Here is a 288,358-nt window from a genome sequence, read left to right as displayed (position 1 = left end):
TTAGATAAAAAGAAGGTACTGTACATCTTATGTTTTTAGTCTTACTGATCAGTAAGACTGAGATTCTTAATCAATAATTACAACCATTTCATAATGTCCATCTCTCTCAGGGAGTCACTGTTGCCCTGTGATATATTTTGCAATTATATTACAGGCACAAAGTTACTTCCTGAATGTTTGCCAGTCTCTGTGCAACCCTCATTTCTCTTTGTTCTATTCAGTTTTATTTGACCTTCAGTGAGAAAATAAGTCCCTCTTGCATTTTTCCACAACCTGTGTCTTTGAAAAACCCATCCCTTTCAGCTCCAATGTCTTCTAATAATATTCAGCTTCATGTCATGTATTTCTTTAAATTTGCTTGAAAATTAATTCTAAAATCCCTTTTGGCAGTAATAGTTTTGGAACATTTTAGTGAAACTGAATTTTCTCATCATTTAAACTAAGAATATAAGAAATTCTGCCAGTATTGAATTAAATATTGACGAACTAGCTGATTTCAGACAAACAAGTGCTATTTCAAGTCTCTTAATTTTGGAAACAATTGCCCCAGATGTCTAAATATGAGTTGTCATTTGTGAGACCAATGAAAGCAAATTATCTCTCCTTTCCTCTCATCATTGTTGTTTCTGGTGAGAAGCTGAAGAGTTTCATAATTCATTGTGGGTCTAAAGGGCATAATCTTCTTTTTTCTCACAGTGTGGCCAGACAAATGTATCTGACAGGATGTGGTCCTGAGGAGAGCAGCTGCTTCATAAATCAGACAGGTTTGCAGTCTGCATTACAAATGGATCCTTAAGACATAACCTGTTGCAGCAGACCTGTTCCAGCTATTTTTTGGTACCGGTGACAACAATGCTAACACATCAGCTCACTCCCTGTCTGGTTATGGAGGTAAAGATGCTTCCATGTACCAAGAGCTTATGACTAACTGGATGCTACTGTTAGACAGTCTTTGTCCTGTTTGTTGAATCTGCACAAGCTTAAATACAGAAGTCATAAAGAAGAAAAAGGACAACTGGGGAAATGAAACACCAGGCTGCATGAATGTGACATTTGCTGAGCTCCTGTTTTTAGGGAAGCCAGACAGTAATACAGGTTTAATATGTGAGCCCCAGAAATTTGTGCTTCATGGGATTTGCTTCTTTTTGTTTTGTCCCTAAATGTTTGCATAGGTACAGGAGACTGTTAATTATGCCATCAAGTCTGCTCCCATACAGTTGAGAAACCTTAGTTCAAAATGTGAAAGAATTTCCTTATCACAGAGAATGAGACTCAGATGAGATTCAGCAGTGAAATAACTACATCTTCACATGCCCTGGGCTTCTTGCAATGTATTTTCATTTTTTGAGCTGTTTTTCCTAAGGGAGGCAAAAGGTAGTTTCTAAGTTGCCTGCTTTTTGAAAACATCTTAAACTAGGCAAGACTCAAGACATATAAAATCACTGTTCATTTTAAGAATATAAGCTGAATTGGAAGCTGTGCTGAAAAAGAATTGAAGATTAATAAACTCAGGAATGAATCTTATCCATTACATTCTTATCATCATACTAATGATGATGTGGAAATGTGGAAATGTGAAATTCCCCAGTGATGGGGAATTTTCAAATAAAGCTTGATGAAATCTTTCCATTGTTCACGTACTTCAGGGCTTTTTTCAAATATCCTTTTGCTAGTGCTGCACCAGACATGTCTTCTCTGATTTATAACAAGGAATGTCTAAAAATAGATTATTATAATCAATGCATTGTGGCAACATTTTTAGCAAGAATCTGTTCTTAATGCTGATGGATTCAAAAACTAACCACATCAGGTAGTAAGACCTTACAAAGTCTGAAGTTCTTACACTAGAAGACATTTCTAAACTCTTGAGTTTCATATTCAGTTTGTATAAGTTCTCAGTTTTGTAAAATTGAAATGCAGTAAAGAGGCCTAAAGCCTAGAGCCAGGAAGGAAGACTGTGACTGTGGAAGAGAAGAGAAAGGCAGAACAGGCTAATCCTCAGAGCTGAGCTTTACACAGTGTGTGCATGAGAGAGGTCCCAGAACGCTGCAAGCATTTTTCCAAAGAGAAAGGCTTCACCTGTAGGGAGGCATCCCAGGGTAATTATAGTGCAAGGGGAGATCAGTGGGGGCTTGGCACACAGAATGCTTTTGCAAGAGTACAGAGATTTATGTCTTTGGGGATTCTTCAAGTGAAACAGAGTGTGTCTGTCTGTGTGTTACATGGAACCATGCAGAATGTGGAGATTTTGGGATTACCTTTTCAGATCACTTCCTCTCAGATGTGATTTTATTAAACAGAAATGCTGTGGCACTATGAAGGAGATGGCAATAATCTACATAACTAGGTATCATTACAATATTAATGATGGCAATGAAATGGCTGCTAATTTTAATCAGCAATGAACTTTATCTTTTGACAACCTCCAGAGCAACAACAATATTCTTATTTGAGTTTGGGTTTTGAGGCACAGAATAAATTACTTCCCTGAGGGAGTAACTGTGCAGCAGCCCTTCACAAAATCAGCTCTCTCAGCTGTTTCACGCACTTCAGATTTCTCTAAGCCTCTTGAATTTGCTGTGGGCTAAGGCATCAGACTATGAAAATGTGCATTAACTTGCCATCCAGTGGTAACCTGTTTGTTGGTGTGAGCTATTTCACAGCTGATAATAGACAACTGAGGTAGTAAACAAAGTCCAATTTTTTGTCACTTTAATACTACAGCATCCCCCTTCCCTTCTGTGTAGTACTGACTTTCAAATGCCCATGTCTGCCTTTTTTGAAATATTCAGCCCTTGGGGATACAGATGTATGCTGGATTGCCTCAAACATGTCCTATTCCTGCCCATATTGAGCAGTCTTTATTTTATTATTTTTATTCAGAGAAGCGATTTCAGTATCAAAAGTTTAAAGTGTTTCTATAAACAGTATGGGAAGCTACTCCAATTTTGTCAGAAGATTCATTATGAGGAAGGTTATGTACTTGCATCTAGTTCTTGTGCTGTCTCCAAAGCTGAATATTGGCTGTTGTCTTTGGGGATCTATCCCACACAAATACAGTTTCTATTGGCAAAAATTATCTGGTCTGCAACAACTTCTGCATATTTTAAAATTTCAACATTATCCAGCAGAACCTTTTGCAAGCATCCCCCAGCAGAAGAATCCATTTCATTTCTGCCATTCCCCAGACTCCACTCTCAGTCCCTCCAGCCTCACAGCAGATCACCTCTCTAAAAGTGCAGTACTGTGTACAAGATGGTCCTGGGGTTAATCACCAGGGCACAGCTCAATACTTTCACTAACATAAAAAATTTGGTGGATCCCTGTGCTATTGCTGTTAAGTACTGACTTTCTGCAAAAAAGTTTTACTCCCACTGTTCTCATCTAGAATTCCCTCTCTTCCTCCATTTAATTATGTAAGATGATGCTTGTTTCTTCTGGAGATGTTATATGTCATTGAAAATCTTGACAGAGAATGCAGCTTTTACAGCTAATTATTTTTAAAGAGGAAGAAGAAGGGATAGGAAAAACATCTTTTAACTATAAGCAGCTTCAGCTCTCACAGTACATGAGCACACTCTGTTGGATTGTTCTGATAATGACTGTGCAGAGAAAATAATTGTTTTGTTTGAAATATTTGAAACCTCTGTTCACAAAAAAAAAAAAAAATAAAGCAATCTTCTTCATACCAGTCTAATTCTCAAATTAAATATATTCCAAGCTATAAGTTTCTGAATCCAAACCCCCTAAAATATTAAATGCAGAGATTATATGCTGATTACTTGCAGCAAATACATAAAAAATGAACAGTTTCAATTTTATCTTGATGCCATAATGTCATAAATTTTAAAAAAATATAAAAAAAGGAGCATGGATGAGTTGTTTCATTTAATATTCCATATTAGTTTCTGCATAATGACAAAGGTTTTCACAATAGATGCTCTAAACTGATCTAAATCATCCTAGTGCCTTCTGTATCTCCCCCAGTAGAGGGAAGAGGAAACAGGGAATATTCAGGTGTAAAAAGGCAGATTATGAAATCGTCCTGCTAAATTTTTAAGTGGTCACAGTGAAATCATGCCCAGCTATCAGGTTTTACACAATTCATAGAATCACAAAAAGGCTTGGGTTGAAAGGGGCTTTCATGATCATCCAGTTCCAAACCTCACGCCACGGGCAGGGATGTCACTCACTAGACCTGGCAAGTCCGTTCCTTTGAACGAATTTCAAAACTACTGGGGAACCTTTCAGGCATCAGAGAATTGCCCCTCCCACTTAGAGAACACTGCACATGCAAATTTTTGCTGAATAATGATAAGGTTAATGCCCATCATGAGCTTTCATGCTTATGGGGCCTTGTGACAGTGGAATGACAGAATTGTACTCATTCAGACATTGTTATTGCAATGTAGTGTGAATGGGCTTTGCACTCTAAGTGCAGTGTCTTTGATGATCACTATGATTATTTGAATCAAGGGTAATCCAGTTAAAGATTATTAACGTGCTTTTTCCTTAAGCACTTTAGCCTCAGTAGTGAAATTAGAAAAATGTTGTGTGTAGATTTATTTTTAAAAAATTATTATAGAATGATGTAGAGCCATAATTTCTTCTCATGAAATATTTAAATTAGGACTACTTAATGAATTTAAAGTCAAATCTAATTTATCTCCTCAAATTTGAATGCTGTGTTGCATATGATACAGTATTGTCACAGCCAGGACTGTAACCAGCATAACCCAGCAAAGTCTTGCTGCAATACATCTGTGCTCATTTGGATCTCTGCTGTGATAATTCATAAATATTTTCTATATTAGTGCTTGGCTTGTATATTTTTGTGGACCTGGAGTGAGAGAATCACATCCAGTCTGTGTGGGCCAGCCAGGACCTGAGTATCACTTGGCTACTTCCTGATCTTATTACACCTGGTAAGAATAAATGTTCATTTCAAATTTTATTCATTCTCTCCTGTTCTATTTGAACTGTTAAACAATATTTTATTTCACACACTTGGCTGGTCATACTGCCTGTCATAAAGTAAGGGTTTCACCAGCTTCCAGCAGCCTGACCTTGCCCAGCCTGCAGAGGACAAAGAGTTAACGGAGAGCGCAGGGACAAAGGCGCTGTGAGATCTGACCCGTGATGAGGATGGCGTGAGAGCCGGCATCCCGCCCGGCATCCCGCCCGGCATCCCGCCCGGCATCCCGCCCGGCATCCCGCCCGGCATCCCGCCCGGCATCCCGGCGAGTGCTCGCTTGCGCTCAGGTCAGGGCGCTAGCGAGCAGCCAGGCCCCCTTCAGGCATCCAAACCTCTTTGTTTTCCAGGGAAGGCAAAAACCTCGACTCAGACTCCTGAGGGGAAGTACAGAAACCAAACTCAAAAGGACGTCTTTATCTTTTAATGCAGTAGATATCGGGGTCAGCATGCTGCTCAGCAGAGATAGCACATAGCGGGGGAGCTCTCCTTTTCTCCCCGAGGTTCAGGCACAACTGCCTTTGCAGAAGACAGCTTGTAGCTTCAAAACAGTTCAAAACAAGAAACATTAGAAGGCGAGGCATCACAGTGAAAGATGTGATGGCTGATTAGTGTTCTGAACTTCTAGGCTGGAAAAAAAATTGAAGATAAACCAGGGGAACCAGTGCTCAATAACATTTATTTTAGTTTAGTCTTGAGGTTCTTATTACTTTTCTGTAAGATGTTTAATGGGATCATTACTATGGTCACCACTGCACATTTAAAAGCATAAGGCTTTTTATATGTTTGACATGAGTACTAAATGTAATTTAAAACTAGCTTATCCTTTGTCACATATGAAGCTCCAACTCTTTACAATCCTCTCCCCCAGACAGAAGGACTAAAGCTGTCTCTGTGAAATATAACTGTGCCTTGACAGAGACTAACTATCCTAGTTCTTCAAACAGGGACCTTTACAAGTGGGAAATTAGTCTTGCACTTATTTTTCCCTGATTTTTCTGATGTTGAGACTCTTGTTACACAGAGGGGCTGGTCAGGATTTGTTATAGGCTCCCTCCATTTTAAAATGTTTACAGTCTGACTCCCTCTGATGCTGAGGCAAAATCAAAAAAGATGGCATATGCTGTTCTCTGTGTCCTGCTATGGAAAATTCTGTGTTCCTTAATCTGCAAATCCAATAGTTTTTTCTGAAAATAAACAGTTCTGGGGAGAAAACACAGCCTGGTCTGCACACCTCTGGTGACTGATGTTCTCTTATCTCCCCAGGAAGTTTGCACAGTTCTTCATTATGGAGTTCTTTTTGATGACATAACCTTAGCCTTTCTTCAGCACCTGAAGGTCATGGCTCTGTTTCATCCACCACGGGTGAAGCAAACCTTATTTTCATGTATTTCAAAGTGTGTCTGATCATTAAAGCCAAAACCAAGCAATGTTTCTCTGCCTCACCTCATTAGTCATGGAAGACGATGAAACTGTCTCAAAAACCTACAACCTGATCCAAATCAGTCTTGTATCAGAGAGCAAATAATAATATAGGTCTTGAGTAGAACAATGAACAGGATAATTGTGAGAGAAATTTAAAAGTCAGAGTAAAACTGGGTTGCAGAGAAGGCTGAGTATGCCTGAGTATTAATGAAACTGATAGGAATAGAAAGCATACCTGGGATCCACAAAAGATAATGTGAGAAAATATGTGCAGCAGTCAAGCTGAAAATCTTGAATTCTGTGAGATGGAGCAGTGTTTAAAGGTATATTGTTAATCTGCAAGGTACACAGATTTGTTGATAGTCTCTTTTCATGTTGTTACCTTTCAGGATTTCTCAATGTTTAAACAAAAGTGAATTTTTTATTAATATTTGTAGAAAGCTATTTTTAAAACATGTGCATACAGCAGTATACATACAGTATAGTAAACATATTCTTATGTTAATATTTAGAGTAATTTTCATGTGATTCTGTTTTAAAGTCACTCTGCCAGGAGAAGCAGTTGTAAGGAGGAACAAAGGTATTTATTTAGCACAGATAGATTTTTCTATGAAGTTTTAACATCTTGCCTTTTACTTCTCATGTTTACAAGTCTGTCTTCAAAGACATCTTTGGAAAGGACTTAGTCAGTCCTCCTTATTCCCCTTTGAAAATCAAGGCCCTTTGTATAAACCTTCTATAAAGCATCTAAAAAGAAGACCATAAAACTATGTTTCATGCACAGAAATATTGGCCCTTATAATTATTTCCTTAATGAAACTGTTCCCATACCCTACTAAGGCAGAATGTCATCACTCAGCCTATATCCACAGATTAATATTCTGCATCAGCAAATAACACAAAGTTGAACCTCAAACACAAATTTTAATATGAGAATAGATTATATTGGAATGAAAACACATCTGCTATTATGGCCCAAAGCACTCTTGCACATTTATAGGTCATGGGAGCACAGGCACTCAATCCGTAAAGCTGTAAAATTGCCACTGCATGGGCAACACCTATCCCAGATAAGACCAGCAGGATCTGCAAACAGAATGAAGCCTCAGAAAATCAAACATTTTAATTCTGAAAGATACTGCTTATAGATAACAAAGGTTTAGGGATTCATGTTTGCCCTTATTAATATTTGAAAATTTACACTGGTACACCACATTTATTTCCTGAAATAAAATGGTATTAAATCAGTGGAAGATAGAGATTGCCCTCCAAATACTATTACCATTTAATACTAATTTTTTATGAACTGATACACTGCAACATTGCAACACCTACTTCTGTTAGAACAATTACAGATGAATGCAGAAGCCTCTCCCCCAGCCTATGATGCTGAGCACCTTCTGCATGCACTGATGCCAAGCCACATGCAATTCAGCCATCACAGTCCAATTTACTGCCTTTATATTCTATGGTTTTTTTAAGAGCTGATCACAGGAGAAATAAAATTGTTTAAAACTGTCATCCTTCACCCACAGACATTATTCGGTAGTATTTTAGAAGTGTTAAATTCCAAGTTAATATCAATATAGATGTGTTTTAATAATTTGAATATTCAATACCAATTCAATTACTGTCAACAGCTTAAGCCAGAAGAAATACAAATAAGATTTGGTTCTCATCTGGGCTAGTTTAAAGGTACTTTGACTTCTATGATATTATCATAGCTCAAATGTTTCTGTTAAAAAAGAAAATCCATGTGGAAATTTGCAAATGCTAGTCAGTTCTAACACGAAGAAGTGATAATTAAATTTGATCTCCACTTTCTTTTTATACTCTTCCCAAGACATAAAAAGAACACAGGCAGAGAGTGGTCTTGATATGCTTTAGTGAAGTGTCATAGAATGTGCTAATTACCTAGCAAATTCAGTTTCCAGAGTTGTTCTTGTCACGTACAATCTTTCCTTGAATACTGCCTTGACTTGTTCTGTGATGCCTTTTTGTTTTCATTAACCAGGAAAGATCCTGAAACTGAAATTTTAGTATATTTTTTATTTAAATGTGAATCTAAAAATGTCCATATTGTGTATTGTAAAGAAATACAAGTAAAGTTACATCCTAACAAATTTAAGACTTGGACCTTTATCCAAAAGATTACACTAACATATAAAGCAGGACCCTCAACCTCAACACTAAAATTTTATTCTGTGTGTTAGAAATTGACATAACTTTTACTAACAGGTAGTTAATTACTTCTGTATGCATTCTTCTGGCAAACACTTTACTGACATAGAAGCAGTATTCTCAGGTTATCAAGTGTTATTTTTAAAAATTAAACAAGTTATTATTCAGTGTGTAAAACAAAAGAAGTCAATAGATATCTGTCTAACAGAATATTATATTTGTTTTCAGGCAAACAAAATTATATTTTTCTTTTTTCATATCAGAGTTGGAGATTTCTTCAGCTTAACAAAATATCTCTGAATGATTGACTCAGTAGTAATAGAAATAATTGAAATCATTTAGCCACAAGCTTGCTGAATCTGCCAACTACATTGGTAAATGTCAAAATCTCCGCACTTAATACTGACAGAGTTGCAGCAATTTCAGTTGTGACACACCACAGGACTTTCATCAGTCAATAAGATGACTCCACCTTACAGCTTCATAAATCTCAACCTTTAGAAAGAGCTCTAAAGTATTTTGAGACTTAAAAGTACCTCCAAAGTGCACCACAAAGCAGACAGCTCAGTATTAATGATGACACCTGATCATCCATCTTCAGTACCCCTTGCATGAGGAGGAGGAGGAGCATGTGCCTGTGTGGATGCATTTGTGATTTGCAGGAGATCTGAAGTCTCTCCCAAATCCTGCGCTGCTGTCAGCAGTAAGAGGAGGCTGAACAGGAAGGTGTGGAATGTTCTCCAGGTGTCATGTTTGCAAAATGGTTTAATCATGTCAAGGTGTGCTAGGTAGGGTTTGGCGGTGTACAGTGGGTTAGGTGAGCTCTTTGGTGCTATCCTGAGCCTGTGTAGACTGGGTCAACAACCTTCAAGTTCAGAGCTAGGGCTTTGTGTTAGGAAACAAAATTTTATTAGGCATTAAGGTGTTTAAACCAAAAATCTTTCTTATTTTTCCCATCTAGGACTTCATTACCTGGAAATCTCTCATTCGTATCTTTACTTATATTAAAAATAAGTTTCCCTTTCTTGAATAGTGCCATTATTCATTAGACAATAAACATTAGTCTGGCTGAGATGAGCTAATGTTGCTTAACAAGCAACAAATCTGAACAAGCCTTCCTATCATCCAATTTAAATGTATACATGCCTCACTTTAAACACATTATTTCACGTACTGTTTCAGGGACATTCTGGCTATTTAATTCAGATGGAATTTGTGATGTAATTTTTTAAAACTGTGTTTTCCTGCTTAACATGCTTACCACTGTGAAACTGATTTTTACCTTTGGAGAAGACCAGCATGTGTGTTGTATTTTGACATGAGACATACAAAACAACCCTGTGAATGAATAGAAATCTGCTTAATGCAGCTCTCCAGTTACAAGGCATCTAAATTCTAATCTAATCTTGTGTAATTACATTACTCAAGGAATGCAACCAAAACTTTGCCTTCTTAGGAAAGAACTCAGAAGGAGTTAATCGGTGAAATAAAACACAGGAATTTTATCATGCTACAAATAAATTAATTTGAAAAGCTTCTCAGATATGAACCTTCTACAAGCCTTGGAATTTTTATAGAGTTCTAAAGCATTGATTTAATTCATTATTTGTGTAAAATGTCTTCAACTTATCTTCTATCTATTAATGTCTTGATATGTCTTCTACAGAACAACATAGAATATACCTCAACTCTCAGGACTAATTCAGGCCATTCTTTTCACTGTTTTGTATTTATTCCTGCATACTTAAGCTGTACTTTACCTAAATAAATATCTTTCTGACTAGTTTAGAAATTGAAGGTAATCTAATTTGCTAAACTTGTCAAAGCAGAGAGAGATTATTGCTATTTGTCAAGAGAGAGAATCTGCCTCTTTTGCAGTGTATGATGGTAGGCAATTTCTGATCTGTATTTGCTGCAGTTCAGAACTATTGCTGAAATAAAAAATACAATACTTTGGGGTACCTTTCATTAATTCTTCATGCTTTGTCTTTTTATCTTTTACAGGCTGCTCAGCCTCAATACACCACAGTGAGAGAGGATATCTTTAAAATGTGTATGATGAGATTCTATTAAGTTCAAGGATATTGGGAAGAAGATAAGGGTTTAAAAGAGGATGCTTTCCTGTGCTTATTTCCAGCATGCTGAGAAGAGTCTATTCAGAATTAAATGTCCCCACTGTGACTCACTTGAAAACAGTGAAAACTGAAAAGTGGAAGACCGCAATCGAGTGAAAGTACCTTAAAAACACAAAGCAAACACAAATTAATGCAAAATCCAATGTATATTGATAATGAAAGTCAAAGGATGTGTTAGAGTATTGCAAGTATCAAGTCAAGCATTAGCAGATGGATTTTATTTCATTTCAGTGTTCAGTTGCATAGAGTTGCATAGGCTGTAGTCTTACAGCCAGGTAGCCTGTTACAGAGATGACAGGAATAAAAGGCTTAGCTGGAGGAGTGGGGATTCCTAAGAGATTGGTTGATTACAAAGTGAGAGAGAATTAATAACAACTTGTACTAACAATTCCTTATCTGAAGCAATTTTTCTTCTAAAGCTGAAATTACCTCACAAGCTGCTTTCCCTTGTTGTGAAAATATTTTGTGAGAACCAATCTGCTGCTCTACATAATCATGTGCTCAGAAGATATCCTTTTCTCCAAGAGTTAAGGTTCCATATATCCTAACTCTTCTGATATTCACAGATCATATGTCAAGACCATATAAGAGCTACTTGGCTGGCCAACCTGATTGTGTACATAGTTACTCTGCTTATGTGGCATTTCTAGACATCTTGTTGTTATCTGGTATTACCACACAACAAGTACATGAGTAAATAAAAATTACTAATTGTCTATAAATTGAGATGAATTTATAAATCTGTCTAAATTTGACTATGATTATAGAAAATCAAAGATGAGAAAACTCTACAATTGTCAATAAACAGACAAAAAAGGATCAGATCCATGTATTAGTGTCTAAGATAAACAGGGAATCTGATTTTTAATGTGGCTATATTAAATAATTGTGGCTTGAGGACTGAAGTAATCTCTGGAGAAGGAAACCAACAGCAATCCAACAGAACTGCAGTTCAATATTTTTAGGGAAGTGAGAACTTGTGGGTGATAATGCAATGACAAATAGCTTCCTAAAAACAGTGAGGGTAATGTTTTTCTGGATATAGCATAATGAAATAGAGCCTCAACTGTAGGTGTAACTCAATAAAACAGAACATTTTCCTTGACAGATGATATTGCAATAAAGGCAAAATGAATAGACATGATAAAAATCTAGGCTATTTTAGGGTAGTGCTTTAATTTGTGAAGCAATGATCATAAAGTAGTCAATCTGGATTGCAGAATGCTGTTGGGACATAGGACTAGCTGAATAATCAACATAAAATGGAGAGTGTGATTGCTTTCTATTGCCTGCATATTTCTTCCATCTGTGGATTATAATATAAATTGCTGAAGCATACTCAACTTCTCTAAAAAATGTTCAGCAATAAAAGTTCTTATGCACCCATAAAAAATTTTAAGTCCTTATACTATCAAAATAATCCTTATAATATCAAAATCCCTGTCAGTCTGGAAAATACGACCTTTATGAAATAAACTGACAACATGAAAAAAAATTCATTGAGTATGGAGAAATACAGTGAACCCCAGCTGCTAAACTGCTACGTCATCCAAACTCTTCTTACATGAACAGCAATGTAAATTATTCTACTGAAAAAATATGCCAAAATTATACAGTGGTCTGAAAACCCTTTCAGTCTTTAACCTTGCAAACACTTTTTGACATTCTTAACTGTTTTTGTTCAGCACAAGAATAAGTGCCATTCAAGAAAATATCCATACCTAACAACTGACTAAATGCTGGACTACCCCATCCTAATTACATATGAATCAATTGCTTACCAAATAAACAGGAGGTCCAGAGAGAAGAGTTTGCTATTATTTTCTAACAGTGATTTCCAAATAGTCCAAAATCCAACCTTGTAATGCTTTTTCCTCATAACCTGTGACATGTCATACAATTCATGGCCCAGTTTCCCAGTATTCCTCTCAATACAGTAATCTAGAGCACAGGGCTTTATACTTCTGTGACAAATTCAATATCCACCCTATGTCTGCAAATAATCATGTGAACCAGTAAAGTTTTTTGTTGATATTTATATGGGCTTGGAATTTCTGATGATGCTGACCTCCAACTAAAGTATTTGGGAGCAACAAGATGATAGTGCTTGCTACCTACATGAGGCATCCAACTACAACAGATAATGTTAGAGAGCTTGATTCCTTACCCAGCCAATGGAGAAAGGCAGGTGCCTCCAGAGGCATGTAGGAACATCTACATTTAGATGCACAAAGATAAATGCTGGGATTATTTACCTGGACCTTGCAGGGTCAAACGCAAAAGGAGACTACTTGTCTATTTTCAAACATTTATGTTGGACCAGTGTATAAACATGCCCAGCAGAGGGAAGTGTCCCTCTGTGTTTTGAACTCCCAGCCTCTGGCTGAGTAGAGGCAGCCTGAGCTGACACTCCTGAGCTGATGAGCAAGGGTAGCCCTTGAGCTGATGAAAATAAGTATTGCACCACTGAAGTGGAATTATTTTAAGGAAGCTGAAAGAGTTTCTGCAGTGTTTTCTGCAGTGGGGCACTGTGGAGACAGGACACTGGTTACATTATTTGGGGTTCACATGTGCTATATTCAAAATGCCACCAAATAGTACAATGAAAATACTTTCTAGAGGGGAAAAAAGAAAGTATATAAGTCAAATAATAAATCTGATAGCTACATCATTTTTAAAGCAGCTAACCTAAAAAGCTGCATGAGAGGAAGAGAAAAAATTAAAGTGTCTTGTTGTCCAAGACAGGTTTCTGTCTTGGCTATGAGAGGGAGGCAGCTCCTTGATAGGCAGATGGGGGTCTACAAATCAGTGCTGATGACAGGAGGGGAGGGAGGAAATCCCTCAGCTTGCTCTCCACATTTCGAGGAGGATCAGAACAATGACAAATTTCAGCACCTGAGATAAAGGAGGGCACAGCAGTAATAATGCAGATACAAGGAGCACATCACACTCCAAGTTTGTCATGCCAGCATTTTTGGGGCATTAAGAAAAATATATGTTGATTTCAATCAAAGATTTTGTCTGCCTCTTCTAGCTTCTCCACTCCCCTCCCAAAAATCCCACTCAAAATTTAAAAAATGCCAACAACCCCAACACACCAAAAAAACTTTAAGAGGAGCTCAGAAGGGAAAGTACTGCTCATTGGACAGCAAAGTTTTGTTCCTGCTGCAGCTTAGTAGGAAACCTGCTGTGAAAGTTGAGCTACACTTTCTCTGGCTTAGTTCTAGTGCTGCATGTGATTTTAGGCTAGAAAAATCTGAATGGCTGGAGTTTACAGAGGAATATTCCTTGCTTTCATATATACAGAAATATCCTATCACTGGAAGTCAGTTGCAAAAAGCAAATCCTAATCACTGTGAGAGAATGGCAGAGAATTACAGATTCTTCCTGCAATTTTGACTTATCATAAATTCATCCTTTTTCTGATCTTGGTGACAAAACAAAGATGGTATTATAGAGCCACAGTTGCTATCCTTAGTCAATATTTTCTTCAAGATTAAAATGTTTATTTCTCATGAAAATTCATAAATGTTATATGGATTCTGCACTGGTGACCTTTTCTTATCACTATGTAACAGCAACACTATCTTTCTGCTAATCATAGACTTCCTTGCTTCAAAGGAATGGAGACTTTTTTGCACTTAACTTGAAGGGGGTGGTAATTTTAGATCCCATGCTTGTATGAAAAATTAATTAACATCTCTTAGGATATGGTCAAGTTATGAACTATATTTTTGGAGCCTCAGTTCTTCAAAAGAGACCAGCAGCAAACCAAGGCTTAAATTGTCACTCACCAAATAGATAATGACACTTTTTCAAGACTCTGTCATTTGATCACTGGTCCCCGTATTAGTTCTGTTAAGTACTTCTTTGGCCAAGTGTCAGGTTTAGCAAACACTGTGTAATTTGAATCTTCCAAGTAGATTGTACAGGAATGCACACCAACTTATCAGTGCTGGGAGGAAGAAAACCTTGACAGCGTTGGATTTCAGGCACATATTACTATCACTACCACCGTCTTTGTTCTGTGGATGAAGGGTATTTACACAGACTGTATCTGAAAACCAGGTTTTGATGGTTTATCACAGCTAGATCTCACTGTTCCATTTCTTTTGACTGAATGTGTGCTTTTCCATCTGAAGAGCTGGATTCCAGAAATTTCAAATGTTTTGCTGCACCTCTATTTAGGGAGACTTTTACTAGATCTCATGTCTCAGGGAAAAGGACCATCACAGGAGATGAGATCCAAAGATAGGAGATGAATAGAGAAGAGTTTCTGAAGTGTTACTACTTGTGTTTCAGACAGAAATCAGAGTATCTACCTTGGAGTAACTCAGCTCTTCTGTTTGTGATTTAAACAAAGCCTTTTCACAAAGCTACACCTAAGGTGGCATAAACAGACCAGACCTACAGGATCTGACAAAAATAATTTGTATACTGCATAAGAGGAATGCATTAAACAGCCATAATTCAGGATACTACAGGAAAACATAGACCATTTAATAGTTAGGAATAATTTGCAGCAAGGGCCACTGATATTTGCTTCTGTACAGTCACGATCCAAAATTTTACTGCCAGTGCAAACCAGAGCATTACATAAAATGATCTCCACCTGCTGTGCTCCTGCACAGTATAACCTTTGTCACAGACAATGATTTTAATCATCTTACCAGAGATTTGGAACAACCTGCAGGTGTTCTTGCTCTTAAAAAATCTCACTCCTAGGAAGAGACAGCCATCATTTCTGGGTAATTCAATGATTTTTCCCTACCACATTTATGCAGCAATATAGAAGATTTCTCCAATGTCTGTAACAAAAATATATTTTGCAATTGAAATTTTTTTTTTTTTAAATTTGCCTAAAGCCCTAATGGCAGATGCAAATCTTCCACTCATATTTAAGACTCTACTTAACATATTCTCTGTTTCCTGGAATATTTTCAGTAAAGCAAAATACAGAGTGTGGATAACAGTGTTTGGTTTTTTCAGTCCATGCCAAACATGAAACCATAAGTCTGTGGCTGGCTGCTACAGAGGTAAAATGCCAGAAATTTTCTTCATGAGAAGTCCTGTGACAGGGTGCAGCTGGTGTGTGTGATCGACTGGAAGCTTAACTTCACACAAGTGGCCTTATCAGAACATAAGAGAAATAACTTTCACCTGAAGCAAATATTTTGCTTGGAAAAAGATTATTGATTCTGAAGACACAGTATCAAACACAGTATTATTTTCTCTTGAATTCTTTTTTAAAAATTCCCTTGCTTACAGACTCTATGATTTGCGATATCCCCAAAAGATTATTCCTCTCTATTTTAAGTTCTATTACTGTTCCTGAGATTCATAGCTTGTCTTTCAGTGAGCTAGCTTGGAGAAGCATTTTGTCCCAAAGTTGCCTTTCAGTTTGAACTGGAACTCCTTTGTGAGCAGGAAGAAGGAGGAGGCTTAGTTGGTCTGCAGCCCCAGGCACTGTGTTGCGCAGGACACAGATTTCCACAGCAAAGGAAGAGAGCAGCCTAATCAGGTCCTGGAAGCTGAATCTGACACTGGTATCAGCAAGGGAAATCACTCTGTCACATTCCCTACTACAGTAAGTGGGATAACTTGGTGTCTTCTGTGTCTTACACGTTCTGGGCAGAAAAATATTTAACAGGAGAGTTCAGGAAGCCATATTTCAGAGGTCTTCCAGGGCCTGGGAATCAGTCCAGGTACATAAGCCTTGAAATCTGCCCCTTCACATTATATAAGAAAGGTGAGATTTTTTTCTGCATTTTACTTTCATTCAGTAATCCAGAAATTTTCAACTATGTGTATCTGTGCTATAAATAACTGCTCATCTACAAAACAAAACATACATAAACACAATGCTTTGCTTTTGTTGTAAGGTGTCTCCATGTAACTTCCTTTCATCTACCCTTATCTCAGAAGGGGACAAAGGGTTTTGGAGACCTGTATTTTGTTCTACATTTGCAAACCGTTTACTGGAGATGAGATCATATGGTTTGGCTAGGCCATTGGAAGCAGATACAGGATTTTTCTGTCTTGGTTACCTTGGAATACTTGTGTCAGTGACAGGCATTGACAGCCAGCAGTGTGGAGGAGGTTCATCCTAAACTAGAGTTTATACAATTTCTCTGGTATGTAACACTCCTCTCTTTTGTACATGCATATTCATTGCTATCCAATTCTCCAGTTCTTTTTTAATCTTAGACCTTAAGAATAAAGCCCTGCTAAGTTTGGAAATGTCAGACTGCACTAGTTCCTTTTAAAGTTGGAAGATGGAAACAATGTTGCTGTTGCAAGAAGCTGTCCACACATCCCTGTTGACTTTTTCCTGTTAAAATTAATGATGATGCTGCCATGTAGTGAACTGGACCAGATCACTGATCTGGTTAAAAAAGACCCAGAGGGGAAAGAAAACACTAAAATATCCAGTAACTAAGTACAAATGTGACATGGGGTTAGAAGTAAGGTCACAGTTTTATCACCAAGAGTATCAAGTTATTGCTAAATATCTTGGTGTAATGATGCTCCTTAATCACTTGTGGGTTCCCTGTACTCATTTGCCTTCAGGACTTGTAGCAAACTATGGCCTTTTTCAAAAGCACCTTGTTTAATTAAGGATGGCACTACCAGCTTCTCTGAAAATGTTGAGGTGAGACCCTTTGTACTACTGCAAGGTGCAGTTGGCCTTCAATCAGTTCACCATAATAGCATGTATTGAATTGCTACTACAATCTACTTACAGAATTTAATGCTTTTCCTTTCATCTAAACTCACCTTTTTTTTGTTTGTTTTTTTTTTTTTTTTTTTTTTTTTTTTAAGGTAGAATTTTATAAATATGGGCATGGCAAATATTTCATTGTAAAATGATCTAAACAGTAAAATAAATGCTTTACAGAACTTTATGTATAATTTATATTAATGTCTTACCAAGGTGCCAAGTTTTTATTTTGGTTTCAGCCTACATTTAATTCAAGATACACACTGCATTGAACTAGATATGTGACTTTGTTGTAATTGTTCATATATTACATACATAGTAGTGTCCAAGCAATTTATTGCTTTAGATCTATAGTCAAAATGAGTTATTCTTTGATTATTGATATTTCTAGTGGAATTATTCAGTCACCACATTAAATTGACAAGAATGTTTATTATTTGACAGAAAATAGGTAAGATTCTACATCACTTCTGTATCTGTCAAGCACTGCCATATTCTTTAATGTAATCTGTTCTATTTTGGGGCAACCCACCATGCAATCCATTCTATTTTTGGGCAAAAACTGCAAGGAGAGAAGGACTCTAGTTACAAGCTTTCCAAATCTTTTTATAATCAATTTTTCATATGTTTAAATTCATTTTTCTGTCAAAATTTTTAAAGTTACTGCTTTCTTCAAAAGAAGACTATAGTTTCTGAGACATCATCCCACATTCCTCAGATTTATTAGATGCAGAGGAATAGGGAAAGGCTTATTTCCTTGAAGACCATGGGATTTGCAGACTGAGACAGGCCTTGACATGACTCATTGTTACTCTCCTAATACCATATTCAAGTGCAATGTAAAGCCTGTTTGATCCCTGGTTAAATCCAGATCTGAAAGGTTTGTTCCTCTGTAGTCAAGAGTTGTTTCATTTGTTGTTCCTTTCCATCTGATGTTTTATGTTTTGGAAATGTGAAAGCACTTTAGATTGGGATCTGAGGCTGGGTTTATGCTTTTGTGATAGGAGTGACTTGTTCCACCTGATTTGTATAACTAACAATTGCTCTTGAGGTGCTGCCCTGCCCTACACTACCTATATCCACCCTTAGGATGTTATTTACTCACTAGTCCCTAAATTTAATCAATATTTTTTCATAGGCATGTTCTCATCTTTTCAAGGCATGTTTTCATCCATTTGGCAAAGCCATAATATCTAGAGGTGTGTTAAATCAGATTGCAAATTTGGGATTATAGCAAAGTAGCACATAAAGCACATAAAATCAGAGGCAGAGAGATTTGGGTACCTAAATTTACATTGACCTAATTGGAATTTAGGTGTATAAAGCCTAAATATATTAGATATTTAGGTTAAAAATATTTAAATTGACCACGGTACACTGAAATATGATCCTTTTCCTAGGGTATATGAGCAGCAACATTCGCTCAATTCTCTTTCCACAAGACATTTTTCTCACAGACTTATTGTATGTCCTCTTTCTTCTATTCCCTTGTTCCTTCTTTAGCAGTGCCTGCTTCAGCTGCATCTCAAATTTCAAGTGTCTATTATAGTTGAGATTTGATTTTGTATTTAAATCTCTGAAAAAAATATCTCGACTCCTATATCTTACTTTTTCTATCTCTTCCAAAATAATTTCTCATCTGTCCTCATTGCACTCCTTCACCTTTCTTTCTTCCCTCCTGTGTCCACTTTACCCTTCAGATGAGTATCTCTTTCCATCAGTGAGGTAGAATTTGGGGCTGTCTACAAATCTGAGAGGAGACAGAAGCCTGTTCTGCCCCCACTCTCAGCTGACTGAGTAAAATCCAGTTCCTGAAAGCTATACACCATGTTCATTCATCCCTGAGCCTGCACTAGTAACCTCTTCAACTCTGCAAAATTCACAGCTGAGCACAGCTGTGGCCATCTCAAAGCTTCAAGTAGGGGAGGGAAAATCAAATTTTACTTCCTCAAGTATAAAAGGCTGGGGCCATGAATGGAAAGGAAGAATTATGGGAAAAAGGAAAGAGTATTTACAAAAAGATGCAAGATAGACTGGAGAAAGTTGAGTTTTCTGCTACCTGGAAGGGTAAAGAACATGCTAACAGCAGTAGCTGAGAGACCCCATTCCTCACTGAACAATATCTCACACATGTACCAAGTCACCTGTGTGACATGTTATAGCCACACTTTAAGCAGAATCCAGCCCCACTCCCCAGGTCTCTGACAATTCGGAATAGTCTGTAAAGGAATGGAAAATACATTACCCAAACGAATCCATTGTCACAAATGTCTTACTTACCATGCTTTGCCTTGATCTTTCTGCTTTTCATTGTGGATATCAATATCAAAACTCATCCAGCCGGCACTGGGGACAGGTGGTAGAGTTCATGTCTGCCCACACCACAGCACTCAAACTCCACAGTTAAACCTGAGAGCAGTCAGATCTGAGAGTTGTAACATAGGAGCTGAAGTAGGAAAGTGCTGGAGTTTCATCTTGCAAAGATACTTCAAAAATGCAAGGCGAAGTGCAGTTTCTGTGCTACAGTGACAGGAGAGCAATTAGCACATGCTATGTGTTTTTGGATTTATGTGTTTTTGCCATAGTCTGGTACAAGCCCTGTGCTGAGACTTGATTCTGCAGCAGAGCAGCAGTAGCTGTAGCAGACAATTAAATCAGTGCTGGCAGTATCATATTCCCTCTTTTGGCATTGCTGCTTATTTAACAAACCTAACATGCTGCCCTACCTGACTAGAGGAAAGGTACCCAATTATTAAGCTGGGCCAACTCTTAGTTCCAGGGTTCTTTCTGACCCTTCAACAACACAGAAATGAAGCAATGAAGTCAAGTTCAAATTTTGGCTCATAGATTTTTCTCACAATATCATCACTCTCACTAAATCCTAATGGAAGTTGGCATATGTAGTGCAGGCTTTTATAAAGTAGAGATATGAAATAAATAAAGTTAAGACAGACACCTTTTGCGGAAGTTTCACTGAGGAAGGTATGCACTTTTCATTATATTCCTAATTCTAAAAATCAGAAAAAAAATTAAACAATAAATTTCAGCTAATGGCATTGCTGTGAGATAAAATATAATAACTTTTTTTACATGAGTTAATGTTTTTTAGAAGTAATATATTAACTCTTTCTGTTAACTGTTAGATTTTTGATCTCCATTTCATTTGGCTGAATATAAGTGTAGTATCTTTTATCTCTAGACTTTAAAGCCCTAAAACTTTGTTGGTGAAAAGAAATGAAAAACTCATACTAACAAATTACATTTCTGTTTTCCCAGTCTGATCTCTCTTCAGCCACATTCAGCCAAGAATTCAGCCTCCTCAAAGTACTCCCACAGTATGCCGGGGGGAAATCAAAGGGACTTAGAGCCACTAAGTGAAACATTTAGGAATTTGATGTGTAAGTGGTGACTCCCATAACACTACAGTTTCTTTTGTATGTTGTTATTGAGCAGGTGTCTCTGAAGAAGGATTTCAGACCAGCAGTTTGTTTTTGCTTAAAAGTTCATCCTTCTCCTCTGCTCAGGAATGCCAGAAAATATATTCTTAGGCATGCAGCTTTGCGGAATGTCACAGGATTCAAAAGCAGAAAGCACCTCATAGGAAAAAAACATTTCATATTAGTCTTCACACTTCTGTATGATTTATAGCACTAATTGCTTTGCACATTTAATTTTGCAGATGTCAGCAGTACACCTCTGCATGTCTGCTTTTTAAGAAAACTTTTCCAGAAGCCACTTCTCTGGTCACCTGGTTCTTATATTTGTCTTCTAAAAGACTATTTGCATTTATACTCACCTTGCTGGGATGGCTACACAAGATGAAAAACTCACTAGAATTATACCCTTTAAGATATATATTTTTCAAAAAATATGTGGTACTGCTTTGTTCCTTTTAAACAAGTTAGAAACTGACACATTTAGGGATATTATGGAGGGATGGATAAACAATTAGTTTAAATGGGGGTAATTACTTAATTATAAAGCAGGAACCAAAATTATGCTTAAAAGTTTTCTTTTCAAATAAAAGAAATGTTTTCACAGCTTTCACTTCAACTTTATAATCCTCAAATAATGGCTATATCATTATGCCTTGCAAAAAAAAAATTAATATTGGCAAATAATTTCAAATCATTTAGGCCACATTCCACTCCTGGTGTGGCAAGGTTGCAAAAGCTCAGTGCACCCTTCCTTTCCTTCAACAAAAAGCATGTTCACTTACTTCCCTGCATCCTGAAGACTGACTTGGAGGCTTATCAGGCCCTACTATTCTGCAACCAAACCAGATTTTCAGCCTCTGTCTGTATTAATGAAACTGCTCCATCTGTGGAAATTCTCCAGCTGGAACCTGATTTTGGTGGGTTTCACTTCTGTCCCAATAACTTGATTGAATGGTGGATATGGCTAGTGAAATAATGAGCTATCTATCCCTACCTACCAAGCCTATTTCTGACCTGCTTTTCTTTCCTCATTCGTGTCTTGACCCCAGAACTAGTAAGTTTTTTTATGCACTCTCCCTGTAGGTAGGGAGGCTTATATGGGCATTCATGGCCACTCACAACGAATTCCTTCCAGCTCAGTGTGTTCAGACATTAAGTTCCCAGACAAGAATTTCCTGAGACGCTGCTGTCTGGATTTTCATCTCTTGTTTCTCATGAGGATATCGGCATCATCGTTCCTAACCTCAGTCATCTAACAATAGCACATATATAATGTATTATGCTGCAAGATGGCTCTGAGGGGCTGTTTTTTGACCCATGTTTTTAGGCAAAAAAGTAGGCTGTAATAGAGAAAGGTCAGCATAAGCCCTAGACAGCTCTCAAAGCCCTCTCCTCTCAAGGGTTAGGCTGTGGTGTACAAAAAAAAGGGAAACTCAGTTTGACAGTTCTGGAAGAAGTATGCAGAAACAAACACAAGGAGGCCTATGTTACTCAAAGCTTCTTTGTAACATAAGAGGTACTTTTAACGTGACATGACTCAACATAAGGACAGGCAATTTAAGCACATTTGCTTTACATATTTCCGTGATAGTTTTGGAAAGTTACAAAGTGCTATTTTTTTCTGAAACAGAAATATCATCGTAGCTGTAGAGAGTGAATCAAATTAACTACAGCCTACTAACATTTGAGTTTTGGAGACTCATAGGATAAATGGACCTTTCCATCATATGCAGAGGTAGTATTTTACAACATTTCATTGTTCTATCTAGTCCTGCATTCTAATGAATACTACAAACCATGTGGTATTTTTAGGAGTCAGCAGATGGCTTTTCCAATAACACATTTCCCCCCCGCCCCTCCCCCCATTTAGATGGTATTTCAGTACATTTTCTTATCCTTACTGTCATTTCAGGTCAGACTGCTCAATCAGTCAGCTTGAGGCTCTGGACACATCTGCCATTCACACATTAGCTCCATTGGGCTTGTGCAGTGGGAGCAAAACTTTCTGGAAGCTACTCAGGGATGCTCTGCCCACAGTGGGAACCAGTTGAGATAATGCCCAAGGGTGTTATGGAAACCCTTCAATCAATAGTCTGGTCAATGTAACGTAACACATCCCAACGGCATCAACATTGCAGGTGCTGCTTGTACAGGCCACAGGAGAGCACAGTGACATTTGGGAGATGGGGGATGTTGGATAGAAATATGTGATTATCAGTAATGAAGGAAGGGAAAGAAACACCTCCTATAGGCCTGGAGTAAAAAAGCAGATCTCCCTGCACTACCTTATAGTAATACTTGGCAGTGAAGCTGTGGATATTTTTTTACCTTTTCTGTGACTGTGTCTCTCCACACTTGTGATTGATAAAATGTATCTCAGCTCAGCTTCTAAAATTAGAGGGGAAATAAATGTAATTAATTTCCATTTCTCAATTATGAATGCAAAGTTGTATATGGGAACAAAGCAGTATAAAACACCTGATCTAATTCTCATGGTATTAGGAAGGAAGATGTCTACATTTGCATGGAAGTCTCTATAAAAAGAGACTAAGGCACAGATTTGGGAAAGTACCAAGGTCAAAGGAGAGGAAGACAAATATCAGATGGGTCTTAGGACTATGGCTTTATTCTGAATCTACACACATATATTTTCCTACCACATATAAGGAAAGTGCAAAAAAGTACACTAACCTGTAGCAAAAATATTACATACAACCCTGACATAAAATCTGACATGTACACCTCATTTAAAAAAAAAAATCAGCTTTGTATAGTTTAAGGGCCCAAGGTGAAACAAACTTTATTTATAAAATAATATCAGTCCCTAAATGAAAAATACAGTTATTTTCAGTATAAGTCTCATAGCCTCTTCCTCTATCCATATGAAATCTAGGTGTCAATGAAAGGTTTGCTGTATGGATTTTTAGACTGTATTGTTGACATAAACATGTGGGATACCTTGTACTCTGAACATGTATTTTAGGATGAAGTAAACTGCTCTCTGGAGTTCTTCAGTTCAGTCCTTAAGACCTAAAGAAGAGGTATTCAACTTTGACCAGATACCTAACTTTAAGATGTTTGGGTAAATTAGATAAACTCCACTCCAAGTGTACACAAATTCTAACAAAGTACAAGAATTTTAAAACTCTTATCTACCTTTGTTTATAGTTCTGTACTTTGTACTATGTTCCTTGAATCCCAGACTCTTATCTCTAAGAAATCATTATTTTCATTCTTACTTACTGAGACATGGAGAATTGTTTGCTGTGCATAAGAGGTGATCCTCTAAAACCAGAAAAGAAATGAGACCATTTTTAACATCCCATAGAGTTATAGTACAGAAGACTCCACATAAATTCTAAGAATGGAAAGTATTATCTGCATTGTTTGGAGAAGGCCCAGGTGGACAACAGGATTGTCTTGCTTTGCTGCCTGTCCAGTGAGTTTATGGTAACTCTTGTCTGGACTCTGTAAGCACTCTAGTGAGTAGCTGGCAGAACAGTAATAATCGACAGCGATGCCCCATTCAGTGAATCAAGCTTGGGCTGTCTGGGGAGCTGAATCATGACTGTCCTAAGTTTTCTCTTCAGCAGAAAAAAACAGGTTAGCAGTTGATAGCTTTGACATAACCCCACATCCACATAGAGCAGGGCAGGAGGTGGCACTCTGCTTCCAGTCCTGCAGATGCACAACAAAGGTGCATCTGGATCAGGAGTCCAGGCTTTGTGTATGTACTGCTGCTCAGATTAGAGCCTTCATAAAGCAGGTAGAAGCGATTGCCTCTGGCAGTTACATTTGATTAAATACAACATTTTTAGCTTATCTGCTTAAACATTACCTTCAAAATAAACTCTGTGTTAAGAAAATCTCGTTTACATACAGACATGCAAAAATAGCATAATTGCTATTATAAATGCCTCTAATACAGGTAAATGCTTGTTTGTAAGAACAACCACAGATTTTTGTCACACAGATGGATTTCAGAGCTTAGTTAGTAAAGTTTAAACTCTTCATATAGTCTGAGCTGACTGCTAAGATTTTAGGTAATGGATTTTTTCTCTCTGGTTGCTTGTGTTTCCTGTGAAAAGGACACTTCATGTCCTGGGGACAAGGGATGACTAAGCAAAACCTACTGCTGCATTATATGCACAATGAACGTGGAGATTTGGTAAGACTTGGTCCACTTGACTGCTATAGTATGTTGCTCAGCTGTTGTGGAGCTACCCATATTTGCTAAAACCAGAAGGTGGCAACAAAGACTGTTTTACATTTGCAATAGAAAAGCCTGAAAATAGACAGTTGAAAACCTTTATTTTTGTTCACAGATATTAAAATAATGTAAACATGGGAAGTCACTTCCTTTGTATTCGTCATAGGAACTTGGGGTAGGCAGATGTCTGGTAATCTCCAGAGATAGCATCTAAAGTATCATGACCCTCACAACCCAGATAAAATATTTTTTAAGAATCATTATGAATTAATGAATTTCTCTGGGATTAGTAAATATAATGATGTCCTAATATCAATAAATGTATTTGTTATCCATAAGAGTTTACTTAGTCATCTTGACAGACATAACATATATATGGTTTAACTGTCACTGCACATGGTTTAGCTGTCACTGTCCATCTTGTTTCTCAATCACCTAATCTAGGTTTTATCTCTCCTCACCTGGGTTTTCTTCTCTTCAGACTCCTGGACAGAACAGAAGGGCAAAAAGACTTCTCTGTAGTAGTATCTAGTCAAACTAATCTTGATTATGACAGTACTAGAAGTAAACTGAATGTGTTGCTAACCTAATTCATCTACAATCATCCTGAAGAACCATTCATCACATTATGGCCTTCTCTGAAAATCAAATCTTTGGTTCTACCCTGAGTTCTATCTCATATCCCCATGCTATGTTCATCTGCTGCTTCATTTGCTATCTCTTAATTTTTCAGATTTTACCTACATCACTTTATAAACTTAAATTAAATTTCTGTGGGGTGTAAGGTGTATGATACATACTTTTTTTTACAATTTCCAGATTTATTTTATTTTTATTTTTAGGAAATTTTACCAGCTAGATAATTTATAAACGAAATACAATTTCTACACTGTGTTTTTCCCTCTATTCTTGTAGCTTTTGAAGACTGCAGAAAACCTGAGCAAAATTTACTGACAAGAATTCTGAAGCTGGCTTCCCACATGCTTCTTTATCTAAATTCATCCTTTTACTTCAGTTATTCTCTATACCACTATGCTAACCTTCTACGTATAATATTAGCAGCATTTAGATATCTTGAGTCACTTATCACATCTTATTCTTAGTCATTCCTTAGCCAAATTATTCAAATTTCTCCTGGTGTTCCATCATAAACTGATTCTCTCTTTTCATCATTTTTGTATTACTCTTGTGATCAATCTTCAGCTGCTCAATATCTTTCTAGCAATGTGGTGTTCAGAAACTGAGCCTCTCAGTTCTAGGATTTTGTGGTATTAGCTGCATAGTTACTTAGGGCAGTGTACTATGCCTGCTCTGTCTTGTGTACATCCATGTTAAGAGCTGAAATGTAAGGATTAGAGAGCTGCAGTGTGTCAAGGAGGAAGCAAAGAGCCACCTACATTCCATTCTTCAGCAAGCACATGGAGAAATCTCGTTCGGGCAAGTACCTGCTTACTCTGCATTAGGCACCACACTTGCATGTCAGTTATTAAGCATATCATCAGATAAAATAGATGGTAAACTGTGCTTTTTGCAATTATTTCAGAACAAGCATGAAATGATGAGGTAGTGAAACATAATATTGGCTATGAAGTAATTATTTGGAAACTTTCCAAGAAAAAAAAATGAAGGAGGGGTATTGTTAATTTTACCACTAAATGTCTACATTTGGTGACACGATCTAAAAAACCATTCAGTTCAGCCAGTTCAGCTCTTTTATAACAGGTCTTCTTTGGAATAACAGCTTTCTCCAACTCTGTTGTAGTTTCCTGAAATCATATGTCAACGAAAAGGCAACCCACTGACCATACTGGATACTTTTTGAATTCTCCTTAGATTTCACTACGAAATAACCGATGGCTCACTAAAAGCATAGAAGTAGCATCAGCAAATGAAAAATATTTTCCTCATCTGCAGAACTAAATTAGAATATCTGAAAGGATATTTATTCTCTGCACACATCTGTGAGAGCAGATACCAGTGTGTGAGCACCAAAGATTAATGCTGACTTAAATGCTCGTTCACTTATGATGGCCACTATCAGAGAAAAAGCATCAGCGTAGTTAATGTGGAGTGCTGACCTTGGCTGGCTGCCAGGCACCCAACAAGCTGCTCTATCAGTTCCTTTCCATCAATAGAATGGGGTAGAAAATAAGATTAAAAACTTGTGGGTGGAGATAAGGACAGGAAGATTAGAGAGAAATTACTGTCACAGGCAAAACAGACTCAATTAAGGGAAAATAATTCAATTTAGTGACAATTAATGACAAGTTGATAGTGAGAAATACAAACAAACAAAAAACTAGTTCCCCCATCCTTCCCCTCTTCCAGGCTCAGCTTCACTACCAACTTGACTACTCTTCCATCCCAGCAGCACAGAGGGACAGGGAATGGGGGCTGCAGTCACACCTTGTCTCTGATGTTCCTTTCTTTTCACACTCTTCCCTGCTCCAGCAGGTGGTCCCACACACTGGAAATAGTCCTTCATGAACTCCAGTGTCAGTCCATCCCATGGGCTCTTCCCAAGCTCTTTCAGAATGTGTCCCTTCCACAGAGTGGAAGAATCTTCAGGAACAGGCTGCTCCAGCATGGGTTCTCTGTGGGGTTACAAGTCCTGCCAGAAAACCAGCTCCAGCATAGGCTCCTCTCAAAAGGACACACGCCACATTCCCAGGGGCTCACTGCCTCCTTTGGGGCATCCACCTGCTCTGGTGTGGAGTTGTCCATGGTCTGCAGGTGGATCTCTGCTCCACCACGGACACCCATGGGCTGCAGGGGCACAGATGCCTCACTATGGTCTGCACTATGGGGGCACTGGGAGCACCTCCTTCTCCTCTTTCTGCACTGACCTCGTTGTCTGCAGGGCTGTTCCTCTCCCATTTTCTCACTTCTCTCTACAGCTGCTGTTTTGCAGCAGTTCTCTGCCCTTAAATATATTCTCACAGAGGCACTACCCCTGTCACTGATGGGCTGGGCCTCGGCCAGTGGTCAGTCTGTCCTGGAGCTGGTAGGAGCTGGCCCTGTCTGACATGGGGGAGCTGCTGGTGTCTTCTCACTGCAGCCATGCCAGCAGCCTCCCTTCCCACTGCCAAAACTTTGCCCTGTCACCCAGTACAGTTTCTAGAACTTGTTTTCCTGAAGATGTTATGATGGACCTTAGTAACACGGTCAAATGTGTGAGAGGCAGGAGACAAAGAGACCCACAGGGAGATATTCTGTTATTTCTCTGAACTTCATCACCTGAAACAGGCATCTAGTCTAAACTACTTTGTACATTAACCTCTGCAGTTAGCAGAGACTTATGTATCTATAGAGCCATTTATCCTCTCTCAGGGTAAACACCTTAGATCACTAGGACAACTCTTTGCAGCTGGTCTATCTCTCTGTTGACTTTTGGACAATTGGTTTGGACTAAGAACTTGACCTCTAGACAAAGAAACTTAAGTCGTTTGAATACCATCTTTACCTATTTGAGTATTTGGAGTGTTTTTAATGGAATACAGGTAGAAATTTCTAGCATAAAAAACAGAAACAGAAAAGACAGAGGCCTTAAATTGTTGACAAGGAGTAATATCACCACTTATATAATTTTTCAGGAAGACAGAATTGCCTTTATGGGGTTGATTAACCCATTTAGTTATATCAACTTTATTAATATTATTGAAACATGTAGGAGCTACAATTGTGTGCTAGAAATTCGTACTGCTGGGACCTGTGCAATAAAAATCTGAGATCAGTGTGAACAAACAGAAATTTATAGGAAATAAGGAAAAGGAGGAGCAAATTAGCAAGACAAGGAAGAAAAAAAGACAATAAAATGACTAAGGAATTAATGTTGCCTTCTGAGCCTGACATGTATACATGTAAACTACTATCAGAAACAGAAACATGCCCATCTTTTGTTTTCAGTGTTTATGCTTTGAAACAACCACTTTACACAATATGACAATGTTTTGTTACATGTTTCATTTCTGTCTGTTGCTTGTTGATGTGATCAGTACCTCTATAAAATAAAGTGATAGCATCCTATTACAAGAAGTACTGAGACAAGAGCCATGGACAGCTGAGAAAGTTTTTTTACAGTATGTTAATTACTAGGGGCTAAAGAACCTGATAGAGCCTGATGTGCAAATACTTGATTATAACAAAGCTGTTTACACATATCCACTCACTTTTTTCCCTCATGCCTTGGGAAATTCCTCTCCCGCAAATCTGAACACTCAGAGTGAAAAGAACATTCTTATGTTTTCATTGATGTCAGGGATGCTGAGATGAACCTTATTTTCATCTGCAAAGCATCTTGACATTTTCCTGGGTTGTATGTTGGGGTCTAATTCTGTCTGACTGAGCAATGATGAATGGCTGATGCCATCTGGCAGTTTTAGAGCTGTTATGTCAGCTACTTTCTGCTGAGATCTACGAAATAATCCCTTATTTTTGGAAAGTCCTTTAAATAAAGTCCCAAAATCTATAGTAACATCCAATTAACCTTTGCACTGGGTTGACAAATTCACTGGAATTTGGTGTGATTATGCCCATTATCCTGAACACTTTAATCCTGAAACAAATATTACAATTCTGCTTTCATCTGCCCTTCATGAAAGCAGGTTAAGCAGACTCATCCACATGCCAGTCACCTGGCAAACCTGCAGGACTTCACCACTGAAGTACAGAGCACATTCAAATAATTATAGCAAAGGAATTTTTCCAACACTGACATACCAGGAAAGATGCTTTTAAACAGAACTTTACAGTTTCTAAAAAGATTTAAGTTGGTATCATTTTTCCCCTCTGGCAATCTACCACAACAAGCATTCTTTTGGTCAAATAATGTCATTCATGCATCACCTTAGTGACTGAACACTTTGGTTAGCAAACGTTCTGTAATTCCTTTAATTTCACATAACAGGAAACTGCACATACTTGCACACTCTGAGATTGCTTATCTGGAGTTCAGGTAAGGTCGAAATGTGTGCAGGTTCCATGGGATATTTTCTCTTGACCAAAAGAAGGGAGGTATTTCGTTTAAATTGGCTCCAGCAATTAATTTTATGATTGAATCACCATTATGTTTTTGAGTTAAGTAAGCCAAAAACCAACAAACATTTTAAGTGTTTCTAAAAGATTTTACAGCCATATCAGATGCTGCATAAATTGCTATTTTTTCACGTACAAGGTTGAACAAAATGCTTCTTTGGAAGCTAGGGCATCCTTTTGCCATGGGTATATTGGGATTTGAAAGAAAAATTGTAAACCTTGGTGGTTTCTTCATTTGTGTGTGAGCCTGAAGAGATTCCAGCCATACATTATCACAGTCCTGGTCCAGATCAGAGACTTGCACAAAACATGTTGTCATTTGCCCAGTTTTGTTAGGATTTCTCCTGTGTTTTATGTTTATGCATAGGTTTACTTATATCTGGATGCTATTCAGATGCAATTGAGTTACATGGTCAAATAAATAAATAAACAAAAAAGCCTTAAAAATATATGTAACCAACTCTAGTATTTAAAAATAATTTTTTCTGCAGTGTTTACAAAATGTAGAAAAATTGTAAACAATCTGGGAAAATGCTAAACTACCAAGATTTAAATCCAGTTTCCCCTAAAAATCTGCCAAGGGATAAAAACTACAAAATCGTGATACCATTACCTTCCAGAAATTATTATTAATGTGTTTATTTACTATTTTTGTCTGTAAAATAGAATAAATTATGTGAAATTTTGAACATCGGTGTAAAAAATGCACCTTACTTTGCACACAAATCCCAGCAAGATTTAGCTGATTCTGTATTTTACATGTATTATTTCTACTGCTATAGCAGAAAAATCTCTGGCTACGAAGCTCATCTGTCACCCACCTTTTTAGTAGCCACAGGATTTGCCACAAAGCAATGCAATTCTCTGTTGCTTGAATGTTTGAGACACTGGAATTGAGGACATTCTGCTCTTTCCTGTCTGTATGCATGGCACAAGAGAAGTGCAGTATGAACACACCTGGGCCTAAGCTTTCTTAGAAAACTGAACCTGATGAAAGAGACTGCGGGAATTTTATTATGTTACTTCACTCTGTTTCTCTACCAGAATTAAAAACTGCAGATTGAGGGTAGCCAAAATGGGGTAGGTCAGGAAGGAAATTCTATATAATTCTGGTTTTCTCTTTCCCACTGTGTATTAACTGTAATTAGCTCACAACATGGTTTTAAGTTTGAAAGAACAATCCTGTTGTACATTCATGTTCTACTCATTTTTGTATTAGCTTCCACTGTTACAAGGTGGTAGTTGTCACTGAGTGGCACCAGGAGGCTTGGATGAGCCTTTAAGCCAAAGGTGGCAGAGCCCTTCATGTCACATGAAATGTCCTCTTCTGGCATGTGTGCCTGATCTGATATGTGTGCCTGATCTGACATGTGTGCCCCCAGTTTGCCTTCCCTTTGCTCTCTGTGCTCTAATATTGTGACAAGTTTAAATGAACTAGAAGACCAGAATAAGGAACGCTGAATTAGCTGATGAACGGAGGCAAGGCTTGTGTATCAATTAGGAATATTATACATACATTCATACATTCCTGCTTCTCTGAATTTCTCCAACTGTATAACAGAAGCCAATGATTTTGTTGTTTCAGAAGCTTTCATTTTACAATTCAACAGCCAAGTTGAAACAAAAAAAAAGGTGATAAATTTAACAGTGTGAGAGACAATACCCTAAAGGCCTCATAAACAATGAAAAGATAATATAAATTTTAAATGTTTTAATAAAAAGCTGTTGAGTGTTAACTGTATTTTTCATCTGAGGGCCTCCTTGAAGCCTTTTTTACTGCTTAGAGTTGCCAGTACAGGGTATGGTTATTCTCAGCCTGCTAATTAATTGCACAGCCTCCGCAAAATGGTTGAGGTCAGAATCTAATTTGGTGCTGCAAAAGTGTCTGGATTGGCACAAGTTCCACTATCATCACCTTGTGAATCTGTCTCTTTGTGTCTGATTCACGGGTAATTTAGGCAGTCTAAGGCATCATTTTGCTTTGGTTTCCAGAAGTTTCACATATGTAGGAGACTGGGCCCTGATTTTTATGCTGTGCTGAAAACCAAGTCATTAAGGAATAGACCTCGGGAAGTATCAGCACATGGAAGCTGATAATATTTTTAACCTTAAAACATGGGCAGTCTTCTTGGTCAAACCTAGAATGAAAAGGTGAAAAAAAAGGAATGAGAAGTGAGAACAAAGGTTGAATAGCTAAAGAATACAGCCATGCCGAGCTAATTGTCACATTCGAGAGAAAGCAGCACTTTTGTCCTACCCTCAAACCCTGCCTAGGAAAATCTGGCATATAAGTGAAATGTTCTCTCTCTCTTCACACCACACCATCAATGAGGCTTTAAGCCAAGGTCCATAGACCCACAATTGCCTTAAGGCAACAGGTTTTCCATAAATTCTCAGGAATCTGTATTTTTCTCTCTGTCTCAGTTTCTGCTTTCTACTATGTCTGCTTGAGGGAGCTGGAAGAGGACGTGAGCAGGACTTGTGCGAAAACACAGTGGTTTTCTGGGAGTTTCTACTTTTTATGTAAGAGCATTAAATTCATTTTGCTCAAGTTCCACTAGTAATAACCAGCCAGTATGTAAGACATATAGTTAGCACCTTATAAATACAGCTCCTTACTGCTGTCCCTACTAGCATGGTCCCATATGTCATCTCACATCCCCAAAATTCAGTTAACAGCCTATGTGGTTGGAAGCTTCCTTTCTTTTTTTTTTTTTTTTTTTTTTTTTTTTTCTAAAGGTAAGTATTTATACATTCAAGAGTGCTCTATTCAAAACATAATCTAATAAATAGCAGTTTGGGGAGAGAAAACGCATTTCTTTAAAATTTAATCTTTACATTAGTTGTCTGAAATAGACCTAATCAAGAGTGCTTGCCACCTTCCTCACCTTTGTTTCTGTGTGAAGTCATAAACAAATATAAAATTTTACTGAATGTAGCACTTGGATGGATAAAAGAAAAATTGTGCAAATGGATTTCTGGAACCAGGGATATTTTTCTTGCTTTTTCTGTAGGTAGTGGAAAAGAAATATTTCTTAACTGTCCTTTTTTCCCTGAAACACTTCCTTTTACAAAACACTTTCTGAAATATTTTGAGAAAAAAACATGCAAAAAAAGTGTCAATAAAGATATTAATGAGAGAGCCTGCTTCAACACATGTCTTCTCATTTATTCTCTCTGCTCTAAACATGCTCTTTTCTTGCAGAAGATTTTTTTTTCAGGAGATTTATCTGTAAAGCCCATATGTGATTAAAACTACTGATAGGTTTTATTTGTGACTTGTCTGTGATTCTGTGGAATGTAGGTATTTTACTGAATAAGGCTAATTATTACATTTAGGTGCCAAGTCTCCGTAATGAATGCAATGCAAAGTTTTTCAACGGCAAAATGTAACTGAGCTGTCAGATGATAATAAAAACATTAAAGTATATTGAAAAATAGGGAAGAAAAGTCTCCTCTTTCTCACTTGACAAGTTCTGAAGTGCAGTTGTGGAAGTCATTCAGGTCTGAGCATTCATGCATGCAGACTGAGCTCAAGATTCACAATTAATTCCCATTTCCACCTCCCCCACAGCCTGGCCATCCCTTCTGTTTGTGCATTAGCTGGAAGCCCCCACCCTGCCTCGTACCCCAGGCTGCAGTGGCGGCTCTGTGGCAGTCACCTGGCTCACCCACAGCCCTGGCTGACAGGCTGAGTACACAGAAGGGGAATGGCTGTTCCATGCTGTCCTGGAGCCAGCAGCTCTCAGGCATTGCTAAGCCCCGTGTCCAAAGGATCCCATGGGTTAAGGGCCTCCTGCTCTTTAAACAGCGCCCAGCCACAGTCCCCAAGGGTGACCACATCTGCAGAATGGATCTGACTGCAAGGCCTTTGTGAGAGATCTGTGCCTTCCTCTGGTCACATCTTGTTTCACAGCAACTCTAACTGACCTATTTTATCTTCACTTGCTGCCATGCCTAGTCAAACGAAGAAATGTGCCTGAAGTGCCCTGTGTTTTCTGACCCACAGCTGGTCTTGCCTGCTCCTCAGAGAGAAGGAGCTCAGTGTATCATTCACAAGATCTGAGTGCTCAGATCTTGGGAACCCATAAACGTATGGAAACACATTAGTACAACCCATACAATGCTAAAGACAATGCAATTTTGGTAAACATCCTAAACCGGTTTAGAGACATAAAATACACATTTATTTTAGCTCTTAGCAATTTTAGGGAGTTTACATTGACCTCATATGATAACTTTTCTTTCCAGTAAGAACACATCTTCTCCCATGATAGTAGAGCTTTTCTTGGAAAACAAACCTTAGTGCAGAGAAGTCTGTGGTTTGCAAAGAAGATGTAATGCAATTCTATTTCCATTCTGAGCTGAGGAAGGTGTTGGTAATTATATGCTACACAGGCTGAGAGCCAAATCCCCAAAGACAGACCTGAAAATAATATATTTACATCCATGCTCTACATTGCTGAGTTCTTCCTTCTAGCTATTCGCAGAAATATCAGTAAAAGTGCCCCCACAGAAAAACCCTGGGCTTTGTGAAAGATTGGAAACTGGATAATCATGTTAATTACAGCCCACACAGCTTGTCGTAGCTCCCATTCAAAGGAGAGATTTATTAATGAAGCCACCACTTTCAATAAAGACAGAAAGAAATCCATTTAGTATTTAATGTCCTTGTTGTTTTATGTCCAAAGGTCCTTTGGGGCAGGAATTTTTCATCCGGAAAAGTAAAGCTGATGCAAGATAATTTGTCCTTCAGACAGACATCCTCCTTTGGTTCACTCTTAGAAACTTATCTGAGTTGCTGAGGCAACAAACAGTTTGGTTTGCCATAGGTCACATACACAAACTGGGAATCTCATCCACAGTTGTTTGAAGTTAACAGGATTTCTTTTCTGCTGGGTGTTTACTTAGGCCATGCTATAGAAGACACTGAGTCTCCATGAGGGAAATTTATTAGAGACTGGGGGAACTTGACTGGCCTTGCCATCTCTCATTCTGAGAAGTAAGGACACCATCCGGTGACCAGACAAGCATCTCTCACTCCCAAACAGAACAACATGATAATTCATGGGTTCCACTCAAATGAATCAGAGTAACCTCACTCTTGAGTAAACTCACCCTTGAGGAGGTAGAACCTTGGTATTTTTCTCCATATGTTTTTATTGGTGCAATACGAGTGTCTGAGGTGGGATTCATGTAACATGAAAGGGCCATCTGAAAGTGACAGCCTCTGTGGGGATAATGAGCTCATGGAATATGTTCAGTGTCTGCAGAGGTTAATGTTTCTACACTCCTTCAGAGGCAGAGGAGACAGAATAATTGTTATCAGCAGTGCAGCCTGGACTGTGATTCAGCTGAGCAGTCACTACTCCAGGGTGAATTTAGGTGTTCTCATTGGCTTTTCATCTAGTAAATAGAGAGTTCCTCTTGAGATTAATTTTTTTTTTTTTCTAAAAAGCAGGTAATTTTAAAACCAAACTAAACCAAACCAAACTGGGTTTACTCTATACATTGTACTTTATAATCAGTATAACTAGTCATTTAAAAGGAAACATAACCATGGTTTAGCCTAGACAACTGATTTCTTAAAAGCTACAGTTGGTTAAACTGACTCCTAACCCAAACATTTGTGGAACTTCTGAAAACTAGATGCTGGGAAGCATGTAGAACTAAGACAACAATGTCCTAATGACAACATCCCAGTAACTCAATGGTGCTGTTCTGTCACCAGAGTAATGTCAGCTGTCAACTTGTCAGCCATGTGAAGCCAAGTTTCCTATGGCTCTGTCCCCTGCAGTCAGTGAAGGCACAGGGCCATACCAAATGCTCTGGCATGAGTCCAGCTGTTGTGCAGGACAGCTGCTGAACTGTCCCACCCAAAGCCCAGCATGGCACTTCTATTTTCTCACTTTGTAAAGAGCCTGGTCTCCATTGCCTCCCTCTTGTACCTTGCCAGGCTTCTTCCACACAGCTTTCAGCAGCAGCTGAGGTTAATGCTGTCATCCAAGTACAGTACAGGGATCACCCAGGAAAAGCTGGCAGTCCTTGGGCATCCAAAAGCCCAGTTACTGGCACACATGTTTTTTTGTCACTGATTTATCTTTGGTATTTATCTGGACTCTTTATCATGTAAAACAGAAAACAAAAATCCACATACTATAACAGTGAAGCTTTCTTCTCTTCTGCAAACTGTAAAATAATACAACTGATCCATGACATTGTTATGCAGTGATATTTCTGCCACTTTAAACCAATTTTGGAGATGTTGTCTAGCAGAAATAAAGGCAAAAAAAATCTTTTGGGTTATATCTGTCTTTGTCAATAATAAGGTACTAAAGAGTTTATTGAATATATAAACAACATGGTAATATTTCTGATAGCACTGAATTGCCTGGATTTTACTCACTGACAGCAGTACAGAAATACCCAGCAGGTGAATGTTAGGAATGAGTGTTATGCTTGCTCTCAAGGTCATTTTGAGGATTTTTAAAAAGAGAAAGTGACTTTTAAAGCAAGTTCAAAGGCCAGCCCTCATATTCATCTGCTCAATATCCCTCTCATGCATGCCAATACTGTTTAAAAACATGGTGCTCAAACTCACTCTGTTAGAGTGGTGAAGCTACCTACTGTTACAAAAGCAAACAGGACTTTGGCTTGCTAAATTTTACATGTATTGGAGAGGTTCTCAGACTCTCTTATGCTAATAAAAAAAGCTATTGATTTCCTTTTAATTAATATCAAAGGATGTCTGAAAAGATACCTCAAAAAAAGATATTTTTTGTAACATAATGGGACCTCAGTAAACTCACTTTCATAGCTGCCTGTGAAAAGGCAGACATTGCACAAGTGACAATGAAAAATAAGAGCAAAGGAATTAAGACATTCAAATGTCTTAAAATTACTTGAGAAAGGGTTCATCTGTTTCAGTCAGTCTTTTTCCTGAAATGTACAAATATTTCTTTTTGTCTTCTGAGTCGTCCATAAGTTAAGTTATCCATAGCTCATTTGCATGGATCTTATTAGAGAGAGCTTTGCTAAATATTAATAATAGGACAACTTAAACCCAAAATCAAAAATCATCACATCCCTACTCTATACAGCCAGGTGTCACTTGGGTACCTCTGTCTGTTTTGCACTTTTGCTTTATGCTTTTCCCTCCATAGCTGATAATAATACCAAGAGAGTTACCATAGGCTGGGCTCCCTCAGAGCAGTGCTATGAGACAGAGCTTGCCATAAGGGGCTCCTGATGCTTTCTATGTCTAAATTATTTTACAGCTGCTGCAATATATAAAGCATGAAATGTTCTTTTGTGGCATCAGTTCTTATATCAAAACACAGAGGTAGCTGAACATGGAAGGCTTTTTGGCTGGAAGAACTGAGGATGCTGACCACACACTGCAATGAATGTTGCCCTCCAACACACCAGTACATATCAAGGCACACAGAAGTACAAATTACACACTGAACTGCTCCTGAAATGGTGATTTGCAGGAGTCCAGCTGTCTAGCAAACCAAGTTTGTCCCTTTCAACAGAACAGGCTTAGGGTTACACTTCTGCACTCTCTGCCTCCCTGGGCAGAGGATAAGTGTGCAGATTTACCAGTATTTCTTCTGCCCTTCCTATGATTTGCCATTTTTGCTTCTGTCTCAGTAATAGAAAAGTCCCATTAAAGTGCTTTACCTGATATATGGCCAGGTCCTGCTCTGTGGGTGAGCCCAAGGGCCCCCATCCTCCCCAGCCTGAATATACCCTCTCTCTCCTGCTACTTCCAAGAACACAAGTATGATCCAGCCCATTCTACGCTGAGCACAGAAAAGCCTGTGAAATACTGCTTGGTGTTGTATTCCGGTAGGATACACTTCAGATGTGAATGAATACCATCTCTCTGTGGTATGAAAATTATTCTTCATGGATTTGCCAAGAATTGGCCTTTTACTGCCAAGTTTTAATTTACACTTTTCAGGGGCAATGTGCACAAATGCTACCACCTTTCACTAGGCAACTTGCAGCTGTTAGGAGAAAGAAAACTCCAGCAAAACCTGTATTTTATTTAAGCTCTTTTAAGGGGCATGAAAGCCTGGAGCATAGGGAAAAGCAGTTTTCTATTGCTGATGGTAACGATAAGCCATTATTGCTGATGAGCTCAGTGTGGAGCTGGAGAAAAAGGGTCTGGCTGCTCATCAGACTGAAGGTTCAAGGCATTAAAGGGGATTAAACCAACACAGCCTCTGCCAGCCTAATCCACTTGGCACCAATGAACTGTAGGGAGGCCTGGCTGCTTTGTGCTTATGGCATGTACAAGGGGGCTTAGAAAGAAAAGAAGTAGTAAGTTTAGTTGCTATGGAAGCTTTTGCTGGTAATTGACTTCTGTGATCCTTCCTTTTCTCCCTTCTCTTTTTTTGTAATTGTTGATTAGAAAATATGCACCACTCTACTTTAATGCCCATAAAATAAAGGGAGTTGTTATTTTACAGTAAAAAATCAGAACTTTAGGCAGTACAAGGACTTGTGAATATGCCGTGTATGGTCAGAACATGGCTGCAGTGCTACTTTTGCTCTGACTCTGTTAAGACAAGTCCTATTTCATTCGAGGCAATGGAAACACTCCATGAAGTTATCTGAGAATGAGCTTGGATCCCTATGTGCTTTTTAGGTGTCCAGAACACAGTACACCATAAACCCAGGAAGGCAGCTTTCAGTGGTGGTACATTGTCCTATAAGGAAGCAGGAGCATCAAGTGAAAATCAGATCTTCTACAGTGAATTTGATCCTAATGGAGGCAATTTCTGTTCTGAATGTGACTGATCCACTTCTGATGGCTTCTGATCCCAGACACATGCTGGAGACAATAATGAAAGGTTGTATATGCCTGCAAAGAAAAAAAAAAACATTATCCTTTATATTCTAGGGACAGAGCTAATCTCTTCTCAAAACAGGTCAGATGAGGAGCATAATGCTAGGTATTTACACTTACCCAGGGAAGAGCTACTCCTGTTCTTTGACTCTGACATGAATGTGGGGTGTTTATGGTCCAGCCACCAGTAAAGATTAACCTAACAGCATCTCCAGAGAAAAATCTCAAAGCAATTTTTTTCAACTGCAATCATCAGGGAGCAATACATAATGTTGTAGCTATCTGCAGAGAAAAGGATTTTTTTTCTTTTTTGAGCACTGGATGTCTGATTGTCATTTTGTTTTCCCTTTATTAATTCAATACATAAATTCAAAGGGTAACGTGGTTCAGACTGACTCCAGCAGGTACAACGTGTGTGTTATTCTCTTAGTTATGCTGTTGGAAAGAACTGAAATTGCAGTGTCAGAAGGGACAGGCCTAAAGTAGTGCAGTATTTGCTAAAAGGTAATTTTTAGGGATTAATGTAACAATGGTTCTGAAGACCTTTCCTCTTTTCAGTTTTACTTCTGACCTTTTCTGTCTAACAGAGTGTTCTGATTAAGGTTTTGAAGTGTAATATAAAACCACTGAATTACTCCTTTGGAACAAGAAACCTGTTAAAATAAAGCACTGGGTATATTTATTTGTAAGCTGAAGAGAAAGACAACATCAAAAAATCCACTAAACACACAAAATCTCAGAGGCAGAGTTTTTTTAGAGGAAAAGCTATTTGAAAGGCTTTCATTTTCTTTGCTTTTGGAGTAACCACTATGGATGTGAAGATAAGAGATCATTAGACCTACATCAGTATGTGGCATAAGGGCTGCTCTTCTGTAGCCCATCAAGCATGCAATAACCCAACTGAAATTCCCACAGAGGTTAAACAATAGCCTCCTGTTTGTAGCTGCCTCCGGTTCATTTAGTAGAAAATGTATAACCCAAGTTTTATCAGATTCAGCTATAAAGACGAGGTGCTCAATATTTCCTGTGCTAAGTGGAGTTCTTTGATCCATTGTCCTGCTAATTACCAACTGGGTTGACCTCTTCCTGGATTTAACTGCTCTTGTCCATTTTTTTCTGGCTCCCTGTATTTGCTTAATTAGACACAGCCATGAATGCTCTCACAGTTCAAGCCATCTTGAAGTACTTTGACTTGTCTGTGTGGATCCAGCACCTTATGAGTTAAGAGTCAGTTCTGCTCAAGGACTTGATGTAAAGGCCAGGAAAGTCAAGGAGAGACTCTAAGTCAAATGGCCAGACCCTGGTATGGTAAATAAAATTCAGCATGAGTCCTTGAGTGTAACTGGAGCCAGTCCAATTTGTACAAGCAGAGAATTTGGTCCAAAAGTTTACTTTCTAATTTTAAATTCAGAGTAACATTATTTACACAATGGACATAAGAAAGACTAAATTAGGTGTTATGGGGAACACTCTAAGTACAACTAGCTGAAGAAGACAATGTTTCACTGTCTTTAAAAATGTTTCATTTTCTTTGTGTGATTCAGGTGTGAAATATGATAAGAGAGCTTATTTTCAATCTTTTTATTGCTGATTTTTATTTATTTGTAGACCTGTAGGCAGCTGATCTGGAACACATGCTGAAAGGCATTGCAGTCCCAGCCCCAAGGAACATGCTTGTGTCAATTCTTGCATTTATTTATCTTTTAAACCCATAATAGGAACTCCCTTCTCCTTTAGTAATCTATTTTTGTGCTTCTCTGTGCTAGCAATTAGATTTTTTTTTTTGCCCCTTTATATCTATTTCTCCACAGCAGCTGCAATATAAGCCCATTCGCTGTTATCTTCCCATTGGATAGAGAAAATTATTTACTCCTTTTTTTTTTTTTTTTTTTTTTTTTTTGTGATATCCTGTTATATATTTGAAAACAGTTCCTATATTCTTTTCCTCCCAGACTAAAGAATCTTCTCTAAGTCATCTTTGTTTCTATCTATCCTGGCAGTGTGTAGGACAAATTTGTAGGATCTTAGTGTAGCAGAGCTTGGGTAAGACTTTAATTTAATGTGAAGGCCCTGTGGGAAGTATGCTCTTCTTCCTAAGTGTTGACTCTCATAACAGAATGCTTGGACAGATGATGAGTTCTCAGAGGAGCCAAATGTTTTTCTTCTCCTCACTTTCATTAGGGGCCTGGGCATCCCGAGGGGTGTAGGAATACAGAATCCCTTGTTATATATATTATTATATTTATTTATAGTATCTATCATTATTATAAATTATATAAGTTTGCACAATCTATGTCAAGATGCATTAATGGGAAAAAAAACATACAGACAGTGGCCATTTTAATACTAACCCATGCTGATGGATCATACAGAGATAGAATCAGGATCTTCCTTCCACGAAAGATGAACCCATGCAGGTCATTCCCATCAAGAGGAATTGGATGGATTGTGTCATGTTTCAAGATACATCATGAGAAATTCTTCTCAATTTACATTCTGGAAACAAAGATCTGAGATCTGGCTAAATCTAAATTTTACAGATAGAGAAAATGGAAGCAGAAGAAAATGGAAAGGGAGGACAGAAAAACAAGAAGTCCTCTTAGAAAGTTTTATTTACTGTGAGCTTGCATGCTGGATATGTTTAAATCAGTTTGAAGATTTTCCTTGGAGAACGAGGCACAGATTACATAGCATAGAACATGTGGTCTTCCTTTCATTAAAGATAGGGGTTTTTTTCATTATCAGGCTTTTGGTGCCTGCAAAATTAGGTGTGAACATTCAGTTAATCTATAGTTTTTTGTGTGAATTTATGCTAGAGAAGAGCTTTTCTCAAAACTTAGGATATATCAAAGGCATTGCTTGAGATAGCCACATTGATGAAGGTTAAAAATGAAGTGTTTTAGCAGCTTCAAAGTACTCCACTGGTTAATTCTGCCTCAGCAATATCTCCAACAGGAAGCACAGAAAGTTAATAGTTGGTCTCAGTTAGGATTTGGGGTTTTTTGACTACAGTGCACAAATGATTTCAAAAGTGTTATTCAATTTGTTTACATATTAGGGAATCCATGTGTTTTGTCATATAATGTGTAGTTTTCTGTAGAAAACTGCATCTCCTTTTGCAAGCTTTCAAAAATCTGTAAAGAATTCCTGGAAAACAAAAAGGATGAGTGTGATTTCTTGGTGTCACAATCAAATGCCCCAAAAGTCTTGCTAAAATATGGAATGTTGAGGATGACTCACTTCTACAAGCAATTCCTACACACACATGTCTTTCCATCCCTAGATCCCAGTGCTTATAAATACAAAATATTTCTTATAGTTCTTCCTTCTAATGTTTTTTTTTTAATTCCCACTTCAGAAATGGAGTGTATGTCGTCATCCATTCATTACCAACAGAAAGTCAAATACTAAGAAAATTCCAAAGCTACACAGTGCAAATGTAGGTATGACCTCTGTATTCTCCTGTCTCCAGAAATATTCTGATTCTAGGGAATTTTGAATCTCAGACACTGACAATCTTCAGAAGATTTTAGAGAGTGTAGCATAGTCTCTGAGTCACAGGCACTCCATGAAAACACTGGGCCACATAACATTTTTCTCTGCTTCTCATGAGTTGGTAAAAGCTAGTTACCTTTATTTACTTTTTTGTGTTTGTTTGTTTGTTTGCTTGCTTTGTTTTTGTTCATTAAAAAAAAAACTATTTTGCACTTTCAAAGCACAGTTCAATTGAGCATGTCATTAATGCTACAGCCAGCTTGGGGAAGAGGCGAATTTCTTATATTTTCATGGTTAAGGAAACCAATATGGAGAATTGAAAGGGATGATAACTGGATTGTTACTGTTATTGAGCACAATCTACATATAAAACTTGCTTCAATTAAATTCTGCTCCTCCTAGGAGCATTATGAAGGTATTAAAGCACACCAAACTCTAGAGCAACAGTTTCCAGTGAGGGAGAAAGACATTTTTTTACTGTAAAAATGATTTTGCTGGTCTTCTGTCCAGCACACTTGTTTAAATGATGTCTAAATGTTTATGTGTTTACCTCCTGAGCCTTTCTTTGGCAGAGCATGATAACAGTTTGCACATTAAGTGCTCACACTCTCCACATCAGAATGGCAGGAGGAACATGAAGCATATCCCTTCCCTTCCCTTCCCTTCCCTTCCCTTCCCTTCCCTTCCCTTCCCTTCCCTTCCCTTCCCTTCCCTTCCCTTCCCTTCCCTTCCCTTCCCTTCCCTTCCCTTCCCTTCCCTTCCCTTCCCTTCCCGAGATCCTGTGTGCTCTGCAGACAGCCATATGATTCCTATTCAGAAAAATCAAAACTTGCAACTGACCACTCTTGAAGTGTTCATCCTCACAGATTGAACTTTTCATAAGTTTTGGCTAAAAGATCTTAACATCTCTATCACTAAAGCATAAATAACGTTAGCAACTGGCATACATCTGAATGGGTTTTTTGCCAGTTGATAGAAATTTCTTTTGAAAATGATAAGTTAGAGTTTTACTGCTCCTGAGCTTCATGGAGATTGATAACAGTACTGACAGACCTTAGGGACACATCTTGTCAGGACTGGCATTCCTGGCAGCACTGCCACACTCCTTGTATTTATCTTTTCTTTTACTCTAAATCGTAATTCTCAAAATAGCATCTGACAAAAAACACTCATCAGCTTCTCTATTTAGCTGAGACCATTTGAACAGCTGGCTCACTATTCCTTTCCCAGACAGCATCTTTACTCTTCTGCAGAGTTCAATGGGGGTGTAAGACGAAAACATATCCATAGTAAGAGCTGGCATTCAGAGGGAGAATTTAAATTTAGGCCTAGCTATTCTTGCCCCAAGCAAGCAAATGCCTAGAAACTAGGCATTTCAGATGCTACAAAGGGCTATACTTACACAGAGAATCCCATTGGTTCACTAAAGGTATACAAGCAAAAAGGTGGTTAAGTGTGCTGACAGGTCTCACTAGGGAAGGGATGACACAAGCTGATGTTATTGTGCTGTTGTGACAGCAAAGACCACAGAACTTGCCAAGATTCAGAAGGCAACCATAGTTTTTTCTCAGAATATATAATGAGAGTTTCTACTATTGCTAGAATTTTTAAGATAAAACAAATAAAAATAAAAATAGTAATAATTAAAAAAAAAAAACAGATTCCTTTTTCCTGCTTGCTGGGACATATTACTGATGAAAAAGCAGGGCCAAAGCAGGGAAGTTTTGAAAAAAATTAATCTTTTCACTAACTAGAACATGTTGAGGATTTCTGTTTAATAGAAGCTTACATTCAGTGTCTAAATCTGTTTAGGAAAAGATCCTATGACTAAAATGTGGGAAGAGAGGTAGCACATTGTGAAAAAAATAGAATTACCTTTCTTGAGGCAAAGGTAACGAAGAGAAAAGATAGACATCTTTACCGGGCACAGTTCCAACAAATGCACAAATGCCTGTAGTCCCATTACGTCCACGCCAGTCAGGCAGATCAAGCCAACAAATTTGGTTTTGGGTTTTCTTCTTGTGTGTTGAGGTTTTTAGTTTGCTTATTTTGTTGGGAGTTTTTAGCATCTATCTATCATGGCATTGTGAGGGTTTTCAAACTGAAAGGAAATGTTTGAAGGTTCTTATGCTATTAATATTAAATCAGCCTTGGAATTTTCTAACTGTAGACTACAGTCTCCTGATTCCAAAGTCCTATACCTGAGAAGGGCAAACATTGAATGAAAGCTCTTCACAGATGGTAAGAGGTCACTGAGTTAACAGTCAGACAGTGAGAGTGAGCATTGCTGAGTTATTTTCAGTTCTGAAAACAAGAAAGTTGCAATGATTAAGAGTACTCACAAAGCTAAGAATGACTGTGACGTGAATGAATGAGGGGTGCAGGCATCGGGAAAATACTACTTGGGAAAAAAGGCTTCCTTTTTACAATTTATTTGATATCTTAAGATAAGATCTGGTAAAATGAGAAGAAACAGAATCCTAGTGTTAAAAATGAAATTAAAAAGCCTTCATATGACAAAACTGCCATTCTAAGGGAGAAAATTAAACACAGTTAAGAAAACAAAATGTAAATATAAAATGAGGCATGAACAGGCATGAACATAAATTAGAATCTAGTCATTGTGGGACTGTACCAACAGAAGCATAAACAGGTGAATATAGAGAGCTAGTCAGTGTACTTATGAACAGCAAGAAGTCTTTAGAATTATTTCTATTATTTTGTCTCAAATAAAAGGAATCCCTGTAGTAGGCAGGGGAGGTTTCTGCATTGAAAAGGGTGAATTTATCAGTAAGAGAGAAACAGCAGTTTTGCTCAGAATGCACATGTTTATGTCATCTAAACAGATGCATTCCTGGACAGGATTTCTTAGAGTTTCCCTTGGCCCTGAGAAGAAAGAGTATTAACACTGATAGACTCTAATTCACCTAGCTAGTATGAATTGCATTACTATATGAATTTTTAAATCTGAAAAGTGGTGTTTCAAACAGATAAGTTATTCTACAGGATAAACCAGCTTACCTACATTTTCACTGTCACACTATTTAAGGATGTCAATATTATTCCCAAATAAACTAGAGGTCTATACTTAACACAAAAATAATTTAAACAAAACAAAGATTGCAAATGAGCTAATGTTTCTTTTATTTATTTATCAAAATTATAATTTTCCATTTCATCCTAAGACTTGCAAAAAGTAGTGTAATTTTTCTTGATCGTACAGTCAATTGAAAATACTTTTCTGGCTTTAAAGACTAATAACTGAGCATTTAAGAGGAAATAAAAGCAGTAATGTTATGCTACAAGTCCACATCACAAAAATGGAAGGAAAATTTTTGTTCTCCACATTCTGCAGGATTGCAGGACTACTTTTTAAATTCTATTATGCAAATAAGAAGAGAAAGCCCTGGGATCCCACTGCTTTTGCAGGGGAAGGGTTAAAGGTAGCATGAATGGGACTAATTTAACTGATTATTTGTATCTGTATCTGATACATTTAAGTTGCTAACACAATCAGTGAAGGTCTAACCATTGAAATGAGGTTCATTTACCAAATGTAGGCTTCTGCTTTAACATGAGATGAATCTCACACTCAGCTTCACAAACTGGCTTAATGTCTGGCCATTGAGGAAACTTGCATAACTGGTTTGGATATGGCTCTTTGAGTTGCAGAAATCCACATTTGAACAGGACAAATCAAACCCTTCATGTGTTCATGCATACCCTCTTGCTACTCATAAGAATGTCCACAACTGAGAACAGCATTTGCTATGTCATAAAAACACTTAATTCCTAAGTACTGATTATCTTTTTTCAGATTTCCAGGTAATTTAATAAATTGGTAATGAGGACAGGGAAAAAAATGTCTGAGAGCAGATGGTTTCATTGTGCAATTAAAGTAAGGCAATACACAAAAGTAGTCAGTAAAAATATTTTACAACTTTAATGAGTAACAAAGATACAATCTCTCAAAGTGTACACTCCCACTTCTGAGGGGCTCATCACTTCCCAGTCTCTTCAGTGAGGATTGCATGTGCTGAATCTTTCTCAGAAGGCATTTAACTTAAATGCTTGTAGTCTAGATTAAAAGCATCAAGCTGCTCACAGAACAGTTATACCAAAATGCTAAAACAAATTTGGTTCAATGATTTGGAAACTTTAGATAGGACCAATGCCCTTCTGCCCAGGAAATAGGGCCCCACAAATTATGTCTTTGTTAAATATTTAGTCATGAATTAACAACATGTAGTACCACACTAAAACATTCCATTTGAGATCAGAGACTAGAAAGTTTATTTGAGCCTGCAGTCCTGCTTGACAAGATTTGTAGCATAAACTTATCAAGCTGGCTGGTATATTCACAAAGGTACAAAAGGGTTCCCCCTCACACATAGCTATGGATGCCATCCATCTTATGATGCATTTTAAACCTGCTCTTTTCAGAAATACATAAACTGATGCCAAAGCATGCTTAACATAATCTACTAGAAATCAGACATGAAGAAATTAAAAGAGAAGGGCTTTTGTTGGCCACCACTTTCAGAAAGTGACTTGAGAGAATTTGACCAGTATATTTTAAGTATTTAAATACATCTATCAAGGAGGATAGCAGTAGCCTTTGGAGTTTCTGGATTCATTCAAGGATAATTCTGAGGTAAATTGAAGAAGAAAAAGACCTGAATCTGAGAGATCACCTGAGCTGTAAATATTTTATTTATTTGCCCTTGTTTTCTTGAATGAATTCTTGATTGACCTGTACACAAAGATGTTCTCTGAGAGCAAGGGCAGCAGTTCCATAAGCATCACACAGGGCTGGCCACAACTCTCTTGCAAAGATTAGGGAGAAAAATAAGCTATTTGCCTTTAAGTACATGGGCAGGTGGCAACACCAGCAGAAGTTTCTTCTCCTGCAAAAGTAACATTCATCTTAGCATTTATAAATTTGTGAATGTTTGACTTTGCAGATTTATTCATATATTAATCTAGCAGGAGGAGTAAAGGGAGGAGACAGGAAATGTTAATGGAAAATCCTATTTCTTTTAAAGAAAAAGATACTGACCTCCTCAGAAAATCCATTTTGTAGCATTACAGTGACCCACAAAGTTCATCATCAGAATTTTGCTGTTTGGATCCTTTTTAATTAATAGTGGCACATTGGTCAACTTCTGCGTAAATCAAGGAGAAGAGACACGTTTTGCCAGCAGTGTTTAAAGCTGACAGTAGAGGAGGCTCAGGAATCCTGAATCACTTCCAGGCTCCATTTACTAGAGACCCTTCTGATCACATCCAAATTTTGCTCCATTTCCTTCCTTGTTCAAACAGGAGGAAATCTCTGCTCTTTCCACATTGCCATTTTGTTTTATCACCTTCAGGCAATGCTTGTTCACCTCTCAGTCCCTGCTGATTTGTACTTAAATCACTTTAATGCTTCTTTTTTAGCTAAGAACAAAATAAAAACAATTTCTTCATGTGTCTGGCGCCACAGGGGCCATTAGAGGCCAGAGGATGATTTTCAGAGTAAGCCTGGTTCAGCTGGTGGTCTTCCAGACAAATCCCTCCACCTCTTACCATCATGACTCATACTGGACAGTGCAAGTTCAATGCTTCTCCAGGAAAACTTCAGCAAAATCCTCTCTCAGCTTCCCTCAGGGCCTTGAGGACACCACAAGGTCTGACTGGCTCTGTCCAGCTCCATGTGGCACCTGCATCCCTGAACCTGCTGCTGCAGGAACTCCACAGCTGCATTGTTGGTGTGTCTGTCCTATGCCTTCTCTCATGGGTGTACCTTGTGCCTGGCTGCTGAATGGACCCATCATAAGGATGTCTCGTGTTAAATGAAATGCATGTGAATCACATTGCTCCAGTGCTAATACTTCTGAGTCTTATAATTTAACTAAAATGCAAAGAAGTTACAAGTACATTATCAGCATCAAAATACATGAAAGCTACAAAAGATTAATATATTAATCTAAAATAACAAGCTTCTCAAGCACTGAAGCTATATTTCCTGAGATCACTAGCTGAAGTATTTTAGAGTTTATAAAAAGGCTTGTAATGTCTACCAGGAGCACGATTAGATGGCTTTCTGAAGGTCATCCCCTCTCCAAATGGAAAAACTCTGAAAGTCTATCTTGGTTCACTGCTGTTACTGTCACTGGATACTTATGTACATGCACATGAAAACATCAATATATTTAGGGCTGTCTGCTGGGCGTGTGCATATGAGAAAGAACAGAGCTCCACTCCACTGTAAAGGCACTGCTAAGGTTATCAGGCCTTCCACTTGTTCTCGTACCTATAAATAGACCATAAATTTTAGTTACTGTACATTCCTGACAATTTAAGAATTTCTGAGGAGAAAAGTCAGGAATAGCTGTGGGCAGAAACAGCCAAACCCTTTTGCTGAATTGGTAGAAAGCACTAAAGCATGCTACTAATGGTCACTCTGTCAAATTACCTGTCAGAGTTAAGCTCTGTTATCTTTGCTTGGCCTGCACATGATAAAAGCAAGCACAAGCTTCCAGCTTTAACGACAAACTATAATAGCTGTAGTCATCCTTGCATTTCAAAACACAAACAAAAAATCCCACACAAAACAGGCAAAATGTATTTCTTCATTGCAACTGTTACTTTTGAGACCTATGCTAGCAAAATAAACATTTTTAACTTAGCACAAGAAATTGTGGCAGAAACAACAAGAGAATGCAAACAGTCACTAAAGATTCAAATTGTTATCTCACACTGCCTTATCTTCCCTAAATTTCCCTGTCCATTCTTAGCCACTTCTGGGTTTTTTGCCCCACCTCTCTCTCCTTTCCCACCCAATTTAGAGAGCTTTCAATACTGCACAAACAAGAAAAAGAGACCATGAGATGTTAACATATGTGGTGCCCAACCCTGGCTTTCCTTCATCCACCTGTCCTGCTGTTTATTCCTCTGCTTCCTCCCATCATCTCTGCTCATGCAGGCCTAAGGCCCTTGTTCCTTGAAAGCAACAGCAAGAGGAAGGACATGCTCATCCCTACTGTGTGGCCTCTCCTCACTCTTGTTGCAGCTTTGAAGAGATTACTTTGTTCAGGCAATGCTCAGATCTGTTTTACAGTCCTTGCTTGGCAGCCTACATAAGCCCCATACACCCCCACGGATCATGAAACTGTGATTTATCAAGAGACCGCGATCCAGTCAAATCTGAATGATTTCAACACTCTCCAGCTGTTTCTAATAAAGTTTCAGGCATATTTAGTAATTCCTGGCATTACTAAGTCATGGATTCTACTGAAATTACCTACAGTAGTTCTCTACTATTTCTCTGATTTTCATCAGGCCCAAGCAGTCTTGTCCTGAAAATGCAGAATGCATCCCATGTGCTACCATTAGGATTGCATTCCATATGAGAAGGTCTCCTTTGTGCCCTGGCATGAGCTCTGGCATCTGATCTCAAGGAACATGCTTGAGCTGGACCAAGGGTGGGAATGATTGTGCTGCGCCCTTCGGAAGGTCTGCAGCTCTTATTTGGCTGTGCTAGAGGCACAGCAGAGTAGCTGCAGCCCTTCATGGTGTTAGAGTGAAGGACAGACAGCAGGTTAAGACTGTGAGAGCAGCAAGGACTTGATGTGAGACACCCGGGAAAAGAGAAGGAGCTGCAGGGTGAGGTGGCAACTGAGCTGCATTTTTGCTTTAACAGCGAAGAGGGGAATGTTTCCTAAGAGGCTGAGGCAGGAGGGACCAGGTCAGCAGATGATGTCATTGATTCCTGAATCTTCTGACAGTAGTGAAGAAGTGGAGTTGAGTCCCTGGTCCCAGCTTTGCTAATGACTGTTCTCCACCTGAGAATTATGGCCTGTGTATGTTTAGGAGGGAGCTGCTAATAAATAATTTATACTGGACACAGGAAATGAGGATCTGAGACATATGAAGGCTGCTATCAAGCATGCCCAATAGCATTTTTTAGATGCTTTTGTGGTTTTCTTCTTGCCTCTGTGCTTCATAAGACTGTAGCTGCTCTTCCATAGGTTCTGTAGAATATTTACTAGCTCAGTTTGATGTCTCAGGTTCTGTGTGGCACCTGAGCATTTGAATACCTCTCAAGGTATCTAACAAAAAAAACTTGGGGGAGAAAGGACATAGAGTGAAGATATGAACACCTAAGTAGATTAATTTCTCAGCATTATTACCTTATTATTATTACTTTAATTTTTTAAAAGTAAACTAGATTTTATATCAACCTATACTGAGAGTTCATATACTGCCAGCATATTATACCACAAAAGTACTATAAATATCTAATAGACATCTAACAGAGATCACTCTCTGAGAGATTTCTGTGTGTGGTCTGATCACCCTTGGGTACTACCAATTCTCTCTGTCTGACTGCTTGTTAGGGCAGAATTAATTTCCTTAAATAAAAATAGATCAAATTGGTGGAGTGGGGGATGTTTCTATATGTATTCTTTTGGGTGGAAGGGAATTTGATCAGTTCTCTCCTGAGCCCTTAGTCTACTGGTCATGCTGGCTGTGACTTATGAGGATCTTCTAGGAATATCTATGGCCTTTTGGACACATATTGGGCACATTTCAGATGCTTTAAAGGAAATTCTGGCAGTACAGCCCTGGGAGGACTACAGGACAAGCCTATGACCCCTCCAGCCAGAAAAAAGGATGTCACTGTTCAGGTGGCCTGTAATGCAAGAGTTTAGCATGAGTGCTGAGATATGCATCTAAGAGCCTTAGCACTTCTGGAATACAGCTTGAACCACGTATTTGGACTGAATCTTAGCAAGGTTAGGAAACCTTTGTTTACTCTTCTGTCTTTAAGATTGTGTTTTCAGTGGGAGACAATACAGATAAATGTATTTAGAATTTGAAGGAAAGAATAAGAAAACTCTGCTTGTCAGTGAGTATAACTCCATGTGTGTAGTGGGTCCTGTACTTCTACTGCTTATAAAAGTTATGTTTCATATAAAACACCATATAAACATATTAACATATTAAACATATTAAACATATAAACATATATTTTAACATATTTTATATGTTAATATATGTTTTAACATATAAAACATATATTGTGCCTTCTATTGCATTTTCATTTTAGATCCTGTATTTTGCCACTTGTTTGGATTCTTTTCCTGTACAAAAGCCCTTTTTTAATACAAGAGGCCTGCCTAGAACCATCCAAGGAGTATACTTCTGAACAGAAACACAGATACATGTTAGTCCTGTTTGGAAAACCATAGAAGTAGGTATGAAATGTAGCAACTGGGAAAATGTACCAATAACTAGAAACAACAATTAAATAAAGACAGCAAAAGTTCAGCTAATGGTAACACAGATGTATTCTCCTTATTCCAATCAGACCTCTTTGAGCACCGATGCCAAAACATTTAATAGAGCAGCCTTCAAGCACAGTGTTGTCATTTCTGCAAAACAGAGTAATAAAACTGCATTCTCTTTAAACAAATTTTAACAGAGCTACTAACACAAAGTGTTAGAGAGCAACACTGATCCTTCATGGATACATACAAAGCCAGAATATTACAGAAGAAGCAACTCCCAAAGCAGCACATGTTCCATTAACACCCTTATTTTCAGATGTATTGACTATTTTAAAAGGGAGTGGTGGAAAAGAACATTGTCTTGGTTTAGTTTCTTTTATGTAAATAAATATTCTTTAAGACCATGTGGTAGAAATACATGCTTTGGCACAGGAAAATTCTGAATTGCTGCAGTCTCTCCTATGTCACGTCAGGTAGATCTGTTCCCATCAAAGAGTTTAACTGATATCTCAGCCTGTAGACTGTACCATTAAAGATCTCCTGGGATTTAGCTTGTCCTTCCTTGTGTGCATGCTTGCTCCAAGGCAGAATGAGAGGTTTTGATCTGCACTGTCTCTATTTTTGATTGACTAGCAGAGATTGCACAGCCTCCCCAGGCAATCTCCTTTGTTGGATTAGACAAATAGGTATTTGGTCTAGGTTGAGTTAATCCCACCCCAAGGCAGGAAGGTGGACTACTTGACCACCTGACATCCTTTTTAGTCCTACTTTTTCCTACAGTTTTCTTATTATTTCTTGATAAGTAGGCTGCTGGGCTCTTCACAGGGTTAGGCACTGGAAAAATATGAGGATGAAAGGCTGAATCCATGAATGTATATACAAGCTTAAACTTCATTTATTTCAATGGAAACTGAGATCCTAAAGCCTGCACTAGATCAGAGACCAAGCCCCAAATTACTACAGCATCCTGAATAAAAAAAAAAAAAAAATTAAAAAAAGAGATGTCATAACTTGCAAATGGATGCAGAAAATTCAATTATCTTAGGTAAGGCTGGACCACAGTCTTTCCTGAACAGCACTTGCACGCTTTGACCAGCTTCATTTTCAGGTGTACATGATAATCTACTCAGCAGAGTTATGCCTGGCAGCAAGCTACCCATATGACGATATGTCTACAGAATATATCAAAGGAATGACAATGCACTGGCTTTCCTTAGCTGTTGTTTCAGAAATAGGGGAAGTTTCCTGATGGACCAATGTCAGATTGAACACCATTTTGTCAATGAATTTAACCATACTTTGGACTGCTGCCAGACCTTGAACTAGGTGCTCCCAAGGTCAGCTCACACCTGGCATGGGAAGAGACCTATGACATAGGTTCTAAGCTTCAATGCTTTGTAAGATCTTTACCAAAGAAGCTCTAACATTAAAAAAAAGAATTTTTTTTAACAAAGATCTAATCCTTTAGAGAGATTCATGTAAATATTCTACTTAATATTTAAACTATTGAAGTTCTCTAAGTCAGAAACTGTATTTCAAGTGTTCAGAAAAGGTACAGTGCAATTTTACTGCATATTAACAAAAAAAAAAAAAAAAAAAAAAAAATGAACACTTTAAGTGCCCATGGCTGTATACCTTTGAGCATTTTATCCTATGAAATAATCCTGGAAAATATAACAAGTTATAAAATATAACTTAATTCAAAGTCTGTATACACATAATATTCATATGTATACACGTCTTAGGAAAAGTATTTCTTACAAGATCTTTGTTGGCATATTGGACTATCCCATTCAATATCAAATATAGTTTATAGAAGATTGTGCTCTTGTGCTGAATAATGAGCAAAAATACAGATATGGTGTAGCACCTGAGTGCTGCAAAACCCACAAAATTAGGAAAAACAACATGAAAGGCACTGTCTTTCAATGTGTTTCATCAGTTACTGTCAAAAAAACTTTTTGCTTCTCTTTAGAAATATGCACTTTGACTACTGTAATTTCAGGGCATTTCATAATTTCTAACATATTGTCCCCTTCAAAGATTAAGTGCTATTATTGCTACTTTGTAGCACATAGGAGAGAATATTGAAAGCCACAGACACCTAAACATTAGGCCTCCAATACAAGCAATGATTTCAGGTTCCCTGTTGTATATTGCTTAGCACTGATAAAGGGCAATTCAGTCTCACGTCTGCAATGTTCCCATTTTCAGGATAGAAAGGATGCTCTTTTAGAAGTGTCTGTCTATTTTCATCCCCATACTGCACCTGACCTACTCACCCAGGCTTTTCTTGTAGTAAATGGAGACAGGGATGCTTTCAGAGCATTATTCATCTTATTCTAAAGTAGATACCCAAGGTAGGTCAGATGAATTGCAAATTAAAGCAGCTTTTCTTTCTACTGATAACAAAAGGAGCCTGGAGTGATGAGCACAGAAGAACCTTCACTGGAGGCATCTGCAGTCAGGTATAATGAGACATTTCCATTAATCTGAATTCCCAGATATCCTGGGGGGGTGCACTCACTTGAAGGGGATTGATGGTTTTTGTGAAGTACACAGCAAGAAAAGCTCCAAAGAATATTTCTTCTTTCTTTCCTGTGTCTTGTCTAATTTGCAGGGCTGAGGTAAGGGAGTGGAGTCATTAGATGGGAGAGTAACCTGCCCTTCCTTTCTTTTCCCTGCTAGTCTAGCTTCACTGGGAAGGACAGATCTCAAAACTGTTTCATAGCTGGAAGTTCAAGTAATTGAGAGGAACATTTTAAGTCCTCTTTGACAGTCAAAAAGCCTAAGATCAACCTCCAGTATTTCTGGAGAAAGTGCTCTAATCACCACTTTATTTGTACATACCAGCTGATTTACTTCTTACTTAAAACCAACAGACCATGAAGACTCAAAATCGTCATGGCAAACAATTCACTGTCTTATTCAGACATTTTATATAAACCCAGTAACAACAATGAAATCACAGTGGATGGTCTATAATCACTGACACTTTATTTTGGAGAGAGATCTGCAGGGATTCAGTTGTTTGTGTATATATTTTGGTTTTTTTTTTTTCCAGCAGATATCATACTCATATCCTTTTATTTATTTTCTTTCAGATAATTTGTTTCATTTATTGCTTCTGTTGCTTTACAATATTCTGACTACTTGGTTTGAGAAAGATCTGAGAAAGAAACCTTTGGTTCTCAGCTGAAAACTTCATCACTGAGAAGTCCTAGTGTAGTTATGGAAAAACAGAGATATAAGAAAATTCTCAGTTACAGACTTGAGAAATTTAAATAATAGTGACAGAAGAAATGTAATTTCCACAAGTTAAAAATATTTTATTAGACAAAACAATGTAAACTTTCTGGGAAAGTTCCATTCTGAATATGGAATGACTGCTCAGGGCAACATTGTGTTGTAATCACTACTGACCTCTTACCAGTCTACACTAAGGGACAGAAAACTAAATCTAAACCTAGACATATTATGAAAGGTATAACATTACAGTGATTAAGTTTTTTACATAAATGAATGCCCTGGAATACTGCACAGAGAAATGGCAACTTGCTTTGTGAGAATTTTGGTTAATTCAAATGCTTTCATAGATGAGAAACCCTGGGGAGGGAGAATTATCCTATGGATATATTTTATGTGTTTAGTGCTGATTTGGACCTTGAAGATTGGATTTAATCCATAATTGGCACAGAACAGATGGGAAAAAAAAAAAGAAAAAGAAAAAGTAGTTTCTTAAAGTCTAAATGCACAATATTAAAGACCAAAGGCTTAAAAAGTAATGGGGAAAACTGCCATGTCTGGCAATGGTGCATCAATGGTGCAGATACAAAGGTGCTTGCTTGGGTGTAGGGCAATCACAAGGTTGTAGGTTAAGCACAAATCTCCCATTAAGTCCTGGCACCGTTTATAGAGATACAGTGAGCATAAAAGGCCTGATGGTGGTGCAGCTCAAAAATATTCTGTGGACAGCGGATCTAACATATGCACCAACCACATACACCTCACTTCTGGCTGAGAGTTTTTCCAAATAAAACTGTTAATTTTACTTCCCTAAATATGCTTGGAAATAGCCTAAACACTGCAAATACTAAGGTTATCTGACTGCAAATACTTATTTAGCTATCTGAGGCAATTGGCAGTGCTATGCAACAGCATAGCCCCTGCTGCAGTTCTTGGTTTACCAGCTTAGCTGCAGGTTTACATGTTGCAGCAAGAGTAAAATTTATGGTGGGTCAGATGCTGGTGTCCTCTGACCCTCATTATTGGTGAGTGCATGTTTGCAAATTGACCTTTTATAAAAATAAAATAAGTTTTATAGCTAACTGCTTTTAAAACTGGCAAAGGTAGCTGTTGAGTGTTCGGTCATTTGGAGTGTCCAGTAACTCTTACTGCAAAATTCTACTTGTTCTCTCTATTTTGAGCCATTTGGCTAAATATGTTCCCATTGGACTTGTTAGAGATTAAACTTGGTAAACTTGGTTTACCAAGTTGTGTTATACAGAGACATCAGAATGGTGGGCAATGTTTTGAAACTGACAGTTAACTATTTTTGCTTTCTTGTAAACAAACCAGTAAGAAATCTCAAAGGTCACAGCACCTTTGATCACACTAAAACACCTAGGCTCTGGATTCCATTCCATATCACAGCATTAAAAAAAGCTGCATCAGAAGCTAGCCTGAGGATACTTCAGATTTGGCTTCTCCAGGAATTGAGTACAGATGAACTTCTAGAAGTGCATCCAAAAATATATTTTTAAAATAATTTAAAAATAGGAGTCCTGGAGGCAACAGGCTTAGAGCTTCTAAATCTCTCATAATGTGGAGTGCCCTTTTTCACATTTAATTTCACAAGTTTAGGATTTAAGCATCTCGTCTAAGCCAGGAACATAAACTTTCCACAGAAGGTATAGAAAGACATGAGTACTTTTTAAGCACTTTTCACAAGATAAGATACCTCTAACCCCCATCTCAACTTATTATAGGAGGAATGGTATTTGACAGCTGTCAAAATGTCTTAATTTCTAATATAAAGGCAGCAATAAGTGATTTTTATCTCTTCCTATCAGGGGGTTGATAGACCCTCGTTCAACATACTATCAATAGAGGAAGTGAGGTCTAAGTCAGACATCCAAAATGGCCTGAATGCAGTCTTCCTATGTCCAAAGGGGTGAGGAATGACACATCTCATATATGCTTATTCAATGTACATTTGCAAGACTGTCCCCTTACTAAAATGCTATAAACTCATTTAACTACAAAATTTTAGTTTGAAAAAGGCACATACAAAAGGATCTTTCAGCTTAGGCAGCCATATTCTGCCTCTCACCACCAGCACATACATAATTCAGATAAATCTGAAACTGCTGTGCCCAAGTTTTTGGGTTGTTAGGGTTCTGGTTAAGGGCAGCCAGTTGCATGTTCCCAGCTCTGTGGTGAGCACTTTCTCTGTGAGACCTGTACCTCAGTGGTACTGCAAATATCCTTCTCCAAACAAAATCCCAGCTGTCCTTTGGCTTCCAGTTAATGTCTATATAGCCTGAAGTTAGACACTAATTACTTATCCACACCTTCAAAAATCTTCCCTCGAAAATGCAATGTAACCTGCAATTGGGATTCTTAGTGGCTAACCACTATTTCTTTTGTGATGAACACCTGCAGTCCTAGCAAGGCAAAATCAGTTTAATCTACCAGTTCAATAGCTGTTGCTCCAAAATATTTCATGGCAAATGTTGACACATATTGATGGTTCATTTGAAAGTCCCGGAGAATGGGTTTGATACAATTTTATAGAAAAGTCTGGAAATCAACTTGCAACATTACAAAAATGCTAACTTTTAATAGGTATCCAGCTGAACATACATGTACATCTATATGACTTGTATATTAATATAATCCTCATCTATCATATTGTAAACTGACTGTGATTCCTACCTTGGCAAAACTCAGTGAAGACACTATAAGGTTTATTTGAGTGGAAGCCACAGTATCAGACCCAAAAGTTTAAGATGTATTTATTGCAGTTGTATGTAAATTGGGAGTAAAGTTAACATTGGCTAACATAGGGAGATCTCTATGGAGAAAGGAAACATAGTAAGTGGTTGATATCACTACCTGGATATGAAGCGGGAGGGCGGATGCTGCTTCTTGCCCTCATCACAATCTTAAGGCTTAGTTCTCATTTACTTTCCAGCCTTTGGCTGTCTAACATAAACAGCAGTAGTTTATAGTCACAAGAAAATGTATATATGGCAGTGATACTGTTTGAATTATAATATGGTGAAACTGCCTGTGTGGGGTGGTTTTGTTATGACAACCAAAGCTACAAAGATTAAGTAAAATTTATTTTATAAAGTGGGACAGAAAAAATTACATTGAAGGGAATCTTAGGTGATTAAGCAGCAATTTCTTCAGCTTTTGATATGCAATTTTAATAGATATCCAAAGTCAACTCAGAGATGGCAGGATCATTCTTCAAAAGAGTTTAGTTACATTTTATAATGAATACCATAGCATCCTAAATTATTAAAAGCATTGAATTTGGGGATACCTGACAGCTTGTTTGACTGAAGTTCTGGACCTAGTTCAACAGTCTTTGTCATGGAACATGACTGCATATTATATAAAATGTGCAGTATGTCACGTTTATAGTATAGGTGTGTATAAAAAATATTTAGTTGATAGAAAAGATTTCTATTAATAGGCAGAAATCAACATCTTTGCTCAGACAAATTAAAATAATTCTAAATATTTTTACTAAATATAATCCTCTGTCAGCTGCAGAATCACTGCACTACTTCCATCAATTAACTCACCCACAAATACAACTCCTTCCATAAAAACAGCAGACATCCAAAATATATGTGATGTTAACATTCATATAGATATTACCGCAATTGTTTCGATAACATATCATGCTTATGTTATAGAAGCCTCACAACCACTGAGACCACTACTCTAAAGAAAACCTTAACATGATGTGAGCACTTGGTACAATACAATTTCCCCTCACCACTGATCTTTCAGCTAAACATGAAACACACAAAATGATTAACCATAGGAGCCCATGATGGAGGAAGATCATTTTCTGAACTAAATTTCAGCATGCACAGCTTCATTCTACAGGAACTGCTGTATTTCTTTCTCAAACTACTTCACAAATTTACCATAAGAAAATTAATTTGGGGAAAATATTTCTAATTCTCTGTTTCTAGGGCAGGCCAGAAAAAAAGACAGGCTTATGTAGTCAAAGCCTTTTCTATTTTTTTGCATAGCAACTTCTCTTAAATAGATTAAGAGTATTACTTTTATGTAAAAGTATTCCCTTGTTTATTATAAGATGGTGAACTTAAAATTGTAACTTAACACTAAACTGAATATGTCCATTAACAAAGATATTAAACTGTAGTCAGTTTGTACTCCAAAAAGTTTCATCTCAACTTCATTTAACATCTGCGCTAGAATGAACTGTTTTGTCAATAATTCCTTGTTGAAAACATGATTTCAGTTATAATTATAATTTATACGAATATAACTAACACTATACATAACCACAAAAACCTACCTATTCTGGACTGTACACTGAGATTAAATTTTAATTGTCACTAGTGACAGTACTTGATCACTTCCTGTCAACAACATTTCCAACCCCTCACCAATCTTATCCAAGAGCAATCTGAGAGAGACTGAGGTCTTTAAATATTTTTTTGGAAACAGCTATGTTGCTTATAGTGTCTTTTTTCTTGCCTTTATTACACATCAAAGAACATGCATGTGTGTGTCAGTGTACATTTAAAAATAATGTTATACATTCCATAATCACAGTAAAAAGACTTCAGAGTCCAAACAGAAGATTTAAACTATAGGTAATGGAACAACTTATTTAGTCTAGTAAATTACTAAGTCTTTCCCCTTTGTTCACAGATCAAGAAGTTGTATTTTGGCTTTGAAACAAAAAGAGTAAGAGTGATCAAAAGACAGGAAAAAAGCATAAATGAAACACATTGCTTCTGATGAGATCTAAAGTGGGAAGGAGCTTGAAAAAGTTTGACTTGAAAAGTAGGTTTTAAAGAGCCAAAGTGGAAGCAAAAAAAGAAACATGGAGAGTGCCCAGCACAGGTGGGCAGAGCACTAGTGCCAGAAAGGTGAAAACAATTATTGAGACAACAGCAGAAGAAACATCATAAGCCAACATGACAAAAATCTGAGAAGAACTTTAGAAAGATGGAGGGTGATTTTGGATTGGGTTTTGGAATCAGTGTTGGTTAGGCCATGTGGTCACATTAACTGTAAGTACATGAAATTTACAAACCAGAATCAGACCCAAACAGTTTTGAAAACAGACTGTGGAAGTTTCACTAGTCAAGGAATGCAACCGTATTCTGACAGAAACCAGTTGCATTTCTTCATACCACAAGGCAATGGGAAATAAAGTGTGGATGCCACATTTAGTGATACTGGACTTAATATCTCTGCCTGCATGGCAATAGATATTTGGACTTTTATAAACAGACTTTTAGACATTTTCATGACTGTTAAAGAAATGGAGAATAGGTTTAAGACAATGCCTCATTTACAGAATGTAAAGGTAAAGAAAACATTTCAGGAAGGACTCTTGAGGCAGCTCTCTGCCTCTAGACATACCTTGCAGGAAAAGAAGTACTGAAAGTTACAGCTCAGCAACACTCTTGCATAACCCAGGCAAAGCCCCATGCATTAAAATTCATAAATAGCCACTTGCGTAATAATTCATTAATGAAATAAAAGAACAAAAAGAGTATGGAAGCAACAGAAAGGTTATTAGTTAAGTACAGCAACACAGGCAACTGAAACACTCTCACAGATGGCTGTTTAAAATTTTCAAATTCTTACCGTGTTTCAGCAGACTAATTTGATCTTTGGTCTTTGAACACCATATTATTTGACATACTGTGAATTATGAGTATTTGTTCTGAGACACAGTAGATACTGCACACCTTGCTTCCACATGGCCTTCAGAGTTGAATTGTAATAGAAAATTACACAATCAATTAAGTATCCAAATATTCCCATGAATCCCATTTGCTGTTTCCATTCCCTTCCCCTGCTCTCCTAATTTCCTTAGCAAGCTAGTAAAGACACTTTGGCAAATCTTTTTGCCCTTGAAAGTTATGAAATGCTCATGTTGTTGGAAAATATTAAAAAATGCTGACATTTGTCTGCCATATTTTTCCTCCTTTACCAGTATTTAGGAACCAAAATTATTTCATTTTTACTAACTTATTGGAAAAGCATATCTGGAATTGTTTACATTGTTTAGTACACAACAGCTACAAAAAGTTATATAATAACAAAAATCAGGCATCACTACTATTTAGAAATTAAGATTATGCCTTATCAACAGAGGGCAGTCTTTGATAACTATACATTTGAATGAAGACTTGGAGAACAGTAAACTTCTGTTTGTTTAACACAGGATTGTGAGTTGTGTAGGTTTCCAGTAAGGAATATACACCTGTGATCCATCATCAAAAGCAGAAGCCAGATGCCCCCAGGAAGGGTTGCATTTAAAATAAGAAATATTTGCATTATTTTTAAAATAAACAAATGTCTTAAAATATTTATTTATTAATGCTGTGTTAAATTAGGAAGTCTTCTGTGCCCTAAATATTTCTGTTTCTATTTAGACTTGAAAATAAAGTTTAGTAATGTAGCAAACCTGCAAGTTTTAATGCAAAGATATGTATATTTTTTCCCCTGGTCAAATACCAGTTCCTTTATTCACTAAAAATTTATTTTAAAAGATCAACGGACTTGTTATTGGGCCTAATTCTGATCTGCCACGCTAACTTCAGGGACAATTGGTAGGAAAACAGTTTGGATTTACATCTATGTTATTAGATCAAAACTTGGCCAAGATGAATTTTCTTCAGGTACAATTTGAACACAAGTGTTGGCATAATCCAAGGAAAATACTTTCAAAATTCTCATCAACTCTATAATCTGGAATTTTTGTTTATGTTGTGCTGTGACAAGAAGAAGAAATAAACCAAGTCTTGCACTTTGTACTTGGACTGTGGCACAAGAGCTCACTGATTTGTTTGACAAGACAGCAACTCTTAAAAATAAAGAGGACTTCTGCTGTTTGTACATGGAGATTTACTATTTGGTGATGAGGATATCAAAGGTCAAAGAACCAGAGCCTATATCCATGGAAAATAAGAAATTTCTGTGTGAGACATGGGGCAACTTCATCCCTTTACTATTTTTTTATTTCTTTTTTTCCAGAGACAGCAAAATATCTTAAAAAAATTATTTGGTATGTCTTGGTCATTGGTGCCTGGGACTCAACTGAAATATTTTCCTTTTAATCTTACAAATAAGACATTCATTGCTGAAATCCAGGGTGATTGTCTCATAGGAGTACAAAAATGGTATTAGCATTGCTTAACTTGGTAGATATCTAACTACTAGAACTACTACTCCCTGCAGCAGCATCCGAATCCATAAGTCTACTGCATAGGTTTAGTTCATAAAACAGCTTTCAGCAGTATTCCATAGGTATGTCAGTAATAGAATATAAAAATATATCACAAATTACAATAATGCAGTGCTGTAGAACTGAATAGGAATCTCTACTGATTTCCTCCCCACTCCAAACCAAACTGAATTATTAAAAAGAATACTTAAATGTGAATGTAGCTGTACCCACACTGCAAAATTCAAATTCTAAACTGGTGTTTTGCCATACAGAAAGCAAGATCACGTGCCATAATGTTGCTCCACCACTTAAGGATACTGTAAGACATAACTTTAAAAGAAGGAATATAAAAATTACACAAATGTTGAGACAGCCTTGTGCTGTCTTTGAATCTGTCTCCTTGTTGTATTTGTTAGAAACCTTTCTTAAAACGGCATGCGGATCATATTTCATAAACAACAAAGAATGTTAGCAACCCTGAGACAGGCTGCATCGAAATTCAGAGCCTGCTATCGGGAATTTTAATGGGAAAGAACTCCAAGTTCGGAGTTAATGTGCTTTTTTAACTGCAGGCACAAGGTGGCAGAGATACCGTGAGCCTTTCATTACCCGCTGCTGTGCCTCGCCGCCTCCGAGGAGCGACACTGGGCACTACCTGGTGCCAGCTGCTGCGCCCGAGGTATTTATCCGATGTTCCTCGTGGCGCAGAGCCGCGGTGCCGGCAGGCAGCTCCGCCGCCGCCCGGGCCGCTTGTCCTCCTGTGACCCGTCCCGTTCTCCCTGGGGCACTCCTGCCGCCCCCCGCTCCCCGCCACCGGACCCGGCTCTCGGGCAGCCCGCTCCGGCCGCCGCTGGATCCCGGGCGGCACCGCCGCTGGAACCCGGGCGGCACCGCCGCTGGATCCCGGGCGGCACCGCCACCCCGAGGGGCAGGGAAAGCCCGAGCACTGCCCGGCGGCGAGCCGGGAACAGCCCAGCTTTAGTTCTGCCCCCGGGGGCCAGGCGGGAGCGGGGAAGCGCAGCGCAGGAGGCGGCGGCGCGCTCCCGCCGCGCCCGGGGCTGGCAGAAGTGCGGTCCTACGCTGCGGGAAAGCAGCGCCGCCCTCGCCCCGAGCGGAGCGCTCCCTTCTCGGGGCCGCTGGCGCCAGCAGAGCAATCCGTGCCCGCCACCTTCCCGCTCCCGCACCGCCGGAGCTCATCCCGCCGCCTTCGCTCCGCAACCTGTTGGGCGGCGGCAGGCAGGAGGGAAGGAGAGCCCTGCCCCTCTCGTAACTTACATGATTGGCACGCAGCTCTGTCCAATCGCGCAAGGCGGCTTCTCCCACTGCGGGTGCCCATTGGCTGCTCGGAGGCGCGGGGCGGGGCTTGCCGGGCGCGGGGCTCCCCTCCGGAGCGGAGCGCGGCGCGCTCAGAGCGCAGCGTGTGCGCGGGGTGAGCGGCGCCGCGCCGGCGGCAGAACTGGGGCCGCGATTCGGCCGCTGCTGGAGATTCCCGACGCTTCCCTCCGCCGGCAAGGACGATGCAGCCTCTCCTCGCCGGGCCGCGGCGGCTGCTGGCCGGCTTGCTGCTGCTGCTGGCCGGCTGCGCCTGGGCTGGGGCGGCGGAGCCCCCTCCAGGCAGCAGCGCTGCGGTCTCCTCGCCGTGGTCGCCGGAGGCGGACCCCGTGGTGGTGGCCAACCGCGGGCTGCGGGTGCCCCTGGGCCGCTCCGCCTGGCTGGACCCCGCGCGGGACCTGGTGCTGCAGGTGCAGCCGGGTGACCGCTGCCACCTCACCGTGCTGGACGAGGACCCGCTGTGGCAGCGCCCGGGCCGCCTGAGCCCGCGGCGCTTCCCCTGCGACTTCGGAGCCCGCGAGGTGCAGTACTCGCACCTGGGCGGCCGCAGCCCGGCCCGGGACCGCGTCCGCCTGCAGCTGCGCTACGACTCGCCGAGCCGCGCCCTGGTGCTGCCCCTGGTGCTGGAGGTGGAGGTGCTCTTCACCCAGCTGGAGATCGTCACCCGCAACCTGCCCCTCACCGTGGAGCGCCTGCGGGGCACCAGCAACCCGCTGGACGCCCGCAGCCTGGAGTTCGCCTTCGAGCCGGGCCGGCAGCGCTGCCGAGTGGGGCTGCTGCCGCTGCTGGCCGGGCTGCCCCGCTACGGAGAGATCCTCAACTACCCGCCGGCGGCGACGGGCGGGGAAGCGGCGGAGGGCGGCCCGATGCCGTCCTTGATGTGGGACTGCGAGGAGTTCCTGCGCCTGGGGCTGCGCTACCGGCACACGGCCGCCGGCGGCTCCCCGAACCGCGACCTGGTGCCGCTGGTGGCCGAGCTGCGGGAGGCGGCGGGCGGCGGGGCGCTGCTGAAGCGCGAGTACTTCCAGGTGCTGGTGCGGATCCGCGCCGGGAGTGAGAACGTGGCCCCCAAACCCAGCTTCTTGGCCATGCTAATGATGGAGGTGGATCAGTTTGTGCTCACCGCCCTCACGCCCGACATGCTGTCAGCTGAGGATGCAGAGTCACCTCCCGATTTACTGCTTTTCAACATCACCTCTCCCTTTGGTCCTGGCCAAGGCCACATGGTCAGCACAGACGACCGGAGCTTGCCTGTCACCTCTTTCAGCCAGCGGGATGTGCGGGAGCTGCGCATTGCCTATCAGCCACCCATGGAGGACTCTGATCGGGAGAGGCTCTTTGAGCTTGAACTCGAAGTGTTGGACCCAGAGGGTGCTGCCTCAGAACCCTTTACCTTTGTGATTGTGGTGAAGCCCATGAACACCCTGGCACCCGTGGTGACCCGCAACACCGGTCTCGTGCTCTATGAGGGGCAGTCAAGGCCCCTTTCGGGCCCAGGTCCCAGCCCCAACCTGGTGGTCAGTGATGAGGATGACCTTGAGCAGGTGCGGGTGAGTGTGGTAGCAGGGCTGAGGCATGGCCACCTCACTCTCCTGGAGGACACCCCAGGACCTGCTGCCCCACGTAAACACTTTACAGTGGCTGAGCTGGCAGCAGGCCGAGTCATTTACCAGCACGATGGCAGCGAGTCTCCGCTCAGTGACAACCTTGTCCTGCGGCTGGAAGATGGTGGCTCTCGCCACCGTGTTGAGTTCCTTTTCCCCATTACCCTGGTGCCCACAGATGACCAGCCACCCCTACTTAATGCTAACACAGGGCTTGCCATGGCTGAGGGTGAAACAGTGCCCATCACCGCTCGTGCTCTTAGTGCCACTGACATTGACTCGCAGGATGCCATCCTGCTCTTCACAGTAGAGTCTGGCCCCACAGCTGGGCAGCTCCTGCTCCGTCAGGCACAGCCACCTCCTGGCTGGGAAGAAGAGGAAGAAGAGGAGGGCTTTTCTTGGAGGAAGGTGCCAGGTGTAGCAGGGAGCTCCCTCATCTATGAAAAGCCAGTGAGAGAGTGGCTGCAACAGGACATTGTAGAAGGGCGTCTCTTTTACCACCACTTTGGAGCTCACAGCCCTGGCCCTGGGGTTGTGTTGGACCAGTTCATCTTTAGAGTCCAGGATGACAATGACCCACCCAACCGCTCTGGACCACAGACTTTTGTGATCAGGGTTCATCCTGTAGACAGATTAGCTCCAGAGCTCCACAGTAGCAGCAGCCTGCATTTAATAGTTGCAGAGCAGCAGGTGACCCCCCTGCGGAGGAAGCACTTGTGTTACACAGACCAGGACTCCGGGGACCGTGAACTTCGCTACACGGTAATCCAGCCTCCCACTGACACTGACTCCAATCACCCTCCTGATGCATATGGAGCACGCCTTGGATCCCTGGTGCTGACTGAGGATCACTCTGTGGAAGTTACGCATTTCACCCAAGCCCAGATCAACCATCACAAGATCTCGTACCGTCCTCCACAGGAAGAGCTGGGGGTGGCTCCTCATTTGATTCAGTTCCAGTATCAAGTGCAAGATGCGGCTGGCAATGTGGCCAAAGGGACTTTCACCATCTACCTACAGCCTGTGGATAACCAGCCTCCCGAAATCACTAATACTGGCTTCACTTTGCCCGAAGGAGGCAGCCATGTCCTTAGTCCAACTGAGCTGGATGCCAGTGACACGGACACTGAACTTGCCCGTCTCAGATTTATCCTGACCCAGGCTCCTCGGTATGGGCAGCTGCAACTCTCTGGGTACAGTCTGGTTCCAGGTGGTATCTTTGGCCTGGAGGATATCAGACAAGGGAGGGTGGTGTATGTGCACAGTGGAGCTGAGGCCAACAGTGATACCTGCAGGCTTGATGTGAGTGATGGGGTTCATTTTGTGCCCATCACGCTGAAAATGAGTGTGCACCCAGTTGATGATGAGGTTCCTACACTACGATTGCCCCCGGGAACTCTTGGTTCCTACCTAGATGTGCTGGAGAATGGTGCTTCTGAAATCACTGCTAATGTCATTCAGGGCACAGATGAGGATACAGATGACTTTATGTTGACCTTCATTGTAGAGGATCCTCCTCAGCATGGGAGCATCCTGGTTCAAGGGGTGCCTGCAGAGAGATTTTCCCAGAGAGATCTGCTGGATGGTGCTGTGGTATATGCTCACACCGGTGGCGAAATAGGCCTTCTGCCCAAAGAGGATACTTTCAACCTTACCTTGTCTGACCTGTCTGAGAAGTGGCGTGTCAGGGGCAATATTGTTCAAGGAGTTTCAGTCTTGGTGACCATTCTTCCTGTTGACAGTCAAGCTCCAGAAATCTTTGTGGGGGAGCAGTTCATGGTGACGGAAGGTGACAAACGGGTCATTACTCTTGCTCACCTCAGAGCTGAAGATGTGGATACTCCTAGTGATGATATACTATGCACAATTGTTGCTCAGCCCACATCTGGGTATGTAGAGAACATCTCTCCTGCCCCAGGATCTGAAAAATCCAGGGCAGGTGTAGCTATAAGTGCTTTTACTTTGAAGGACCTCCGTCAAGGGCACATTTTTTATGTCCAGAGTATACATAAGGGTGTAGAGCCTGTTGAAGACAGATTTGCTTTGCGCTGTTCTGATGGCATTAACTTTTCCCAGAGGCACTTCTTCCCTATTGTTATTGTGCCGATCAATGACGAAGAGCCTGAAATCTTCCTCCGAGAGTTTGTTGTGATGGAAGGCATGAGCCTGGTGATTGATACCCCTATCCTCAATGCAGTTGATGCGGATGTCCCTGCTGATGAGTTAACTTTCACAATCACCAGGCTTCCCAGGCACGGCCACATTGTGAACCAGCTGGTCAATGGAACTGTCCTAGTGGAGAGCTTCACCTTGGATCAGATAACAGAGAGCTCCAGCATTCTCTACGAACATGATGACTCTGAGACCAGGGTGGATGGTTTTGAGGTGCAACTCTCAGATGGTAAACACACCGTTAGGAAAATGGTGCCCATCATGGTTATTCCTGTAGATGATGAGACGCCCAGAATGGCCATCAATGACGGTCTGGAGATTGAAATAGGGGAAACTAGAACTATTAATAACAGAATATTGAAGGCTACTGATCTTGATTCTGAAGACAAAACCTTGACATACATTATAACTTATGGGCCAGGACAAGGTCTCTTACAGAGAATAAAGCCTTCAGGTGGAGTTGAAAATATCACCCGGGGAATGAACTTCACCCAGGATGAAGTGGATAGAAATTTGATTAGATATGTGCATTTTGGCCAGCAAGGAGTTCGTGATCTCATCAAGTTTGATGTGACAGATGGAATAAATCCTCTCATTGACCGCTACTTTTATGTGACAATAGGCAGCATTGATATTGTCTTCCCAGATGTTATCAGCAAAGGAGTTTCTCTGAAAGAAGGAGGGAAGGTAACCCTTACTACTGATTTGCTTAGTACCAGTGACCTGAATAGTCCAGATGAGAACTTAGTTTTCACCATTACCAGACCACCTGTTCGTGGTCATCTTGAATGCACAGATCAGCCTGGGGTACCCATCTCCACTTTTACTCAACTCATGTTAGCAGGCAATAAAATCTATTACATTCATACTTCAGAAGATGAGGTGAAAATGGACAGCTTTGAATTTGAGGTGACTGATGGCTATAACCCTGTGTTTCGTACTTTCAGAATTTCTATCAGTGATGTGGACAATAAGAAACCTGTTGTTACAATCCATAACCTGGTTGTGAGTGAAAATGAATACAAATTGATAACCCCATTTGAACTGACTGCAGAAGACAGAGATACACCTGATGCACTGCTAAAATTTATCATCACTCAAATACCAATTCATGGCCAGATCATGTTCAATAACTCCAAACCAGTCACCACCTTCACTAAACAAGATCTGAATGAAAATCTAATCAGCTACAAACATGATGGCTCAGAATCAGTTGAGGACAGTTTCTCTTTCACTGTTACAGATGGCACTCATACTGATTTCTATGTTTTCCCCAACACTGTGTTTGAAACAAGGAAGCCTCAGACTATGAAGATTCGAATAATGGCTGTGGACAACAGTATACCTCAAGTTGTAATAAATAAGGGTGCTCAGACTCTCCGTGTTCTGGCCACTGGTCACATTGGGTTTCTGATTACCAACAAAGTGCTGAAAGTGGAAGACAGGGACAGTTTACATGTTACTCTTAAGATCAGAATCACGGAGGGTCCACGCCATGGCTTCCTGATTCACCTGGGGAAAGGCAACCATAGCATCAGCCAGTTCACCCAAGGTACTACAATACTTCATGTGCTTTCTTTAGATCACTGGGAACATTATTTTCCTGCTAAACTCTATAGTAATTGATGGGAGAAACTTTCCAACAATGAGCTTATTTATTATGTCTTCACAGTTTTTTACATCTGTTTATTTTTTATTACATCCATGACAGCTTTAAACAAGAAATGTAGTCTGCTGGGTAAACACTGATTGAAGTAGCTTCATTTCTTTGGAGAGCTTAGTCCAAATAACTGTAATTTGCACTTTTTGTAAGTCATAGTGATAAAGGTTTGGATAACAGAATTGGGCTGTACATCTTGAGACAGTGCTTTCTTTAACCAGTTTTATTTAGAAAATACTATGGGAGTGGCCAAGCTATTATTAACTAATGACTAGGGTATCGGTTGCTGTACAGTCTGAGCACACCTAACTGTAAAAGCAAAATCCTTTCCCCACTAGTGGGAAATAATATATTACAACTGCATTTGTTGTTTTAATTACACAAATCTTTACCACAAAGTGTTTGTGGTAAATTAAAAGGTAATGTAAACATTTTAAAATTATGTTAGAGGTACTTACACTTTTTACATGGAACTAAAACATTCGGTGTTATAAATAGGGCAAAACCCACACGTGTCATATATTCTGAAATAAACCTTCAACCCAAGTCTTTGAAGTAACTGTAATTAGTATGGGAGCATTAGCTATTCTCTGGAGAATTTTCCATGTTACTTTACAATGACTTAATGGCTAATTAACTAGCAATGAAGTTAGGTTTTTTTGCAGGCTTGTGCAGCTGTGGAATGAGCAAACAGCACCAAAAGCATGGACACTCAGAGTTAAATGGCTAGGTTGGACTGTGTAGGTGGAAAGACTTGAGTTGAACACTTGCAGTTGGCTGTGTTTCATTTCACAGAGCCCATACCAGTACATATCCATGTTAAAGTCTTGGCTGTAGCAATGTTCTTGTCAGATATACCAAGTCTTTCTAATAGGCCTGATGAACTTTGCAATGACTGAAGTGTCTTAAGTTTTGCAGTACTAGTACAAAAAAGATGATGAGAAGAGACCAAACTGTCCAAGCTTTGGGGACCATCACAGTTCCTTAAATGTAAGGCTTCAGTAGTGAACTGCAAGTAATATTGAGAGTGTTGTCAGAATAAGTGAGAAACAAAAGAAAAAGGGAGTGAGCAAATAAACATATTATCACTTATTTTAGTGGGTTTTCTCCTACATTGAAGAATTTATAATTATTGAACAGATGTTTCTCGAAAGCAGAGGAACAGTGATATCCCTTTTTTTTTTTTTTTAATTTTTTTTGAGGATGTAGAGCACTTGGGAGAGGTACCATTCCCTCCTGTGCCATGTGGCCAGGCGTACGTTTTTCTGATGACCAAAATGAAGTTGCTACTTGAATTGGTTGTCCAACCACATACCATGAAGGCTGTCTTAATATCCTGGGTCTGCCCAAGCTGAGTAAGAAGCATGCAATCCTTAGGAAAAGTTGGTTTTAAAGCTAGTGACGATCCCCAGGAAGTGATGTAACTTCACACACAGTACTAGCACAAGCACTCTTGTTTTGTGTTGGATTGAAGAGTGTTTTTAAAAAATAAACATTTCTTCAATAATATTGGTCTTTGAGATGGTCATGCTTATGCTACACTGAGACAAATAATTGTCTAATGTTCAGGGCAAAAATAAAAAGGCCCTCTTTTTTTCATATTCATGAAGATCCCAGTGTAAGCACAGATCTTGCAAAGGACTTTGGGAAGCCTCTGCATTGACTATTGGACCTGTTGTTACATGCTTTCTTTTTATGTTTTGATCTTCCCCTCTCTTTAAGCCTCTTATCCTGTCATGTGCCACCTCTTTCAAAATGCTGAATAGTTCCAGTTTCATCAACACGTGTCCATTATGTCTTATGGGGCTTGTAAAACTTCATTAGAGTCTTCCAGTTTATGTTGGGACTTCTCAAGGTCACTTGATCCTATCTTTACTCAAAACTGGGGCAACTTTGTAGTCAAATGAAGCTCTTCAGGACATAATGCAAAAATTTTGAAAGCTTCTTGCTAGTTTGTGAAGGCAGCCTGACCACCTTTTAGTAAGGTAACAAGAATCATTGTGTGCAAGCAATGGGAACAGTCTGGTTTCTCAGATCCTGTAACTGAAATAGGGCAGAGCAATATTAGCTTTCTGCTAGTGGGTATAATTATATTTTTTGAAATAGAAAATTATGCTTGATGTATTTCAAAATTATGTTGGAGAATTCCATTATAAAATTAATTTTATCAGGCACTGTAGTTACATGATTATGAATTGTGCTTAAAACTAGGCAAGTTTTTATATAGCTAGCACAACCTAATCATCTATGGAAAGAAAGCATAGACTTGCTCAAGTGACTCCAAACATGTTGTTAAGGAACAGAAAACAGGTAATTCTTTGCAATTATTTTGACAACATTAAGGTCTTTGGATGGCAAGTGCCCTTTTTTTCTTATGAGATGGTCCTGGTCCTGCAAACACCAGTTCAAGTGTTTATATTTATGTGTGCTGGAACCATAGATTTTGATAAAGCTACCCACATGAGCATAGCTGAGTACTTGTGGGTTTGCCAGATGAAAGATTTATGTGCTCCTTGGCATGAAGACGTATTTGCTTGCATCCTCTTTATGGCTCCATGAATTTTTGATCTTTAATTTTCAAACATTTATGGAAGAGATTCTTCAGTTGCATATATTTGCTGATAATGCTCTTAACTTGTTTGCACTAAAAGATGTCTGGCTACTTTTGGAACTGAAGATTTTGTGAAGCTCTAACAAAAGTGCTTTGGAGTTTTTTTTACTTGTGCATCCACCCTAATATCAGAGGAGAACTTGGGTGCTACTTGAGCTTCACTTTAATGTGATTAATTTCTAGCACTTTTACTAACAGAAGTCCTTTAAAGAAAGTGACAAAAATTAGGTTTTATGTGCATACATGGTTCTCATCACTACTCAAGGAAACCAGAAAAAAACAATATTAACAAATACTTGTTTATCTTTTACATACTTTATGGTAACTGCTGGTTCAAAATTCTACATCAGTTTTTGTCCCTTACTGAAGTAATTTCTGTTTACTTTAATTGCAGTTAATCACTGTAACTGCCCTCTGCAGTACTTTGCAGGTTGAAGAATGACAGCATCAATATCAATATCCTCATGGAGCTGCACCTCTGTTTAAGAAAATGAACCACAAAAAATCTGAAGTAGTTCTGACTGTCAAGCCCACATTTTTAAATTCTATTTCACTTTGTAAATACAGCTTAAAAGAAAAAGAGGCCTGGGAAGGAGGAAGTAAAGAGAGAGAGAATGAAGGATATCTGTAAAACTTCAACACTATTAATACTGAAATTCCTGAGTTATGCTGTGGGACATTGACCTCTCTCTTGTTGAAGCTAAACTATTTAATACATGTCAAGTTTTTCTAAAAGAGGTTTTCTATCTTCATAATATAAAATAAAGTCTATTTTTCCTCTTTCCAGCTGATATCGATGATATGAAGATATGCTATGTTTTACGAGGGCGTGACAATGCCACCAGTGACATTTTTCATTTTTTGGTTGAAGACAGTGGTGAGTAGTCCTAAAATCTCAGTTTTTCTTGTTATTTAAAGACAAAGAATTTAAGTATGCTTTGGGAGTTGAAGAATGTCGAATTTAATTGAGAGAATTCTGTGCAATCTCCTGGAATGTGATTGATTTTATGGCTTTCCTATATTTTGAACTATTTCTGATTATTATGAAGAGAGGTGTCAATAAAATGGTGATTGCACCTAGTGAAAAAACCTTGACCTACTCTAGCAAGAAAGTGAAAGTCTACTCAGTTACCTTCTATACTCAGATACTACTTTCTGTAATTTTACCTTTGTATTCCTTATCCAGGCTCTTCATACATAAATTCTCCTAAGTCTATCTTGAGAAACTTTTCATTTATGGTTATTGTTATTTATCTTTTTAAAAGTTCCAATTTTAAGATTCATATCAAAACATTACTCATATCAAAACTTGTACCTGTTGTGTAGAGTTCAAATTTTTATTCTAGGTACTTACCATAACAGAATTCTCAGTGGCTTGTCAAAGATCTTTGTCAGGCGACTGGTGTGAATTCTCCTGGCTAATACTATTTTCTGGGATTGTGGGGGATGCAAAAGAAAATTATTTTAAAAAATTGAGAATACTGGCGTGTACTCATTTGAGGAAGAATTATGTTGGGATTTTTTATTTAGTTCAAAAGCACAAAGAACAGTTTAAAGTGTAAGCAAAAGACATCAACAGGCTCTTTTGTCCCCATACAAAGTCTGACATAATGTGGATATTCCTAAATGTAGATATTCCTCTGTGTGGTAACAGGTGGCTATATTATGTTACTTTAATGCCTTTTTAAATATGTGATACATAACTCTATGAGTAATTGACAATGAATATTATTAGTTGTTTTAATAATAAATTTCTTAGAAAGAATGCTTCAAGTTAGCTGATTGTCAGCTCATGTACACAGCTTGTATTACTGCTTCACAAGAAGCATAGACAATTAAGGGTATTAAGATCAGTGAGCAGGGATTTGTCTTGTCTGTCACAGACTGGACAGTTTTGTCACTGTCTACCATTGCTGGAGTGGGATATTAAAACATGTTTTACTCTTTATTGTGCTGGACAAGCACAGAGGAAACACTACCTTTCGAGACTTTTGGAAATTTTTTTGCAAATCTTTGTGACATTAGAGACCAGGTAGTGACATAAGAGTATGCAACACTCGACTTATTTTCCATAAATGTTTTTTTTCACTGAGATATAGATTAGAGAAGCTTAAAGGTACATCAAATGGAATATGAGATGCTGTCTTTTCATATGTCTTTTTTATAACAGGTGTCAGCACAAGGTGACATTATTCATTATTTTTTTGAGTTATTCTTTTAATAGATGAACAAATATTCAGTCTTGATATTGTTTCAAGATTCTGTGTGTTGGGAGTAATTAAAGCTGATGAAAGTTTGCTCTCAGTGAGCTGTTTAACATAAATTCTTCAAACTGAGTTGCCCCTCAAGAGACTAACATTTGTGGGACTTGTCTCTGTGCCATTTAACACTTCATAGTGGCAAATAAGTAGTCAAAGTAAATTGCACCTAATATATGATGTTTTTTTCCATTGAAAAGCTTACCTGTCACATCTGCTTCTATTTGGCAGAGTTGTAACAGCCTGTCAACTGTAGCAGCATGCTATTTTTCAGAATACAAAAAATCATGATAACAAGGTGCTTGCTGATTTTTTAGAGCCTTTGGAAGTTATGACATTACTGTCATAGACACTACTTAGCTAGATGGTAAGATGTTTTTTGCTGTGCTGAGGCTATTTGTTGACAGAAAAATGAGCTTTGTTGCATTTCAGAGTATTTCTGATTTTGAAGATGGTAAAGACACATTTAAAATTGATGAAGTTGTGATCAAAACATTAATAATTGTCTGTCTGAAATATCTCAAGTTAATTAGCAATGTCTTTAGAATCTCTAATGGATGAAAAATCTAGCTATTTAATCTACTTCTATTTCCACTCTCCTCAGAAAGACTTCAAAGCCAGTGTTTTGCAACTCAGATGTATTTTGGCAGACTTTCAATTAGTTGTACCAAGGCTATTGTTTAGGTTTTTTTTTTTATTTTAAGCCAAATCATATTAAGAGATTCCACACAAGAGCTGAATGAAAGGTGGAGCACAGGTGATCAACATCCATTGTAGAAAGCCACACTTCAGACTTCCGTCTCATGTATCAAGATTTTTGCAGTAGTAACAGGTTTGCGCTACCCTGAAGTGCCTAATGCGATAAATTAAATAAATGGGACTTTGCTTAAACTGAATTGTGTGAGAGTCCCTGAGCTATCTGGTTCAAATCAAGAAGCATTTCAAAACATGATTCAATGAATGAATGTGCATTCATATAATTCAGCTAATGTAATTTCAAATAACTTATAAACCCTAAAATAATTCAAATCTTGCAACCCAAGTATTTTATATATTCTAGGCTTTCATGCCTCAGCAGGGGGAACATACAACAGCATTTCCTGCTTTTCATATGATATGAATTAGTGTAGTGTTACCCAGACCTGTAGTGTTGCCTGTAAAATACTTTTTGCATGTCCTGTGATATTTGTTCATAGTCTCTGAACTGCAAATAGTAGAAGAGCATGGCTTCCTCTAGGTCTGTCTTTTGGTGGCTGACCTGCCACGCTCATTATACCATAACCTATGAAAACAAATGCAGAAGCTCTTAAATGACGATAGTCTGACTGGGGCCTGAGGCTGTTATTTCGTGCAATTGCCTGGAGACCAAGTACAAGGAGTCATCAAACTGCTCTGCTGTGAGCTTTGTTGTGTATTTGGAATTTTGTTTATCTTCTCGCACGCAGTAGTATTTATGGTAAGCAAGTTAGGGCAACAGCAGACTGGGTGGGTAGGTGAGGGGGAAAGAGCCAAGTCAGCCCTCTGCCAGCTCTTGGCCCCTTGCCTCCTCCACTTCTCATAGTGGGAGTAAGGTGAGTGCCATGCTGCATACCAGAGCATGACCTGGGTCCTGAGAGCATGAAATATGGTACTGGAACAAGGTTTTTTGCTTAGTGGCCAGTGAGAAAACTGAAGTACAGAGAAATGAATAGTAGCTTGGCGGTTATTGCTAGGTCATAATAACTTTGCCATGATAATTAAAGTGAACAGAAATGGGCTCAATATGAAGAGAAAGGAAATCCATTTAAAAGGAAAGAAAGCCCTTAGGATTATAAGAGCATAGGCCTTCTGTATTCAAACCAAAATTAGAGGTTTCACCAGGAGGAACTGGTTCAAGTTTAAAGCTCTGAAGGAGTCTTATTGTCAGCATCAATTACCTACAAATATATGGCTGTAGAGATTTTCTGGCTGTAAATGGCATTTTAAATAAGAATAATTAAAAAGTAAAATAAACTGGACACAATTTTACCTATTTATCCACACTAATATTTTTTAAAGGTAGAAAGCAGTTTTATGCATCCTATGTAGAGATTTAGCCTCAGGATGATCTGCTATGAAGTGGGTAAGCCCATGCATTTCTGTTGTACTTAGAATAAGAAGATTCTGTAGTGTATCAGTTGCTGCTGAGTTATCTATGTGACATTTTGAAAGAAACTACTGCGGTTTGTATTAAGAATCTACTTTCAATTTTATTTTGAATTCTAATCCTAAAATAATCATGTGGAGACCTTTTGATACTGAAAAAGTGTTATGAGTCCATTTCTGCAAAACTTTGAAAGAAGTGTGGAATTTCCTTTTTCACAAAGGTTGCAAAATAGTCTCAATTGAATCACATTCCTCAAGAGTGGCCTCTACATTCCATTAAGGTGGAGAAAAGCCCTTCTTATCAAGAGAAATTAAGTGGCAGGGGTGAATCCTGATGTGTACGTTATAAAATTCTCAATTCAATGATTAATAAAGGAATGACTGCTACCAGAACACAGGGAAAGTAGGATTTTTATTTCTCATGGGGAAGTAAAATGCAAATCTAGACTGATAGTTGAACTTCTGCATGTATTTCTGCTATGCAAGTTTCAGCACTATTGAAAGACTCACTAGACTGAAAAGAAAATCCAGTTGAAAATGTTTCTGCCTTTTACTAAGTGAAAAAACACTCATAGACTAACATATCTGATGATTTTAAGGAGAAGCTGCAGTTTCCACAGCAAGTTCATATTCCTGAAAGCTTGAGAAAATTATGTGTGTATGGCATTGCACAGAGTTGGTGCTTCAGCTGAGAAAAATGGCACTAATCTGTATGGAATAAGAGTTGACACAGAAATCAGCTCCAGTGTGTTGAGCTCTGGTGCCTGTTTCACAAAACTGCACGCTACAATTTTACACTACATCCCTTAGGAGTTATTGGAGGCATTTTTACTCCTTATGTGAACTGGGCACAGAAAATGCAGTTAAAACTGAACTCTGTTGTTTACCTTCTCTTTAGTCTTTGCTCATCTGAAATTCATTATTGTCACTGCAGTAAGTCGTAATAGTTGACTAAAAATATGGATTTAATACCCAGCTATCCATTGTGTAGAAGATATTTTCTCATGAAAGGTGCTGTTTCAAATAATCGAAACTGGTTGAACTGGTTTAAGGCAATTTTTTTGCCAGATTCTGCTGATAATGTAGTGTAAAACAAACATGCCCCAAAACTGGCAGTAAACTCAAACCCCAGCACAACCTCCATCCCTCAGAGGTAGTATCAAGATGAAACACATTCCCCTGCTCAGCAGTGGGTGTCCAGGGTAGCAGCACTTCTGTGGCAGGGTAGCAGCACTTCTGTGGCAGCATGTGGACTGCTGTTAGAGAGCAGCTATTGTATTCTTTTTTTGATTCATGTAAAAAAAAAAAAAATCTTTATTCTATTCAGGTTTTGCAGATAACTCTGAAATGTTCAAGATCAGGTCATGTAAAGTCAGTGAAGGAATGTTCATTTTTTTTAAATAGTGGTCTGATCCCAGATATTTTTAAAAGAAGACCTTGTTCTTGGCCTGCTTGTTTCTTGACTAGTGCTCTCATCACAGTAGTTTGCAGTGTTTGTTCTCCCTCCTCCCTTGTCTGTCTTCTGAAGCTTGGGAAACTGTCAACCAGGATTGCAGCACCCATGGAAGAAATTTCTGTGTTGAGCCTTAATATTTTTTGTTGCAAGATTCTAGTGCTACACTAGTTAAAATGCAAAATATTACTAGTGTGTCACTAATCCTGTTACATTTTCCTGCTTTGAATAACAAAATGAGATAACCCTGATGTGGGCCTTTTGGGTCTGGAGTATTCTAAAAAATCCCCAGATCATGTGAGAGGAAGACTCATTTCCTATTCAGCTTTAATTTGAACCATAATCTGCCTGTCCCTTACCTAATTTTATTCTCTTGTCAGTGCTTGAGTCGTTGAAACTGCTTTTTTAGGACTGCTATGATATCTTGCAACACCTTGCCTCAAGGGTAGAATGGTTTCAAAGGGGAAGTAATGACAGATTCTCATAGCTGGTTTAGGAATGTAAGGATCGCTAGGGAAACAAGAATTGTTTTATTTCAGGCTCCTTGGGCAGCTTTTCTGACTTAAAGCCAAAGCATCGCAAAGCCAAGGCTCACTAAAACTGGTGATTTGCATCATTAGCTAAATCTTACTTAAACTTTGTGTTACAGATCCCTAAATTCCTTAACACAGCACTGCATTTTGCTGTACTAACATTTGGCTAAATCCCTGCTGAAGCAAGAATCTTTCAAAAACAATTCCCTGAAATTAGCCTTTAAGCCAAATTTATGAAAAGATTTCATAAACCTTTCCCAAATATGTTTATTCAAGAAATAAAGAATCATGTTCCACTGCCTAGAGAAAACTCTTTATTAAGTTTGTGAAATGCATTATTGCATATGTCATCCTTTCTTTTAGTAAACAAATATTTTTTTAGGAACTTCACCATTCTGGTATGCTTTATTAATTTGTGAGGGAATAATATTTCACCCTTTAATTGTTAAACTATAATATTTGTCAGTGCTGTTTTTCAAAGTCAAAATGCTGATGTCTTTTCCTAGGTGAGTTATAATAATAATGTCATGTCAGACCTTTTGGAATTAATATCTGATAGTTCTTAAAGTAGCAAACTGGTAAAATATGATTGGGAATTATTTGCATCATCCTTGCTTGATCTCATTTATGGCATTTGGGGCACACCAGTCTTGCCAAGGCACATCAACTACATTTATCTTTGGCTTAAAAATGAGGTCATCATATGTTGGTGGTTTGTTTGCCATCATTTGCCAAGTACTGTATTGGTTTCTGGTCCATTGCCAGGCTTGTTGCTGCTGTTTTCCACATGTCACACTTCTTACTGTAAGTATTACCAGGGGATTTAAATAGTTAGACACTACAGCTTATATAAATAAACCAAATCAAAATAAACTTTACTGTAAATAAAAAATTACTTCATGGGGACATTATTGTGAATGGGATTGCAAGGTCTCAGTGAAATTAGATACCAGTGAAAATATACAGGAGTAAGAGATGCTTATATGGGGCATATAGGAAGTCTGGTACAATTCTTACTAATCTCAGAGGAAAGATTATCATTGTCTTCTGTACTAGTTATTATATTGGTATCCTTTTCCTGGCATTTTAGACTGAATAATGGAAATTACTGAATTTTCCATTTCTAACTTGAATATCACTTTATTCTCCAAGTATGAGCATAAAAAAGACCTGCTTTGTCTAGTCAAAAAAAAATATGGTTTTTTGAGACAAATTTAGGTGATTTGGCAAGAGAATTTTTGTTTTGTTTTGATTATTTGAGTTCAAATGGTGATTTTATCCAAAAACAAAGCTTCCCCTCTGCTCCCCATCTTGGATTTTTAATATTTTTCTTAAAAAATGCAAAGCAGTTTAATTGAAGGAGTGGGTTTAGATATTGCCTTGGATTAGTAAAGGAGAGTCAGTTGTGGTTTTAGTTGTCTTTTATACAGAACTCAGGGAACTTTGTCCAAACATGGAAGTCTCAGGTGCAGTTCCTTCCCTCATTTGAGAGGCTTTTTAACCCTTACTTCCATTAATGTGCCTTTGCTTACATTCTGGTCTGCTTTGTATTGATTTTCTGTTTGTTGCCCAAGTATCTGAGTTCTTAATTACTCTTTGGAATATTGCCTGCGCTCCTTTTCCCCCTATATTTCTCCTTCGCTGGTGATACCTGCTGTGTTCCACAGAATAAAATGGCTTAAACAGGCCAGTTAGGATCAGTACCTCCCAGAATAGCCCTTAAGCTGGTGGTATAGATCAGGGTTTTGAGCAGGCAGATAGTGGTTCCATTCAGTTCTCCTTGAGTCAGGGCCAATGGTCTTTTCTTCCATATAGAATGAGAATCTGGACTGTTGGGCTGGTTGAATAGGAAGGAAATGTCTCAAACACAGTACCTGTTGATAGTATTTTTCTAGTTTCCAACTGAGATCACTTGCTGAGTGAAAATCACACTTTGAAAGAATAGATACAGTTGCAACAAAGTTTACCAGTTTAGCACTTCTAGCTCAATCACACTTGTTTTCCTGAGCTGAATAGTGCCATTGATTTCATTTGACCTGGTCAGATGAGAGACAAGGAAAGTATAAGGTAGCCCTATAAGTACTTAACAGGCTTTTTACTTAAAAATAATCCACAATTTAGCTTTTATATTCTTGTGATAAAGAGTAAGGCCCAAATAGCAGCAAAAGAAGCATGACAATGAGCAGTAAAATTAGGTCAAAATGCAAGAATTAAAGGGATTAAGGAGACACACTAGGCTTTAGAAGAATTGAGAACTCTCAGCGGTAACACTGATTGCCAGTGACATGAGAACCTGCAGAAAGACGCTAATTCCTAAAGTGAACTATAATAAGCTTGTGAAATTATCTTGGTAGTCAGTTGGAAATATTTTTTGATTTGGATATTCTGAAGAGCTCTAGAGAAGGGACACTGGCTGCTGTCAAGAAATCCTGCTAACAGGTTGTTTAATTTCCCAACTTGTTTTAATCAAGAGATTCTAAACAGCCCTCAAGATAAGCTTAGCTTTTATCACCTCACTGGCTAGTTAATTGTGTAGAGTCCTCTAGAGTTCCCATACAGGTCTGTTTGAGTACTAAAAAAATGTATACAGGAAGTTTCTGGACTTCTTTAAAAATTAGGTTGATATTAATTCAAAGAGTGATAAGCATCTCTGAAATAAACAACAGACACATGAAAAAAAGTGTTCCAACAACAAAAGTTAGTGAGTATTAATCTATGGGAAAATGCTAAGAATCAAATTAAATTAAAAATGGAGAAAATATAATGATGACATGTTTTGTCATCAAAGTTTTCCAATTTGTGCATCTTAATTTGCAACATTCTCACTGGTGCAAGTTTCTGTTTTCCTTGCTAGATATTATAAGGGCAATTCTTGCCTCATCAACCTCTGTGTTTTTTCTCGAAAAATGGAGACAAATATTTTGTTTCATAAGCCCAAATTTTGCAGAACTGCCACTCTGGACTCCTGAAGGGCAGACTTTGACCTGTTTAAGAGCCTGGTTGATGGAGTCTCTTGAGAGATATTTCAGAAAGGTAGAGGGGGCCAGGAAAGCCACATGTTCTTCAAGAACAAAATCTTAAAAGTGCAGAATTAGGATGTCCTCATGTGCCAGAAGTAGGAAAGGAGACCAACTTGCCTGAAAAGAGAGCTTTGGCTGGAACTTGGGGAACATAAGAGCTTATCACCTTTGGAAGAAGGGGCAGGCAACTCAGGAGGAGTACCAGGATAACATGATATTATGCAGGCAGAAAATTAGAAGAGTCAAATCCCAAGCAGAGCTTATTCTAGCTACTGAAGTGAAAAGCCATAAAAAAATTTTCTATTAATACATTAGTGAGAAAAAAAAGAGTAAGGAAAATCTCTATCCTGAATTGGATGTGGGGAGAAATATAATGACAAAGCATGAAGGGAGCAAGTTCACCCTCAGTAAGTTTGCTGATGACACCAAGTTGGGTGGGAGTACTGATCTTGAGTGCGGGAGGGATCTGGACAGGCTGGGTCGATGGGCCAAGGCCAACTGGAAGAAGTTCAACAAGGCAAAGTACTGGCTCCCATTCTTGTGTCAGAATAATCCCATTCAGTGCTACAGGCTGGGGGAAAATGACTTGGGGTGTGCTGGTTGACAACAGCTGGACATGAGCCAATGTGTGCCCAGGTGGCCAAGAAGACCAATGGCATCCTGGCCTGTATTGGTAACAACATGGCTAGCAGGATCAGAGCAGTGATTGTCCCCTTGTAGTCAGCACTGCTGAGGCCACACCGCGAATCTTGGGTTCAGTTTTGGGCCCCTCCCTACAAGAAGGACACTGAGGTGCTGGAATGTCCACAGAAGGGCAATGGAGCTGGTGGAGCGTCTGGAGCACAAGTCCTGTGAGGAACATCTGAGGCAGCTGGGGGTTTTTACACTAGAGAAAAGGAGGCTCAGGGGAGACCCCACTGCTCTCCACCTACTGCCTGAAAGGAAGGTATAGTAAGGTGGGGGTTGGCCTCTTCTCCCAGGTGACAAGTGACAGGACAAGGGGAAATGGACTCAAGTTGCACTATGGGGGCTTAGATTGGGTACTGAAAAAAAATTTCATGGAAAAATCTCATCAGGCATTGGAACAGGCTGCCTAGAAAAGTGGTAGAATCCCCATCCCTGGAGGTATTTAAAAGATAGTTGTGGGGTGGACTCAATGATCTTAAAAGGTCTTTTCCAACCTAGATGGTTATATGATTTTATGAAATTAAAAGCCAGGAATGATACAAGCAGAGTGAAAATCCTATTAGAGTAAATTAATTAATTTGACTTGTGTTGATTATTTTATGGGTTTGGTATAGATCAGAATATCTTAGACTGGTATAGTGTGGCTTTTTTTCTCTAAGGTTTCCTTCAGTTAATTTTTCTTTAACAGATTTAACTAATTAGTTTTTGTTTTAATTACTAGAAAATATTTCATTTAGCAGTAGGCCGTTTTGAAGTTCTTTGAAAAGACAAAAAAATGTTCACCTTCCTGAAGAAGGATTTTGACTTGTTTAAGTTCAAGTCATGAGTAAAACATTAATTCAGTCAGCTTGATACACCACTGCCCTGAATATTTGCCAGGATTCCAATCTCAGTAACTCTTAACTTAAGTACCATTATTGCACTTCTGTCACTGCTGTATAATGCACATTTTCTTCAAGACTGTAGGAATGCTGTTACCACACACTTTGCTGCCTCACTAAAGCTTTGTAGTTAGGGAATAGCAATAATTAGAGAAGGAATTGTAAAGGATACCTTTAAATAAAAATTTGAAGCCTAATTCATAATCCCAGTGCCTCCACTGAGGCTCTTTGTGCCTCAAGGTTTTTGGTTTGAGCCTCCATCACTGAAATCGGTGTCAATTTTTTTTTCACTCACTACTGTGGTGTTCCATAGCACGTTGTGCAAGATAAGGTTCTTAGCTAAAAGGATATTCAGCTGTCCCTACAACTATTTTGCCCTAGAAGTTTTTATTTTACTGCCTTCAAAATATTTGATTTCTTATTCTGATGTCTGCTTTTTAGGCAGAACTTGTGAACTCAAGAGCCTGAGACACTGTAACCAGTTAAAATAAACCCACTGAGGTACTCTGTATATTATTTCAAGACTTTCCTGGGCTTTGTGCTGAATTCAGTCAATGCCTATGCCATTAAACTGGCTCATCATGACCTTAGAGGATTTATAGTACTGTGTGCTCGGATACATCCCTCCTGAGAGAACTGCACTGAGTGTTTTGGATAGAGATATAAGATTTTAGTGGAAAGGAAACTAGTCTATACCTTTTTCCTTTCCTGTCAAATGCAGTGCATCACACTCAGCTTCTTCTTTAGGGATAGATGATGCAGTGTAGTACATTTTAAGATCCAAATGACAGAGTTTCTGTAGTGGGCATTTTGGGTGGGATTTTGTGCTGGATTAATCCTAATTAAGTAGAAGTCCTTAAAGTGCTGAATTAATAGCCATAATAAATTTAGGTTTTATTCATAACATTGAGGATGAGTAGATTTAGATGTGGCAAGTAACATTTGCTCTGAATTCTAATCCAATTTTGTCCATAGTTTCCTTTCAATGTGTATTTAGAATTGCATAAATCATGTAAGTATTAAACAGAGCAGTGTTCTGCACTGGCAAGGTGTACATTTTTTGTTGGTGCAATGGACATTTTCAACCTTCTTGGCTGATTTGGGTATTACACTAAACATAGGAAAGGACATGAGAATGCTGCAGATATCTGAGACCTGAGCTCAATTTTCTGTGCTGCCTGAGAAATCTTAACTAGATATTTCCCACAAAACTGCTGTTACCTTTAGGCTGTAGGAAATGTGACTTAGCCTGTGCTCAGACAGAATCCTGTTCTTCATACACCAGTGGCAAGTGGGAATGAGACAAAGCAAAGTATTGCTTTTGTTACTGTTTTGTTTTGTTTTGCTACCACTGAAAAAACACAGGCAAGAAGAGGAAACCAAATTTTTATGACTGCAGTGATTGAAGGGGCCTGAAAATGAAGGATTTCATTTGGATTCATCAGACAGCCCATGAGCTCAAATACTTTCATATAGCTCTCCTTTCCCCTCCCCTTCCCCCCACTTAAAGATAGGCAGAAGGCAGTAGTAGTATATCCTGCAGGTATTGTGGCAATAGCTTAGCAGAGTCCTGTGGGTCTTTTTGAGCTGCATGGTTACTATATGCTTGGTTCTTATTTTAAAATGTACTGCTTCTGACTTGTTGAAGGATCACAACTGGGATAGATCCAAATAAGCAGGATAATTTTTACCAGTGTTGGTCTGCCTTGAATCATATAATTCATAATTCTTGACTTTCAGATTATGAAGTATGGAGGAACGCATCACAATAGAAAAATGTTTTATTCAGTCACTTGCTTATTTAAGGGAAAATAACTCTTTGAAAGAAGTAGTACTAATGTACTTCTAACATGTACAGTATCTTAGTTTTTGTGTTCCTATTCCCTGTTCAACACACACAGCCCAGCAGCCCACATCTCTACATCAAGGTAGTGAGACTGCAGTGATTCCTGTATCATGTCTCCACCAAGCCATATAATGCTGGGATTTAAACTCCTTTACTGAATTGTTAGGTTCATAACACAACTAAATTCAAGATTATATGATTTATTTTGATCAGCTTATGAAAATATATTGGCACTGTATTCCAGTTAATGCCCTGCAAATGTTTACTAAGTCTTTAGGAAGGAGGATGAGACAGGGAAGATAAATATTTTTTATGAGGTTGGTCTTTTTTTCTCTTTATTGAGTTTCCTCACTGTCTCCCCCAAAATAGCTTTTAACTAATTCCCTTTTTCTGCCATTTAAGAGAGCTGTTTCTGAGAAAATGCATTTTGCCACTCTTAGTGTGCTTGAAAATTGAAAGAAACTTCAAAAGAATGTAGACCTGAGAAATTAAAACCCATTGAATAAAATGTTAAAGTTGTAAAAATTTCAACATGTTGAGTAATAAACAAATATAGTTTTAGACTCTTAGTCTCTTTGTAGTTACTGCTATTATTTAGAGTAGTTTGATAATCATCAGTCATAGGAACTCTGCTTGAAATCGTATGATAAAATTGTCCTTCCCTTGACTGCTAGTGTAAACACCTATTAAAACAAATAACTTAAGTATGCAACTTCTGATTTTTCATGGTTCTTTAAACTTCCCTTAAATGCACATGTGAACCAGTCCTTATTCATTGTTTTGAGGTGCCAGATTCATCTAAACCTCTGAGGAGGAGACATTCCTGGTTCAATATCTGGTTACTGAGTTACTTTCTGATGCTGTCTGCTTCTAGGGAAACTTCCTTTAACTTCAGAGATTCCTCTTATGTGCGATGAATCTGTTTGTTGTTGAACAGACTTCCTCTGGCTTCCACAGCTAAAAGAGAATAAATCTAAATCCTCTGTGAACTTGACTTCTATTTTTAGTAAGACTATCTGCAAGGTCTTTGGGATGATCTGCTTTTCCTAGGTGGGACATACTTTTGCAAATGCAGATGGAACCTGATTTGATATGCATGGCTTTGCTTGATTAGTCCCTCATCAACAGGAAATGTGTTATTTAGGGAAAAAAAATAGCTTCTATACTGTTTTTTCCTGCACTTCTTCAATTTTGTGCTTTGAATGGAATATAGGACATGGGAGTAAAAAAATGTTGTAAAACATCTACATATGCTTTGTTTAAATCTTGTGGTTTTTATACCTTTTGAGTACTTCTGAAACATACTAATTTTTGTATAGGTTTTTTCTTTCAAGTATTAATTTTGACTTGTGAAGGGTTTTCTTGGGTTTTCTGTTTGTTTACAGGTAGTTTTTTGTGTTTTTCTTTGTTTGCTTGGGGTTTTTTGGGTTTGTTTTGTTTTTTGTGGTTATGTTTGGTGACTCCAAAAACATTGAGTGGTAAAATTGACTATTAGGTATGCAGATAACTATAACAACTTAAGATGGGCTTTTTTTTCTACAGCATTTGACATAGCAATGCGTTACAAAATAATCTTAAACATTTAACAAACACTGAGTTTCATGAAGTTGACAGTTTGGACAGTTTATAATGTTTTGTTTGAAGGCTTGTGGAACTTGTCAATTTTCACGAAAGCTGGGAAGTATAATTTCCTGAGAAGCCTTGTTTGATGAAAAGTAACAGTAATGGTGATTTTACTAAACAGAGGTTAAGCTGCTTCTGGTCTGCTGGTAATTTTTGGATGCTTGATTTCTATGTTCCACCCATGTAAGTAAGGGGCATCACAAGGATCAGTGGTTGGTTTCCGCTTAGAGATAGGAATGTAGTTTTCAAGAGAGGGTGTCTTAACTGGTAACAGATTTCCAAGACAAGTGGTGAATTCTGATGTCTTCAAGAACAGATCTATTACAGAAAAAAAACCTACCTTTGAAACTACATCAAACACGAAGTTACTGAATGGACTACTAGGTATTATCAATACAGAAGGTCAAGCTAAATCATTATAAAAGCCTCTTTTGGCCTTGAAATCAATAGAGCAGGAATTTTTAGAAACTCTGAACTATTACTGATTTTGCCTGCATCTAGACACAGCACCAAATATCTCCTGTAAACTTAGTGAGAAAAAACTGAAAAGAGAATATATAATTTGCAAAAATTCTTACCAGTTCTGTTCCAAATTGTATATTTATTTAAGAAACAGTCCTTACTCCTCCCTGACCCTCTTCCAAAATCCTTAAGGAAATTAAGAAGTGCTATTGTGAAAGTCATAGAAGGACCTTTAAATCAAATAGCTTAGAAGCCAAGAATTCAAAGAAGATAAAATAAAATCTGAATGGTACAGAACTCAAAATGTGTAGATTGTTATAGCTTATCATATAGTCAGTAGTTATTATTTGTTTAGTATTTCAACATACAATCTTATCCCTCTCCCACCTACACACATTCTTGTAAAGTATATCTTTCTAATCTTAATGTTATCTTAACATTTTTCTCTTGAGGGAAGTTTTTACAAAGAATTCTATAAGTAAGCAGCACTTAGAAAAAAACAACTAAAAAAGAACACAGAAATCTAACAAATTTTACCAAATTGATTTTTAAAACCTTTTGTATTTAATAGTTTAAAACCCCTTACATTTGCCAAATTTTATTTATTTTTTTTATGTTCAAAACTCCATAATGTGCCAGATACTCTTAAAATAATATTTTATATAAATGTAGGTGACAATCTTTTTATAGAATTCCATTGTTTATCCTGTTGTTATTAGCTAGATCAGGATTATTCTGACATACTCAAGTGAAATAACTCCATCCTTATGTAAATGAATGTGGAACCAGACTAGGCAGATTTCTACCCCTTCTCAACAAAATTATTCCCACAGAGGTTATCCAACATGTGTCCTGCCTGATTAATGTCTTGCTTGGAGGAGTTCAGCAGATCAGAAAGAGATGTCATGTTCATCACACTGCTGGCTTCTCTGTGGTTGTGCCGTCACAGGATCCCAAATGTGGGGATAAGGGTGACTTTCTGCTCTGATTATGGGATGTCTGTCTTTCCTGCTTCACTCCTGGTTTTTTTCCCTCATATAATGCTGAGGTAGCATGGCTCACAGTTAAGTCTTAACTTTTGGATTCTTGACATGCCTGAACTGGCTTTCCACCTGAGGAAAAGCAGGTATTCCTCCTTCAGTGCTTAGCTTTGCATAAATAGTTCCTTACCCTGACCAGTGCTACACTGAGGGGAGACTGAGGGCATACTATTTCAAGCAGCAGTCAGTTTTAAAATATATAAAAAGATGCTCTTCTTCTGCATCAGAAAGACTTGCATTTTTGGTGAAAAATAGTTGTTTGGAGGAAAAAGACGGTCAAGAGAAATTTTCACACTCCTTCAGAATGCTTTTTAGCTCAATTTTTAGTTCACTAATCACAGTACCTGAAACTACAGCATTTAGGCTCAACCCACCTTTCCAGTGTAGCACTGATAAAAGATTGTCAAGAAGCTGATAAACACAAGCTTAAGGATTAAGGGTAAAATAAAGCGTACAGGGGTGAGCTTTCAGTGCAAAGTGGAGTCCATGAGTAAATGCAGATTTTCTTCCTTTTTCATTATAAGATATCTTTTCTCTGGGCTTATTTTAAAATCCTTCTCTTACTTGCACAGTTTAGTAATCCTTTATTTCTTGCTAGGTTATTTCCTGCTGAGTTAAAAAAAAAAAAATATTATTTTCCCCTCCACAAACACATTACCTTTGAGAATTCCCCTTTGGGCAGTGTTGTTCAGCTTCATTCCAAAATACAAGGTCGTGTGCTAAGTGACATAGAATAGGATACACAGGAGGAACAAAGGCATGATTAATTGCCTGTGCTAGCATATTTGTTTTACTTCAAGCTAGCTGCATAGCTTAGAGTAGCAGAAGCCACAGCATGAATTCTAACATATGTTTGTCCACACACAAACGTTCTGTGCATTGAAGTTATACATGCTACATAAATAACAAGCATTGCTAAAACCCACATTTCAATCCCTTAATTGCTAATATTTGGGTGCTAGCTAGATCAAGCTAGCACAGGTACACTCTCCTGTACTGTTATTAGTTTCTTAGTTTTTCCTCAAGATTTAACTAGCTTTGGAGGGAGCTTTTAGGATACTTCCCTGGGAACTTTTAGTTTTTGAAGTTTTAAATGCAAGATCTGAAGAGCCATATGTTCTTGTAGTCTGCTCATTTATTACATTATAACAAAAATATTCTTAATGTACAGACAAATCTTGCTCTTTCAAGTTCAGAAGGAAAATAAAAAGGATGGGAGTCATACGTTTTAACAAAGATGTCCAAATATATGGTCACAAACCTAATGGTAATGTTAGGATACTTTTATAGTTAAAGGAATTGTTAAGCTGGTTAAATAAGGGTGATTCATCTCAGTCTAAGAAACAAACTAATAGATTAGTTGATTTGCTCTCCTGAGGTGCTCTTTTCTCCATTTATGTCATGGTACATCTAGGCTATTAGTGAAAATTGAAAAAAAAAATGTTGCATCTACATACTTAGTTCTGTAACTCTCACATATTATTTTATTTGCTGAAATTAATATTGTGGAAAAATGTAGTTATGAATCATATTAAAAATATTTATGCACTAATTTCAGTGCATTTGTTTAATGTTTACCTATGTATTGCTCAGAAAATGTAAATTCAAGTTCTGTAGTTTGCCTTTCCTGGAGCTTGGAAGTTTGAAACCTGGTTCATGGTTTTACTTTATTTCTTTATAAGCTTAATTACTGCAAAATATGTAGTAGATGCTGAGAACAGCTTTAATCAGTTAAGGAAATTAATAAAAGTAAGATTGTGTTATCTTTTTCTTCAGTGTAAATTTGGCAAGCCTCTTTCATTTGCAGTGGCCATTCCTTTTATCTGAATAGCTGGGAAAGAATACAGAGATAATTTTTGATGAAATGAAATACCAAGAAGTTGTGATTCAGATTAAAAAAATGCTTAGAAGTGCAAGGAAAAATTTTATCTTATATATATATAATCCTTTAATACATTAAGTGATTAGAGCAAAAAGGGAGTTGAGCACTGGACTACAAAATTGAAAGCAAAATACTGCAAACATTTCTTTGTGAACCTCTATCTACATTTTTCTAAATATCTGTGTGGGTATAGAGCGTCCTGATCGTGTATGTTTATATGCATGCCCATACACAAAATGCAATGAAAATATTAGCTGTGAATTTAAAGAAAGACATATTGAATATCCTGAATATTCTCAGGTTTTAGGAGTATAATAAATATTATGACTAGAAAAGAATCTGTTACTTTCTGTTCTGTTTGTGTCTCTAAGTGGAAGAAAGGGTGGCTTTGAAATGAAGTTGCTAAAATAGATTTTATTCCTAATTTTTCACACTTGGTATATGACTTCATGTAAGCCACAGAGTCATGGAATAACAAAGTGCTGGGCTCATCTCTGGAGATCCTTTAGTCTGATACCCCTGTGCAGAGCAGCATCAATTGCAGCAGATTGTCCAGGAATGTGTCCAGTCAGGTTGGAAGCATCTCCAGGGTGGAGACTTCCACACCCTCTCTGAACAATCTGATGAAAAGCTTGGACACCCTTACAATAAAGAAGTGTTATTATCATGTTTGAATCCATCTTGTAATTCAGTTTGTCCCCAAGTGTTTCTTGTCCTGTCTCTGGACACCTCTGAGAAGAGCCTGACTGTCTCTTATTACACCTACCCATCAGGTACTTATAAGAACTGTTAAATTTCCTACCTGAGCCTTCTCTTCCCCAGCCTGAACAAGAACAAATCTATCAATTTCTCCTCAAAATTTAGGTGTTTCTGTTCCTTAATCATCTTTGTGTCCTTTCTTGCTTCAGTATGTTCTTGTCCCTTGTGTGCTGGACTCCGTACTGGGCCCAACACTGCATGTGTGTCTCTTCATAAGTAGAAAGGAAGGATCACGTCTTTCAACCTGCTGGCATGTCACCCTAATTCAGCCTAGAATGCTGATTATGTTCATAGTATCATGGATCAAACTAGGTAAGTCCAGGGCTCATGTTATGGCAATGAGAAAAAAGTCTATTCCCTTCATTCTTGTGGAGAAGTAAAGCTCTAGTATTCAAGTGTACAAACTACCACAAATGTAAGCGGTTTGCAAATTTTATATGCAAGGACCATTTCCAAATTAGTGTGAATCACTGATAGCTGAGACAGGGCTAGAGACCATTTTCCATGTTCCACATGGAAATGAAGCATGGTTGGGAACCACCAACTGGAAGTAGAACTGAAAGTCTGTGTCATAGTAGGATTCTGAGGAAATCGCATAAAAGGCTGTGTAAGCTGCTCACAAGAACTGTTACCATTTATTACCTTGGCTCATGGCAAAACAGCTGCAAGCTGTCATTTTCTCTCTTCCTACTCTGTATGAATATTATAAGCTGGAACAGAAAGATTCATATCCATAATGGCTGGTAAAATTAGAAGAATCAGAGTTGTGAGGCAAACTCAAAATTTTTAAATTTTTATTTGTATTTAAGTATCTAAAATTAGGGGACTTTAAAAGAATAATGTAAGAAAGAGGTATGAAAGGATATTCTTAAAGTGCCTGAAATATGATAAAAGTGTACCCCATTATAGCTGGAACTAATTCCATCCCTAATATTTAATTTAGGTTAATGAATGAGGTGCTGTTTGGGTGAGAGGAGTAGGAGGGTGAGAGGGAATCCAAGACTGGTGGCACCTGGTTCTTAACAATAAACATGATGCTTCCAGAGTTTTACTGAGGAAATGTAGGTGATTCTACAGGACATTTTAGGTCTTATGCAGGCCAAGTAGCCATCTGGAATTTGTTAGTTCTCTCCATCATCTGTTTACAGAGTTTACAGTGGTTGGGTTCCTCCCTTAAAATGTGGTTCAATGATACAGTCAGATTTGACTTGATGATTAACTGCTGCCAAGCAAGCAAGATCCCCCTCCCTCATCCTTTCCTATCTCGTCCCACACCAGTTTATAGCGTGCCAGGTTGATTCAGCTAACTGTTCTGGCAGAAAGCCAGTGGGGTTTTAGGCTAAGTGAGTGGTAGGGTGCTGAACTGGTTTACCAGGCAGGCAGGGATGAGCAGCAGGGAGAGCATGCATTTAAGAATGCAGGGACTGGATGAGGTGGGAGAGAAATGGAATCTCCCCAGTTGAGGGCTTGAGGTGCTGTATTGGTTCAGCTTAGTTGTCCAGCTGTGCTGCTTCCCACTCAGTTCAGATGGGACTTTTCTGGCTGCTTGAGGCAAGAGGAAGCTGTGCTGCCCCACCCACTCCTCATTTCAACTGGCTGTACCCATTCTCTCTGTGCAAGCACAAGTGAGAGTGCAGCCACACGCAAAAGCATGGATTCCCACTGTCTACAGCATCACCTAATTAATCACTCTTAAATCATCTTAGAACTGTGTTCTTGGGCTCCTCAGGCTGAGAAGATTTGGTCAGTGAATGAACAAACAGTAAAATAATAATAACAACACATATTTTGCTGACTAGTGGCCTAGCAGAGAAAAGGCAGTTTATAAAGCAAGTCCTTTTAATTTGTACAATGGCATTCCAGTGTGACATCTCCATTAGCACTTAAGCAAATATTTCTTGGAGGTTTGAATATGCTGAAAGAGACTGTACATTTTGTGGTAATCATCTAAACATTAAAAAGAAGAAAATAGTAAAAAAATAAGGTGAAATATTATATACATATCTGTGCTATTTAGGAGAAAAATATCTAAATCTATACATGAGAAAAGAGCCATAGGTATAGCATTACACACATTATAAGAGAAAGTTTTATGTTTCCTAATTGACAATATTCTAATATTTTTTTCTTAAATGTTTAAATAATTTTAATTGTTTAATAAGGGGTATTCTCCCATTTAATTTAGAATGTTGCACTAGTGTTAGTGATTGATTTAGCTTGGAATTGATGTAACAAGTGATGAATACATAGCTTAATTGCTCTTGTGGAAGAAACATTGTGCTGCAAGTATCACTAGATCAAAAATGGGTTAAACATTTTAAGTACTTTACACAAGATGGTGGTTTGCATGTAGTAGGAGATGTGCAGGTAGATCATTGAAATCATGGTTTGTGCACCTATATGTATTTGGATTACAATCCTATAAAACTTGTGCAGTAGAGAGATGCAGCTGGCTACATCTCATGTTCTACCATAATAAATGGCATCCCTTACATCAAATATTTTATTAACAACTTAAATGTGGCATTCATGCAATGATTGCACCATCAAAACAATCTTCTTTTGAGATGGCAAAGCATGCAAGAAGTGGTGAACCAAGTCATTAGGCAAATGCTGCTTTAGTGTTTCATACTCATGGAATCATCAAGGTTGGAACAGAATTTTAATATCATTAAGTCCATCTATCAACCCAGCAGTACCGCTGAAACCCTTAAGCCACTAAACCCTATCACCCGGAATTGAGTAAAAGCTAGTGGAGAGCCACAGGATTTTTCAGAAGTAAGTTGTTTTTCTTTCTTTTAAAAAACAAAATCAAACAAAGTCTCACAAAGGGCATGCTCTTAATTTTAAATGAAAAGGTCATGCAATTTCCAGGATTCATACATGTTCTCTATTGCTTTGTGTGAGTTGTTATTGGTGATGTGCATGTCAAGACAAGGTGATCACCCACAGAGTCAGTGGCTTTGCAGTGCTGGGGATGAAGGCAGGATGCTCGCAGGCCTATACCCAGGAGAAAAAGACTTCTTCAGAAATCAGCTGAGAGTACTCAGCTTTTGCTTTGAGTTTGCACTGAAGAGGCCTTTCTCTCCTTGCAAGGATTTCAGAGGGAGCTGGGGAGGCAGGTCCAGACAATAGCCAGAGATACTGCTATAAAGAAATTGCAGCATGTTTGTTCAGACATGCAGTGTCTGTAGAGATGCCAGCTATCCCCTTTGTGTAACAAAGGCAAGGCTGCCTCTGGAGATTTCTCTCTGAAAGCATCTCTGTTTAGAGACAGTGCATGCACATGCATGTCGTATTTCCTTTTTGTGTTTGTGCCTGGTTGCATTTTTTTAAATCTAACATAATGTCATATGGCACATCAAATCATTTTTATACACAGCCATGATGAAGTGTTTCAAATTTTACATACATAATAAGAAGCTATTTTAGAGCTTAATAGACATGATTTGGTTCAACATTAATATAATATTCAAAATATTCAAAAATATTATATTCATGCTGGTTAGTTTTTCATGGAAATAAAATGTAATCTTTTTGTACTTCTAGAGAAGGTAGTCTGGTTAGCTGACTTCTGAAACTATTTTGAATATTCATAATGATTCTGATCTGTGTCAAAGAACACCAAAATCCTATATTCTTGATGGATGCTCTGTGTCAATCACAGCAGACTAATTCTAAGACGGCATAATTACTGTAGAGGGGTACTTATTATCTCTTATTACTTATTGTAGAGGGGTATTTATTATCTCAACAAGGTACCAATAAGACTGTAGCTGCAACAGCTTGGGATTCAGATTGATCTGCTGAAACACTCTGCAGGTGTTTGTACTAAGTTCTGTGTTGCCACTGCCAGATAAATTTTTAAACAAACAAGTTTAAAGCTAGGTGCCTTGTGTCTATATGTGCTGCAATTGATTCTTTGGATGCACAGTGGCAATGTGTGGTAACAAAAACTGGGAGCTGCTGATGGTTAGACTTCCCTTTTTCTGTGCTGAAGGTACAGTATGATGTAGAAATTGCTGTTCCTCCAAAACATGGGAGCGTTCTGCTCCAGTGTACTCACTGGGACATTGGAAAAGCAAAGGAGCCCATGTGAAGACAAGGATCTGAACATACCCTCTTTTCTGGTGAAAAAGCATGGAATTTTTTTCCTTTAAACAACCATAGCTAAGCTTTCTGACTCTGCTTGTCACAAGTTTTGTCCCTAAGCTCTCTTGAAGATAGTAAGTAGTAATATAGTAATGACCACATTTGAAAAAAACAAGTTCTGACTCTCATTTACCAAGGAAACAGGTGTGTTGGTTTAATATGTTACTAAATCCCCTTTTGCCAGAGGTAGCTGCCTCTCTACAGAGTCAGCAGAGGGGTATGCATATGTTAGTAAGCCCAGGGTTAGTCCAGCTCTGTAGCAGCACAAGATTAAGATTATGAACTCTGTGTGTTTCAGGGCAGGGATGCACACTGTGCTTCACTAATGCTGCTAGAGAGGTCTGCCAGTGATACAGGAGGGGGTGAATAATTGTAATGTCTTAGAGATGCTTTGGCAAAATTTGGCTTTCCTGTCTGGTATGGTCATGAAATCAAGATTTGCATCAGAATGTACAGTATCATGTACAGTATCATTAAGAGCTTTTATTCACCACTCATTTGAAGTATATCTTGGTTTGTCTGGCCTGTCCAAGATAGTATAAGTTGCCTAGAAACCTATCCTGACTGCACACAGATTTAAAACACCACAGTGTAGTTATCATTGAATCCAACACCCTCTTAATTATACCGTTTCTGTATTTTTCATTGCAGTTATGGACATTTGCATGTTGATATGATGCAGGACATAAAAATCAAGTTATGAAAAGCAGTCCGGTTTTTTTAGTGAGCATATACAAGCATATTCAATCTTAAAATTTTATTTTAAAAATATGTAGCTTTAGCAAAGTAAAATAAGTCCAGGTTCACCTATGAAGGGGTTGTTTTCAAGTCAGCAGTCTTTGGTCTCTGGGTGTGACATAGATGCAGTCAGACTTTTGCAGTTTAAAGAAATAGTTCTTAAAAATAGTGCTTCATAATTAAAGAAATAGGATAATATCATGAGCATTACAGTGCCAGCAGTTCTTTTTACTACAGAAATATTTGTACTGCCTGTATCTGTCATATCAAATAAAGGATATATTAGAATGTATTTATATCTCGTATGCTAACACGTACTTAATGGTGGTATGCTTTGTATAGCAATTGCCAAGTAGAATTGTGAATATGAATATCAAGTACAATGGGGAGTAACATGCAGCATAAAATAATAAAAATACAAAAAATGAGAGTAGAAGTTAGAAAATTATGCTTTGGAGGAAATGGGCAGATGTGTTGGTGTTGATGCAACTACAGGAGAAAAAAGATTGACTTTCAGATTTGAACAGTTATAGAGAAAGAAGAAAGAGAAGGTTATTAGCAGAGAAATAAAGAGAGACTGAACACAAGTGCTATACATCCAGCAACAACTTCGGAAAAAAATGGGGGTTTAATTTGTTACAAAATTAATTTAAGTAACAGAAGGAATTTTCCCTTGAGTAATATGAAATTAAGGTGCTTTCTGAGGTACAGCAGGAGAAAATGGTAATGATTTATGGAGCCTACAGAATTACAGTAACCAAAATATGATTTCTATGTAATTTTTCTTTCTATGCTGCCCTTTCTTTGCCAGCTGGAGCTTTAAGCTAGACATACACGTAACTCTTCCATAATTTACAATGTAAGCTAAACTGGGAATATTTTTTTTTTTTAAATAGGGGCTTAGTTTGTAATACCAAGGTTAAATGTCACTCTTTACAATTTGGTTACTTTTTATATGTCTTTTGTTTCTCCTTATGTATTTTAATGAGAGATCTATCATCCCAGGCAGAAATGTGTTCTTGACAGTTTTACTTTAAAAGGGAAAAGGTCTTTCTTTGGGAAATTTGAAGCAGATTTTTTAAATGTGTGACTGCAAATATTCTTTGCCTTCTACCTTAATCTTCAGAAATATGTCACACTTTGTAAGACATATTACAGGAATCTGGAATTAGGTATTATGTGTGTGCTTAACCATCAAGTCCTTTATTAGATGAAACTGTCGGGGTTTTCCTGAAGTCGATTGGAAGATTTACCTGAGTGCAGACTGGCCATTAGAATTACCTGAAGTTGTGTTTCTCTGCACTATCACCTGGGTCCTAGAGGAGATTTCAGCCTGCAAGTGATCCAGGACTGCTTATGAGAGTTCATGTTGCAGGGTTGGAGTCAATTCACAGCAAGTAGCCATCCTTGCCAAGACTTCCAGTGCGGAGCTTGTTGAAGCACAGGAATGGGTTCTTATGGCCTCGCTGAACTGAGCTGCTCTGGGATGTTTGTTTGTTTCCCTAAGTTATGAGTGTCTCTGGACACACTGGTTGTGCAGTGGTGTTCTTGGCTTACATGGAAGTGTCCTACTCTGGCTGTCCATTCCATCTGTTCCAGTATCCAGAGCAGTCCAGGGGCTGCTTTAGCCAGAAAGATCTAGAAATTCAGTGGTTCAGGAGCCTCAGAAGGTGGGATAAGTTTTAGCAAGATGATCACATAGTTTGGGTGCAGATGTGGCAAGGTGGAGACAGACACTGGATGAAGCAGTGGCTGCAGGTTCTGTACATGAGGAGCTGAGCTTCTAGTGCAAATTGCAATATTAGTTTTCTGACCAGTCTCGCACTGCATCTATTCATGACTATTCTTGTATGCTCACATGCCTCTTCTTGAAGAGATTTTAACTTTATAAGTAATCAGATGGATGACTACTTAACCAGAGTAGTTCCCCAGACTTTTTGTTTGTGTGCTACCAAATGTTTACAGTTTTAGGTATCCCTGGAACAAATGAAGCATGATAATTAGAAATTGTACATAGGGATGTAGAGCTCACTGAAGCTTTTTGATAATCTGCCGTGAATGCTGGTTTGCATTAAGCTGCCAAGAGCTGTGGCTGATCAGATTGTTATCATTAAGTAAAACAGAGATGTTCTGTGCGGAGTTGGAGGCTTAGGAGGTGTTTTCTCTTTTAGCTGCCATATTCTTTGGCATATGCTACAGGCACTGAGCATGAGGCCCAGAGCTTTTGTTAGGTCATTGCAAGGCAATTTCACACTGCTTTCTATGGCCATTACAGAGGGTTAGGAAAGTACTGTTATCATCATGTTGACTGCTTCCAAGGAAGCAACCGACATAAGGAGTGTTTTTTGTCTTCCACATCCCTGCATGGCAGGAGGAAAGGAAGCCATCTCAATGGAAGTTTGTGATGCTATTAAACATTTGTCCACTTAGGTGCTTTTGGTTTTATGAGAAAAATAATGATCATTCATGAACATTTAGAAGGAAATCTTGTTTTCTTTCCCATGGTCTTATGGGGAGCAATTCAAGGGAAGAAATCACTCAGGAAGTTTTGCCAGCAATAAAGTGTTAAAATTAGAAATTAGAGCAAAAATCTGGGAATAGTGCAACCCCTTGCAAGACAGGAAGAGTTCTTCATTATCCTAGAAAGAGAAATTATTTTATTGTGTTCATGATGATTAAATTCTGCCACTGAAGCAGTCAAATCTGCTGGGCTTGTCACCTCTGAGCCTCAAGAAGTGGAATTGACACCCTGCTGTGTAACTGGTGATCTTTAAGCTGCTATACTAATCCCTTTGTACTGGAGATGAGTATGAAGTTTCACCAAAAGTTAGTGGCTTCTGAGTCACTCTGATGTTTCTGAAAATTTTGTTTTATTCAGAGAGAAATTGAGGATTAATTATATAACCAAACTCACAGCTTTTTGTGAGCTCAGCTAATTGCTTCCACTCTGAGCTAACTTGACCTGATGCCCTACAGAGTTGCTTGTCTATCTGCACATCATCCTCCCCAGCATGTCTCATAATTCCCTTGTTATTATTTTTTCAATTTTCTGGGTTTTCCCAGGCCCCTTAACCTTAACCTTGAATACTACAAATTTAAGTGTAATTCTGTATTACTGGAACAGGACTTCAAAATTTGCAAGAAAGAATAGAATGTTGGTTATACCCAGTTCTAAGTCTTAAAATTTTATGCCATCTGATTTTTCTTGTGGTGAGAGAAATACCAGCAGACTGGTCTTTTGTCACAAGAGTGTATACAGTTACATGTGTCCTTTGTGTGGTAGGATTTTTTCAGTGACCTGATTAGGGAGGCTTTTAAAAATGCATTTTTCATTTTAATAGAAATCTGATCCTACTTTAAATAATTGAAACAAAAATAACTCATATTGAGTCCCTTCACTGTGGATAACTGAGAGACACATTTGCAAATATTTTTTTTCCCTAACCTATCTTCCCATCTCCCACTGTGTTCACTTCAGAAGATCTTTATTTATAGTGCTTAAAGAGAAAATAGGGGGTTGGAGAAAGGCATCAGGCCAGGCTGAGATTGAAATCTCTGTTCAGTTTTTCAGTCATGTTTGCCTGGCTGGTAATCTTGGGTAGTACCCTAAGTCCCTCTTTTGCAGTCCACATTGGTAGAAAATCGCCTTTTAATTGTCCTCGTTTAGCCTACAACATCTTTAAACTGTCTTTAAAGGAAAGGATTTATTTCATCTAACTTATATTTAGTTTAGATATATGTTTTGGGATGAGATGAATCCCACCTTTTCCCTCACACCTTGAAGGAGCTGAAGTGTGATATTTATACTCACTGGACTGCTGTACTGTGTTTTCAGTGTCATGGAATTTTATTAAAAAAATTGTATACATAACAAATATGGAGTTGTGAATGTGGATATGGGCTATATAAATGAAAACAGAAGAGATCTGTTATGATGGGCTGCAGAGTGCAAAGCCTCAATTTGTTAGCCAGCAGGTGAAACAGCAGTGGCCACTACAAAGAGATGGGCTTCAGAGAGGGGTTCAGAGAGGATGGCCAAGATGGGGTGACCAGTGTGCAGGAAATGTGCAGAACAGCGGTTTTATTGGAGCACACGTGGTAGAGAGCCAGGGAAACCTCACCTTTGTACTCCTGCACAGGACTGCCCCAAGGAAATGTGTCGGAAATACACGTTTGATGTCTTCAGTGAAACTCTTAAGGGCTGTGGGGAACACGTTTGTGCTGTTTATTATTGGCAGGCCTTGCAAAGGAATTTTCATTTTATTTGGAATCCAGGAGTGGTTTGGGGAACTGGCAGAGGGTTAATATCTGCAAAGCTCCGAGGTATGTGAAGCGCTCAAGGTGCCTGCTTACCGCCTAATACACTGTTTACAAATGGCTGTTTCATGTCACTTGGTGGGATATGCCAAGTCCTGTGATATAAGCTGGGCTGTGACACTAAGCTGTTGATGGGGAATATATATTTTAGCAGGACTCTATTGATCATGGATCACATGTACATCATTGTTACATTATTGTATCCTTGTGGCTATGTAAGATAACAACCTCTCGCTTTGACAAAATAAGCAAAATTCTGGGACATGGGTGTTGTGAATCATAAAAAGAGCTGGTGTAAGGTTCTGCAGATGTTCAAGGTACAGGCTCAGCCATGGGCATGGTGGAATGAGGTGTATCTGTATTGTATTTCCTGCTCACTTGATGAGTTCTCTGCTCACAATTAACCAACCCCTCTGTAAATCCTGAGGTGAGGCTACATTATAAGACATTGTGTTGTTTTTGCCACAGATCTGTTTTTGCCAGATCTGGCACATTAACAATACAATTTTTTTATTGTCTCTCCCTCTCTCCATATTTTATTTTGTTTGGTGTGTTTATCTGTGGCCACTGGAAAAGGGAGCTTCAGCTTATGGCACTGTGCTTTCTTCAGAATCAAGTACGGGGTGCTTGCTATATTTGGGGCAGATTTTTAGGCAACTTTGTAAAATGAAAAGGCAACCATCTGATTTAAAAAAAAACATGACCATTGTCACCATTTTTGTCTCTCAGAGTGGGAAATGTGGAATAAGTCTTGTAAAGTATTGAAACAGAATATAGATGAAAGCTTTTGTCTTTTTAGAAAAAGTTATACTTAAATCCTCTCAGGAGCTAAATTAACATTAATACTCTTTTTTTCCTAGGTGGTGGCAGTAGCATGCACATAAAAAATATTTGTTAGCAAACTGACACATATTTTGTGATTACTACCATTTAATTTCACACATATAGGTTAAACATACAAGCAAGGGGTTCAATTCACCTCGTGTTTTTTTTCCCTGCCCTTTCTAGCATAAAGTACATAAACCTTGGAAGATAATTTTTAACCTAGGAGTTACCCATTCATTAGCAGATTTGAAAGCAGGATACATTAAGTAGTTGTTTCCTGACCTCAGAGAGAGCTGCCTGTGTGCTCTCAGATCTGTGTCCAATAATTGGTCCTACCTAGGGGGAAGAAAAGAAAAAAGAAACTACACAAACTGACTGAATGACCACTGAAGGGTGCTTCCAGAGTAATAGCTGGCTTCTGGCAATGCTCCTATTCATGTGACATAGTTTGAAATACCTTTCTTGTTACCCAGGGGTATCTTCTACCTTAAGCTTTTAAAAGGTCATTGTTACAAAGCATGAATATTGATTAGTTAGTGGGCTGAATTTTCAATCTTAGTGTTTATGTTGTGATCAAAAAATGTTAAAAGGCCTTTCAATAAGTGAAAATGTGTGTGTGTGTGAGAAATAATTTTCTGAACTTCATTATCTACAGGTATACCAGACTACTAATAGCAAACTTTGCTCTTTGGTTAAATTACTTAATTTTTTTCCCTGAAAGTCAGAATTTTAGGTGTCATGCCAATGTACAAAATCTGCTAAATGTGTCAGGATAACACTTCTGCTCTGAGCTGGCTGCCATGGCCAGGCAGTCTATTCTAACTCTCTTTAGTGCAGCTCCTCAGCTGCTTGCACAATGCCTTTGTCCTGGAGAATCATTCTGGAGTGACTTCAGTTTTGTCCATTTTCACTTAGCCTAAAGTGAATGGAGTGAATGCAATTATAATGTAAATGGTATGTCAAAAGAGAAAATAATCTTTCAACTGTAAGAAATGATGCTTGTTGGAAGGTTTACTTCCAAAAGTATGTGTACTTCCAAAAGGAAGTTTGATTCTTTGACATTTTTCTTCTACTTTTCTGAAGTTAAAAAACACCAGAATAAGTAGAAATGAGAGCATTTGAAAAATCTGGCTTTTTTCTTTTATGTAATTTGTTTGCATTTTACTCTTCACATACCTTGGTTGGTGGGCTGTTTTTGGCTGGGGTAGAGTTAATTTTCTTCACAGTGGCTGGTATGGGACCATGTTTTATATTGGTGCTGAACACAGGGTTGATAATATAGATTTGTTTTTATTTCTGCTGAGCAGGGCTTACACAGAGCCAAGGCCTTTTCTATCAAGGCTTTTTCTACCTTTCTACTTCCACGCTGGCAAGGAAATTGAGGGTTGGAAAGAGACACAGCCAGGACAGGTGACCCAAACTCACCAAAGGGATATTCCAGACCATGTGGCATCATACCCAGTATCTGAAGAGAGGGAAGAAGGCAGGGGAAGGGGGGCACATTTGGAGTTATAGTGTTTGTCTTCTCAAGTCACTGTTACATGTGATGGGGCCCTGCTCTCCTGGAGGTGGCTGAACACCTCCCTGCCCTTGGGAAGCAGTCAGTTAATTCCTTGTTTTGCTTGTGTGCATGGCTTTTGCTTTCCCTAGTAAAGTGTCTTTATCTCAACCCATGAGTTCTCTAGATTTTACCTTTCTGATTTTCTCCCTGATCCCACTGGTGGGGGGATGAGGGAGCAGCTGTGTGGGGTTTGGCTGCTAGCTGGGGTTAAACTGCAGCAGTCCTTTTTGCACCTAAAAAAGGGGCAAGCCACAGACATGTCAGAAAGTTCATGTTAACAGAAGGGAAAAAGGTAGGACTGAAATAAAGCAAAGCTGGAAAACTGCTACAGTAAGGGAAAATTTGTACCTACAAAACATTTCAAATACATATCATCACATGTCTATTTTGCATTTCTCTTCTATTGGAGAAGGTAAGATACACAGTCAGAATAGGCATCAACAGCAGAGACAGAGTTTCTCAATGGGTCCTTATTTTCCTTTCAGTTTTAACCTGCCCTTTCTGAGGTTAGATCATGTATCTAAAATTTTCAAGGACAGAAAATGCTGGAATGAGCTTTCCTACAGGTGGGTTAGTGCCTTTGAGGTTAGCCAGTAGATGTCATCACAAGCCTGAGCGTCTTTGTCCAGGAGCTGTGCAGCACCCTTCCCAAATCCTGCACACACTTGCCAGCTCATGACTGGCAGAAACCTCATTGCAGCATTTGTATTTTCTGGCTGGCAGCAGATATGGGCTAACAAAGTGGTTCAAAGTATAAGTCATCTAGAGAGGAAGTGCCACTTGCTGAGACACCTTTCCAACAAACTGATTCTCCTTGGGCTCTGCTAATACTGTGTGAGGAGTTTAAAAGACTTTTTTTTCAGTAGAGGAAGATAACAGTGATGCATGTGGAAATTAGGAAATAGCACTGACAGTAAACTTACTAACATGAGTGTAAGACACTCACTAGTGTCTTATAGATAAGATCATAGATATATTTAAAGCTATAGCTGCAGAATCTCACCTCTGTATACTGTGTTCCAGATTGGAAGGGTATGATCTGAAAAAGTGTCCAGTGTTAATCTTATTCTGTCCTTGCTGAGTAATAATAGAAGATTTACCATTGATTGTATGAGAGAAAAAGAAGGGTTTAAAAAGAAACTCTCCTGAATTTTAATTTTAAAAATGCATTCCCAGTCCTCATGATCAAGGTAACTGCTATAAGAATGAATTGCCTAAATATACATGTCTTGCAATAATACAAGTACAGTAGAACCAAGAGGTAGCCTTCTGATCTCTAGCTGTCCCTTCACAACAATCCAGGTTTTCTATAAGCCCCAAAGCCAGCCTGCATTGATGTCTGGTTTCCATGACCTTAAATTGTGCTAGTTGTCAGCGCTTTGGCATTTAAAGCACATCAATACAGTATTCTTTTTCTTCTGAAATCTGTAAGCATGCTGTTTTGTGGTAGCACATGTGTGACCTGCCCTGTGTATGAATCTCAGTAAGTTAACACTGAGGCCCGCTTAGACAATCATCACAGAGGCAGCTGGGCTGGTTTAAGATGTTCTTGTCCTTCAGCTGTTCAGTACTAAACTGTTGCTAGAGTCTGCATCCCATACGGGATGAGGGGAGATGACAGAACTCTGTCTGGTTCAGCATAATGCTTACCTCAGTTACCTTAACTTGTTGATGAAAAGGCTTAAAGTTAAGCTGGTTAATTTGTGCTGGAGTAGATGAGAGAGGCTCAGAAGAGGTAGAGGAAACCTTCAGCAAAGGAGAAGAAACAAATAGCCAAGGTACATCAGCTTCTAATACCATCTCATTCATTCTTTTAATGAATGTCTGGCTGCAGCCTAAAACTAAATATAACAATTTAAACAGCTGCAGTGGTATAGCTAATCTTCTTCATGTGCTCACTCACTGTAGTGTTTTACAGTATTGCCCCTATCCAAGACTAACTGGACACCAAAATCTCTGGCTTGCCATTTGCTTATCTCTCAGGATTCCCAGCTGCCCCTGTCCAATAAATACATGTGTACTGGAGTGGGACTTCAGTGCTCTGAAACCAGAAATGAATATGCAACATTAAATGCTCTGCATTTTGCGTCATAGCCTTATAAAACAGGAATTGTATTGATTCTCACGGGAGTTTACTTGAACTCAAGAATTCTTTTAGACTTTGGGCACATAGTAGGCATCTGCTATGGAATTTCCACCTGCCTGTAGTAATGCATAATCTGCCTATAGCATCTAAGTTTTCCTTGGAGTGTGCAGCATTTTGTTTACTGCAATTTTTCCATGACAAGTCCATAGAAAGCAGCAGGGCCCATGGAGAGCTGCCAGGGAGATTCTGACTCAGAGAGAAGCCCCTCTGAGAGTTTTCTGGCATGAATTCTTGTCTGGCCAACTTTGCCAGGAGGGACAGGTGGGAAGCACCATCTCCCCATCTTCATTTTGTATTCCTCTATTCCGTAGTGCCAGTCCTTCCCATCATGAGAGGACAGGATCTTTAGGGGTATCCAGTCCACAACAGTGAGAGGACTGCTTGTGTGCTACGTTTGTTGTCTGAGGCAATCTGAGAACAGCCTCAGGCTGGTGTTGCGCTAAGGACAATTTAGCAAAAGGAAACTAAGTATGGTAGGAGAAAAGTATCAGCTCCAAAGGGGAACTTATTATAGTAGTAGAGAATACCGCTTCTGCAAATGCTGTAATAAAACAGACTTACTGTTACTTGCCACAAATTGCTTTCTTGGTGCTCTTTCTTCCAAATTTTTTAGGTTGCCTGATAATAACCTACTCATGATAATTCTTGTGTAAAATGAAATATCTTATGTCATAGTTTCTCTGTTATTTTTTGCAGGAACCTCATTTTTGATATTAGAGAACAACTTTCATATTTTGAAGCTTTGCAAATTTCACATTTATTTCAGTGCCTGAATTATCTGTTTGGTAAAGACTTTTGTCCTAAATGCGCAAATAACACCAAGAAATCTCTTTAAAATGCAGGTTATTGCTATTGAAACTGTCAGTTCAAGAAATACGATAAGTTTACAAGGTCAATCATGATAGAAGCATTGTTAAATGAAAGCATATGTGACACAATAAAACATCCAGCATAAAGTTTTATTGTTAGTTTGTTCAATTTGTAAAACTGCTTCATGACCATTTTGCAAGATACACAGTATTTTCATGCTCTCTTTAGTTTCACTTCTTAATAAAATAAAGTAAACTGTTCTCTTCCCTTCCCCTCTGTTATGCTTGCAATTGGAAAAGGAATATACAGATGTTGCTTGTGGTAAAATCATGCAGCTGTCAGCACACGGCAAGTTGGAGTGGAGAATGGAGACTGTATTTTAGCAGCAGTATTCTGGCAGAGGATTAATAATCTGCTATTAAATAGAAATGTATATCTGAAAGTTTTACAAATTACATAGTTTTGAAAACCCATTAAAAGGTCATTAAAAGGATTTACATATGAACAGATGTCCAATGTGGTATTCACCTGTCTTGAAATAAGAATGAATAAACTAAAAAATTTCAGAAATGTTTTGGGAACTGGGAAATAGAGCTTGAAAACCATATTTGCTTAATAGCATATGTAGAAATTTGTGGAACTTCATATAATTGCCTGAGTTTATTGATAGTTCCCTATACTGTCAGTATTACTTTACATTCCAATTTTTCGTTTGATGATAATCATAGTTAACATTTTCAGGATTTATTGTTACGTTTTGTAATGTTTTTATGTTTAGGAATCTGGCTTGATGGATAAGCTGTCAGGTTTACTTGAGATGTGAGCCTGTGGTGATGGCAAAGAGAATGTGCTCCTGATAAAGTGCAGAGCATTGCACTGGGAGAGGGAAGCAGCCTTACAGAACATGTTGGGACATGACTGATGGTGTGGCTGTTCTCTTCTGTGTTGGTTCTTGCTTCTCCCCCCGCCCATTCCTATAGTATCCAAACACCTTTCAGTAGTACATGAACAAACATGATTAGCATCTGTCACAAAATGTTCTTTCTTTCATCCTTTCCTTGGGGCAGAGTTGTGTGTGCAGTGTAGCACTTTTTTTTTTTTTAGTGTATTTGTTACATTATATTTATATTTGTTAAAAAGAAATCAAACGTGTATACTCTGACTCAAAGTAGAAGATTTGTGCTATATTCCTTGGAGAGTTCATTTCACAAACTCAGACCAGCCCCCAAGCAAGCTGTGTTTCCTGCACAGACAGGCTTTACCTTCAGGACAAAAACAAAATCTATTATGCCTGAGGAGTATTGACTAGCTAGTTGAAGTGGAGCTTTAAGCGGTGTTTTAAATATCCTCAGCCCAGAATAATGAACCCCTTGAAAGTTTTTTTTTTTTTTTTTGTTTAAACTTAAGTCAAAGTTCACTGTGAAGTCATCAAAAACTGTTTGACAAAAAGACTGGACACACCCTTCAAAGTCTCTGTTGGTCAGATGAATGGGAGTGTTTAGTTATCATTTAGCATTCTCTGTTGACTGAAGGACACATGTTAAAGATTTATCACATCATTGTGACCATGAGAAGAGTAATAAAAAAGCATTTTTTTTCTGTAATTAATGATGAAAGCAAAGCCTTGCCCCGTGACATAATACTTCTTTTTGCTATCAAACATAAAACAATCTGAGTTTTTTCTGAAGAAACATATTCTAACATTATTGCAACCAAAATTAAGCCTACGTTACCATCATCAAAATCAGAAATAAGCCAAATACACATTAATTTTTCAAAGTTAGTATCTTGGACATGATGGAATTTAGATTCAGCCCTGGCCTACCACAAAACCTGATTTAAAGCTTACAGGCACAATGCAGCTCCATGGTAAAAACACTTGCTGTCAAATGTTCAATTCAATATGTGCTTCCTTACACTTTCTTTAAAGATGCCACCTCATTGATATCTATGAACAGTGCTTCCTGCCATCTGTTTGTTCAGCATGACCAACTATAGCCCAATTAAGAGGAAGGTTTAAGACTGATATGTTGTATCACATATTAGATATATGTGTCTCCAAAGGGAAGTGGGTTAGTGTAGTTTCCATCTGAATCGGGTGAGGCGATTCCTATTTATGGTTTCACAGTTACAAGATCAACTTTCATTTATTATTGCAAAGGGTCAAACTTTTGGGCTTGAGTGATGTTGAAAAAGAAGACATGAGATTTCCTTCTACCCATTGAACATGACAGGATAGCTATTTTGTGCAAGTAATCCGTTCTTAGAAAGCAGACATATAGGAACATAAACCAGATTTCACAGATTTGCAGAATATTCTGAGATAGAAGGTGTCACCTTGATTTTTAAGATTTTCTAAAGCCTTCTGAGTTTACATTTTTGTAGAAAACTTTCTCACACAACTTTCTGTAAACAACCTATTGTTTTGCATTCCTTCGTGGAGGCGGAGAGGTTTGATGTACTGGTGGTTTGTCCAGTGTCGTTGGAGAGGTGGCACATTCACCCTCCAACTCACTGTCACCTTTGGAAAAGTATAAATGTTGGAGTCAGAAAATAAAACTTCCTCTTTTTCACCTTTGCAATAGCAGTGGCTCGCGTTGTGCTTTTGTGTGTTTCAATTTGTAAAACTGAACATTATATTCCTGTCATATAGTGACAGGAAGGCACCATAAGGATCATCAAGTCCAGCTCTTAAGCAAATGGCCCTAACAGGGATTGAACTGACAATTCTGCTGTTATTATCACCATGCTCTGAGCTCATCTCAGTTTTACTTGAAAGAATACTTCAGGTCATTTCAGCTACTTCACTTCTAATAGTTGATTACAGTTTTGAGAGAAATCTATTATGTTCTACAGAGACAGTGTCTGCCTTAGTGGTGGCAATCTCTGCAGGAAAAAAAAATATTTTGTTCTCTGTTGGTATCTGGTGGCTATGGAGATGTTACTGGAGAGAAAAAGTTGTATCTCCAAAGTGTGAAAACACAAAAGTGTGGACTAGCTGCCCATTTATCCCAGAATTAGTATGTCACCAACAATGCTTTTACATCTTTAGTCAGTTAATGCCTAAAAAAATAAATATTAGAGCTGTTTTGTACTTCCTTACTTGAGTGAATGATTAGAGCCAGACTTAACCTTTTTCTCCCTCATTTTTCAAAAGATCATATGCTACCAATATTTGGGAGTATAAAATTTTTTGTTAATTCTTTGCTCCCCATAGGTTTAGAAAATGTTTTCCATCCTCTAAGTATTTAAAACAGTTGCTGGAAAGACTAAAATAAAGATAGGACATGCATTTTCCTAATAAAAACCAAAACTCTTTGTATGTTTTTCCAATTTCCATTATACGACTAACCTGCAATCAATTTCTCTGATGAATTTATTCTTAGCACAAATATATAGATAAAAAACATTCTAACTGATTTGCCTTATAGTTAAAATTTTCCTTTTCCTTCCAGAAACAGGAAACTGTTTTGTTTTGTTTTGTTTTTAAATGGTATTTTGCTTCCATGGGGAAAAGAAAAAAAAAAAAAAAAAAAAAAAGTTGGTGAGAAATTGTGAAGTTTGCATGTCTGGATTTGTATTCTGGTGAGTGGCATCCCTGGCCATGGCAGCAGGTTTTATGGTCTCTTCCAACCCAGCCCAAACCATTCTGTGAAAAAGCTCTCAGAACATCTTTGTGCCTTTAACACTTGTGTTACTGATGTGTAAATTGAATGCTTATTTTGTATACAGTTTTATTATGAGATCCTACCCACTTAATAGGTATGATGTTAATTACATGGGACTACAGAACTTTGGCTTCTGGAAGTAAGGTTTTTTGCTTTTCCTCTCCACCTATGTTCAGGGGACATCCGAGATTCCTACTCAGAGTAGGAATTGCAGTTATACTCCTACCACAGTGCTGTTATGTAAGACAAGGTCTTATGTCTTCCAGTGTTTGCCAAGCAAAGGCAACAAGAAGAAGCCCTTTTTTGTGTGTGTGTTTGGCCTTGTTAGCTAGTTGCATTTTGTATTTAATATTTGGATTTTTCAGTATAAGCCAGAAAATATTTCACAGGGTTTCTTGTATATAAAAATACAAAATAGATACGTATGAAAGAAAGAAAAAGCAAAAAAATTATACTCTCCAGGAAGCTACTCTATAGATTTGCAACATTTATCTATAATTAGCAAATAGAGAAGCTGATTACCTGATAAAGTTTTTGCATTTAAGCAGCCAGTGAGATAATAACTTAATAAGGCCTGTTGGTCTTGGTGTTGATCATTATATTTCTTACAATGAGGTACAGAAATGTCCTGGTGCCTATTATCCTTCAGATTTTATTGCTGGTTTTTTTTTTTTTTTTTCATTCATGGACCTATTTTCTATGGGTCTGGAATGATTGCCACCACCTTTTGTGTGTAGATTGTACATGTTTTAAAAGTAGTTTTTTACTTTCTCCTAATGTTACTAAATGGGAAGCAAGCCTTGCTTTGTTGTAGGCTCAGATTAATCTAAAAACAGTGCCATCTAATGATATATGAGGTTTTTTTCATACTCTCCATGATTTTTGTGCTAGAAAATATGGTGATTGTCTTGCATGCACTGTCAGATACTGTTAAAACATCTCTGCATTTAAAGCTAATTTGAACAAACATGAAATTATGAGAGAGTTTAATTGTTAAGGAGGTTAATGTGAAGTTTATTTTGCATGTGTCTTAGTTACATTTACTGTAACATGATCAAGAGGAACAAGAAAACTAAAGAACACATTGTTCAGATTCATCCTGCTCTCTGCATTTTCTTCTCTGTGTTTGCCCTGGTGTCTGTCAGAGTCAGTCAGATCTGTTTATTCTCTAATATAAAAGTAAATGAAAAAAAGTAATGAAAGAAAGGATTTTCCAGCAAATATCTGTTTCTGGGTCCATCATTCACATAACTTATCTATATGAATACTTTAATATGCATGTGAGTACTATACTGGAGAAGGTCACTTGTGTTTTTGCACGGCTAGTGTCATAGAATCACAGAATTGTAGAATGATTTGGCTTAGAAGGGACCCTAAAGGTCACCCAGTTCCAACCTCTCCTGCATTGGCCTTGATCACTTCCAGGGATGGGGCATCCACAGCTTCTCTGAGCAACCTGTGCCAGTCTCACCCCTCTTCATGGTAAAGAATTGCCTCCTGATGTCAAATTCTAAGCCCACTGTTTTACAGATTAAAGCCATTCTCCCTTATCTATCACTACATGCCCTGATAAAAACTCCCTCTCCAGTTTTCATGTATATATAGTACGTATGGAAGGAGCACTCCACTGGAGCGTTGCTGGAAGGAGAAGTTATAAACAGATCTTTATTTTCAGATGAGACCTGTATTCCCCATCCTTTGTTCTGTTGTGAGCTCAAGATGTTGAATGGTTTAGTAAATATGATACAATTAAGGATACATTCAGAAGTGCATGTGTTTCTCAAGATAATGAAGTCCATGAAACAAAGTATATTTTTAATTTCCTAATACTTATCTAGATTTTCATATTTAACATGTTAGTACAAGTGAGTCAAACAAACCAGGCTTCTATCCATTTAGTTTCTTTTTTAAAACATATTCACTTCATAATTTGTTCTGGTGGGTGCCTCATAAGCTGCATGTTTGTGTGTTTAGGTACATGTTTTAGGTAAGTATCTGTCAGTGTGTATATAAAGCACAAGTTTAGGAGAATTAATTTTTGTAGAGGGTTAGATTTTTTTTATGTGTGTTTTTTCATGTTCAGACATCAAATCTTCATTTTGTGGAGTGACTTCTGACTTTTAAAGGGTGTGGCTGGTGGGCAGTTAGAAGCAAGGTAGTGCCTCAAAAATGATCAAAGGGAGCAAGCTGCAGTATTTCAGAAAACTGTTCTTCAGTCCCATTCATGTCCTGGCCTGTGGGTCAGATAGAAATGGACCTTAATAGAGAGCCTGGTTATCTGTAGGAATAACCTTGGGAAGCACTGTAAGGCAGGAACCTTTGTGACCTTTTAATATGGTTGCCACAACAACTCCTGCCTTCTATCAGGAATCATTTTCTTGTTGTTAAAAGTGATGTGATTTGTGTCACCAACAAAGCATGTGTTGCTTGGTTTCACTCTCTATTAGGAATCAGACATAGGGATGAAGTTGTTTTGTAGTGGAAATAACATGGAAAACTGGCTTTTCAGGTTAAGGGCCAGATTTACATTCAAACACACTGATTTATACCAGCAAGGAATGTCAGCACGAGGGCTTGCTTCCAGCATCAAGAGACAGCACTGCTTCCAAGCATAGCAGTCCCACTTTCTCTCCACCCCTGGTATTTATCACTGTGCTGATGCCTCCCTTATGCTGGCACAAGCACTGTTACTGTTGTGCCATGAACTCTGGGTCAGGGAAACACCCAGATTAAAATTAAACTCTGTCTTTCCACATTTAGTTCTACTGGAGGTCATTTCCCTAGAGCGGTTCCTTAAATGGCCATGCAAACATTTGTGCCAGCTTCAGGAAGGGGTCAGAGCAGGAGATGGGACTGGAAGAGAGCCTGTGGGGGAACAGGGAGTCCTGGATTTCTTAGGCAGTGCTTAGTCTGCATTTGCTGAATGCATACAGGAAGCTTTGGCTCAGGGATGCATTTTCAGTCAGTTTAACCCAGTCTGAGACCAACACTTGAATGGATATTGCCTCCCTCAGAACTTGTCCTGCTCTGAGACATGTTCCTGACCCACCCTGTTTGCCTGTTGTTTCAGGCTGCCTGTTTGATGCAGGCAAGCATCCACACATTCATCTAAAGATGTGGTGCCAAGAGGCAGGGTGTTTCTTATTTATAACTGGATTAATGTTCAGTACAAATCAGCTTGTACTGAAGTAGGGGTTTAGCCAGTAGAACTTACAAATTTCCCTTTTAGTAGTAGAGTCTGATGCTGTGTAGCATGGTTGTTTTTCAATCTGCATACTCCCCTCTCTGAGGAAAATTTTTAAGTGTAGTTTGTGCTAGACTGAAGACAGATGAAGTTAAATGACTAAATGCAGGTTTCTGAAAGTATCTAGTTGTCAAAGGTCCCACTGTGGTCCATGAAAAACTAGGTGGTAAAGTATGAAATTATAAAACTACTCAGCCAATGCAAGTATCTTCTCTATGATGAGTTGAATATTTCTCCAGACACTGTTGGGCATGTTTCAGTTCCCTCAGCATAGCACCAAGTGTACTGTGAGGGCTCCAGCCAACCTGCCTGACCTCTGTCCAACCCTGTTGAAGGGCATGGGTTTCCTGTTAATCATGTGTTATATTTGCCAGCTGTCTGCAGATGTCTCAGATACCTTAAAGGGTCTCAAATGACCCTGAATACCTATCTTTAAACAGTAGGATGCAAATCCACTGACTAGTCTTCCCTGGATATAAAGGATGCTTTGGATAGCTATCTTAGGATGCAGACATCTACCTCATCTAAAGTTAGGTGAAACAAATCTCAAAAAATGCTTTTCAAAAAAACTTGTCTAACATAGCATGTGTGTAATTCAATGCCCGAATGTCTCTCTACATAGAGAGTTCTGGAGGGAAAGTGGGTGAAGTCTTCTAGCTGCTGCTGGAAGGAACAGTGAGGGAACTGAAGTTACTAGAACCAACCAACAGGTCTACTGCTCAGGATAGTTTTGGTTTGTTTGTGGTTTTTTTTTTGTTTGTTTTGTTTTGTTTTGTTTTGTTTTTGTTTTGTTTTTTTCCAGAACATTGCTCTTTACAGTGTCTTTACTCACTGGGATATTTCTAGTGAGTCAGGCTCAGTGGAACCAGCAGTGTCCACAGCCACTGTAATGTTCAGGCCAAAGGCTCGATGGACTACAGGTCCAAAATTTGACTAATGCGAGAAAAAAGGTCAGTGAGTTATACCAACTTAAACTGCAGTATTAAAGCTAGGAGGGAATGCCTAACATTACTGTGCTGTTTTCCAGAAGGAATTTTTCCCTTCAGAACACACTGCTAAATTTTGGTTTACACTCAGAATGTGAAGTTTTAGTTATGTGTCATGGGAAAATGTATGAACTGATTTCTCTTACATGTGCTGTGGGAGACTGCTGTAGTCATGGACTAGGTTCATAAAGAATTGTTCTTGGAATTGTTTTTTACAAGGATTGGAGTATAAGTCAGGTAGAATGGAACTATTAATGCATAGAAAATTACTCTGGAGATCTGCAGGATGTTTTATTTCACTTCATCCAGCAAAATACTATTAGTATCCATAATAGTAATATTATTATCCATGTTACTGATTTATTTTAAACAGCCAAAAAGAATGAATCCTCACCCTGTTACACGGGTTCTTCCAGCCCTTAATGAAGACTTGAATTCTCTGTAAGATGAAAGAGAAATCCCTGTGCATAAATTCAAGTTTAAAAAAATGGTGGATATGGTGCTGTGATCACATTTATTCCCATTTATGTTGGTGATATGAAGTGTATATCACTAGTAAGCAACTATTAGGGATTCTGTGATGACATAGAAGCACAAAAACTGTGTCCCAGGTAAATAGTTTAATGAGCTGCTAATGAGTTGCTTCATTTGCTTCAACAGAGCTGCAGAATGAGACTGATTTTGAACACAAAGTGAAGGCACTGTACTCAAGGAAGTTTAACTGAGTTCACTCTTACATAGGTCTGTGTGTGTGTATCTACAGGAAATTATGTATCTACAAGAAATTATGTATACATATATAATTATATTGATTAATATATATACAGAGAGAAAGAGAAAGAAAGAGACTTGCAATGTAGGAACATATTAAAGAATATTTCATAGAAGTAGTGCATATCAATTTTCTTTATTAATCTAACTATGTTAAATCTGGCTTAAGTTCATCAGTTGAAATGCACATGATCTCTTAAAATATAGGATACATAGCTGCTGGGAAGAAATTCAGATTCATCCCAAAACTTATATGAAAAATGTAAATCTTCATGGTCGAAAAATGTGATGTCAATCATTTGAGCATATCAGGTATAAAATTCCTTAGCATTAATTATGTTCTCTATATTCCACACAAATTACCACACAAATACTTTGATGTTAACTCATGCTGTTAACTGATGTTAACTTATAAATTAGTATTCATATTGCATTGTTTGGTGATGATTGCACTTCACACTGGCTATTGGGCAGCTTGAAACCATAGAAATGAATGCTGACCTTGAGTTCACTGCTGGCATTTGCAGTATAGTGCTGAAATGTTAGGAATGGAGGGAATTTTAAAAGTTATATTCTCTAAATATGCATGTTTATAATTTTTCTTTTCCCATATTAATAATAATATTCTGGCATAGGTTAGGACATATAAATACTTACTACATTCAAGAGATTTATACCTTGTTGAAATGTATAAAGAAAGGTATAAAGCACTCTAAGCTATTTTCTTGACACACTATTTAGTTTTCATAGGAAAGTAATGAAAGCTTTAGCTGTTCCATTACTGACCAGATAATGCTGATTTCTTGACTACTAAGTGTCAGAACATTTTGTGTATTGACTCAAATATAGAACTGTAAAATCACAGAATCATTAAGGTTGGAAAAGACTTCCAAGATTATAGAATCCAACTTTTGATTAAACATCATAATGTCAACTAAGTTCCACGTTCAGTCATTTCTTGAACACTTCTAGGGATGGTGACTCCATCAGCACCTCAGGCAACCTATACCTGATCACTCTTCCATTGAAAAAAAATTTTACTGTTGTCATACCTGAACCTCCCTTGGTACAGTCATTTCCTCTTGTCCTCTCACTACTGCTTGAAAGAAGAGACCAACCCCCGCCTTGCTGCAACCTCCTTTCAAGCAGTTTTAGAGTGATGAAGTCACCCCTGAGCCTCCTCTTTTTCAGCCTAAACATCCCCAGCTCCCTCAACCACTCCTCATATGATTTATTCTCTAGCTCCTTCCCCAGCTCTATTGCCCTTCTCTGGACATGCCCCAGCACCTCAATGTCTCTCCTGTAGTGAGTGGCCCAGAACTTGACATGGGATTTGAGGTGTGGCCTCAGCAGTGCCAATTGCAGGGGCACAATCCTTGCCCTGCTCCTGCTGGCCACACCATTCCTGCTACAGGCCAGGATGCCATTGGCCTTCTTGGCTACCTGGGCACATGCTGGCTCATGTTCACCTGCTGTTGACCAGCACCCCCAGGTCCTTTTTTGCTGTGTCACTTTCTAGCTACTCTTCCCCCAGCCTGCAGTGCTACATGGGGCTGTTGTGACCCAAGTGCAAGACCTGGAACTTGGCCTTGTTGAATCTCACACAGTTGGCCTCAGCGCATTGATTCAGCCTGGCTAAATCCCCCTGCAGAGCCTTCCTGCCTCAAGCAGATCTGCAGCAATCATATCAGACTGAGTTTTCTTTCCATCATTATTCTTTGAAACATTTTACATAATTCCACACAATACTTACTGCTGACTTTATATATATTTATAGGAGTTCACTTGTGTGTCAACCATAGACAAAAAATTGTACAAAATATTAAGTACTATATTGCAGAGAGCATTCAGGAAATTACAGGAAAAATTCACAGTAACTTTTGCTCTATTTGTAATAATATGGATTTGGTGGGGTGTTTGGTTTTTTTTTTAATTTTTTTTTTTAATTTTGCAATCAGTGGGTGTGCAGAAACACTAAGTGACAGTGCATATTTAATCATAAAATTTGATTTGGTGTGAGCGGAAATTTAGATATTACAAAGCCAGCTTCACTCAATACTGCATGATATAAGAAGAGAATGCATATTTACTCTATAGTTGAAATAGAGTATAGCCATAATAGGATATGCTCAAATTTCAACTGTTAATCTGGAATATTTTCATCACTATATATATATGTGAATAAGTATACTTATATGTAGTACAAATCATAAGTATGCTTTTATTTCAAGCTTCTATGCACTTCTGCATAACATTTTTTTTATTCAGATCTTGTTGCATGCTTTCTAAGGGAGCAAAGAGTTAACCTAAAAGGTTATAGCTTTCCCATAGAATGTACTGTCCAAATCTCATTCTCAAGATCTCTTAGGAAGAAAATGTTTAACCATAGTCTGAATGAAATTCCAGGCCCACTTTCATGCAATTAATTTTGCCAGCCTGTTCTCCAGTAGATTTAAATAAGTGTTCTGCTTATCAAAATGTGACTCAGAGAAAGCAGTGCCCTTTGAGGACGCTGGTGTGAAAACGGGCTGTGAAATTTGTCTAACATATATGGCTGGCACATCTGTAGTTGAGTAATGTTAAAGGAAAGTGTAAGAAAAAAGGTTGGAAGATTTGGCCTGTATTATATGTCTATGTAAGCAGCTAATGTAATTACCCCAAGAAGGGCATGTGATGAGAGACTAGGGAGCAAATGGTTTCTGTGGCCACACGTGAGTAGGAAAGAGAGAGACAAATGTGCCCAACAACCTGTAGAATGCACTGTCAAAAAGCACTGAGAGAACCCAAGATTGAAAATACCCTAATTTATTTTCTTCTAGCCAAATCTAAACCTTTTCTGTCTGTGGAGCAACATAGTCCTTTAGTGAGCTACTCAAGACAGAGTTTAATGAACTATCTAATGAATCAGCAGGGTTGAGGAGGCTCAGCAGAGCATCCATCTGGTAAAGCTTTGCCTCTGGCAGGGCTGAGTCATGTGGCACTCTCCTTTGTGCCATGAAGAGGTACCTACTAAACTAAAGCTTGCTTGTGTCGCTCTAACAGGATGCACATACTGTGTCTTGCCCCCCCATGTTCATGAGCAAAAGCATTTTAAGGTATCTTGGTGACTGTAGTTTGAAATACCTGTTCAATAAAAGAACTACAACCTAGGGCTCTTAATGTAAGCACCTACTAGAGCAAATGTGTCCGCATTGAACAAGTAGTTTTTGAGACAGTACACACACATTTCTTCTCACTTTTCACTCCAATGTTCTTTAACATAAGGACCTTTATCAAACTTATCCTGGAAGTTGCTCATTAACTAGACAGTGAAAAGAAAGTGCTTTCCCATGGTTATATTAGACGGTATTACCCTCATTATCCTCTCAAGAACTTACTCAGGGAGTATGTGAAGAACAGAGGTATTGCTTGTGTCTCAGCAGCTAAGAACTCTAAAAGATATATTGATTTATTAACATGAGATAGGAATCATGTCCAAACGATTAGAAATATGTTTGGACAAAGATGGCTCAAGGTCTCAATATGTTATCTTGAGATATTTGAGTTAAAATGTACAAAAACAACTTATTGTGAGACGTCTTTTGAACTAAAGCACCCACTTTTAGACTCATGGAATGATTTTGGGTTTGAAAGGACCTTAAAATTCATCTGATTTTAAACATTCTGTTCAATTTAGTAAAAAAATGTCTAGTTTCATCTGTTCAAAAATTTTTGGAGTGTTTTACTGTAGGAGGTGGAGATAAAGGCAAGTGAGAATATCCCTTTGGTCAGTTTGGATTAGCTGTCCTATTTGTGAACCCTGCCAAGATCTTGCCATCCCCAACCTAGTGAAGGGTGGTGAAAAGTTGGAGAGACAGCTCTGATGCTGTGCCAGCACTGCTCAGCAGTAACCAAAAACACTGGTTATCAAGACCAATGCAAAGCACACCACTGTGAGGGCTGCTGTGGGGAAATGAACTCCATCTCAGCCACATCCAATGCAACCTTATAAATAAATTAGTAATATTTGCCCTCTTTGAAAAAGAATGAGAAAGTGACCCAGGTAAACAAGTGATTTTTTAAAATAGGCAATGTAGCAGGTACTTCTTTGGAAAGCTTAAGGCTAAAGCTCACCCTTCTAAGTGACAAGACAGGACTGACCTATAGAGTTAAAGCAGGAAAATTTCTCTGACACAGAGAAACCAGTCAAGGATCTGATCTAGCAAGGGTGTGGGCATGAGTAAAGTTACATATGCATATGTTAGAATGATTGAAACTTTATTATGGATCACGTTACTTTTCAGATCTACCTCATATTTTTCTTTAGAATGTGTGGCATAGATTGTTTTGCACAGGAGGATCAGCAGTGTATTTCTTTCAAGCTGACCAAGTGGTCACTCAGTTTTCACAGATGAGCTGAAATGTGCATCTTTCCAGAGGTGTCAAGCACAGGACAAGCAATCAGTGACATTTCATATATTGCACAGTTGTCTGTATGACGATTAATACCTTTGCCATCTCATTTTCTGCTGTTAACTTAATTCATATCCACACCTGTTTGATCCTATAGAACACAGAAAAAATCCTGTAAGCTATGCACCTCTTATATGCTTCTCATGTTCCTCTCATTAATCAAGACTGCTAATTAAGACATCCATTTTCTTCTAAAATTAAGGTAAGAAGAGAAAGAAATATTCTCAAAAGATATCCAGGGGAGAGGCTTTCACAGGTATCTCTGTGGCAATCAGTGACTAGAAGGGTTTCTGTAGCCATCTATACTTATGCAGCTGGAGGACTGCCCAGGCTGATTCCATCTGAGATGTCCTATTAATCTCACCAGTGAGCTTTGTCATTTTCTCACCTCTGTCCTGTTCTCCAGCCTCTGCTGTATCCTCTATTCTTCATGGCCCTATGGTCCATGCGATTTCTTTGGCATTCCTGGAATGGGCTTCCTTGGTCACTAGCATGTTGTTGCATCCTACAAGAACCAGAAATACAAACGAGTAGTGAGGGCACTGTCACATTTAACGGGGGAAAGAAAATGAATATTTTGAACAGCCATGAAATCAGTTTAAAATAACAAGTTTAACACCCCCAGCCAAAAGGAGGAGGTAGGTGATGACAGCTCAGCACTGTGTCATCAGCTTTGTTCAGATTGCTGCAGGCAAGAGTTTTCCCAGTGACTTCCCAAGCGCCTCCCATGGTGCTGCAGCCCGGGGAACTGCCCTGGTTTGTGTCTCAGCAACCTCAGCAGCTACAGCAGGTGATATGTGGGAGGCTGAGGTCACGTCCCAACAGGTGAGTGCTATGCACTCACTTTCAAGAAAGGGTGGGAGACAGCTTTCTTTAAAAGTGATAAACATTTCTGCTGGCTGGCAAGTTCAAACTGCTGCAATCGCACCTCTGCACATTTCTGTATGAACTCTAAGGCAAAAAATGTAAACTTGAAACCAGAGATACCCAGGCCTTCACCTGCCTCTATGCAATAGCCAACAGATTTGGTGGGAGCCAGACTTGACGTGAGAAAAGCTCCCTGACCCTTGGGAAAAGGCTGAAGGATTTTAATTTCCCAATGCATGTGGGAGAGCAGTGGTGGAAATCTGCATCAAAATTTTTTCAGAAGCTTGAGGAATGCCAACTCAACATAAATAGCTAAAACCATAATCTGTTTTCAAGCCCAATAAAATGTGAACCATACGTAAATAAGTTGTTAAAATCTGTTGTATGATAAAACCAAATTTGATTGTAAATATGCAGGTTTTTTTCTACTGCTGATTTAATTTAGGTGCTACTTATCGCAAAGTATAACTGAAGAGAAGAAGGAGAAAGAAATGTTGTGTTGGAAGCAACATACTATCAAGATTGAGTTTTCATAATTTCACAGTCACTTCTGATTTATGTCTGTTGAGCTTCTCTCTTGGAAAACCCACACTGCTCATATTATTCTGTGCTTTGAACTCTATTTTTCACTTCTGAAGTACTTTTGTGCACTAATTTTTAATATTTAAAGAGATTTCTGACATCTTGGCTTGAATCTTTTAAGGAGTCTTTCACTTCTTCCAGTTTGTTTTTTTTTTCATTCTTCCAATATATGTTGTGACTACAACATAGGAATTTCAGATAAAATAATACAGGAATATATTATAATTGCTGCCATAGGAATATACAGTTCTGCCCCTTAGGATAGACTTCAAATAACACAAAAAAATTTGTCATGATATAAAAAAATAACACCTTATTGCAAAAATATTTATTTCCTCTGCAGAACTAATATCTTTGGCTACTCTGCAAGGTTTGTCTCAAGTCAAAGTTAGCGACTTCAAAAGGAAACCTTTTCTATTCTTGTTTATATCAACAATTTTTATTTTTTCTGTTTTTTTTAATCTGCCCTTGCTGAGCAGGACTAAATCACTTGCAAAAGGTTATAGGTTTGACATAGCTTAAAAAGGATGAAAGGAACCACAAAGGAGTTTCTCTTCTCAAATAATATTAAAAGTTAAATATTTGAGATTACCTGGTACAATTACTCTGAAATGAATTAAAAATAAATGTTAAATGAACCTGTCTGACATTTTTTCTCCTCCAGTCAGTCAGGCATTTTATTTGTTGTATTGCCAGAACAGAAAAGGAACCACAATTCAAGTCTCTGGAAGTAAATTCTTAATAACAAAAAGCAGTTCAATCACTTTGACACAGAGTTAAAAGAATGCTTTTTGTGTAATGCTCAGTGTTATAGGAAGTCCAGTTGATAAAATGGAAACATTATTCCAACTTGTTTAGAGTAAGTTTTGCAAATAATAACAACATCTTTAATTCCTCTTGCATACATTTTCCTCTTAAGTCTGTAAAATTTGAGATTTATGAGTTTGGATTGCAATCTGGAGGGAAATTTTTCTACCAAGACAGTGTTCAACAGCTAGGAAAAAAAAAAAAAAAGTTGAAAAGTTCAATTACTTCTTCAAGGGTAATCTGTCAATTTGACAAAAAAAAACCAATTTAAAATTCATTGGGAAAAATTAGAGATCTCAGTTTCAGATGATACCACTCATGCACCCTGGTTTTAAGCATAATAATGATTTTGCAAGCATTGGAATATTAGGCACCTATGTAAGAGTTTGCAGTATTGGGTTCTAAATGAAAATGTAGTCTAATGAAAGGGAAATTGGTCTATTCTTTTTCCAGAATTTCTTAAAATAGTACAATAACAAGTGAGATAATATTTTGATTGTAATTATATTTCTCCTGATTCCTGTTCTATTGTAATGTCTTGCATTTGTGAGGTTGCAGTACATTTTCTGTTATTACTCATAAACTGACTGGGGCTTAGGATGTGCCATGACCCTCAAATTTAACACTTTGTCTGAGTAGGTTTTAAATGAGAGTAGTTTTCCTATGGTACAATATATGTGTACTTTAAAGGTATAAACCAGAAAACAGGTCCCCTATGTGATAGTAACTCAGATGGTTGAGCTAAACCCGTTATTCTGTGAGCCAAAGAAATGAACCTTGCTTCAATTCAGTTGGAGCCTCTTGGGAGAAGTTGTCTGGCGCCACAAAACAAATTAGTAAGCAGAGACTGAAAACTATTAAGTTTATTTTAAGAATGTGTTGTCAGAGATCTAATAAATTTACTTGTTGCTGCAGGCCATGCATGTATGAAGACTTAACTAATCCAGGTGGTGGTTTTTTTCCTTAAGAGGGAGGTGCAGGGTGTGCATCTTTAGAAAAAAGGTATTGTGCTTTAGGTAATGTGGGCATTGTTTAATGATAGACATGACAGATTGAGTGGTATGTTTGGGTTTTCTCTGTTTAATACTCACAAAGCAATTTAAATTAATTTCTCATGCAAAGTTAGTGACTACACAAAATACTAATTAGTTTAATGACAGCATGGAAATAACTTTATAGTAGCAGAACTGTTCTTCTAAACCAAATAACTTTTTTGTTGTTGTCATGTTTAAATATTCCAAAGATTACTTTTAGAGTATTTAAATTTACAAGTTTACCATATAACAGTTCATAACCAGTTGTGTCTTTGAGTTTTCTCAGGATTCTCCTTTGTCAAGACGACTTAACTGGGTTTAGTTAGCTATATAGACTGGTGAGTTGAACACATTCCCATTACATTCAGTGGAGTGGGTCAAATCTTTCCAGAAGGTGATCCAGTTGTTCATATAAGATGTGCCTAGTTCTTTCATTTCCTTGTGGCTAGATAGCTAGGTTTAATTAAAAATACATCCTTTATAGGATAACATTAGATGATACGAATCCTATGTCTAGGAAAGATCTCTTGTAGATCTCTAAGGCAGATCTCTTGTCTTCACCTTTTGTGGAACCGGAGCCAATTGATTATGTTCCTGTGCTCCGGAACCTGAGCAAAAACATACTGTGTTTTGCCAGGAATGGTTACTCACTGGAGATACTGAATTTTTTTGCTCTGAGTTCTTTTCTGCTCAGAAGCAGTGGTCATCCTGCAGAGCTAGTCCCTCGCTTACAGCACAGAATCCAAAACCAGCAAGAGTACCTTTTGGGTTCCCTAGAAATCAATTACAGACTAAGAACTTAATATGCATAAAGGCTTTCAAAGACATACAGTGCTCCAGCATATTTTTTGGTGATTTAGATTGGGTTGCTCTTTATCCACTCTGTTCTTTCCTTTCAAAATTGTCTCTTGGTGCAGCCAATAGAGTGACAGTATCCTGGCTCTCAGTGAATTTCTACAGAGCTGATTTTTAATTAAATTAATTTAAAGCTATGAGACTAATTGGCTGAGAGACAGTGCATATTTGCTTGCACAGTTTTTGTCAATGAAAAATCAAGTTAATCTCTTAATCAGAACCCAGTTAATCTCCTGCAGACAGGACATAGACTTGAATTGGGAATTCCTTGAATTAACCCAGTGTGAATCTCCAGACTGCCCTTGGAGACATTCTTAGTGACACTTAGTTGACTTTTATGAGGATCCAAATTTAATACGCACTAGATGACCTTGACATTCATGCCTTGTCTCTCACTTCCTCATTCCTTTTGTAAGAAACTACATGGTATTCTTCAGATAATTCTTCTGTTACATGGCTTTAGGCATTTGCTTGTTCTGAACCCCGTCAAATGTGGCCCTTCCAACTTGTTTCTTGGGGGTAGACATAAAATGAAAAAGAGTTACAGAAAGTACTGAAAGATGGAAACTGTCTGCAGTTCATTGGATACCAGCAATTATACTCCAGGCAAGCTAAGTCCATAATGCTGGGAAGTGTGTGTTTTCTCATGAGACTTTCAGAGAAAGCATTGTTTTAGACCCTAATCACTTGGGAGAGGTTTAGGGGGTTCGTTTTGGCTGTTCTGCAAATATATTGAGTTACAGTGGCAGATGCAGTACAGGAGAGGGCACAGTCCAGCACGTTGTTTTAGTAATTGGGATTTATTTCAATATACTTGAAAGACACTTAAAACCATGAAGCATTTTAAAGCTTTTCTAATCGGGTAATATCATTAGGTTATCTTATGCATTGTTAAAGTCGGTTCAAAACTTTCTAGTGGCACATGTGGTGTGCTGGGTTAACTTAGGCATTTAACTTCTGCAATTTCCATATGAAATTAAGGCAGTTTTACAGTATATACCCTTTCTGATAGCAGAGGAAATAGCATTTGATCATAGAATCAGATTAGTTTGGGTTGGAAGGAACATTTTCAGGTCTAGTCCAATGATGTGCTGCCTCAATGCATTGAGAGCAGAACATTTATTGTCCGCTTTATTGCTAGGGGCAGTGGTAGGGATGAGAGCGAGGGAATAGTTAGGCAGAAAAAAAATAGCTGCTTAAGGCCTTTGACTTTTTAACCTGAAGCTAAAATGTACTGGGACCATTACACAGTATGGCAAATCAGAGTTGTTGAAACTATGTGCATTGAACTGGGTCTATGTATTTATTCTGACTAGCAGAATCACCTAGGATTTATATGTTTCTCCTGTATTCTGGTAAAAATAGGTTTATACTTCACATGAATGACTAGGGAAATAGCGTGGGGAAGTGGAGAGTGCTGAGGTTCACAGAAGCTTCATGGCTAAATGGGGAATCACAATGCTGAGAACTAAAATTTCTGCATTTTGTACCAGATTTTGCTTCTAATAAACCTGTTGATGGGACTTTATCCCAACAGTGTATGTTAACTGACTTGCCTTGATACAAAAGAGGCAATCAAAGATTAAAAAATGGAATAGATGTCTCAAAATGGACGATTTCCTGTTCTTCCCTCTGTGTGCAACAGACAGGTGGACATGTAAACAAGTCAACAAGTATTGCACTGCTGTACAGTGATTCCTGAACTGTAGGAAAACTGTTAATACATCACAGCTGTTTTGATTCTCCTTAGTAACATCCTTTTGCAGACTATTTAGAAAGCAAAATAAGAAGAGGAAGGAGAAAAGACCAGTAGAAAAAGCTTTGAAGAAATTATTTTTTCTTAGTGCTTTATTTACTGGTTGCTTTTTTCCACTCTCTTCTTTTTGATATATGTTCTTTGTCCTGGAGGAATTTATAGGTTGGGTTTTTTTCCCCCATTAAGCAACCTTAGCTAATGACTAAAGAGAGCAGATACATTGTACCTTGGAGCTCTACAGGTCCGAGATAGCTGTGTTTGTACAGACATATCTTGTGCACACAATGTGTGTGTGTGGCTGTGGTTATGCAGGGTAGGCACTCTTGCTGATTAATCTCTGATTTATGCCACTCAGCAGGGAAGTCAATATCTGCATCAAGCTGCATCAATTTCTGTTATGTCAATAAGTGAATACTGAGCTGCATTTATATGCTTTTATTTATGAATTAGGGTCTGGAGACTCTCCTAGGGACAGAAAAATTACAATGAGGCTTTCCTTACAGAATGGCCATTTTTTTGGCCCGCCAGGTCAACAGTGCTCAAGGTACACAATTTAATGTTAGAATTATTTTTTACACTGTCTTTACATAGCTCTGTGATCTATGGAGAAAACTGGGAGAGATTCTTTCCTTCTCTGAGCTCTTTGCACCATGATAAAAAATTCTGACAATCTAATCTGTTTTTTTTCATGGAGGATTATATTTTTAAGATACCTGAACAGTATGGCTGGAAAGATGAATGCTTGAATGGGAATATTAATTTAAATATTTTTCTTTGAAACAGTTGACTGACCAAGTCCTCCTCCCCCTCCTCTTTTATTCATGTTGTGTAACTGAATCTGGTTTTTCCAGATTACTTGATCTTTTTAGGCATTTCTTGTTTGATGATCTGTGCAAAAATAATACGCCACTGTTTTCTGACAGGCAAACAATTTACTGACAGGATTTCTATAAAGACCAATTCCAAATTATATCTATCTTTGACTTGTCATGTACAGGCAAACCTTTTCAGAGGGTTTTGTTCTTAAGGCCTCAGTCATAAAGTCACTTTGTGACTCATTTTAGATCCTAACCTTCAGCTCCTTACAAAGTTTCTAAATGTCTCACAACTCTTGGCATGTCATTTCTCATTAATATCTCACTGCTCCACCTCCCATCTAGCATCTTCTGATTTGCCACTGCTGCCCTCTGTTCTCTGGCAAAATTTTGGAGATGAGTTTTCATGCCTCACTTTAGCAGCATCTTACCAACCACATTTCATTGATGCAAAGTTCCTTTGGATTTACCTTGTTCTAACACTGCGCTCCTTCCTTTTCTGTAGTCTTAAAAGTAATGGCTTCCCTCTCTGGACATCCGATGTATTTGTACTGCCAGCACTTGTCTGGAAGAGGAATAAAAGCAAAACTGTCACTGGGGCACAGTAGCTTGATGATTTGCCCAGCACCTAAATGTCTGACTGTGCCCAAGGGCAGTGCTTGTGAGCAGTGCACAATCCACCTGCTGATAGGAATATTATTGTAGGGCACGTACTTATTTTAATAGTGAACCAAATAAAAGTGGCATGTGCTGTTTTCTGAAAGCTGTACTCTTGATATTCTTCACAGGTGTTGTGTTTGTGTGGTGCTTGGCTCTATTACGTTGTAGCTGTTTCATCCAGATTAGGCAGGGGGGAATTCACCTTACCCAGCATTAAATGGCTGTAATGAAAGTGTCTACAATGCAAAGGGTCACAAGAGGAGTTTTTGCTGAAGAAAAATGCAAATATTTTTGCATATTTCAAGGCAAAGTTAATATTATTAAAAAATAAATGCCTAAATTAAGTCATAGCTTTACAAAATGCCTCTTTCCTGGGTTTGGGTATAAAGACAGTTTAGGATTCCTAGCCCCAAAATAAATACCTGAAATTAAGTAAATTATATCATATGCTTCCTGCTCTGTTTTGTTAGAGGTCTGTAGTAATAATAATAATAATAACAATAATAATAATAATAATAATAATAGTAGTAGTAGTAGTAGAAGTAGTACTAGCTAATAATAAGAAGGACAGCAGTTTTATTCTGTGGGACAGTGGTCTGTGAAATGGCTTGTATAAATCAGAAAACATGTCTTCTGGACATAAAAAAGCACAAAGTGAAAACACAAAGTTTTTCCTATATTATTTTGTTAATATACCTATATTATTTTTTAAAGCTGATGGGTTTGGTATTGCACATTCTAAAAGGTGAACATTATATATTTCAGGGACAGAAGTAGTTCTGTAAAAATGGAGGCTTGCTGTAACCCCCTTAAGAAATATACTTTTTTGTTTGGTTGTTGGGGTTTTTTCATTCTATTAAAAATTAGAAAAAAACAACTGAAAGCAAGAAATAAGTGGAATGAAGACAATAATAAGTATTTTTATTGCCTGTCTTATGCTTTTTTTCTTCCTAAATTTCATTCATAAGGGACCTGTATAAGATGTAGATTGTGTGCATTTGTCCACAGCACATTTAACCTTGAGTTTTTTGGATAAGAGAACAATTTATGCCAGGTTTTCTTTTGTTTTCTATCCTCTGGTTAGAGTATCTTTTGTTTAAAAGGATGCAAACTCTGCTAGAAAATTTTCCTTTACCTTGGCAGTTTCAAATACCTGACATTCTCATTTGTAGTAAGCTCATGCAGCAGTATTTCTCCTCAATAGTGGTACAAATAGGTTCTCTCTCCTCTAAAAGACAGTAAATTTCCATCCTTTTTATTTGTCAGAAACTTTTATCCTTCTCTTAAATTATGGTCAAATTGGGCAGTGTGTTCAAGGGTGGCGCAGAAATTACTTTTCTCACTGGATTAGAGAAAAAGAAGTATTCTGTTACATTTGTCCCCATAAACTAATGGGAAAACATAACATACAGCTAACCTAATGTAAGTGGTGTTGTAGTTACTGCTGTAACTCTATAGCTGCTGGTTCTCTCTGGTGCTCATTAGTTTCTGGTATGTGTGTTTGTAGCCTTCCCCTTTGTCAGAAACAATAGTAATCAAAAGAGCAGAAAGGAGCAACAGGGTGAGGAGTGCAGGGAGATACTCCAGTAATCATTTCCCTCCTTTCATTTACACAGTACCTTTGCCTCCATGTGAGATTGCACAACTTTAGTTCCTGGTTTTTCTAGTAGGCAAGTCAATAAAGAAACATAGAGGCTTATCTTTGAAGCATAGTGAAAGCATGTTGAGTGGCTGCCTCATGGAAGAAACTGGAAGGGGTAAACCAACCTTCATTTGTCTCTTCCTCCAGTAATTAAGCCATGAATTAATTTAAATGCTTAGATATGTCTCTCTGCTGTTCACTTTTTTCACCAGCTTGGGTACAGAAGTGCTAATTTCTAAAAGAAATTTCTTTCATATTCAAGACAGTTGGTACCTGAGCAAACCTTGTTCTGTAGCAGCACCTTGTGGGAAGGAAATCAGACTACAGTCTCCCAAACAGGCCAGCATTCCCAGAAGACAGTTGCTGAGTGAGCATCTGCCATCAGTGAGCTGAGCAGCTTATTTTATTCTGTAGAACTTACAGAAGTCTAGAGTAATAAAAAGCACATCCATTAGGATGATATACAGGCACCCCCAAATACATTTTAATTAATGCCTGATGCTTTTTTCCTGAGAAATAAGAAAATTAATGTACTATATTTGTATACATTTAAGAAAAAATTTACACCTATGTGTATCAAATGTGTTATGGTTAAGTTCCTTACTTGTAATTTCTAAGTTTTAAATCCTTAAAACCCTTGGATTGTCATGTCCGGATAGATACCTGTCTTACCCAGGATACAAGCTTGCATGAACCTCCAAAGACAAAGTAATCTTTAACAAAAATGAAATGCTATAAATATATATTTTTAATTTTGTTTTGCAGGAGGCAATAAACTGAAGAATCAACATTTTCGCCTAAACTGGGCATGGATCTCCTTAGAAAAGGAGTATTACTTAGTAAATGAAGACACCAAGTATCTTGATGTTGTTCTTAAACGGAGAGGTTACCTGGGAGAAACGTCTTTTATAAGTAAGTTCAATTCTAACCTTATCAGTCGCTTCTATAAATCACTGCCCAGGCAGTTGATGTACTGTATCAGTGCAACTATATCCTATGGCTGCTGTTTCACGATGAGAAAACTATATTCCAAGGAATAAGTTTATTTATTAACAAGTGTATCTTTTATATGCTATGTATATCATTTCTTTAGTTAAAAAATGAAACTTTTCCTTTTGTGTTTGTCTTCTGTCAATTAATTTCTGAATAAACAACTGAAGACATAGTCTTTCTTTCTTTGATTTGATTGATACCACTGTTTATTTGTTTCACAGAATGCAGTTCCTGTCCAGAAATATGATGAAAAAATAGATAATGATAAAAAAATAGAGTTGTAGCAATTGAAAAAACAACAATAAACATGTATCATTTTCCAGGAAGACTGTTGTAAGCAGGTCTGACCAGCAGCTACAAGCATTAGGCTCATTTTCTTCACTCAATGTTGGCAGCCAACTGAGGCTGATACAGGAGGTGTTGAAAACTGTTTGCAGTGTCTGGGGAGTGAAAAGGTGAAAAAAAGGTTGTGTTATCACATCCTGCAACCTCACACCTGTTTCTAGCTTCTGGATCTGTTTCCTCCTCTGATGCATTTGCACCAGGGAACATTATCCTTGTACAATTTCACACTGAAACTTATAATAAGCTTATACTGCTTAGAGAAAACACTCAATTTAAAGCTGTTTTTGCAGACATATGTAAGCATTTACCTGGCAAGTTTCTGTTTAGGGCTTTTTCTTATTAAAAATCTGAGTTTCCGGTAATGAGATGCAGTAGGGACACCTATTTTAACATGAGATTTAGGGTATATAGACCTTAACCAACAGGCTCTTACTTAAAAGATTCAGGTTTGAACAGTGAACCAACTTTATTAATATATTTATTTTAAAGAGATAAATACATAGTTAAGAATGTTTGGTTTAAGTTAATTACTGGTTCTGAATAACAAATGCTGATATGACTTTTGATCCTTCAGATAGATTGTTTACAAAATTTTCTACCTATGGATTTAAGGTCAGTTTTAGTATTGAGCTGACAGAAAAATCAGCAAAACCAATTTGAGTAACGTGCCTCCAACTCCCTTAATCCAGCAAATAGAATTACAGAATTGGAAAGAGTATAAAACATATTGGTCAAGATGCTTACTGGCCTTTCTGGTCAGTATGCAGTGCCAAAGTGGCTGAAGGCTTATAGGTTATATAAATTTGGCTATGACTTAGGACAAGTCACAAGCCTGCAGAAAGAAAGGCAAGGTTTGTAGGGAAAGGTCATATGTCTCAATGCATTAAATAATGCAGCTAGAAAAAACAGAGAAGGAATAAGTTTTAAGGTTTTTTTTTTTCTGAAAACCTGAGAAAAGCCTTTAAGATTTCAGCTGAACTGTGGGATTTAAACAAGGCCAAACGCATGAGTTGGCGACAGTTCTAAAATACTGTCTAATTTCCATGAAGGTCTTTCAGACAGCCTTAAAGTGGGAGTGAAATGCCTGTGAAAACCTGTTTCAGAGCATTCTGAATCTGAGGCTGGAAGGCCTGTGCCATCTCTCTGGATTTACTTGTTTGGATTTTTTCCCATGGATTTGCACTTCAACTTCACTTTAACCTAATGATTGTCATTATGCAAACACGGAAATAAGAGGATCATAATTTTTAAAAATTCTTATTGCAATGACAATGAGGGCAATGGTTCAGGTTTTGCACCTTCCTTCATTTTTATACAGTATATTTTCCTTTGTGTCTGTGTTTTCCTTAGCTTTCCCTTAAAAGTCTGAACTTTCCAGGGATGTTTTTATTTTTTCTAAGAAAAATAAATATTTTCTAGGCTTTCTGGCAGGATGCTTTTTAGATTTTCTGGAAAAGAAGAGAACCTAGATGGCTAAAAATGGAGAGAAAAGGCTGTCCTTTTTGGAAATCCATAATTGAATTATGGGGAAATGGAAATTTGATATAACTTCAGAAAATGTAAAGTTTTTCAACCTCTATACGTGACACCCAATATAAAATTGGTCAAGAGTAATGGATTTAGTTTGAAAGTTCTCAGGTAGTGGAAAGTATATTTTTCTACATGTCTTTTAAATGTGACACAATGGGAGAAAAATTACCAGTGATGTTTATAATGACCTGAATTTCTGATTTTAACAGGTATTAGCACCAAAGATGGTACTGCCAAGAAAGATAAAGACTTCAGAGGAAAAGCCCAGAAGCAAGTACAGTTTAATCCTGGTCAAACCTTAGCTACATGGCGAGTTCGGATTTTGAGCGATGGTGAACATGAACATTCTGAGTCCTTTCAAATTGTTCTTTCCGAGCCCGTCATGGCAATTCTGGAATTTCCTGCTGCATCCACAGTGGAAATTATTGACCCAGGAGATGGTGAGAACATTTCTAGAACAGTACTGCTAATATGTGCATATACCAAAAGATAAACTGGAGGGCAAATGCTGTGAGTAACAGTGGCTACTAAAGGTTTACTGTCCTCAAAATATTTCTGAAGATTGGCTTGGGCATCAGGTGGCCATTTATCCTCTATCACTTTAAGTTCTTGTTGAAGGGTTTACTCAGATAGCATGTTTTTTTATGAAATACCCGCGATTTTTTATTATATGTTATTTCTAGGGGCTTAAATGTGTTTGCAGACTGAATGTGTCTGAAGAGTTGGCTGGAGGCTGACTTGATTTACTGTGCCATGGTAATTCATGTTGGAGAGGATGGTACAAGAAAGTCTAGGCTGGTTGATAACAACAAATTTAGTCTTGGAGCAAACTACTTGTATCAGTTAGGCCTTGATATGAACCTGAAAAGCTCAGTAATTGTAAAGCTCATTAGACCAAGTGTAGCACACGCTGTGTCAAGAACAAATAAAATTATGGTTAAATATAAATTAAGAAATAAGCGGATTTTAAAAGATATTTAAAAAGAAGTAGAGCATGCTCTGATTGCTTTGCATCTTTTCAGCTGCATCCAGAAACTTGAACCCATGGGCTGTAAGCAATCTGTCCTTAAGAAATCTTTTAAGTACTGGACAACTGTAACAACTTGAATTATATGATCTTCCCTAATTAACATTTGAAGAGTGTTGGGTGTGGAAATTATCAGAAGTATCTTAGTTCCTAGTTACAAATGCAAGTTAAACCAGAGCTTATCTCACATCCATTTTTAATCACTGAGAAAAATAGTGTTTAACTTGAAAAGCAGCATATATGAGACACAGAAATAACTTGAAAATGTATTAAATCTCTTTATCTTTTCTATGATCAGTTAGATAGCACAGTTAAAGTAATTGACTGAGTCTTCTTTATGCCAACAACAGTATTTTGTATTTCTTACATAAAAATAAAATTTTTTCAGTCCCAGAGAAATTGTATCATTATATATAAAGAGAAGTTGCAGAGGGCAAATCAAATGCATAACTACAAATCAAGGACTACCTAGAAGAAAACTAGAGAGAGAACTTTGAGGAAAGAGCTGTGTTTCCTAACAGCATTTTGAAGCTCAGGGTTTACCAAGCTCACTGAATAAGAACCAACAAGAGTTTTATTCTTCTTCCAGTGAAAAAATCATTGATTTGAATTGTGTAGCTTTATGATCAAGACTGTGAGTTTGTTCAGGAAGCTGTATCAGCCTCTTGGGGTATGGGACCTTAGTTAATTTTTCTTTGGAAATATAGATTGCATAGGGATATATTTTTCTTAAACTAGCTGTGATGCTGTAGCTCATTCTCCTCCAAGCGTTTATGTTGTTTATAAGGTCTGTTAAACTTTTATAGTGCCATTTTACTCCTAGTTGAATAATTATGATAGAGAGAGGCAACCAAATAAATCAGATTCCTGCATGTTTTGGAAGCTTAGAGTTTTTTATTTTGCCAATTAAATTCTAAAGGGAGAAATAGAAGTAATGAAATCACTTGGGTTTTTTTTAGTGGTGCCTTTTGCTTTACTGTAAAACAAAAAAGTAGGGATTTGATATTTTTCATGTTGAATTTTTGTCTTTCTAGAATAGTGAGTAGTCTTGGTCTTATCAAACCTGAATTACAGCATTTTTAAGGCAGGCTTTTAACCTCAAGTCATGCTAAAAGTATTGGAGAACTAAAACCTGGAACATGTTTTCAAAGAAGTTACCTGACAATTTTCAGAACATTGTTTGCCAAAGTACTCTGAAATGATGAAAAATTTACTTTGTGTAGTCAGCTGATATCACTTAATTTGATATTATGCAGAATTATATTCTGTTTGGGTTGTAGTCACACTAATGAAACTGTAAAGGTGCCTTGTAATTGTGTGTGTAGCCACCTTTTGTTCTTGAGTTTTTGAGAGAACAAGAACGAAATTGATCCTGAATCTCAGTAACAGCATAAAACCCAGCAATCTGATTATATGAGCATAAAATAATGAAGGAGTTCAGAATTCAACTTAGTGGGTTTTTCCCCTGAAAAAAGATCTGATATCCCTTTGTATGATACATTTTAGAGTGAGATTGCTCCTCAGACTTCACTGACTGTATTGGCTGGGTCTTCTTCTAGTAAAAAAGTAGTGTAGGCATGTAACCAACTCAAATCAAATGTCCAAGTCAGAGTAAGATGTCAAAGCTCAACCTTGCTCCTCAATGCCAAATTATTTTTCTGGTTATCTTGATGCAGCAGGTTAAAGAATGATCTTGGCAAACCACATCCTGTGTGTGAGCTATGCTATTGATACTTCTGTAGTTAACAGTTAATAACTAAATACCATGGAATTAATAAAAACATAGACTTTGTGGACAAATTCTCCAAACAGTGTTTTGCACCATTAACCCTAGATAAACAAATTTGTCACATTAGAGACCACTTAATAAGGACTTGCAAATTCAGACCTAATGATCTTATTTTCTTTTCCATTTCTGAAGTACTAAGGAACTCTACTTCTCTTACCCTTCAAATTTTACCGACAGTTTAGCGACATTGCCAATAAATGCAAGTTATTTGTTGCACTTTAGAATATTCAAAAATGCTCTCAGCTAATGTACAGATGACTTTATGAGGTTCTTTTCTTTGCAGAATCAACAGTCTTTATTCCTCAGTCCACCTATTCTATTGAAGAAGATGTTGGTGAATTATTTATTCCAGTCAGAAGAAGTGGAGATGTGAGTCAGGAACTGATGGTCATCTGCTACACACAACAAGGTAGTAGAACCAACTATAGAATAAAAAAAAAAAATGGCAAGAGTGGAAAAGAGAAAGAAATTTAAAAATATTTATTCCGTCTATTTTATAATAAAATTGTTTATAACTCTGCTAATTACTTTTTCATCTAAATATCTTCAGTCTCAACTGGAAATGTATTCATCTCTGCAATCTGTCTAAGAGGATTATTGAACACAGTTTAAAAATCATCATGGAGAATTGAAGAGGATCTGTGTCCTTTATATTTCTGCGAGATTTTTATATGCAACCCCTTATATCTGAAAGTGATGAGAACTGAAAGCACTGCAGTGATTGTATCTTGAAAAAGATTATGCAAAATAATATTGTTTAATTGTCACACTTGTCCTTCCTCTGATTTTCATTCTCTTACTAATAGTACATGTGCAGGGCATGGGGTTTCTACACCCGTGGTTTCATTTTTATTTTTTATCTGGAGAGCTGAAGCAATATTTTGTGTAAAGTGATCTGGAATCCAAATAAATTGTTTTCATGACATTCTGTCTGTTCAAGTCCACTGGTGTCTTCAATATGGGTAAAATATAATAAGGTAATTAACTGGTAATCCTCACAGGGGCTATTTTGTCAGTCTGCCTCTTGTGATAGGCAATATTCTTTCTGACTGGAAAGGTGCAAATGATTTGAAGAACCACACTCATCCATTGTTTCATATACAGAAATAGTAGAGACCTCAGAAATGAGTCCGTGGACCTCTGACCTTGTTTACAGCTTATCACCAAAAAGTAAACAGAAATTCAAAGATAATGAAAATAAAATTCCACCTCTGTGAGGAGATCATTGTAACCATAGTATGTATAGTGACTGTTTTCCTTTTATGCCACAGGAACAGCATCTGGCACGGCCCCAACCTCTGTACTTTCCTACTCTGACTACATATCCAGGCCAGAGGATCACAACAGCATTCTACGTTTTGACAAAGACGAGCGAGAAAAAACGTGTCGGATCGTCATCATAGATGATTCCTTGTATGAAGAGGCTGAGACCTTTGATGTTTTGCTGAGCATGCCCATGGGTGGAAGAATTGGTGCAGAATTCCCAAGCACTCGCATTACCATTGTACCTGACAAGGATGATGGTAAGATATCATATAATTGAAGTGATACTCCCAATGCAGAACAGACACTACAAAGAACATCACATCCAATCAGCATGTGGGTTTTGTTTTTCTTCCTGCTGGTAAAAACACATGCTGCTTCCATCTTGAGATTAGAAAATATTATTGGAAAGCTATGCAGATTTTTGAAAGTATTTAGTATTGCTATTTTATTGTTTGACAAAATCACATGAGCAGGGACTCAGAGCAAGGAGCTGCACCTTTCTATTCTGTCACATTAACAGATGTAATCCAAGATGTCACCTTGCATGGGCAGCCTAGTTTCTGTGATTCTGAGGCTGTGTCTGCAAAGGCTTTGGGCTCATTCAATTATGCTGCAAGGGCCCTATTGGAGGCCCTGATGGGGCAGAAGCCATCTAGCAGCTCCCAAGAGGAAAGCTATATTTCTGATTTGATGCTGCATTTGAATTTCTGTGTAAGTGTCCATTTTTGCTCTCTTTGTCTTTTTAATAAAGCAAATATTCAGATAAGAGTAAGGTTGCTTTAGAAATTGCCTCTGTAGGGAAACACTGCCAAGATTATGTCATTTGTTCAACTGGTTAATAGCTTTAAGATATTGCTTTGAAAGATACACTTCTGGTGGTGATTAGAACAAAGGGTGTGACTAAGACAGAGTAGAATCATCGACTGTATCACCAACTGCTTTCAAAAATACATGTATTATTGCTGCCTCAAGCCTCTCCTTTAATGCTTCAGCATTGGAGTGACAGCTCTTTTTCTAGGAGAAATAGCATGAAAGCTTCCTGGTACAATTGCCCCATTTATGTGTGGAGTTTGGAGACTGACATCTCAACTGTAAATTCTGAGATAAGACTATTGATAAGCTTTTGAGTCCTCTCTGTAAGGCCATAAACCATCTATTGTGACACCATCATATTTCCTAAAGACTAAAGGGAGCAATTACATAGTACAGTACTCTTTGAATGTCTGATACCAAAACAGACCATTATTATCAGCACAGTGATTTCTCTCTAGGTAAGGATACAAAAGGCAGCTCTTCAAGGCAGGAAGTCTGCACTCATCTAATTGCCTCATAAATACTCAACCTGCCTGAAATTTCTCACCTGTAATCCTGTGACACAGGTGACTTTGTTTTCTCTGTGGAGCATTTGGATATAGCATTAATGACTACAACAGGTTGAAAAAACAAGTCTTGTAAAGTAGGAGAGCATATATTGAATGCAAGCCAAAATAGAATTCTTCATCTGACTCTGCTATTATAGGAAACACAAATTTATTAATTTAGGAGCTTCTACAACAGTTTGATTTGTATGAATATTTTTGATGATTTCATGAACTTTAAAGTTTGTACATTACAGAGTAGAGAGTAGCTATTAAAAATATGTATTCATGGAGAAGCTGATTACTCAAAAAATTGAAAGTGTTCTGACTGCTTAAATATACATAGGGAGAGTTTGGGATGGAGAGAATGATTCTCCAAGACATTAGTTAATATCAGAGACAAGCTGAAATTAGACCATCTAACTTCAGTGGGAATCTCAGTGACTCCCAATCACAAGAGTACAAAACTTAATATTTTATGAAGTGCACACAAAATATTAAGGAAGTTAATGATAAATCTCCTTTAACACTGCCATTAGAAAGCAGGAGAAGTAATTTAGTTTGTGTACACTGTTCGGTTTAAGTTTCTGCATTTATGAGCACAAGCTGCCTCAGAGCTACAGACTTTTCTATACAAATTAATTTAGCAAAGAATAATCTTATGGGATTTATTGAAAAAGCTGGGGAAGTATTTGGGAAATTAGAATAGAATATTTTCATTATCTAGCAACTGAAATATCTATGTTTGTAGGTAAGAGTAAAGAATATTTGGGGTATTGAAAGATAAGGGGTCTTTGAAGGACAGATTTGGAACACTTTTTTGCAAACATTCACTTTTCTTTTTGCACCCAAAATGTTGCATATGTGGTATTTGAAATTATGTGGCAGAACTCCTTCTCACAGTGAAAGAATTCTAACAAAGAAATCCAGCACATGCAAAAACAATTCACTTACCAGTAAAATTTCCAACCACATTCTTTTTAGTTTGCATAAAGATATAAAGCATTAATAGTCTGTAATTGTTTCATCTGACATCTGTTGCATTGCCTTACCTATAAAAAGCAGAGTGCAGACTACAGAGTAGACAATTATAGCTTACACCTTGTGTATTTTTTTATTTATTCACACACACATACAGATATATCTATATATATACAAGCACATATTAATGTAAGGTGTGTGCAATTTAGCACCCTGACAGTCATGATTGAATTCTACATAAATAAGCAGAGGATTTTAAAATTAATTTTACTAAGTTATACCAGCATAGTATGTTAATTTTTTTTTTCTTTAGCTTTTATCAGTAAGATTTAATTCAGAAGATGTCTAAGATAGAGGTTGGTAGAAGCTTACTTTGTAATAGCCTGTCAGCTGTAGTAATGCTGTAATTCTGTTGTCCACTTTAGTCTCAAATTCACATCTGCTGATACATATTTCTCATTGTTTGTTTAAATTCATCTTCTACTTAACAGAATTTCTTTGGACAAATGTCACAGTGTGTCATTAGGTGACATCTACAAGAACTGTGACTGGATTAACATTATGCATTGAGTTCTTCAGGCCAAACAACAGAAATAGCAAAGGTCAAAGTTTAATAATACTATATGAGATCTTTCCTATGCAACTCAAGTCAGCACTAGCAACACTGCCTTATCTCCTCTGCTATTCAGTGTGGGTTAATTAGGAAACACATTCAGCACCTACCATCCAAGTCCTTTATTTCATCCAAGTCTTCTTTATTTCTAGAAAGGCTAACCATCAGCACCTAACATGCAAGTCTTTTATTTTTAGAGAATGCCCTTAGGGTCTAAGTAAAATACCATAGTTGGTATATAATCCTGACTATAAAAAAAGTAAGAGGCATGCTCTAGTGAACTGCAGTGTATTCACTAAATTCTGGGCAACTGAAACGTTTAATTGGGGATTATGCTGTTGTGCTGTGCTGCCAAAGCAAAATCTGGAAAATAAAAATTGTAGTATGTAGAACATGCAGTGGTATATTTATATATTGTGAATGGTGATTTTCAGATTGGTGCTGCTATTGGGACATCTCCTAATTTGGAAGGGACTTTTCCACATAGATACTAAAATTAGAATAAAAGAAAAAAAAATTAAGTTAGTGAAGTTAGTAGCAGAAAAAACTTCATATAGAAACCGTGGATTAGAAGTTACACATGCCACTACAGTAAAGGCACTAAAAAGTAAAAACATAGTTTGTTGGAGTCAGATGTGATGTGATAGTTGTTAACTGTAAACCATGGAAGAAAAGCATGCATAGGGAAAAGACTTATGTAAATCATCCACTTCTAGGGTGGCACTAATCTCACTTGGTATCAGCCTCTATAACTTTAGACTTCTGATTCAAATAGGCTATTACAGGATTCTTATATAGTTATTGAAAAGAGAGATCTACTCCCAGGAAATATCCCATCCTAGGTCAAGTATCTAAATTGTTGAGTTCAATCATCAAGGATACCTGGTGCATCTTGATTTATTACAGTAGATATAAACCCTACCATAGAAATTTAATTTGTAAATACAATGTTGTAAGCACTACTGGGCGTGAAGGACATACCTATACTGCACAGAGAGCACAGAGTTCAGCATAAAAGTCATTTGAAAGCCGCACTTTACGTAATAAATAAATATTATGCATCTAGGGAAAGGAAGATGAGGCTAATGTGCACTTTTCATTTCCCTTGGATAGGGGAATCCTGGAATTTAGTCTAAGGCTCATGAAAACACTCAGACCCTACTCTTCTATGGAAATGCCTTAATCTTCAGGCACTTAGCAACTAAGCTAGATCAGCCTGGAAGTGCTCTGTGTTTTTCCAGCTGAAGCGGTGACTCTGAAATAATTTCATAGAGAGAGAGAAAAAATGAGATCTAAGTATTTTGTTAGTATTCATCTGGGAATGAAGAGCTTGTAATTTGGTTCTTGCAGTAGCTGTTACTGTCTTGTATGCTACAAGTCTGATACAAAATGCTTTAACAAGGTTTGAATAAAAGCTCTGCTTCTTCATAGTCCCGATATTTTGACTGCTCTGCTAATTTAAACTCTTTTACTTACTTGGTTTTTTACTGTGGACAAATTTAAAACTCAGTTTGTAGTCACGTTTGGAAACCTGAAGAGAAGAGGTGTGGTGAATGCAGAGCTGGAAGTTTGCACCTAAGGGGAAAATACTTACAGTTATTTTGTGTGCTGCACATTTTTTGTTAGTGGCTGTCTCCCCATGTGATTTTAATTCCATGCTACTGTATTTAGTGTTGCCGTGAGAGCACGCAGCCTTACAGCCAAGCTGACAAACAGTCTTCCTGCCCTAGTGGAATTGTTGAAGACTCATGCTGTTCACAGCAGGAAGTACATTAAATACATTTCTTCCGCTTCATTCACATTAGATGGGCAAGAAGATGCTCAAACTTCTTGACATTTCTACACCAAGGCTGGGAAAGCAAAGGACTCAGGTTTATGTTGGAGATTTGCTGACCATTATCTTTACACCTGATCAACAGAGCCAATCACTCATGCCATCCACATGATAGAGGATAGCACTGGCTGGGAATATTTTACAGATGAGTAAACTGGATTATGGGATCCTAATGTAGAAAGGGAGTGTTAGAGGTCAAACAAAACACATTAATTATTTAGTCTTCTGGAGATTTCTTTAAAACACTTGCTGTCACTTTCCTTACACTTAATTAAATTTTGAATATCTTTAGCCCACATTCTGGCAATTGGTACCCACTAACACTTTTCCAGCTTCCTTGGAGTAGTAAAGTACATATTAATATTTACTATCAATAGCCTAGAAAGTCAGCTCTGCAATGTTACACTATAAATATATGTTTTGCATTGGCTTCTAGCAAGCAGGCACTATGAACTAACTCTCCATGTGTAAACTGAGCCAAATTTAAAGCTCATGATAATCTGTCTTATTAAAATTGTTATCAGTTAACATTGTTTATCAGAAGAACATCCTTATTTCACAAGGCAAGTTGGAATCTCCTTATTTCCATTGGTCTCCAAGGCAGGCAAGTCAAATGTGTTTTTTTCTCTTTGCCAGTAGATCTGTCAGATCTTAAACTGAACATGTGGTTGATTAATCTTGTTAGTTAACATCAGCTAGTGCATTTGTCCAATTTTAATTACAGTCTGAACGCTACAGGCAGAGCAGGCCCACTGTTATGTTACAGACTAGAATCATGATTTGGCCAACTATCCATCACCACTCTCTGGAGATGCCTAAAATAGTGATCTAGTTCTTTTTTCCTGTGCACATCCATCTCTGATTACTTTCTCCCTTTTATGTTTTTACAATGCTTGTGAGTCTGATGCCTCTGGCACTTCTGTGTAGCTTTTAACTTCTTTTGTCCTCCCATTAAGTAAAATCTCTATATGACCCCTCCCCTTTCCCCAGCCTGTGGCAGGTGGCCAGGTTGGCAACTAATCAAGGGAAAAAGTGGATGGCAGCCAGCTTATGACAAGTTATACTCCCAGTTTTCTTTACTAATAGCTTCTTATTATCACCAGTTTAACAGAGTGAAAAATGTTCAATCCATGATGATAGCCTTAAAGATTTCAGAAATTGCCTGTTTGCTGCCTATCACAAAAATAAATTAATGTCATACCTTGCAGTAGGACATTCTATAGAGTAACCAGGCACATTTATGATTTGCTTTCTTAGCATTATTTGTTGCTTACAGTTTATAATATAGGTGTGTCACATTTTATGAGTGTGTGTGTCTATATGTGTGTGTGTGAACTACTGTTGGATTAATCTAATTTTTATTCATCTGCTTAGTAACTAGAAATACAGTCCAACCTTGTGATCTGGGTTTCTTTGATAGGTGAGGAGGACAGCACATGATCTCCAGGCAGTACTTTGTCACATCTATTTCAGATGGCTATTTTACCGCAGGGAATGCAGCTGGTGGAGCACAAAGCTCTTCAGTTTTCACTGCTGTATGTTTTTAAATGTGTTGCTTACACATGCAGTATTACACTTGTAAGTAAATTGCAGTAATATTTTGAGGAGAGTGTTGAAATGCAGAAAACTTTTAGTTTTATACTCAAAGAACATAAAATAGCCAATAAGCAGAAGGCACAAGTTTTCATGAACTGTAGAAAAAATTATGCCTTCTGTTAAACTTAGAATGAGTTTAATGAAGTGGTATTCTTGTGTGAACTGGTATTGCATCCCAGAGCCTAATGCATTATTGGTTTGACAGTTCACTCAAGAGTACATTGAACTGTTTTCTTCCTTGTGTCTTGCCGTAGCGTATTGTATTTTTGATGGCATTGGTCTTTGTACTGTAGATCTTGCATTTATTATACACTGTTCAGAAATGAATGAATGCCTAGCAAATGCCATTCAAATTGATCATCTGTTCATGGTTGGATATGGTTGTAGGGAGTGAATTTAGTGACTGAGTGCGTGCTCTGCATATTTAAGATTTGGATCATGAATTTGAGTAGGATGCCTTGTTGCATTCAGTTTTCCTAAGCCTTCTTCAATCATCTTCCTTACTCTGAATCTCCTTATATTGAGACTTTGCTCATAGTCTTTGAAGACCCAAAAGATACTGAACACTGTAATTATGGTAGCCCATTGGGCTTTAATGCCATCGAGTCTCCTTTTGAACGTGCAAGTCTTCAAAAGATTAACAGTTACTATCTCTCTTCACTATCAGGACACTCATCTCTCTCACACAGATGGGATCAAAAGTCCAAGAGACAGAACACAAGAAGTTTTAACATACAGCAGAGCATATGTTCTTTTGTTAGAGTTCTGCTTTTGTGGCCTGATAAGTCTGGCTGTTGCTCTATTTTCACTTCTGCTCTGTCTTCTCTGCCAAGTCCCATCCTCACCAGTAGCTCTGGCAAAGGGATACCTTACATACTTTCCTTCTACAGCCTTGGTGAGCTAAATATGTCCTGATTGTATGTGAGCAGAAAAGCCTATAAGAAATTGTTTCCACTGGCTAAGCAAACTCAACGCAACCATCGTTGTGACTGAATAGTAAAAGTGCAAAATTTAAGGTTGAATCAGCCAGAAATGGCTGCATACTATACTTTTATCTAGCCTGATTTCTAAACTGCTGAACTTCTCATGCCATTTTGGTTTGTAGCCCTCATTTTTTACCCAATGTATCACTGACTGTAAGTACCTTCAAGCTTGACCTCTTTGTGAAAAACCTTGTGTGTGAAAAACCTTTTGTGTGGTATATTTAAATGCTACTGCCAAGCCTTCCCATTTATCTGTCTGCCTCTGTTTCATCAGAGGATTTGAGGATTTGTTACCAATCCAATTTTCCAGGCTTTTTATATAAAAGTAATCTAATTCAATTTAAAAATAGAGCATGTAGAAGATTCTAAGTTGGTTTCATGCTCTGTGGGAGGTATAGCCAGTAGAAAAAAGGTATGTGAAATTCAGATGCTTGCTGCAGGCAATGTAATCATGGTTGGGTGTTCCCCCAGATTCCAGTATCTGTTTCTTCATCTCTTAGTCTTTATATTTTTATTTCCATTGGTAAATGAAGCAATTATTTGCATTATGGAATGGTTAAGGTAAGTGATTGGAGCTTGATGTACTTACAGCAAGAAAAATCTTTGGGCCCTGTCCTCAGACTGAACATAGGAAAAACTCCTTCAACATGTGTAGTAGTTCCAGTGATATGAAGGTCTGTGTTATATCCTGAAGGGTGTGGAAGAATCATAGAAATACTACTCTACTAATAAATATTTTCATGTATATGTTAGTTCAGTGATATGAATTTGGTGTTTCAGAAAGGTAGCAATGTTTCTTAGCAAGCTAACAAAAATAAATTAATCGCTTCAAGGGAAGATCACTTAGTGTGAGCAGCACACATTAGCCTTTCTACTAATATGCTGTTTGTAGCTGAGAAATAACTTAAGACTGTTCATTACTATCTTGTACATAATAATTAGCTAATTGAAAAATTCATTTTTACTTTAGAGACACACATCCTCAATGACTTGAGCTACAGCTTGTCCTCATGCACTCTAATGTCTTTATTCTCCATTGTTCAGGTATACTCTGTAGCTCATCAAGTTGTTACTATACCGTTTATGATCAGTAGCCTGACATTAAGCAAAATCAGAATTAGCTCTTTTCTCCAGGCTACAAAGAATCCTGCAGGCTGTCAAGAAGGAAGGTGCAGGTGACCAGAGATGGGGAGTCACTGTAGCCATCTCACTGCCATCTTCATTCTTGCAGCTGGAGCTATAATCTGCTTCCTTTAACATGCTACTTCACTCATATTTGAGTTTTGTTTATTGATGTAGCAGACAGTTTAGATATAGACTCCAAGCCTGCCAGGCAAGTGCTGCTTGTGATGGTAGTGTGTCTAGAGAAATTGAAGCATGGATGCACTTTAACATAAAGGGTGAGTTAAAATGTAAAGTGTTATGTTAAATTAGTGTCTATCATAAATTAATTAAATGTGAATCATATATAATGTTGTTCATAGCAGTTATTACCTCGCACCATGTTACTCTACTGAAATTACTAGGTTAAGCTGCATAAAAAAATTAGAGTAATTAAGGGATGAGCCAGTGTAATCAATGTATGGTATTGCCATTGTGGATTAAAAAAGAAACAGCAATTCTCTTAGAAAAACAAAGTGTATTTAGTAAAGATTGCATTAGTTTAAATCTGTCCTATTACCTGTTACAGGGTTTGCAGGATTGTTTTAAAAACCTTTTATAAGTCAATAGGCAGAAATGGTCTGTTGAGACAAATGGAAAAGCAGACATTTGCTTAAGATGATGTCTGTGGCAATTTGGCTGAAACTAGCAATTTTGATTCTGAGGGGAATTTACTTTTTGGTTGCAAAAGTTATGACAACACTACTAAGAAGAGGAAAGCTGTTAAGATTGCAGCATATGAATTTGAAAAGTAATCTGTTTTGACCACATCAAATAAAAAGTTATTGGCATTTGCACAACAGGTACCTGCTACAGAACTGAGCTTTGACTGTAATCTTGACCCCTGCTTCTACAGCATTCAGTGAAAATAAATGACTTGGCAAATTAAATTCATTGTGCTGAATACAAGCTCATTTGCTTGCATAGTTTCAAGTGTGTGTAAATAGCTGCAGAATGGTGCAGATTTTAAAGTCCTCTTTGATATTGTCTTAATATAAAGTTTTTGTAATGTGATGGTTTCTCTGGGCTTTTCTTTTGTTGTTATTAAGACGGATATATGAGAGAGATTTCAGAAGGTGACCTTTACTGCTATTAAACAGTAAATGCTCATGCCTTCTTACATTTAATGAACTCTCACTCTTAAGTGGTCTACCTACAGCTCACACACTTCATGTTTGGAACACTGGAATCTGTTATGTTACAGACTCATCACATCAGTCCTTTAATGCCAGCTTTGATCCTGAAATGCAAGTAGCCATTGTGTAGGGATGTTATGTGTTGCCTGAGTATGAGCCAGGTCAGGTCCAGCCAAATCTAGCCATGTTTGTCTGGTTTTGTGTCCAAGTTAATTAGCTGTGCCAGCCATCAGGGTTCCTTACTTCAGATTCAGCACGGCCCTAGCATGTCCAGACTGTACCAGAACAGGCTTGTAGGCTTCAAAAGAAAGTTTGCACCTTCTGCATTACCACAACAGACTTCTGCTAGCTCAGCAACTCATAATGTTCACATCATAGCCTTGTTTGTACTGTTCATGGAAAGAAGGAAGGCAAAAGCTTTTAAGAATAAATAGTCTTAACCCTAGAGAAGATGAGCCATAAGTTCATTTGTAAAGACTGCTTCTCCTGGTTCCAATATCTGAATAGGTTGGAATGCCATGTCTGTTTTCTTCTATTGCTCCTTTCCTCCTAAGAATATATATATATATATATGTGCATGTGTGTGTACATCACTGGCAGCATGTATCAATGAAATCCACTTTAGTTTTAAGCCTTATCAAGGTGTCAGCAGAAAAGAGTCTGTTCTTTTGTGTTTGTCCTAAATATACTGCCAACAGTGTTTTTTATAAACAACCTACTCTTTTGCAATATCTCCCTAAAGCAGTTTATAAGGATATAATTTTAAAAGGTAAAGCCTCTTTGGAAATAAACATTTTTGTGCTATCAGTGCTATTTTTGTGCACTGATTTGATGATGTACCTTCAAAGTTAGACGTGTTCCTAACATGAGAAGTGTTTGTTTTCCTGCTTGATGAATGACTAGAGCTGTAGTTGAGATATGCCTCTGGCTCTCTAAGTACAAGGACAAAGTTTGTGTTTCTGTGCCAAGAAACCTGGGACTAAAGCTCCTAACCTTTCTCCTCTGATTATTGTAACTTCATGCCAGCAAAATCTGTGGGTCTGAACAAAAAAAAACCTTTGGAAAACTTCCTCTTATTTCTCTAAGAGGAGCCATTAAATTTGCAGTAGTCTCTCTTCAGAGTGATTACTAGATTAAAGGTCTGCTGTAAGTGAGCCTGAAGTCATTGAGCAGAGTGTTTTCCAGACATGACCTGAGATAGACAATGCTTTCCCTGTTAGGAGCTTGGCTTTGCTCCTTCCCCTGGGGAGCTACTAACACAGCTTACAGGAAATGAATTTAGAAAACATTTGTAAGGATTTGTTTCCTAGGATGGGTAACCATGCAGAATGTGTCTTTCATTGAACATACAAACCTCAAAAAGTGTGAAAAACTCGCTCTGAAAGTTTCGTTATTTTTTTGTTTGACTGTGACTACAGGAATGAATAGTATGCAAGGATTTTTCTTCAGCAGCAGTAAAGCAAGTGTTAGGATAATTCTGTAAGAAACAAACAATATTTTATTTTATGCCTTCCATCTAGTTTAAGGCAGATCATCTAAGTTCCCTGAGCAGCCAGTAAGTAGAAGGGAATGTTTCCACACCTCCTCAGATTTTTCAGATTGCAGTGCGTCCTGTCCTCCTGTATGCTCATTGTGCTGGGAAACCTGCAATGGCCTATCTTTGTCCTTGCAAACTGAGAGCAAGCAGGCTCCATGTGAGTACCTCTTGCTAAAGTGCTAAAAATGAAGTGTAGCCAAGTCCAGATCAAGTTCCGGAACCACTGGGACATAAGAACAAGATTAGGCTTGGGAAAGTGTGCTGAACACTAAGCTTACCTGTTTAAGAAATTACTTGTATTATAATTGATAATTTTTTTAACTGCCTTTATCTAATTATTGGCACGTTAATAACCATTTGATCTTAGTAGACATTCTGTATTTTTATTGTCTTAAAGAATTTAGAACATTCTATGTCTGAAATGACAGCTCTAATATCCAGTGCTTCAGTATCCTGTAATAAGAACTCTCATCAAAGTTAATAGTAGTTACACAAAAGGTACAAAGAATGTATCCTGTTCAGCCATTAAAAATGTTTCAGATGTTCCAAGTGTAAAAACACCTACTGACAAGCCAGCCTTTATGGGCAAATAAATTAAAATCAGTGTGTGTCTGTCTGTTCACACAAATACACACACCGTTAAATACACATGCTCTTGAATTAAAAAAAAAAAATGGAACCAACATTTTCATCTTCTAAAGTTAGACTTCTTCCAGGTTTGTCTTTCATCCTGCAAAGGCTGATGACTTTGATAATGCTCAAACAGGTCTATGAATCTGCACTATTTTTCAGTAAATACATTCAGTTCCATTAATTTGTTGCATGATTTCACTTTTTGCAGATAAGTAGGGAGGCAGCTGCAGTTTTTCATTGATGAGGAATATTAAAGGAGTTCTTTTTTTGCTGCTCATAGAGCACTGAGCAATTGCTGTGATCTTTGCTGACTGGATTTACATTGGCTGTATGGTGCATGGTATTTCAAATGCATTTGTGATACTGTAGCCCCATGAGGCTAATAAATTCTCACAAGACAGGATAAGAAACTTGTGATGAAGTGCAAGGAGAACTTGGGTAGGTCTTTCTGTGCTTGGGGGAGGTAGCTGGGATTTCTGCTGTGCAGTGGGAAAGCTGAGGCACTGGCTGTGCATGATTAATCTTGCATGTTTGAAACACAAATGGAAAGGATAGAAAAATGGGGGATGATATACATGCAGGATGAAGCTGGGATATGTTTTTAAGGCTCTTTACTTTGTGAAATTACTGTGGGTAGGAAAACTGGAAGAGGGAGTTAAAAATGAAGCTAAACAACGTGTCTGTTAAGTGAAATAGCTCTTAATCTCCTTTGCTTTTTGCTCTTCTTTCTTATGAACTGTGGAACTTTAGTAGTATTAAGATAAAGACTGTTCACATTTCAGTTTACATGAAATAAGATTGATTTTGTTTTAAATGCTAGATGTGGGAGAACTAAAATTAAGTATTTGAGCCTTTAGTTAGCTGGAAAATGTTACCAAGAGTAGCTTCATATGTTTTCACCAAAGTGAAAAATGCAAGGAATTTTCTGGCTTGTGCACAGGACTCAACTAAAACAAGTTTAGTGAGATACCACATTTGGTTTTGTACACAGATTCATGTATGCTAACACAAAAAGTTGAAAATGTAGGAGGCAAGAAAAAGAGCACAGTGCTGATATAACAATTGCTATCTAAAACCGTACAAACCAATACTTGAAAAGAAGCCAAAAAATGGCTAGAAGAATTCTAAGCCTTGAAAAAAGAAGCTTTATTTCACTTACTGAGATGAGCAAAGTGCTCTCCACTGTTCAGTGTGGATTTTATGGTCTCTTGTTAACTTCAGTGTAAGGTAAAGAAGCATTTATGGACATTATCCCTCTTTCACCAGAACCAGCATTCTACTTTGGAAATGATGAGTACTATGTTGATGAGAGTGCTGGCTACATTGAGGTCCGTGTCTGGAGGACTGGAACCGATCTGTCCAAAGCCGCCTCTGTTACGGTGAGGTCCCGCAAGTCAGAGCCAGCAAGTGCAGAGGGTGAGTTATCGCTTCGCTCTGGTTCACACTGCTGCTCCTGCTGCTGCACGCTGCTGGCACCTGCTGCTCCGTTTCACACCTGCTGGTTCACTGGGTCTTGGTACAGTTTCAACCACATAAAATGAAAATTGGACGAGTCTTGCTCTTAGCAGATCTCTTCTTCTTAGAACAAATTAAGTGGTTACAGAATTTCAGAGAAACAGGAGTAAGAGCTGCTATGAAGTATAGCACAAAGAGAAATGCCTTTAAATCCTCGGATAAAGACTGCTACAAGGCAGCTGATTGCTGCCTCAAGAGCATACTCTGGGCATGGTTATGATCGCTGGCAGTGTGCTGAGTTTGCTTCTCTCATTTTTGCTGTAGGCAATGAGAAATTATTACCTAGTAACCTATTCAGGAACACAATTGCTTCAGCTGTGTGGTTCTTGGATACATTGACAGAGCCTTTGTCTGCAGAATCAAGTGTTAGCACACTCTATTATTTTCATAAAACGTGTCATAATGTTTAAACTAGGATATTCACATAGAGGCAGCATAAAAATTATCTGCCTTAGATGCTTATCCTGAGTGTAACTACTGTTATTTCAGGAATATCTAAACATACTATATATGTATGGTATATGCACAACACAATATACATAACACAGATGCATCTTTCTTATGAAAAATAAAATTATTAAGTCTGAAAAAATATGTGATTGCTTCAGTTCTGAACTTGCTTTTATGATCTGATATCTTTACCAAATCTTGAATATTTAAGTTATTTTATTTCTGGTTTAAAAAAATCCTTCCTTAGATTAAGGATCTTCATTCAATGTGCCAAGACCTCTAGGATTAAAAGCTGGGAATGGCTCAGCTCTTGAGCTCTCTAGTCTGTTGGTCACAGCATGAAAGTTCTGACATGGCTGGCTGCCTGTAAAACCATGAACCTGGCTCCTTGCCTTACACAGTGCAGTAGTGGGTCTGCTTCTCTGAGCTGTCAGTCCTGGAGTCCTGCCTTAGAGGCTTAGCTCTAGGGAAGTATAGCAGTCGAGCTTTTAGGCAAGTGCCCATGTGATGATGGCTTTTAATCCGGCCAAATTTTGTCAAATTCACAGAATTCCAAACTTGATTTCCATTTCAGTTTAAGTGTTTTTCCCAAAGCTTTGTTTCAAGAGCTCTGCTTTTTATTGTCCCAAAAACTAATGTTAAAATTGAGTCCTTCCCTAAAGTCCTGGATACATTTAATGCCTTGGTTCCAAGACAGTGTAATTTTTAGTCAGTATATTGTTTTGTTTGCTGCCTTCTTATTGACAGGATTTGTTTGATTTGCTTAAAAGAAAACAAACCTAGATCAATGTTCCTTTGAGAGTAAGGTGGCAGACCTCACCCAATATGTCCTGAGCAGAATTTGATTTATTTGTTTTCTATTCATTCTGTTTTACACAACTCCTCTCAACAGCAGTTCTTCCCCTGGTCAGCTCACTGGCCTTGTCTCCTTTCCTTTTTATATTAATCTTAAAACTTCCATCTTTGTTACAAAAAAATAAAAAATTTCTTTCCAAAACACTTTGTTTCATCTCCAGAGTCTCTCTCAAAGCTTTTTGCTTGCTTTCATTTCTCACTTCAAGCAAATTTCATATGTTTTTCTGGAATAACTGTTGGTTTAGAACAGAAGAGAATCAGTCTCATTTTGTGACTCAAATCATCATTAAACAAAAAATTAATGAATATTGAATTATTTTATTGTGTAGTCCAACTTAAATACTAAAAGATATTTTTGCTTTACATGAATGCCAGCATTTGGCAAATACTGAAGTTATAAATGAAAAATATTTACCTACAACTAACTGCCTTATGATGGATATTTTTATTTCTAATTATATGCAATGATATTTTTATCTCTTTTCTATTGGTAGCTGGAATAGATTATGTAGGCATTAGTCGTAATTTGGATTTTTCACCTGGAGTCAATATGCAGACTTTTCGTGTGATAATTCTGGATGATCTTGGACAGCCAGTGTTAGAAGGAACAGAGAAGTTTGAGCTTGTGCTAAGGATGCCCACGAATGCTGCTCTTGGAGAACCCAGCAAGACCACCATCTTCATTAATGACTCAGTGTCTGATTGTGAGTAATTTTTTTTTATTATTATTTTTCATCATTTGGAGATTAGTCATTTCCTGTCTGGCTGCTTGTGTTCTATATCTAGTGCAGTGTGGTGTAAGTAAATGTGAAATGGTGGAGGGAAGATATGATAACTTCTGCAGTTATACTTTACATGTGCTTTCTATGTTTTTCTGCCCAGTGTCAAAGATGCAGTTTAAAGAATCTGTGTATGTAGCCAATGAAAATGATGGGCAGGTTTCTGCCATGATATATAGGAGTGGGGATATCCGACACACATCCACTGTGAGATGCTATACAAGGCAAGGTTCAGCTCAGGTTATGATGGACTTCGAAGAACGTCCTAACACTGACAGTTCCATCATCACATTCCTTCCTGGTAAGTTCTTGATGTTATTTTAGAAGCCTTTATGTTTTCTTTTGCTTTGTTTTTCTCTTCTACTATGTTTTCTTTTCTTTTGCTTTGCTTTCCTTTGCTTTGTTTGTTTTGTTTTGTTGTGCTTCAATTTTGTCTTCTCATAGGGTAGTGCCAAAAGGATCACTCTGGAAAACAAAGGTTTGGTTTTTCTTTCATACACAATGGGATGATGTTGCCTCTATTTCCTTCACTTCTAACTTAGAAGGATAATCAATAAGAACCAAAAGAGTATATGCTAAAAAGTTTGGCATAACACAGGAGAAGCACAGATCTGCTGTCAGAAAGGAAACTTCAGAAATTCTGCTCTTTGTTAAGCAGATTTCTGGTAAATACATTTGACATGCACTGAAATGAGTAACAGATCTTTCAACAGGTATATAGCTTCCTAATTCCTGTTTGAATTTTTTTTCTCCCACCAAGGCTTTCCTAAGACCGCCCACGAATATCAGGTACTTAATATCCCACATCAGAGATGAAATGCAAATAAATCAAATGTTACTATGTTGAAAGAATATTGCCTAATTCTTTCTACATGTGCAGAAGGCAGTTTGGTGTTGTAGCCTTTGAAGTTTACACACATATGAAACTTTTTAAAAGTCTTAAGTTCTGTCATCAGCATGATATCCTTGATATATCCTTATCGCAGAAATTACAACCTTTGTATTTCTGTAGACATGTATTTCTGTAGACATGTATCATAGTTCTCTTGAAAAAGTGAGTTTATCAGTCTTTCTTTATTTAGGACTAGCCTCAGCTTTTAGTGCTGTCCTGTACTCTACACCTTTGCTATTCCTTCTGTGCAACCAGGAAAGAGTCCAGCTAGTAAGAATTAATGGATCTGGGCCACTTTAGGAAGTGACTTTTCTCTGTTTTTGAGTGTTGCCCTACCATTTCTCTGCAAAGACAAATAACAAAGAGGTCCACTAGAATTATATTTTGACTCCATAAGCTTCTTAGGCATGTTTAATATGCAGCAGTTTCATTCCAGTTTTCACATTTTCCATGTAACAATATGCAGGATGAGTATTTTGCATATTTTCTCCTTCTAAGGGACAATTAATTTTCTCATTTTCTATAGTTAGGGGAAAAGGCAAACTCAGAAAACTAACACAGTCAGCATCCTGCTCTGGTTCTTCATCTTGAAGAGCCTTGATCTTACCTGCATGTGTAATGATGAAAAAATACAGTAAATTGACCTAATCTCTCTCCTGTTGTGCTGTTCCTTTTGTCTGGGGCATAGGAGTCAGTCCCATGAGGAAGAGCCCACCTAGTCATGCTGGCTGCCAGACACTGAACACCCTTCATAGGTCTTGCTGCTTGTGTAAAAGACATAAGAAAAGATGTTCAAGTTTCTGAACATCTAGTAAGTCAGGGCACAATAATTTGTGAGTGCAAAATTGAGAGGTTTGATACTTCAAAGCTTTTTTATGGCAATATTCAATGTCACTTGGAATCAGTGGGAGTTCAAAGACTAAAGTCAAACAGAATAATTTAAGTGAAGGTCCACACAGTTGGAGGCTGTCCAATCAAAAGAGAATTAAAATACAGAAATTCAGGACAAAATTGCAATTAGTATTAGTAATGGTAATTAGTAATTAGTATTAACATTAGAAAGGTTTTATTATTCTGTTTCCTTGTGCAAGTATTTACTTTTTTAAGCGCACTCTTTACAAGAGGTCACTGGGAAGCATTTTCTTCTTAGGTAAAACAAAAGGACTAATACATGTAAAGTGGATATACCAAATAGAAACTTATCTTACAGAAGTCCCACAAGGGGGGATTCCACTTTAATGAGTTTCCATAGAAAGGTAATGATTGCTAATTCTGCTTTCGCTGCTGTCATTGCTCATTAACTTGTATGGTGTCATGTGGATGCCTTGGCCAGCGCGAGTCAGGTGCCTTGGGCTTGGAAAGAAGTACTGTATTAGAGCAAAGAACACCTCAGTTCTGCCTGATAACTACCTTCAGAATGATTGCAGGGGAAACTGAGAAGCCTTGCACGCTGGTGCTTACGGATGATACTTTCCACGAGGAGGAAGAAGAGCTACGCCTGGTTCTTGGCACTCCAAGAAGTGATTCTTCCTTTGGTGCCTCTGTTGGAGAACAAAATGAGACGCTGATAAAGATTCGGGATGATGCAGACAGTAAGGGAATAGCTTGTTGTTACTGGCTTTTGGAAGACCATTTGCATGCTCTAAAACCATTTTTTTTTTCTTCTAATGACAGAGGCTATCATTAAGTTTGGTGAGACCAAATTTAGTGTGAGTGAACCAAAGGACACAAGGCAAGTAGCAATTGTGAAAATACCAGTGCTTCGTCTGGGAGACACTTCCAAAGTTTCTGTTGTTAGAGTTCATACAAGGGATGGATCTGCTACTTCTGGAGAAGACTATCACCCCATATCAGAAGGTAGGATCATACTTATCACATCCAACTATTTGTTTTCATTCATGACTGTAACATAATTTTTGAAAAATGAAATAACTTTCTGATTAGAGTACTTTGAAACCACATCCCAAAATGCATTTTCCTATTCAAATTCAGTGTGGACAAATCCCCTGTGGTATACAACAGCCAGTTCCTGTTTTTATACTAATTATCAGTGAAGATATTTACAAAAGGATTGGGACTCCTTTGAAAACGTCTGTAGCCCAAGAAATTATGGAGGTTGTGTGACTTAAACCTTAGTTATATTTGCAGAGTGTAATAATATTACTCTGAAGAAACATCTGCTTATAGGATATGATTGTGTGGTTGTTTCTTGAGCAATTCATTAAGATAATGGGATTTGCTGTATGTAGGAATTAATGTATATTTCTTTTTAGTTTTCTATGTTCTGTAATAATAAAGCTTTCCTTCTGTATTTCTGAATTCACTGCCTGCTGCTCCACACTACCAATAAATGACGAGAGAAGTTGTGCAACAGAATGAGAAATTTCTTAGCTGATAAACTTCTTTCCATTAATAGCCCACCTACGTGCTTTAGGCAATGACTAATGGAGTTTGTAGCATTATGATTTTTTTTTTCTTTTAAAGTTTATGATACTACATGATAGTACTCTGTGTTTTAAGATTAATCATTCATTGCTGGAGTGTTTTCATAGTTTTGGATAAACTATTTTGGCATCCAGTCCAGCTGGAATATATGACTTACCTTTGAACATCCAGCAACAGCATTACACTGTATCTTCAAATTCCATAGGAGTGGCATTTGCCACTAGTGATATCTGAAGAGGCAATTTGTTAGCCACAAGAAAATCATCAACCCAGAGCTTGCTAATTCCAGTCACTTTGCTCCTGCATTTTAGAGTTTTGCCCTTTCCCCCTGAAAACCACAGGAACTTTTAGTGTCAGCTGATACTTATCCTGTGCACATTACCTGTAGGCATTTTCTTGCTTACATTCTCCCTGCTGTGCACAAACAGCACATGGCAGCAAAGTTTTCAGGAGAAATGTGCTACTGCAGAACAAGAGGCTCTCAGCCTCTGCCCCCAAGCCTTTGAGAAAGGTCTGTAATGTGCAGAATTTCTCCACAGGTTTCAGAATACTTGTGGGTTTAGGGAACCTGCATATTCAGTCATAGGTACAAAACCCACATCCTTAATTGAGTTTTTTGAAGGAAGTGTGGCAAACTGAAAATCAGTAAAATTCTTAACTCTCAGATGAGAGTTCATATGTTTAGTACCACAAAGTGTATTTTCCTGGCATAATTACACTTGGGATTGGAAGGATCATTAGTCACATAGTCAGACTCACTGTGGATTCCAATATTCTCCCAGTTTTCCCAAATAATTCCTGTATTTATTATTCTGTAATTATTCTGTATTGATCCAAATAACTTTGGCTGGAGAAAGCATGTCCTTTAGAAAGGGCATCTGGTCCTGGTTTGAAGACTTTGGAGAGGAAGAGCGTTTCATAGCATTTTACTTCACTGATCAGTCTGTATCACCTAACTGTCCCTTATTTCCCATATACAATTCAGCTTTAATGCACTACTGTTTTTTGTGCCTGACCCTTTAAAGTGCAGAGGTCTTTATCACCTGGTATATTTTGATTATGGTGATGTTTCCATATACCAATGAGACCATCACTCTCTCTGCAAGTTCTTCTGGTCCTAAGCTTCTGTTGGTTATTTCTGTACATCTTCAAAGTGAATTTGACATTCTTTAAAAAAAAAAAAAAGTATTAGAAATGCGCTTACTATTTTGGTTATTGTCACCCATACCCTTTCCAGGCACAAATGTTAAATAGTTTCTGTACTTTTTATTTATTTAGTAGTTAACACAGTCAAGAATCATAGTACTCCCTAACTCTGTCAGTGTGGTGGGTGGATCTTGGCTGGACAGTAAGTGCCCACCAAAGCTGCTCTATGACTCCCCCTCCTCAGCTAAAGAGGAGAAAATATGACAGAAGGCTCGTGGATCTAGATAAGAAGAGGGAGGCATCACTCACCAATTATCAGCACAGGGAAAACAGACTCAGCTTGGGAAAAATAGTTTTATTTTTTTTACCAATAAAACTAGAGCACAATGAGGAGAAATAAGACATTCCTCCCACTCCTCCATTCTTCTTGGGGTAGCTTCACTCCCACATTCCTTAGCTCTGACTGGCTCGAGGGAATGGGAGTTGCAATCTCTTTATCACACATTATTTCTGATGCTTCTTCCTCCTCACACTCTTCCCTACTCCAGCATGAGGTCCCACCCACAGAAAACAGTTCTAAAACTGCACTATGGGTCCTTCCCATGGTCTGCATTTCTTCATTAACTGCTCCAATGTGGGTCCTCATGGAGTCACAAGTCCTGTCAGCAGACCTGCTCCACTGTGGGCTCTTCTTTCCATGGGGCCACAGATCCTGCCAGGAGCCTGCTCCACTGCAGGCTTTCCCTGAGGTCACAGCCTCCTTTGGGCATCCACCTGCTTGATCATGGGTTCTCCATGGGCTGCAGGTGGATCTTTGCTCCACCATGGACCTCCCTGGGCTGCAGGGGCACATCCTGCATCACCAGGGTCTGCGCCAGAGCCTGCAGGGGAATCTCTGCTCTGGCTTCTGGAACACCTCCTGACCCTCCTTCCCCACTGAGCTTGGTGCCTGCACAGTGATTTCTCACATATTCTCACTCCTCTTTCCCATCTATGTGGTTCAGCAGTCTTTTCCCTTCTTTAATCTGTTATCCCAGAGGCACTACCACTGCCACTGCTGGGCTCAGCCTTGAACAGCAGTGGGTCCCTCTTGGAGCCAGCTGGAATTGTCAGATATGGAGGATATCCACCCCTATGGCTCTCCACTACCAAAGCCTTGCCGTGCAAACCAAATACAATTAGCTAAGATTGAACTTTTTATCACCATAATTTACAAAGTTTTTTCAGAGACAATGACTTTCAAAATACAATACTTTGGTGTAGCTGCCGCTTTGTTCCTTATTTTTGGTATTTATCATTGTATTTATTGCATTTTGTTGGATACTATTTATTTAGACTTTTTCAGTCTTTTGGTCATTCACATAATGTTACCAACATTTGTGTAATTAGTCACAGATAATTTTCAAAACATTAGGTTCCATTAGACTAAATCTTGATCTTCACACATCTCTTCATTTATGTCTTATTTTCAGTGATTTCTACATGTGTCCACTGCTATTCATTATTTGTAGCATCAAATAAGTTTAACTAAATTTGCAAACATCTGTAATTTGAAAAGTGAGTATTAACTGCCATCTCTAATTACTGGGCCTAGAGTCACAGGTTGTTATGATCAACAGATTTATTTTTAATTGTCTTATGTTTTCAGAAATTGAGTTCAAGGAGGGTGAAACACAGCACTTTGTGGAGATTGAAGTTCTCTTTGATGGAGTAAGGGAGATGAGAGAAGCCTTCACTGTCCACCTGAAGCCTGATGAGAACATGGTTGCAGAAATACAGGTAACAAGTTCATGCAAAGTCCTGAACAACAAAATCTGCTAAACTGACGTCTTACTTTCTGGCTTATCATTTTACTCTTCTTTTAAGATTTATTCACACCTTGGCTTGTATAGTAAAAGACAAAATGGCCACCCCAGCTGTCACAGTAACACCTAAACAAAACAGTTTATTATCAAGGCAATGATGTTGATGGGGCCACAGAGTCAATGAAAGACTGAGTGTTCAGGGTATCGCTCCAGACATATTCTTCTCATATAATCAGTCTTATAAACTGCTGTCCTCTTGGAAACACTCTCTGGAAATACAACCTCTATGTTGTAAAAACCTCTATGTTGAATAACTTCAGGTGAAATATGACTGCTGCTGTCAAAACCATGTTAGCATTATTCTTATTGTGTAAGATTAAATAGCCACACATGCTTGTTATTTAGCATTGTATCTTGCATGCTTTTAATTCAAACAGTATAATCCTCTGATTTAGCATAAAATGGCATAAAATCCCCATCTGTTTTATGAGTGTCACACAATATGTAGACTGACTCCAGAAGCCAGACAGAAGAGACATAGCCTTTGCTGATGACAAACACCCCATTTCCATCAGGCATTAAAGCATACACTGCACACAGGGGGTTCTACCAGAATACTGAAGTGATAACAAAAAATCTGGGAGACAAATTTAAAGGTCTGGGATCTTCACTGTTTTGAAAAGAAAAAAATCATTTTACCTCTTTCTTTTTGCACTCTGCAGTGTACTTTCAGTGCCTCAACCCTTTCTCAATAGCTCATCCAATTGAGGTTTTAGAACTTCTTTTGGAACAATGTTTCGAAGGCTTGACACACTCTGGTTGAGGTCCACCTTGTTTATTTAAATTTTGACAGAGAACTGTTTCTATCTTTTTCACTGTCAGACAGTCAAGGCTATTGTTTACATCGAAGAAATGAACAGCATGGCAGATGTCACCTTTCCCTCTGTCCCTCAAGTTGCATCTCTATTGATATATGATGATACTTCTAAAGCCAAAGACAGAGCCAGTCCCATTGCTGGCTATCCTGTCATCTGTATCACAGTGAGTATCTCTGTGCAAAAACGGAACAAAATCAGTATATTGATTTTGTTTAGTGGATTTTACACACCCAGCATCAATCCATATGGTGATGAGTCACACATATTAGTCACACATATTAGTTCAAGCTAGAATTATCCTTAGAGCTAATCTAATTTGTCTGGATAATAAATTCATTTTCAGGAGGAGAAAAAGCATAGAAAGAAAAATGTTTCACTTGTTCCTGACTAAGAAGAGTTTGATATTGATACTCACACTGTATCTGTGATTGCATGACTTTAGTATTTCCTCCATTATCCTGCCTTTATTTGTAGAGTTAATATCACTGGAGATAACAGATGAGCCATTGTTTTCAATGAGTGCCATGGACTGTAAAATGAGTGCTGAAGGAGTACAGGCTTCTTTCATTTTTTCACTAGTAGTTTTGCAACTGAAAAGTTTACATAAATATTCATATACCTTGAAGAATGTTTTGTCCATCTTCAGTTTGTTTTTCACACATTCCTTTTGCATAGGAATGTCACAAGTTGAATGGTTCTTCTAAATTAAAAAAAGAATCAAAGAAGATAAATCTTTAAATGCAAAGTGTATTTGCAGAATTAGATCAAAGGGAGAAATTAAAATTAAAAGTAGTATATAGGAGTGTAGTTTGTGTCTTCATAACTATGCCACATTTTCACCTATAAATCAATTTAAAATAATATATTTTATTTCAGTAAGCATACTTAGATACACCTTTTAATCTACCCTAGCAATGCTAAATATATCACTGTCAAAATAAGGTGATTTCTTATGAGATTTAGTGGGATTATAAGTTCCATGTTGTTGAGTTTTGTGACTCTTGATGACTTAAAATTCCTTTGCTGTGAAGCAAATAAATTCCTAACACATCTGCCTTTTTCTGCAGGCTTGTAATCCTAAGTACGAAGACTTTGACAAGACTGGTTCTATATGTGCCAGTGAGAACATCAATAATACTCTGACACAGTACCGGTGGCTTGTGAGTGCCCCCACTGGCCCCGATGGTGTGACCAGCCCCATGAAGGAGGTTGACTTTGACACCTTCTTCACTTCCTCTAAGATGATTACACTCGACTCCATTTACTTTCAAGCTGGTTCTCGTGTCCAGTGTGCAGCTCGGGCTGTGAATTCAGATGGGAATGAGGGTCTTGAGCTTATGAGCCCTATTGTCACTATAAGCACATCAGAAGGTAAGACATCATCACCTACTGCAAGATTCACAGGTCTCTTTCAGATCCCAAATTCAGTCCTAACAAAAGCTGGTTTCATGATCAGGTGTTTTAACATTACCATGTCAGTTTTTCTTCTGCTGTTGGCAGAGGTGGTGCAAAAACTGTGTTGACACAGCAAACCATTGTATAAAGAAAAAGTTTTTCTTCTTTCCTAATTCTCCACATCTTTAAATAATAATCTACATAGCAAATTTGTATATTCATGAGAACAGTATATAACAGGCAATAGAATTAGTGAAACCTGGTTTCTGTTGACTTTCGAATTAAACACAATAATGATGCAGTACAGTCTCAGCTCCTATTAGACACTGGAGAATCCACATGGGAGTGGCATATCAAAGCCTAGCCAGAAGCAAAACTTCATTTGGCATTCAGGCCTCAATGCACACCTGAAAATTGATTTCTTCCTTGACTAAAGACTAAAGCAACTAGGCCCAATAACAGGGCGTGGACAGAATTTTTCCCTGGTCAAGGCATTCATAGTTATTCATCCTTCTTGTTATATGAAACAGACTGCCTTTGTTGTTGTAATAATGCATTATTTGGATTACACTTGACAAATTAGCAAAGCTAATTAGGTGAGGCTCAGGACTGAGTTGTCATGCATAAATTACTTCCAGTACCTGAGCTAACTTGTGATGTAGAAGGAAAGAAATGCAATGATCAAAGCAAACTACAAAAATCCTGACTATTTTCCACTTTGAAGATGCCTGACCTCCAATGCATAGACTGAACTCTCAAAAGGAATTCAGATTGTGCAAAAAAAAAAAAAAAAAAAAAATTTAGTCTCTTTAACATTATTTGCATTTGAGGAAAAAAAATAAAACCGCCAACCAAACCAACCTACCAAAAAGCTGTCATGTACAGAAAAGAAATTTTGTTCAATCCTGACAGAAGTTTCCTACTTGGAAATGTTGAGCAAGATTGGCTCCTCCAGACCCAATAAACTCTCCAAGAAGAAGTCCCTGCCTCCTCTTTTCTTGAAATCCCACAGAAATGGGCGAAGAGAACTGTTTCGACTTTCTACATCTGCTTGTTTCTTACTTAGAGTACGTTGTGATCCTTTGGCCATCACATGACAAAGTGACCAGAATGCAGACACTACTGCATTGAACTATGCAACAAGGAGTTGCATATCTCTCAAATCATATGATTACAAACCTAATTCTCTGGTCCTCCAAACTTGGACTAATACTGGAACACATGGAACTTACACTGGGAAAGGATTACCAAAATAAGTTACACATTTTCCTTTCTTGGAGAAATTCAATTAACAAGGCCTTAAGCAACTAGATCCAGCTTTGGAGCTGGCTCTATTCTAAGCAGAATACTTCTGCATATCCTGTGGCACAATCTTTCTAACTACATTTTTGTTACTGGTGGATCAGGAGACTCACGAGTATCTGTGAGGACATATCACTGCATACTCCAATCCATTGCCAAAATTAGCTGAGCACTGGTCAGGTATCTTCCATAAAACTTAGAATGGTGGGAGGAATTAAAAAATATGCCTCTGAAGACCTCTGTAATAAAGTATGGCACTTGGCACCGGCTTTGCAAGTAAGGTTAACACATGCAACTGAAAAGACACTGATGCAATATCATCACCTTGTTCTGAAAATGTGATCCAGTTGATCAAAAAAATCATTTATGTTTGAATCCTCTTTTACATAAATTCCTGTTGAAACCTCTGGAAAATACTTTTCAAAGTATTTACCTGCCATTGAAAAAAATTCTCATTGTTTTGGATACCTGTACCATGGAAGAAAAGTACATCTTAAATAGTGGAAAGAAAAGTATAGATTGTTTCCTATGGACATAAAGTAAGGTTGCTTTCTCTTTTTTCCATTAGGTCTTTGTCAGCCCCGTATATCAGGAGTAGTTGGAGCAGAGCCATTCTCTGCCAAACTGCGCTACACTGGCCCAGAAGATCCTGACTATGCCAACCTCATCAAACTGACAGTCACAATGCCACATATTGATGGTATGAGAAAATCAGCCAAGTTAGGAGAACTTATACAATATGCTGTTATTTGAGCTACTTTGTTGGTCAGGTTATTTTAAATAGACAAGTTAATAACATAATCTTTTAACAGTAGGAACAAAGAAAAATGATGAATTATGAATTAATAAGTGCAGTTTGCAACAAGATCTATAAGATACTGTATTGATATATAGTCTCCAATATGAAAAATAGCATTTTCAGATTAACTGCAAAATTTACATGGATTGGACTAGACCTAAGCTTTGTAAAACTCCCTTGAAGTGCATAGAAATATACAGTGTAATTACTAGTCACAGTATTTTTTTATTTAATAATATGTTTGTATACTAATATTTTTAAATATTAATATGTTTAGAAATATTTGTCTTTCCATAGTATGCAGACAGGTATCGTGGGTAAAATTCTCATACATACTTACCATATCAACTTCCTTTGAATTCTAAAGTACAGTAATTAGTGTTAAGTACAAAATACTGCACTGCATAACATGCTTAGTGTTTGATAAAATCTGGCTAAATTAAGGAGGTCTGACAACTGACATGTAGTGATAGTGCTATAAATTAATGCTTTTAGGCATGCTGCCTGTTATTTCTACAAGAGAGCTCTCTAACTTTGAGCTGACACTTAGCCACGATGGAACTAGAGTTGGAAACCATAAGTGCTCCAACCTGTTGGATTACACTGAAGTAAAGACCCACCATGGTTTTTTAACTGACGCTACCAAGAATCCAGATGTGATTGGAGAAACCATTCCCTATCAGTACAGCCCAACAATTAGAGGCTTCAACACCTTGCGCTTCTACCGCAACCTGAACCTGGAAGCCTGCTTGTGGGAGTTCATTAGCTACTATGACATGTCCGAGCTCCTCACAGATTGTGGAGGCACCATTGGCACAGATGGACAGGTATGGAACTTGATTTTGTACTGTATTCTTGTAATAAAAGATTTCCCCTATAATACATCTGTGCTAGTAGAAATTAGAGAATCATTTGTTCTGAATGAAATTTGTTTTGATTTTCACCCAGTACAGTTCTGGGGTATTTTTGGGCAAATCAATCCCTCTTTTACTGTATAGTGAGTCAATTTAGTCTTTTCTTAAAATAAAAGCTTTTTGAAGAATTGCTTTTAGCACATAGATAGCACTGGTATATTTAATATTCATTGTGCTATATCTTGAAAACCAGTTTTAAAACATTGTGGAGAGACTTCTTGCTGACAGCAAAGGACTGCAGTGTCCTACCAGCAGCTTTGCTTTGCTGATCTCTTGTTCATTGGGTAAGACTACCCATCAATGCAGACAGCAGGGTGCTCTGACATTACCCAGCAGAAAATTACTAGCTCAGGAGTAAAAAAAGCTGCCAATATGGAGTGGTTGAAGAATAGAGCTGTGAAACTGGTCGGGGGGCTAAAAGCAAGAGATTGGAAAGAACTTCAGGTGTACTTTGGAAAATTATTTCTAGAAATCCATGATAATGTGGAAAGAAAAGGGTGCAGGATTTCTTCTGGAGTAGTGACAGTGAAATTAATCCCTGGGTCTTCCCTGTATGATTACTATATAAACCTGTCTGATCCCACTCAGTCTCTGGAGTACAGTGGCTGTAACTATGAAGTTTAAGTGCAGAAAAATATATTTGCGGAATAATCCTATAGGCTGGAAGAAGGACTCATATCACAGACGTCTATCCACAGCTAACTCACTGTCCTGATACACTAGCATCCTTGTTGAATCACTATGAAAAGAATGAGCCTGCTTTGTAAAATTGAGATAATTTCTCTGCTCTTTTTACATTTTGCCAGGGATCCATCTTCTATTAGACCTCAGTAGACTTACTTATTTGCACAAATTCTTATTCTTTTAGTCCCAAGTGGCATAAAGCAGATGTGGAAAATGTGTCATTGCCCACAGAAATATATAAGCATGAGCTTATATATTAACAGAGCTAATTTACTATTCATATCTTAACAGAGTTAATTTACTACTAAAGCACATACCTAATCAGATAAACTGATTTTTTTGTTGTTGTTTTGATTTTGTTATAATTACATGTCTAAAGTTCACCTTATTCCATGGGTGTTCACAGTAATCATACAGTCAGTTTGCTGGACAAGAAATTGCACCAGGATCTCTTTAGCAGTTGATTAACTTCCTAACATTGTGCCCCTCTTAACTAGAGATTATATACTCTAAATCAGAAGACGAGAATAAAATGGAGCTTCTGCCTGTCTCATATACAAAGGCCTTGATGGATATGTCATCTCACTGTTTTGTCATCAGTTCTAGTTCCTTGTCTGTTACAGAGACCATTTCAAGGTCTCCTTCCATGCTGGAAGCTCATTGTCCATGCTCTGCTTAGGCTTGGCCTCTGCTGAAAGCAGATCCTCCTACAGGTGCATTCCACGGGATCTATGAAGCTGCCAGGGCGAAAGGCATCCAAGTGTGGGATGTAAACCTTACACATTCCCACAAGATAAAAATTACACTAGTCTTCACTGTTCTTAGAATTATTTCATTTCTTCATTTCTTTGACTCATCATTCCTTTGACTATCTCCTTATGCCCAGGCAATATGCAACTGCAAATTCTTATTTCCCATACAAAGCAACCATAAGCACACACAACTTGAAGCATCTGTAACTATGAAAGCCACTTCTCCCTCAGTGAAAAGGAAGACATAGTATGAATCCATTTTAAATACTTCTGTGTCCTTTAGACAAAAGGTTGAATATCTGCTTTAGACAAATATGTATCTAAATAAAACCGATTTATGTGTATGTTCACATAAACAGAGGAGGAAATAAGTACCATTCCAATATTTTAGTAAATTGGAAGAACCCGTGTATTCAGTTTTGGAGGACATGCATAAGTGGCAGTGTGGCCAGAGAAGTGAGTTGTACTTTCCTGAGACTTCAGAACTATTATGTACTTTATGTAAGTTCTCTCATTTAAAAGCAGAAAGAGCCATGAAACTGCAGATGAAGTCATCCTTTAGTGACTTCTAGGTTATGGAAAAAAGGCTACAGTATGTTAAGTGAAATATCAAGCTGAATTATTTCTAGCAGTGAAGCATTTCCCCGCAGCCAGTATGCACTCAACTGCCCTCCCTGTTTTCCCCACCTCCATTTAATTCTTCTCCAGGTTTGGTCTTTATCTTCACATGACCCCTCCAGCTGAGAGGGGAGGCAGTCAGTGCCCTATCTCTGTGGTTGTCACCATTGTTGTTTTTTTCTCCTTCAGTGAACAATTAATAATCCTCTTCTGTGAGCAGAAAGCTGGCAGCTATGGTTTTCACCAATTTTTTAGCAGACAAAGGAAGCCTAAATTCTATTATACAGACAGAACAGATAAATAACAATAACACTCTTACCGTATCCCGCTACTGCTGCAAATTTAATAACTTGAATTTACCAGATACTTTGGCTAGAACTTCAGGCTCAAAATTTTGTTTCTTGATTCTAGTTCTCCAGTACTTGTATGGTCAAACAAAGACAGCCATGTTGATTGAGACAGAGAGATTTCACACTAAGAACTGGCAATATCTTAAATGATGTGGACCTTCACTTCATGGGAGCTCCTGGTATGTTAGGGTAAGAAGATGAACTTTAGTAATCAAGAAGTGAGGTAGGAGACCTGCAGCTGGTGCAGTTCTTCTGGCACAGCTCCTAGTATTTGCTGAAGGCTGCAGCTGTCTTGGCCAGTTCCCATGAACTCATGAACTGTCATAATACATACAGAGAAGGTCTTAGTTTTCTTTTTTTTTTTTTTTTTCCCTTTGAGGCCTTCTGATTGTGACCCGCTCTTTTTCTCAATTATTCTGTGCATGAGCAAACCCTGTGTGAGCTAGATGCAGCAGCACTCCTTTCAGTGTACAGCATGACAGTTTGTTCCTGGGGTCTGCCCAAAACTGAAAACCTGGGCATTTATGTATCTAAACATGGACTTAGATATGCAGTTTAAAGAACTTCTACTTTAAATTAATGATGGTCTCCTTTTTAAATTGATCTAATTGATTTGCATTAGAGTTCTGTCTTGTCAAAGTTAAGGTCAGCTTTGATGATTAGCAGTTTTCTTTAGGACAACCTGCAGTCACAGTCTAAAACTCAATGTCTACCTTTGGATATATATAGGCCTTAAAAAAGGAGAACTCACCTATATGAGAGCTGTGTTCCAGTATTTTCAAGTAGCTAACAAGGGTTGGGCTTTACTTCATGGGGACATTGTGAGTCAATTACTACAGACATCTCACATTCTCCCAACACAGGTTCTAAAACAATGACAGATATTCAGGAAAGGAAGTGAAAAAATGAGACAGTGAAAATCAAGCAAGTGACCGTACTTTAATGAGGTGTACATTGAAGTACGGCCTACACTTATATTTCATGGAGTGTGAAGTATCATTTGATCCATTTTCCTACTGTTATAACTGTTTGCTGTAGCCAGGCAGTTTGGCATCTGGAGCCTTCTGTGTGGTTCTGACCAAGTATTTATATATGGATGTAGCTTCTCACAGTTTCAGTCCATTGCCAGACTTGAAATAGGGAAGCAAGGAAATTACCATTCAAACTAATTTTATTAATGACAGCTCATTAATCAAGTCTTTTTTAGGAACAAGAAGGTGAAGAACATGTAGTAAAATACTTGAATGTATAGCTTTATATCTTGAAACTATGGTAATTGAATATAGCTGAACAGTTCACTTTTTTCTCTTCAAAAATCAGTTATTTTTGGCCCAAACTGAAAATATCTTTCTTCCAATATGTTCAGGTCACATTTATGCTACACATGTTATGGCACTGAGCATTTCCAAATCCTGTCTGCAAACAGGTTTTAAAATCACTAATGTACTGCTGCACCTTATATGAGGCAGCCTGCAGAGGGATTTTATTACACAGAAACAGTATATTTCCAGCTTTATTGGAACTAGTTTTACCAAAACCATACTTTAAGATGAAAACTCACCTATTCTGAAAATCTCACTAGATGTTGTAAAATTCAAACAAACAGAAATGTCTGTTTTCAGATTTTTATATTCACTTTAGTGATCCCAGTCAAATTCAAGAAAACTCTGCAACTCATGTTCCCTTGACATGGAACCTCACTAAAAGACATTTTTTCTCTAGCTGCAAATGCAAACGGGTATTTAGTAAGCTGTAAAGAAAAAAAAACTATAAAGTGAATGCAACAGCTGTGTAACAAAGTCAGAGGTTACATTTTTCAAGGGACTGGTATTTTAAGGCTGTATTGCATTCTCTTCTCCATTCAGACTTATTTAAACAAGCCTGCTTTGCATTTCACCTGTGACCTACCTGTCTGAGTGTCTTCTTAGGGCCAAATCTTAGTTTTGCCATACTGACATTGTGTAAACAGTTAATTGATAACATTGTTAAACTTGCATGACTCAAATTCACAGACATCACAAGTAAATGCAATAGAAAATGAGACCTAGAGTAATTTGAAGAATAAAAATACTATTTTCATGTAATGCCTGTTTCATTGAGATCCACAGAATAAAACACAAACTTATGTTATTTCTAATGTCTAAGTTAATCAGTACTATCAATGTACACATATACACATACACTGACAAGTTCTGCCCTCTGGAAATGTAAGCCAGCAAAATAAAACATGCTATAAATGTAGAACAGAGTCCATACACAAACCCTTTATTGAAAATATTTTTTCATTGTAAATATTCTGAATTGTTATGTGACAGATTCTCAAAATAATTGTGTATTTTTCCTAATGAAGTTTGACATATTGCATCTGAAAAGGGAAGAAAAGAAAAACACATATAGAAGCTCCCATTAATACTTTCTAAGTCTTAAATGGGAATTTTCAGTATTCTAAACCAGACCTTATGACCTATGATAATTTACCTCACAAAAAAAAAAAAAAAGTATGAAGCTCTATTTCTTAGATCAATGGATAAATCATGTTCTTCTCTCTCACACATACATTTTGAGGTGCACTGTTTGGTGATTTTTTTATCTAAATTTTTTCCAGTTATTATCTATAAGAGTCTGTTTCCTCCTTGGAACAATTTTTGTCTTCTGTCTTCTCAGCTTCTCCAGACATGGCATTGTCATGGAGTATGAGACACAATTTCCCCAGTCCATCTGGGATGTAGCTGTAGTCTGTATTTCTCTCCTGGTATCAGAAGACTAAAATTCATACGCACTTATTATTGTTTAAATCAATATTACTGAATGTAATTTTGTCATTGTAACTGGTAAAATCTCCCATGCATGGGATGCATGGATACATAATGCACCTGTCCTGTCTCTCCACAGCAGTTAAGCTGATCCTACACTTACGCAGCTCTAAGTCACCCTTTTGGTTTCATCAGTGTCACCATGAGATATAAAATGAACAGCTGGCTACTCCCAATAGTCTTTGCACAAAGTGCTGGGAAAGAAAGATAACTCAATGGAAAGAATGTTTTCTTATGTTTGTCTAACAGCATTATTAGGAGGGCTGGAGAAGTCAAACTCCTCCATCTGTGTAACACATTCCATCGATTCATTTGGGGGGTGGGGCAGTGCCTGCTCATTTTGACACTGCTTTCCTCTGCAGCTGACTTCCTCTTTATTTTATTTTTACTGTATCAAAAAGATCCTTTCACATACCATGTCCTGAGATTTTTCTCTTCTGCCTACAGAAAAGTAGATTCCCCCTTGTAGGAATGAGAGGCTCTTAAAAGTTTTCATTTACTGTTAGAGAGAATTATTTATTCTCTGACTATCAGTGTTGTAGGTTTGCCTGCAGACCTGCAGATCCATGAGTGCCTGTGGAAGGGTTTGTGTGCATAAAAATTCAATGAGCTTTTGGCAAGAAGTTCTTCCTCCCCCACCCATGCCATGAATCAGAGGTAAGGGCAGCAGTACTGATGGAAGCACATGAGTACACAAATAAATTCCCAGGCTGATGCAAGCAGCTCTGTTGCCCAAACACCTCTTGCAGGCTTTATTAAAAGGTAAGAACCTTTTAAATTCTACAGTCCTAGAAGTGGAGAGATTTCTCCCCAGAGCAGCGGTAATATGTCAAAGGAGCAGTGCTCCTGGCAGACTTGCCTCAGAAGGGATCCTGCTACTAGATTTTGACCAGTGCAAATAAGCTGATCTCTCTAACACTATGTTCTCATCAAATGAAGGCAAGAAAACGCTAAAATGTGGGTTACAAACCTCATTAGGAGATTGCTTTATGTTAAGTACACGCAAAGAGCCAAGAAAAGCTTTGTAATGAGAGGTTTTTTTTTTTGTCTTGATGTGTCATAAGATACTGAGCTAGAAGGAGTTCTGTGGATCACTCTATCCAGGCATCTGCCTTAAGTCTATATAATGTTGTTCCAACACTAGTAAACTTAATCCAAAACCTTACAGGATTTCATGGCCTCACTATTCTTATGGAGTGCCACCACACTGAGGGCTGGAAACTCTTCTGGTTTCTAGGCTGTGTTTGTCATGGCCATCTTATGCCCATTTGTTCCCGTGTCAGCACTATCTTTCATCATCAGTGGCCCTTCTCTGCACTTAGTGTCCTGAAGTATATAGACAGCATTCTTACTCCCTCTCAGCCTTTGTTGTACCGGGCTCAAAAGCACTGCTGTTTTAGGCTCTTCTCATCAGATAGTTTTGCCATTCCTCTGATTATGTTGATTTCTTTTTCTGAAGTCTACAATGCAAATTAGACTTTTTCAAGCATGGATGATCAAAGCTGTTCCAGATAAGCTCTCACTAGTGCTCTGTATAATGGCATGCATGCTTCTAATTTCCACCCCATTCCTCAGTTTATCTTGGGATCATAGCACATGGAGAGGGTAGGAAGGTCATAGTTATGATGTGATCAACTCACATAACAAAATTTCTTTCCCCTCTATTGTGTCTAATGAATGTCTTTCATTTCTACAGAAATCCCTGTGACTGGTTTCTATTACCTTATACTTTAAGCTATAAGATTTCATTTCACTGCTATTATTCTAATCCTCGAGGTCATTAATTCCTCACTTTGATATTCCAGTCCTCTACTTTATCATTAAGCATTATGTATGCTTCTATTTAAGAAAATGATGGGCATATATTAAATCCTGTTCCACATACTTTTATATCTTCACTATAAGCAAACTAAATTTCAGATCTCTGACTTCAGTGTCTAATTCTTACTGTACATCATGCAGATGGAGAGCAAAAAGACAGAGAGAAAAGCCAACACAGTTTGTCTGGGTTGACCTTACAATAGTAATACATTTTTTATCCAATCAAATGTATTAATTCAGTTCTTGATACTAGTCCAGGAAATGATAGATATTTGTGATTACCTCTGAAACAAAAGCAAACCATAAGACATTTGAGAGCTGCATCATTGCTATATTTTTTTAATGGAGGTGAGAATATAATGTTGGAACAATTTAGTGAATCTGTGTCCAAAATAATTGCTCAGATACTCATGCAGGTATCCCAAAGATAAATTTGCAACTTAAATGGTACTAAATAATAATATTTTTGTCTAACTTTAATTGGTCATACAGTATACAGAGAGAACTTTTTTTGCTTTTCCAAATAGAAGTTCTTGATTTTGTATATGTAAAACAAACAAAGCTTTAATATAATCAACAACTGTAGCATCTCGTCTACCAGCCTGTGTTAGTGTTTTATTTTTCATTGGTGCCAGACTCTTTTCAGTGGTGCCCAGTGACGGGACAAGGAGCAATGGCCATAAACTAAATGAAAAAACGTTCCACCACAGCCTGGGAAAGAGAAGAGGGTGGCAGAGCACTGGATCAGGCTGCCCAGTGAGATCATGGAGTCTCCCTTTCTGGAGACATTCAAAAGCCACCTGGACATGTTCCTGTGTAACCTGCTCTAGGTGACCCTAAGTGGCAGATGGGCTGGACTGCATAATCTCCTGAGATTCCTTCCACCCCTAAAATTCTTTGATTCTGTGATACTATGTGTTTCCAAATGACTGATGTGTAAATGTTAGCACATATTATGGAATGATTCAAACAATATTAGTCAAAAACATTTTATTAGCACTGAATGCAGATCAAGGAAATTCACATGTGGAAGTGAGTTGTGGAAACTATGAATATTTGCCTTAATGGAGTCCTTAATTAGGTCATAATATTTGATGAGTGCAAGCAGTAAATTTGTGGGTACATTATATTAGTAAAGGTTCTGTCAGGCATTTCAAAGTGTAAAGCAGCTGTAAGGTAATGGTCATACAGCCCCTTGACTTGCTGCTGGTTGAACCCAGCTTCCTTGTAAACTTCATTGAATGCTGGGGATTTTTGACAGTGCAAAACTCTCTTTGGAAGGATATGAGGTAATCAGGGAAGTATTCAGATGTGCAAATTTATATATGGAATTTCTGTTGGAAATAAATCAGAATTCAACAGCTTTTATGACTCTGAAAAGTTTCCCACTGGGAGACGATCTCAATGTTTTTCCTCCGGTGTATTTCTAAGAAAATCCAGAATGGTCTAAAAGGATCTGGATTCCACATTTCATTCAGAGATATGCAAGCGACAAAGTATTTGTAACCAAACATAAACACAAAGTCTCTTCAGACAGGCTTAGATTGTGTATTGTGTAAGAGCTATCTTAAGAGGTGACAGTTTACTGACACTATTCTTCTTGTCTTTTTTCACAAAATATATATATAAATAATTATTTCATAATTACAGTGTAGTTGTTTGGTACAATGTATAAAGGCTCTATTTTTAAATCCATGTCAGCTTGCATATTATTTTTAGCTCTACCAGACAGTGAAGAACAGTATGATTTCTGTGTTTGCATGCAGCATGTTAGCTATTATCCATGCACAAATGAAGAAAGAGTTCTAGAAATTACTAAGTAAAGTCCAAGGACTCAGTTGTGCTATGACATCTGAGCAATTTCAGCATCTTCCATAAGAGTTTCTTAGTTGATAGTAAAAAAGAATGTAAGCAAGAGTCGGTTAAGGCATAACCATAGAGCAAATGCAAAAGCATATTTGAAAAATTTCAAAAGCCTAAATTTGTAGTTGTGTTGTTTATGTAATAAAAAAACCCTAATAAAAATGATAAGCCAAAATTCAGTGGGTTATGATTTATCAGCTTGAAGTACAAAGATGAAACTTGAAGGGATTTCAACTCGGTTGGAAATCACTGAAACATGGCTTTGCACTCCATACGTAACTTACAAAAAGAGAGAATTTTAGTCACAGTATTTACTTCAAGTTCTGTCTTCCCTTTCTCCTGCATTTGGCTTGCCTGTGCAATGCTGCCCTTCATGATCATTAACCCTACTGTACAATTCTGCTTCTTGTAGGTTCTCAACCTAGTGCAGTCCTACGTCACGCTGAGGGTCCCTTTGTACGTCTCTTATGTTTTCCACTCTCCAGTGGGTGTCGGGGGCTGGCAGCATTTCGACCTGCAGTCAGAGCTGCGGCTGACTTTTGTGTATGACACTGCCATCCTGTGGAAGGATGGGATCGGCAGCCCACCTGAAGCAGAGCTCCAAGGTGGGTGTTGTGTTTCTTGCCATAGAACTCATGCTCTGTTACTAGGAGTGTAGTTTGCACACAGTAGGATGTTTTTTTTCAATAATTTCAATACTAAAAACAAATTTAATATTTTCATTTATTATCAATTGCGATCTGTCATTTCCTAGCACTCTCAGGTGTCTGATGGAGTGTTTATGAAAATCATGTAAAGTTGACATCAGCTCTTTTACTGAAAAGAAAGACAATTGTATTGTTGTAATTGAAAAACACGTACAAAATATAAAACATTTATATCTACTCAGAACTTCAGAGTACATAATGTAAACAAATTCTGTTAGCACACTAGATGTTTGCACTTTAATAAAAATAATAGAAGCTTTTCTGTGCTACCATTTTTTTCTCACTATGAATGTCCAGTTTCAGAAACTTTTGATATTTTGAAAATGTTATGAAGCATTCAAAAGAAACAGAACTATATAATGGGGGCCTTTCCTCTGTGTGAGAGTAGTAAATTCTGAAACATTCTACAATATGTTAAATACTGCCAGTAAATGTTTGTGAGTATAGCTGGTCAACAAGTAAAAATCTATCACTGCAGAATTTATCTTTAAAAAAGTTAGTATACTTTTTACAAACAGTAACATACAGATGTATGTGCAAGATTAAAATATATAGTTAGACCTGTGTGCTGCATTGTCCTTTTTATGCAAATTTACTTAATATTTCCCAGCATTACATTTCAGGTGTTTCCCATCTCTCTCAACCTAAGTAAAATACAGGTACCAGCTGTAATTATGTACGTACACAATTTCAGGACTCCTGGGAACCTAAAATCACTTTTTGCTTCTGCTAACTCTGTATATGAACTACAGAAATCATTGCTATTCCATTTCTGTCCTTATGTTAAGCGCAGGAAATGAGGAGCAGCAAGGGGAATCTGCAGTGCATGACGAATGAAGCACATGTAAGGCCATGCCTAAAGAATAAGCCACATGTCACAGGTCATGTGATGTGCCAGTCACCAAATAACTACCAAATCTAATCCTCTGTCTCAGCAGTTATGTTGTTCATCTATGCCACCATTTCCCATCTTTAATTTTTTCATTTCTCTGTTTAAGAAGCCAGTGGCCACATCTTTGGAGGTGCTGAACATCTTCAGTTTCCTTTGAAAACAACCAGTACAAAACAGCCCTCAACATATCCCAGTGTTACTTGGGCAGTATTTTTTCACCAGTTATTTTTCTGAGCAAGGAGAGGTTAACTAGTTTCTAGTTTCTTCCCATACTTCTCAATTCATATAATTGTGCTACAAAAATTCTAAGTGACACTACAAAGCAGTCAAGGTCTTCTAAAGCCCAAATTCATACATGAATATATAGTTATTTCTATTGTACCAAGAAATATGATTGGTACAGATGATTGTGTACAGGTGGTATACATTCACACTAGTGTGTTAGATTTCCAGCACATTCATGAGAGAACATTCCTGTTTCCTTCTTTTCCCTGGCAAGCAGAATGGTGAAACATCACTGGCTGTTTGTAAGGGAGCGCTGGAGGAAATGCCTGAACTCTAAAGTTTTGCCAAACTGCAGAGATAAAGGATCTTGGCTGCAAGCTACAGAAGTAAACCACTTCTGCATTGTGATCTGAAATTAGAATATGTAAGGCCTGTGTTTTGTGCCAAATTCATGCCAAAAATTGCCAGCAATGCAAAACCTTTCAGAAGGAGTTTCACAGATTGCAGCACCCTAGAGCAGATTTATGTGGAAGTCACAACCAGCTGCTCCAACTGATGCTGATGGCTGCTGCCTGGGCACAGTAGGCACAGAGGCACTGATAAAGGGCATCTCTGAAGCAGCTTTCATTGGTAGGAGTCAGCTTCAATATTTGGTAAAAATAAAAGTCTTCATACTGCAGATCCCCCTGGCAGCTGACCATGCTGCCTGAACCCAAGCACAGACTGCTGTGTGGATTTTCCTCAGCCTGCTAGAGCAGCTGTGTGAGTCTGTAGTTACATGTAATATCATGGCTTTGCAGGGAAATTCCCTATATGCTTTGGAAGCTGCATCACATCCTAAAATCTCAAGGTCTCACTGCATAACTTCTTGTTTGAGAAGAATCTGGAGTCAACCCAAAAAGTACCCACAGGCCTGCCCAAACACATGGCAAGGGTAGATAAAAGAGTAGGTCTGGCGTTTCACAGGAGTGTGATTTCTTTGTCACCTGCAAGTGGAACCCACTTGTTAATTGGTTTTTGCTGGCAGGTTCCCTGTTCCCGACCAGCATGCGCATCAGTGAAGAGGGACGCTTGGTTGTCAACTTCAAGACTGAAGCCCGGTTTCATGGTCTGTTTGTTATGTCCCATCCTGGTAAGTGTAACCTACCCTTTAGCAGCACTTCAGAAATAAAGACACCTTTCCCAAATTTGATACTAATCTTTTTTTTTTCTATTTCTGCTTCTGATAGCAATTTTTTTCGCTTTTTAGATACTATGCTCTTCAGATACAGATTTTTCCTCTGCTTGATATTTCTTACTTTTCATTGATGACTGTATTCAATTGTCAAACTTGTTGAAATATACTTTGAAATATATATTAATCTGATGGAAGGCAAATACTTCCACTGGATCAAGAGCTTGATTCATGAAAGATGAAGATCTAGTCCATTGTGTCCATTAGGAAACTATAGATATATGTTTTTAACATGATAGTTACAATTACTATTTACTTACATTTCCCTAGGAACTTAAAATTAAAAAATTTCTTTTCTAGCTTGAAGCTTTTCGAGGATATTTAGACCTTTTTCAGGGAGCAAGAAAAAGTCTTGTGTGAGCGTTGTATCATTCTGTTAATAGAGCACTCTTACTGACATTCAATTAATCATTGCTGAGGACCTGTTCCTGCAATTTAATCTGTTTAAACCCCACTGCCTTTATTCAGAGTAATTACAGGTGTAACACGCAGTCTATAGACATAAATCTGAGCATGAATGCCAGCCATGGAAAAGAATATCTAACTAAATTAAATCTGCTGAACAACAGTGAGAAGAGAAAAAAAAAATAGGAAATCTCTTCTTGTTTAACTCAGGTGTTTTTAACCCATAAAACTGCTTCATGGTGCTTCTACTTTTTCTCAGCTGTCCTCTGGTGTGTTTAGCTTTGCCTATAGGCAGAGACAAGTTTAAAACAGAAGGGATTATAGATCTCTGCCATTCCACTCTCACTGTTTTGACTGTCTCTTAAATTTATTCTTCATACAATTCTCGTTGTGTACAAAATCAGCTGCTGAACAGACACTTAAACAAGAATCAAGGAGGCTCAGCTGAGCTGACTGTAATTTATTTTATTTTCAGTTAATAAAACCCAGTGCCCTGTGAAGGTATTAACATCAGCTATGGCATTATGGTTTATGAGTCACTGAGAATGTTTTTCAGGCTCTGAGAGTTTGCAATGAAACACTAAAGGTGACAAATCTGTCTCTTTGGCATGCTTTTAGCTTCATCTCTAACTTCCATGGTTATGTCAGCTGACCACCCAGGCCTCACTTTTAGCCTCAGCCTCATCCGAAGTGAGCCAACCTACAACCTGCCAGTCCAGCAGTGGAGCTTCCTTTCAGACTTCGCGGTAAAACCTCACCCTCGCTAAGTCCTCCACTGCCCTGTTAGCTGGGGTGTTGGTGGTACAGCTCCCTCTCTCTCTGTGCCCAGGTTCGAGACTATTCAGGAATGTACACAGTGAAGCTGATAGCCTGCACCACTGCCCCACATCAGGAGTACAGCCTGCCAGTGATCTGCAATCCTAGAGAGCCCATCACTTTTGATCTGGACATCCGATTCCAGCAGGTAGCGTTCCAATCACATCTTCGTCATGTTTCCCTTCTAATTTGATTCCCATTTGTTGGTCTTGTAATGATAGTACTAGAAATTGAATTTCTTGCTAATAAACAAGGCATTCCTAAATTGGTGGGAGAGCACATACTCCTCTCCTGCTAAATAACCACTGGTTTAGGGGAAAGTTACTGTGATGCAATAGTAACATTTGGGAATTCTTTTTTTGTCTGTTACCTTTGGTAGCAAATAGTTTTATCAGGTAATTAGGAAAATATAAAACTATTGTCAGAAGGTTTTCATCTGATACAAAATCAGGGTTAGGTCTCTGGTATTGAAAGTGGAATCTCCAGAGGAAGATCAATTCAGTCCTAAGATATAACTTCTCTCACTGACTGTAGAGAGAAGTGTAGATAGGCAACACTGGTAAAATTATTATCTTTAAAACTCACAAAAGTGACCAAAACAAATCTGTTCCAATATGGTCCATATGGATCATATGGAAACATATGGTAACAGCCAAACAGCATACCTTTCACAAAGCCCAGCTGTAAAGCTCTGTAGCTGGGAAAAAAAATATGGAGAAATGGATTCTGCTGTAGAAAACATTGGTTAAAAAAAAAAAAAACAACTGGGGGTCATGTTGTATAGTTAAGAGAACATAAACTGCCAGCTTTCCAGGTTATCAAAAGGGCTACTGTGACCTTGGAATGTGTAAGGAGGAAATTATATAATTTCTGTTATTTGGAGCCAATACAGCTAATACTGGAACAGTGTGGCTGTGGTTTCATGCTCATTAATAGTATAGATTATGCTATTAAATCATCTTACAGAATAAATCCATATCAGTCAGGGGTACACAATCACTTTTCTGTTGACTTAGCCAGAGTACACAAGGGAATGTATGCAGTCTTTATGCTTTCATTTGGCTTTGTGCCACCTGTGGGAGAACAGATGATTCCTGAAAGGGCATTAAGTCCTGGCAAAGAAGAGAGATGATACATGATCTGATGTGAAACCTGCCTTCTCAGAGTTAACCACATTTCAACATTTTGGGGAAGTTTGAATGGAATGGGTGAGGGGAACTTATACTAGTTCAGCACTTCAGCCTTTGTTTGGCACTTCTAATCTACTTCTAGGGACTCTAAAGCAATCCATAGCAGTGCTAAACCACAACTTGTTCCTGATCATAGTATAAACAAGATATTGATATTTCAAAGGAAGGTCAAAAGATGTGCAAAAATCATTACAAAATAGGCAAAGTACCCTAGGAAGAGACCTAACTCTTACCTGGAAGTAGCCTACAAGTAAAAGCTATGGCTAAGAATTAGAACTGCCTTGGCATAAATAAATGGACAGTGTCAGGGTTATTATATAAGATAAAACAGTATATGGAAGTTTTATGTACATCAATTCAAAATATGCATAAGGTGTAAAGTTGCAACAACATCACAGATGATGGCCAGCTAAACTCCCATCACCAACAATTTTCAAACCAAGACCAGCTCTTTTTCTTGAGATACTCATAGTAAAAGGGGCTTGGGTTTTCTGTGGCCTGTGATAATTTTTCCATCTGATCACAGACTGAAACACATGTCCCAAAGTAAGTCCCAAAAAAGCAGCAGTACAATAGCACAAATTCAGTAGGCAGTATTGATCACTTAACCTCTAAGATTTTTTAGTCATCCTGTAAAACTGAATGAGCATTGGTATCCACTCTTTTACAAATAAGAAAAAAATACTGAAGGATCAGACTGAAGGATGCTAGCCCATATACTAGGGAACACCTGATACCTTGCACAGGCCCACTGCATCCAGTCCTCTGGTGCCCAGTGCTAGAAAGACATGGACTTGTTAGAGGGGTCAGAGGAGGACCAGAAAAATGGTCGAAGGGCTGATACACCTCCCCTGTGAAGAAAGGCTGATTTGGGGTTGTTCAGCCTGAAGAAGAGAAAGAGCTAAGGAAACCTTATTGTGGCCTTCCAACATATAAACAGGGCTTATAAGAAAGACTTTTTACCAAGGGATGCAGTAACAGGATAAGGGGAAACTGAAAGAGGGTATGTTTAGATTGGATGAAAATAAGACACTTTTTACAAAGATGGCAGTGAGGCACTGTCAAAGGTTACCCAGAGAAGCTGTGGATGTCCCATCCCTGACTGTATTCAAGACCAGGCTGGATGGGGCTCTGAGCAACCTGGTCTAGTGGAAAGTGTCCATGCCCATGGCAGAGCGGTTGAGTGATGATCTTTAAATGTGCTCTGTGACTCCATGAAATCACTGAGTGTATGTGTCACAACTGGACTAAAATTACTTTTGACTGCAAAATCTAATAATAAAATGATGAGGCGGGACAAGAGTGGTGTTCCCCAATTCTTAATGCTCTATCTCCATACTGAATTACCTTCTTCGGCTTTTTAATATGAAGCTTTTCATTTCCTTGGAAACTTTTTCTTCTAATTTCCTTCACAATTGTTTTCAGTGGTCACAAATGAGGAATCATATTAAGAATCAAGAAGAAAATATATTTTATGTTTCTCCACTAGTTGAACATTTTTTTCTTTTCTAACATGTATCACCTGCATATCTCCTTTTTCCTCTCTTCATGACCCCTGAGGAGTGAAGCAGGTGGCCTGGAATTCTAGTGAGGATTGTATTAACACCAGCTTACTCTAGGATTCCCTGAAAAAGAACAATATTCAACCTCCAAGATTTGGTTTATCCCAATCCTCTCAGCATCTCCTTTCTTTCAATGTGTATGACTGTTTCCTGACAGAAGCCCTTCCATATTCAGGATACTTGTTGCCGTGAGATGGACCAATCTCAAGAGTGCTCTGTTCCTTGAGGTACCAAGTATAACATGGGCTTTAATCCCATAGATGATCTGCAGTGTCCCCACATCATCCATATGCAGAGTTGATGAACATGTCAAATAGGCTGAATAAAGTGACAGCTATTCTTTTCACCCAGGAGATCCTCACAGACTGGTTTTTAAGAATTCTTATATAAAATGCCCGTGACAGTAATTACACTTAAACTACTGTATAAACAACACAACTGGAAAAGAGTTGTGCTCATCAAGTATTTGTGGAACTATAACCCAATGGCCTGTTTTCCTGGCATTTAGAAAGAAGCTTTCAAAGGGAATGGAATTTTTTACTTTTTGTTTTTTTTTTTCTTTGCAAAGGCTATGATGGTAGGGCTCCTTTTTCTGAAGAGTAGCACTCCATTTATAAAAAGGTTTGAGCTGTACATTCTTCTTGCCAGACCCTGTTGTTTTGATAGTTTTGGGATTCTATTGTGAAATGGACCCTTGTCCATGAGCCAGAAAGAATGTTTTCTTTGTTGTTTTCTTTCCTTCTTGTCCACACACTTATACATATATATACATAAATATACATATATATTTATCTTTTTTTATTATTTTAGTGTCCTCTTGTTATTTTTCCTATTTTCTTTTTTTTTTTTTTTCCGGATATATGTATCTTCTACTTTATTTCCTCAGGTACTTGCATCTTTTTGAACTTTAGGCCCCCCCAGTTCTTCTATTCATGGTATAATTTCCCTTTTATTATCCCATGTCACTTTATAGTTTGCCTTCTTTCTTGTTTTATGGTCCCATGAAAAACTTATTCTGGTAGTATTGATTAATTTTGTACTTTTCATGTAATCAAGGAAGGACCATAGGTAAGTGTGCCAAATATATAAAGAGAAATATTACCATAAAAAGATAAATAGTAGCATAAAAGATGTTCAAATGGTTTGGTGCATTTTCACATGCATGATCTGATATATCCTGCAGCACATTAGAAAAACTGATACTTGAAAATAAATCTCCAGCAATGTGTGCTTTCAAATATTGACAGAGGATCAGAAGCAGAAGTGGGACTTGTGTGTAAAAATGAAAATGGGATAGAGAAAACAGGCTGTGATAAGTCAGAGACTAGTTTTTGAGGGAAAAATTTTACTCATATTACCCCCACACATAAGTTGCCCTTGACACCTCCTTAGCTGGGATTGGGAAAAATGTGGCTGGAAGAAACAAACTTAGAATACTATCAAATATCACAGAGGCAGATAATCCAAAGGTTGTTTGCATATAAAACACATAGCAATATATGTCTAGTACCAAGAAATCTTTTGATTAAACTGTACTATTGCATATAGGTGGGCAGAGCTGGTAAGTAATGTACCGTGGGAGAAGATCATGCTTTGTTTTAACAGTTAAGGAGTTTAAAATCATGCTATGCTTTTTTCATTAAAAAGTCTTGTTGAAGAGCCTTATGCTTTTGTGATTTTAGGTCAGTGACCCAGTGGCTGCTGAGTTCAGCTTGAACACCCAGATGTTCCTGCTCTCCAAAAAGGCTCTGTGGCTCTCTGATGGCTCGATGGGCTTTGGGCAAGAAAGTGATGTTACTTTCTCAGAAGGTATAATTGTGCATAGATCATGCACGTTTAATTTGTGTTTCACACTATCAGGATCCTGTTTCTGTCAAAACAAGACAGGAGTAAGGGTTTTGTGCTTGTTGCACTAAGCTTCTTGACAAGGCTTTGTTAGCTCAGCCTCAGAGCTGTGCTAAATGTTCTGTCTAAACAGATGTGAACTATGTGCCCTGTTTACAGGGGATGTCATATACGGTCGAGTGATGGTGGATCCAGTGCAGAATTTGGGTGACTCCTTCTACTGTAGCATCGAGAAGGTCTTCCTGTGCACAGGAGCTGATGGATATGTACCCAAATATAATCCATCCAACACTGAATATGGGTGCCTTGCTGATTCTCCATCCCTTCTGTACAGGTTTAAGATTGTGGTAAGTGCTCTAATTCTGGGAGGATGCATAGATATGTATTTTAATTTTTTTTTTCTAACTTGTCTTCTATCCGAAACCCAGCTGTTCTTTAAAATGTTCTCAACAGCACCAAATATTTACTCAAGCTCCAGATTAACATGAAATGATGGAGGCATTATCTTGCCTTTTCCCTCCTGCTTCTATTCTTTGTCTTTCTGGGAACTACCTTCAGTAAGAGTTTGACCTAAGTTAGAATCTCAAGATAGGCTTTTTCTCTGCATTGTCCGTATCCACAGACCACAGAGAGAATTTCAGAAGACATGCAAGAGAAAGATTGCAATTTGTTTCATGTTTAGCCACCCAAAATCTAGTGTATACTGCAAAGTTAGTCATCCAGGTTGCCTCTGTAGTCCATAGGGAAAGAGAAATACCTCTAAAGTTGGCTTGGATGATCTAATTTCCTTCCTGAAACTAGCTATAGACTAACCCCAGGTAACTACAGACCTGATGCCAAACTTTTAGAGTTAACTTTAAGTAAGATGATTATATAATAAGGTAAACAAATTTATGTTACTGTCTGTTAATGAAATGAGATGTAACTTATTTAAACTGGGAAATAGACTTCTTACTTTAATTTGAGACCACATTTATGTATCTCTTTTATTTAAGAAGTGTAACTATGGTTGTTCACTAGTGTTTTCCCCTTTTATTCCAGAAAGGCAAGAGATTAAACAGAAGTTAGTGCAAGTCAGATGGGACCACAACTGCTTTTCATGTCTTTTCTCTTTAGTATTTCCCTAGACTGCATAAAACAGCATGTTTAAACTACACAATTTTTACATTGCAAGTAAATACTAAAACTGTTTTTCCTCAAAGAAATAAATCTGTTTTGCAATTTTTTTTTTTCTCTCCATGCAGGACAAAGCTCAGCCAGAGACACAAGCCACAAGCTTTGGAAATGTACTTTTTAATGCAAAACTTGCAATAGATGATCCCGAAGCAATTCCATTAGTTAAACAGCCAGGCTCTGATGGATTCAAAGTAGACTCAACTCCTTTGTTTCAGGTATGATTTCTGTAGCTTAGTAGCAAGAGTACTGAACCAAGGAAGAAACACTTGCACAAGTATTGTTGTTAACTATAATTCAAATTGAAACCAACAGAAAGATTTATTCTTTCATTGTCACTGGAATCAGAAAGATTTAATCTTTCAGATTCCAGTGACAATAAAACACAATTATAGATGCTTAGAAACTTATAGATATAAAATCTGGACCACTTATTAAAATGTTTCTGTTGGGATACTCTTGCTTTTCTCTTCTATAATTCCACAGGCTAAGCAGAAGTTATGCAAATTTTTCTTGTACATTTCTTTTAAAAAGTTAATAAGATTCTTGTTGCACAGCATTGTTTATTGTTTCCCATCTCACTTCTCAAAGACAAAAAATTTAAAATCATAAGCATTTATAGTATGCTTCATCAAAATCAAGTTGATACTCGGCATTTTCTGTACAATTCTTTCTTTGCATACTTGCACAGTGTGAAGCACTGAAAATCTTCACTGAGAATTGACAGCTAAAGGATACAACTACTTCTTAATTATATATAATCCATCAGCTGTGTGCATTCAGCCCTTTGATCTGTATAACCCAGACAAAAAGTTCTATCTTCACTATTTGTCTCTAGTATTTGCAAAACTGCATGCACAACTCAAGTGTATAAATTAGTAGGAAAAATATGAAGGAGACTTTGATTCTACTCCTGGACACTTCAGTATTAAAGATCCCATTGTAAGCAGTAGAGTATTTAACAAAATGGCCTATTTTAAAGTATAAAAAGAGTTTCAAATCAGCTCCCAGCAAAATGGAGTCTCATTTTTCATGTGAAAAATCCATTTCCATAGATAATAATGCCATGATTTTTGGTCCTCTTCCTGTCCAAAAACTGAGAATAAAAAAGTATATCCTGAAAAATACTTGGAAAGGTAAGAGTAAAATAGAAAATGTGTTATTTTTCAAAATAAGAAAACTGGGCTGCAGCCATTCAAATTAATCGGCGGTAGTTTTAAGACAATACTCAGACAAGCCTACTGGACCTTGTGGAAGCCAAACCTGGTATGTATCCAGGAAAGATGAGATAAATTGAAGGAAGGTAGTATCATCTCACACAGATTACAGGGACCCACACAACCCAGGGTGGATGAAATTTTCAGGGACCTGTGGAAATTGACTGTTCCAACACCCTGCTCAAAGCAGGGTCACCTAGAATGGGTTGCACCAGACCATGACCAATTATCTTTTGAACATCTTTGTGGAAGGACACTCCACAGGCTCCCTGTTCCAATGTTCAACCATCCTTGCAGTAAAAAATTTCTTTCTTATGTTTAGATGGAATTACAGCCAGGGCCTAATCACTTGGTAAGTTGGGCTTGGAAGGTCCTTTTCTGTGGCCCATCCACAGCTAAAGATACTTTGTATGGCTTCTGGTACTAATAGCACCAAAACCATGTCAAGGCCATAGCCTTCTTCATCTGCACTTAGTAGCCACAGAGTCTGATGAATGGAGACTAAACCCTCTGAAAATTTTAGCAGAAAATACAACTCTTCTGGTGCACATTGGCACAAAGTCAGGAGGCATCTGTGCATGATTTTGAAATTGCTTGTCCAGGCATTCAGTTCAGAACAGGGACTGATTTTTCTCTGCATTTAGCGTTGCCCATATTTAGTGTCTGTGTGTTTAAATGCAAAAAATGTTTCTTTCCAGGTGTCTTTGGGTAGGGAGTGGTATGTCCATACAATCTACACCGTGCGTTCCAAGGAGAACGTTAACCGTGGCATCGGTAAAAGAAGCGTGGAGCACCAGTACCACTCGCTCCTCAGTGCTGGGAACCCAGGAGCATCCCCATGGAGAAGGCAGAAAAGGGGAACTGAGCAGGCCCCAGAACTTGCAAGAGACATTGGAGTGGAGAGCAACCGAGGAACGAATATACAGCACATAGCCCTGGATCGCACCAGCAGGAAACAGGTGCCTCAAAGGGAGGTTGCACTCAATGGTGTTCTCCCCAGGGAACTGAATAACCAAAATGCAGGAATCAGCATAGTCACAATCATTGGTGGAGCTGCTGCCGTTTTCTTTGCCATCTGCTTAATTGCAATTATCATTTTGCTGCTAAAATGGAAACGAAATTCTGACAAGAAGGAAAGTACAAATGAGTCAGGCAGCAATGAACCCATGATGCTACCACATAATTACAGCAATGACAGTTCAGAGGTTTGATTCCAAGACCACAGTATTCAAGCCACAGTGTCCAGAGTGCCTCATAAAAGCTCTTGAACTGCACATTTTTAGCAGCAGATAATGGTGACTCATGAGGAGTTCATGTGTTTCTAGGTGTACTTGAAATTTGTTACCCTGAGCTCCTACTACCATTATGAGCAACAGAAGAAGCTGAACAAAACCTCCCACTTTGCATGAAAGGAAATGCTGATGTCCCTATACCATGCACTAATTTTAAGCAGCAATTCAAGGGACTGCATTGTAAGGGAGGGATTATTGTTGTGGGTTTGTATTTTTTGACATTTCAAAAGAATAAAAGAAGCTGAACAAAGGTGCTATATATCCTGTCTGCAATAAGAGAGGAGATCTCTTCAGAAACACATAATACTTGAGAGGAGGGATCTTCACACTCTTCTGTAAAATTTTGTACTATTTCTCACAAAGAACTCAATGTCTTCAAATAGTTTGAAAGGTGATGGAATGCCTTAGGCATGGATCTTCCATCCTGTAAGATTTTGACTTCTCTTGATCTGTACCAGTATTTTTTTTTTTGCTTATATGTAACTGAACTTTTTCCAAAGACAGCTAGATTATACAGCATATCATTATAAACAGTTGCATGTCACAGGATCCAATACATACTCTTTCCTGCAAATTCCTATTAATCTATTTAATCTGAGAATTTTTTTTTATTTATATAAATAAAGCCGAAGAATGCAACAAATCCAGAAAAAAATTTTGGTTTTCACTGAAACTAGATGCTTATGTCCTCTTAAGTTTATAATGGATCATGGAAATGTTGTAAGGTAAATTTTATTTCTTAGTGCATGTCAACTGCTGAGAAATGCAAGCATTAGTACAATAGTTAGATTCAAAATACAGAGGACAAGGTTCTGCTGAACTGAGCCTAGGAATCATGATATTGAATCCAGCATAGTTAGTTGTCATACTAAATAACAAAAAGAGAATAAAAAATTAACCTTTGATTGAATCATGTAGTATTTATTGCTGTATAATCATAGCACATTTTGACAAACATGCTGGGTCATTGTTGGGCGTTTTTAACAAGTGACTACTTCTGCAAGAGTAATTCTAATTTTCTCTCGACATTCTTGCTTTAGGTAACATGACAAGTTTGGATCAGCAGTGTCCTGTGTCAGTTTTTATCCAGACATGACCTGTTCTGTCCCTGTCAAATCCTTGGCTGTGAAAGCTATGTAACCTTCAGGAAACTGCCCTTTTTCTCACACTAGCATTTTATGTAACAAATCCTTTAAGTCATACAATTGTAGAATGGCCTGGGTCAGAAGGGACCTCCAAGATCATCTAGGTCCAACCCCACAGTCATGGGCAGGGACACCTTCCACCACACCAGATAACTCAAAGCCCCACCCAATCTTACCTTGAATACTTCCAGGCATGAGGCATCCAGAACTTCCCTGGGCAACCTGTGCCAGTGTCTCAACACCTTCATAGTAAATTTCCTCCTAATTGGTAAACCAACCCTCTTTTCAGGGTAAGTCATTACTTCTTGTCCCATTGCTACATCCCTTGGGAAAAGTCCCTTCACAGCTCTCTTGTAAGCCCCTTTCAGTTTCCCCAGAGCCTTCTATTGGCCAGACTAAACAACTCCAACTCTCTCAACTTGTCTTCATAAGGGAGGTGCCACAAACTTCTGATCATCTTTGTGGCACTCCTTTGACTCGCTCCATCATGTCCATGTCCTTCCGATGCTGGAGGCCCCAGAGCTGGATGCAGCACTCCAGGTGGGTCTCACAAGAGCAGAGTAGAGGGGTAGAATCTCCTCCCTCACCCTCACCCTGTTGGCTCTGCTGCTTTAGATGCAGCTCAGGATATGTTTGGCTTTTGGGTCTGGGAGTGCACATTGCTGTGTCATGTCCAGCCTCTCATCCACCAGACTCCCAAGTCTTTCTCAGCAGGGCTGCTCCTAATCCATTCTCTGCTCAGCCTTTATTTTTGCTTGGGATTACCCTGACCCAGGTGCAGGACCTTGCCCTTAGCCTTGTTGAACTTCTTCAGGTTTGCTCAGGCCCACTTTTCAAGCCTGCCGAGGTTCCCAGATGGAATCCCTTCCCTCCAGCATGTCAGCCACAGCACACCACAGCCGGGTGTCATCTTGCTGCCTTTGCACTTGATCCCACCATCCATGAGATTGTCAAACAGCACTAGAGGCAGTGGAGTTCTTAATAGAGTTGAACGACATAAAATCTGAATTAGGATGTTGAGATTATGCTAAGATGTCTTGTCCCTTCCACCACCACCATCTTGTGGTGGGTAGAGGCAGTCCCCAATACACTTGGCATTTGGTGTTCCAGGGGTCACATTGCAGAGATCAGTAAGCAGAGCAGGATGCAATTTGAAAGCAGCTCGTAAACACAGAATGCTGCCTCTGAACTTAAAAAAAATTCATCCAGAAGGCTTCCCAGCCTAGTTGTGGGGGTCAGTCAGCACAGATAGACCTGACCTAGTAATTCTGCACAGTTTTCCTGTGAGCCATAAAGACTCGGGAACATGGAGCTATACTGGCCTAGGAATATCTGTGCTGTGATTCATGGTGCTGTGTGAATATGCCCACAGAGAGACTCGTGCTGGTATCTCTTGCTCTGGATTTGTGTTCTTATGACTTCACTCATTTAATAGGATTTCATAAGCTTTTCAAAAAATTAGTCAGGTCAGAATCTGTCCCACTTTTTCTACGTTTTCTGAAAATGGTGATTAGACAGCTTAATTGAAGGATGTTTGCAGCACCCGAAGGGTCGAACTCCATTACTAAACTCTTGCAGTCATCTTTTATTTTAATTAATCCAAGTTCTAGCCTGAAACAATTATCCATAAGCCATGCCCAATGCTTTAGACCTTTCCCCCAGTCACCTCACATCAATTTGCTCTTGTAATGAAGTTTCTGGTTTTGTGATCCATGTATTATGTGTGCAAGATTGATCAAAGGCTTAACCCACAGATACCTTTTATATTTTGTAAGTTCACCACTAAGTTGCAAATGTACACTAAGATCAAACTTGCCTTTGTGCCTATGTGTGGCATCACTAAAAGCAGAATTTCTCTCCTAGAACCTGCATGTTTGGATAATAGCAGTTGATTCGACAGTAGAATGGGACACATGTAAATAATAGAACAGTTTAATATTTATGAAATGCCTGTTTTGTATAAGCAGAGATGACCTTTTTAAAAATATATATATAAAATACAGAAATTAGGTGTTTATCAATAAAGCTATTTTTCTGCTTTTATATTTTACCAGACCAAAATATCATTAAAGGTGCTTGCAGGCAAAATATTTTTTTAATTATTACTTGATTTTATAAAATCATGTCAAAACCCATGTATTCTACAAGCCAAATATTTAGCCCAGTAAACAACTTGATCACTGCTTTGAACAGTGTCTGATTAAAACTTTGTGAAATTTTTAGGTTTATGGGGATAATCAGACTACGTTTTTGTAACAATATATAAAATTATAGTGCAAAATTGTGATAACAAAGAAAAGGACAAAGCAAACACTAAAAAGTTGGACAAGCATGAGTAAGATTCATGAGTCAGATACCAAAGTCCTCTCCTCGGAAAAAAAAAAATCCCAGTGTTTTCTGTAAGGCATGCTGGATTTGTCCCATTCTTAAGAAATTGGATTTTTTACAATTCAGTGAACAATAAATACATTTGTAACAGCATGCTTCTTTCCTTTTTTTTTTTTTTTTTTTTTTTTTTTTACTATGGCTTCAAGGTTTCAGATTTCAGCAAGATGTTTTGGAAGCTTATTAGCATTTTTCCTTTTACTTAACAAGTGGTCTTGTTTATACTAACCTGAATAAGTGCCTCATTCCCAGTGATGTGCACAAATATTTTAATATTTATCTATCCAGGCAATAAACTGAGTATATTTTATATATATATATATTTAATCTATTTCCAGATTATGTATTCAATCCTCTTTTCCCTGGAGATACTTATTCTGCTAGTAATAATATCATTTGTTTAATCATTTATACAATAATTACTGTGTTTAAATTTGTTATCAAGCTGTCATATTTATTTGGAACAACTTTTTGCTGATGTCTATGGCTGTAATATTTGGAATTTGTATCAGGAAAAAATAAAACTACTTTTGTTTGTTTACTGATCTAAAGTTTGTATATAATTATCATGCTCTGGAGAGAGATCAGTAATGCAGTGTTACAAAAACCTTAAATTGTCAGATCAGTGGAACACAAATTTCCTGTGTTTGCAGTAAATCTTACTGCTTTGTTCCTCAACTGATTGTTTTCTGGTCCTGAAGGGTTCAGCATGGGTATTGTTATTTAATCTTTGTGGTTGCACTCATGGCTCAGAGAGGGATTTCTCTTTCAATTCCAGACCATCAGAAATCTCTAGATACCTGCAAGTCCTTTGTAGGCTGGATTGCCATGTTCCTGCGTGCAGGCTTAATTTTACTCATCTCACTGACAAGAGAAAGCAACTCTGCAGGGAGCAGATCCCTTGTTCCTGTAAGGCCAGTGTTGCCTCTTGTGCCAGGTCATCAGATTTTTTTGTAAGCGCTGACCTCTGACTTCTGCGTGAATTTAAGCAATCAGTTACCTCCTTTACTGTCAGAAAGGCCATATTTCATGGCTAGTTACATGAGTGACACAATATATTTACCAATTTACCTTGCAATAAGGAAGGACAAGCCTGCAGGCAGTGATTCCTGGTTTGCTACATGAATTCCCTTCTGCTGCCTGAACTTGCTTATGTGGATCATGCTCAGCAGTTACTTAGTCTGAGCTGAGAAGCCCTGTGTGATACCTGTGAGCTCTGGGTTGTGGCTTCTGCCAGGGATAATCAGACTAAAAGAGTTTCTGTCCTGCTCCAATATAAATAGTTACATATGTGTAAATGAATAAAGAGTCTGGTCCCAGAAGTATGGCATTATCCATAAATCAAAGGACATTAATTTCCCACTCCCAAGATCATCCACAGCAACCAAGTCATGTCCACACACATCCATGATCACACTCATATGGGCACTTAGTGGAAGAATTTTGGTACTCCTGAGGTGTTCAAGCATCTCTCAGCAGGTCCTGGATGACTTTTGTTTCAAAGCCCAAGCATAGTCCCATTTCAGCATCTTTACGAGTCAGGGTTTTTTTTAGTGTATCCTCGCTGTCTTTTGAAAGAATGAAAGAATGACTTAGCTCTTGCCCTGAAGGAATTCAACTCATCCCATGGAGTGCTTTAGCTTTGAAAGCTGCTCAGTAAATTACTCTTAAGGTTGCCTGTTTGAGTTAGCGGGGGAGGGGGGGGGGGGGGGGTGGAATTTATTATCTCAAGAGGTAATTAGTTCAGAATTTACCTTGCATCACTTTGCTTTGGTAAGTTACCACTGACTTCCACTGAAACTGAAGCAGGCCACTGGAAGATTCTTAAATAATACATCTTGTTTTGTTTCCTGGCCAATACCCCAGCATGTGCTGGATTCCTCTTACCCCATTACCTGCAGTTTCATGATGAAAGTTTTCCTGAGTGTAAGTTTACGTGTAGAGCATAAATCTGTAGCTGTCCAAGCAGAACTGCTCAGGTTAAACCAGTGCAACCAGAAGATCACATGGAATAATTGTCATCTTGAGTGTGTTTTTGACCACTTTTCTAGCAAAACTTCTTACTCAGCATGGAAGGCAAGATGAGGCAGTCTGGGTAAGTGTGTGTTGTACCTGCTTTTTCATAATGTATTGCTTTCTATTTTCCTCCTACTGTCATTCCCTCCTCCTCCCATTATCCCAGGAAAAAAAAAAAAAAAAAAAAAAAAGAAGGGCAATTCATGGAAGACAAGTCAATTGCAATCAGCTGTTTCATATCAACAGCTGGTTTGGAACTGGACTAGGAAAAGCCAGTAGGATTCAGCAGAAGGATCAAGCTATTCATCTTCTCTTTCCTTTCTGTTCCCTACAACTCCACTCCTGGGCACTGCCAGAGGCAGATGAACCAACCCAGAAGAGCCACTCTAAGGCCCTAACAGTTGTACAAAGGGCCACCAGCCCCAGACTTGGAACTGGTAATTTGAAATACAAATACCATAATGTGCCTTACTGATTGTGTTTTTCTTGGAATAAGATAGGAATGAAAGTTTTTATTTTTCAGCACCCTGGGCCTCTAACAGATGATTTACCTGCACCTGACATCTGCCTAAGCCTCCTGCTGAGGACTGCTTGAAATGGCAGCAGGATCCAATAGCCTTTTCCTGGTGCATATCCTGTGAATGCATATGATCTGGGCAGAATGAGGTAAAGCATCTGGAGTGAGGAACTTGGGGGTGAAGGTAAAAGATACTGTTGATGATTTTATTTACCTTATAAATGCTCCATTTATTTACCTTATAAATGCTCCATTTATTCTCTGCTGTTTGTACCAAAAGGTTAAAATAATATTTCTTGGGCTCTCAAGTGTCTCTTTCACTGATGGATTTTTTTCTTATGTTTCTAATGGCACCAGAATGATTGTGGTAAGAAAATAAATACCTAATTCTTTAAAAGTAATAGCTCATGGGAATGTGGCTGGGCTCTGCTTCCATTTCTTTGCAAGATACCTGGATTTCAGTGCAGCAAGCTGTACTATGCTCATCAGGGTCTGGTCCCCAGTATTGTCAAACCTGTGAAACCAAGGTAGGAGGTTGATCTGGCTAATTGATCAGAATAAAAAAAAAAGCTTCTGTCTTTGGGGACAAAATTATGTTGCTATATCAGGAGGTTGGCTTCATAGGTGTCATCCAATGCCCACATCTCATGACACAGCTGTGGCACAGACCACCTCATCAGTGGTGTGCCTTCTGCAGTCTTCTGCAGACGGGATTCCTGGCCTCCTGTGGTCAGGATTTTGAAACATTCTCTCTCAGCAGGAGGAAAGGAAATATTTGGATCCACTCTCAGAGAGCTGGAGAGACTTGTAATGGCTTTATGGACATCAGCACCTGCATCACACACTCAGCATCTTTCATCTGCTCAGGATTTAGCAAAGGTACTACATGATTAAGGTGCCCTTAATATCCCAGGCAACACTAATGCATCAGAGTGGGCAGTACAGCACAGGGACTCTGAGGGCTCCTTTGCACCCCAGGAGAATCTTCCATCACAGATTGTAATGTCAAACACAACTTTACCATGCTGCACGGGAGATGTGCTCATGTTTGTCACATCTTCCAGGACATCAGTAGCAAAAGGCTTAGCAGAGCATGTTCACCTAAACTCTTCTCAGATCCTAACTCAGGTGAACTTTAGTAGCAAGGTCCAAAAAAAGCTCCTTCACAAACAGTATCATGCTGGTCACAGTCACCTAAGATTTTCTGAACACAAGTGTGACAGAGAAGTGCAATTCTTACTGCTGATTAAGAGTCTACATGCTGTGCTTGGTTATGGGAAAAGCTTGATTTTTCAGCAGTGATTCTCAACACAGGATGCTGTGCACAGAGACCTAACCCAGCAGCAGGAAGTAACCCAGAGGGGTGCATGCCTGAAGCTGTTTTGTCACTAACTTAATTGTTATTAACCTGGCTGGCACCTGAAAAAAAGTTGAGTATTGGAGGCAGAACCAACTTCTTGCTTGTTTGTAGCCAGGCTGCATGTGAGCATTTCAACACCTGCTTTCTCTAGCAGAGGACTTTTTCCTGCACTAGTTGGGTATTTAGACACATTTTCTGAGAAGTTTCCATTCTGTTATCAGAAATTAGACTGCAAATGTTTGTGTGCACACCTCCTGCAACAACTAGGGCACTCATTTATTATTCTTTCCTCAGCTGTGGTGATTTTTCTACCCTGCAACCCTACCCTCAGAACAGGACCCCCATAAGAGCTTCTGTCCAAGCTATTTGACTTGGTACACTGCTACTTGGATTTTCCTTTCCTATTTGGCTCTCAAATTGAAGGTGCCAGGGAAATAGTTCACCCCTAGGAAACTTTGGTTTCCTCAGGAACTGCATTTGTCATCCGTAACATCACTTTGAATGGTAAATGTGAGGCAAACAATTAGAAAAAATTCTTGCAGCCTTTTGGCATTTCCTGTAGTTCACATCTGGGACTGTCAGCTGTGGTAATATGCATTTCTTCAGTCTTCTCAAGAAGTGCTGGGGAGTTCTATTCTCTGGGAATATATTTGTTTTCAAAACATGATTGCAATGTCTGTTCATATGCACACAAACACACACAGGCATACAATATGTTTTTATTAATATGTAAATTTTAGATAGATTTTATCATGTGTTTTAAGCATACCTGTACAACATAGAGTAGTATCTGTGCGTTTTTATAGTATGTAATATATATTGATAGATGTAAAATGTAGATATTTTGTAAGTATATCTATTTTTGTATTATATAATACAAAAATTTTTATTTATATGTAATTTCTCAGGTAAGATCACAAGGATGAAGTGTTACAAGGTGGGAAGCAGAATTCAGGGTGTATTTGCCTGTAAGGAATCACAGCAGCCTAACACACAGTCAAAACCTGGCATGCACCACCCAGAGCCTTGGGGTCAGAGAGACTGATTTGATACACTCTCCTGGAGTCCAAAATAAGCAAACAGGTGGCATTCTGGACTGTCTCCCTGATGGAGACCAGCAGTTGTAACTGGGACCAACAGCTGCAGTCTATACCCCAGCTATTGAGCTTCTGAGTCCATGTCTGCTGCAGGATGCCAAGGACAAACACAACCATTCCTTCAAAATACCTCATGTTTGGAGATCAACAAGTAAATGTACTGAGAAAAGCAGAAGTTAAACAACAGAATTTTTCCAAAGTCCATGCTTTCTCTATTTATTTCATGTCAAGATGCTGCAGCGCCAGAATTTCCACATCCCAAGAACCTTCAGTATGGGGCAGGCAACCTATAAGGTGTGGCAGCAGCTTCTCCTTGTGCCCCTCTGCTGAGCTGTGGGCTCTGGGCTCCCCTTCTGCCACTGCTGTGAGCTGCTTTTGGTCCCTCATTAGCAGAGTGGCCGGGAGGTGCTCCCAGAGAGGGAGAATTCAGCAGGCTCCCTCACTGAGCGTGTGTTTCCAGTGGCCCGTGGCAGGGGATGCTGCCAGTCTCCGGGCCACCTGAGACCTCTCTCCCTGCTCCCCAGACATTCTAAGGGAGTCTTTTTCATCTGGTAAAGGTATGAAGTTAAAAGCAAATGAACTACCCAGGGAATGAGGGCGCTTGGCTGCTAAACAAAGGAGGGCTGTCTGCTGTCAGACGCTGTCCAAGATTCTCAAAGGGGCAACAAAAGCACCGCTTTATTCCCACGGGATGTGAGCCTTGGCTCCGTGGTGGCTCCTGGCACCCCCGGCTGGGGCAGGAGAGGTCATTTTGGTCAGAGCAGCCCTCACCACCCCTCTGGAGCAGTGTGATTCTCCTTAAACAAGCTGTGGCAATTAGTCGTGGAAGAAAGTGAAGAGAGCTCAAGAAGAGGAGCTTCCTACCTGGTGAGTCCCCAGTACTGGCTGTAAATGGGGCTTTTTCTGCTGCTGACACTCAGGGCGTGGGGAACTTGTTGCTTCTCACAGAGTGGCGAGTCAGAAAAGATAGTTAAATCTATGCTTTAAACAAAAAGCAGGCAGGCCAAGAGGGTGCCCCTGCAGACTAAAAGGCACCTGCTGGTGGTAAGAGTTGCACAAAGCCTGATTAAATATTTAGAAAAAAAAATGTAATGACCTGAGAACACAAAACTATGTAATTTCTAATTTATTCCTTTTGGGTTTTTGCTACATAACTTTTTGGCAAATGTAAATTAATTCTTGTTTTTTCTTGGTACTATCTCCCATGTATCTGCACTTTAAAGGGAAACTGTCAGGGCTACTTTTATCTTCCTCATATGGTTCTTGATTAAGTGGTGTATTTTATCACAAAAAAGAAAAAAAAAAGCCAAACAAAAACCAAAAAATAAAAGAACAACCCAGAAAAAAATTGCACATCTGCATTTTGCAATTTTTATAAAAATATTACAGCAGTGAACTGACCAGGCATTTTTCAATGTCTAGTAAAATCAGCCCTTATGATACCAGTGAATCCCACTACTAAAATGAGGAACAGAAATAGCCTTCAGTATCCATACAATCATTAACAGCAGAGAATTATCAAATTTGGTTTGGTCTGGGTTTAGCTGTCTTCTTTCTCCTGTATCCTTTTCCCCTTTACTGTAGCTCCTTCTTTCATTTCCTTTACTGCACTTACTTGCTGGACAAAAATGTTGAAAACATGCCACCTTCTGTTGTTTTCAGCTATTGCACAGCCCAAAAAAAATTCATGACCCCTGGAAACCTGTGTAAAACATGTGCACATCTGTTCACAGATACAGGCAGGCACATGCACATTCATGTAAACCTACATATGCACATATATCTGAAATTCCTCTGAACTAATTAAATAACTTTACTCACAGGCTTTTATTTAGTTACAAGGTTTGCATCCCAGCTGTTACAATAAATGTGCTCACCAAAGGGTTTTCAAGGAAACCAGAAATTAGGCCAATTCTGACTGCTGTCACTGAAAAGTAAAGGGGGATGAGGAAGGTAAGCCTTCATCTGGTCTCTTTAATGACTGCAATGAATGAAGATCTCTACCTGCTTTTTAAAATTCTTAATTGTTCCTCCTTTACATGCAGGTATACACCCACATGTACATATTTCCCTTCAGAGCTGCTCTGGGAAAATCTCCCTTCTCTCATTTCACTGATGCAGGAATGCTGAAGAGCTACTGCTAGGGCACCCTGGGTACCCTCATTTGCACAGCATAACAAAAAAACAGTGGCGTGGGAGGGTGGAAACACAGCTCCAGCCCCACAGATCTGCTTTTGTTGTTCTTGGCTTTCAACATAAATTTTTGTATGGCTGATTATTCCTTTTCCCATAAAAAACCTTAAAAAACCCCAACAAAAAACACCACAAGAGAACTTCTTGTGCCACAACTCTTCCACAAGTTTATCCCGTTCATTTAGTCATCTTTTATTTCAAATACATCTCAGCATTATGGGTATGAGCAGATTATTCCTCTGCACAGATTTTTCTGCCCATGTTTCTTCTATTGCCATTTAAGGAGTCTCCATAACTAAACATACACTTGGACTTTGGCAAGGTCAAGCTGACTCTCCAGATTCCAAGGTATGAGAAATGCTTTATTTTCTTTTCTCTAATCACTTAGGAGAATGCTTCTTTCTAAGCAGCTAGGGCTGTGTTCTGAGGTCCTAGATTGTTTTCACTCTGGACTCTGTAGTGGGAAAGCAGGAGATAATTCTGGTTTAGGTGGCAGAGGTGAAGAGTAGCCCCTGTGGGTGAGGGCAGGGGAATGCACACAGACACATAAATGGTGTTTGTGGGCCACCTTTGCAGGCAGATGGGGAGGTAGTCAGAATACCTCTCCCAAGGCTGCAGGAAAGGGAGGAATGTCTTTTGCGTTATCTGAACTTGTATGAGGACTGTTTTCCTAAGTGCATAGTTGCATTCTTCTGTATCTACCTTATACCTATTATCTTGCTTTTATGTGGTGTTGCACTGCTCCATGTAGTGGATCCTGCCTGACTACTTAGAGAGGGCAATTCTAGAAATCTCAGTTACAGATAGGGTTATTTATTCTTTAAGAGCATGGTAAATATAATTAACAGAGTCTTTACTTCTACTGTAGCTCCCACATCAGAAGGGCTATCTGCAGACTGTAAGGAGGAATAAGAAGTAAAATAAATCTCCTCAGAAAGATTTTTTTTCTGTTTTCTTAACCTCAGAGATATATGTTATGACAGAGAAGCCAAAGACCCGCACTGCCTATTCCTTTTTGCCAGAAAGGTGTTAGCATTCCTAAACAGATGGTCTTTTATCACAATATCTTAAGGCACTTTTATTCCTATTAGAAGTGAAGTTAGTCCTCTGCCTGCTGTGAAATAGGGGCATCTTAAAGATGGTTTAAAGTAATATTTTATCCTCCCTTCTAGTTATAAGTGGAATTTAGTTGGAACAGAAAATAGGGGCCACACTTTTTCAAGGCATCTGTTTTCCCAGATAAGCTCTTGACTCTCAGGGAGTGGGAAGAGTGTGTTGCAGTAAATCAGAAACTCCATAAGGCATGCAGTGGGGTCAAACTTCTGAGTGATTACCCCAGAAAGGATTCAAATGAGATAAGCCCTGTACTTGGCAGTAAACTGTGGTGGTCAGCACACACCTTTTCATGTTGCCTTGCACCGTCTAATGCCATGAGGCTGATGCACCTGGGCAGAGCAAGGTGTTCATGACTGGCCCTCAACTGTGCTGCCAACTGAGAGCACTGACATTATAAAAACTTACCCTGAAAATTTGATTTGAACAGCACTGCTTTTGCTGCTTCATTTCTTTGCAAAATGATCATTTTGCAAAGCTAGATAAAAACCTGGACTTGTATCTAGACAAGATGGTTTTGGAGACAGGTGAGTAAAGGTTGTGATGCCAAGAGATGAGCAACACTCAGTACTCCAAAGTGAGTCCCACCAGAGGTGTCTCAAAAGATAACGCTTGATTCTGACCTGCCAGTAGGTTCCCTGGGTCTTGTTTGGAGACTGTTATTCTATTTTATTTTTTTTTTTTTTTTTTTTTACATACAAGTGGTTAAGCACTCCTTGGAACAAACCAGGGTGGAAACCCTCCTTTCAGTAATTCAAATTGCTTTTTTAAAACCCACGTAGCTGTGTTGACTGTCACAGGGCTCGTATCCACAGCTCGTGTACGAGCACCCTGAGGAGAACCACCGGAGGATGTGGGAATGCGGAGCTGACCCCCAGTTACTCCAGGTAGCAGTCTGGGAGGTGGAGACCTGGGGTCTCGGGAAGCAGGGCTGGCAGCTGCACGGTCCTTCAGGAAAGCTGCTCCGTGGTGCAGGGCACAGCTGCCACTGGATGGCACCAGGACTCCGCACACGTGCGCAGGCTCCCCTCCAGCTCCCCGAGCCATCCCATCCATCTCTGGCGTCAGGGATGCTTCGCAAACAGGCACAGCAAGACTCTGGAAACGAGATGATGGGGGGAAATGACAGATGTGAAAGCTGTGCATGATGCTGTCACAGCTAATATTTTTAAAGGCACAAATGATCTTTCATGGTGTGTAACCGAGATGGGAATATTCTGCAGAGTACTTTATGTTCCTATCCATACAAGCTGCTATTTCAAAATAATCACATAGAGAATAATCACAGGTGTGGAATACACTTCTATAATCACAGGATAGAGGGAAAAAATTCTATTTTTTTAATCTCTTGTTACAAATCTTCCTTCTTGCTGCTTCAGGCTACAGTAACAGCAGTACATAAATGCTACAGGCAGTGCAGATGGTGGCAATAAGATTCCATGTCCTAAAGTATATTGACATTCCACATGTGAGCCAGGTCAGAGGCATTAAAGCTACCATTGTGAGTCAACACTTTTTGATCCCTCAGCAGAGAATGCAGCAAACTTATGGCAGATATTTATAGAATAATGTACAAGTTAATGCTCTTCTCCACAGCCACTGGAGCTGGGCTTGCTGCCTAAATGTACATCTGCAGCATACTTACTGAATCCAAGAAGCTCTACAGAAGTCATCAAAGAAGAGGGAGCTGTTTGGAAATTTAGAGTTCCATTACATTATGTTGTAATGCTTAACGATCTCTGATGACTTGTCTTTATTTATTTATCACTGCTCAGGCAGAAGTGTAAAAGCCTGTGAAATAGGAGGCCGCCTCAGATATAAAGAAACTGCTGGTGGTGAGGCCATGCTGATTTTTGCCTTTTTCTTTTGTGTATTCTTTGTAATTTTTTACATGTATATTTATAGCTTATTATATTAGTGGCTAGTTTTCCCAGTAGTTTTCCATGCCCTTTCCCTAGGCAGAAAGACAAAACACATTAGAAGGGCACCCATCCTATCTTGGTTCTCCCAAGATCCAAAGCTGAAAAACAGCTCTTCGAGACACATTTTCATCAACAAAGTACAGCTAGTATCAAGAGGGGGGCTCCAGAGAATAAGAGGGAATTAGTGAAGAAGGCATCACTGCTGGCAGCAAGGAATGAGAAAAGCCTGGAAGGCAGAACACTGCCTGAGGCTGAGCTGCTTGGTAAGGGCCAGCCTTGGCAGCCCCAAGCTGTGTGCAACCTTGGGGAGGATCCAGCTTCCCCATTTAGGTGGCAGAAGCCAGTGGGATCCAGTGCAGGGCTAGATGGTGTCCAAGCCCAGGAACAGCATAAACAGACAGGGAACTGCATCACAGATCTGGGCTTCTGCCTGAGTAATAGAGCACCACAGGCCCTGGCTCTTTCAAATCTGTCCTTTATTTCTTCACTGATCCAGAGGCAGACCCCACAGTCACACCCAATGCAGGGAGAAGAAGGAAAGCTAAGAGAGATGCCCAGATGTGGATGGTACCAGCTGCCAAACCTCTCTGTCCCACTCCCTGAAGAGGGGAGAGCAGAGGTACAGCCCCAGCCTTGCTTTTACAGCAGGGCTGCAGGCTGCACTGCTGCCAGAGGCAGCAGCAGGATCCTGCTGGGACCACAACCTGAAGCAGAATGGTGCAGATGCGTTTTTAGACCACATCCTGGTGTGACTGAAAATTCATCTTCCTCATTCAGAGGTCAGGAAAAAATCAAGGATGAACAGCCTGGAAATGTATCCCAGGTCATAAAAATATATATGTGTGATTTAACCCCATGCAACTACTAAGCACCAGATAACTGCTCACTTGTTGCCCTTGCATCAGGATAGGGAGAGAACTGTAAGAGTAAAAATGGGACAGTGGGAACACAAAGGTCATCATTCAAATTATCCCTGGCTTACTCCCTTCTTCCTTCAGGTTTATATGCTGGGCATGACACCATATGGTATGGTCTGGAAAATCCCTCTGGTCAGTTGGACTCAGCTGTCCTGGCTTTGACCCCTTGCAGCTCCTGGTGCACCCACAGCCTGCTGTGGGTGAGAACCAGAAAAGGCCTTGGCTCTGTGTCAGCAGTGCTCAGCAGTAGTGAAAACATCCACATTATCACCACTGCTTTCAGGTCAAGTCCAAAACACAGCCCCACACTAACTACTCTGAAAAAATGAACTCTATCCCAGCCAAAACCAGCACAAAGTAGTGAGAAAGGTAGTCACATATTAGCAAGAGCAGATCCACGTGCCTTCCAACATGTGTTGACTAAATGCATGAAAATATTTGTTCACATTTTTTATAGCGTCACCTTTCTTTCTGTAGGTACAATATAATATCAACTGTATAATCTGGGCAGGGTGTCTGATCCAAGTACCATCATCAGGGCTTTGGGGACATCCAGTCAGTCCTCTTTTGAAGGCATCAATATTGCTCTCTGTATCTAAGCCACTCAGAGGGCAGCAAAGCTGACTTCTTTTGCATTATTTTGCTGGAGGTAGTTTTCTGTAAACCTGGGTTTGTGAGGGAAGATTCCTCCTATGATTGCTGCATCCAGGCTGGGTACAGTACCTGTGCCTCACAGGAGAAAAAGGCACATTGTTCATCCAAAGAGCTACCTAAAAAGCTGAGTGTCACAAAGAGCCAGAGCTCCATGGCTAAATTTCTCAGAAAGAAGAGATCAACATACTTTACCTGAACAACTGTCCCACTGAGCTGCTACAAAGTCATCCAGACTTTTCCCCTCTCCACCAGGATATCAGATGCCAGGCCTGCCACATGGGGAGGTGCTGCACTGAGCACTGTCACTGAGCAGCTTCTCCTTTACAATGAACACAAAACTCTCCTGACCCTTATATTCTGTTCTGTCCCCTTTCCTCCTTTCTCTTTGTATTTCAGCCTTGAACATTAAAACCAAGGGATAAAAAAAGCAAGGGCAGCTTCCCATTTGCCAGTGGAGCTGACTTAAACTTTCTTGAGTTGATGGAAGTGGGAGCTGAGCCTTCTCCCATCTTGGGGGAGGAGATGCTTTCTCCTTTCTGGTGTCCCGTGTTCCTCTGAGTTACTGGGTGAAGAGGATGTTTTAGATTAAATTTGCAGATCAGAACTGGGCAGGCTGCCAGTGGCAGGTAAGCACAAGGCTAGCTGTGGTTGTACATGCTGTGGGATTTATGTTCTCCTTTGCTGTGCCTGTAAACTGTTTTTTAGTAAAATTGTGCAATTGTCTGAAATCTTAGAGTGTCTCCATGCATCAAGTTATGAAATCCTAGGAACAAGGGTCAGTTATAAATTACTGCTCTAAAATTTTCCTGCAAAAGACTGGCTTTACTTAATTTCACAATATCCCTCTGAGTCCGCAAAACTGGATATATAACCTTTATTTTTACTCTTCTCAGCTACTTAAAATTTTAGCTTTTCCCACTGATATGCTCAAGATACCTTTTGCTTCTTTAGACTTATTCTTACCTTTTGCTCCCTTGAAAAGGAGAAGAAAAGAATTCCTTAGAGAGATAATTGTGCTCGTTACAGTCCAGAGGAATGAAGAATCTGGGAAAAATCAAATTACTTAAAATACATTAATTTTTCTATGTAATTTGTATTTGTTACAGTGGGTAACAAGGAAGAATTGGGGTTACTTTGGGGTTTATAATGAAATTGAAAGGGAAAAAAAAAGAAAACCACAAAGAATGGATTTGAGAACAAGCCTCTAGGCAAAGTATCAGGATATTTGAATATAAGGGCAGTACTCCAAATATTCTGTATTATTTAGGCCAAGTTATTTTATTCCTCATTTTCAGCAGCTCTGTGCTTTCACCTGGGGTGAGAGTGTCACTTGCATGCTCAGGTACCTCCTCTCCTCCTGACCAGTTCAATGTCTTCTTAAAGGTGCCAAAAGCACTGAGATTCTGAAAAACATGGTTGACCAGGAAAACAGGATGCATTATTACAATATGGTGAAATATTATGTCAGTGGTATTACACAATTATTGATTGAACTAAAATAATCCCTCATAGATCACTTTTGCAAGATAAGAATTTTACATAAGCAGTGCTGGTTTTGTGTGTTTTTTTCAAAAATCCTTATTTTTATTTTTTCAACACAACATTCAGAAAATCACAGAATTTAGAGAATGAGAGAGAAGGGAGGAAGAAACCCATGAGAAAAAACTAAGGCTTAATCCCCCAGAAATGCAGACTCCTCACTGAGAGCAGAAAATGGGAGGGAAATTCTGGTTTTCCTCCTCTAAATATATTATTTTTTTTTCAGTAGATACACTTAGAAGCACTAAATACAGAACTTTTAAAGAATTTTTAATGGCAAAAGCAGCCACAGCCTTTTCATTTTATTACCTCAATTATGGTAAGAAGAAAAGTATGATTTTAATTTACAATTCCAATTTGTATTGACACTAAAGAGAAGATATCCTGCTGTTAAGAGGAACTTTTCCAATTAGACCCACACTTCATGGTCTGCTGTTGAAAAAAGGATTTCAAAATCTAATTTTCTGAAATGTCAGAAGTGAAATATTGCCTTTTGTGTTTGTCACAAGTCCCTGTAACTCAGCAGAGAGGATGTCACTGCGGTGCTCATTCGTGAAATGGGTTTTGTGAAGCTGCCCTTTGTACCCCTCTGCCAGGCAGAGGTGAAAGAGTGCAGGACGAAAGTGAAAGGAGAGTTTGGTCTCATTAGTATTTAGGCTGATTAAGGGGGAAAAAAGGCTTTGGGAAGCTCTTCATGCCAAAGAACAAAAAGTGCTGCTGGTGCTCAAAACACTGTGAAATCCCACCAAGTTCAAACAAAAGTACTGAAAGGAGAGAAAGCATATACTCCAAATGAATTCTGTCTCCCCAGGTTCAGGGTTTGCACACACATCAATCCCAGGCTGTGCTTTCCACGGCCCTTACTGGACTGTGGGCCAGCTGAAGGATCAATAGGTGAAATGTGGCTGATGAGTAAACAGGAAAGGACTTTGCCTTTAGAAAAAGTATAGGCAGATAAGTTTCTTTAGAGGGATTTTTCTGTGTTCTCTCTCTCATGCATGTGCTGGAGACCCTCAACCAAGATTGTTTTATTTAGTTTCATTTTGTTACATTTTGGTGTAGCTTTGGACTGGAATATTTTACACTATACTACAAATCACAGTGTGAAGAATTTTTGATACTAGAAAACCAATTATTAATTTATACAAACCTAGAGACAGAACAATTAATCATAAGGAATTTTAATTCTCATTATACAAGTGGTTATTCATAAGCTTGCTCTTTTGTGTTTGTGAGATAGAGTGAGAAAAAATTCTATTTAATTGAAGTCACTGGTTTACATTTTGGTGACAAAAAATAGTTGCATTGAGAGTCAGAATACCCCTTAAATTCAGGTATGAAATAGTTACAGAGCACATTGCTATGGACAGCTGTTGTGTATTCACATATATTTATTCATACTTAATTTAGGGAAGCAAAAGTGTACAAATCCTATTAAAGACAAGTGAAAGCAAAATAATAGCTTTTCTGAGGAAAAGCAATCTGAAAATGCCTAGCTGTGAGTTCATGCATGGCTGTTTGTATAGCTGTGCAAACAGACTTCAGTCCCTGACAAACAAGCCAGACTGTAAAATGGGAATCCCGTCTCCTCCCTTCTGATAAATATGGGCACAGAGCAAGATTTTGGTGTGCAGAGCTGCCTCTCCTGTGACTTCAGGAAATCCCTGCTGGTTTTGTTGCTGTCTCCTGGAAATTGTTGGTTTTCAGCTGGGAGAACTCCCTTATGTCTTTCTGAAGGAATGGGCACTGACCTTGCAGATGTTTCTTTTCTTGTTCTTTGTCTGGATAAAAGAAAAGGACTCACTCACAGTTGTTTCTTGTCCTGTTTTAGTGACTAGGATCGCTCAGTGATTGCATCAACTCCAACCCTGGATGGCAGCAGTGCAAGATGGAGCAGCAGAACAGCCTCTGAAGAAGGCAGGAGCCTTAGCATGCTCCACAGCCACTGCTGCTCTTAATTAACTCTCCCTATTATCTCTGCAGAAGTGAGAATCCTTATTTTACCAGCTGCAGGTTTAACAAGACTCTTCTGCTCCCTAGGGAGAGCACAAGCCCAGTTCCCAAAAGGGCTTTTTCTTCCACATGTCTTTGCCTTGAACACAGACCAGCTTTATGGTGGAAATCTCTATTCCTATCATCTCTCTTGGATTTGGGAAGCCAGAAACCCTGATGAAAATTATTCTGGCATTCTGGAAAAAAATCAGTTTTGTGAGTGCATAACTGCAGAGAGCAGGCAAAATGTTGCTTTTCCTGATGTGAGTTTGAAGCCAACTACCACTGCCCAGCCTTTCTGTGACCACCAGTGGACAGAGAGTACTTTCTGTCTCATTTTGTCTCAGAGGGAGTTACCACACTTGTAGCACACTAAGTGTAAAATAGTGAACTGGTTTGTAGTCAGCTTCTTCTCTTTCCTTACCTCCTTGTCTTGACAAGCAGGGCAGGAGATGTCACTTAGGCAACTTGTGGGGTGAGGGGAAGGTCCCATGGCTGTGGGCAATGAACCTTTGCTGTGAGCATGAATTCACCTTGCAAATAAGGGAGTGCTGATTTAAGGCATCCATTGCTAATAATTAAAGACACAGACTTAGCTGTGATGTATTAAAGGGCAGTTCATCACCAGAGCCATGTGATCATTTCTGGGATTTGACTTGCCTGTAAATCAGATGGGCATGTTTCCATTTTCATGGGTCAACAAAACTGTGTTTGGGAGATAACAATCCAGTAAAAGTTGGCAAAAATGAGACCTGATGATGGTTTCAGTTCTTTCATTTACCTTTGATCAAAACTGTTTCTCGTGCAGTTATTCTTCAGACGGGCTTTTTTTTCCACCTGTTTATCAGTATCCTACTTTTTAATATGTGTTTCATGCAGTTGGGAATGCCTTCAGCTGATGATTCATCTTATATGTTTATGGTAAGATGAGGCTAATTACTCTCTGGAAAAGCCCAGTGTCCTGGGCACAAAGGAAAATTGGGTTAAGCGGCTCAGATAAAGGCATCAATTTCATTTTCAATGAAGTTAAAGCAGATGAATGCCTTCAAGCACCATAGACTGAGACTGATTTGTACAGGAAGATTTCCAGCATAGTTCCTTTGGTACTGTCTAAACCAGAAGGAACTTTCACCTTTGCTGGACCACAGAGATGCCTGGGTTAAATAAAGGCATAGAGAAAGAACCTGTCACCTGCATTGTCCTCATTTAGAAATACTCTACAGCCACTCAAAGCCACTGTGTCTTGTTTGATTTTGGGATGCCTTTGCATTATTTGTGAAGACTTCTCTCTGCACTTGACTTTTAGTTGCTATCATGTGAAAACATTGAAGCTGGGAAGAGAATGAATGAACATAAAAATATGAAATTGTGATTTAGTCCATAACATTACTCCCTAGGGTATTACTGTGTGCACCACCAGCATGTCCATCATTATTGCTTGCGTAGTTTTGCAAGTTATTAATAAATAACCAAGATAGGCAACATCATTTGCTGCAATGTGCTGTCAGCCCATTTCCTACAGTCAGCACCTAGATTTATGGTGGCTCTTTGTTGCTTCTGTTTTGCAGATGTTGTAGAGTTTTTCAATGGAAAGGCTGGTATTGTTGACGAGCTTCTGTTTGCTGCTATCCAATACACAGCAAACACCATCGTAAGTATATTTTATTACAAATTCTTCAATCCTAATAAATCCCTTGAAAGTGAAGGTAAGAAATAGTCTCTCTCTCCCAAAAGAGAATCAAAAAAGCCAGGTTCTTGGACCACTGAAAGTTTTTGTAACCTTAAATAGGTAAGAAGTGAAAAGTTTAAATCTAAAAACTACCCTTTTAAGGAAGAAATCTTTTCTCAGGAACCAATAATTAAAAATGTACTACTAAAGCATGTTGTTCATTCTCTTATTGCTGTTTGCTCATTTCTTGTTTGTGACATTTATGGATTGAAAAGTCTTGGGGGAAAAAAATCTGTAATTGATTTATACATTGCAGAAAGCAAAGGTTTAACTTCTGGGAAACCTTCAGTATTCTATATTGATCCTCTGTTTCAGTGGAGATTCACATATAAGCCAGGCCTTGCTAGAGCAAACACATGCCAAGTGAATGAAATTAAATAACAGCGTTATTCCCTGATTTCTATACCTCACTTTTAATTTTATGCATTTAATAAATAAGAGGGTTTTTTTTGAAAAATAAAAAAGGTAGTTCAGCAAACCCATTCTGATAATAGAAAATCATGCACCTTTCATTTTAGAAATCTTCTGAAGAATAATAATTTTCCAAAGCACCTGTCTTGAGCTCAGAATTGTTATTTGTCTATAAGACATCTCAGGTGAAGAGACAGGACTTGGCTCTTCACACAGTTCTCTGATTTTTGTAAAATTGTTTTGTGTAAAATAGACCTGAAAAAAATGAGAGCAAGGATAATGATCTACATTTTAAAGGTCATTAAATCAATTACTAAGAGGCACCAGAGTAGGTTAAGAATGAAAGAAAATAATAAAGAGGAAAAAATTCCAACCAATTTAGCCTCCAACTCAGCCCTTCCCAGGGATGTGGTCTTAACTTCTGTGATCTCTCATTTCCAATATTTCACAGTGATATTGCAAGGAAGATCAGCTACTTGTAACCCCACACATATGGTTATATAGGAAATCTATACCTCCTGACACATCAAAGCATAAGCTGGCATGTGGGTGCTAGTACATGAAGATACATAACTGTAGCATTAATTCTGTATTTATGTATTTATGTATTTATGTATTCATTGTCTTTCAATGCATGGCCTCGTTCTGTTTCAGAAATCTGAGTTTACAGTGCTTTCTCTGAGTTTCACCAAGTTATAAATTGCACTGGTAGTCTCTGGGACATATTGCAGGCTTTTTCTCATCTATGTATAGTGATTGATGTTTTACAGGACTTAAATGGGAATGTTCAGAGTTTGGAGATCAGTCAGAGAAAATTATTTTCTTTTAACCTTTACTCTGACTAACAAGGGTGATGGATTAGGTGATCTCCACAAGTTCCATGTTCAGCTATTTTGTGAGAGTCTGTTTTGTCTTTAAAATTCATAGTGTTTGGACATGCATTGAACTTACTAGACAATCTGTTTATCTGTTGTTTTAGATTTCTTATTACTGCCCCAAATGTGGTGCATTTGGGCACACATGAGACGATAACAGTTCAAGTCCATGGAGCACAGAGCCCTGTGCAAGTTACTGCATACTTCAAAGATGAGACGAAAAATCGGCTCGTATCAGAGAGGATCTACTTTAACCTTAATCAAAATAATGGCTACCAAGAGACCAAAAAAATAATGGTGAGTCTGACATCACACTGATTTTTTTTTTTATTATTTGGTGATAAAAAGCACATAATCTCTACTTGGAATAGTCTGGAACTGTGACAACACTGATCTTGAGAGACACTGACAAAACCAATTCCAGTGACAGCAACACCCTATTCACCCAACCAGCTAATAAAACAACGCCTAAGGTAACTTCAGTGGTGATTGTAAATATTCTTTTGTGCCCATATACCTCCAGATTTTGTCACATGATGGTAAATTTAATTTAAACTCTATTATTTGTTTTCTCACTGTTGGGTTTTCTGCCTCACTTAAAGTATGACTGCATGCAGGCCTTTTGGTTACTACTGGCATTTTACAATGCAGGAGAAACCTTTAAAAATATGTAGTCTCTCAGACCAAAGCCTGTGTTCTTTCTTCAGATTTTTAAGTTGATTAATTCTTTACATCCCATGTTGCATCATTTACTCCTGGCACCATTCTTTGAAGTCTGGCAGGAGTAATTTCAGTATCACTAGTTAGGGCTATTTGGCTGGGGAAAAAAGCATGCAGCAATATTCAGTTTGGCTCTGGTTGGTTACTCCCAAAGCTAACACCTGAACTTTCAAATCAGGTTCCTCTCAAGGGTGATGTTTAGAAGCAACACATTAAACTGCATGAAGCAAAGCAGCAATCTCATAACCAAGATTTTAGCATAACTAGGGGTTACAGGATACAGGCATGTAGACTGAAGTCTCCCACCTGGAGTTTTTGACACTAGACAGAACAAAGTGGTTTTCTGTGGTGGAAAATGGAGGATTAGAGAGTATTTCTACTTTAAAAGAAATATTCACCCACTAAGAATTATTTAACACCCAGTAAGAAAGACATAATTGTGAATCTTACGTTGAATGATGCTAATAAGGTTATTTAAGCACTTCACCTGTAGTGGGACCTCAGCTATGTGGTCTCTGACTCTGTGGGGTTTTCCCTTTTATTATCTTCAGGTCAAGCCAGGGAGTCTGCAGCAGAGCCTGTTCAAGAAGAGTAATCTGCCATATGTTCTACTGGTCACTGAGAGCAAGGAGCTTCATATGACTGCCAAGAGCACCCGCATCCTCCTGTCCTCCAAGAAAGGCTACATTTTTATCCAGACAGATAAGCCCATATACACACCAAGTTCCCAAGGTTAAAATACAAATGCTTCTCTTCAGGTGTTCAATATGGATGTTACAAGGGCAGGATTAGAAAAGGTAATAACGAGCCAGTTGTTCTGGCAGCCAGGGCTTCTGCAGAGTCTGCTCTGCACATTGCAGCAATCCCTGTGGAAATGCTTCCAGAGACAGTCACTTTTAAGGGAGACAGACAAATTCTGCTCCTTTTTGTTCAAAAAGATTAATGCTGACTTTCCTTTTGAAAAAAAATCATGAGAAACTGCCAAAAACTGAATTCCTACTGCTTCTGCTTGTAACAACAGCAATAAGTTACCTTTGCTCTTTATGAGTACTACTGCTTTGTTACTAACCAATTTAATTAACAAAAGTGGGAAGTAAAAAGGGGTTTTGAGTTTGGTTTCAGGCCTCAACTGCAGAAGGAACACAAAAGCAAGTGAAGTTCCCAGAGCAATTTTCAGAATTTGCTTCAAAATTTTATCCTGTCATGTAACATGCAAAGGCTATGGAAAATTATTTTTGAAATTTCTCAGACTTCTTTTCACTAAAAGAAAGTGTTTTCTTTTAAATTCGGTGGCTCATTTTACAGATTGCAATTATATGAATATAGAAAGGCCAGAAATAATTTGTGAACATATTTATTCTTCTGTTATACAGTCAGATACAGGATCTTCATTCTGGACAACGCAATGAGGCCGACAGATGACACGGTTACAGTTGCTGTGCTAGTAAGTATTCAAAAACACTTTTGATGAGTGCTTCTTCAGCATGGGAGTTATGGAAAACTTGTACAAAACATCCAAGAACACAACAATAACTGAGACTCCTCTCCAGAAATCTGTATTTGCACATAGTGAGATACCTGTTGTTATTTTTGGCCCGTATCAGAAACATGGAGATATGTGACATGTGAATAATAAAGTAGGAAAGTAAGTCAAGCATTTTCTCTTCCACAAGACTAGGATATGACCTTGAGATTTTGAATGTAAATGTTTGACACCTGGTGCATAATTTCATGTTTGCTTCTTCTGTCTCAACAGAATTCCAAGGGAATGGTGGTTAAAAAGTCAGACCGGAAAATAAACGCAGTGTTTGGTGAACACTTCGATATACCTGACATTGCTGAGTATGTTACTGCTCTGCCTTCTGCATCAAAATCTGTAGATTAAGATTTTCAGCTGTTGAATTTCTTGAACTAACTTTCAAAATTTTCTTTCTTTCACCATGGGGGACATATGGAGCCTATGATCAGTATCCTTTTACCTTTAAATATCCTATTACCTTGGAGAGATGAGTCCAGAATTTACTGTCAATATGCTGCAATTAGCAACATGCATCCTGGTAAAGAACAATTAAACAAACTGCTCAAATATCTGCTCAAATATATGGCTGCATTCAAGAGAGCAGTTCTACAAGGGCTAGTCTGCAAAGTGTCATTTATTATCTCTGATTTCAGTCAAGCTTTTTCTTAATATTCAGGGTCTTCTGGCATGCTAGGTTGATTTTGATATCTCAGTGAAGATAATCTATAGGAAATATTTTATGAGTTCTCTGTTTCTGTGGACTTTTCAAAGGTAGTGGTTTGCAAATATGTTATCTTGCATTTCCTCATACTTGTTTTGAGTGTTTCCTAAGACATTTGGAAATATGTTGCTGGCTTCTCCCAGTAAAAAGAAATCCATTAATTAATCAGCTAGGGATGAGATCAAAGCAAGGAAAATATTATAATTCAGTGATAATTTATATGTTGGCATCATAAAATATCTGAGGAATTGTAATTAACTATTTTCTGCTGAATCTGAACTTTAGGCCTGGAATTTGGAAAATCAAAGCCTGGTTTCATCAACATGAAATGTCTAATGTTTCCACTGAATTTGAAGTTAAAAGATACGGTGAGATATTATAACATTTGCATTATAAATATACAGAGCTATCACAATGTGCTAAAAATATTCTGCAGTTGTTAAATCTGGCTGTAGTTAGGCACTAAGGACAACTTTCATGGTATTTCAATGCATCATTGCTATCTCTATCTCTGGGATTGTGTGTCTTCCACTTATATTTTAAAAAATAAGCACCTCTGGTTTTATATAGATTTGGTAACATTTTAAACACTTTTTTAACATTTTGTCACAAAACATTGTAAGGGCTTGCCTACTGCAGAAAAAAATAAATTAGATGAGCTCCATTTTTAAGTCATTGCAATTTTGGCTAAAGTTTGCAGTGAAGACTGAGATGGAAAAAAAAGAAAAAAAAGCTGCCCATTTTGTCTCAGTCAAATTCAATCTGGAAGTTTATGCAAGTTATTCCTATCCTCAAATAACCTTTTTTATGGAAAATAAGGGCCCTTTGGATAAAGTAAAAATGCAAAAATGTAACAATTTGGGATAAGAAGTGGTCTGATTGATTTACACTGAAATTATACTTTCTTGTAAAATTAATGTGTGTTTGTTGTTTAATTGTTTTGGGTTTTTTCTCCTTCAAAGACGAAAGGAAACCTTGAGATTGTATTAAAATCTCAGTTTAGCAAAACTGATTTTGCCTTAGCTAGTGAAGGTAGCAGAATTGTGACAATTACTGCCTCCTCCCCAAACAGCTGCAAGCAGGAGCAAATCACTCTGATATACCTGCAGGAGCAAACAGGTTGGCTTTGTAGGAGCAAATTCAGAGTGACACAGCTGATACTGAGGATCTCATATCCACACTCTACCCATTTCAGGGTGGGTTTAGTTCAGCTTGCTCCTACTCCAGGGCACTTCGTGCCCATGAGCAGTCACTCATTGTATTTTCACTGTAAATAAATACATTTTGTGTGCTTGAAGACTGCTCCACTATGTGAAGCAAAGACAAAGAAGGGAAAATGACCAGATTTGCTTCAGAAGAGCACTGCTAATTCAAACTAAAGCATCCCCTCAGTAGAGCTAAATTGTCTCAGTGTGTGTTGCCACAACAGGAGTTTAAGGTATGTTTGAAACTGACATGTCATGACCTTTTGTCTTCTTTTTTTCATGCAGAGCTTCCAAGTTTTGAAGTCAAACTCATCCCACTTCATCCGTATTACCACATCTGGAATGATAGCTTTGTGTTTGATATCGAGGCAAAGTAGGTGTGCTCAGGGCTAGGCTGGTTAAGAAGCAGATAAGCAATTATGAGTTTTGTGACTTCTTCCTTTTTCTTCTCATTAACACTTAACTAGCTTCTGGCTTGCCTTGGATCTGACTAATCTTTTATAATCTCTGTTTCCCCCACTGACTTGAGACATCAGTGCCAAGTGCTGCCTGGGTCCAGGTCATGGTGATCAAGCTGGAACAAGATTTTCTGAATATTTCAGTTTGCTATCAAAGGTGGCTATTTAGGATTCTCCTCTGTGTTGCTAAACAAGGTTCCAGGCTGATCACCTGTGTTTTTGTATATTTTTAGTTTAAACATTTAGAAATATTCTAAAGCCTCCACTGTGCTATGTAACATTCAAGTAGAGCTGGATTCAGGTTTGGGTATAGAATTTTCTCAAAGCACAATGAAGTCTGTAAATAATAAGTTAGTGCTTGTTTGAGAGTAATGATTTATGAAGAAAGGCTTACAGGCAGATAAATACAAATAATCAGAGGAGTTTCCATGACCATCACTACAACATCACATGCCTATTGCTGAGCAGCAGTGCACTAGTCTGGATGTTCCATAGCTACAGAGCTCTCAGACAGGTCAGACCATGGGGCAGGGCTCAAGGGAAGATTAATTGCACCTAGTCCCATACCAAATTAGAATTATATGAAACACAGAGAAATTTAGGAAGGTAGACAATGAAAATTGAATCAATCAAAATATTTTTTAGTAAAAATAATTTTTTGGCTGTTGAATTTTCAGGTTTCATAAGAGTGGAAATACTAAGAAACTGCTCCTTAGGAGAATGACTAAATTAGAACTTGATACCTTTGGCTTTTTTTCTTTTTCTAAAAAGGAATAAGTGTTATGAAATGAGAACAGGCAGGTGGAAGCAGCTGGTCTTTTTTCATAGTTGGGAGAAATCTATTCAGTTTCAGAGGAGTGAGGGCTGTTAGACTACTGCCTGCTGTCCTTGTCTGTGCTGGTCCTTCCATTCCCCAGCACACCTTGAGAGAGCAGACAGAGCCTGTATCCACCTCCTTGTGCTAGCCTGAACAAACTCAACTCTTCTTATCTCCTCTTGATTACCTTAAATTTTTATTTGGTTCTATTGAATAATTACTAGCTTTAATCATGATAACTTGATGTTGTGATATGAAGTGATTTCAAATCACTGGCTTTAGTATTTTAATTTTTTTCTAATTTTTTCTCTGTGCTATTGCAGCACTCTATTTTGAATTTATGAACTTCATATATATTTGACTCCTCATTAGTCTCATAATTATTTAAGAAGAAAAATTGATGTTCAGTAACTGGATACCATTCCTTTCCTTTTTGGAAAAGCTCCTAGTGGTTCTACACAGGCCTGCATGACTTTCATCAAAATCAGCATATGGAATTCCTGATGACTGAACTTATTTCTCTGAACAGGCCATGCATGTAATGACATTACTTTGTATAATTGACTATTGCTTCCCATTTATTAGCTCTGGCATTTAATGCAGTCTTCATAAGAGCTGCCTCTCCAGCAGCTGGTATAGATCAGTGCTGCTGATCGGGTCTATTTGAAAGAGGCTTGTTTAAACAAAAATAAGCCATTACAGGAGAGAAGTGAAGCAGGATTTCCACAAGCAAAAGACAGCACCATGGCCATGACGGGTCTCATGTAGCACATTGCACATTGTGCTGCTGGAAGATGCCATCTGCCAGGGCTTTCTCGAGTACCAAAGCCAGGTGCTACAACATGCCCTGTCCTTTCTCCCCATGACCTTCATTAAATGTTCAGGCGTGTTCTGGCCAGATGCTGATCTGGCAAATATTTCATTTGCAAGAGGACTTTTATGCCATACTGACTAAATCTGTAGGAGTGATGTAAGGCAGAGGATGTCCACTCTACCCAATGCAGGAGTTAAAATATCAGCAGGTAGGGTCTTCCTGCTCTATGTCTTCAGAGGTACCAAGTATTTCATATTAGTCCCTGAAATTATTCTCTGATCCTTTATTTTCTATGCTCTGCTCTTGAGGTGCCTCATACAAAGGAATTAGCTGTTCATCCAAGTGAAATTGTATGAGTGGTGTAAGACTTCTCTGTGCAACTTAAGTTCTCATAAATTTGTAAAAAAAAAAAGAGAAAAATTAAATTTAGTGCAATTTTATCAGATGATCTCTCCCCATGTGATTCTGTCAATGTGACCTATGCTTTAAATATCTTTGCATTTGAAATCACCAGCTGGCACAAAGACCAGTAAAAGTTTTCAGGTTTGAGTTATGAGAGAGTAGGACTAAATTTTTTCTTAAAGCTATTATTTACAAATGGGATGCCTACAAATATTCCAATATTTTTTCAGCATAAAATGATTAAGTCTGCTTTATGCTTGATTTTTGTTAAAATAATGATCACTCTCCTCACTTTTCTTCCTTCAAAAGACATTCTTATGGGAAAGAGATTCAAGGTGCTGCATATGTGCGATTTGGCATAATCGACGAAAATGAGAACAAAATATTTATTCCAGGCCTGGAGCAACAGCTATCAGTAAGTTTTCAATGGAAATACTCTGATTTATCCTACCTAAGTTGAATATTATCAGAAGTTCTGGAAACTTACAAGTCCATAATACTGTAGTTGTGATATAAACAACACTATTTCTAATGGCTACAATGGCAACAAACCAGTAAGGGCTCTCTTTAGCTTTCTTTCATTTTTTTTTTTTTCCTCCCACTTTTGTTTTAGATCCAAAATGGAAAAGGAAGAGTTACTTTAAATACACCACTTTTGGAAGAGAAACTGAGAAAGAGTATTTCCACTCTGGAAGGGTTTCATTTATATGTCGCTGTAACCACTGTAGAAACTGCAAGTGAGTACAATATGGCTTAGCTGATGCAGTCTGTAAGATTCAAATTGATCTTTCTCTGGTGTCATCTTTTATGTGGGGAATCTGGTCTTACTGGATCCATCTTTGCTGTAAAGCTTGCTCATGCTGTAGGGAATTAACTAGAAGAATCCTAGATGGAAAGCAGCTGCTCAAGCCCCAAGTTGCAGAAGATGACATTAGGTAACCTTAACTCTTGCCATTAGTTGAAAATGAAAACAAAATATTTTAGAAAATTAGATATCCAAGGTATGCAAGTCCATACTGTTTGATATTAACAGGTGGTGAGATGAGGGAAGAAGAACTCAGCAGTGTGAAGTTTGTGAGATCTCCTTATGCTCTTGATCTGTCTAACACCAAAAAGTATTTTGTGCCTGGAGCCCCCTTCTCTGTTGTGGTATGTAATGCTCTGACTGCATCTGTCTGCCTCCACAGCAATGCATTTATATCTGCACTCTTTCTTCATCTGATCCATTGTGAGCTCTGTAGAACAGAGACCTTCAAGAATAGGTCCAACACATAGCTACTGTTTGTGTGTCTGGTTTGTCTCATACCTGTATGCTCAGAGCCTGAACAGCCAGAAAATGCTGGTTTTCTATTCTAGAAGTCAACATGCATTGTCACACTACAGGGTTTTATAAAACTTAACAATCTCTTCCTCACTTCCATATCAAAAGACTGAAACAAGAATATTGTAACAAATTAATCCCACATCAAATTAAAATTCTGAAAAGTAAGACAGTGTATAGCCTTTTTTAAAAAAATGCATTTAAGTTTATGCAGCTTGAAATGTCACACCTTTGATTTTCTAGAGTTTTCTACAAAGAGTTTAAGTCAGAAATTTACCGTGTAATAGTTAATGACAAATATCTCTGGGATCTGCTTAGACCAAATAGATGCCAATTGCTTCTTGCTTGTGGGCATTTTTAAAATATAAATTTTCCTTTAAATAACAGAACTTTTTTGTTTGGTTGGTTGGTTTTTTTGTTTGTTTCAATAGGCATCTGCCACTTTGGTTGATGGTGCTCCTGCTGCCTCCGTATTTGTCACTGCCACTGTTACCTTGCCTGGAAAACCCCCAGTGAAGAAGACTGCCTTCTGTAATAGTGAAGGTCTGGTCTCCATTACTTTTGACACCCCCAGAGATGCTCAAATACTTGAAATAAAGGTAAAGAAAATGCAAGCATACATGTTTAAAAATATCCCACTGAGAATTGCTCATAAGACAATTATAAACAACTGTGAGGATGATCATGTTTCATCGAATTAGCACAGAGGGTGGAACTTGATTTCTTACACCACCTGCAGATTCTTGTCCAGATTGTGTAAGATTTGCTAGACAGAGCAGGGGCCTGAGGGATGTCTCAAGTGAAGGACACTCCTGCACATCAGAGCCTTGGGAGTACATGCATTGGTTATAGCGCTGCATTTTTGTGTTTTGGATATGCATTTGCCTGGAATGAAGGACATAAATGGGACTGTAAGGACAAAGTGATTTAAAATTATGAGAAGAAAGTGAAGGAAAAGTTCCTGAGCAATGAAGAGAGCCAACTACATCTGCCTACTCACAGGGTTCAATTATGTGCACAATATAAAATGGGGGGAAGAAAATTTGCCTGAGTACAAAATCACTTTGTGATTTTGACCCATTGATTCTTCTTTAGAAAGATCCAAGGGTGAGAATACCAAATGCAAATAAAGCAAGAGGCGAAATGGGGTAAGAGAATAAAGTAACTAAAATCCTGGGGTTTGATGCCACATTCTGTTAATGAGGTCCCATCAATTATTCCTCTCACTTCACAGCATTTTCCAAATAACCTGGCACAATATGATTATTGGTGACACTATGCACTGTCTCCTGTGAGACACTTTACTCACTCTGTCCTTTTCTTCCCTGATAGGTAAAGGCTGAAGAGGGCAAAGAAAGGTTAGAAACACCTGAAGCCAGTATCAGAGCTGAAAGATACCAGTCTGCTTCTCCAAACTACCTCAGCATCAGCATCCCTCACACTGTTGTGGCACCTGGAGATACCTTACCCATCACCTTGAATGATATTCATCAGCCTGGCAGTGGAAACATTGGCTATTTCTACTATATGGTAAACAGAATAGCATCATATCAGTAATTTCTCTCAGAAATTATGCAATCTGGAATGTTTACCTAGTTATTGATGCAAGGGAAAACTGAGGGGGTCCAACAAAGGGCAAATGGGAGGATTGGTGTTCTGACTCGCCAAGACAGGCTGAGGGAACTGGGCTTGTTCAGTTTGGTGAAGTGCCTAAAAGTGAGTTAATAGCAACCTAAAATTACTTGAAGAGGAATTAAGGCATGGTGGAGACAAGATGTCCTAGGTGGTGCCACACAATCTAACAAGGGACCAAGGTAAAAAATTATGGCCTGGAAGATTAAATTTGGAAAAATCTGTTCACTAGTAATGAGTGCAATATTAGAAGATATTCCCCAGAGAGCTGAGAGATATTCCAGCCTTAGAAAAATTCAACACTCAATAAAAGAAACCCTCACAAGTCTCACCTAATCTTAGCCTCATGATGTCTCATCTTAGAGCAAGCAGCTGGACTAGTGATCTGCATAGGTTCTTTTCATAAATTATTTCTATGTTTCTGCTAATTTTTATACATTTGCACTTATTTTTGGGGCATGTAAAATGCATAGTATTTATTTTTCTGAATGAGACAAATGTGTTCATGGGTAGATTCCAGGAGTGGATCTGTTGAATGTGAAATGTTTTTAATCCTCTTCTTGCTCTCTTTGTCTGAATTTCCCTTGGCAGCCTAAATCGCTCAGGATGATAAGTGCCAAGATATCAACTCCCATTTATTCTTAAAAGGACTCTGATACATTGGAATAATTGTATCCCTAGGAGTTAAGTTTAGGTTTGGGGGTTTGTTTTCAATGGATGATGTATCACAGGGCTGGAATGGGTGCTGCCAGTCTTTGGGAAGGTGTAGTGCTGGACAGGCAGGACATGTGGGAGGGATGGTGGCAGACACTGCTGGAACTCAGCAGTGAGGGCCTCTCCCCAGCTTTGGTCATCTTAACAAAGACAGTGAGGGTTTCAGGGCAGGCTGTAGCATGCCTTTGTTTCTTCCTGAAACCCTGTATATTTAGGAAAGCTTCACATATTTTGTTCAGGGAAGAGCACTCTCACGCCTGCCACTGTGCCTGTTTTTCATCCCTCTGACCACCCATGAATATAGTTAACATAATGTAGGAAGGAAGGAGTTTAATTGTGAAGGATGGGCTGAAATCAGTTAAGGACCAGTCTGTGGTACTTTCTTTCACACCATCTGACAGATGCAGTACTGATTACAGATTAAATAATGCTGGTATCTTCCTGGATGTGATCACCAGTCATTGCAGGAAACAAAATTCAGTCTACTATCTGGGTACCCCTTCTCAAGCTGTAAGACTGAGTGGAGGGTGCAAGATTTGTGTTCAAACCTGGGCCACAAGACCACCACAGATCCACCATCACAGTGTGCACATCTCCAGGCTACTGGTATACAGCTTGGTAATCAAAACGGTTAGTGCCATTGGAAGAGAATAAGAGAATATATTTTAAACAGAAATTGCCTCAGGGAAAAAAAAAAACCAGTAAAATTATGCAACATAATGCCCTTTCTGGAGCATAGTCACAGTATTTGATTTCTCTTTGTTTCTGCCTTGCAGGTTGTGGCAAAGGGACAAGCTGAGCTTCTGGGAAGGGTCCCATCCTCAAACAAAGTAATAAACCTTAAAATCACTGAGAAGATGGTGCCTGCCTTTCGGTTTTTAGCCTACTACTTCATTGAGCACAAGGGCCAGCAAGAGATCATCGCTGATTCTGTGTGGGTGGACGTCACGGATGTCTGCGAAGGAAAGGTGCTTTCAGAGCTCGTGGCCTCTGTTGTTGCATTCCAAAATCCTTTATAAATGGGGTACTGGCAGAGCAAGTGCAGGCCTGGGATTATGAAGTGAGACATGTCATTTTTATTGAAAAGCAGTCATCAGGAGTCGTGCCAAAAGGCATAGCTTAGAAAGGCTCCCAGGCTGTGCCTCAAAGAGATGAAAAATACAGTTTCTTAGAGAGAAATCACCCCCTGTGAGTGTCTATATTTTAGAAATTGACAAGAAAACACTGATAGAATTGTTGAGGGGGAAGAATCTTTTTGTAACTTTCTCTTTTTATAATGATGTGTGTCACAAAAAAAGAAAGTGAAAGCATTTATTGGGAAAAATTATGAATTTGAACTAATTTTTCAAGCTTTTTAATTTCTGATAAAAGTAATTTTCTGAGTTTGAGTAACACTTTAAAAGCTTTTAAAAATAACAGTTTACATTAGAAAATGAAGTGTGGACAAAATGGGAGGCCCTCTAAGCCTTTCTTTGATCTTCCTTCTCCTCTTCTTCTTCCTCATTCTGGGACCATAAAGTAAAATGAAAAAAAAATTAAGACACAGGAATTTCTCCCAATAGCAGGAAAACTCAATTGATGAAAATTGTCATCTGTCTAAAATGATTTTTCCACTGAAAATGTTTGTTTTGGAAAAAGAATATGATATTCCATTGAGGGGGAAAAAAGGTCTTCGAGAAAAAAAATCATCCATCACCAACATACAAACCAATCCTTCATTTATACAAGGGCAAAATTCAATAATGTTCACAGGCATTTCTAGTAATAATTCATATTATTTCCTTATCGCCATGGCTACTTCTTCTTTAACTCATAGAAGTGTTTACATCAGAACCAGATCTGTGTTTGCTCAGTTATGCTAAAAATTTCAAGTGTGTGATAGAAAGCAGGAAATACTATTACAGACTGGTTTAAGTTGGATAATTTTGTACATTACCATGTAATAACAAAGACATTGTACCATGTCTTTCATGATATTTTTTTTTCCCACTGGAAAATAACAAAAATATATTGAAGACCTCAGTTCCACAAATCCCTAACACAAACTTTAAATTTCCCTTAGTGCTTAAATGTCACTGAAAGCCAACATCCAGTGTCCTGCAAGACACATCTTTCAGCTCCCCATGATTTCCTGCAGCATGAAATGTCTACACCTAAATGTTCCAAAACACAGGATTACAGGAAGAAACTCCACAAAACAGAACCATCTCCCAGCCTCTGACTGCTGACAGTCACAGCTGGCAGTATTCCTGGCCCAAAGAATCTTCACTTTTTATTAACAAATATTATACTTTTCTTTCAATCTTTTCTATTTAGATTAAAGTGAGAACAGAACAAGACACGTATGAACCAACAGACCAGGTCAATTTACAGGTTGAAATGGACCATGCAGGAAAAGTTGCTCTAGCTGTGGTTGATAAGGCAGTTTTTATTCTGAATAAGAAAAATAAGCTTACAGCCAAAAAGGTAAGATATTCATAAGAAAATATCACATCTACTAGTCAAGCAAATTTTTCCATGACTAAGGAGAGGATCAAAATAGAATTAATGGCTATTAATTGTTTAGACAATGCTTTGCTAAACTTGAAAATGTTTTTTCTTTTGCATTAGGATCTATTTTAGATTAATTGTATGATTAAGATGAGTGGTGTATTTAAGATGGGGATTTCCATCTTATGGCAGACAAGTTTGTAAACTTAAAAAAGCATGGCTTGAAAGTGCTCCCTAACTAAAACATCCCTCAGCTTTAATCTGCTTTCAAATGCAGCTTGGAAGCAGAAAAACCACCAGTTTTTCTTGTTTTTGCAAATCAAAGGCTACAAGATTTTTTTTCTGATATATATGTAAACATTTTACAAGCATGTACTATGCACCTGTCCTATTTTATTTGGCAGGTATTTAATGCTATGAATTCTTATGATCTTGGCTGTTCTGCGGGTGGTGGCAGAAATAGCATTCAAGTTTTTACTGATGTTGGTCTGGCTTTTATATCAGACACAATTCAATCGAGCATTCGGGAAGGTAAGTGCAGTCTGCCCTTTAGAAATTTGTGTAAGACCACTATAGATCTGAGGAGACTGCTTAAAAAATCAGAAACATTTTTACTCTTATGCTGAAAAATCGCCTTTGCCTTTGTATTATTCTTCTTCTGCTCTTCCACCAGATGCTGACAGCTCAGATATCTCAGAGGGTGGGTGCAGGTCTTTTGCTGACCACCTCAGCTGGGGCAGACAGCAATTGGCTAACCTGGAAGATGTGTGGGACTTTCCCTATAATTGTGGGTCTTCTGCCAATGAGATGGGTCCAAAGACAGGTCTTCATGAATTATGTGAATAACCAGGCTGTTCCTGTCATATCATTGTGACCAAGCACTTCTGTTTTGCCTTCCCAGGATACAAATGCCACCAGGGCACCAGAAGGCAGAAGAGATCTTTGAATTTTCAGAAAAAAATGTCAGGAATCGGTATGTCTGCTCCTCTGGGTGGCCAGAAAATCTTAGCAGGGGAGGAAAAGGGATGTGTCTGGGATCTAGGAGGCAAGAAGTGATGACATAGTGAAGGATGCCAAGATATTCTTTGTTCCAGTTCTTGCATTACGTGACATAACCTAGCACAAATGTGTGTACTATGCTGCTTGATGCTTCATTCATCAGCACAGGTCAAAAAACAAAACTAAATAATGCCTATAAATGGAAAATAATTCACTACTTTATAATCCCAAATGCAAAGTACTACTAGTAGATAACGTGTCATGTCACCAGTCACGACTTTGAGGTTTTCAAAATCATTGGTCTGGTTAGAAGATGTTTTATAAATCCCTTTTTTTTCCTTGACATTCTGCTTTGAAGCTGTGCCAACTTTGGTACTTTGTGTGTCAATTAAGAGAAGAATTAGTATAGCATTTGGTATAAAACGTCAATTTGTGCAAATTATTTTTTTCTCCTTTTGTGCCAGAAGGCATGAAGGCTTGGAGTTGGATTCTCCCTTTCTTTTGAAATCAGACTCTATTTAAGAAAGAGAACACTGATATTGCTATTTCTATTAAGAATTCCAGCCTGCAAAGAGGATTCAAATTTTAATTCAGTCTGACTGGGAAGAGAAGGCTTAGAACAGAATGTCTAGGATGCCATAGAGCCTATGATTTCCTCCTGTGTTTGTGGACTGTTTTTAGGATGGACTGTTTTCAAGCTCCCAGGCTGAAGCCTGGCTTTGCAATAGAAACTGATGTTAATGGCAAAGAATGACAGGAATGAGCACACTGAACACCTTTACACTGATTTCTACTTACACAGCACTAATTCTGGGCTTTCATTCTATTGCAGCTGGGAGATACCAAAACACTGCTCTACTGAAATGCTGCCAAGATGGAATGAAATTAAATCCCATGAGGCTTTCTTGTGCAAGAAGGCTGGCAAAGGTGTCTGGCTCCCAGGAATGCAGGAATGCCTTCAAGGACTGCTGTGAGAAAGCCACAGCCCTCAGGAAGCAGAGGAACAGAGTGGGCTTGGCACGACGTAAAGAGCAGTGGCATACAGCTCTGCCACTTTCACCCTTCTTGTGGTGGCTGGGGAGGGTCATGGGGCATTTTAGTGCTGTGGGGCTGGGGAGGAAGTTTTCATATCAGCATTTCAGAGAGCCCTGGTACAGTGCAGCAGCCACACAGCATTGCATTTTCACACCTGTACACTGGGGAGGTGGGAGTGGGACGGGATAATTTCTTGGGGTGAGAAAAGGCAGGAATCACTTCAGCCATTACTGGCCCCTCCAGTCTTAAAGAGGAACTGATGGCCCCTGCCCACACCCCAGAAGGCCACAGACAGCAGAGTGGGGAAAGGGGGTGGTTGTCTCAGATTTAAGCCCCTTTAATTAGTGGTACTTGCTATTATATTACCAAAAAAAAAATTACTTTGCATCTAAAATGATCTCATTTTGCGTGTAATTTCTGCTACCATTTCTCAGAGATTTCCCCTGTCTATCACAAGTATAAGACACTGGGAACATCTTTGCTAGCCTTACTACTTGAGTACTGATCTCTCATTTGGTAGTGCATAGTTATTGAAGTTGGAAAGAAGAACTATCTCTTTGTCAGGGAAAAGCTATGGTCATTTCTTCTCTTTTTTCAACATTTTTCTTTAATGTACAAGATGAAACCCAGATTAAATCTTTTCATTCAGAGCATTTTTTGTGCTCTTACACTGTCTTGTAGACAGTCAACTTGTAAGTCAGCAGCTGAAGACTTCCAAACAGAAATTTCATTCTTGAATTGCAGAATACAGTGAACATGAAGAATTGTTTGATGAAACCTCTGTCAGCTTGCGCAGTTATTTTCCTGAGAGCTGGTGGTGGAGTTTTGAAGAAGTGGAAGGCCCTGGAAAGCACAGGTACTGTGTTGCCTGACTAGCTGAATATGTTTAAATTTGTATTCTCAAATGTCTATAAATATCAGCTTTATGTAGTATCTGATGCAGAGGACTTCAGAATATTGCAAGTACTTTGTCTCCACAACTGAGGGAATATGTTTTTCTCTTTAAATAGTCAAACTTCATCAAATGACAATGTCTACATTTCATACATGCCTTCTAATACATTTTATTTTGTGTTTTTAGTGTAAAAAATTTTGCTCCTGACTCTATAACTACCTGGGAAGTTCAGGCAATAAGTATATCTCCTGAAAAAGGTATAAGTATTGAGTATTTTTTGTTTGTTTCTTTGAATAGATGAATAAAGGATGCATATTTTTTAAAACAGAGATACAATATTATGTTGACAGAATAAAACAGTCTATACTGTTTTACTTGATCATTTGAAGGTCTCTTCCAACCTAGTCATTTGGTGATTCTGTGCAAAAAACACAGTGCTTTGATCATAATAGCTACTTCTCTTTTATGCCATGTTAAAGCCCAGCTTTATAAAAGCAACATGAAGTAGGGTCTCAAGGATGATGGGTCATACAATCAAAAAGCTGTCATTTATTCTTTCCACTCTTTAAACCACCTCATTTTATCTTCCACATGGCCAGGAAGCCACATGAGAGGTAGCAGTAGTAACACCACTTTTCTTTGAATAATTCTGGGACCAGGTTCTGACCATCAAAGCATGAACATCTGTGGCCTCTATGGCAGAAAAGAACACCAGGAAACCAGCAAAGGACCAGCAAGGGCTGGACACCAGAGAGCCCAGGTTCCCAGGTGCTGCCTCTGGGAGCTCCCAGGAGCTGATGAGAACTATGCAGGATGGACCAAGCGTCTATATTGTACTGCCCGCTCCCCTCTGAAAGGGGAGGAAAACTGGGCCACATTTTACTCACAAAACATACAAACACTTCTCTCAAGTTTTAGCTATCAGAAACCATGGAAGTGACTCCAGGAGGCAAACTGGAGATAAGTCTGTAGTGCAGATGAATTTAAATGATTCTGAGTATGTCTGTTTTCTTCACCTGCTCATGACCTAAGGGCAGCCCAGGCACTGAGTTTTGATTAGAATTTAACTTCCTATCAGCTGATGTTAAGTGTGTAATTCTCAATTCTAGCTATTTTTCTTTTTCTCACCCCAGGGTTCTGTGTGGCTGATCCCCACACCTTTGCAGTTTTCAAAGACTTTTTTGTGTCCCTGAGATTACCGTACTCAGTCAGACGACACGAGCAACTGGAAATAAAAGCAGTGGTTTACAACTACCTGCCCAACGATCTCCAGGTAGTGTTATCAACAACTGCTACCTTGCATGCTAACTGGTACATTGCATGCCTAGCTAGCTAGATCTATAGTTTTGTAATAATTTAATGGGAATGACCTAGCCATCCTTCAGTGTCCCCCTACAGCCCAGACATAATGTTCTTATCTTGAAAGCTTTCCCAAGGATCCAGTTCAACTTGGTAATCAAGCTTACCACATAAAGCAGATTTCATTCACCATTTTTCATAGTCATATCCTTTGTCTTTGGGTACTTATTCCCCTTCATTGAAGCAATGTGTTCCCTTTTTGCTGCCTTCTGATCTGGACAATACCCAGTGCTGACACTGACACTCACTGACACTTCACAAGATAGAGAGGTAAATGAGTATAAGTCCACCATCCAATGTTAGCCACAAAACTCAATGAGCATACAACACAGGGCCACTTCTTCTCTAATTCCTATTCAGTGCTGCATATGGCCACTGTTGTCACTGGGCTTAGGGCCTCCATCATCCTAAGGCTGGTACTCTTATTTCACTTCTTCCCATCTCCCACCCAGCTGTTCAACTAGCATCCTCTTAACTGCATTGAATTGTGTAGAGCTGGGATGTATAAAAATGCACTGTCCTTCCTACTTCACTGTGGTTCAGGGAAAGGCCAAAAGTTGGTTTCAAGTTCAGTGTAAAGAAGAAATGTTAGCTGATTTACCTTCAGAGCCCTAATCAATATAGCTGAATATTAACAGACCACGGTGCCACAGAATAATTTACATTGGAAGGGGCATCCAGAGGTATTTTCCAGTGCAGTGCTGGACCAGGACTGCTCTTGGGCATTGTCTTGTCCCCACAGGTGATAGTGAAGATGGAGACAGTGAAGGGACTGTGCACCGCAGAGACGACGGCGAAGGCTGTGCAGCTGCCGCTGCTGGCTAAGGGGAACTCAGCAACACCAGCCTTCTTCTCAGTCGTCCCTCTGACTGTGGGAGAAATCCCAATCACCATTATTGCTTTCGACCAGGATTCTGGGCACAGTGATAGCATTAGGAAGAATCTCAATGTTGTGGTATGTATAGCTAATTGAGGGTAGGCGCTTCACAAATTGTCCTCAAATGCAACATTCACTATGTGTGGAGTTCTTGTGGAGGGAGCGGAATGGTACAAACATAAAGCTGGAAGCAATTCAGGAAATCCATTTTTCATCAAGGACTGATGGACAAAAATTAAGTCTCTGTGTATTGTATATGGAAAGGTTTGTTCTCTATGGCAATGAATATCCTTTATCCATGACACAGCAACAAATTCTTCAGCAGGTGCCTGTCTCAGAATCCTTAACTTCTCCCTCCTTCATTAACATGTATGAAAATTATTTTTTCCTTGTGAAGCCAAGGTTGAAGATGTCCATCTAGCAAACTTTTAAGAAGGAAATGCTCTCTGCTGGTAATAATAAAGTTAAACCCTATTTTATTCCTTCTGGTCAATGGACCAATCTTCACTCTTAACAATTGCATAGGTAAAAACATATGCAAAACATGTTAACAGAGATGCTGTATTGATTATTTAATACCTTATCTCTCTTTCAAAATTATAAAAAGGAGGAGCCTTTTAGAAAAAATTACTTCTCAAGTGCCAACACAGACTCATTACAATACCTAAGTCATCCATGGAGGGCATTTTTCCATCCACACAAAAAGTGCAAAATATGAATCCTTGCATTCCTGATGTCAGGTATTACCACGTAGGTAAGAATAAGGCACAGGATGCTGGGAACCTGCTGTTGTTAAAGGCTATAACTCTTGTCGATATAGACACAGTCTCAGAGTTCAGTGTTATACCAAAACACTAGAAGTAGCTATAAAAATAGCTTTATTAAAATGGAAACTGTGGGAAGAGGGGTGTGAGGAATCAGAAGAAAAACATGTTTAAGTCTTACACCCAAGATGTACTCAGAATTTCATGGATTTCATATGTGAGAGGTTTACAAAAATGAGACCCTCTGTGAACTTGACTTGATAGGTCACGAAGCTAAGAATAAACTTTGAAGTTTAATTTTTGGAATTAGGTTTTGGTCAAAGGAATATCATCCAAGGAAATGTTTCAATAGTAACACAAAAAATTCAGCAAAGTTTATCAGGATTTCAGTTGAGAAACTGAAATTCTGATTTGAAAGTTGAATTTTACTTAGAGAGAAATCGCCCTTCAAAATCACTTATTTGTGCCACCTGCTGGCCCAGTCCTTAGGTGGAGCTCACAGGTTTCTTGCAGCTTAATTTCAGTTGTGAGTGCTTGCAAACCTTTTAACTTTTCTTTCTTTAACTGTGCAGACTGAAGGTGTTTTACAGAGAGAAGAAGAGACCATTTGCATTAACAGTGACTGTAAGTTACCCAAAAGGGTTAGATATGGATGAGGTTTGGAGTAAGAATGAAGAGTGAATTATGGGTGCAGCAAAATACTCCTTAATGAACAGATGCTCCTTTAGTGAACCAGAACTTGTCAGAAGTCTCTCCATCCAATATATAGCAAAAGATTTGTGAAAGGAAAAAAAAAAAGAATTATGAATTTTTCGAACTGATTTATTTTACTTTTGTTTTTCAAGGTATCATTCTTTATAGATTAACTGGGTATTTATTTAATTCATTAATGTGTCTTAAAAGGTATTAAAAACAAGGCTTTTTTACAAGTGTAAAATATTGCTAAAGATTGAAAATTAAATCACTACAAGAAAGATAAGTATATTTTTTCTAAAATTAAAGTATGTTGTTTGTTTTTTTAAAGTCTGGATGTAAATATCTATTATCTATTTATTTATTTATTTACAGTGAAGTCCCATACAGTTGACCTGAACAGACCATCTAATATGGTACCGGGTTCTGATAGCCACGTGTTAGTTAGCCTGAAAGGTAAATGTAATTTTTTTGTCAACAACTTCTCCATAGGTGGCAAGGGACAGGCCCCTCTGTGCTGCCCATTCCTGCATGGAAAGTCTCCATTCTCTCCTGGTTTGGTTTTTTTTTTGTGGTTTTTTTGGGGGGTTTTGTTGTTTTGTTTTTTTTTTTTGTTATGACTCAAATGGTCTGTGCTACATGGCCAGGTAATAAAACAAAACATCCCTAGGATTTAGGCAGTACCTCTTCCTAATTACTCCTTCTTTACTTGTAGTGAGTGTAATAGATTTATGAGATCCATCCTTCCTCACTGTGCTCAGACGAACATTATGGGAAAGCCAGATGTGAAGGGAAGTGTTCATCTTCTCTGATAACTTCATGCAGGGCTGTAGAAATCTTCGGATTCCAGAAATAAGGATGCCATACTCTGATGTATAGATTCTGAAGAGTTCTGTACTTCTGAAGAGGAGATATGTTCATATACTCATTTAATCAAATATAGTTGTGCATATATATGTATATATATGTATCCTCATGCATACATATTTTAAAACATCCATTAACAACTACTCTTATTAGTGAAAAATACTTCTCCCTCCACCCCTCAGAAATGTAAAATAATGCATTTGTGACACAAAGGGCATTGGCTTCACTTTCAAATACATGTTCTAAAATAAAGGGATCATTGAATTTGTAAAGTTATGAAAATATACAGAGAGAAATAAAACCACATAAAATGTTTGACATGATTAATGCACAATCTTTTTATTCCTCCGTGGGAGAGTCAGGGCTGGTTTGACAAGACTTTTCCAGCCTCAACCTGAGAGACCAGTCTTTCTCCCTTCCATTTCCTCCCTGCCTCCAGTAGCCTGAGGACTCTTTCTCCTTCATAATCCTTCACTGTTCCAGCCTCCTTTCTCCACCTTTCTTGCGGCCTGGCACCTCATCCTTGCCCTTCTTCAAAGAGCTTTATGAAGTCTCAGGTAGCTAAGAACAGTGTTGAGCAGTGAAGAGTATTTTTTACAACAGGGAGCATTATGGATCAGTCTGTTGAAAACTGTCTGAGTCTCAGTGGAGTTGAGAAGCTGATTCAGCTGCCCGTAGGCTGTGCAGAGCAAACGATGGTGAAAATGGCCCCTGCAGTCTACGCCATTGAGTACCTGGATGCCAGCGAGCAGTGGGTGAACTTCAACCCCGAGCGCAAGCAGGAAGCCATCAGTATGATTGAAAAAGGTGAGCAGAAAAAACAAAACAAGGCAAACCATCCACAAGCCAAAGGAAGGGATCCTTGTTGTCCATTTGAACTGTGCACTGGCTGCAGCTGCCTCCTGAAGGAGTGCCCACTGTCTTACCACAGCTTCACAGAAATGCCCTTGACAGTCTGCAGGACAGATATGAAACGTGAGGGACAGAACACACGAGGAGGGCTTAGGACACTAATTACCAGCATCTGGCACTGGATGGTATTAACATTGACAGTCCATTCTCTCTTGCCTAATTTAGAAGTAGAAAGTAAAATCTGAGCTGATCAATGAAAATTCTTTTCAGACTAAATGGATAGCACAGGTCAGTTGTTCTTTGCCTCCAAATGCTCAAAATCACCCAAGATAAATCACATCCTAAAAATGGTTATTTCTCCCTAATGCTTCACAGAAACTGCTTAGGATAGCCAGCTGAGATGTAGACATCTCTGTCTGTGGCTGTCAAGAGGAGTATGACAAAGTAAATTCCCAGCACTAATCATGATGTTAACACCTTCCCTTGCCCACTCCTGTATTCATCATTGCATAAGCTAGAAGGACTTCAGCAGCCTTGGGCCAAGCCAGGGAGGGACTTTCATTCGGGAGAGGACACCTGCAAGTCTGCTTCTGGAAGACTCCACTCCAAGATGTGATCCAAAGCTGGTACTAAATGTACAGCAAAGCCAGGAACACAGTATGTGGAAATGTTCCATCTCGCAGGAATTAACACAGGGAATTGTCAGTATTGGAGCAAGCACAGCTGATCTTTCTAGTGGTGTGCTTATGGCATAAAGCAGTAAAATGCACTTGTCATTGTGATCTTCAGATATATTAAACACATTTCATCAATGAAAAAAATGGGTGTATAAATTAAAAAAATAAATTATAAATTAAAAGCATGCTAGCAGTTGCTGCATGGAGATCTTTGACTACTTATCAAGCCTAAAGTGACATGAGATCCTGCTAATAAATATTTAGTATTGTCAGCATCCTTTAGTGCCTACATTATGCTTTTATTAATTCTTAATTGAAATTCATCAGTGTAAAAAATTAATTGTGTAGCTACGATACAGACTTTGTCAAAATAATAGCAGTCAAGATCAGAAGCAACAAGTCATGATTTTTCTAAGACTGTGTCTGACCCAACAGATGATGTTTTGTTTATTTTTTGATTCAATGCACTGTAAAATCAACAGCTTGAAAAGTTGTCAATAATGGGAAATAATTTGCCAATACTCACTACAAATACAATGTTTTGTATGTGTAGGCATCTGCAACTTTCAGGTTATTTTCTTGGCTCAATTAAGTCAAACAAGACAGAGGACCTTCTAAGCCTAGTGATTTTTCTGTGTCAAAGTCTGCTGACCCAGTCCTTTCCTCCTTAATGCCCCACTGAACACCTCCATGAACTCTTCCACCAGTCAATACAAAACATGTCTATTATAATACAAGTGATGTAGGAAAATGCCCAATAAATATGGATGTTCTTTGAACAGTTATGTGCTGTCCTGTTCATGCAGGTTACACTAGAGTGCTTGAGTTTCAGAAGGAGGATGGGTCCTATGGAGCATTTAGAACAACTCCCAGTAGTGTATGGTAAGTGATTTTCTTTTCTGGGGTTTTGTTTTTGGGCTTTTATTTTTGTTTATTTGGTTGGGATTTTTTTTCCATTTACCTCTATTTAATCATTTGATGTATCAGAAGTTCTTATTTGGTGATGGATTTTGAAAATCTGCTGGTTGCCTATGTACATTTGTCATGAATAATCAGCCACCAAATTCTCTGACTGTGTTAAGTCCTTGGTGAAAGAGATTTATACTGAACTACTGATTATTTTGCATTTGCCACAGAGTAGAAATATTCAAGCTGATGTTGAAAAATAACTCGCTAGGTTCCAGGGAGTGCACTGTGCAGAATATGAGTTTGTGCATAAAATTAGTATGTTTTTTTCCTATCAATATTGTCTTCTATAAATATCTCTCAGCACAAGTTTGGAAAATTTTATTTTGTGCAGGTTAACTGCATTCATTGTTAAAGTGCTCACAAGGAGCAGAGAATACATCAGTATCCAAGACAGCCACATAAGCAACTCGATTTCCTACTTGGTTAATCAACAGCAGGCAGATGGGTCGTTCCATGACCACCACCCTGTAATGGACAGGAAAATGCAGGTAGGTCATCCATAGTTAGAATAATTTGTTGTGCATTTAGGGCTATTAGGGATTGGAAGGAACACTGCAAATTGTTGGCTAACAAGAAATGTATCTGAAGAGAATAAATCTGTAATGTAAGCACAAAATCTGTAATGTAAAATTATTTTGTAAAGATGTTATGTCAGATGCATAGCTAGCACTTCACCACTTTATCTTTTTATACAGTCTCATACTTTTCTCAGCTATGCCTCTAGAGCACTTAAAAGATTATTTTGGGGGGGGGGGTCATATGTTTGGTAAAAATGTAAGCCTTTTATTGCTGAAGGCAATAGAGTGTAGAATTGTAGCTTCGTTTTGAAGGAGCATCCAGAGCTCATCTAGTCCAGATCCTGCTCAAAACAGTTCTAGTTAGATCAGATTGTACAGGGCCATGTCCAGCTGTCTCAAATACATCCCAGTCTGTCTGGGTAATCTGTTTCAGTATTTCACCATGCCCATGGTGAAAAAAGAAAATGTTTACACTTAATCAGAATTTCCAATTGCATATCTTGGTCTACATAATCTCTATAACTGTCCAGAAACACAAAATTATTATACTGTCCATGATTTTAGTCTAGGAAAGTAATGTGCATCTTCCAAAATTAATTGAAAATGTAATGAAGCAACCATGTATATATGAAAAAAACATATATTAATATTTTTAATGATCTCTGTCAAATAACTAGTGAGACTTTCACTCCCAAAGCTAGTTTCAGTTGATGTAACACTATTGGGGAAAAAGAAACAAGTAGCTCAAGGACTGGTCAAAGGGTTTTGGGTTTTTTGACCTGTGTTCAAGCTGAGATAATCTCCTATTTTACATCTGCTTCAAGAGCTTTCAGGGGAAAAGAGCTAATGAGACCACAGTGCTTACTTTGTCAAGAAGAGAGATAAGAAATGATGCAGTATTGGTGTATAAATACCTTTACAGGAGAGTTCTGTCTGCAAGGTAGAGGGCTCTCTAATGTGTAGAGAGTAGTGCAGAAATGAAAACAACCCCACCCTCCTAGTGACTGAAAATTGAAACTATGAATGTTTCAATGAGAAATAGAGATTTTTAGCTGTAAAATAAATAACTAAATATTTGACTATCAGCTGGTTTCACGTGGTGGGTTCCTGACCTCTTACACTGTTCAATGCAACCTTTAATGCTGCCACCATAGAAAATATACTTTAGATGGACACATATTGAGAAAAATTTAAGGCACCAGCTACATGGTACATGATCAGAGGGTTTGCAGAGAAAATCCTTGACTTTATGGAAAGTCATTTTCTAGATTTAATCATAAATGTATGCATGCACATTTAACTTTTCCCTTTCATATTTAATCTTTCAGGGTGGCATTAAGTCAGCAGAAGACGATTTGGCTATGACAGCCTTTGTAACCATAGCATTGCAACAGACCCTACGTGTGTACCCATCACCTGATGTGGTAGGAAGCCTGGCTCTTTAAGTCTGCAGTCTATTGCACAATGGCATATCCACGCTGCCATCTCTTGGAGAGTTGCAAATGGGGTTTAAAATCTGCTTACATCTGTGGTGGATAGGAAAAGATACCATGGTCTATTATACAACAAGGTGTTTTGAGTGTCACGCTCCATCATCAATGGCTTTAATTTCTATGAAAATATTGTTATAATTGTCCTAAAAATTACTACAGGGAAGTATTCTAATTTCCAAGTACTAGTTTGCTAGTGCCAGAAGTAACAGTTAGCAGATCTCAGTGATCTTTACAAATTGATCCATTCTGTTTTCACAGGCACGAGTAATTACAGGAGCAGTGGCTTACATGAAAAATCAATTTTCAAGAAATACTGACTGCTATTCTATAGTCATCACTGCTTATGCTCTGACACTTGTGCAGTCTGATAGTGAAGAAGCTCAGTTTGTTAAGGAAAAATTAAGGGACTGTTCTTCTTTTGATGAAGGTACTGGTAACCATTCTTAAAAATCCCTTTAAAAAGCACTTTTCCTAAAGGAAACGCTCTGAGCACACTTACATGAACAAAGCAAATTGAAGCAAATGAAGAAAAATTAATTTTATACAACTGTGTATGTATATAGGTAATTTATTTAATTCTTTAAATGGTATAATTAAATATTTTAATATTTGACATTTAAATGTATGATTTTAATAATAATTAATATTATAAATTTAATAATTAATATTACTATAAAGTGACAGCTAGTGAAGCCTTGATCATAACCTCCTCTGATTTTGAAACTGGATCAAAACTACAGTAAATATTAATTTATGTTTTCTCCTTCCCTTGGGAAGAAAAAAAAGAGTCCAACCCAAATGAGGAAGAAGAAACCTCATATGAAAAAATAGCAGCATACAGGAGTAGTCCAGACAGGATTTCTGGTTAAGAGGGAAGGTGTCTCTTCCACTCCCTTGCTTTCAAAGCCCTCCACCAGTTCTGAGTGCTTTATCCCAGTTCCCCGTGGATGTTCCCACTGACCCCCACAGTCAGGGTGTGGCAGGGGTGACTGCTGAGTCAGTCAGCTGTGTGGCTGCACCGCTGTCCTGGTTATTCCTTCCAATGAATTTGGTAAATGCAGTACAGTTCAACAGCCCCAGTTTAAGCATAGGGAATATGCTTCTCCTTAATCAAGGCTGGGTTTGTGGCCATAATTGAGACTATTATGTCTGAGGGGCCACCAGACACAATGCTACCACTCCAACAGATGGACATTGCTGTACAGTGGGATCATCAGACCCATGGGTTGGAGAAATCAAAATCAAAAATCGTGGGTTTCCTTTTCCATTATCTTATCTCCCTGACTGATTTGTTGCTCGCACAACAGCATCAGTGTCTTGTGGTTCCACAATGCCATGACATGAAGTATTCACTGTGTAAAATAGTGATTTTGGCAAAAGCCTCTGCCAAGGGGGATTCAGGACTGAGTTATTCTTGCAGCAAAGCAGCAGCGCTACTGGGGAAATGGCAACAACGCAGTCTCAGTGGAAAGCACTGCCTATGCCCTGCTTCAAACCCTGCTCCTGGGAGACATGGAATATGCAAGGCCTATTGCCACGTGGCTGACAGAGAGAAGGAACTACGGCGGAGGGTACTGCTCCACACAGGTGCCTGACCATCAGTTCAGGGGGATCTTAAGGGGAGGGAAGGAAGTAAAAGCCCCCTAAAAACTTTTCATTTAGATTTGAAAGTTAACAGTTAATTTTCAACTTCTTTATGAAGTTGAAAGTTGTATGAAAGTTGAAGTGTATGAAGCAGTAAACATTTTGGATTGTTGATTAGCAATGGGCCAAAATACAATAGTTAAAAGCCAGCAAAGAAAATTCCTTTTCCTTATGAAGAATAGGATAATCTAAGGTCAGGACTCCAATGTGTTTACAATTTTAGTGCTATAAGAAGAAGCTGAGAAATTAAATGAATAGTCTGTGCAAGAGACTATTCAGACAGACAAATACAGGAGAACTTCAAAGAAGAAAAAAGAATAAAACTGAATTGAAGGTGACTGATAATGTCATCTCATGTTGTTGAAATTGCCTGGCATAACTGCTAGGTTTTTTGCTTTTCTTCCTTACCTAGGACACAGTGGTGGCCTTAGAAGCTCTGTCAGCATACAGCATACAGACACTGGAGGCTGCTTCCACCGACCTGACTGTCAGACTGGGAACACCTGGAAGACAAAATTACTACAGCATTGTTCTGACTGATGCCCATGAAGGATTTCAGAAGCAGCTAGAGGTATACAACTGTTGGTTGTTTCAAAGTATTTTTTCCCCCCAAGAAGGAGAAATCAAATCCTCTGCCATAGGTTTTGTCATTTTAAGCTACCATGATGTAGCTGATTTATTATACCTTTAAATAATTTGATCTGTAAAACAACAGAATATCTTTAAAGTCAAAAAAACCCAAACCCAGCAGGTGCTTAGCAGGTGCTTTCCTGCCTCTGAGGACTTTGGTGGCATGAATCTCTCCCAAAAGTAAAGAGCAGCCAGGAACCTAAGTTCTTCTAGGGAATAAGGAGGAAGGAGAATATTCTGATCTTCTCTGTGCCTGGAACTGTGAAAATATGAGATCCAGGATACAAAGGAGGGGCTGAAGTTGGTAAAATACATCTACTGGGCCCTAAAACAGCAGAGTAAGATTCATTAGCTCAGTACATTTAAAATCTTGAGACATGAAGTCTCATAATTCCTTCCATAGTTTTCCCTACCCAGGCTTGGGGGGTAAAGGCATAGAAGACTGTCAAGATGTCAGGAAAACAATAGACCAAATGCTGAGCACAAACTAAATACCTTTTCTTTTCCCTTGGTTTGCAGTTTGAACTTGGGAGAAAACTTGAAGTGTCTGTGAACGGCAAAGGAAATGGGACGATGAGTGTAAGTTGTAGATTCAAAATCTAGAGTCCAGCTGGACTTCTTTAATCTCTTTTTGAAACCAAAATGAAAGCTTTCTTGACATGGCCTCAACCTTTGATTTGCCTCCAAAATTCTAAAATTTGGGGCCTAAATCCTGCCTTTATGGACTGACAATTTTTCCTGTCTTTAACTTTATTAAATTTATAAAATGTCAAGGGTGATAGAGGTGGCTGGAGTTTGAAAGACCTCTTTTGTTTGGGAATGAAGAGTCTCAAAGGAATCCCACACCATTTGTGAATTGCATGTGGGACCTGCTTATATCTGTGACAGTCCTCTGTGACCAGTCTGTGCCATGGGGGGATTGGTCTTTCTCTCCACACTCCTATGTCTCATCACCACATGTTGGAGTCCTGAATGGGTAAATTCCTTGTAATTTAAATTATATTTTTAGTGGCTTGCTGTTTGTGTGTTCATCTTAGATATTAAAAATGTACTGGTCACCAGAGATGAAGAACAACATCTGCAATGATTTGATTTTGACAGTGGAAGTGGAAGGGAGCCTGAAGTACTCTGGTGAGTGAAAAGGGCAGGGTCTGGGTCTCAAAGGTAACATGTTTGGCCAGCTGTTAATGATACTTCATAGTTTTCCAGCCTTGGAGAGTGGGAACAAATGAATGGAAAAAGGAAAAGGAGAAATAAGTCCCTGAACTCTACCCAGTCATTGTTTCATTTAGCTTATTAATCTTATTCTTAAATAGTATAACAACCATCTGAGTGACTGTAGGTGCAGCAGGTACTTGACAGTTACACAGATACCATTAGAAACTCTTCTTGAGAAAGGGGAGGTGAACTCCCTTCACAGAGGGGAAAGCCGTGTTCAGTTCCTGGCTAAAAAGGGATCTACCACGTGTGCTTAAAATACTTTGAGGCAGATCTGTCATAGTTCTTTCATATGAGCAAGAATGTGTTTTGCATCTCCTGAAGTCATCATCATCTCTGCCTGTGTCTGCATTGTTTTTTTTCTGTTTGAAGTGTTACCTTTTGGAGGGAGGGATTGTCCTTTAAATATTTATGCATAGCCTAAACCCCATTCTTAGCTAGGTTTGTTAGTTACTCTTACTATAGTTGTCCCTAGAATTCTAACTCTGAATGACTTGGAAACACTGAGACAGTGTACAGTGAACTGTTATAAAACTCACAGTGATGGCATGACTGCCCACGGGTATTTATACCAAAAGGAGCCAAACTGCAGGCAAATCTGTGCATGGCTGACCATGTCTCTCACCTCTAGAAGCTGAATACTCTGATGAAGAAGATGATTATGAGGACTTGACTACAGGAGGAAACAGCACATTTGAGATACTGTCTAAAATGGATTGGTTTGATATTCACAGCAGAAGAAAAAGGGACCTGACGACTCCCAGCAAAACAGAATCCTTGCAATACAAAATCTGTGTCAGGTAGTTCTGCAAGATCAGCTCTTCATTTGCTTGTAATTCTCCTTTGTCACCCTCTTCATATCCAGTAACACAACATCCAACCTAGCCATCTTCTGTGAGTCTGCGTACACTGTGTCCTCTCTCCCATAGCAGGAGAAAAGGTTTCCAAACAATGGACGAGATTTGTTTACATGGTTTATCTAGACTTCAAATGTCCACTGCTGATTCTTCTCCATCAAATTCTGGGGAGACTCTAAAGCACTTGGCAGACTAAAAATTTGAAACCAATATTTTATCAAAACAGGTAAATACAGCTAGAATGTAATAGTAGCACATTTACAGAGTTCCATCACTTTCTGGAGGGATGCTGTTATTTTCTTTGTGGTCACACTCTGGCCTCATAAAAAAAGAAAGGATGACTAATACTATCTAGGAGAGGAGATGGAATATTCTGATGTGACAAGAAGATGGCAAGTGCAGAAGTAGGAAACAAGAAACCCTCCTATGCAGCATAACACAGAAACACCTGTCCTTGCTCCCATTTACAGTCTGGCATTAGTCTCAGAAGCACAAATTTCTGGCTATCCTGGGTTCCCCTTCTAGAGATGAGTAGGATGGAAGAAGCAGGTTTTGCTCCCCAGTAGAATTTTGGTTTTCCATTGACTTTTGTAAAAGCCTTGAAGACACTGGTTTTATCTCCTTTTTTAAACAGTGGCATAAACAATGGCAGGGGAGGACTGAAGTTACCCTAATTCCCAATGTTCACTCTCCCTCATTAAGCACATATTCAGTGAATTGTGTACTGGCCAAAGCATCATCTTCCCCATTAATTGCTATGTAACATTTCCTACCAGATCCACTGTTCTGAATCACTGTTCTGTTGAGTGCTAGGCTAAGGCTTAGACAATAATGTTAAATTCTTTGTGGTTAAAACATGTGAGGAAAAACTGAAGCCGTTAATTACATCACCATTCTTCTTTCCTACACTGTGGTGCATCCTTTAAAGGATGGAATATTTTACATACTAAGTGTATGTAAAATACTTCATGTCAAGGCACCCCATGTGAGTGCAGAACAATTTCATTTTCCAGCCATGACACCATTACCTCATCTATATGCTACCAGATAGCATATGGTCTTTTTAAAAATCTAATCATTGCATTTTTCACTCTCTGTTACCTTTCTCTAATTTTTGTCATTTATTATTATTGAACAGCTCAGTGGAAAGAACAGAGGAAGGGAATAAGGGAAACACACACTTTCATCTTCTACCTTTCTATTTCTAAGGAGATGTAGTTAATATTCAAGATATGGCCTTTGGCCAAAGAGAAATCCTCTCCATCCCTAGTCAGGAGGGATGCTTTTGATACATGATAACAAGTGTTAACTGGTGGTCCTGTGAATTCCACATGGACATCTTGCATGTCAAGACCAAGATTTTGATTTTGAGATGGTGGAAGCCAAAATATTGGAAATAATATATATATATTTATGGATAATTACAGCAATGAGGATTTTTGCCTCAGACAGCAAACATCATGTAAATTTGACTTAGTCCATGAAAAATGTGGATAAATTAATTTCCTATCTCCACTTTGTAAGTAATAGAGAACAGATATTTTGTTGGTGTTGTTTACCTCCCTAGCTTTAACAATGCTTTTAAGGTGTGAGGAACTGTGATTTTTCTTCTGCCTATCAGCTCCAAGGAAAGCCTATAGGAAAATCTCAGGCAAGGCACCTGGGTTTTGGGTAACTATTTGTCTAGTTTAGATTACTAATTTTACCTCGTGTCTCTTAATGAATTAGTCAGATAATTTTCAAATTAAAATCCACTTAGGAAAGTTAAATGGAGTGGAAAGTTTTGCTTCACCTTTAGCAAGTCTGGAAAACCAGACTCTTCAAAGCAATCTGGCTGTTCAGTTCAGATGTTCACTGCTGACCATCTCCCTTATGAAGGTCCACAGGTCCCAAAGTACCAAAGATGTCCCTGGTTGATCTCACTCTGCTGAGTGGGTTGGAGCCTGACACAAAGGAACTCGAACAGGTTAGAAACATACTTTTCTATGAAAACTTTTATAGAGGCTTTAGAAAATTTTTCTTTCAAAATATTTCCAAAAATCTACAGAAGAGACATGGGAAAAGAGATTTTTGATAGGTAGGTAGATAAGTAGATAGATAGGTAGATTTTCACTATTCTCATTCTAATAAAAATATTTGCTGAATATATACAAGAAATACAAAGCTTGTGGTGAAGAGTTCAGATTTCTTAGTTCCTTGTAAAAGAAATTAGGGAAAGGCTCAGTAGGTCAGTAATATGCCTCTCCTTACCATATCCTGCTGTCCTGTGACATGACGTGACAGTGTATCCTGTGCTTGCGGAACAGAAGGCAAGCAGTCTTTCAGTGGTGCTTGGTGGCAGGACACTGTGACAAGGAGATGGGGTACAGTGCTCTGAAAATGTGGCTACAGAGTTCGAGGTTCTGGAGCCAGCTTGGTTGAGTCAGGTTCGCTCAGTTTCATCTTTCAGGGACTGTCTCCTTAAGGGAGGAAGAAAGAGGGTTGAACAAAGCAAACTAGCAGATGGAGGGTGGCAGCAAAGATATTCTTGTTCTGCTAGTGGTTTGCCCCGATTTTTTTGTTCCTTTGTTTTCCTGCAGTTGGTGACAGCTTCAGACAGGTACATTCAGCACTTTGAGTACAAGGAAGGGAAGGTTTTGCTCTACTTTGGTGAGGTAAGCAAACCCAATGATTTTCTAATCACTGGCATTTCAGATAGCATATAGATTTTTAAAAAACCTAATAATTGTATTTTTCACTCTCTGTTACCTTTCTCAAATTTTTGTCATTTATTATTATTGAACAGCTCAGTGGAAAGAACAGAGGAAGGGAAGAAGGGAAACACACACTTTCATCTTTTACCTTTCTATGTCTAAGGATATGTAGTTAATATTCAAGATATGGCCTTTGGCCCAAAAAAAGGGAGAAATCCCCTCCATCCCTAGTCAGAAGGGATGTTTTTGATACATGATAACAAAAGTGTTAACTGGTGGTCCTGTAAATTCCACATGGACATCTTGCATGTCAAGACCAAGATCCAGATAGTGATTAACAAATGTAAGCATCAGGATCGCTAGTCTCTGTGTATATTTCCCAGTATTTTGGATAATGACTTCACCCTACATCCATTGAATTGCTTCACCTCTACAGCCAAAGCAGATATCAGTATTAATCCAGCTATGCCATCAAAACAAGAGTTCAACAACTAGCACAGGCACAAACATTGAGGAATTGACTGAGGAGAGAGAGATGGTTTTCTCATCAAATCTGTTCTTCCTTTTTCCTCCAGCTCCCAAATGGACCCGACCCAGATTGTATATCATTTGGGGCAAAGCAAATCAATCCCATGGGCTTGGTTCAGCCAGCAAATGCTGTCCTCTATGATTTTTACAACCCTGGTAAGGACACAGATAAATGATACATAACTGCTTGAAAGAGAAATTCTCAAAAAAACCCTCCGGTCTATAGAAAGTCGATTTTGATGTAGTGTGTGAAACCATGTAATTTTGTTGAGTGTAAAAATAGAAGTTTCACATAACTGTCTTCCAGTTACTTCAGATTATCTAAACAGAGATCTTCTCAGGAATGATCCAGTATTCCAAATGGACTGAAAATATGAAATTTTACACTCATGGATTTTTAAATAATATTTCCTGAGTTCCTGTTTCTCATGGTGCTTTTAAGCATATTTCATTCATGTTTTGTTTTGACAGGCTGTGTCTTTATCCATCTAAGATAGGCAATCTTAGAGGTTTGACTTTTGTAGTGTGCTTGCCAGGGAAAGCAATCTTGTTCCTCATTCAAAGAAAGGTTAAATGCAAATTATCCCCATTTGCCAAAATTATGCAAACAATATTTGAAAACTAGGTCAAATCTCTACTTTGCCTTAACGGAGGGATCCAAGACAGTTTACACTGGGTTTAAACCACTAACTATTGGTTGATCCTATCTTCTTCTTCTGAAACAGTGCAATGTTCACTGTCATTCTATGGTCTAAAGAGGCTTATAAAATGGATGATTTTCAGAAGGAGCCAAAAAAAAAAAAAAAAGTTGGGGGGAATGCAGGGAGGGAAGAGTAAAACTTAAAAAAAAAAAAAAAACCACAAATAACCCCCCCCCAAAAAAAAAAAAAAAACCAAACACAAAAATCCCAAACAAAAATTATCCAAACTAAAGTAAAATAACCTGAAGCTGTTGTTGTAAGGCAACACTGTACGCCAGGTGCCTAAGCTGTTAGTATTTGGGAACTGTTGATGTGCATCTGATCCCTCAGTGCTCTGCTTTCTCTGGACCAGGGTTTGCTGGGCTGCAAATGTAATTTGTGCTGTACTGTACAGGCTTTCCCACCTGAGCTCTCCCATACAAACTGCTTTGTTCCTTGTCCACAGACAGGAGGTGCAGTGTGTTCTACAGCGCTCCCAAGCACAGTGCTATGCTTTCAAAGCTGTGCCACGCCAACGTCTGCCAGTGTGCAGAAGGTAAGGAATGACTGCATAAGCTGGTCTGAAAGAAGATAGTTACTTCTAGGAACAATTTACATGGGAATTGTTAAGCCCAGAAGACCATTAGAATTATCCTAATGTCTAATACAGAACACATTCATCCTCTAAGATTTTCAGTATCAAATTGATTTTTTTTGATAGCTAAATGCAATATATATACACATGTGCGTGTGTACATAAAAATCCTCTATCACACCACTAAGGAAATTGTTCTGCCATTTTATTCTCTGTTATATTGTTGTGTGAATATGGATGTGCAAACTACATCTGTCTATGTATCTATGCCTATAGGGGTGTATCACTTATTTTCTTCCCTCCAGGTCCTTGCCCAAGACAAAAATCAACTTTCAGTAAATCATTAACACATACCACACGTGTTAGTTTTGTCTGCTACCAGCCTACTGCAGATTATGGTAAGGCATGAAAAACAACTGCTGATTTGATCATCATTCCTTTTAATAAGTATAAACTTGTAGTTTTATGTGCCCAGACCTCTCCTGAATTGAGTAGGGTTTCTGTATGTGGCTAAGAGGCCGAGGAGAAATAAACAAAGGCATGTACAGTTGTAGTAATCAGGGCAGTGAAGTGGGAAGTTACAGGCCTTGGAAAGATGTAGCAGGATGCTGGGGGAAGGAGAGGTGGACATTATGTTACAGGGTTTAGGGAAAAACGCATGATGCAGTACCATAATCTACTACATCCCTCATGTTACCAGATGTAAATAAATAATAGATTTCCGTGGCATGCCATAGTTCAGTAGTACCTTCTGCAGAGCTAGATGAGTATTTTTCCTTTTTTTAATTTGCCTTTTTGGCCTCTTCTTTGGATACAAAGCTGGATAAACTACTGAGGGAAAATTGGTTGTGCACCATTGGTAAGTTAGATGTTAACAGAAGGACAGGAAAGAATGAAAACCTAACCACAGAGGAGCTTCCTTGAAAAAATACAAAGAAAGGAATACAAATCTAGAGTCTCTTAATTAATAATTCCATGATTTGTGAGTAGATAGTACCCTCACCTCTGTTGATAGAAGCACACCTGTTATTCAGTCTTTGGATGCAATTTCATGTTGCCATCTGACATCACAGAGTTGTTGTCTGTTGCAGTATATGAGGTGGAGATCCTCAACGGTACAAAGAAGAATGTTTTTGATTACTATGAGGCCAAAATCCACAAAATCCTTAAAGCAGGTAAGTATCAAAATGTTTTACTCCTTTCACTCACCTGTAGAAAAATTAGGTTAGCTAGCATGAGCCATGCAGACATCTTCTGCCATGGAAAAGTAGGGTCAGATACCTTTCTGCAGTGGGCTTTTTAAGAAGGCTTATTTATTGCAAGTCTTGTTTGGTGCAGCTGTCTCGCCATTCAGTTAAGCCCCGGGGTAGTTGTTTTGGGTTACATTGTGCAATCCCAGAGCACATGAGCTTCAATCATTTCAGATGAAAATAAAGCAGAAGACACATACCAGACTCATTGAGTCCATGGTTACAAACTGGAGCTAGCCTAAGATAAACCTATGCAAACACATGCATAGTGTGATGTCTTCTGCATCAACTATTTAATTTTATAGACTGTTGATAGATCTTTATTTTTTCTCATGTGGACATATCCACTGACCTCTGTTCTGATACTAAATGATGATTTGAAGTGCTTATTACTCAACTAATTATTGAGCAATTGCAACTCTTGTGAAACGGGCCAAGAGTTGTCCACAGTGACTTGCCTGAGGTCAATGAAGACAGGAAAACTTCTGCAACTTCAATTTAATAACTGTGCTAAAGAAATAGAAAGGCTTCTTTGTTGTTAGGTGCAATGTAAAGGTTTGCACAGCTCATAGACAATGTCCTTTTGCAGGCCTGCTATCCCAGCTGCCCCCATGTGAACTTAATCAGCAGCATCAGAGAGCACTGATACTCCTCAGAATAATTTCTGGGGAAGATGTCAGATGACACTCCAGAGTTCAGCTGCCGTGGTATCATGTGGTCACCAGTTTTGAGTTTAGCAGCCAGAGATTGCCTTTAAAAAGGAACTTCAAAAGTTTTGAAATCTTCCTTCTCTGGAACAGAATAATTAACTCACTCCATTAGTCTTTGCCCAGGGGCCTGGCAATGTCACATAGTACTTAAGGGCACACAACTTGTGACCTGTGTCCAATGTTCAGTAAAATAAGGTCCATGCTTCCTGAGTTGAGAGAGAGCATCTGACATACCCAGGGCTTTCCATATGGAGGGAAATGATGATGTATTTAGTGGTCAAAATACTGACTGTAGGAGATTATGGTATCCCAATGGAAAGTTTTATTAATCTCTTGAGAATGCCTACAGGATTTAAAGGCTTTAGGGCTCTGGATCCAAATGTATTTGTACTCACAACTTGCAGGAAAGCAATAGAAAGATTTTGGGTTTTGGTAGCTGAGAGGAACATCCTTTGAATGTGAAGGGAAAGGATGTCTTCTATTCCTACATACTTGATAATTCTTTTTGGTTTGTGCTGTCAGAAGCAGCTTCTGAGCATCAGGAAGGTTTTGGCAGGCTTGGGAAAGGCTGGCAGGAGGCATGAAAACATATGAGGATGAAGAAGAACCTAGGTGTTTCACCCAAATCTGCATGTGACTGAACTAGTGTTATTGTCTCTTGTATTCTCTGTGGCTCCTTTGAGTGATGTTGGCCTCTGTTGCCATCACCAAGTTTAGATGAGAATTAGTAGGGTAAGATCTCATTCTCTGGACCCCATCATTACTTCCTTAACAATCTTTGAAGTAAAGGGTTTATTCAGAACACAGATGGAAACACTTATTTGTGTTTGGGAGTCAGCAAAAGAGACTATTGCAGGTGTGTGCTTCTCAGATTACTTTGGTTATTGAGAGAATTAGTGTATATGTTTGGGGTGGCTAACATTTATGCTGTCCTATGAGCCCTCCAGGGACTTCCTTTAGGGGAACAGTATAGCCCATGCAAAGTAGCACAGATTTTTTTTTTTTCCCTCTTTTTCCCCTCCCCACCCCCTTTTTGAACATTATTTCCCATTACATATTCTAAAACTTGAAGTAACTGTTTTCCTTAAATTCCACTTGGATGCTTTGAAACATTAAATTTCAACTTTCTTTTTAATTGGAGATTTAAAATTGAAAATTACATAATAGCCACTCAAGGCAATGACTCAAATGCTTATGATCCCACTGTCTGAATTATATTAGGACATTTGTGAAGCATATGAACCAAGAAACGCCTTGGTAATTTAAGACAAATGAGGCATAACATCATCATTTTCTCAAGTTATTCTGACCCATCTCTGCATTCCATGAACAAAATGAAAATTCAGGACACCGTGTAGCATAAGAACAGCAAAAAGTTCTTGGGTTATATAAGAAAACCTACAGGACTTATATTCTCTCTAAAAATGTAGCTGTACAAGTAACATATATAACTGATGCAAATTTTACCTAGGTGGTAGATAAGGTTCCTAAAGTTAGGTTTTACAGATTAGCAGTCTCTGCCAAATTCTCCAAAATCTAATAAATGTTAGAATATTCCAGCTTTGTTCTACTTTTAGGATTTTGGTGACTAGTCTTTCCATGCTTGTAATATAATACTCTGTATTAGAGCAGATGATGCACAAGAATCTGTTAACTGCTGAAAAGACCATGGTGTAATTTACATGTAATTTAAACTGGTTTAATACTGAATTTTTACAGGAAATTTCAAATTGTAGTTAGAAAGATAGTAAGAAATTAGAATATTGCTGTTATTTACTTTTTTTTTTTCTAAATGGACTTTGAAAACTGTTGTTCTAGTTAAAAAGCACAGTGTCTTCATGACCTGAGATTGGTCAGATGAATAAGCATCTTCTCATGTCATTCCAGTATCTGAACAGCCACCTCATGGGCCTTGGATGCCCACTTCTGTAGTGGGCAGTGCAATTCTGAATTAATAAACTTCTGGGCTAGAATCCAGACTAGAATCTTCTAAGTTACTTTAACATGGAGATCACCAGGAGATTGTCCTGTGTATCAGATTCAGAGGGAAGAGCATAAAGGCTGCATTAGCAAAGTTTAGGTCAGATGTACTAAGGAGAGTGAGATTTTAATACTGTCTGCTGCATTGTTGAGCCTCAAAATGTTTGAGTTTAGTTTGTTAGCTTTTAAGACCACCCTGAACCTGAGCATTCTGTAATGGAAGACAGCATGTTTTCTATTTTCCTTGGCTTTTCTTTCAGACTCTGAGATTTAAGGAAACTCCATAAGGCCTGAAAGGTCTTCAGCTCTATAGGAAAACATCTCCCTCAATAATTACTGCAAACACCAAGACAACCAGCTAAGGCAAAATGACTTACTTTTTGTCAAGTCACACTAAGGGAAATGTATCCTACCATAGCAGGACCATTTATTCACATGTCAAGCACCAATTTCCAAGTGAAATATTACCTTGGCTTAGCAGTGGGGCAAATGAGCACAGGGGCTTGTGTCCTGTGGGCTACAGCTGTCTCTTAGAAATGTTTACGGGGTTTTCTCTTCTTGTCCCACAGCTGCAGATGAAAGCATCCAAGTGGGCGAGCGCCGACAGTTCCTATCACGCTCCATGTGCAATTTAAACATTGTCCCTGGCAAACGCTACCTGCTCATGGGAAGAGATGGACAAACAGTGGATTGCAACAACAAGTAAGTGCAAAATGGTCTCTGGGCAGCAGCAGTTGCTATCATGAACCATAAGCCCAAAGGATACTCAATCTGTTAGAATACCTTCAGAAGGTAAAGGCAGCACCAAATTTCTCAGGGGATGATTTTGCTGGATTTAATAAAATGCAAAGTGTTCCACTCCTTAGGCAAAAGTGGAGCTATGGGGAGGACGTGAACCACCCAAAGCTATTGGGTCATGGATCTATGGTTCCCAGACTTCTCAGAATCAAATCTGGCCCTGGTTCCCGAGTTAAAAACTCACAGCTAGAAAAGGAGAATGGGAAAATCTACCCAGTCCATCTACTGCAGATGTCTTAAACACCTCCTGTGTTTGCAGAAGACTTGTGTGGGACCATGACTAAGAGCAGCTCCCAAGGTTGCTGCTATACCATATATGCATGTAGAATATTCTTCTAATTTCTCACTGTCACACTTTAATGAAAAAAAGGAAATTTATCTGAGTGGGAGTTTAGTATAACACTATCAAATATTCAGGGAGGAAGACATCCTGAATGTTTCATTTCCCTGCACAGAACTGGACAAAGGTAATGCCTCTGAAAGCTTCTACGGAGGAGATCTTCATCAAGCTGTTAGCACCACTCCCTAAAACCTTAAAAAGTCTCATTCCCATCTCTATATGACATCAAAGTGAGTGCTTAGGTCAGTGGCCTTCTTCAGAAGAAGCCTGATAGGGACTGGAGTGTCCCAGTAGAGGTTTAATCTCCAACATCTTCTCCAGTTAACACGAAATACTGGAAGTTACATGACTTATCATTGGTATACTCTGTTTAAACTAAACTTCCCTTCACTGTCCCACTGGTGTGCACTTGGGCCTTTTGTGTCATTCTGGAAACTTAGCCCAGGCTTACCTGACATATTCAAAACACAAGTACAGCCAGGTCTGTCCCAGCTTGACACTGACACATCCCAGACTTTGCTGAAAGCTCAGTTAACCTGCTGGTGAAGGCAAGTTTCTTGGCTGGTATACCTCTTGATTTCAGAGATGCCTCTGTGTAGGGATGCTAAGGGATTACACTTTCCCATTGCTCCATGTCAGGAATAATGACTGACCTTTACCTGTCCCATTTTCACTCAGGATGCAATACTTACTTGATGCACAAGCCTGGGTGGAGAAAATTCCAGAGGACAGTGAGTGCCGCAGCACTCTGCGCCGGCAGAGCTGTGCTCACCTGCAGGACTTCCTGAGCACCTCTGACAGCCTGTGCCTTGTCTGAACAATGGCTCTGACCCCCACATCTCTCTGGGACTGCAGCTTACCTTCTGCCAGAATTCTTCCTGCAAATCCTGTGCATCCCAGTGGCACCTGAAACATTGCAGGGCTGCTTCCATTGCTGTTTCACTGATTGGGGTATCCTCTTGTGCATGTGTGTGTGGCTAATACAATAAAAATGCAATTCCTCTACTACTTACTATGTTTATTGTACCTGACACTGGGAATAGAGAGCAAGATGTTGTGTCTTCTTGAGCTATTCTGCAAGTGCCAGCTCCACAAACAGAATAATTTTTCTGCCATGGGGCTGAGGCCATACAGAACCAAAATTTGATCAGAACAGGATTGCTCAACAACCAATCCTTCAGATTAAATTTTTCAGTCAAAATTTGCCAAGAAAATGCCTGAAGATATATCCTACTTGGATGTAGGATGCAGGATCCATTCCTGCTTGGACCTGAATTTTGTGGAAGGTTGTCTGCTAATTCCTGTTAATTTAATGGGATTTGTTACCTTGGGATTGACATGCTTGTTGCAATATGTTCCAAAAAATGTGATGACATTCATTTTAGGCCATTTGTAGCATTTTCAGCATTATTTGACTTCTAAACATTTGAGCTGTATGATCACACCTCTTCAGAACAGATGCTTACTAGCAGGGTAGCATGTGTGAACAGCGACAAGAGAAATTATTTCAGAAGCAAAAATATAATATGCAAAACCATGCCAATACTTTTTTTTTATTTTAGAGCAAAATTAAAGTTATTGAAAATACCTTAATTCTGAACCATTTGAATGCCACAATTTAAACAGCTGTTTATACCATCAGATAAATGAGCAGCCCATATTAAAAGTTAACAGATATAACTGCGCCCTGTTTATTGACAGCTCCCTGAGGTGACTATAAATAGAGGTGAGTAAAACAGATGGTGTTTTGTGTTTGTGTTCAGGAACATCACAATATTAGTTTTGTTTCATTTTAACGTAAGCTACACTTTTTTTCTCTTTTCAAAATTTTGAAATCAAAGTCAGGGCAATCTAACACTTTCTTCTTGGGGCTATACTGGGGCACGTGGATAACTCGTGTCCCAGATTACTACAGACCACTCAGAGATTAAAACACATGAGACCTCTGGCACAAAGCAGTTTACAAGCTGCAAGTTCACTGGTGCTGAACAGCCTGGTGCACTGCTGTGACAGAGAGCACAGCCACAAAGACTGAGCTCAAAGCTGCTTCAGCAGAACTTACTGACTTAGAAGCCACATCACACAACTGGATCGGGCTGCTCACAGTTCAGCTATTTCTGCAGAGTTTTATATTTGTGATATAGCTAAAGCCTTCAACTTCTATTCCAAAAGCCCAATGAGGGCTCAGGCATGATCAGGTGCTTACCTGTAAGCACATCATTCTCCAACCTTCCTCTGCACCAACTGCTACATTTTAAAGTGGCATCAGTCCTTTACAATGTCTCTACAATGTCTACTTTCTCCCACTTACCTCATCATCCAGTTGTAGAGAATTAATCCACAGCCATTTGTAAACAGCACAAATCCCAAGATGCAAAAAAGAATTATCTGGCAGTCCCCACATGAGATTTGCAAACAGTTGTAGGTATAAATTTGCCTTTTTCTGACCTCTTTAGGCCCATACTACTTTCTTTTCCATGCACTGGGCTTTGGCCAGTCCCTATACATTTCTCAGCTTAATCTTTTCCTGGCCCCAGGTTCTGCCTACTTGCTTCAGGCCTGGCATTCCCTTTCCCGAGGTCAAAATTAAGGAGACAGGACAGAGCAGATTTACAGTACTGTCCTTTTGCTTGTAGGAACATTCCCATATTGCTGCTCCTCCTTATGGAAACGTATCAGCTTTCAACAGCTGAAGGTCTGGAGATGACAGAAGGCCCCCCTTTGGCCACCAGAGTAAATATGAGAGAAAAAGGTATTGCTCCTCTAATACAGAAAGGAAGGCAAATTGCAAGGAAGTCAGAACATTCATACTACGGCAGGTTTCCCTTCAGAGCCAGGCAAACTACCAACACTCATTTGCAAACCAGAGGAAAAGGACAGAAAATTACTGTTTCTTTCCTATTCACTGCAGCCACAATTAAAGCACTTGCAAGAAACATTGAAACTTGTTTGCAAACACAGTCCTGGTATGTTCTTAATTGTTGCAAAAAAGGTTTTATTTTAAGGAACACTTCACCACACTGTATCTATGCAGGCCCTCGGTACACACAAAATAGAGCAGTAATAGGCAACTTAAACAGTGAAAAAAATCAATTAGTCCAGAAATTAAAGTCATACTGCAAGAGCCCTTTCCCGGCACAGGCTCAGTTTAAGGTGGTTTGCCTCAGGAGCAGACATTTCCTTGGCTGTCTAAAAATGATGCTCAAGTAAGCATGAAAGAGCTTAGGACAAATCACTCTCTTCAGAAATTCCAATGCTGGGTCACAGCAGTTTGCTGCAATGCAGAACACGGACTTTATTCCTGAGGAGGAAAAAAATTAATAAAAAACAATTTTACATCAGGAGAAATATTTTAAAAATTGAATTTTAACCCTAACCTCTGGAGAGTTCCTTTACAAAATCCAGCTCAGTATGATTCAGTAAGATCCAGTAAGGACCAGAGCCCATTCCAGATATAAGAACTTTACAACTAAGCCCTTCTTAACCTATTAACTTGCCTAAAACTGATGGGAGCATCAAACACTCTTCTCTGGTAAAGTGGATGGACAACACCCAGTAACTACACTGCTTCAGGAGAAGAGCATTTAAAACGGGATTTCACTACTTCTCACCTGTTTTCATTTGGAAAAACAAGGCTTGAATCTCTTCAGCATCTCTGAGTTGTCCAGTGCTCAGACACCATCCCCATACCCCATGACCATTCAACAGATATTTTAGAAACAAAGGCACAAAGTGCTTATTTTTTGACAACACAATATTACTTGCTTTTGACTACAGGGTGACATGAATTAGTTCAAAATTTGCTTGATGAGGAAACTAGGATTAAAACAGGATGTCAGACTCAGCACCTCAGTAAGGTTACAAGACGTTTACTGACTTGGAACTGGTTTACATTTGCATCCAGAGGAGAAAAGCCAATTTGCTCTTGATAAGATACCTCTATCTTTATATTCTCATCTGCAAATCTACAAAGAAAATTTATGGAAAGAAGGACAAGCAGATTAAAATGCAAGATGGTAGAGATGTCTTCCATAGATTTCTTAAGTCAAGATATCAATATCAGAGATATCAATTTTAAGAGCAGTTCAGAGTGAAGAACCATAAGAATTTAACAGGTTTCACAAAATAAAAAGATGTAAGAACACAATTTTTTTTTTTTTTTAGATTTAACAATATGTAAGTTTGATTATTAAAATATCAAAGAATTTAAGTTTTTCATCTAAAAATTAAATAGCATAATTCTAATGTCACTCCGTAGGAAGACAATTCTATAATTTTGGACAGACTTCTGCATCAAAAAGAAAGAGCATAAGCAAGATCAAGCAGTAGAAGTATCTTAGTAAAAACAAGTTTATTCATTCATATTTTAGGTAAATATGCAAATAGTCAGCAAAGCCTTTTTGCCATGACTGTAAACTTTTTATTTTAAAAAATTATGTTAAAAACCAATACAGCAATTTCCATTAATGTTCTAAAAAAGTTTGTTCACATCTTGAAAGAAAATACATTAGCAACATCTCCCAGCAGAATCAATCTTTAAAAAAGTAAAACTCTAGGTGCAGAACATTTCTACAGTGTAGTATCTCTACATTTTAATTTATTCACATGATTGAATATCATTCACCTCTATTGTCTCTAGGCTGTGATCAAGAGCATTCCTTAAATAGAAGATACTCAATGATGTGTTACACATTGCCACAGATACTGACATTATTAGAAAAGAGTGCACAACTCAATTTAACTAACAAAGCAAGACCTTTCTATATACTGCATTGTAACAGTTAATTTAGCTATATACCTTTAAAATTATGTATGTTTTCCAAGGAAAAATACGAAAAAAATCCATGGTCCAAATTCTGCTCCCACTTATATTCACAAAATAAGATAAGCACCATCAAATTGTAGTTTATAGCTGAAAAGCATATAGAGAACCAGTTTGTATGTGAATATAAGGGAGAGAAGAACTTGCCCCATGTCTGTAAACATTCACATAAGCCTGCAGTCAAAAAGTGCCAGATAGGCAGCCTATCCGCAGTACAATTATTTCATTCAGAGAGGTGCTGGGGGAAAGGAGAGGACTATAGAACATTATTTTAGAGGCAAGTTAAAATGTTTTTATGTACTTTGGAAAGACATATTCTCAGCTAGCTAAACCATACTCCAGTAAAACATAATCCACTTCTATCCAAATACAGTACAGCATAATTTCCTAACTTTCCTGTTCAGACAAAGGAGTACTCAATTCAGCAGCAAGCCCATGACAGTATTTCAAAGCATAAGAAAAACCCCCACACCTCTGACCAACCCTCCCCTTAACATACTGCTGATGCTAACAGGAGATCCTCATACATAGGAAGAAAACATCTTAGAAACCATAAACTGACCTTGATTTGTACACACACAAGAAGTGTGCTTCTAGACAAAAGGTCATCTACAGCTTTAATTGTCTAGTTTCAGTCCAGATCTCAGTCTATATTAACCACATATACCATACAATACATAGCAGAAGGATAGGTGCTTACTCACACTATTAAATATACTTGGTGTCCCTACTCAGTTTGACAGTCAATTGCCCTATTTACACAAACATCCGTTTGAATGTTTCTGATCCTGTAAGACACCAAACATTTAACTCTTAAAATTAAAGAAGAGTAAATGATACTCAGGAATTCACAGGATCACACCCTGAATCATAAGGAATGCAATTCATAAATTAAGTTTGACATCTGATACAGCCTCCTGGAAACATTTTACCCTCAAGTTTTCCCTTTCTTTCCCCAGCTCAGACCATGTTCCCACTATCGCAGAGACAGCCTCCAAAATGAATAGGATCAGGCTCTGTCAAGCAAACACTGCAGTCTTTAGAAATGCCTGGTATTTACTGCCATCCACTCTGGGGCAGACTTGTCTGCAATGAAAATGGTGTTCCTGGTGTTGATGGATAGTTAGCAAAACCTTCAGGCTGAGCTGTATAATTCTCCAGAGCAGAAGCAGAATGCGCCTTTAAGGAAGATAAGAAGTTAGGAAACAGCACTGATAAAAACAAGGAAACAAAAATCTAAATTAAGCAAAATTTCAGCCACAATACCAGTTCTGCTCAAGCCAAAACAAATGGATTATAATCTGAAGTGTGCAAAGAATACAGATGAGCAAGGCATCTATACAAAGATGTTAATCTGTAGTGCAACTATTGCTCTGAAATACCAGAGAATGAAAAAAGCAGTTGGATTAAGGGGGAAAATAGAGCAGTGTTAATGGCATTTACTTTCCAGTGGAGTAAGCACCAGTTGATTTGGAAGGCACATCTCAATCAGGAGCTGTATTACTTTAGTGACTCTGAACTTTCCTTCTCTTCATTGCTCAGGTAAATAAGTGTTAATTTTAGTGACTGGATCTTATAAATAACAACAATTATGTTCTCAACGCAATCTGCATACATTTCTACAGAACAACCTGAGCTGCAAAAGCACAGCCTAGATGAAGTAACTTGCTTCTTCCGATCCCCTGATATTCAGAAGGTGTCTGACAATACGCTGCACTCTCAACAGTACTTAGACACATGCTCCATTTCAACAACTGATGTGTCACAGAAGAGAGAAAGCATTAAGTCAAAGACACTCAGTTCTCTCTTTTAGGACCATATACAGAAGATCAAATTTCTTACAAAAACCTGCACAGAGGCTGTTTTTAACAAGACAAGCTTTTAAAAGACAAGCTAAACATATAACTACAAGTCTGATGATTGTTTCAGTTAACTTATGTAGGTTGATGGGTGAAATAAACTGTTTCATGGACAAGAGATGATGAAATCACACATTACCCAAAACTACTTCAAGCATATATTACAATTCTATTTGTAGAAACTATCAAGGGAAAGGCACAACCACAACAGACACACATTCAAGACAATCTGATTACATGTGCAGAGGCACATAACTCACAACACACAGTCCACAGAAATCTCTAAGTTATTCAAATGTCAGACTGGAACTGAGCACAAATTTTGGAATGGTATGGTCAGCTCATTAGATTTAACACAAACACAGCAAAAAATTAATTTGCATTATCTTTTCTTCTACTTCTCCCCATTTTACAGAGTTTTAGATAAGGTTTTAATCTCATTTATGAAGCACTGTACACTGGCCTTGTGTAAGAAGTTAGCACAAGTTGTTTTTTATCATCATCCTTGTAATCAGTTCTCACACATTTAGGGTTTGAATAATTTAATGACTTAAACTAATCCCAAGGAGTTAACAGGCAAGTACGTGCTCAAGAGAACACTGGAAGCAGAACACTATTAACAAATAGACACATTACCTGTAGTAGTGCTGACTGTGCAGCTGCACTGTGCTGCAATTCCTGTAAGGAAGATTGTGCGGCACTTTGGGGAAAGCCAGGGATACCAGGGAGAGATAAAAGACCAGGAAAAACTGCATTTCCTGGTGTCTGCAGTCCAGAAGTCAAGCTGAAAGAATTTCAAAATGAGGCTATTATTAGGAACATCTGCACCATGTTTTATTCTGTTTCCCTCTCTATAAGCTTATGTCTACATAAATTACAAAAGCAGTTATTTTTCTAAATCTCATAAAGGCCAGAATTTCTAAACTGAAGTCCAGTCTTTATCCACTTAAAGATTATTCATATATACACAAACCAAGATTGTCTGGAATACACCTAAGGGGACTCAAAATGTTTTGTACCTCAACTGTGTTGACAGTTCGCAGACAAAAAAACCTTTAGAGACGAGAATTTATGCTGACTACTTCCTTAAAATATCTAAGATATTGTCTGCTATTACCTGTGTGTGTTAATGGATGCCCACATGGAATCCATTCTTGTAAAAGCCTAGGAGGTGCCAAGTATCGTTATCTGGGAAACAAAACCATTGAGTAGCTCACTGGATAAGACTGTCGTAACAGAGACTATTGAGGTCAGCCTATTTAGTCGCTACCCTATTAGCTTCTAGAGACAAGTGGAAATCTAGTAGTGAACTAACTTTAAAAACTATCTGCAATTAGTAAGTATGAGTGAAAATATTGTCTACACACCTAAAATAAAATCAGTGTTTTTCTCAAGAGAAAAAGAAATAGTTCTGACCTCCTCCAAAAACAGTAACATACCCAGCCTGTGCCACAAGTGCAGAGTTGAAGTTTGAGCTAAAGGCCGAGGCAAACCCTGGCAGGACCGGAGCTGGAGATGGGGCTGTGGCAGCTGCCGGCAATGGTGCAACTGCTGCTACTGCAGAAGATGCCTGGAGGCCAGGGAAAGAAGGGAGAGCAGGAGTGACAGAGGGTGTGTTAGAGACAGGAAAACCAGGGAAGGATGGGTTTGATGATCCCAGAGGTCCCTGGGTGACAGAAAAAAGGGAAGGGACAGCACTGGACAAGTTAAGCGAGAAGGGTGGAGCAGAGACTGTTGCGGAGGCGGCGAGTCCTGAGAGCACGGCAGCAGTGGAACTCACATGGGGGGCGGACACGGCTGAAGCGCTCGTAGCCGGAGTGGCCAACAGAGACCCTGGCAGAGTGACGGGAGGGGTCAGTGCTGGGTTACCAGTAAAAGCAAAGTTACTGGTTAGAGACGTGAAAGGAGGAAGTCCATTGAACACAGGGGCAATGGGAGCAGAGGAGCCATGTGGGGTGAGGGAAATGGAAGCCAGAGAACTGGAGTTGTTCAGAGGAGCACTCAGAGAGGAGAGCCCTGACAGCGCTGGATTCAGAGAACTGGGTAAGCTGACGGGCACGGAAGCTGCCGAAGTGTACGCACGCCCGAGCCCTGACAGTCCTAGAGTGCCATGAGAAGGGCTGGCTGAATGAGAAGGACCTTTGAAGGCCGACAGGGTAGGACTCATGGGCTCTGTTTTGACCAGAACTGGGATACTTGTGGCAGCTGGGGCTGATGAGAGCTGCTGGTCAGGGTTAGTAGGACTTGTGCCATGCAAGAGGGAGACTGATGAGCCACAGTTGACTGGCATAATTGATGGTGAAGTGGTTAAAGGTGACTGTGCAGGCAATGTGGGAGGAGTGGAACTAGAATTGGCTACAGATGGGGATGGGAGACCTGGAAAAATAGCCAGCCCAGGTGTGGACGAACGCTGTGTGTTGGGGGTGACAGATGGAGTGTAACATTTGTTGACAGAAGAAGTGGGAGGGTCAGAGTTTTGATTAGAAAGAGCAGATAAAGAAGCAAGCTCACTTGTCACAGCAGAAGGTAAAGCAGATGAATTGATTAATGAAGTGTCATTTGATGTCAGAAATCCCTTTAAGACAGACAAAATTGGGTTAGGCAAGCTCAGTGAGCCAGGAATGGTAGTGGCAGGAGAATTAGCAATTGTAGATGGAACAGGACTAGAAATCCCTTGGGCATTGGGTGGCAAGGACAAAGGAAGGCCAGCAAAGACTGATGACAACGGAGCAGGATTATTAGCAGAAGCAATTGAAGAGGTTGCAGAGAACGGGAGGCCAGCAAATGGTGTAGCAGCAGATGCAAAAGCTTCAGGGGGTGCAGGTGTAGCACATGGAGTGGAAGAACCTTGTGGAGCTGGCATAGCAGGGATAGAAGCCAGCCCGGAAAAAACTGAGGGGATAGGGGTAGAGGTTGCACTGTGAACAGATGTGACGGGAACACCAGGCAATGAAAGGGATTTGATGACAGTAGGGGTTGGGGTAGATGGCTGAGATGTATGGATGGAAGAGGAGACCTGTCCTGGGAAAACAGGAAGGACAGGGGTAGACATGTTCATCCCAGAGATGAGTGGAGTTGCAGGTGCTAATGGATGGCCTATTGCCTTGACAGGTGATGGGGTAGGGACTGGAGTAGCAGCAGGTGTTGAAGGATTAGAACCATGAGGAGTAAAGAGCTGATTCGCTTGTGCAGAAAAAGCTGCAAAGAAACAAGACCAGTAAGAATACTTGAAACTGTCAGAAATTTTTGAAATCAGCACAAAAACATTTTATACAGCATTTCAAAATATGATACACAGGCAATAGCTAACACAATGTCTACATATAAACAATGAACAGCAGAGCCTATGAAAACAAACAAAAAGGTACACACAAACACATCACACAAATTATACACTATGTGGGCTAACACTCCTTTTTAAAAACACTCTGTGACACCTGCTACCTCTCCATGATCTCATGCAAAACAGTTAGAAACTCAAATGCACTCTGTAAGAACATCTAAGTGACACAGGTAAACACCCTCCCTCTGGTCCCTAACATTTGGCAGTACCCAAACCAGATCTAATATTCCATCAGCATCAGATCACCTGGGCTCCTCTGCATCCACTCTCACTGAAGGTCAGAATTTCCTTCAGAACCAGTTAATTCAATGTATCATGATTTCAGAGAAGTTTAGTCAACAACTGAAGAAAGCTGATTTCAGGTGCTGTAGTTTTCTTTCCTTCAAAATCAGGTCATTCTCTTCACTGTGCTTCCTTCAGATTTTGATTCTAAGAAGGTACACTTTGAAATTCATGTATTACACTACAGTATTAGACTAACATTGGCACTTGACTTTCTCAACAAGTATTTTTAGGAATCTTTAGTCAGGTATCTGTAATAAAGGCAAGCACCTGCCACTAAAAGCATCAGCTTGTGTCAATCCTACAAAGTAAGTTAGTAACATCAGTCAGGCTGCAGGAAAACAGGCACACTGTCAATGGGGAGGTGAAGGTTAATGGAAAGGAGCTGCATTTATGAATATTGGCATGTCAAGAGTTTCGATATGCCTGCCTCTAGTTTCCTGTGGAACGTGAATATGTTAATAAATCATTCCTCTCAAACAACCCTTGTGCTTTATTTTACTTTTGGAATAATCTGTTCAAATGTAAGCAAGACACTCATCCAACCAGTCAAACTCACCACCCATAACTCTAGCAGCCTACATGTCTCTCTTGCCTGATTTCTACCCACAATTCTACACACAAATCCAGAAAATTATTATTTAAAATCTTGGACCTAAGTTGATATGACAAACTCCTATTTTATGTATGTTGAAAATCAAAAACAAGTAAATCTGCCAAAAAACTATTTTTCTGACATACTGTTTTCAAAAAAAACCCCAGATTGCCCAGCTCTGGATTGTTCTTTTCTCATGCTATTTCCAAGCTGAAGACACTCCTAAAGATCACAGTTATTTAATCCTGACAGCTAAGATAATCATGAATGAAATACAGCTGTACTAGAACTCAGAGCTGAATTTTCTTCCTAAGAGAATATTTCATTCCTTACACTGTATTCATTTAGCTGTGTGAACTAACTTTGTAAAAATACATGCACACTTAGAGAGGGGTATACAAGAATGAAGTGATTCTTCAAAACACTTCTGTAGAACCATCCCTGGACATAGAGAAGACAAAACATAATTTTTTTTGGGTCCCTAGGAATATTTACAGTAGCTAAACTTATCACAGTCATTTTATCTACTTGCAGTATTTGTTAATATGCCTGACTCAATGGTCAGTAAATTCTTAGTTTGTATTTGTAAAATCTCATAATGTGTTATCAAAGCCTTTTTATAAGTAATTCCTAATGGGCTTTATTATTATGCTTTGTACTAAGTGCACAAAGCATCACACAAATAAAAACAATAAAAAGTGCACAGCTGTCTTGATAAAAAGAACAGGATCTTACAGAGTAAGACAAAAGTGTAGGTAGACATAGCTGGATCAAACACTCTGGGATAAGACATTCAAAAATCTCTAAATCTCTCCTGTATTCCTACCTTTTTATTGTAACTCATTTACAAGACTAAAATGTCAATGAGTTTTCCAATAGATGTCCAGAGTTTCAAAAATTGCAAAGATTTACTCAAGTATTTAAATGCATGACATTGCAAAGGATTTCAAAAATTGCAAAGATTTACTCAAGTATTTAAATGCATGACATTGCAAAGGGTATTTTGATTTAGTTTTTAGCACCATTTCTCACATACTTATATAATGATGAATATAAAAAACTTTGATAAGCTAACACAAAAGAATGAATCTTAATGTTTCAATGCTTTTAAGTACAAATGTCTAATGACTTTTTTTTCTACACTATCAAGAGATTCTATTCCAAATATTTAGTGACTGCATACTTAAAAGCTTATGAAGATCCCACTAAACAAGTTAACATTTTCTGAACATATAACAAAGATACAATACACACAAAAATCCCCTGTGGATTTGCAATTTACCTTGATTTTGGGAAGGTTTTGCCTGGCTGGAAAGGTCCTCATTTTCTAAACAGAGAACAGCAGTTTGTTATTGAAAGGCAAATGAAACTCCAGCAGTGAATGATCCCACTCCCAGCAATGAACCAGGAAAAGCAACATGAATATTTTTAAAGATATGCATGCTTTACCTGATACCACTTGATTAGCAGTGTATGGTGGAGGAGCTGGTAAGCCTGGAGCTATGACATTGGCCATTGGAACTAAGCCAGCATTGTTGTAAGCACCTAAAATAACAAAGGCAATACACATCCCTGTAGTCAGAAGAACCTGCATCTAGACAAACCAGTAAGCATCTTCACTTTTTAAAAAATATTTTCAAGACTGTAAGACATTGCTTCATCAAAGAGCTAGACAGTTAACTACCCAGGCTGGATGTTGGCTTTTGCACATCTGCCTGAAAGGCATGCGCTGTGATCCAAATTGTACTATGGGCAATTATCTTAAGAGAGCCTGAAAAAGTCAGGTTTCAATTCCTTTCAGTTCCATTTTGCCTGAAAAAACTCAGAGGGGAGGAGTGATACAATGTCTGCAGCATCACTGGTTCCTTTCCTATTCTTAATTTAAAGGCTGTTGCAACTCCTTCTTCAGCATAAAAGCCAGACAAACAAAGGAGCCAAACACATATCCGTAACCATGATCCTTTAACACTAGCCAGAAAATTCAGAGAAAAAACAATCCTTCTCAAATACTTAATTTAGTATTCTTCAATATTTCTTTAAATGTTAAGAAATTCAAGTGGGTTAGCAAAGTATTTTAATATAAAATTCTTACTGTAATCAATATACTAAATATACATTTTTCCTCTGTTATTTTTTGGAGCAACTGAAACTGTTGTATTGCTGTGGTATACAGTTCTGATAAAACACGTGAATTTAAATTGCAGGAACACAAACACATTTCAGAGTGGCCCTGAATTAATAGTTTAAGAGCATAAGAACTTGGGCTTCACAGGAAAAGGTAGCATTTGAACAATACTGAAAGTGCACTAATTTGTCATATAAAAGTCCTTTCTCATTTCATACTTTCATAGTAATTCCACCTGATGTTAAGATTTTGTGCACAACAACTCTTGCCTGAAAATCAAAAAAGCAACTAACAATCACTGCATTACTCAGGAAGGAAATGTTCAAGAGGCAGAACACAATTCATTACCACTGACTCAAAACAATCACATTCAATAGTTCCAGGTCAGCATCTGCAATCTCACCAAATACATACACACACATATAATTTCACCAGTTTTGAATTCTGTTGTCACAAGAGCTTTCTTTAAAAACATGTTGCAGCCTAGTAAGGCCCTGCCTCAAAAGCTCTTTCATATCCTAAAACTGTACTAATATTTCTATCCTGCCACAGGCCAAATGTTGTGCTTTAAGATACTTTGGATAGGATTTATTCAATATAAATTTGAGTTAGTCTGCAAATTTTCTGTACAGCTTCTTGGGAACAAGTCATTTCCTGGGCATAAATAATCAGTCTTAGTTTAGGCACTAGTAATGCCAATTTTTCTAAAATGGTTATAAAAAGACTTTAAGACATCAAGTTGATTAGATGACTCACAACCTTCAGCTTGCTTGCTAGGAGTTCTGCTTCACTTTCTTATCAACTCCCTGAAATCCCCAACATCAGTGAAAAGCAAGAGTCCTAACCAGAGCACTCCTTCTTCTGCAGTACAGAATTTCAGTATTAGAAGAGGCTTTCAGCTGCCTACCAGACCTGAATATGACTACTTAAAGTATTCTAAGCTTTCTTCCAAAGAAAAGGGCAATTGCCTTGCCCCCTTCCAAAAATGTCTTGAGTCTAACAATTGATGCAACAGAGCAAAGAGAGGAGCTTATGAATAAAGGCTCAATCTTACTTAAGGCACTAGGCTAGAAATAGAGCAATGGCAGGAAAAAGCAGTGAGTATTTCCCTTCTGAGGCTGAAATCTACTTAGGAAACTGTTTACTCTCCATTGTGATGGCCAGAAGGTAAAGCTGAAGGCAAGTGAGAAACAAGATTACAGCCCTTTAGCAAGTTCCTACATAGTTCCACCCAATTCAGGGCTGTGGCTGACCATATCCCAAGAGGGGTTCTACAGCAACAAGTCAGATTTGTCAAGCCAAAGCATAAGCCTTGGCCAAATGTTACAACAAAGCCAAAGCCCTTGTTGTCTTGTCTAATATGCACAATGCCTCTAATAAATTAAATATTTTGTCATCAGAACAGGATTGTGAATTTTTCTTATGGCTGCTGGAAAAAGAAGTCAATATATTCCTCTTTTTATCAATTCTGCTGTCATGAAAGAAAAGGTAGAAACCAGTACCTAGAGCATGCTCAGGAAGCAGAAGCCAATTTCAAATATGACCATGGTCAGAGAAACCAACACTTGACACATTACTTAAAAGGCAATGCATGAACAATAGGATCAAGCTATAACACATAGAAACCTTACTTGGTGCAATAGTTGCATGTGGCCGACATGGTGGGATGGGGTATGGAACAGGTTTGTGTGGATTGTACGTTGATGGAGCCTACATAAACAAAAAAACAAATGGAAAAAGCAATAGTGAAAGCATTACCTAATGTTTCTCAGACAAAAAGCTAACATTCAGATACTACTACAGACAGGCATTCTTTACTATAAATATAGGTGATATTAATTTTTTTTCATAATATCCAGAGTGACTGTAAGTATTTCACTCTTTCTGAAAAGAGTGAAACAAACATCACTAGTATACTTTTAGATTTTAATAAAAAACTGCACACAAGTGGGAAAGGGAGCTCCTTTCTGCCTTGCAGTTCTCATACTCTGCAGTCTTGGACTGACTTCTCATTTTAGAGGTTTAGCAAATATTTCTGAAGGTAACTATGTTTTTAAAATAATACAGCTTTGTGGGAAATATCTAATAATAGAAGTGATAGTAAAACATTTGGACAACATTTCAAAGTAGTAACAGGTTCACTGAAAGTTTGTCCCATATGCTCAAAAATTGTGAAATACAGATCAGCTGGGTTAAAAAACAAGAACCTCTTTCTAAGACACTGCTGTAATTCAAGTTTCAAAGACAGAGACATTTTCTGTGTTCATGTGAGAAATCCTCAGAGAGCAGCTCATGATGGATTACCAAAAATGCTTTTAGTTTTCTCTTCTGCTACTGTAATTTAAATTCTGTCTTCAAAAGCACGTATGCTGTATCCAGTAGAGAATTCTCCCCCTCTACAGAAAAACCAGAGCTCATTTTCAAATTAAATAAAAAATAATAGGTCATATTCATTACAAAAGTACAGCTTCAATTAAATTGCTGCTCTATAGTCTTCTTGCAACATAACAGTATTTTATCACAAAGCCTTTTGAATTGGCTGATAATTGTTTTGGGGATTTTTAAAGTTTCATTTATTTATTAATTTTTAGACATACCGGTTTGGATGGTCCAAGTATACGAGCTGCTATTCCCTTTCCTTCATTAGTACATTCGTCTGTGTCCTTTTTGATAGGGGTTCCCTGAAACAAAAGAAAAGTAAACTAAGCATTAATTTAGAAGCAAATCTTGCTGTACAATTTCTGCCTTTTTTTTTTTTTTACTGAACCACATTTGAGTTCTTGAAAATTCCAAAAGTAACCATGTTTGTCAGGAAAAAAACTAACCCAACTAACTGTTTTAGGCTTGTAAAGAAATGAGTAAGAGCATTCCAACAGCTTGGTTTGTAACACTGAGGTTTTGTAAAGAGAGTAATTTTAAATAGCGCGTGTTGATGATGGAATTCTGCATTTTGACTTGTGGACATGCTAACATTAATTTCAGTTGATTTTTCTGTCTCTTAAGTGTTCACAGGAAATGCTTGACATGCTTAAGAGACACACTAAGATTAGCAGTAGTACTGTAGCAACCATATTAGGTCACTTTATCAACTTACCAGCAAGCCTCTTGACACCTCTCCTGATTCTGCCAAATACTGCTGGAGTTTACAATGTTTTCCTGATTTGAACAATGTCTTATTTATGACATTGTTCAGGTAATCTTTACCTGAAGCAGCAGAGAAAGAATGGGCAAATAAAAATAATGCAAGTTCCCTATAAATTTTGAATGGGGTAAAACAAACAAACCAACCAACCCAACAAATACACTTTGGTTTTGATTCCACTCCTCCTTCCCTGTATGTGAATTCTGGGTTTGGTTATGCTACAATGAATCTTAAAATCAAGGTTCGTTTGTGAAAAGCAAAAGTATAGGATCATGCTTACTGGAAAAATTCCATTTATACGGCTTGGTTTGCCCTTGGGATAAGGATTGCCAGGAATCATGCCACAGGATGATATCATAGCATGAGGAGCTTTACAACCTGTTTTCGAAGCCTGCAAAATAATCAAGAAAGAACATTATTTGCTATCAAATTCAATGCTCTAAAGAAACTAGTTACTGTTTTATAACATTTAGACTGCATGAATCAACCTACACAAAACAGCTGAAGTCTGTGTCTCAAGTCTTATCCAAATAATCCAAATAGTGTAAACTTCTGTCAAAGTCCCCCTCTGCTTAGGCTGAACTTGGGCTTAAGAACTTGATGTTCTCTAAAACAAAACATAAACTGTTTCCTCCAGCATTGGTTGAAATTCCGTGTCACTTTTTCCATGTGTTCCTAATGCCAGACAAAAACTTCTCCTTTTGTTGCACATACTCTTATCTTTTTGCAGTTGCTTGTTTCAGCTTGTCTCACACTAGTAGCTCCCAGAAGTTCTCATGCTAAGCCCTGGCCCCACAATGACCACAAGGATACAAACACAATTCTAACAGAAACAAGGGCATAAATTAGCTTATCTCGATTACCTGTTCGAGAATTCTTCTGCATCTTTTCTTCTCTGACATATTAATTCTGAACAGATCTTCAATCAGGCGATAATTCTGAGCGTCAACAATGTTGCTGTAAAGACATTGACAGACAATTACTGCCATCCCATTTGCATAAGCTGAAACAATGCACCCTATTATTCACATTCTTGAAACAGAGAGACATGATTCTCTCTCCCAGGACTTTTCCTGGGAAGCTGTAAGACACAGCAAGAAAGTTCAGAGAAAGAATAAAACAATTCTTATCTCTATTTGCTGTTCCTGTTGTTTAGCACATGTGGAATGTGCTATAAAGATTGGTTGCCGAAGAGTGAATTTTTTAATTGGACACCAACAAAAGTTGTTCAGATTGATTAACCAATTAAGTCAAAGCTGTGTTGTGACTGTCTGGAGACAGTCACATGTTTTTCTTAAATATCTTTTTAGTATGATATAGTTCTAATATAATTTAGCTTAATAAAAGCGATTTATTCAGCTTTCTACAACATAGAATCATAGCACGTTATTCCCCATGCGGGGGGGAGTCACACTGCTTCAATAATGCACCACTGAAAAGTGACCCACACTTAGCCACTACCCAAAAGCACATTAAAAAACTGTAATTAGTTCAGATCACAATATTAATATTATTATTAAAGTAAAAATCCTAGGCTTAAATATGGACTTCATACCTGTAAGTAAAACTATTAGAACTAAATATCAGTACGGAACAATGGATGATGACAGCTAAAGTTTATTGCAAGAGTAAATATGTAGAACAAATGAATTTTGCATCACAACAGTGATGTCTTGACACTTAAGGCATCAACACTTCACTAGAAAGCTTTAATTACTACTAACACGCAATTCGTAGCACAGCACAAAACCAGCATCTACTTAATTTGCCACTGCTTCTTGCTAGTCTGGTAGAAAAACAAGTTTTCAATTAATTTACTTTAGAATTAAAAAGATAATTTAAGTTCTGCAGAACTAGTGAAAGCCTTCATATTTATCCAAAAGGCACTCCTCCTCTCTCTTCTTCCCCAAACAACACTAGACACAGCACAGAGAACAAGATATGTGACTACAAGGAGACCAATGCCCACTTCTACCCACCTTACTCAAAATTCTGACCCATTTCTTACTAGCACTTCTTATCTAATATTACCTGTGTCACCTAAACTACTGGAAATACAATACAGCATCAAAAAGGAGGACTCCTCAAAGAAGAATATTAGACAGAAATGAAATCCAGCAAAACATTGAATGAAGACATGAAAAACACCTCAAAGAACAGTATTAAAATGTGAATGATCTTTCAGCTTTGTTCACTATTCCTGATTAATGAAGTAAGCAGCACATAGATTTGGGATAGGATTTGTAATCATGACTCCCTTACTTTGCTCTAGTACTGTAGAAATTTGACAGCCAATGAAGTTATTAGTTATTGTGCTTTCCCCCCACATCAGCTGAAGTGTAGCAACTGAAGATTCCAAGAGCTCCAGTCTCATTATGAGAAGGCAACAGGTTAGTCTTGTGTGCCAATAACTTTCCTTTGGCTACCCTGTTTTGTTTTGGTCAAAATAGACTAGGAGCACTGATATGGCCTTCCTTAAGCTCAACTCCTAAAGCAAAATCATGTCTGTATCTGCAGTCTGAACTGTTTTATGGATATTTGTACCATGAAATCATATGTCCCAGAAAGTTCAAGTAAACAGTAACACAGCATTCACATGGAAGACAGATATGCTTAAAGCAAAAAAAACCCTAAACAACCCAAAAAAGAACAATAATTTATAAAATAAATCCCCTGAACCAAGCAGAAGAGTTCCATTTTAAATATGTGTAATGGATCCTTTGAAGCAGCTCTGTTCACTAGGAAAACCCCAATTTTCTCTGTAAATAGTTTAAGAGATCCATTTACTTACTTCATTTCTACATATATAATATTTAGAGGACTTTGCAAAAAAGGCTAAATTCCCAGAATTTCCTGGTCTCAAGTCTTCCAGATTTCAGTGAGCAGAGAAATAAGCTTAAGACCCTCTTCGTTCTCTACAACATTTGAAGACCACAATAAAAGCACCACCAACATGCCAGTCTTAGCAGGCAGAAGTTCACATAGCAGCAAGCACAAGACTCAAATGAACTATGAAATTTTCCACAATCATAGAATCATTGGTTGGAAGGACCTTAAATATCATCTAGCTCCAAAGCCCCTTCAGGTGAGCAGATGCACCTTTTATTAGACTAGGTTGCTCAGAGCCCCATCCAGCCTGGCCTTGAAGATTTCCAGGGATAGAAACTTCTCTGGGCAACCTGTGCCAATGCCTCACAGCAAACAATTTCTTCCTAATATCCACTTTAAACCTAGTCTCTTTCAGTGTGAAGCCATTCCCCTTGTCCTGTAACTACACTTCAGTTCTCTTGCAGGCTCCTTCAGGTACCAGAAGGCTGCGATTAGAGCACCCCAACTCATCCCAGGCCAAACCAACCCAATTCTCTCAGCCTTATGTCTACTTCTAAAACATCTGTGTCTAATTAGTCTTTTAAACAGCCCCATCAGTAATGGATTTCTGCTTTACCTTAACCAGGCACAGTGCTTCCTTCTAGGAGATCTAAAGTTTTATATCCTTAAACATGAGCTAAACCAATACAAGTTAAGGAACAAAGCAGAAGAGATACTTACGAAGCTAAGATTTCAAGGGCAATAAGTTTATCTTTACTGAAGGTGAAGCAGTTGAGAATATTAACCATTTTTGACGCTGGAACTGCCACTATTTTCTGACAAGAAAGAAAGAAAAAAGTGTGAATAAAATAAAGCAGCACAACTATTTTAAATTCAGAATATAATTCAGTAACAGCTTCATATGGTGCATTCCAGTAAACTTTTAATAGCCTCTCCCTCCCATTGGGAAGGAGACTATATGCTAAATTATGAACAAGCACCTCCAAAAAGCACTCACCAAAAGCAAAGAAATCAGGAGAATTAAAAAGAGTTAGAAAGGGTTACATCTTTCCATACACAGGAAAGTTAAAGTCACTTTAGTCAGAAAAGATACCCCAATTAGAAGTATGAAATTTCATAGCTTGGTACCACTGAAGGAGATGAAGAAGAAACTTTGGAGATTTTGAAGGATATATTTACTCATGAGTTGGAAAGTAGGTGTCATAAAATTAAAATGACAGTAAGAGAGCAAATTTATTCTACGAGATCACGTCACAAGAACTTACATGTTGTAAAGCCTTTATTGCCTTAAGCTGTGGTTCTGCCCAGGAGAAGTATCTCAGTAATTCAACAACCTGCAACAGTAAGACCTTCCATTAATCTTTCAGATATATTAAAAATGCATGTTAATAACATCAATATGACCTTCCCACTTCTGTAGCACACTGGTATACTGCTAAAAAACATCTGTCTGTGATGTCTGATTGCCAGTGCCTACCAGCATCTAACCGTCTTTTTATTTCTAAGTAGGCAGCTAAAAATTCTGTCATGAGATAAAGAATTTCCATGGAAATGTTTTAAATACTTACTTTTTGACATATATTTGCATATATGAATAACAAGACCACTGTATTAGTAAGTAAAACAACAAAAAATCAAGTATCTCTGAAAAAGCTTATCAGCTACCAGGATCCCAAACATACACCAAAAAAAGCTAGCAGGAAAAGAAAGAGGAAGAAGAAAATCTACATGTTATCATGCTATACATGATCCCTATTTAGACAATATACACAAAATTATTCTAAACTGCATTACAACAAATTTATACAGCTTTCCAGACACAAAAGGAATGAAAATGCAGTGATTTTGATGACAAAACAACTTGGAACTCTTCTTAATAGTGCCATGCTGATATAATAACAAGGAATTAAATCTCCTTAATAAATATGAAAACCTAATATGATCAGCCTCAGTATGATTGGAGACAATCAGTTTGTATTACTGAATATACAAAAACAATAGCTCCCATTAAACTCATAACAGTGTTGACTTTACCTGTTCACTGGAAAAGTATCCATGAACATATTCAATAGCTTTTAATTTGTACTCAGTCAATACAGCCTAAAAGATATAGAAAAAAAAAGGATGCATAATTAGTGACTCAAAAATTATAATTATAGCACAACCATCTGCTAATATATTATTCTAAAATCTGCCCCTACAAAGTGACATTTGCATTAATTACACTGCAGCATTTTGAAGTAACAATGTACTTCTTAGGTAACTGAGAACAGTGAAAAGCAGGAAGATGTGATTTAATTCTTCTGTTAAAAAATACTCATTTTTTTATTTACTTGATTTTGCTTTTTTGTTGTTGCTTATAACTGTGATGAGAGAACATCATGACTCTTCTTTTTGCTCCAATGATTTACATCAACTTAAACAAGATAATACAGTTGATTATTCAAGCAATCGCTTTGCATGGCCCCTGTAAACTAACTGACAAAGAATTTTACTTTGGTGAATTTATGAAGAAATTGGATAATGAGTCTATACAGACAGAATTAAATACACAACAAAACTTGGTCCAGAGATGGATACTGTCTTATCATTATCGTTATGTGTTGCAAATTTTAACATGCAGTCATACCAATCAAACAAAACACAGTACTTTAATGCAACACTAGCCTTTTGACTTTGTGGCAAGGCAGTTGTATTGATAACCACATGAGCTGTCTAATAGCCCCTCCCCTATACCCAGCCCTCCGTGACAGGTACAAGATAACAGCTGAATTCCTGCCCCAAGCCAGTGAAAACACCTTTCTTCCATAGTTGCCAAGTCCCCTGTCTAATGCTAGAGCTCGGGTATTCTCAAACCACCTTTAGCTTTACTCACACACCCACTCACATTTTCCTCCTAACAGCCCTAGAAACAACCCCTACCCCTTGCTTTTTTCTTCCTGACCCTCCAGACAGACACGAAGGTCTCCATCACTGCAGCCTAGGTGCCCAGAAATCCACCTGGATACTATTTGAGGCAACCCTCTTCCTTCCTGTACCTCATTAAGAGACAAAGACTACCAGACACGCTAAAGTCACAGAAGAGAAAGAATTTGTCTTCATGCTCATTTTTTTCTTCTATTCCTTCCTACTCTTCATGTGTTTTGGAAAAAAGCCGGGTATGTATTTTTTTACTGAAACAAATGTTACTTTACCTTCTTAAATCAACAACTGAATGACTTTGTAAAAAGAGTACAAACACAAAGCTTTGCATATTTATAGAAGAAACAAATAAACAAAACCCCCAAAGTATATCTTGCTAGTACTTGTACATTTATACAGGGGAAAACAGAAGTAAACTACACATTAAGACATTTAAATAATTGTTCCTGCTAACTCTAGGACTGAAAATGGAACATGCCAACACAACAAACTTGTAAATCACATAATAAAGGTGGTTCTACCGCAGAGCTAGAAATGAAGCTTAAATAAAAACATAGCAGCAAAGACACTAAACCAGCATTTGGACGATGAATGTTACATCACAACAGCACAACTATTATTAACAGAGCACAGCACTGATCCTTAGATCAACAGCAAGTTGGAATACAGGAATACAAGCAGATAGCATAGAGGAAACATAATTGCCTACAATCACATGCCTAAACCCTTTTGTCTGAAGTCTTTAGTAATCACAGAGCATTTTCTGAAGGACTGCACTGCAGTAATATAATTGAAACATTACTCCCTCCCACCATCAATCATCAGAGAAAGCATTCATGTGCTAGTTGTTCCTTGATTTTTTCCTGTGGCCCCAATATTTTCCACACAAATTCTTAAGTTGGGAGGGAAGTCCACACTGTGAAATATCTTAGACTGTCATGTTGTCAGCTGTTTTATGAAAGAGAACTTATGACCATGACCTTATGCAAAAATTGCAGTTGTAATAATAAAAACACCCCTGGGGCTTCCATTGAACAGTTTTAAACCTCAATAGGGTTTTATACCTCAATACGTTGCAAAATAATAATACTGAAATTGCAGCCATCATTGCCTCATGCCGAAGGGAAACTGAACTGAAACTCAACTCTGAGTCCAAATAAAGGAAATCTACATCTCCCAGACAAACCAACACAACTTGTTTAATGCAAAAATGCTATGGACTGCTGTTGTGCCACAAGGAAATCTCATCTGAAACAAGCCCTTCAGTGTCACACCAAGATATCTTTGACAGGTAAACTGTTATACTGTGACACTTAAAAAACCTCTGCAACAAAATACATCATTAAGTTACATCTTAACTGCAACAAAATACATCACAGGTTTCTGCTTCCCAGGCAAAACTAGAAACGTTAATCTCCAAGGTCCTGATTTATTTTTTCTCTCCTTTTCTCCTTCTACCATTCAGGGAAGTGTGCCAACCACTAACCTCGCGCTGTCCTGTTAAAAGCAGGACCCCGTGCAGAGAGAAACCAGAGCCCTGCCAGACACGGGGAAGCCCAGGTTTGTACCTCTTCTCCCAGCAACTTGCAGTATTTTGTTCGGAGAGTTTATAAACAAGAGTTAAGGAAGCTCCGAGCACACATCAAAACGCAGGACTGACATCCCAGAGAAAGGTGTGCAGTCACTCCCAAGCTGCGGGAGACATGACTTTCAACAAGGACAACAGAGTGCAGCTCAGAAATCAGTGTTCTCACGTCCTATTTGTGCACTGTACCTCCTAAACCAGTGGATAAAAGGTGGTTACTTCACTGTCTCCAGACAGGCCAAGCAAACGCAGCCCTTCCCCTCAAATAAGACATGCTTGGTTTTCTTCCTCATCCTCCTTGAAGTGAAAATGCTGCAGTAACTTTATCCAGGTGCTTATTTCCAATGAGGGCTCAAGATCATCCAGATCCAATCACCCCTGCTATAAGCAGGGACACCTCCCACTACACCAGGCTGCCCAAGGCCTTATCTAACCTGGCCTTGAACACTGCCAGGATTGGGGCAGCCCTGGAACCTGTTCCACTGCCTCACCACCTCCACAATTAAGAATTTCTTGTTAATATGTAAGCTAAATATCCCCCTCCTTTCAATTTGTAGCCATCACTCCTTGTCCTATAGTCCATCACCAAACGATTAAACCAACACACACAACGAGAATTTACCTTCCTAATTTCATCCAGCACGGTTTCAAATGATTTCTTATCCATCTTGATTATTGCCGACACTTAAACGTGGATGAAATAATACTAGTGATATAAAACAAAATAAATCCTATATGTCTTTGGGCATACAGGAAGAAAAATACTTAAAAAAATAAATAAATAAAAAATGCCGGGCACGGAAGGAGCCCGGGGCTGTCCTCGGCCCCGAGGATGGAGCGCTGCCGCCTCTGCGGTGGCGGACCCGGAGACAAAGGCGCGCTGCGGGAGCCGCCCGGTGCGCCCGCTCCCCGCGCGTCCCGCGGGCGCTCCGGAGGGTGCGGGGGCCGCAGGAAGGGAAGGGAAAGGAGGGGAAGCGAAGGGAAGAAGGGAAGGGCGGCCGCCCCGCTCAGCACGCGGCAGCGCGGCCCGGGGCGCCCCCGCAGAGCATCGTTCGCGGCGCCGCCGCCCGGCGATCGCGGCGGGCAGAGCCGGGGCGGACGCGGGCGGCCCCCAGGGCGGGCGGCCCCGGTGAGGACGGCGGCCGGGAGCGGCGTGAGCCCACAGACAGCGCACTCCCTCCGCCGGTCCCGCCTCCCTGCCGTCGTGTCCTTATGGCATCACAGCGCGGAGCGAAGGCCCTTTTCCACGCCGGGCGACGGTAGCGATGCCTGCGCGGGAGCGGCGGGAGCGCGGGGCGGACTCGGCGCTCGCCCGGCTCCCGGTGCCGCGCCGGGGCGCTGAGCGCTGCCCCGGGGCGCGGCCGCGCCCGGCCCGCGCCGCCGCCGCGCCGCCGCCCCCGGGCTCGGGCCCGGCACGGCGCGGGGAGCAGCGGCCGTGTGGGAGGGGCCGCGGACACGTGCTGCTTGGCAACCCGCCCGGCCCCGGGAGGAGGCGGCGGCCGCGGGGCCGGCGCTGCCATGGCCGGGACGCTGCTAGCCCTGCTGGCGCTGCTCGGCGGCTCCCAGGTGCGCGGCGGCCGCCCGGGGGTTCGTGCCAGGGCCTCCGGGGGTTCGTGCCAGGGCCTCCGGTTCGGGTGAACAGCGGAGGGGGGCGGCGGGGCGGGACCTGCTCGCTCTCGGTTCCGGGCGGGCACTGCGGCACCGGGCGGCTTCGCAGCCCCGCCGAGGTAGTGCCTGCGCGGGGCAGCCCCTTCCAGGGGTTCCAGGCGGCGTGCTGCGCCCCAGCGAGGAAAAGGGAGTTTAGGGGTGACTGACTTCCCGCTTGATACTGACAGGTGTTCTCCTTGCTTGATTGCTCGTGGTTTCCCTTCGGATGGCCCAGCCTGTCTGTCCGCACTGTTTCATCAGTGCGTCCCCCGGTCCAGGCAGGGCGAGGAACGGAAGTATCAGATGGCCCTGGGCCGCGTTACTGCGTAGCTCTGTGCTGAGTGCTCTGTTTTCATGCTTAGCTTCCCCTCTTCTGCTGGAAAAAATAGAACAAGAACGTGGAATATTTTTTTTTTCTGTTATCCTTTAAAATGTATACATTGACCCGAGTCTGACTGTTCCTGGCATTTTACACTTCTTCATTTCCAAGGTGGAGTTTTCACTCCTGACCTGTGTTTTTTTTCTTTTTCTTATTTTCACATCTTGAAGTGGCTACTGAATCTGGCCTATTTGGAACCTTCTGTATTATTTTCCTCATTCTGGACAGTGATTTACAGATATTAACAGCAGCTCTAGTGTAAGAAATTTCATGGTATGTGTTTTGCCTTCTAATTCCAGAGTTCCCAAATCCAAAGGACTTGATTAGCTTATTTTCAGATTGTTAAAGCTTTCCCACTTGCAGTCCAAACCCCTGGCTAAGCCTGCTTCTATTTATCTGTCTTAATTTAAATTGAATAAATGAATTTATGATGCTTCAGCACACAGTTCAGCTGCTGTTTCATGGAATTTAACTACTATATATTTATTTTGTATTCTCAGGTTTTAAAAGCAGAGTGCTTCTCTCCTTGGAAGGGAGAGCAACAGATGTACAAGCTAGACATAGGCTGGCCTAAAACTCCAGAACACTTCACTGGCCAAACATTTTGTGTTGCTGTTGACTCTCTCCATGGTCTGGTCTATGTAGGACAAGTGAGTGGGAATATTGTTTTTATCTCTGTGTTGTTTTTGTGGGTTTTTTGCCTTTAAAGCATCTGCTTAAGATTAGGATATGTATGTGTATGCTTATTTACATATATTTACACATTTAGAATAATGATTGTATTGAAATGAGAGAAAATATAAACAGAGATGTCTCTATCTATTTTTGAAAGCAGTTCTGGCACAACATTTGTTTGTGGGGTTTTTTTTAAAGCATTACATTTCTGTGATATGAATGCATGATCCAACTTAACTGAGTTACAGCAGCTTGTTCCCTCAGCTGTAAGATAAAGTGTGATTCTGGGGAAACTGAATCTTCCATTCTTTGAGGCCTTGTTCCATGAAATCAAAACCACACAACTCTTTCAACCAGTTAGAGTAATTGAAGTTAAATTATTTCCTCTACTCAGGTCCATCTGTGATTTATCTCTAGGCCATGGGATGTGGTGGAAATTTCTTGTAAAGCACAGTATGAGTACATGGGTGCCATGCAGCTAATAAGCACTGTTGCAATTTCTCATGCCCATTACATTGGGCACACTTTTCAGCAGGAACACAAAATCACAATTCAAGCTGAAGACCAGGATAGCTGCAGGCACTTGACTGCTCTGAAAGCTGAACTCTATGTGATGTAAGGTGAAAGTCTAGACTGACTGGAATTTTTTTCATACTAAATTCAGACCCATATCTCTTTTTCCTTTTCTAGCTGGAAAAAGAGTTTCAGCAGACAATCGTGTCAGGAGATTCTTTCAATTCATGAAACATTGCAAAAACTTCACAAAGGGGAATTTTAAACTATGAGATTACTTACTTAATAGGTTTTCTTTTTTTACCTTTTTTAATTTTTTTACCTTTTTTACCTATTTTATTTTATTTTTACCTTTTCAGCGGGGAGACAATGTGCCAAAGGTACTTGTATTCTCAGAAGAAGGCTATTTTCTTCATTCCTGGAATGATACAGTTGAAATGCCTCATGGTATCTTTGTATGGAATACTGCAATAGGAAGTTCAGTATGGATCACAGATGTTGGAACAGGTATGCATCGTGATGATATAAGAAATATTCAGTGGGGAAGAAAATGTAATATTGCTTTAAACAACTCACTTATTTAAGTCTCTCAAGCAATTCTGAGATAGATTTGTGCTTTATGTGCTATGAACAAACTTCTCAGGTGCTGCACAAAATAGTGTGAAGTTTCATGAGTTGTGCCATGTATCTGCTTACAGCTGCTGAGCTTGGTCAGCACTCCTCCCTACCACCCCCAGAAGTATCAGGGAAAAAAGCCTGACACACATAAGTTTAGCCTGGCTAGACCCAGGTTTAGTGATCCTAATACAGGGCATGAATAGTGTTACAGCCTGTGGATTTACTAACCCACTGTCATCATCTCATTATAGAATTTTAGTCTGTTAGATATATTAATATCACTTACTTTTGAGCATCAGATTTTCAATCTTTGCAGTCAGTTTTAATACTTACATTTTGTTGTGTTAAGATGTTGTTGCACTTTCTTTTTTCCTTGATTCAGGGAAATATGGACACACAGTGAAACAGTATAGCCCTCTGGGTAAACTTATGCAGGTCTTGGGCACACCTGGTAATGCTGGTTCAAGTTTGATTCCCCTGCAATTTGATCAACCAGCAGATATCTTTGTGGAGGAAACTGGAGAAATCTATGTTGTTGATGGAGACGGAGGAATGAACAACAGATTGCTCAAACTAACAAATGGTATGGAAGAAGGAACTCTTGCAGTAGTTGACCACTGAAAACTGGATTTTAAATAACATGGACTGGGAATACTTTTAAATGAGTACTAGGTAGAACTGTCATTTAACTTTAGTTGGAAGACCTTATTGAGTCAGAACCTGTTTTACTGCTCATTACTTCAGGAGAAATCTAGTAATTCATGAGAAGAGGCTGAGAGGGACTTTGTTCAATGTCCTGGCTACCCCAGGACATTCAGTCTCCAAGAAAGCTAGCTAAGAAGGATTCTTATTGCTGTCTTAAGCCAGTAAAAGAAGGCTATAGGGAAGACAGAGACACATATTTTTTTGAGATATCCAGTGAAGAATGAGGAACACAGAGCAAAAGATTCAAGAGGGGTGAATTTCAGTTTGATTTTTGTTAGAAAACATTCAGAGTAAAGGTGGTCAGACAATGAATGACAGGGTGGTCCAAAGATGGTTTTCACTCTCCATTCCTGTAAATGCTCAAAAGCTGATGAGTTATGGGCAACTTGATCTTATTTAAGAGTTGGACTTTTTATCAGGGCTATTCCTGCTTTGAGGAGCAGGTTGGACTAAGCAGTGTCTGGAGGACTTTTATGCTTAAATTGTTCTGTGATTCTAATTAGCTCACTCATAGTCCTCAGTTAGGGCAGTGACTAAAGAGTCTGCACATGTCCACAATTGGAATAAATGGAGGAGCTACTGTTTCTTCATTTTGCTGTCATAAAGCAGACACTTCCCTAATACCTAGTTTGCAAAATGGTAAATTGTTAAAAGTGAAAACTTCCAGATAACAAGTGTTAAAAGTGAATTTAGGAAATAAATTAATAGCATAATCAACCAACTTCTTTTTCTTTGTTTTTGTATTTTTTTAAATTCAGTGTTTAACAGTACCTCAGATTATGGCTCTTGTCTATTACTGGCTACATTTTTGTAATCATAATCATGAAACTGCTAGTAACAATCCAGTAGTCACTGTAGTAGTCTTGTTTTCTCTCAGATTTATGTATTGGGAGCACTGTTTTTAAACAGTTTAGAAATCTCACCTTTTACAAATTACCCAAAGTAACTTTACAAGAGATTGACTTAAAAGCTGGTTTGTTTGTTGTTTTCTCACTGTAATTTTTTTACTTTTATTTTTCATGGTGCTCACTGTTCAGACTACAAAGAGCTATGGCTGACTGGAACAAATGGGAGTGGCATTGGTCAGTTCAGGATTCCTCACAGTGTAACGCTGGATGCTTTTGGACGGGTAAAGAATTGAGGAATTTTTTTTTATTTCATCTTTCAGCAGACTTGTTTCTACGTATTTGAACAAAACAAAATGTATTTCTTTTTTGTTTAAACTGTTGTGATCTGTGTCACGTTATGGGGTTACATTTTTTGGTGTGATAGTCCTGAACTGAAGTTTCACAGTGCAGGTTCTATGGAAGCAGCTGACTCCAAGGTTAACACCAGGATCCTGACCACTTACACTGTCAATGTCCATGCAACAGCAAGGTGCCATTGTGAAACTACAGGAGAAGCATGTTCTATAATAAATAAAACCACTTCTGTTTCTTCATGTAGAAGCAGTGGCCTGCTTGGGCCATCCTGACCTTGATAACCACTTTTCTCCCATGGGAAAGTGCATACCAATGGATCAATTCCAGCCATAAATATCTGTGCTTTGATGTAAAACCCAGAAAACTGGGCTGTGAATGTGTGGGATGAATGATAAGAGCTGGAAACATCGTTTCTGCTCTTTTTGGGGTTTTTTTTGGTTACTTTGTCTCTCTTGCTGGCTGGCTGTGTAGTTGATTCTAAAAGTTGTTCACAGAAGAACCATATAAATACTCAAGTGTGTTTATTAAAATTGATCCTGCTAGATGACAAAGTAGTGGTCCATTGCCCTCAGTCACTACACTTCAGGGGGGCTTTAATTTCATATTTGGAAATTGCAAATAAGCTTTAGATGATAGTGAGGCTCTAGCTAGGTTGTGGACATTACTCCCTCTTACATGCAGCTCAAGGCATTCCAAGACTCTGCTTCTGCCAGGTGTTAATTGCCAGTCTGGCTTTTGGTCTTCTGGTCCTAGAGGGGAGTTATGCTGTTGCTTCTTAATCTGTTCCAGGGAAAATAAGATTGCTTCACTAAAACACCACTGTTTGAAGCTAATTCTGCTGATGGTGTCTGAATCAGAATAAGAAGTGTATATAAAAATCAATTCTCTGCCAAAACTGGCAGAGTGGGAGAAAAAACAGGTGGAACACGGTCACTTTATGCTCCAGGGTAACTGTGAGTTTATTAATTTTAAGACAGTGACTGGGATGAGCCATGATCTAACTACCAACATAGAGCTGATCATCAGTTTAGGTTGAGAATTAATTGTTAATTCAGAAGAAATCTAAGAGAATCCTGTAGTAGTGTTTCATTTAAAAACAATGATGAAAGATCTAGGGTTATGTTTATTGCTCCCTTTTTGGTAATACCCCAGAAAAGTCATGAAGTTTACCAGGCTGATGACTTGTCAACAGCTAAAACTTCAAAGATTATTCTACAAAAATGCCTTTATTGGAACTGTCTAGTGGTATTACTAGCTTGCAATGTTTGTGAACCCAGTTAACACAGGATGGGACAGAGACAAAGCTGGTTAGACAAAAACAGCTAAATATACTCTAAGTGTTTAAATGGCTAAATATTTGTAGTAGTATTAGGCATATCAGGAGCATGATCATGAAATGAGACTACCATTGGAAAAAAATGCAGGTGACAGAACTTTAGACAGATCTTCAGAATTTAATAGGTGGAAATATGTCCTCATTGTGGAGATAAAAATCCTACCAAATATATCATATAGCCACAAAAAAAGAAGAGAAGGCACTGATTTCTCTGTTAAAGTAGTATAAAATAATTTGTGTATGTTAACAGTAGGTCAGTTTTGGTTTATATCTGGCAGTCGTACCTATTGATTTAGTTTTGGATGGGAGGGTATACATTCTTCCAGGGTACATTCTTCCGTTTTTACTACACGGAACTTTGCTCTCATAAGAAACAAATGCATTTAATTTGTTTTATTTATTGACAGCCATGACTTTTCTTTTTAACAGGTATGGGTTGCAGATAGAGACAACAAGAGAATCCAAGTTTTTGATAAAGTCACGGGAGAGTGGCTTGGGTCTTGGAGCAGCTGTTTTTCAGAAGATGGACCTTATTCTGTCAGGTAATGTTGAACAGTTATAGCAGCACACAATTATGTAAATAAGGTGTACTCTTACTGGTGCATTAAAATGTTGATATTTAATGCCTGATGACAAGTAGTTAACCAGTGAAATAAGGTGCTAGGTGTCCTAACATTTGCAAATATCTACACAGTTGCATCTTGGCAGGAAAATCCTGGCTTTATAGCAAGCCCTGTGGATTTGAGTGCAGTATTGGGAGCTTCACTTTAAAGTCATTATGTTATTAACCTTACTGTTGCAGCTTTTACAAGAAGAAAGATTTTCTTGAATGAGTTTTCTGTAGCATAATATGTCTCAATGAGCAGCCATATGAAGAACAAGGCTTACAACTTAATTTCCAATGTTACATTGCATTCTATTGGTCATAGCCTTCAAAACGGTGATTGTTAAAGACGTTTTGTTTGTGATAAATGAGATGCCATATGGAGTTCGTAGTACAAAAATATGTTTTATCTTTCACAGGTTTACTGCTGATTACAAATACCTGATTGTAGCTCAGCTGAATATCAACCGGTTGGCAATCTTGGCAGCACCTCCAGTTGGCTCCATTGGGGACTGTGCCATAGTCCACAGTGTCCAGCTGGCTGATGAAACCAAACCACATCTTGTGGATGTAGACATGAGGAGTGGAGCAGTTTATGTTGCAGAGATTGGAGCCCAGCAAGTACAAAAATACGTACCCTTAAGCTGATGATTTCCCACAACTGCCATGGCACAAGCTGTGTGACATTTAAGACCTATGACCACATTTCCTTGAATTCTTTATAGCTTGTGCTTCCTTAGACAGAACTGCACAAGTGCTCCCAGAACTCTAGAGCTAAGACTCTGTCCTAGCTGTTCTGGAGTTCTGGAGAAATACTTGGTCTTGAACTCTTACTCCTTTAGGTAATGATATGATATTACTTTTGTTGCGATTGTAAAATAATAAGCATTTTAATTTTATTATATAAAAGTTTACAAACACAACTGTTCATCTTAAATGCATGGGGTCAATGGCTCTGCTTAGCCTGTGTGTTGCCAAATGGTCAGAAATGTCTGAAAGAAGTTTTATAAATTATTTCCTGGGAGAAGAGCACTTCATTTCAATGTTTTCTCACTTTGATTTCTGAATGGTCGTGCTGATACTGTCCAACAGAGAATATAAGGATGTGTCACAATGTTAAATTAGATGCTGCTGGATATTGGTGTCAGTACTGGCATCTGCCTTAGGTGTTTAATGACATAAGTATTGAAATCTGTTTTCAGCTCTAGCTAAAGCCAAAAAGTCTGTAATAAGCTTGAGCTAAATTGATATTAGACACTTTAAATTAAAAATATCTGCACAGCAGCCAATAACTGATTCTTAACTAAATTAGTTCTTAACCTTATTTGATTTATATCAGCATGAGTTTTCAGTTCCATAAGATTTCATAGTGGAACATATTGAGGTTCAAGTCATGTAAGTTCCTCAAGAAAAACAAATTGCAATTTGCTAGAAAAGTCTTAATCAGCAGTAGGGACTGGGAGACATATGATTTTCTTCTGAGTTAATTGAAGCCCTGTAATTTAACAGCAAAGCATCTCTTCTAATTTATTTCCAGAACTCAGATTTCATCAACTTCATTAATGTGTAGAGTTAAGTTTCTTACACTATATTATAGCAGATGTCTCTAAGCTTTGTCCTAAAAAATCCTGCCTCTCCATTCCCAGAACAAAGGGATTCTGCTTTCTTTACATGTTACTACAAGATTTTAAGTTCACTTTATAGTATAGAGGGAGCCAGGTATGGAAGAAATGGGATGGGGCAGATGACATGGCAGAAATAAGACCATGGATAACTGATTACCATGGTAAAACTGTGGGTCCACATTCTGTATTTTCTAGCTCTTGAAAACATATGAGAGGATTTTTGCTGTTTCCACACATTTATTTTACTGTGTAGATTATTTTAATGCTAATTACCAGCTAAGAGAGGTAATTTTTTTCCTACTTTCTTTGAAAGGGAATAGTGGAAACAGAATTGTACTGATGGGAAATTGTACCGAATGGGATTCACCTACTTTAGTGAATGTTGTCAAAAGCAAATGCTACTTAATTTGGTAGGTTTCAACTTATGATCACAAACTTGTGAGTATGCAGATGGAAAAGCTGTTCAGAAAAGTCAGATTCATACTTTCTCTGAAAAGTAACTCAGCTATGGAGCCTGACTGCCTGATTTCAGCACTATTTGTGATTAATGCACTAAATGTGAAAGCTTTTTTGTTGGCTACATCTACAACAATAAGACCAGATCCCACCTGGGGCTGCCCTCAGTCAAGCCTTAGAAGCAGAACTTCAAGGTTATACACTAGCTAATACAGTCCATCACTCATGTGGTCTTGAATGGGAGCTAGTAAACAATATTTATTTGCTGAAAAAATAGCAGTACTTCCTCTAGACCTATGTGAATATGTCCACACAGTGTCTTGTGTGGCTTTTCTAACTATTTTTTGACTAGCTCAGGGATCTCTGCTCTGCATGCAGTTTTGCTATTTCTTGTCTACTACACAAGTGTGTTTATTTTATGAAATTTTACTATAAAGTCATTATATTTGAGCATATCTTTGTGTGTAGTGGATCCAGGCATACCCATCTTTCTTCACTACATCCTCCCCTTATTTATTTTTCCTTTGTCACATCCATTTGAAAATAGAACTCCAAGCTCTCTGGGAACATGTTTTTGTGTTCAGTAAAGCAAGGTAATGCACTTTTGGATGTTGACAAATAACTTACTTGTACAAGTTTCTGTTTGCTGCATGGATCAGATCTTTCTCATGAGCTTTTGGCTCCAAGAAATGGGGAGCACCCATCCAGTGTTGTGTGGCTTTACTGAAATAGGCCAAGGTGCCAAAATGTGCCTTACAACTAGGCATTTGGGTATCTGTGATAACAAGGGACAAGGGATGCTTATTATTAATAATTATGAGCTGCTTAGACTTTATCTGTGTCTATGACTAGACTGAGAAAATTATTTTGTGCACTAACTTGCTAATTCTCTGAATGTTTTCTTATGTGTTGCCTTGAAACCAATTTCTGAAGAAATGCACAGCAAGAGAATTTGATAAAATAAATTGAGAATTTCGCATTATTAAACTCTTGGGTGCTTTATTTCTGTACTAATATAAATACATGGTAATGGATTATGCTTCTAAATACAGGGCCTTCACCACTTAAATAAGGTATTTAATAATTTCTGATACCAACATTTAAATGTAATCTATAATTCCATTTTATCTTTATATATCACTATTTCTATGGCCAATCTCTTTTGCATTCTAATTTATGTATCAACCCAGAGACATAAAAATCCCTCATATGTTTCCCTCTGAGTAATTAGTAAAATGGAATGATGAGCTACATAAGTGTCAAGTTAAAAAAAAAAAACAAAAACATTTAAACTCTATACCCTTATGATGTTAATCAGGAAGTTAAAAAGAAACTAACAAAACAAGTCTTATACCAAATCAGGTTTTATTTTCAGAGAAGATCTACTGAGCAGTCTGTCTAGTTTTTAGAAGGCCAAGAAGGACTCTCTATGGATTAGAAATACTTGCACAAGAAAAAGATGTAACATACTGCAGTGTTAACTAGATAAGAGAGAAACTGAAGGTAATTGCTAAAACTGTCCAGAAATCTAATTTAGGTAATCAACACCAGCTTTTAGGTGTGAACAGTAATCACTGGACTATTCAACATATGGAGATAAAAATACCATCTATTTTAATGTCTCCAATTTTGCAGGCCTTTTTTTTTTTTTTTTTTTTGATCCTTTTCTTTGAGTAAGTACCCAGGTTGTTTAACTGGATGTGTTTCCAGGAGGTAAAGACCAGATCACGTAGTGCTCTCTCTTCACAGAATCACAGAATGGTTTGGGCTGGAAAAGACCTTCAAGACCATCTGGTTCCAAGCCCTCTGCCATGGGCAGGGAACTTTCCACTAGATCAGGTTGCTCAGGTCATCCAACCGCACTTTGAGCACTTCCAGAGATGGGGCATCCGCAACCTGATTGGGGAGCCTGGGAGAGTGCCCCGTTATTCATTATTGTTTTGTGATGCTTAACAGTCTTTTTTTTTGTGTGTGTTCTCAAAATCAGAAATTATTTAACAATATTTTGCCAAAACAGAAAAAGCCTGAGTCAGGTTTGTGCTATGTAAGATAAGGTCAGCGAGGCTGAGCACCTCAATGAAAGCTGAAGGGGAGGGTACAAGGGTATGTTCATGGGTCTGTTCGTTGCTGGGAGTTCAGTGCCTCTGTGGCTAAGTTCTCTGCCTTACAGTGGCTATTAACCTTTTTGAAGCATTCAGTAGTCACTTATCTCGGTTAGCACTTGCTTTCTTAGCAATTTCTATCCGGAGAAGACTTCTCAAGCCATCCATCAGCTAGCAGTGTGTTTGCAGTCACTCAAATTGCCTGTACCAAACATAAGAGGGCACCAAACCCCTGCTGATGCTTGGGGGACTCCGTGTGAGGACCACCTAACAGCTGGTGCTTCCTGAATGTTTTCAGTCAGTCAACAAACATAATTAATTCCTCCAGACTTCCTCTCTCTTTTCAAAATAGACTGCTTTAAGCATAAGCTGATCATAGAATCATAGTTATTTTGCCCTATTATTACTGGATTTATGTCCATCTTTTATTTCTATGGTTTTCCTAGGGGAAAAAAAAATCAGTAATTCAGTGTCCAGAGACAGCTGGATATTGTGAATTGATCCCTGTAGTCCTTACATCCTTGGTTTCAATTGAATTAATAGTGATACGTTGCTTTGGAAACATAGTAATTTATAACATTATAACTGTAGCAGAATAATTATACCAAGAGAGCAATGCCAGTATGTTTCCCTGCAGAGGTGACCCTGAGTGAGATTAGAGCTAAATTTACTTCATCTCATTCACCAATTTTATTCTACCCCTCCTTTCTCAGCCTTTGTTTAAAAAAATCTTGCTCTGGTTTTGTATTACTATTTTATTCTACTCCTTTGGGAGATTGCATCTGCAAAAATTGTATTTCCCAGTAGCTGCCATAAAAAGGTTAGAACACAGACTTTTCTTCAGGTAAATGATTCAATATATTTGAACCATTCCATCTTTCAGTGGTCATAAAACATCAAATTCATGTTGCTTATATGAAATTTTAAAGTAGGAGTATATGAATTGATGCACACAGGATGATTTGTTACTGCATTAAAGCCAAAGTAACACTGATACAAATGAGATATTGAATAGACATTCTTTATCATAGTATCACGTTTCAAGTGTGAGGAAACCACATGTAATTGTGTAAATGGAACTGCAAAACAGAGGTGAAAAATACTGCCCAGTTACAACAGGAATAAGCCTGGTAATTCAGTCTCAGCTGTGGAGGGATCTCTTACAAACAAATTAAGAGTTGAGAAATCTCTTTAATCTCTTTAGTTTGTATGCTTAAATTCTTCCTAGCAGTCAATAAACATAATGAAGTGGAGGCTTTATATTTAGTCTGGATTAATTTGTCTTCAACACCCTATGTTCCATTTCTAGGTAGCTTAGAGATTTAATATGGCAATTTTTTATTCTTATCACCCATGTAATCATGATGACTGAGTCATCTCTTCCTCTGCTCCTTATCTAAACTATATAGATCAGAACACTTGTCTTGCAATGGAAAACTGATAAGACTTCAATTTCAAAATGTTTTCATAGCAGATTTTAATAAAAACAAACAAATGCAGAAGAATGTTTACTGTGCTACAGTGGGTGACTATAGGGTCAAGGTGTAAAGGTGTAAGAATAAACCAGAATGCATACAAAGTTTTTAATCACTCTTTGCTGTTGAAGTGCTTAGCAAAATTTTCATGCTGTTAACATTTTTGACAGAGTCTTAATCAGAAGATCTGGCTGAATTTAAGTATCAGTAAATGTCAAATTGAAACAATCTGATAAATTACTACCAGGTGGTCAGTTCATTACAGCCATTAAGTATTTTCAGGAGATTTCTGAACTACTAACTTGTACTTAAAACTGCATTAGTATCACAGGAGAGAAAAAAATGGCAAATATGGTTCAAAGAAAGAAACCCCCCCCACACACACAAACAGACAAAAAACCCTCACCACACCTGTGTGTGAGATTTCTGTAGAGGTTCAAAAGAATTGATGACTGTACCTTGCCAACTGACATAAACCATAATGAAAGAGTACTGTATTGGATATACAACCATGAAATCTACTACAAGTCTTTGGCTAAGCATGTATGTCAGGATGATCTGGCTAATAAAGTTTTCTTAAATCTTAAAACGGCTTTTAGCCATGTCTTATGCTAAGCGTCCAGTTGTGTGAAATGAAACAAAAAGGGCTAATTGTGGAAGATTAAAATATTATAAATTAAGTTAAAAACTGGTTCTATCATGGTCAATCTATTGATAAATGTTCTGGGAATTAATTTGGAGAGTCAGGGGCAGAATTTACTAACAATACTAAGCAACTCAGGCTTGAGAGTAAAGACAAAAGCTGCAAAGAGTTGCACAATATCGTGAGATTGAATGGGCAGTAAAATCGCAAAAGAAATATAACACTGATAAATATAAAATCAGGTACAATTAGCAAAAAGAAGTCAAATTTTATACACTGTAATAGCTTTAATATACAGTCCCATTCAGGATATTATTCCAGCTCATAAAAGATGATTCTATGAAAATATCAGCTTTCAAGCTCAGCAGCAGTCAGGAAACAAAGAGAATAATGAACAGTACTAGGAAAGTACCAGCTGATCAAACAGAAAGCTTTGCAATGCAGTGTTGTAAATTCCTAGTGCATGCTCATTTGAAACTGTACAGGCAATTCTGCCTCTTCTTCCCCCTTCTAATCCCAGAAAAGCTAAAGCAGAAATAGAAATAGTAGAGCAGGGGAAGTGAAGTGTGTTAAAAATCCTTGGCTGTATGCAGCTGCTGTGTGGGTACCATCAGCATTTCATCCCAGAAGGCCTCTGCATGAACATGCCTTTCCCCTATAGCTGCTGCTGTGAACTGCTTTGGCTCTGATCAGTGAGGATGTACAGACGGCTGGCATGCCATGGTGAGGTGGAGGATTGGGCAGAGACGTGGTGTCTATCATGCAGAAGAGGTTAGCTTGAAAGGAAGATAAGAATTTTCAAACATCTAAGCTTTTAGTGGTGAAGGTACTTAATGAATAGGACATAGAGTCACAAAGTCAGTTACTTGGTCTTACGGAAAATCAAAAGTTTCTGCAAAGGGATCAGTTTCCCTCATTCCTGTCTGATCACCTTTGATGCTCCTCCCAAGGGACATGCTCTGGCTGCCTGTGCCACCTGTCCATCGTCCCATAGACAAAAAAGCATTATACTCTCAGCATCAGGTACTAAAATATAAAACAAAAATTAAATTTTTGGTAACACATCATCTCCTATCGTCTAACACAAACACAAGGTAGTACAAGCTAATTTTTGTTCAAAGATTGGAGCCCTTGAAAATTATTTGAATTCAAATGAAGGTGCTCTTTAAATGTTTTAATGATTTCCAGCCAAGACACAATCCTGATGGTTGTGCTGGTTTTTCTCATGTGCATTGGTATAGCTGGAATAAGCAGGCAGAAGATGACTCTTGGCTCCCAAGTGAGGCTTCCAACTGCAATGTTCATGGCAGTGGGTGACTGGTTTGCAAGCAAATACCCATCATTGTCTCTACAGGGATGCTGTAAAAGAGAAACTAATCCTACTAGAGGCATGTGCTTCAACATGTGTATAAATATTACAGTGGAAAAAAGTCTTTAATTGATTAAGGAGGAGACCTGGATGTCAGGGGGAAAGAGAGGAGAGGGATTCTCCCTAGCAGATTCCACACTGGCTCTGTAATAAAACTTGCCCCATCTTCCTTAATGCCCAGTCTAATTTCAGAGCTTTTAGTAATGAAAACTAGAAAATTGTTATTTAGGAGGAGATTTAATTATAACTAAGGATTGCCATGATTTGACTCCAAGCTGTTGCCTTAACAGGGCTTTGTGATGGATGATGCTACCAGATGAAAACAGAAAGTTTGAATCAGATTAAGGAGGTAAAATGTTTGAATGAGATGGAGGAGGTAAAAATATTTGGGATAACTTCAGAGGTGGTACCTTTTGATTGATTTGAAAATGCTTGCCAGTGTTCTAACAGGGATGCATGGTACAGCAGACAGTTCCTCATTTTCATTTTGCCCAATCTCCTTGTCATAGATGTCCTTCTTTCTCATAGACAGTTGAGTCAGGAGGAAATATAGGCCACAAAAAATATTTACCAAACGTCTTTTATGAATTAAACTGTTAATATTAGTGGAGCAAATTTGCTATTTTCTTTACAGTTAAGTCTGATGGTTTAACCCATGAAGATCTACTTCCAAAGCTCACCCAGCTGCAAAGAGCTGCCACGAACAGCTCCCACCATCTACTTAGCTTCTCTCAATTTCTCCATCCTCACACAGATTTTGGCAGTGCACAAGTCTTCTTCCCTGGACACAACTCCCCAGCAATGCACAAGAGAGGAGAAGCGATTGCACACCAGGAAGCTCTAACGACACTGGAGGGGCTTATGTTAGAAAAGTCTTTTTTTAAACCAAGCATTGCAAAGAAAGGCACAGCTTACCTAAAAAGGAATATTTGCTGGCACTCTAGGAGAGGCCACCTCTAAAGCAGAACTGTCCACCAGTAGTCCACCAGAAAGTTGCCAGGTGCTGTAAAACCCATGCAGCTCTGTAGAGCAGTTATGCAAGGTCTGGTGTGTCCCATCTGCTTCTCCCTGTGCCCTTCCTGTTCCACATGAACCAGAAGACTCTTCAGTCACCATGGCTGCTCTCTGAGCAGCACCTTCATTCTCCAACACAGGAAGAAATCACCACTCCCAATGTAAAACCTATAATGATCTGCAGACACAACTTTTGCAAGGAGAAATATTATCTCTTGTTAGCACATTTGTGACAGTTTAAAAGCCTTTGGGTATGCGAGGCCTTATGTAACTTTCTTTTTTTTTATCAACTTTCTCACTTGGAATAATAAAGGATATAACTTTTCCCAGCAAATTTCAACTTGCTAAAGATGCTGTAACAAATTTCAGATTGTATGGATTGCATACTGTATGTATCCTTAACACAAACACTCACACACTCAGGTATACAGATAATACATCATGAGAGGTGTGCAGCAGATGCAGTATACATAATCTAACATCCATACATATGTATTTTATTTTAATTTAATTTTTATTGATCTAGTCTGGGTCCAAGGCATGCTGGGAGAGGAGAGTGGTAGCAAATGCTTCTGTAATGAAACTGCCTAAGCCACCCAGCATCAGCAGTAGCTCCCTGCTGTGCTTGCTCTGTACAGAGACACCCCTTGCCCTGAAGGCCTTCCCTAAGGAAATGGGCTGGTGTTAAAGAAAAGCAATATATAATTCAGTAAGACAATCTGAAACTTCCATCCTTTCAAAAGGAAGTCTGGTTTGGTGTGAAAGGATCCATTAGACCAACTCAAGTGTCTCAAGGAATGCTGTTGTACCAACCTAACTCACTGCAATAATTACAGTGTATGAGTTTGAATAGATCTTATTACATCCTTAGTTTTCACTCTTCTGTTTGGGAGAAATTTAACTAGGATAAGAAAGGAATAATAGCTGCTTGACCCAAAATCTTTATGAGAGAAGAAACATTTGCAGTTTGATTTAAAAATCTCAAACACTGTGTAATTTCAAAAGAAAAAAAACAGCACTTGGCACCACACAATACATGAGAGAAAAACCTACATGTTGCCAAGAGGGCTTGACATAAGAACACTGCAGAAAATGAAGTAGTAGGAAAATTAATAGAGAGGAAATTATGAGCACCTTCTAAAAAGTTTTGTTATAAACATACCTCTTAGCCCATGGAAGAATTTCTTTTTCACTGCAATATGGCTAGAGGTGAATCCAAGTAAACAAAACATTCAAAAATTAGTGGAACACAGTGGCATTTCATGGAAGTACAAGTCAATGACACAGGCTGGAAATGTATCCTTTTAGTTAGGCAAAGATTTATGGAAGCCTAGTCAAACTGAGTGTGGTTCCTGGTGCACACATTTAAAGAGCTAGCACCAGGCTAGAGCTATTCCTAGGATAGCAGTCTCAAATTCTGAAGTATAAATTAGACTGCAAATCAGGAGTGGCAATTGGTAACATTTAAATAAACACCAGCAGGCCAAGTGACTGATAACCCCACTGCCTATCCCTCACTAGCCCATGCCTCCTCACTGAGGATGAGTGACAAAACCGGGTGCATCTTCTTAAGCTAAATAATTAAATGGGCTGAATCCTGTGCAGCTGGGTGTTCAAAATGCAAATACTGCTGCTTTTATAAATTCAGCAGAGAATTTATTAGCCTTTTATACAGATAATCAGATGCACTGGGGGAGGAATGAATGGTAAAATTGAAGCGTACTGGCAACCCAGAAACTGTGGGACAAATGGGATTGGGTTGCTTCATTCCTTTTTCTGGGATAAGATTATTTTAGCTGATGCAGTTGGTTTAATTGCCTGGCCTTAGTTTTTTAAGTGAGTGAAAGCAAACCTGAGGCCTTGTTTTGGTACCTTATTTTTTGCTTTCTTGCTTGCTCCACAAAGAAAGAGAATGAAACAAAAAGGGAAGCTGACCACTCCTCCTCCAGCCTGGAGAGGTCTCCAGGTGGCCATCAAGGGGTGCTTTGCAGGACCACTCTCACTCACAGACCACCCTGAGGGGATAGAAGGGAAGAGAGAACAGAACCAGCCCTGGACACTTCTCCTCCCATTTTTTCTGCAGATGCTTTACTTGGAGCCCAGTCTCAGACCCCAACCGCTGGTGTCCTGTTCCTCTTCTTCAACAAGGCACTTGAGGAAACTCCCAGGACTGCAGTGGGCTTATCAAAATACAAGCTGAATTACTGATAAAGCAAGTCATGTCACCCAGGTAAAACCTTCCAACATTCACCTTTATTAGACAGTAGTTTTGTTTACTTTTGACTGCTGAAGTTAAACTATTCAGGCTGAAGTCACCCATGCAATGGATTCGGCTTAAACCAGTGACTCCTAAGAAAGCATATTGTTTTCCACTTACTTAGAAGTGTTTTAAAGCAGGAAGAAACTCTAATGCCTTCCTACTAAATATGGCTTTAAATTAAGCAAAGGTCATGTCCTTTGCATGAAATATTTCCACTTGTTATTGCTGTGGAAAATATGTGGAGGTATGGCTGTGTAGTGGGCCTGGATATGTCCAAGGAGCAGGAAGCTGGAGGAGGACCACCCAGGAGAGGACACTAAATGAGACAGGAGCCCCTGGGGAGAAAATAAATTGGAGATCATGTCATTAAAGATTGTAGCCATGATGCATGTGGGGAAAGGGCAGATTTCTGTACAGTGGCATTAACTCTGACACTTCCTAGGCTTTTGCTTGCTTGAGTTATTAGATTTAACAAGATATTAAATGTGCATATGTGCAAATACAGTATTGTTTTCTGACAATGTGCCTTTAACTTGGTAAACCTGTTTGTAATTGACAATACCTTGACACAGTGATCCCTAAGACATAGCTGAGGAGAATGTAAAATTACAGTGTGAAGTGGACTTTCAATGTTACTGAGAAAGAAAAATAATCTGTGTCACCAGAGGTGGGCTGCTGCTTTGGATCTTATTCTCCCTTTACAGTTTTCCTTATAGCTGTGTCCGATGGTGTTTACAGTGTAGGTGTCTAAATGGAGGGGAGAAAACTGTTCACCAGAAGCCTCAAGAATGCACAATGAAACACTCTTCTTGTTTTATCAGTTACTTGTTTTTCTTACTTCTGTAATCAGCTCTTTTACTCCTTCTTAGCTTTAAATTTTATTTAGCTGACCTTGCCTGTGTACAGATCCACAAGTAGAACAAGCCAGTCTCCCCTCTCAAAGTGTAAGATTCAAAAATTAGTTTTTAACTGAAGATGCTTTCAATCTTTCTAAAAGAAATAGTAATTTGAGTTACCACAAGGACTATTAAACTATTTCCTGTATTGAGTTGCAATAGGTGTTTTCATCTCTACACCTCTTCTCATTACTATTATTCTTACTGCTTATATATCTTGATGGGTTTTAATATGCTTAAAATGCTTCTCCAGAATATTTTCCTAGATTATGGTGAGCAGAGTTGTGGTATGATTGGTCCTTCTGTGTTCCTAGCATCTTATTACTTTATCACTTAAGATTTTATGAGTAGCCCTATCTTGCTAAAATTTGCAAATCAAATAACTTAATTTAAAGGAGAATGATTTGATGGTAGTGTCTGCTGGGTTTTAGCTAAAGTAAATCAAAACAAACTCAGCTTAAATTGTCTTGAAAGCAGAAAGGCAGTTCCACTGTGAATCTGTGGGGGTGGAGGTGATGAATTACACTGTGAAAGAAAATTAAAACCAGATGGCACTTGCCAAACACCAACACAGGGCAGTTATGCATAGTGGAGGCACAGCCACATAGCACTTACACAAGCCTGTTACCTAGATCCCCACCAGGCTGCTGAGCAGAGCGAAGCGTGAGGTGTCTGCTGACACTGGGCTTTTGTGAGATGAAGACAAAGCAGCAGCTGGGGCCGAATGAGCCCGGGCTGCAGATAAGATGAGGGACGGGCAGTTTGCCAGGACCTCCCCAGCACTGGTGACTTTGCCCAGAACTGCTGCACCGTTTGGAACCCCCAGCAGTGCCCTCGGGGCAGCGAGCTGCTGGCTGCTCTGATAACGGGGGATGAGGGGGCTTTGAAGCCCGAGCTTGAACAGCGTGCTTTTTCCCTTTTACAACAGCTCAGGCATCACTTCGGTGGCCACAAATAGTTTTAAACTCACAACTCCAGTTGTGTTATGAATCTTAGTTTGGTGTAGGAGGAACTCAGATTTTATATAGGAGGAGATAAAACTTGTAGGAAAGGTTAAAACACTGACTGCACTGCAACCAGGAATGAAATTGTCACTGACAGCTACAGCAAAAGCAAGATTTTCCCCTGTGCAAATAGATTGCATATTTTGTTGTTGCTAATGTGACCCCACTCACTAGGACCAGAGCAAACACAGGAGGATACAAACTGGTGATGAGGGACAGAGATCAGAGCTGGGATGGTTCTGCTGCTCCAAAGCATTCACAGTTTATTAGCTGGGGAATACAGCTGTAAGTGAACAGAAGCTTTTTGCTCAGCGAGTTATTGCTTATTAAATGTTGTTTTTTTGAATTTCCTTGCAAGTTTAAAGTAGATTTTCCAATCAACAGATGAGTCATTCCCCTAATCCTCTTTATTTTGCCAACAGACAAGTAAGAAGACTCAGCTGATATACGCCTTGGCATATTGCCATTTTATGATTCAGTTTACTATTATAATTGTTTGTTGTTCTGCTTTGTTTCAGTGAAAATGATGGATTATAATAATTAATTTGCATGCTGTACTTCTTTTTTAGTCCTTAGACCTAGAAAGGGATTTGAACCCATTTTCCTGCAAGTCAACCACAGCAGAGGCATGCCATTTTTATTTAGAGATACCTAGGTTAATTTCTCTTATCAACATTTCTTCTTAGTAACATTGAAGAGGAAAATCAATTCCCAAGAAAATCCTTCTGGGCACTTTCCCATCAGTAAAAGGTCATGGCAGTGCAGAGTTAAAGCCTCAGCTTCTCTACATGACTATTCTTGCTAGGTTTGATCCAGTTGAAATATCTTGTGAAATGGTCATATGAGTGCTTTATGATTGAATTCAGCAATTTATAGAAGATTCCCTTTGGCTAGAATTTTCCAGCCAGCAGCTGAGATGCAGTAACTGACAGCATGCCTGGAGCAAAGGAAGGAACAAATTTTAACTGGAGATCCTAACAGCTTGTGTAGGTACACATTTTTAGGGGTTCTGCCATGCTGCAGCACCATGCATGGAGCTCAAGTTGAAAATGTTTTGATCCATTAACATTGCAAAACTGACCCCTTCTTCAGTTCAGGTGAATATTACATGTCACAATATAGAAATCTTCTCTGTGGGAGAGTTTCCAGGTAAGATCTCTCATCCACCACATTGTGAAGGCAAGGATCCAATAGATATAATAGCAGTTTTTCTTGCAAAACCCACCTGCACACTGACCTGAGATGTGGAGCTTCTGACCATAGCCCTGATTTACACATGCCTAATGCTGTCCATGGGAAAAAAAAAAAAAATATTAGCTCTTTTCCTGGAGGAGGGCCTGAACTCCAGTATCTCGGGTTGAAAGGCTGGATAGTAAAGACTATGTCCACTCTATCAAAAATACCAAAAAAGAGGGTTTGGTCCCTACCCTTGAATGACATGGACAGTCTCACATCCACACAGGCCAGGAAATGTTTC

General features: G+C 38.6%; 4 protein-coding genes across 6 annotated transcripts; 3 read left to right on the top strand and 1 right to left on the bottom strand.

Moving 5' to 3' along the window:
- Positions 1 to 63,721: 63,721 nt before the first annotated feature.
- On the top strand, positions 63,722 to 182,233 carry FREM2 (FRAS1 related extracellular matrix 2). The gene is made up of 24 exons (XM_021526624.2): positions 63,722 to 68,864; positions 72,371 to 72,460; positions 127,605 to 127,751; positions 129,917 to 130,147; positions 132,807 to 132,932; positions 133,795 to 134,046; positions 146,888 to 147,037; positions 148,936 to 149,145; positions 149,324 to 149,521; positions 151,540 to 151,704; positions 151,787 to 151,969; positions 155,352 to 155,482; positions 156,391 to 156,549; positions 157,454 to 157,757; positions 159,652 to 159,783; positions 160,378 to 160,709; positions 170,110 to 170,302; positions 172,549 to 172,653; positions 173,779 to 173,906; positions 173,990 to 174,124; positions 178,411 to 178,537; positions 178,733 to 178,920; positions 179,818 to 179,964; positions 181,662 to 182,233. Exons 1-24 carry the CDS (start codon positions 63,722 to 63,724, stop codon positions 182,172 to 182,174), a joined length of 9,489 nt encoding a protein of 3,162 aa, XP_021382299.2. The 3' UTR covers positions 182,175 to 182,233.
- A 9,322-nt stretch (positions 182,234 to 191,555) lies between these two features.
- LOC110468582 (complement C4-A) lies at positions 191,556 to 243,862 on the top strand. Of its 2 annotated transcripts, none has more exons than XM_021526622.2 (42): positions 191,556 to 191,642; positions 202,674 to 202,756; positions 204,225 to 204,417; positions 205,392 to 205,572; positions 206,214 to 206,284; positions 206,597 to 206,682; positions 207,366 to 207,448; positions 208,571 to 208,658; positions 211,086 to 211,191; positions 211,390 to 211,513; positions 211,810 to 211,925; positions 212,529 to 212,696; positions 213,430 to 213,627; positions 215,220 to 215,411; positions 216,760 to 216,909; positions 217,338 to 217,464; positions 217,835 to 217,906; positions 218,765 to 218,956; positions 219,712 to 219,823; positions 220,049 to 220,119; positions 220,996 to 221,135; positions 221,964 to 222,176; positions 223,435 to 223,486; positions 223,931 to 224,011; positions 225,026 to 225,229; positions 226,758 to 226,833; positions 227,252 to 227,408; positions 228,767 to 228,862; positions 229,190 to 229,358; positions 230,352 to 230,518; positions 230,988 to 231,146; positions 231,725 to 231,784; positions 232,243 to 232,336; positions 233,055 to 233,223; positions 235,159 to 235,246; positions 235,860 to 235,934; positions 236,549 to 236,657; positions 237,648 to 237,737; positions 238,082 to 238,174; positions 238,868 to 238,951; positions 242,286 to 242,418; positions 243,533 to 243,862. In XM_021526622.2, the coding sequence occupies exons 2-42, from the start codon at positions 202,692 to 202,694 to the stop codon at positions 243,669 to 243,671; spliced, it is 5,043 nt and encodes a 1,680-aa protein (XP_021382297.2). In that variant the 5' UTR covers positions 191,556 to 191,642; positions 202,674 to 202,691; the 3' UTR covers positions 243,672 to 243,862. The 2 variants fall into 2 exon arrangements, with proteins under 2 accessions (XP_021382297.2, XP_021382298.2); XM_021526623.3 differs by lacking the exon at positions 191,556 to 191,642 and adding an exon at positions 201,953 to 202,026.
- Positions 243,863 to 247,190: 3,328 nt separating this feature from the next.
- Positions 247,191 to 268,282, bottom strand: PROSER1 (proline and serine rich 1). 2 transcript variants are annotated; one of them, XM_021526618.2, is made up of 14 exons: positions 268,192 to 268,282; positions 266,981 to 267,064; positions 263,886 to 263,951; positions 263,117 to 263,185; positions 262,572 to 262,666; positions 259,886 to 259,979; positions 259,303 to 259,413; positions 258,478 to 258,561; positions 257,512 to 257,590; positions 255,205 to 255,300; positions 255,038 to 255,082; positions 250,975 to 252,733; positions 250,172 to 250,319; positions 247,191 to 248,855 (listed from the first exon to the last, which is right to left on the bottom strand). In XM_021526618.2, exons 2-14 carry the CDS (start codon positions 267,023 to 267,025, stop codon positions 248,733 to 248,735), a joined length of 2,814 nt encoding a protein of 937 aa, XP_021382293.2. In that variant the 5' UTR covers positions 267,026 to 267,064; positions 268,192 to 268,282; the 3' UTR covers positions 247,191 to 248,732. The 2 variants fall into 2 exon arrangements, with proteins under 2 accessions (XP_021382293.2, XP_077637549.1); XM_077781423.1 differs by lacking the exons at positions 247,191 to 248,855; positions 250,172 to 250,319; positions 268,192 to 268,282 and adding an exon at positions 250,705 to 250,723 and having other exon boundaries at positions 266,981 to 267,342.
- NHLRC3 (NHL repeat containing 3) lies at positions 267,830 to 277,105 on the top strand. Its single transcript, XM_021526619.2, has 7 exons — positions 267,830 to 267,924; positions 268,885 to 269,034; positions 269,932 to 270,079; positions 270,573 to 270,773; positions 271,933 to 272,024; positions 273,863 to 273,975; positions 274,457 to 277,105. The coding sequence occupies exons 1-7, from the start codon at positions 267,877 to 267,879 to the stop codon at positions 274,683 to 274,685; spliced, it is 981 nt and encodes a 326-aa protein (XP_021382294.2). The 5' UTR covers positions 267,830 to 267,876; the 3' UTR covers positions 274,686 to 277,105.
- Positions 277,106 to 288,358: the final 11,253 nt, after the last annotated feature.

This window comes from Lonchura striata, chromosome 2 (genome assembly GCF_046129695.1).
Source record: "Lonchura striata isolate bLonStr1 chromosome 2, bLonStr1.mat, whole genome shotgun sequence".
In the NCBI taxonomy this organism is placed as follows: domain Eukaryota; kingdom Metazoa; phylum Chordata; class Aves; order Passeriformes; family Estrildidae; genus Lonchura; species Lonchura striata.
Note: the sequence above shows the minus strand (reverse complement) of the source record. Positions and strands in the feature narration are given on the sequence as shown.

What these genes read in the sequence shown, in the direction of transcription:
- LOC110468582 (XM_021526622.2), top strand. Translation starts at nt 202,692, where the DNA reads ATGGAAAGGCTGGTATTGTTGACGAGCTTCTGTTTGCTGCTATCCAAT. An exon ending in GCCTGGAGCAACAGCTATCA is followed by an intron (nt 211,192 to 211,389) that starts GTAAGTTTTCAA and finishes CTTTTGTTTTAG; the next exon opens with ATCCAAAATGGAAAAGGAAG. An exon ending in TAATGGACAGGAAAATGCAG is followed by an intron (nt 227,409 to 228,766) that starts GTAGGTCATCCA and finishes TTAATCTTTCAG; the next exon opens with GGTGGCATTAAGTCAGCAGA.
- NHLRC3 (XM_021526619.2), top strand. Translation starts at nt 267,877, where the DNA reads ATGGCCGGGACGCTGCTAGCCCTGCTGGCGCTGCTCGGCGGCTCCCAG. An exon ending in GATCACAGATGTTGGAACAG is followed by an intron (nt 270,080 to 270,572) that starts GTATGCATCGTG and finishes TCCTTGATTCAG; the next exon opens with GGAAATATGGACACACAGTG. An exon ending in ATTGCTCAAACTAACAAATG is followed by an intron (nt 270,774 to 271,932) that starts GTATGGAAGAAG and finishes CTCACTGTTCAG; the next exon opens with ACTACAAAGAGCTATGGCTG.
- PROSER1 (XM_021526618.2), bottom strand. Translation starts at nt 267,025, where the DNA reads ATGGATAAGAAATCATTTGAAACCGTGCTGGATGAAATTAGGAAG. An exon ending in GTATAAATGGAATTTTTCCA is followed by an intron (nt 258,562 to 259,302) that starts GTAAGCATGATC and finishes CTTTTGTTTCAG; the next exon opens with GGAACCCCTATCAAAAAGGA. An exon ending in TGCTAATCAAGTGGTATCAG is followed by an intron (nt 255,083 to 255,204) that starts GTAAAGCATGCA and finishes TTCTCTGTTTAG; the next exon opens with AAAATGAGGACCTTTCCAGC.
- FREM2 (XM_021526624.2), top strand. Translation starts at nt 63,722, where the DNA reads ATGCAGCCTCTCCTCGCCGGGCCGCGGCGGCTGCTGGCCGGCTTGCTG. An exon ending in AGAGCCAGCAAGTGCAGAGG is followed by an intron (nt 147,038 to 148,935) that starts GTGAGTTATCGC and finishes TTCTATTGGTAG; the next exon opens with CTGGAATAGATTATGTAGGC. An exon ending in TGATGTTACTTTCTCAGAAG is followed by an intron (nt 178,538 to 178,732) that starts GTATAATTGTGC and finishes CCCTGTTTACAG; the next exon opens with GGGATGTCATATACGGTCGA.